At 41.5% G+C, this 288,358-nt stretch overlaps 6 protein-coding genes and 4 long non-coding RNA genes across 30 annotated transcripts; 4 read left to right on the top strand and 6 right to left on the bottom strand.

Moving 5' to 3' along the window:
* Positions 1-5,294: 5,294 nt before the first annotated feature.
* LOC148000337 (uncharacterized) lies at positions 5,295-52,351 on the top strand. Of its 4 annotated transcripts, none has more exons than XR_015641961.1 (5): positions 16,170-16,381; positions 24,550-24,785; positions 41,709-41,742; positions 49,040-49,352; positions 52,128-52,351. It is a non-coding gene; the product is annotated as an uncharacterized LOC148000337 (long non-coding RNA). The 4 variants fall into 4 exon arrangements; XR_015641965.1 differs by having other exon boundaries at positions 16,178-16,381; positions 24,550-24,619; positions 52,131-52,351; XR_015641964.1 differs by lacking the exons at positions 16,170-16,381; positions 24,550-24,785; positions 41,709-41,742 and adding an exon at positions 5,295-5,378.
* On the bottom strand, positions 33,849-36,588 carry LOC134482792 (sperm motility kinase X-like). Its single transcript, XM_087591912.1, has one exon. It carries the CDS (start codon positions 35,753-35,755, stop codon positions 33,911-33,913), a length of 1,845 nt encoding a protein of 614 aa, XP_087448038.1. The 5' UTR covers positions 35,756-36,588; the 3' UTR covers positions 33,849-33,910.
* A 17,845-nt stretch (positions 52,352-70,196) lies between the features above and the next one.
* Positions 70,197-80,044, bottom strand: LOC148000338 (sperm motility kinase X-like). 2 transcript variants are annotated; one of them, XM_087591914.1, is made up of 5 exons: positions 79,875-80,044; positions 76,779-76,870; positions 74,030-75,774; positions 73,526-73,696; positions 70,197-70,695 (listed from the first exon to the last, which is right to left on the bottom strand). In XM_087591914.1, exons 3-4 carry the CDS (start codon positions 75,739-75,741, stop codon positions 73,660-73,662), a joined length of 1,749 nt encoding a protein of 582 aa, XP_087448040.1. In that variant the 5' UTR covers positions 75,742-75,774; positions 76,779-76,870; positions 79,875-80,044; the 3' UTR covers positions 70,197-70,695; positions 73,526-73,659. The 2 variants fall into 2 exon arrangements, with proteins under 2 accessions (XP_087448040.1, XP_087448039.1); XM_087591913.1 differs by lacking the exons at positions 76,779-76,870; positions 79,875-80,044 and having other exon boundaries at positions 74,030-75,822.
* Positions 80,045-89,141: 9,097 nt separating this feature from the next.
* On the top strand, positions 89,142-92,682 carry LOC148000339 (uncharacterized). The gene is made up of 2 exons (XR_015641966.1): positions 89,142-89,514; positions 92,231-92,682. It is a non-coding gene; the product is annotated as an uncharacterized LOC148000339 (long non-coding RNA).
* Positions 92,683-99,162: 6,480 nt separating this feature from the next.
* On the top strand, positions 99,163-138,522 carry LOC148000340 (uncharacterized). Of its 3 annotated transcripts, XR_015641982.1 has the most exons (5): positions 99,163-99,214; positions 107,515-107,584; positions 127,681-127,714; positions 134,992-135,304; positions 138,074-138,522. It is a non-coding gene; the product is annotated as an uncharacterized LOC148000340 (long non-coding RNA). The 3 variants fall into 3 exon arrangements; XR_015641981.1 differs by lacking the exons at positions 99,163-99,214; positions 107,515-107,584; positions 127,681-127,714 and adding an exon at positions 99,293-99,374 and having other exon boundaries at positions 138,071-138,522; XR_015641983.1 differs by lacking the exons at positions 99,163-99,214; positions 107,515-107,584; positions 127,681-127,714 and adding an exon at positions 99,318-99,374.
* A 4,663-nt stretch (positions 138,523-143,185) lies between these two features.
* LOC148000341 (uncharacterized) lies at positions 143,186-216,905 on the top strand. Of its 12 annotated transcripts, XR_015641970.1 has the most exons (5): positions 183,782-183,805; positions 195,502-195,571; positions 198,380-199,686; positions 213,365-213,677; positions 216,454-216,905. It is a non-coding gene; the product is annotated as an uncharacterized LOC148000341 (long non-coding RNA). The 12 variants fall into 12 exon arrangements; XR_015641971.1 differs by lacking the exon at positions 195,502-195,571 and having other exon boundaries at positions 183,747-183,805; positions 198,380-198,475; XR_015641978.1 differs by lacking the exon at positions 195,502-195,571 and having other exon boundaries at positions 183,747-183,805; positions 198,380-198,475; positions 216,457-216,905.
* On the bottom strand, positions 153,949-160,671 carry LOC148000342 (sperm motility kinase X-like). The gene is made up of 4 exons (XM_087591919.1): positions 160,586-160,671; positions 157,837-159,581; positions 157,333-157,503; positions 153,949-154,445 (listed from the first exon to the last, which is right to left on the bottom strand). The coding sequence occupies exons 2-3, from the start codon at positions 159,546-159,548 to the stop codon at positions 157,467-157,469; spliced, it is 1,749 nt and encodes a 582-aa protein (XP_087448045.1). The 5' UTR covers positions 159,549-159,581; positions 160,586-160,671; the 3' UTR covers positions 153,949-154,445; positions 157,333-157,466.
* LOC148000343 (sperm motility kinase X-like) lies at positions 194,476-204,277 on the bottom strand. Of its 4 annotated transcripts, none has more exons than XM_087591917.1 (5): positions 204,080-204,277; positions 200,987-201,078; positions 198,239-199,983; positions 197,735-197,905; positions 194,476-194,970 (listed from the first exon to the last, which is right to left on the bottom strand). In XM_087591917.1, exons 3-4 carry the CDS (start codon positions 199,948-199,950, stop codon positions 197,869-197,871), a joined length of 1,749 nt encoding a protein of 582 aa, XP_087448043.1. In that variant the 5' UTR covers positions 199,951-199,983; positions 200,987-201,078; positions 204,080-204,277; the 3' UTR covers positions 194,476-194,970; positions 197,735-197,868. The 4 variants fall into 4 exon arrangements, with proteins under 4 accessions (XP_087448043.1, XP_087448041.1, XP_087448044.1 ...); XM_087591918.1 differs by having other exon boundaries at positions 194,484-194,984; positions 204,080-204,246; XM_087591915.1 differs by lacking the exon at positions 204,080-204,277 and having other exon boundaries at positions 198,239-203,923.
* A 17,210-nt stretch (positions 216,906-234,115) lies between the features above and the next one.
* On the bottom strand, positions 234,116-239,814 carry LOC120099682 (uncharacterized). Its single transcript, XM_087591920.1, has 3 exons — positions 238,022-239,814; positions 237,518-237,688; positions 234,116-234,610 (listed from the first exon to the last, which is right to left on the bottom strand). The coding sequence occupies exons 1-2, from the start codon at positions 239,812-239,814 to the stop codon at positions 237,652-237,654; spliced, it is 1,830 nt and encodes a 609-aa protein (XP_087448046.1). The 3' UTR covers positions 234,116-234,610; positions 237,518-237,651.
* A 38,844-nt stretch (positions 239,815-278,658) lies between these two features.
* Positions 278,659-286,705, bottom strand: LOC134478911 (sperm motility kinase 2B-like). Its single transcript, XM_087591921.1, has 5 exons — positions 286,579-286,705; positions 283,489-283,580; positions 280,739-282,483; positions 280,197-280,402; positions 278,659-279,830 (listed from the first exon to the last, which is right to left on the bottom strand). The coding sequence occupies exons 3-4, from the start codon at positions 282,448-282,450 to the stop codon at positions 280,366-280,368; spliced, it is 1,749 nt and encodes a 582-aa protein (XP_087448047.1). The 5' UTR covers positions 282,451-282,483; positions 283,489-283,580; positions 286,579-286,705; the 3' UTR covers positions 278,659-279,830; positions 280,197-280,365.
* Positions 286,706-288,358: the final 1,653 nt, after the last annotated feature.

Consider the following 288,358-nt stretch of genomic DNA (forward strand, 5'->3'; position numbering starts at 1 on the left):
CCTTGAATTCTTTGTATATTTTTGATATTAGCCCTCTTTCAGTTGTAGGATTGTTAAAGATCTTTTCCCAATCTGTTGGTTGCCTTTTTTCCTAATGATAAAGTCCTTTGCCTTACAGAAGCTTTGTAGTTTTATGAGGTCCCATTTGTAGATTCTTGATCTTAGAGCATAAGCCATTGGTGATCTAGTCAGGAAAATTTCCCCAGTGCCCATGTGTTTCAGACTCTTCCCCACTTTTTTTCTATTGGTTTGAGTGTATCTGGTTTGATGAGGAGGTCCTTGATCCACTTGGACTTAAGCTTTGTACAGGGTGATAAGAATGAATCTATTTGCATTCTTCTACATACTGACATCAAGTTGAAATAGCACCATTTCTTGAAAATGCTATCTTTTTTCCATTGAATGGCTTTAGCTCCTTTGTCAAAGATCAAGTGACCATAGGTGTGTGGGTTCATTTTTGGGTTTTCAATTAAATTCCACTGATCTATCTGTCTGTCTCTGTACAACTAACATGCAGTTTTCATAACTACTGCTGTGTAATACTGCTGAAGTCAGGGATGTAGATTCCACCAGAAGGTCTTTTCTTTTATTGTTGAGAGTACTTTTAACTACCTTCGTTCCTTTTTGTTCGTTTGTTTGGTTTTGTTTTGTTTGTTGTTGTTGTTATTCCAAACAAATATGCAAATTGCTTGTACTGTCTCTATGAAGAATTCACTTGGTATTTTGGAGAGTATATTGAATCTGTACATTGCGTTTGACAAAATGGCCATTTTTACCATATTAATTCTGCCATTCCATGAGCTTGAGAGGTCTTTCCATCTTCTGAGATCTTCTTCAATTTCTTTCTTCAGAGACTGGAAGTTCTTGTCATACAGATCTTTCCCTGTCTTGGTTAAAGTCACACCATGGTATTATGCATTATTTGGGAGTAATATGAAGGGTATCATTCCCTGATTTCTTTCTCAGCCTCTTTAACCTTTGAGTAGAGGATGGCTACTGATATCTTGGAGTTAATTTTTATATCCAGCCACTTTGCTCATTATCAGGCTTAGTAGTTTTCTGGTGGAACTCTTGTCATCACTTAAGTATACTATGATATCATCTGCAAATAATGATATTTTGATTTCTTACTTTCCAATTTCTATCTCTTTGACCTTCTTTTGTTTTCTGATTATTCTGGCTTAGACTTCAAAAACTATATTTAGTATTAAATAGCGAGAGAATGGGCAGCTTTTCTATTCCCTGATTTTAGTGGGACTGTTTAACATTTGTCTCCATTTAGTTTGATGTTGGCTCTGGTTTCCTGCATATTGCTTTTACTGTGTTTAGGTATGGGCCTTGAATTCCTCATCTTTCAGGACTTTTATTATGCAAGGGTATTGAATTTTATCAATTCCTTTCTCAGCATCTAATGAAATGATCATGTAGTGTTTATCTTTGAGTTTTTTTATAAAGTGGATTATGTCGATGGACTTCCATTTATTGAACCATCCCTCTATTCCTGGGATGAAGTCTACTTCCTCATGATGGATGATCATTTTGATGTGTTCTTGGATCTGGTTGCTAGAATTTTATTGAGTATTTTTGTGTTGATATTCATTAGGGAATTTGGTCTATAATTCTCTTTCATTTTTGGGTCTTTCTGTGGTATAAGTAATTGTGACTTCATAGAAGACATTTGTTCTGCTTTGTCTGTTTCTAATTTGTGGAATAGTTTGGAGAATATTGGTATGAGGACTTCTATGAAAGTCTGATAGAATTCTGCATTAAACCAATCTCGTGGTGGGCTCTATTTGATTCACAGACTATTAATCACTGGTTCTACCTCTTTAGGAGTTATGGGGTAATTTAGATGGTTTATCTGTTCATGGTTTAACCTTGGTACCTGATATTTGTCTAGAAAACTGTCCATTTCCTCCAGATTTTTAAGTTTTGTTGAATATAGGCTTTTTTTAGTAGGACCTGATGATTTTTTTAATTTCCTCAGATTCTGTTGTTTTGTCTCCTTTTTCATTTCTGATTTTGTTAATTTGGACACACTCTCTGTGCCCTCTGGTTAGTCTGTCTAAGGGTTTATCTATCTTGTTGATTTTCTCAGAGAACCAGCTCTTGGTTTTGTTGATTCTTCGTATAGACCTTTTTCCTTTCTACTTGGTTGATTTCAGCCCTGAGTTTGATTATTTCCTACCTTCTACTGCTCTTGGGTGCATTTGCTTCATTTTGTTTTAGAGCTTTCATGTGTGCTGTCAAGGAACTGATGTGTGTTCTCCCCTGTCTTTTTCTTTTTTGCAGTCAGTCACAGTTATGAGTTTTCTTCTTCACACAGCTTTTGTTGTGTCCCAAAGTTTGGATATGTTTTACCTTCATTTTCATTAAACTCTGAGAAGTCTTTTAATTTCTTCATTTTTTTCCTTGACTAAGTTATAAGTGAGTAGAGCGTTGTTCAACTTCCACGTATATGTGGGCGTTCTTTCGTTATTGTTGTTATTGCAGATCAGCCTTAGTCTGTGGGCATATGACGGAATGCATGGGACTATTTCTATCTTCCTGTATCTGTTCAGGCCTGTTCAGTGACTGATTATATCATTAATTTTGTAAAAGGGTCCAGGAGGTTCTGAGAAGAAGGTATAACCTTTTTTTAGGATGGAATGTTCTATAAATATCTGTTAAATCCATTTGTTTCCTAACTTCTGTTAGTTTCTCTACATCTCTGTTGAATTTCTGTTTCCATGATCGGTTAAATGGTTCATTTTCGAGAAGATACCATGAGGTGCTGAGAAGTAGGTGTATCCTTTTGTTTTAGGATGAAATGTTCTATTAATATCTGTTAAGTACATTTGGGTCATAACTTCTGTTAATTTCTCTATGTCTCTGTTTAATTTCTATTTCCATGGTCTGTCCATTGATGAGAGAGCAGTGTTGAACCCTTCTACTATTATTGTGTGAGGTACAAGGTGTGATTTGACCTTTAGTAAGGTTTCTTTTATGAATGTATATGCCCTTGCATTTGGAGCATAGACATTTAGGATTGAGAGTTCATCTTGGTGGATTTTTCCTTTGATGAATATGACGTTTTCTTTCTTATCTTTTTTACTGACTTTTGGTTTATTCAACATTAGAATGGCTACTCTCACTGGCTTCCTTGGACCATTTGCTTGGAAAGTCGTTTTCCAGTCTTTTACTCGGGGGTAGGGTCAATATTTGTCTCTTAGATGTGTTTCCTATGGAGCAAAATGCTGGGTACTCTTTACATATTCAATCTGTCAGTCTGTATCTTTTTATTGGAGAATTGAGTCCATTGTTGTTGATAGATATTAAGGAATAGTGATTGTTGCTTTCTGGTATTTTTGTATTTAGAGGTGGTATTATGTTTGTGTGTTTCTCTTCTTTATTTTGGTTGCAAAGAGATTAACTTTCTTGCTTCTCCTTGGGTGTGGTTTCCCTCCTTGTCTTGGGCTTTTCCACCTAATATCCTTTGTAGGGCTGTATTTGTAGAAAGAGATTTTATAAATTTGTTTTTGTCATGGAATATCTTGGATTCTTCTTCTATGTTAATTGAGAGTTTTGCTGGATATAATAGCCTGGGCTCACAGTTGTGTTCTCTTAGGTTCTGTATGACTTCTGTCCAGGAACTTCTGGCTCTCATAATCTCTGGTGAGTAGTCCAGAGTAATTCTTATAGGTCTGCCTTCATATGTTACTTGACCTTTTCCCCTTACTTCTTTGAAATTTCTTTCATTGTTTTCTGCATTTGGTATTTTGACTATTATGTGACAGGAGAAATTTCTTTTCTGTTCCGTCTGTTTGGAGTTCTGTATGTTTCTTGTATCTTTATGCGCATCTCTTTCTTTAGGTTAGGGAAGTTTTCTTCTATAATATGTTGAAGATATTTAATGCCCCTTTAAGTTTGGAGTCTCCTCTCTCTTATATACATATATTCCTAAGGTTTGAGCTTCTCATTCTTCCTTGGATTTCCTGTATGTTTTGGGCTGAGAACTTTCTGCTTTTTCCATTGTCTTTGACGGTTCTTCTGATGTTTTCCATGGTATCATCTGCCCTTGAGATTCTATCTTCTCTTCCTTGTATTCTGTTGGTGAATCTCACATCTACGACTCCTAATCTCTTCCCTAGATCTTCTCTCTCCAGGGTTGTCTCTCTTTTTGCTTTCTTTATTGTTTCTATTTACATTTTTCACTCATGGATGGTTTTGTTTAATTCCTTCTACTGCTTGGTTGTGTTTTCCTGTAATTCTTTAAGGGATTTTTGTGTTTCCTCTTTAAGGGCTTGTACTTGTTTACCAGTGTTGTCCTGTATTTCCTTAAGGGAGTTATTTCTGACCTTCTTTAAGTCCCCCATCGTCATGATAAAACGGGATTTAAAATCTAAGTCTTGCCTTTCCAGTGTGTTTGGATATCCAATATTTCCTTTGAAGGGAGAACTGGACTCTGATGATGCCAAGTAGTCTTAGATTCTGTTGTTTGTCTTCCTGTGCTTACTTCTCATCATCAGTTTGTCTCTGATGTTAGCTTGTCTTGCTGTTTCTGGCTGTGGCTTGATTCTCCTGTAGGCCCGTGTGTCTGCACTCCTGTGGACCTCTTTCCTGTTCACTTTCAGCCAGTTCCAAGAACAGAGTGTTCTGTTCTCAGGGTTGTAGTTGCTCCTGGCAGCTGATTTTCAGCTCTCAGGGAGGGCAGGAACTAGAAGGGTCGTGCCCCTGAATGCTCCTAGGACCCTGTGTTCAGAGGGCACAGATGACACTAGGCATTTTCAAGTGGGGTCTGGAATGTTGCCAGAGAGTATTCTCCTCAATTTCTCCCATTAGAATCTTTGTAACTAATTGCTAGATTGGTCAAGGAAGTTTAAGGCTGTTTAAAAATTATGATAATACACAGGTTAAATTAAAAATGATAAAAAAGAGATATAAAATTGTGGGAACACATTTGATATTTGGAGTCTAATTATTTATTTATTTATTTATGTGTGTATGTATTTATGAATATTTACTTCTATATATAAACAGAGTAATTTGAAAACTAATATTTTTATTAATGCTTTCACAATTTTAGATGACCAAACTGAGTCCACACGTAGAAGCAGCTTGACCCTCAAGAAGTTCTGATGTATCCAGGATCACAGAATCACAGGCTCACAGGTCAACAGGCTTGCAGTAGGGACAGGCTCCAGTGAGAGACAGCTAGACCAATCAAACCCAGAGATATACAGATGGCAGCACTCAAGCACAAGGACATAAGCAACAGAAACTGTTAATACTTGGCAACATCAGAACCCAGTTCTCCCATCACAGCAAGCCCTGCACCCCCCACACACCTAAAGGATCCAGATCTACATGCTCATCTTTGTCTATTCCACACACCATTTGTGAGTAAACTGCATACTTTTCAACCCGATTGTTCACCCTTTTTACTCTTGAATAATATTGTACGTACAGCTAAAGCAAAGAGCATTAACAATGTGATAATCCAAACAGTAATGAAAACAAAGAAAGAATATTAAATGGAGTAAGGGGATAAAAGAATAAAAATAGAAACAAGTCTGGTAGCTGGGAATATTTAACCATCTACTCTTTGTATTACAAAGTTCCATTGTCCAAATTCAGTGCTTCAAAACCAAATGCATAAATGCTTCATGTTGTTAGGGTATCACTATGTGTATTTGGTTTTTTCAACTGTATTTTTTCTTGGATATTTTATGTATTTACATTTTAAATGTTACTCCCTTTCCCAGCCTCGGCCATCCCCTCCCCCTCCCTCTGATTCTATGAAGACGCACCAACTCCCACCCACCCATTCCAAACTCAACACCGGCATTTCCCTACATTGGGGAAACAAGCCTTCACAGGACCAATGGCTTCCCTTCCTATTGATGGGGACAATGCCATCCTCTGCTACATATGTGGCTGGAGTCATGGGTCCTTCCATGTGTACTCATTGGTTGCTGGTTTAGTCCTTGGAAGCTCATGTGTGAGGTCTCATTGTATGATATTGTTGTTCTTCCTAAGTGTTGCAAGCTGCTTCACCTACTTCTGTCTTTTCTCTAACTCCGTAATTGGGGTCCTATTGTTCAACCCAAAGGTTAGCCCATCTGTATCAGTCAGGCTCTGGCAGAGCGTCTCAAAGACACCCATATCTGTCTCTTGTCAGCAAGCACATCTTGCCATCAGCAATAGTGACTGGATTTAGAGGCTGAATATGGGAAGGATTCCCATGTGGGGTAGTCTCTGGATGACCTTTTCTTCAGTTCCTGGTACACTCTATGTCCCTGTATGTCCTCCCATGAGTTTTTTGCTCTCACTATTATGAAGGAATTAAGATCACCATTTTGATCTTCCCACTTCTTGAGCTTCATATGGTTTGTGACTCGTTTCTAACATATCCTGAGCTTATGAGCTAATATCCATTTATCAGTGGGTGGTACCATGTGTGTTCTTTTGTGACTGGTTTACCTCACTCACGATGATATTTTCTAGTTCCATCAATTTTCCTAAGCATTTCATGTAGTCATTGTTTTTAAGAGCTGAGTAGTATTCCATTGTGTAAATGTACCAGATTATCTGTATCCATTTCTCTGATGAAGGACATCTGGCTTCTTTCCAGCTTCTGGGTATTATATAAATAAGACTGGTATGAACATAGTGGAGCATGTGTCCTTCTTATATGTTGGATCATCTTTTGGGTATATGTCGAGGAATGGTATGGCAGGGTCCTCAGGTAGTACAATATCCACTTTTCTGAGGAATCTCCAGACTGATTTTTAGATTGGTTGTACCAGCTTGCAATCTCACCAACAATGGAGGAGTGTTTCTCTTTTTCAGCATCCTCAATGGGTACATTTGCCACATGAGTTTTTGATCTTAGCCATTCTAACTGGTATGAGGTGGAATCTCAGGGTTGTTTTAATTAGCATTTCCCTGTTGACTAAGGCTGTTGAACATTTCCTTAGGTACTTCACAGCCATTCAATATGCCTCAGGTGAGAATTATTTTTTAAGCTCTGTACCCCATTTTTAATAGGGTTATTTGAATCTCTGGAGTCTAACTTCTTTAGTTCTTTGTATATATTCGATATTAGCCCTCTATTGGATAGGATTGGTAAAGAACTTTTGCAAACATGTTGTTTGCTGTTTTGTCCTAATGACAGTGTCCTTTCCCTTACAGAAGCCTTGCAATTTCATGAGGTCCCATTGGTCAATTCTCGATCTTAGAGCATAAGCCATTGGTATTCCGATCAGGAAATTTTCACCACTGCCCATGCGTTTGAGGCTCTTCCCCACTTTTTCTTTTATTAATTTGAGTGTATCTGGTTTTATGTGGAGGTCCTTGATCCCTCTGTACTTGAGCTTGGTACAGGGTGATAAGAATGGATCGATTTGCACTCTTCTACGTGGTGATCCCCAGTTGAACCAGTGCCATTTTTTGAAAATGCTGTATTGTTTCGTGTTTGATCATAACAATAGAAACCAAACTAGGGCACAGTTCATTCAGGGTTACAGGGTTATCCTAATGTTTATATTAGGATAGTCTATGGAATCTTTATTAACTCTAATGTGATGTCTATGTAGTAAAAGACACATGGCATGCTACATTAATCTGGTTCTAGCACCAGAGTTCTAAGTCTGTTACCAGATATAAATGCTTGATATCTCTAGGCATTTAATTTCTTTCTATCTCAACTGGATCTGGAAGCAGGAGAGAGACCACACCCCTATTTCAAACCCGAGCATGTATGGTGCGAAAGTACCTTCTAAGGTTCTTGTGCAGGGAGAGGCTGGCCCCTTAGCCCTGAGATAGGGGAAAAGGTGAACAAATAAACAGCACAAGAATAACAACTTTTTGCCCATAAAGGCACAAGCAGAATATCGTATGAGGAAAAACAGTCTGCCCTTGAGAACAGCTAATAACAGAAACGCTGTCCAACAGAGGTTACTATCCTTATTGCATGGCATAATAATGGTGGTAATGGTGTAGAGAACTGGAATCTCATCCATGGACACACTCTTCTATCTGCCTACAAGCCATGTAACCAAGAATGCCAGTATGACTGTGTTCAGGAAGACTTCTCCAGTCATTTCTTCTGGATGCTAGGCTCCTGATTTGGTATGTTTTCCTATCTGTGTACTGCTAGAGAATCCACATGCTGTTTGATAACAGTTCTTTTAAATTTTTCTATAATGATCTTTAGTAACAGACTATTTTTATGAACATTATTGAATAATTTCTTACATAAATTATTTAAATTTATGATATATTTGCTGAGAGTTAAGAATAATCAATACTGAAAGATAAATTGCCACTGTGGGGGAGCAGTCCACACTTGGGTCATCAATGCTTTGGATCCCAATGAAATCAAGTGAATACAGACATCTTCTATGAGTCTGTCTCCAGGAGTGATGGATTCTGTAACTTCTAGTCTATTACCTTCTGTGTGAAAATTGTTAGAATCATCAATAAAGTAGTTCATAAAAACTGTATGGAAAAGTAAAGCTAAAATGATGCAATGTGTGTTAGTTTATTAGTAGCAGATTATTTACTCCAAATGCCTAAACTGTTATTTTCAAACAACAGCATTTTCATAGGTTAAGTGTTAACCTCAAAAAATTACCATGGGTAAAAATAAAGTATTTTAAAAGTTATTAAATGCTTTAGTAACTGTCAGAAGGATTTAGTGTTTCTCTGTGGTTTAATGTGGAATTTATCCATGAATCCAAGAATGCTGCAGAAACATGAAAGAAAGTAAAGGAACAAACCATCAGTTCTGGAAGACAGCATTTTGAAGGTACAAGGAGATTTCTCCAGAAATACTCTCAAATGAAGGGTTGTCTTCTGAGGACATTCTTGAATTCATCAAAGATACCAAGAAACCCACCAATACTCTCTGTCATGCTAAATTTACAAAGAGAAAAAAATTAAAGGAAGATAATAATCAAATTTCATTGAAAGAAGTAAAAACCTTTATTCATATATTGAGTGATTATAAACAATCAACTGAGTCTGTCTCTGTCTCTGTCTCTGTCTCTGTCTCTGTCTCTCTCTCTCTCTCTTTCTCTCTCTTTCTCTCTCCCCCTCGCTCTCTCCCTCCCTCCCTCCCTGCCTATCTAATCAGGCTTAAAATATGTGTGTCTGTGGACAGGATATGTGTGTGTGTGTGTGTGTGTGTGTGTGTGTGTGTGTGAGAGAGAGAGAGAGAGAGAGAGAGAGAGAGAGAGAGAGAGAGAGAGTGTGTGTTGGCTTGAAATGGAGGCCCATTCACTTAATTAAGATCATAGGTGAAAATTGTAAGTTTGCTATGTTTTGAATATGACATGTCACCTACAAGATCATGTGTTAGAACTCTGGTCTCTGGGTAGTGGCAATCTTTGTGGAGACTGTGGAGGCTTTGGGAGGCAGGGCCTTTCAAGAGACAGAGTTACTGCAGGAAGGAGAGAGAGACCTTGAGGATTAATTATCTTTACCCTGTGTCCCTGCCTACATGCCGGACACATGTCATGAGAAACTCAGAGGTACAGCTTTGAGGAGTCTTTTCATGAAGCTACTGACATTTAAAACGGTCAGTATAGAATTAGTATTTTTAAAATGACTTTTGTTTACTTATTTTAACGTGCATGCCACAGAACCTGTGTGGAGGTCAGAGAACAACCTGTGAAATTAGCTCTTTCCTGCCACCATGTGGGTCCTGGGAATTGAACTCAGTTTATCCTGCATGGTGGTAAGTACCTTCACTCACTAAACCGTTTCTCTGTCCTAAGTTACCATTTCTTAAAATCTTTCTAGGGCAAACATATTGGCATGCATTTTTCAAAGTGTATCTTTACTGGTTTTAATGGGCATATGGTGGCCACAATCATCTGTAATAGGATCCAATCCCCTCTTCTAGTGTGTGTCTGAAGACAGCTCCAGGATACTCATATAAATAAAAAAAATCTTTAAAAAGGAAGACCCATAACTTACGTAAAAATGCTGGGCATGGTGGCATACACTTGTTATTTCCACACTGAGGAGGCAGAGATAGGAAGATCTCTTGGTCTTACTGGCCAGCTAGCCTGGCCAAATTCATGAGCTCCAGGCCAATGAGGAATCCTGTCTGAAAGACCGTGAATGATTTGTGTTTGTGCACCCGACACCTAAGGGTTCTCCTGTGTCTACATGAATGTGTGTGCGTGCAAAACACTCCTTCCCAGAAATGCAAACACATTTAAAATATGAGGCACCCTTTGGAGGCAACCACAGTTTACATCATTCTTTAATTTTGTGTTGCCCATTATTACACTTATAAAAACCTTTCCTTATTCATTAGAAAAACAGAATCATACAGGACATGGAAATGTAGATAGATTCAAAAGGCTAGCAGTGAGGAGTACAGATGCCATCCCTGTGGAAGCAAGTCTTTCAGAAGCTTTGCCTTCCTGGGCTGAAATGTCTGCTGTACGTTCCCTCGGGGTGCTGCAGAGGACAGGGGTCATGGATGGTCACACAAAGGGGAAGATCCTTCTTAACATCCAAGAGAGCTGGGAAACTCGATCATCTCATTTCCAGTTGCATCACTGACCACTCCAGGCCCTTCAGTACATGTGATCACCCAGAGATTCCCCTGCCAGACATAACTCTCAGAGCCATATCCCTCTACAGCTACAGGAAGGAAGGAAGCAGGCCCTACTCCACCAAGGTCCTTCAAGTCTTGGGAACCCACAGGTGCTCCACCCACTGATGATGAGGCTTCAGTAGCCCCAGCACTCAGCCCAGCATCTTGGCTTTGATTCTCTCTAAACACAGTAAAGGAAGACTCACCCTTCCTTGCCCATTCCTAACCAAGTACCCATGAGTCCCAGGGTGGGTTTCAAGTCCCAGGCAGGTAATGGGACAGCACACATATCTCTCAGTGTGCCTCCAGCTTTGGTCTAGAGCAGAGAGTGGTTTGGCATTGCTAGGTCCATGGCATGGTTGTTTCTTTGTGTGCACATGACAACATGAAGCAGAGGTTTGCTGTCATCTCAGAGAGGGCAATACTGTTTGCTGGTGGAGGAAGATGATTTGATATGTGCATAGAGCCTGCTCTGAACAAGTGCCACAGACAGCAATACCATGGCTTCAAAGGGGAGGGAAATTATAAAGCACGGACAATAGGGTTGATTTTTTTAAAAAAAGAGGTGGGTGAAAGTCTTTGCTCAAACCCAATGAGATCTGCTTAAGGGCACACAAGGAAGAGGCCAGAAGAAAAAAAAAAAAACTGTTCAGCCTCGGTTACTAATCCTGTCTTTAGAAGCATGCATTTTTGTAGTGTACATGATTGGAAGGCAGGTGAGGCTAAGACTGCTTCATCAGGGCATCCTTGCCTGCTAAACTGGGAAAAGAAGAGACCTAGTAGACAGGACAGTACTCTCAGTCCCCAAGGAGGAAGCAAGTCCATCAGTGGTTTCAGATGAGTCCCAGGTCACTGTGCTGGGCACATCCTGGAGACAGGAGCCTCAGTCTCAGCCATGCCAGTGTTATAGTGCCTTTGTCTGCCAAGTCACAGAGAAAATACATGCTTTCTTTTCTGTCTTAGTTGGGTCGGCCTGGAATCTTTAGAAGGCACCTAACCAAGCCAGACTCTGTGTCCTCCAGCAGGGGGCAGCACTACATAAGATTATTGTTTGAGATGGCCAGATTTCCACTATTATTACAGATTACAGTATTATTCCAGTAGGTGGCTTCTTGTACAGAGTTTTTTTGTTTGTTTGTTCTTAGAGGCACAGGTTGGACATCCTAGCAGAGCCCCGGGCCCTAACTAGTTAAAAGCTCATGGTGCTAATATTGCATGTTGTGTTTTTGTCTGCCCCTCTGGTGTGGGTCCCCCGGACGGTGTAATCTGTCTCTGTGTATATGGCTGTCCCGTGTGGCTTTGGGACCTTCCCTTTCATTTGACTCTTCTCTACTGCACTCAAATAAAATGTATATTATATATGACCTCATTATAGACCTTTACAGGGGGAAACTTTGCTTAAAGAAAAATGCCTTTGGAAACATGGTTAAGCAGATCTTGACATTTTAATAGGAAAACAATCTCATTCCCAAGCAGCTCACCTTAATACGGGTGTCCAGGACCAAAAGTTCTTAAGGATTAATGATGATGGGGTGGAGAAATGGCTCATTGGTTAAGATCTCATACTACTTTTGTTGAGGACATGTTCAGTTCCCAACACCCATGTCTACCAACTCCACCTACAGGGGTTCCAACAGTATAGGTCTCTACAAACACCTATACTCATGGGCACACATCACGCAGAGATATATAACTAAAAATGATCAGATATTTAAAACATGATGACCAAGCTTTCAGTAATTATTTAATCAGTTTAACATACAGTAACCTCCTTCTCCCTTGTCTCACCTTTGTGACGTTCCAGGGTATTTATGCTTCTGTAGACATCACTGACTGTAAGCTACCTTTCAATAAACTGATTTTGTACTGTAGCTGAGAATAATCCTTGGCTTTCTTTGGGCAACCCAGATCCAAGCCATCTTACATTTACAGTCAGAGTTAACTTGAAGAAATCTTTCAGTTCATCTCTCTGATGATTCTGTGCCCCTGTTAGTTAAAAATTCTCACGGAGTAAAATGCTGGGGCCACATGAATTGGGACGAGCACACATGGCTTGCAAGTGCTTGAATTATAGACATGTAACATCACATTGGTACATGCTGGGAACAAACTCAGGACTTTTGGCATGCTAGGCAAGGACTCTACCAACTTTGTGAAATTCTAGACCAACCTTGACGTTATCTCTTAGAGAATTACTCTCTCTCTCTCTCTCTCTCTCTCTCTCTCTCTCTGTGTGTGTGTGTGTGTGTGTGTGTGCGTGTGTGTGCGTGTTTGTGTGTGTAGCTAGTGTTACAGGCAGTCATGACACACCCCATGTGAGGACTTGGCCCTTAGCTTAAAAGCAGCGAGAGTTCTTTTTTATTTTATTAACTTGAGTATTTCTTATATACATTTCGAGTTTTATTGTCTTTCCCGGTTTCCGGGCAAACATCCCCCTCCCCGCTCCCCTGCTTTATGGGTATTCCCCTCCTCATCCTCCCCCCCTTGTCGCCCCCCCCCCAACAATCTAGTTCACTGGGGGTTCAGTCTTAGCAGTACCCAGGGCTTCCCCTTCCACTGGTGTTCTTACTAGGATATTCATTGCTACCTATGAGGCCTCTGGTGTGGTCACAAATTGGGCTGAAGTGACAAGTTTGCTTTGGTAGAGATGGAAATGAAGGGGCTTTCTAGAAACATCTGGCTAGACAGTATCAACAAGATATAGGTCAGCCTGGAAGATGTTCCTTTCATCCTCTGGGAGTTATGGGGTACACTGGAATGCTAGGGCTGGCATTTCCTAAGTTCCATCATCCCTCTATCTCTGAGCCTCACCTCCTGAGTTCCTTTGTACACAGTGATTTCCAGCACCCCTCTCATTTCCCTGCATTTGTTTCTGCTCTAAGAAGTAAGAGCTAAACCAGATATGGTGGTCCAGCACTTGGAAGGCAGAGGCAGTCGATCAGAAATTCCAGGTCATCCTCTGCTACAGAGTGAGTGTGAAAGCATCTTGAGCTAGGAGACCCTGTGAAAACAGCCAGATGATGCATGGACAGCTTAATGAGAAAGTAGGCAACCAATCACATCTCTGAAATGTTTAGAGCCTGACCCCATGTTCTGCTGGGAGCCTAGATCATTGATGCTCACAACATCTGACTTTCCTATGAAGCTATTTATAAAAATATCTGTGTTTAGCGGCTGGAGAGATGGGCTCTGCAGTTTAGCACACCGGTACCTCTTGCAGAGCAAGAGTTTCCAGGGTCCACCAGGAGATTGATAAGCAAACTCTGTAACTCCAGTTCTAGTGTATCTGTCACCCTCTTCTGACCACTGCAGGCACCAGGCATTATAGGAAAGACATTCATACCAATAAATCTAAAGAAAAAATTGAATCGTCTGCATTTGGTCATCAGCTGACACTTTAAATATATCTGGCAATAAAATAAGGTGGACATCGATTTACTAACAGTGAACCAGAAGTGATAGGCAAGTCTCACTGTAGACGAGGTTGATTGGAGTTCTCACTGGGTGTGTGTGTGTGTGTGTGTGTGTGTGTGTGTGTGTGTGTGTGTGTGTGTTTGTGTCTGTGTCTGTGTCTGTGTCTGTGTGTGTGTGTTCGAGTACACAGTGTGCACACACGTTGTTGATAGATTATGGAGTTTGGAAGCTACCACTGGAATTTCCGAGGTTTTGTGACTAAGAACAAGGAATTGGACCAGGGACACATAGGATATTGGTAGAAAGAAAGGGATGTTTTCTTCTCTTATTAATGAAGAAAAGTTTGAGCTAAACTTGGAGTAAGATCAAAGGCTCAAAGTATGGGTCATGGGGGTTGTGCATCTTTATAAATCATTTACACACATCCTACCTTTCCTCACATGCCTATGCTATGGGATTTTCCCAGACATGTTCGAACTGTTATATGTATTCTTTGGTGGTGAAAATGGGGATTGCATGGTTTTTCTGTCTTTGATTGAAATCTCTCCACCTTACGCTTCTGCTCCCTGATTAAGCCACAGACTATTTAGTTTTTGATTGTATTATTTGGGGAGCCTTGAAAAACTGCCAAAGTATACCAAATATGTCAGTGTAGCTTTGACTTTCCCCCATGCTCCTGTTACCTCACAGCTGTGACTGGAAGATTAGGAAGGATGGCCACTAATGTGTCAAATTCCTAGAGCAGGATCGTCCTGTCACTCTTAGGTTTAGTTAGACTGTCTGTAGTGAGGCTCAGATATCCTATTATTTAATTTGTAGTTCCCACACTCAGAAGAGATTGGCATATTAAAGTACATAACCTTAACAGTCCTCAGAGAAAGCCAAAGCTGTGCACAAGTTAAAGTGACAAAGTCCAATTTTTTCCAGGGTAGTAAAACAAAAGAGACCCAGGTACTGAGCTGGCCTGCTCTCTAAACACACGAGAGATACATAGGGATGTATAGTCAAGAAATATGGAGCTCATGGTTGATAGCAACATGGGTCAATTTTAGTAACCCCAACCTTGAAAGCTTCCTGCTGAAGGCAGGCAAGCATCACAGATATCAAGGGTGGGGACAGAAACATTTTTGTAAGATAGGGAGGGGGTGATTGTGTATATGTGGGTTCATGCTAAACTGCCTTGGCGACTGCTAAAGCTGGAGTGTACAAAGATGTGCACACAAAGCACACCGGCCAAGGAGCAGGTTCAAAGTCTCACTAAAGTTTGATTTATGTAAGGATCTGTGTCAGGTGCCCGATTATATGCAACATAATTGGACAGGGCTACGAAGGGTATTATAGCTGGACCCAGAATTTATGCAAGAATCTCTCTTTCTCTACAGAAATATAAGGTTGGGTCTCAAAGATATCTGAGGATAGCCCTGCTGTCATCTCGGTGAAACTTTACTCATCCTTTTTAATCCTATGACCTCCAGCAGATGATAGGACAACAGTTCATTGTACATACTGACCGTGAACAAAATAAATCCAAAACCAAAAACAAGGAGAACTATATTCTGATGCAACTCTGAGTGAATACTGCATAGGAGTACAGATTCGGGTTTCCCCGAATTAATGACTATTGGGGAAGAGGTTGGCATGAGGACTTATAGCATAGAACAAAAGAACATAAATCAATACACAAATACAGGGGAAAGAACATTTGGTGGGCAGCCTACAGCACAGCAGGAAAATGTCCCGCTGATGATATTCTTCTTTTCCGCATTACTGAAAAGCCAGTGGTTGGCTGAGTTCAACAATACATTTCAAATGTTTTATATAACAGGTACAAAGATCCTAGGTCAGCTACAAAGGTTGGTATAAAGAAGTTTAAAGACCCCAAAGATAGTGCAAGATAATTTTGGCTACCGATGATTCATCCCCTGCTTAGTGCTCCAGTACTATTCAGGCACTTTAAGCAGTCTTCATGACAGATGTAGTTTTTTCAGTGAACCTGCACTTAAATTAGAAACAAGAGACTTGGTGCTTTTAGAAGCTGAGTCACTGGGAGGGGTGGGACTCAGAGAAGCGGCACGGGGCCCGCCCCTCTGCAGTGGTCCCGCCTTCTTCCTCTCATTGGCTGAGATTCTCAGCGCGTCACACAGGCGACCAGGTTGTGCCCGCCCTCCCAGCAGAGAGGGAATCAAAGCGCAGGAAAAGGCATGTGTGTGCAGGTATAGAGATCTACTCTGTGTCAGGGCTATGGAAGGTGTGGAAACCCTGTTTCCTTGGTTACCTAAGAGAGCGGAGTAACAGCTCTGGTTGACCAGGCAGGTTAGGCAGGTCGGGATTCCCTTGCCAGGGTGATAATCCGCCTCGGACCACATAGCTGAGGTAAAGAATGGAGCAGGCTGCTTTAGAGGATCAGGGTCTCTATCTCAGCAGGTCCTGGCGGGAAGGTGGAGGGCTACTCTGCGGGGTTGTACCGCGCCAGGGGAAAGGTTGGTGGCCAGTGCTTGTCCTGCCCAGGTTCACTGAACTTGAGCCCTGTATGGTTGCTTACTGAGGCGGTCCCTTGCCCCAAGGGCTCTGGTAGTGGGGCGGACCCCATGCAAACTTTACTAAGCAGGGCGCTGGTGCGGCAGGCCAGGGCCCTCAGGGGTCTCTTCACCCGAGGTAGTGCTCAACTGGAAGTTCCCTACCCTCAGCCTGCCTGGTCCTTCCCAGCAGGTGATTGAGGGAACTGACAGGTTGAGGGTGTCTCACTTTAAGCCTTGGGCCCATCTCATTCTCACTCAGGTGCTCCAAGTTCCTGCTCTCCTTTCCCTGCCTGTGACACCTGCTGCTGCACTCCACACACCACCCTTCCTGGTTCATGCTCATCTCTGGAGAGGTGGCTGAGATGCTAATATTATAGGGAAACGAACCAGGGAGATTTCCTCTGCCACCTGAAGCCAACATTCATGAAGGGTTGGAGCTCAGGCAGTCAAGAAAAGTGTCTTTTTCCAATCCTGAGAGAGACAAACAAAACAGCAAATCATTCTTCTCTATCTCTGTCTATATCTGTCTCTCTGTCTCCGTCTCTGTCTCTCTGTCTCTGCGCGCTCTCTGTCGCTCTCTCTCTCTCTCACACAAACACACACACACACACACACACACACACACACACACACACACACACACACACACACCACAATACAGACAGACAGAGATCTGCTCCTGCCTGATAGAAGTGTGAGAAAAAAATTGTTGGTTCGTGTTGAATGCCATTTATGTTGAATTCTGGCAAGTATTTCTGTAAGCATCAAATTCATTTTCCATTTCCTCCAGGGTTTGTTTAACAGATTGATTAGGCACATTGATTTGTGTCTTTTCTTCCTGAAGGCCCTTGGATGTTCTACCCTTATGTTAACTTCCACATCTAGTAACCTTATACTAATCCACACCTAGTAATCTTATAGTAATGAAGATGTTGTTATGTAGTTAATTGGTAGGGGGTGTCCGTATGTAAAGAGCTTTACAGGTAACTTTTCTGTTGCTCTTTGCTGTCATCCACATTTTTACTAACACATACAGACATTGAGAGACTTTGTGAGAGACATGAGGGGGATGGGTTTCTCTGATTTAGTTTCCATTAAGATACTTCCCAAACAGTAACTTTCATATACAGCATATGTATTTAATAAAGATCTGTTAAGTATCTATTGTGCAAGAGACGCTTTTCAACAGCAGGTGAATATCACCTCTTGGGACAGCCGTCTTCTAGAAGAACTTCAGATCATAAATAAATATAATATGCCCTTGTCAGATGATGTTATAGGACTTAAGAGAAAAAGCAGGGAGAAGGCAGAGCCAGAAATGAGTTTCAATTGGACTAGATGTCTTTTATACTTTTCAAAAATATTTTACGCATGCGAGTGTGTGTATCTATGTGTGTGTGTGTGTGTGTGTGTGTGTGTGTGTGTGTGTGCACACCTCGTTGTGAGCATTTGTTCGCATGCACAGTCTAGAGGAGGAGTTCAGGTGTCCTGCTCTATCATTGTCCTGCTGAGTCCTTTGAGATGGTGTCTGAGCTTGAAGCTAGGTTGGCATTCCAGCACCAATATTTTGTCTGCTGCTCTCAAGGCTTGGTTTAGAGGCATATATGTAGTCAGGTGTGATTTTTATGGAGAGTTAAACTCAGGTTTATGTTTGCCCAGCAAACACCCATATACACTGACCTAGTTCCCTTAAGGCTGATTGTACATAACTTCTTTTTTTCTAAATTTGCTCCTATTTTATTTATTTTTATTATTCATTTTAATTTTATTGGGTATTTCTCTTTTTCTATTCTTTTCTATTTTTTTAAAATGTATTTACATTTCAAATGTGATTCCCTTTCCTGGTTTCATATCCATAACCCCCATCCCATTCACCCTCCCACTTCTTTTATAATTTTTTTCCTCCCCAAACATCTCCCTTTCCTGCCTCCCTGCCCTGAAATTCCACTACAGTGAGAGGTCCAGACTTGGCAGGACAAAGGGTTTCTCCTCCCATTGGTACCCAACAAGGCCATGCTCTGCTACATGAAGCTGGAGCCATGGGTCTGTTCATGTGTACTCTGTGGGTAGTGGATTAGTCCCTAGGAGCTCTGGTTGGTTGGAATTGTTGTTCTTTTGGGCTTTTTGTTTTATGATGGAACATCTTTTGGGTATACGGCCAGGACAGGTATAGCAAGATCCTCAGATAGTCCAATTTTCAATTTTCTGACGAACCTCCAGACTGATTTCCAGAGAGTTTGTACCCATTTGCAATCCACCCAACAAAGGAGGAGTGTTCCTCTTTCCCCACATCCTCGCGACCATCTTCTGTCACCTGAGTTTTTATCTTAGTCATTCTGACTGGTATGAGATGGATTCTCAGGGTTGTTTCAATTTGCATTCTCTGAATGACTCCAGATGTACGCTGAACATTTCTTTAGGTGTTTCTCCGACATTCGATATTCCTCAGTTGAGAATTCTTTGTTTGACTCTGTACCCCGTTTTTTTCATAGGGTTATCTGACTCACTGGAGTCTAACTTCTTGAGTTCTTTGTATATTTTGGATATTAGCCCTCTATCAGATGTAGGATTGTTAAAGATCTTTTCCCAATCTGTTGGTTAAAGTCACACCATGGCATTATATATTATTTGGGACTAATATGAAGGTTATCATTTCCCTAATTTCTTTTTCAGCTTGTTTATCCTTTGAATAGAGGATGGCTACTGATTTGTTTGAGTTAATTTTATACCGAGCCACTTTGCTGTTTGTCAGGCTTAGTAGTTCTCTGGTTCAACTTTTGTGGTCACTTAAGTATACTATCATATCATCTGCGAATAGTGATATTTTGACTTCTTCCTTTCCACTTTGTATCTCTTTGACCTTCATTTGTTGTCTGATTACTCTGGCTAAGACTTCAAGAACTATATTCAATAAGCAGCAAGAAATTGGGCAGCTTTGTCTACTCCCTGATTTTAATGGGACTGTTTCATGTTTCTCTCCATGTAGTTTGATGTTGTCTACTGTTTGCTGTATATTGCTTTTACTACGTTGAGTTACCGACACTGAATTCCTGATCATTCCAGGGCTTTTATTATGAAGGGGTGTTGAATTTTCTCCATTGCTTTCTCAGCATCTAATGAAATGATCATGTGGATTTATCTTTGAGGTTTTTTTATAAAGTGAAATCTGTTAATGGACTTCCATATATTGAACCATCCCTCTCTTCCTGGGATGAAGTCTCCTTGATCAGGGTGGTTGTTCATTTTTATGTATTCTTTGATCCTGTTGCGAGAATTTTATTAAGTATTTTTGCATTGATATTCAAAAGGGAATTTGGTCTGTAGTTCTCTTTATTTGTTGGGTCTTTCTGTGGTTTCAGTATAAGTAATTGTGACTTCATAGAAGGCATTTGGTAGTGCTTTCTCCCTTTCTATTTTGTAGAATGGTTTGGAGAGCATTGGTATGAGGTCTTCTATTAAGGTCTGATAGAATTCTGCATTAAACCCATCTTGTGGTGGGCCCTTTTTGATTCACAGACTTTTAATAACTGGTTCTAATTCTTTAGGAGTTATGAGGTAATTTCCATGGTTTATCTGTTCCTTGTTTATCTTTGGTACTTGGTATTTGTCTAGAAAACTGTCCATTTCCTCCAGATTTTTATGTTTTGTTAAATTTGGCCTTTTTTAATAGGACCTGATGATTTTTTTCATTTCCTCAGATTCTGTTGTTATGTCTCCTCTTTAATTTCTGATTTTGTTAATTTGGACACACACTCTGTGCCCTCTGGTTAGTCTGTCTATGAGTTTATCTACTTATAGATTTTCTCAGAGAGCCAGCTCTTGGTTTTGTTGGTTCTTTGTATAGACCTTTTTGTTTCTACTTGGTTGACTTCAGCCCTGAGAATGATTATTTCCTACCTTCTACTGCACTTGGTTGCAGTTGCTTGTTTTGATCTGGAGATTTTAGGTGTGCTGTCAAGCTGCTGATTTGTGCTCTCTCCTGTTTTTTGCTTTTTTCAGGCAGTCACACCTATGAGTTTACCTCTTTGCACAGCTTTAATGGTGTCCCATCAGTTTGGGTATGTTGTACCTTCATTTTCATTAAACTCTGAGAAGTGTTCTAATTTCTTTCTTTATTCCTTCCTTGACTAAGGTATGTGTGTAGAGCATTGTTCAACTTCCATGTATATGTGGGTGTTCTTTCATTATTGTTGTTATTGAAGATCAGCCTTAGTCTGTGGAATATGATGGATTGCATGGGATTATTTCTATCTTCCTGTATCTGTTGAGGTATGTTTTATGACCCGTCATATGGTCAGTTTTTGAGAAGATACCATGAGGTGCTGAAAAGAAGGTGACTCTGGAGTCTGACTCCTTGGTCCCTGGTTTCCAACAGGGCTCCTGTCAGGACTGTGGCCCTGTCTGTAGCAGACCTCCTGTGAGGGCCTTCCAACTGGAGGATATTCAAAGGGGCAGAGAAGCTGCTGATATGTTGCCCAGGCTGCAGTAGATCTCCTGGGAGGCCTTCAGACTGTGGCGTCTTCAGAGGAACATTCAAAATGTGTCCTCTGTGAAGCTCTTCTGGGGACACAGATAAAGGGGGGTGACAATGGACTGTGGTTTCTCTTTCCTTGAGTGCAGCCACAGGACAGGGAGGCCTTTTATTGTTTTTGGCAACTGCATTCCATCCATTTGTATTGTCACCACTGCCCCTGCCCTCCTCTCACCCCCATGGATGAAGCTGCTTCTGTCCATAACCCAGGTCTGTTCTGTTTCTGACAAAGGAGTGTTCCTCAAGTCAGGTCAGGTACTGAACACCTGTGCCACAACCTCGTCACATTGATGGAGTGGACAGTCCAAGTCAGGGTCAGGTGGGAGAGTTGCAAGGTTTAGGAAAACAGGTAGCTAGAAAACATATCAGCCAGGGAAAACTCTGATAATGAAGCCTGTAGGCATTACTGAATCATCAGTCAGAATTGTACGGGTAGTCATGAGTGTCAAAGTAAATTTATTGAAGCTTGGAATTTCTTTTGTCCTGTATCGGGTGGTTTGTTGGCTGTAAGTGGTCTAATTAATTCTTTCTGTCGTGATCTGCACTCTTCTACAATCTCCCTGCAACTTAACTTTTCTCTAACATTTGGTACGAACTTAATTGATGAAAGTCAGGGCTATCATATGAGAATTTTCTGTTTGCTCTTATTTAATATCATATGTGAACCTGGGACAAATTATTATTGAGATATGCTTATAGAGCCTTGTGGCAAATCTGGACACACTCCCAACCGTTACTGAATTGAAGCCCTAATCTGGGTGGGTTCCTTGTGGGGCCAGGAGCCATTTGTAAGCTCTGTTGAAAGATACTTTTGCCCACATGGAGCCTCTCCTGTCAGGGATGCTGGATGCCAGTTTGCACTGTGTCAGCAATGAGCAGAAGAGAAGGGAAAAAGGGGTTAAATCCTTGTGACCTTGTGAGCCACGAAACTCTGAACCTATCCTGAAGAAAAAGAGAATTCAACAAGTGTCTGCTGGGCATTAAACTCGGGAGCTCTGGAAGAGCACTCAGTTCTCTTCACCTCTGTGCCATCTCTCCAGCCCTAAGGCTGATACTGTCAATAAGGAAGGAGCTGGGTGCTGGGCTGAAGTAGGCTTTTGTTGTTTCTAGTGAAAAAGAAGTGTTTAGAAGGTAGGGGTTGAGGAGGAGGGAAAATGTCTGAATCATTTTATCCTCTATTGCTGATACCTTGGGGAGTTAAAATGTCTCTCTCCTGGTGGCCATTTAACATCAAAAGCAGCCCACTCCAAGTTTCATTAAGTGGTCCTTAATCCTAAATTCTTGAAAATGACTCAGAATAAGATTAAGGTGAGAAAACAATTCGTCCCATGTCCAAAATTTTCATCAGTCCAAGTCCAAAACATGAAAACTGAATGCACAAAAAGAACAATAAACACACAAACCAAGTGTCCCTTTTCAAGGGCAAAGTACACAGACCAAACCATCACTGCTGTGGATGTAATAAAGCAGGCTATCTGCTCCTGCCAGATGTGAGATGAACATAGGTTCTGGTGAATTTTCTGGCGTCACACTGGATCAAAGTTCTCTGACATTGCTGGCCTCTGGACAGGTCAAAGCCCTGTTACCTAGCCTCTGTGAGCCCTCCTGATACTTGCAAGAAAGAAAGAAGTCAAAAGCAGAACACTATGAAGCTAGATACAGAGAGCACAGAGAAGTCAACCTCAGTACCTAGTTGTAACTGCCACTCCTCCCTTTCACCACTCTCCCATGGGTCCCACAGAAGAAGCAAGTTTCCAGATGTATGCACCAATGTGAGGTTCAAACTGAACCGATTCCAGGACCTCTTGATTGACATTCATGGAGACAGTGATCTATACAATAGCAAGAGGAGTTTAATTCTGCCTTATTGAGGCCTTCCTCCTTAAAGGGAGATGACCCTGGGCAGATTCTGACAGGCAGATATACCTTGCTAAGAGATGGGGCAGAATTCAAGCAGTTGGTAACTAGGCAGGGTATTATTGATGGGGCGAAGTGACCTCCTACTGACTAGTAATCAGTGAACCATTCCTGCTTTTCCAGAGGGGAAGGAGAGGTGAGTTGGAAATCACAGGTAGCTTTGTTTAACAGTTTGGCTTGCAGTTCTGTGGGATCTGACTATTACCTGGAAGGGAGGGGTCATTGTGCTTGAAGGTTGGCAGTGGAACTTTCCCACTGGTCTTCAATTGACCCACACCTCTGGCTCTTTCAAGAGTGAGTCCTTCCCACAGGCAGTGGTCTTTGTTGTAGTAGAATCAAAGATGGGGGGAGTATAGAAAGGAGGCAAAAGAAGGAAATAAATAATTTAGGTTAAATAAAAGTGGCAAGAAACCATTAGACAGAAAAAGAATTTTAAGATTGGGAAGAGAAAATATCAAAAGGTAAAAATAGAAAGTACCATGTTGTCAAATACAGAGTAGTCAGTCTTGAACAAATATATACACAAGCAACAAATATGGGCTCTGCAGGTATATTTATATTTATTTCTGGATACACAAGATATGTAAAAATATATAACAAATTTAAGCACATAAAGGAGTCTATAAACTTAAGAGTGAAGGCATGAGAAATGTTTGATATAGGATAGCTGGGAGAGTTTGGAGAGGAGGTACAAAAGAGGGAGGTGATGTCACTGTTTCAATTAAAACATTAAAATATTAGATAAATACAAATGTATGAACAAAATTATATACAAATAAGAGGAATAAAAAGCAAACCTTACAAGCTTCAAAAGAAAACACAGAGAAAAAAAAAGCCACAATAAATCTATATCTCGGAGCATCTTCCTTTCATCTGCCCTCCTAGTGGAAGGAGCAGGATGTTGGAGACCCTTTTGTTATACATGGATTTTAGTCCAGGTGAGTCCCAAATGGTCCAACGGTCCACTCATCAGGCCACTCATTGTGTCCAGTCCGTTGTCCAGCAGGATCAAAAGTCATTGGCTGCCTGGACTGCATAAAGAGAACTGGAGTTAAACAAGAGAAAGAAAATAATATTCATCACTAGAAAACCCTAGTACGTATTTTGCCACGGGACTTAGGTTTATGTTCACTGGCCAAGAAATAGACAGACATGACTATAAAATTTAGACAGTCCATACTTGGAAAAGTCTAGATAGATGTATAAAGAGTTAATGTGTGCATGATACATACATTACCTCAGAGTTACCCCCCCCCTCGACTTTTCTCTCTCTGTCTCTCTCTGTCTCTGTCTCTCTGCCTCTCCTTCTCTCTCTCTCTCTCTCTCTCTCTCTCTATGTGTGTGTGTGTGTGTGTATATGTGTGTGTGTGTGATTGTGTGTGTGTGTTTTTTTGTTGGTGTCTGTCTGTTTGTCCTCATACCTGGAGGCCAGGAATAATCATCAAACGCTTTTTTACCTCAATATTGAGACAGAGTAATATGTCAGTAATCTCAGGCCACCAATCTGCCACACCTGCCTCTGTTAAGCTCAAGGCCTAAGATGACACCATGATTCTTCCTTGTCTTATTTCCAGAGTCCTTTTGTTGCACTGTGACACTTTACCCAACATCCATCTCCCCAGCTGCAGAGACCAGATCTGCCAGGTAAAAATATTTAGAATGTCCTTTTTCTGACAGGATTGCACTCAGCCTGGTACTTCCTCTTGCCTATACTGGCCTTGAAGTGTGTTACTTGACAGGGTAGAGTGGCTCAGAACTGAAACTTCTACATTGCAGAATTAGAGACAGGAAGAAGAGGATCGTGCTCAAGGTAATCTTTAGCTACAAGGTGGCCTGTTGGGATTTAAGAGACCTTGATGAAAACAGAAATGTTTGCAGCATAGCATTACACTAAAGGAGGAACAGAGGCAGCAAGATCAAGAGGAAGACAAAGGTAGCCTGGGCTTTCATTCTATCCCGAGTGGTATTCTCTCTGAATTTTAGGTTTGACTGTGTGAACACTAAAACCGGCATAGCAACACTATTCCAAAATAGGAAAAAAAATGTCAGAAAAAAATGAAAGTATGCTTAATTTACATAAACATATCAGAAAATAAGAACCAGTTTCTTCTGTTTATTGTACATGGAATATGTTCCCTTAGCATACACCTGTGAGTCTGTTAGAATTAAGAGTGATATATTAAGGATTTTTATTGGAGTGGTTAGTGTTTTTCATCTGTTGGTTTTTAATTTTGTGAATCTATTTCCATCAATTGGGATTTTATATTTGATGTTTCTATTTTGTGTTTTCCACTTAAGACCATCCTGAGGGGTACATGGCTCTCTAGGAGTCCAGTATAAGAAACATCCATTGAGACCCACCTGCATGGAAGTAGTTCATGTAAAAGTAAAGACAGACACACTGACAGAGATATAGACTCCAGGGCTTCTACATATCAGGGTATGGATGACAAGGAATCATCAGGGTGTGAGGCCAACTCTTAAAACCTAGGCTGGCCAGGGTCTGTGAGAGGTTTTCCTTGGTTTTTGTCTGAGTAGCTAACCTGGTTCAGTGCTAGAGGCCAGCAAAGAACCCCTTTAATGAACTTTCCCAGACTTGTGCGTTGTGGGTTCAGGTACACGAGTTCATATAGTGCTCTTCTTGCTCCAGAGTGGAATATAATGTGCTTTCCCACTCAAATTAGAGAGGAAAAGATTGTCTGTCCTAAGAGAATTTCGTGTAGCTCAGGGGATAAAGCACATGAGAAATATGTATGTGATCACAATGATGGAGAACTATAGGGACATGCTGTTAAACTCAGCACATATCACTGCAGGATTACTATGCCTGGATCCTTGATGTCCTTTGAACAAATTAAGAGGGACATTGGGTCAGAGGGACCCTCCATGTCAGTCATATGGTATTCTGTACACCTCATGCTGTGGAAGATGTTGATACAGTCTAGTTAAAAAGAACACAGGAGATGACATCTTAACAAATGTAACAGTAGGAGGGACAGGGAAAGCTTCCCAGAAGCTCTCACAAAGGAATTGCAAGGCTGTTTAACTGGGCATAAAAAAGCAGTGTGCAAATTCTCAGGTTAATGGAAGCAGCCTGGGAAGATTTATCCAGTGAAATGCATACTCCAGTGGAGGCCTGAAGCTGGCATGAGGTAGGGGCACACCAGTTTGCTTCTCCATCATTAAGTCGTTGTTTTGACTCTGCTCATAACACCTGTCCCTCCTCCTTCGAGGAGGCTGTGACACAGGTAGGAATCCTGTTACACATTTGAAAGTTGGCCTTGAGGGAGCAAACAGAGAGAGGTGAGTAATTACAGGGCAGAACTGGTGAGAGAGAGGGCACAGCTGCCTTGGGAGTCACTCCACAGTATGGGTTTTTTAAGCATTACCCTGAGTTGGGTCTGAGGACTTAAGCAATATAAACGGTGATATCTTTCGCAGGGCAGTAGGGGTGGGTGAGGGTCTGGTCAAAGTGTGACAGGAGGATTCCCTTCACAGGAGACATACAGGCCTCATATTCAACCTTGGAACCCATTTTAGCTCAGGTCTGATGGGCTGACTAGGGAGACTTTTCTGAGAAGTCTACTTCATGATGAAGACCAATGTTCTCTGCAAGAAACAGGAAGCAAAGAACAGTACAGTCCCACAGAACAGTCTCTGATGTTTACCTCTGCTAGAAGAGAGGGCAGAGGGCTACTGGTCCACTGACAGTTTTAGGGCACTGTTCTACTTCATCCCTCCCTTCTGAGCAAGACACAGTGAAAAGGCAGGCCTTCCTGCCTGGGGTTTTACCTGGAGAGACCTTGCTGTGGTGTGGACAGCTCTTCCTCTGGAGAAGGGGCCTGCAAGCACACAGGCACCTGGACGTCTGGCCTGGCTCCTCTGAGATTGTATAATCTTCAGCCAGGCCAACCCCCACCACTGGCTTAAAAGCCATGGAGCTGAGGCTGCTGTTCTTCAGGACTTGAAAAGAAAAAGACACAGAAAAGAGGCTCTTGGTGTCTTTGAAAAACAGAGAACTTCCTGGTTGCTGCCGCCGCAGAGAGCCCTTGGGCAGCACCCTGCGAGCAAACTTGAGCCTCCGGACCACAGGTAAGACCAACTTGTCTGCTACAAGAGAGCTGCCTGGTGAGATCGGGACACACAGAGGCAAAGTTCATCTAGGACCGGGCACGTCCTGTGTTTGCCGGAGGTCCCACGCTGGTGGATCCCGGCCCGCAGCAGCTCTCTGCTCCCAGACCCTGTGGGAAAGAGACCTCACCGCCTGATCAGGTGGGCACTCCTGAGGCTGCAGAGCGGAAGAGACCACCAACACTGCCCACCCCTGCCCACATCCCTGGCCCAAGAGGAAACTGTATAAGGCCTTGGGCTCCCGTGGGGGAGGACCCAGGAGCAGCAGGACCCCTGCCTGAGACACCACCGGAACATGAAGGAAACAGACCGGATAAACAGTTCTCTGCACCCAAATCCCATGGGAGGGCGAGCTAAACCTTCAGAGAGGCAGACAAGCCTGGGAAACCAGAAGAGACTGCTCTCTGTGCACACATCTCGGACGCCAGAGGAAAACACCAAAGGCCATCTGGAACCCTGGTGCACTGAAGCTCCCGGAAGGGGCGGCACAGGTCTTCCTGGTTGCTGCCGCTGCAGAGAGCCCGTGGGCAGCACCCCACGAGCGAACTTGAACCTCGGGACCACAGGTAAGACCAACTTTTCTGCTGCAAGAAAGCTGCCTGGTGAACTCAAGACACAGGCCCACAGGAACAGCTGAAGACTTGTAGAGAGGAAAAACTACACGCCCGAAAGCAGAACACTCTGTCCCCATAACTGACTGAAAGAGAGGAAAACAGGTCTACAGCACTCCTGACACACAGGCTTATAGGACAGTCTAGCCACTGTCAGAAATAGCAGAACAAAGTAACACTAGAGATAATCTGATGGCGAGAGGCAAGCCCAGGAACCCAAGCAACAGAAACCAAAACTACATGGCATCATCGGAGCCCAATTCTCCCACCAAAACAAACATCGAATATCCAAAGACACCAGAAAAGCAAGATCTAGTTTCAAAATCATATTTGATCATGATGCTGGAGGACTTCAAGAAAGACATGAAGAACTCCCTTAGGGAAACACAGGAAAACATTTATAAACAAGTAGAAGCCTACAGAGAGGAATCGCAAAAATCCCTGAAAGAATTCCAGGAAAACACAATCAAACAGTTGAAGGAATTAAAAATGGAAATAGAAGCAATCAAGAAAGAACACATGGAAACAACCCTGGATATAGAAAACCAAAAGAAGAGACAAGGAGTTGTAGATACGAGCTTCACCAACAGAATACAGGAGATGGAAGAGAGAATCTCAGGAGCAGAAGATTCCATAGAAATCATTGACTCAACTGTCAAAGATAATGTAAAGCGGAAAAACCTACTGGTCCAAAACATACAGGAAATCCAGGACTCAATGAGAAGATCAAACCTAAGGATAATAGGTATAGAAGAGAGTGAAGACTCCCAGCTCAAAGGACCAGTAAATATCTTCAACAAAATCATAGAACAAAACTTCCCTAACCTAAAAAAAGAGATACCCATAGGCATACAAGAAGCCTACAGAACCCCAAATAGATTGAACCAGAAAAGAAACACCTCCCGTCACATAATAGTCAAAACACCAAACGCACAAAATAAAGAAAGAATATTAAAAGCAGTAAGGGAAAAAGGTCAAGTAACATATAAAGGCAGACCTATCAGAATCACACCAGACTTCTCACCAGAAACTATGAAGGCCAGAAGATCCTGGACTGATGTCATACAGACCCTAAGAGAACACAAATGCCAGCCCAGGTTACTGTATCCTGCAAAACTCTCAATTAACATAGATGGAGAAACCAAGATATTCCATTACAAAACCAAATTTACACAATATCTTTCTACAAATCCAGCACTACAAAGGATAATAAATGGTAAAGCCCAACATAAGGAGGCAAGCTATACCCTAGAAGAAGCAAGAAACTAATCGTCTTGGCAACAAAACAAAGAGAATGAAAGCACACAAACATAACCTCACATCCAAATATGAATATAACAGGAAGCAATAATCACTATTCCTTAATATCTCTCAACATCGATGGCCTCAACTCCCCAATAAAAAGAAATAGATTAACAAACTGGATACGCAACGAGGACCCTGCATTCTGCTGCCTACAGGAAACACACCTCAGAGACAAAGACAGAAACTACCTCAGAGTGAAAGGCTGGAAAACAACTTTCCAAGCAAATGGTCAGAAGAAGCAAGCTGGAGTAGCCATTCTAATATCAAATAAAATCAATTTTCAACTAAAAGTCATCAAAAAAGGTAAGGAAGGACACTTCATATTCATCAAAGGAAAAATCCACCAAGATGAACTCTCAATCCTAAATATCTATGCCACCTACATATGGGCACCTACATATGTAAAAGAAACCTTACTAAAGCTCAAAACACACATTGGACCTCACACAATAATAGTGGGAGATTTCAACACCCCACTCTCATCAATGGACAGATCATGGAAACAGAAATTAAACAGAGATGTAGACAGACTAAGAGAAGTCATGAGCCAAATGGACCTAACGGATATTTATAGAACATTCTATCCTAAAGCAAAATTATATACGTTCTTCTCAGCTCCTCATGGTACTTTCTCCAAAATTGACCATATAATTGGTCAAAAAACGGGCCTCAACAGGTACAGAAAGATAGAAATAATCCCATGCGTGCTATCGGACCACCACGGCCTAAAACTGGTCTTCAATAACAATCAAGGAAGAATGTCCACATATTCTTGGAAATTGAACAATGCTCTACTCAATGATAACCTGGTCAAGGAAGAAATAAAGAAAGAAATTAAAAACTTTTTAGAATTTAATGAAAATGAAGGTACAACATACCCAAACTTATGGGACACAATGAAAGCTGTGCTAAGAGGAAAACTCATAGCGCTGAGTGCCTGCAGAAAGAAACAGGAAAGAGCATATGTCAGCAGCTTGACAGCACACCTAAAAGCTCTAGAACAAAAAGAAGCAAATACACCCAGGAGGAGTAGAAGGCAGGAAATAATCAAACTCAGAGCTGAAATCAACCAAGTAGAAACAAAAAGGACCATAGAAAGAATCAACAGAACCAAAAGTTGGTTCTTTGAGAAAATCAACAAGATAGATAAACCCTTAGCCAGACTAACGAGAGGACACAGAGAGTGCATCCAAATTAACAAAATCAGAAATGAAAAGGGAGACATAACTACAGATTTAGAGGAAATTCAAAAAATCATCAGATCTTACTATAAAAACGTATATTCAACAAAACTTGAAAATCTTCAGGAAATGGACAATTTCCTAGACAGATACCAGGTACCGAAGTTAAATCAGGAACAGATAAACCAGTTAAATAACCCCATAACTCCTAAGGAAATAGAAGCAGTCATTAAAGGTCTCCCAACCAAAAAGAGCCCTGGTCCAGACGGGTTTAGTGCAGAATTCTATCAGACCTTCTTAGAAGACCTCATACCAATATTATCCAAACTATTCCACAAAATTGAAACAGATGGATCACTACCGAATTCCTTCTACGAAGCCACAATTACTCTTATACCTAAACCACACAAAGACACAACAAAGAAAGAGAACTTCAGACCAATTTCCCTTATGAATATCGACGCAAAAATACTCAACAAAATTCTGGCAAACCGAATCCAAGAGCACATCAAAACAATCATTCACCATGACCAAATAGGCTTCATCCCAGGCATGCAGGGATGGTTTAATATACGGAAAACAATCAACGTGATCCATTATATAAACAAACTGAAAGAACAAAACCACATGATCATTTCATTAGACGCTGAGAAAGCATTTGACAAAATTCAACACCCCTTCATGATAAAAGTCCTGGAAAGAATAGGAATTCAAGGCCCATACCTGAACATAGTAAAAGCCATATACAGCAAACCAGTTGCTAACATTAAACTAAATGGAGAGAAACTTGAAGCAATCCCACTAAAATCAGGGACTAGACAAGGCTGCCCACTCTCTCCCTACTTATTCAATATAGTTCTTGAAGTTCTAGCCAGAGCAATCAGACAACAAAAGGAGGTCAAGGGGATACAGATCGGAAAAGAAGAAGTCAAAATATCACTATTTGCAGATGATATGATAGTATATTTAAGTGATCCCAAAAGTTCTACCAGAGAACTACTAAAGCTGATAAACAACTTCAGCAAAGTGGCTGGGTATAAAATTAACTCAAATAAATCAGTTGCCTTCCTCTATACAAAAGAGAAACAAGCCGAGAAAGAAATTAGGGAAACGACACCCTTCATAATAGACCCAAATAATATAAAGTACCTCGGTGTGACTTTAACAAAGCAAGTAAAAGATCTATACAATAAGAACTTCAAGACACTGAAGAAGGAAATTGAAGAAGACCTCAGAAGATGGAAAGATCTCCCATGCTCATGGATTGGCAGGATTAATATAGTAAAAATGGCCATTTTACCAAAAGCGATCTACAGATTCAATGCAATCCCCATCAAAATACCAATCCAATTCTTCAAAGAGGTAGACAGAACAATTTGCAAATTCATCTGGAATAACAAAAAACCCAGGATAGCTAAAGCTATCCTCAACAATAAAAGGACTTCAGGGGGAATCACTATCCCTGAACTCAAGCAGTATTACAGAGCAATAGTGATAAAAACTGCATGGTATTGGTACAGAGACAGACAGATAGACCAATGGAATAGAATTGAAGACCCAGAAATGAACCCACACACCTATGGTCACTTGATTTTTGACAAAGGAGCCAAAACCATCCAATGGAAAAAAGATAGCATTTTCAGCAAATGGTGCTGGTTCAACTGGAAGTCAACATGTAGAAGAATGCAGATCGATCCATGCTTATCACCCTGTACAAAGCTTAAGTCCAAGTGGATCAAGGACCTCCACATCAAAGCAGACACACTCAAACTAATAGAAGAAAAACTAGGAAAGCATCTGGAACACATGGGCACTGGAAAAATTTTTCTGAACAAAAAACCAATGGCTTACGCTCTAAGATCAAGAATTGACAAATGGGATCTCATAAAACTGCAAAGCTTCTGTAAGGCAAAGGACACTGTGGTTAGGACAAAACGGCAACCAACAGATTGGGAAAAGATCTTTACCAATCCTACAACACATAGAGGCCTTATATCCAAAATATACAAAGAACTCAAGAAGTTAGACCTCAGGGAAACAAATAACCCTATTAAAAAATGGGGCTCAGAGCTAAACAAAGAATTCACAGCTGAGGAATGCCGAATGGCGGAGAAACACCTAAAGAAATGTTCAACATCTTTAGTCATAAGGGAAATGCAAATCAAAACAACCCTGAGATTTCACCTCACACCAGTGAGAATGGCTAAGATCAAAAACTCAGGGGACAACAGATGCTGGCGAGGATGTGGAGAAAGAGGAACACTCCTCCATTGTTGGTGGGATTGCAAACTGGTACAACCATTCTGGAAATCAGTCTGGAGGATCCTCAGAAAATTGGACATTGAACTGCCTGAGGATCCAGCTATACCTCTCTTGGGCATATACCCAAAAGATGCCCCAACTTATAAAAAAGACACGTGCTCCACTATGTTCATTGCAGCCTTATTTATAATAGCCAGAAGCTGGAAAGAACCCAGATGCCCTTCAACAGAGGAATGGATACAGAAAATGTGGTACATCTACACAATGGAATATTACTCAGCTATCAAAAACAATACCTTTATGAAATTCGTAGGCAAATGGTTGGAACTGGAAAATATCATCCTGAGTGAGCTAACCCAAACACAGAAAGATATACATGGTATGCACTCACTGATAAGTGGCTATTAGCCCAAATGCTTGAATTACCCTAGATGCCTAGAACAAATGAAACTCAAGACAGATGATCAAAATGTGAATGCTTCACTCCTTCTTTAAAAGGGGAACAAGAATACCCTTGGCAGGGAATAGAGAGGCAAAGATTAAAACAGACACAGAAGGAACACCATTCAGAGCCTGCCCCACATGTGGCCCATACATATACAGCCATCCAATTAGACAAGATGAATGCAGCAAAGAAGTGCAGGCCGACAGGAGCCGGATGTATATCGCTCCTGAGAGACACAGCCAGAATACAGCAAATACAGAGGCGATTGCCAGCAGCAAACCACTGAACTGAGAACGGGACCCCTGTTGAAGGAATCAGAGAAAGAACTCGAAGAGCTTGAAGGAGCTCGATACCCCTTATGAACAACAATGCCAATCAACCAGAGCTTCCAGGGACTAAGCCACTACCTAAAGACTATACATGGACTGACCCTGGACTCTGACCTCATAGGTAGCAATGAATATTCTAGTAAGATCACCAGTGGAAGGGGAAGCCCTTGGTCCTGCTAAGACTGAACCCCCAGTGAACGTGATTGTTGGGGGGAGGGCAGTAATGGGGGGAGGGATGGGAGGGGAACACCCATAAAGAAGGGGAGGGGGAGGGATTAGGGGGATGTCTGCCTGGAAACCGGGAAAGGGAGTAACACTCGAAATGTAAATAAGAAACACTCAAGTTAATAAAAACAAAAAAAGAATGTTAAAAAAAAAATAAAGAAACGAAACAGAACCCCGGCAAAAAAAAAAAAAAAAAAAGAAAAAGAAAAAAAGAGAACTTCAAGTGCTTTCCATAAAGAGCCATAGCACTCCACTGGTTGTCTTAGAACTCTCTGCCCCATTTGGGAATGCCCCCACCTCCCTCTCGTCCTGCTTTAATCAGTGTCTCTGATTCCCCTTATGAGTCACGAAGCATCAGATCACCCTTCAGGGGTTTCTATGAACTTAATCTTTCTGAAGTTACATTTTGTCAAGTTTCTGTGTGCCTCAAGGGCCATCATCATTTGTCACAAAGGACAGGAACAAATATGGATGAAATGAATGAGGACATGCACCCACCTGGTCCTGTGGGTGACACAATGTTCTCCTCTCTTCCTGAGAGCCAAGTTATTGCAGGAGACTTGATTTTCCGATGGTGGTGGCAGACAGCAGCACAGGTTTCGAAGGCTTCTACTAATTGTCTTTTTAAACCCCTTCCAGTGGTGACGCCATCCCCGACGGGAAGCTGGGCAAGGAACTTGTGGCTGGCCACTAGTGACGGTATCTTCATGAACCATGGCCTCTTCCTTGATGAAGGTGTTTTTGTCCACAAGTGTCTCTCTCTGCCAGGTATCTCCAGAGCAGCCTGCAAGGCTTATCCCCTTAGGTGTCTGCAGTGATGCACAGAAATCATGTGGCGGTATGAAGGAGGACACATTCCTGTCTGCTGTAGTGGAATAGGTGTATTGAAGTCGAGGTGACTGGATATGTTCAGTTAGACTACAAGACAACACAGTCTTGGAGTCTGAGAATGTCTTCCTGATTTGCAGCCTGTTATCCTTGAATTCTTCAGCTATAGGACAGTCCAGGCGGTCGAGGTGTAGAGTGTTGGTCCTTGTTTGCTGGTAGCCCACATCATGCCTTCTGACAACCTTCCTGGAATTCTTCCTATCCTCGTTCTCCCGCATATTGGATGAATTTGAGGACAAGGTGAAGGAGGAGAGAAGAGGTCCCTTTCTCTTAAGAAAACGAGGGAAGGAGTGATGATCTTCTAGACCTGGCTCCACTTGGTGGTGTGTGCAGACGTTCCTGAGTGGCTTGTGCTGTTGAATCAAGTATGTTGCCAGCACCTCGTTGATATTTTGGTCTATGAGAGACTCAGTGCTTTTCTCAGGTGTATGCCTCATGACTCTCATGGCTTTGATGATGCTAGGGCTTGGTGTTCCTGTGAACGTCTGTATGGATGTCGGTGGTGAGTAGGCCTGGCTGTCTTTGATCATGGGGCGCATCACAATTTGCTGGATGCTGGGCCTCCTGCTGGGATTTATCATCAGCATTTCCACTATAACATTGAAAATATCGTTGGCAACGTGAGGCGGAATGCTGAAATTGGCTGAACTGATTTGTCTCCTCACCTCTGCAAATGACTTGCCTAGGAAAGGCAAGTGCCCAGTCACCATGAAGAAGAGGAGGACACCTACACTCCATACGTCAAATGGGCGGCCCTCATATTCCTCAGCTTCAAAGAATTCTGGCGCACAGTATGGCAGCGTGCCACAGAAATCAATCAGCTTCTGCCCAGGAAGTGTTTTAGCAGCTAGGCCAAAATCACAGAGCTTGGCATTCGACCTTCCGTCTATCAAAATGTTGTTGGCCTTTATGTCTCGGTGGACAATATTATTGTCATGGCAGAATTGTACTGCCTCTAATATCTGTCTAAACATTCTTCGGGCCTCCCACGACTTTAAATATCCACATTCCCGGATTCGGTCCAGTAGGTCTCCCTGAGAGGCATGCTCCATGACCAGGTGGGTGGCCTCTCTTGTCTGGACCACTTCGACCACCTTGATGATATGAGGATGGCCCAGGGACTTTAGAATGTCAACTTCCCTGCTCATCACTGAGGAGCACTTTTTGGTGTTCTTGAGAACTTTTATAGCTACACAGGTGAGGGTTGGGACGTGGTAGGCCATTTTTACGACTGAAAATCGTCCCCTTCCCAGGGTTCTTATGATCTTATAGTCAGTGGTAAAGTTCTCGATAGACTCTCGGCTCTCTGGGTCCTGCTCCATGATCAGGCCCTCCTTTATATGGCTAGAAGCAAACTTGCAATGAGAAATAAAACAGACATTTAAAATCAGGCCCCAGAACATGTTGATACGCTCAAATTCCTACATTAAAGATATGAGGAAAAAAGCTCAGAAAAACATCAGACAATCTAGCCACGTACTTTCCATACTGGGAAGGGAAGGACAAGGACCTACTGCAAAGGAGCAGATGCAAAATATGACATAGAGGCGGTTGTCAGGGACCAACTGCAAACAGAGTATCCTAGACACTAAAAGCCACTAAATTGGAAAAGCTCACCATCCTCTCTCCTGATCTCAGCATTCTCTTTGAGTAGAGGCATCTAGAATACCAGCTTCAAGAGAAGGTGTAAAGAGAACAGATCCCTGAAAACCTATACTGTGCAGGATGGCGATCTGCATCTGGAGTTCCCAAATTTGGCTACTCGGGTTAGGACCTGTAGGTGGTTCTCAGAACACAGGTGCCCACAGCTACCCTAACTCCAGCACCAGGGGTTACTACAACTCTCTACTCTAAGCACACCTATACAGCACACTCACAGGTGGTATACACCACTTAAAATAGTGATACAAGTCTTTCTATATAATTTTATTAGTATGAGCTGTCAGGTTAGCAACGGAATCAGATTTCGGGGAAGTGGAACTATAGACAGGTATAGAGAGATTTTATTTTCTTACACAACTGAGTTATGCTATGTGAATATGTTATCATATCAATCCTAGGGATGGTGTGAGACACTCACAACCACCTGTAACTCCAGACCCAGAAAACCTGACTCCCTCTTCTGACCTCCACAGAATGCATCTGGGATATGGTACTCAAGGCATATGAGGATGCAAATCTGTCATACATATGAAGTGAAAAAATAGAATACTCTAACATAGCAAACATAATTTAATAAAACGTGAAATAGAAGATAATAAAAAACATGGAAAAGTAAATGCATAACTCAAGCCAGCAAATACAGAAACCAAAGTCAAAAAGAGCAAGTTGAAGTGTCCAAAGTTGGAGAAACTCACTATGTCAGGGTCCAACAGCTCCTGAATGTCCAAGTATAATTTCTGTGTCCTCAAACTCTAATTTCTTTCCAGCCAAGCAACAGCTTCTGTACCTGTAAGGACAGAATGCAGCCTCAATCAGAGCTGTAAGTAGACAGGTGTCTATCCATTGTCACAGGGTTCCTTGGGAGGTTAGAGCAAAGATCAGCCAACACTGTGGCTAGGCACGGTCCATTCCTTCTCCTCTGCTTCTGTCTCCATGGACAGGAAGGCTAGTCTTGGTCATTAGAGCACTAGAGGGCAGGTTTGACTCAAGAGTCTGTCCCCAGTGTTACCCAGTGACCCATTTCTTCCTACTTGTACCCCTGCCCAAGGACCATAATTAACCCCAAATTGCACCACCTAATGGGAACAATGTTCAAACACTTAACACTCCATCTTTAACAAGGACACTTTTGTCATTAATAATCAAACAAGGAATCCTGAGAATGACAATGACGCCAGAGCTTTGGCACTCCATTTTTTAATGGATTCTGATATTCAATGGCAAGTTGATGGACATTGTCTTGCTTTTCACATGGACCCCAGACTTCATAAGTTTGTAATAATTCATGTCCATATTCAATGTATTCTATTTACTTTTTAAATTCCGACAAGTGGTTGCCAAAGGATTGTAAGTCATGACTACCTTGATTGTTGTGACAAAATGCTATTATTCATTGCACCCCTGGGCATGAGACTACCATTTGTGGGGCTGAGAGGAATATGACACCATTACTCCCATATTGCCTGCCCTCAGGCTTGAGACTTCTGACCAAGCTCAAGATCTAGAAACAGTGAGCTGATATGTTCCAAATGATCAAGTAAACACCCGTCAGCCAGGAACCTATAAACAACTGATGTAGTAGATGCGTTGTTCTGGAACTCTGGGTCCTTCTGCTCTCAAACACAATGCCTTGTGTTTGACCTTCAAAACAACAGAAGTTGATTACTTGTGCATCAGGATGTTAGCAAGGCAAGGACAATACCCAACAAATTAATTATGTACCAAGGCTGCTTTCTAATTCTAACTGGCCCTGTGTATGTATTCCCAGAGGGTCCAGAAAAAGTATGAGATCGATGTATCTTTGGTGCAGGTGACATGTTGTGCCCTGTAGCAGTTTCCTGTGTATCCACATCTTACTACTGTTGAATTGGGGTTGAAGGTTGAAGTAGGAATCGGCACAAAACAGTCAGATAGGAAAAATCTAGACTTGGGTAAGCTACCTGGACCCAGAGTGATGAGAGTCCCTCAGGGTCCTCTGACAGACATAGGACAAAGTTAAAGTCAGGATAGTCTCATAAAGATGAGCCCATGTTAATTATAAAATTTGTGAAAGTGGAGGAGGAAGATCATCACTTCAAGTAATCTTTGGCTACTCGGAAATGATGATTCCAGCCTGTGCTCCAGGAGCGTCTGTCTCATGGAACAAAAACAAACATGCGAAATGATAGAAAGAAGTGGCTGCTATGTATTTTTGCTTGATCTATGTTCCCAAAGCTATAGAAAGTAACTTTAGACCCATTGGGCTTACACATGAGATTATGACATTAATGACAGAGGTGCAAGGGCTTTTGTCGGCCATTTGCATGTGTTTGAATGTATGCTGCTATCCCCTCTCACCACAGCCCATCAGTTTTACACATTAAAGGAATCTGACAGGACTCACTAAGAACCAACTCCATGACAGACACCAATGGAAGTGGACTGCAGTTTAGCAGAGGTCAAGGAAGGACATTCACTCTTGAAATGTTCATAGTCATGTAGAAGCACCACATGTGTACACATTGCACACAAAGCATTTCCTAGCAATGCTAACAAGCTAAACCTTCAAAGAATGAAACGGAGGTACAGGTATGGTCCAGCCATGGGCTTCAAAGTCCTACTTGTTAGGTCTCTAATCAGATGTTAGATTTTTGAATGTCCCAGGGAATACAACCCTCCTTCCTCAGCAATGTCATGGAAAGCAAAAAGGATCCTGAAAGGCTCTTTGTTGCTTGACTATGAAGGTTCTGTTCTGCACTCCCATTCCACTAGCAGATAAAAACTATAGGAATGGTGGAAGTAGTTTTATTCAAGCCTAGGTTTGGAAATTTGGAGAGGCACATTGTCAATATAAAATTCCCTCTCTTTCTCTAAATGTTGTTGGAGTGAGTCCAGTGGAATGCTGGGCAGACCATTCCAGCACTAGGCACTTTTTTTCCTGGACGTGTACGTTAAGCTGTTTTGCCAGCAAGACTCAAAGGCCCATGCTTGTTCCTTTGCTTCAAGTTCATTATTGGCCCGACCTCCTGTGCCTGGTACCACACTAGCTTCAGAGTCACATTTGTTCTCCTGAAGATAGAAGATAGCAATTCAATGCAATGACAGCTGCCAACAGAATGACCCAGGTAAATGAAGGGTCATAGTATCATATGTCTCACTTTGGAAAGTTCTTCTTGGCAGTATAAAACTGGATCTTCTTAGACTTATATCTATTCTGTCCTTGAATTCTATTCATCTACCTACTTTCATAGTTATCGTCAAAAAATTAGGATCTAAGCATTGCCTTGTAGCTTGCATAGGGTCATGAGTTTGCACTGCAAGGAAGATCCCAAGTTAACCCGCTAGGGGGAGGCTTCCTGCTAAATCACAGAGACCTGTTGGTGCCTTTTCTTAATAGACCACCCAATGTAGCCTACCAGTCCTCTGAATAGGAGAACTTGAACAATTGGGCCAGTACTTGGAAAGAAAGGGTACAAACTAAAAGGGAAAAACTGAGGAACCTGAAAGGGACTAGCCAGGGAAAGTGTGATCATGGGAATATGGTCAAAGTTCTTTATGTACATGTCTGGAAATGCCATTAGGAGATTGTTCGTGCTGTTATCATAAATTATTGTTCAAAATTAGTTCATGGAATAAATGCATGTAAAATATGACAATGCAAAATCGGGTGATAAATCAAATCAACAAAGAAAAATTCTCCTATTCAATATTCAAACAAAAATATACAGGAAGAGAGACTTAGTTTAAATACAGAAACAAACAAGTCTAAAGTGAGACATAGGAATATAGAGGAAAACTCACTGTGTTCAGATTCAACAATTCATGAATATCCAAGTTCAGTGGCTAACTGAATAAATGCAATTGCTTTCCAACCAACCAACCAACCAACCAGCCAACCAACCAGCCAACCAAACCAACCAAACCAACCAACTAACCCAGCCACCAACCAACAGCTAATGCCCTGTACAGACAAGATGTGTTTTCAGTAACTAAGGAAGTAAATGACCTCACAATGGTTCCTTTTGAGGTCAGAGCTGAAATGGACCAATGAGGGCTCGGCACAGTCCACTAGTTTTCTTTATTTTCTGTCCTCCAGACAGGAAAGGTTTAAGGTCAGTGAGGCAGTAGAGACTTGAGGAAGATGGTTACACCCAGTTAGCAGTCCCTATATCTCCTATGACCTACTTCTTTCTGCTAGGTTATGTTTTTCAGATTTTCTACAACCTCAGAAAACAGGGTCACATGCCAGAGACCAATGTTCAAGCACAGGATCCTCTCTTGATAGTAGATATCCAAACCCCAATAAAGCCTCTTTCTACTTTAAAAATAATGAGTGGTATCATATGAATTATAATAAGCGATTCACAACTGATATCCAACACTGGTTTATGGACAGTGTATTAGTTTGCTTTATTGTTTGTAATATTATACAGTTACGTACTTATGTGGAGCCATGACCTTATACCCAATGTCATCAATCAATTAAAAGGTTCCATGACCTTACCTAAACTCAATTCAGTTTTTTCTCAAATTACTCCAGCTTGCATTTAATATGACACAAGCTAAAGGGCACACAGAAACATTCATATATTAGTCAATGGATAACATGGTTCATTTTTCACTTAGACCCTAACATTCTGTAACAACTGTTGGTTTGTGGAAGCTATCCCATCTGCACTTGAGAAAAATGGAACTTTTTCTTGGACTCACATAAGAATAAAATATTAACTTCTCACTGACCCTGGCATACTTTGACCAAACTGCACTGTGACTACCATCCCTAGGGGTGAGACTTTCCCATGTTTTTCCCATAGTGTCTTCATCCAGTTTCTTACCAGACAGAAAGCTAGGATTGATAGTTTATAAATGATAGAGAAAATAACTGATCAGTAGTCATCCTAGAATCCTCAACCCCGAAGGCAGAGGCACACATGGTTTGTTAAACAAAACAAGCTTTTCCTCGCCAAGATTTGATAAATAGAGCAAAAATTCTCAACCAAACACCAACCAAAAGTGTGAAGACATAAATGAAGATTTAGTGTACATTTCCAGGCTAAAGCAACTCCTCAAGTCTTCCCTGGGCAGGTTTGGGCCACTGGAGCTCCCTTGACCCCTTTTGTGATCTTAGTCTGTATTGTGTTTTGAACACCTCTGGATTTAAAATCCTGGTACAGTTGTGTCTACCTCATTCCAAGTTCTTACTGGAAATGACAATGGAGATGTTAGTGTATTTGCTTCTATCAAACAAATGAGGAAGGACATTTTCCCTTGTCTTAACGCTTATAATATTTGAACAAAATATACTATATTTAAAAATGTTAATATTATCATCATTATTTTAAATAACATGTACATGTCTGTGCTTGTAGTTGTATGCAGACATGACTAGAGTTGGTGGTGGAAGCCACAGGTTTTACGTGTTTGTAGATCTGGAGTTAAAAGATTTGGTTGTGAGACACACAGCATGGCTTCTGGCCACTGAACTCAACTCCTGTGCAGAAGCAGTGCCTTCTGTTAACCTGAGCTGTGTTCCAGTCTTAATTTCAATTTTTATGATTGCAGTCATGGTTCCCCTTCTTGTCTACTGCATATTTCTTTTGTAGCAAATTATTTTATTTCTAATAGCTGGTAAATTTTATGAATAGGAGAAATAAACATTTTTCTGTTTTATTTTACAAATTTAATATTCATCTGAATGTAAATTATATTTTGTAGGTCTTCGAAGAAAACTTCCAATGAAAAGGACAAAGTATGAAAAAAATTTATTTAATCATATTTAATAAGATAGAGTATAAAAGTTAAAGTAATATGGTGATTTTGAAATATAGTAGAAAACAAAAATTAAGAATCTTTTGTTATATTCAAATATTTCTTTTCAAAACATTTTCAAAATTCACCAATATCCTGCTAAGACTGAACCCACAGTGAACGTGGGGGGAGGCGGCAAAGCGGGGAGGATGGGGAGTGGAACAACCATAAAGAAGGGGAGGAGGAGGGGTTAGGGGTTTGTTGGCCTGGAAACTGGGAAAGGGAATAACACTCGAAATGTAAATAAGAAATACTCAAGTTAATAAAAACAAAAATTGAAAAAAAAATGTCACCAATAGTAAAGGTGTCCTTCCTGTAAAAGTCAGGCTTTTCAGAAGCATCTGCATTGTTACTTATGTAAAACATGGTTATTTGTCTCTTCTGTATACTTTTGGTTTGGGGTACATATTATAAAGACATCTGATATAACTATAATTCATTTTATTGGTAAAGGAACAAGGAAATCATATGTTTGAGCTTACCAAACTCACGTCATCATCTGAGGGAAACTCAGAGGATTGTGAGATGTTCAGTCATAACACTATTTTGCAACTTATTGAACAGCTCAGGAGGCCAACCTAAGGTTGGAGTTTTGCATGCAGCCTCTGTGTGTGCTATAGAGGAACATGAATTAGAGTATCACTCATGAAATATCAAAGAACAGAAAACTAGTCTCAGCAGGAGTTGCCAGCAAGCCTGAGCTTCAGTGAGAGAGCATGACAGTGTGGCTTTGGGGTTGTTGCATGAGACTCAGGGGTTACAACAAAATGCCACAGGCCAGTCAGCCAGGACATTAACTTGTGGGCTGTGCCTTTTGTTGCATCCTCATGTGGCTGGAGGATTGCAGCAGCTCTCTGGAGTGAGTTTGGCAAAGGGGGCTGAATCCAGACATGATGTCTTTGCAATGTGATGTGTTGAGGAGACACTCTGAGACTGCACATGGTGTTTTCTTGGCTCCTCCTCTCTTTAACTTAGTTATGTTAAGATTGTCTTCTATACTCTTCAAAAAATATTTTATGCGCGCGCGCGCGCGCGCGTGTGTGTATGTGTGTGTGTGTGTGTGTGTGTGTGTGTGTGTGTGTACACCTGGTTGTGAGCATTTATTCGCATGCACAGTCTAGAGGAGGAGTTCGGGTGTCCTGCTCTATCATTATCCTGCTTATTCCTTTGAGATAGTGTCTGAACTTGAAGCTAGGTTGGCATGCCAGCACCAATATTTTGTCTGCTGCTCTCAAGTCTTGGTTTAGAGGCACATATGCAGTCAGATGTGATTTTTATGGAGATTTAAACTCATGTCTATATTTGCCCAGCAAACACCTATATACACCGAGCTAGTTCCCATAAGTCTGATTGTATGTAACTGGTTTTTTGTAGTTTGCTCTTTTTATATTTTTATTTTTTATTTTATTTTATTTTTACTGGATAATTTTTCTTTATTTTTCTTTTCTCTTCTAATTTTTTAATTGTACTTAGATTTCAAATGTTATTCTCTTTCCTGATATCATATTCATAATCCCCCATCCCATTTGCCCTCCCCCTTTTTCTATAAGCTTGTTCCCCTCCCCAAACATCTACCTTTCCTGTCTCCCCGCCCTGAAATTCCACTGCAGTGGGAGGTCCAGACAGGGCAGGACAAAGGGTTTCTCCTCCCATTGGTACCCAACTAGGCCATGCTCGGCTACATATGCAGCTGGAGCCATGGGTCAGTCTATGTGTACTCTGTGGGTAGTGGATTACTCCCTAGGAGCTCTGGTTGGTTGGAATTGTTGTTCTTTTGGGGTTTTTGTTTTATGTTGTTACATCTTTTGGGAATATGGCCAAGAGAAATATAGCAGGGTCCTCAGATAGTCCAATTTTCAATTTTCTGAAGAACCTTCCCAGGGATTCCCAGAGAGGTTGTACCAGTTTAAAATCCCACCATCAATGGAGGAGTGTTCCTCTTTCTCCTCATCCTTGCCAGCATCTGCTGTCACCTGAGTTTTTTTTTATCTTAGTCATTCTGACTGGTGTGAGGTGGAATCTCACGGTTGTTTCAATTTGCATTCCCTGGATGACTACAGATGTATGTTGAACATTTCTTTAGGTGCTTTTCCGACATTCAATATTCCCGAGCTGAGAATTCTTTGTTTAACACTGTACCCCATTTTTTTCATGGGTTCTCTGACTCACTGGAGTCTAACTCCTTGAGTTCTTTGTATATTTGTGATATTAGCCCTCTTTCAGTTGTAGGATTGGTAAAGATCTTTCCCAATCTGTTGGTTGCCTTTTTGTCCTAATGATAAAGTCCTTTGCCTTACAGAAGCTTTGTAGTTTTATGAGGTCCCATTTGTAGATTCTTGACCTTAGAGCATAAGCCATTGGTGATCTAGTCAGGAAAATTTCCCCAGTGCCCATGTGTTTCAGACTCTTCCCCACTTTTTTTCTATTGGTTTGAGTGTATCTGGTTTGATGAGGAGGTCCTTGATCCACTTGGACTTAAGCTTTGTACAGGGTGATAAGAATGAATCTATTTGCATTCTTCTATACTGACATCAAGTTGAAATAGCACCATTTCTTGAAAATGCTATCTTTTTCCATTGAATGGCTTTAGCTCCTTTGTCAAAGATCAAGTGACCATAGGTGTGTGGGTGCATTTTTGGGTTTTCAATTAAATTCCACAGATCTATCTGTCTGTCTCTGTATAACTAACAAGCAGTTTTCATAACTACTGCTGTGTAATACTGCTGAAGTCAGGGATGGAGATTCCACCAGAAGGTCTTTTCTTTTATTGTTGAGAATACTTTTAACTACCTTCGTTCCTTTTTGTTTGGTTGGTTGGTTTGGTTTTGTTTGTTGTTGTTGTTATTCCAAACAAATATGCAAATTGCTCATACTGTCTCTATGAAGAATTCAGTTGGTATTTTGGAGAGTATATTGAATCTGTACATTGCGTTTGACAAAATGGCCATTTTTATCATATTAATTCTGCCAGTCCATGAGCTTGAGAGGTCTTTCCATCTTCTGAGATCTTCTTCAATTTCTTTCTTCAGAGACTGGAAGTTCTTGTCATACAGATCTTTCACTGTCTTGGTTAAAGTCACACCATGGTATTATGTATTATTTGGGAGTAATATGAAGGGTATCATTCCCTGATTTCTTTCTCAGCCTCTTTAACCTTTGAGTAGAGGATGGCTAGTGATATCTTTGAGTTAATTTTATATCCAGCCACTCTGCTCATTATCAGGCTTAGTAGTTTTCTGGTGGAACTCTTGTCATCACTTAAGTATACTATGATATCATCTGCAAATAGTGATATTTTGATTTCTTACTTTCCAATTTGTATCTCTTTGACCTTCTTTTGTTTTCTGATTATTCTGGCTTAGACTTCAAAAACTATATTTAGTATTAAATAGCGAGAGAATGGGCAGCTTTTCTATTCCCTGATTTTAGTGGGACTGTTTAACATTTGTCTCCATTTAGTTTGAAGTTGGCTCTGGTTTCCTGTATATTGCTTTTACTGTGTTTAGGTATGGGCCTTGAATTCCTCATCTTTCAATACTTTATTATGCAAGGGTATTGAATTTTATCAATTCCTTTCTCAGCATCTAATGATCATGTAGTGTTTATCTATGAGTTTTTTTATAAAGTGGATTATGTCGATGGACTTCCATTTATTGAACCATCCCTCTATTCCTGGGATGAAGTCTACTTCCTCATGATGGATGATCATTTTGATGTGTTCTTGGATCTGGTTGCTAGAATTTTATTGAGTATTTTTGTGTTGATATTCATTAGGGAATTTGGTCTATAATTCTCTTTCATTGTTGGGTCTTTCTGTGGTATAAGAAATTGTGGCTTCATAGAAGACATTTGTTGTGCTTTGTCTGTTTCTAATTTGTGGAATAGTTTGGAGAATATTGGTATGAGGTCTTCTATGAAAGTCTGATAGAATTCTGCATTAAACCCATCTTGTGGTGGGCTCTATTTGATTCGCAGACTATTAATCACTGGTTGTACTTCTTTAGGAGTTATTGGGTAATTTAGATGGTTTATCTGTTCATGGTTTAACCTTGGTACCTGATATTTGTCTAGAAAACTGTCCATTTCCTCCAGATTTTTAAGTTTTGTTGAATATAGGCTTTTTTTTAGTAGGACCTGATGATCCTTTTAATTTCCTCAGATTCTGTTGTTATGTCTCCCTTTTCATTTCTGATTTTGTTAATTTGGACACACTCTCTGTGCCCTCTGGTTAGTCTGTCTAAGGGTTTATCTATCTTGTTGATTTTCTCAGAGAACCAGCTCTTGGTTTTGTTGATTCTTCGTATAGACCTTTTTCCTTTCTACTTGGTTGATTTCAGCCCTGAGTTTGATTATTTCCTACCTTCTACTCCTCTTGGGTGCATTTGCTTCATTTTGTTTTAGAGCTTTCATGTGTGCTGTCAAGGAACTGATGTATGCTCTCCCCTGTCTTTTTCTTTTTTGCAGTCACTCACAGTTTTGAGTTTTCTTCTTCACACAGCTTACGTTGTGTCCCAAAGTTTGGATATGTTTTACTTTCATTTTCATTAAACTCTAATACGTATTTAATTTCTTCCTTTTTTTCTTGACTAAGTTATACGTGAGTAGAGCGTTGTTCAACTTCCATGTATATGTGGGCGTTCTTTCGTTATTGTTGTTATTGCAAATCAGCCTTAGTCTGTGGGAACATGATGGAATGCATGGGACTATTTCTATCTTCCTGTATCTGTTCAGGCCTGTTCGGTGACTTATTATATCGTTAATTTTGGAAAAGGTTCCATGAGGTTCTGAGAAGAAGGTATAACCTTTTTTTAGGATATAATATTCTACAAATATCTGTTAAATCCATTATGTTCATAACGTCTGTTAGTTTCTCTACATCTCTGTTGAATTTCTGTTTCCATGATCGGTTATATGGTTCATTTTTGAGAAGATACCATGAGGTGCTGAGAAGTAGGTGTATCCTTTTGTTTTAGGATGAAATGTTCTATTAATATCTGTTAAGTACATTTGGGTCATAACTTCTGTTAATTTCTCTATGTCTCTGTTTAATTTCTATTTCCATGGTCTGTCCATTGATGAGAGAGCAGTGTTGAACCCTTCTACTATTATTGTGTGAGGTACAAGGTGTGATTTGACCTTTAGTAAGGTTTCTTTTATGAATATATATGCCCTTGCATTTGGAGCATAGATATTTAGGATTGAGAGTTCATCTTGGTGGATTTTTCCTTTGATGAATATGACGTTTTCTTTCTTATCTTTTTTAATGACTTTTGGTTTATGCAACATTAGAATGACTACTCTCACTGGCTTCCTTGGACCATTTGCTTGGAAAGTCGTTTTCCAGTCTTTTACTCTGGGGTAGGGTCAATATTTGTCTCTTAAGTGTGTTTCCTATGGAGCAAAATGCTGGGTACTCTTTAAGTATCCAATCTGTCAGTCTGTATCTTTTTATTGGAGAATTGAGTCCATTTTTGTAGAGAGATATTAAGGAATAGTGCTTGTTGCTTTCTGGTATTTTTGTATTTAGAGGTGGTATTATGTTTGTGTGTTTCTCTTCTTTATTTTGGTTGCAAAGAGATTAACTTTCTTGCTTTTCCTTGGGTGTGGTTTCCCTCATTGTGTTGGGCTTTTATACATAATATCCTTTGTAGGGCTGTATTTGTAGAAAGAGATTTTGTAAATTAGGTTTTGTCATGGAATATCTTGGATTCTTCTTCTATCTTAATTGAGAGTTTTGCTGGATATAATAGCCTGGGCTCACAGTTGTGTTCTCTTAGGTTCTGTATGACTTCTGTCCAGGAACTCTGGCTCTCATAATCTCTGGTGAGTAGTCCAGAGTAATTCTTATAGGTCTGCCTTCATATGTTACTTGACCTTTTCCCCTTACTTCTTTGAAATTTCTTTCATTGTTTTCTGCATTTGGTATTTTGACGATTATGTGACAGGAGAAATTTCTTTTCTGTTACAGTCTGTTTGGAGTTCTGTATGTTTCTTGTATGTTTATGCGCATCTCTTTCTTTAGGTTAGGGAAGTTTTCTTCTATAATATGTTGAAGATATTTAATGCCCCTTTAAGGTTGGAGTCTTCTCTCTCTTTATACCTATATTCCTTAGGTTTGAGCTTCTCATTCTTCCATGGATTTCCTGTATGTTTTGGGCTGAGAACTTTCTGCTTTTTCCATTGTCTTTGACGGTTCTTCTGATGTTTTCCATGGTATCATCTGCCCCTGAGATTCTATCTTCTCTTCCTTGTATTCTGTTGGTGAATCTCCCATCTACAACTCCTAATCTCTTCCCTAGATCTTCTCTCTCCAGGGTTGTCTCTCTTTTTGCTTTCTTTATTGTTTCTATTTACATTTTTCACTCATGGATGGTTTTGTTTAATTCCTTCTACTGCTTGGTTGTGTTTTCCTGTTATTCTTTAAGGGATTTTTGTGTTTCCTCTTTAAGGGCTTGTACTTGTTTACCGATGTTGTCCTGTATTTCCTTAAGGGAGTTATTTCTGACCTTCTTTAAGTCCCCCATCGTCATGATAAAACGGGATTTAAAATCTAAGTCTTGCCTTTCCAGTGTGTTTGGATATCCAATATTTCCTTTGAAGGGAGAACTGGACTCTGATGATGCCAAGTAGTCTTAGATTCTGTTGTTTGTCTTCCTGTGCTTACTTCTCATCATCAGTTTGTCTCTGATGTTAGCTTGTCTTGCTGTTTCTGGCTGTGGCTTGATTCTCCTGTAGGCCCGTGTGTCTGCACTCCTGTGGACCTCTTTTCCTGTTCACTTTCAGCCAGTTCCAAGAACAGAGTGTTCTGTTCTCAGGGTTGTAGTTGCTCCTGGCACCTGATTTTCAGCTCTCAGGGAGGGCAGGAACTAGAAGCGTCGTGCCCCTGAATGCTCCTAGGTCCCTGTGTTCAGAGGGCACAGATGACACTAGGCATTTTCAAGTGGGGTCTGGAATGTTGCCAGAGAGTATACTCCTCAATTTCTCCCATTAGAAATTTTGTAACTAATTGCTAGATTGGTCAAGGAAGTTTAAGGCTGTTTAAAAATTAGGATAATACACAGGTTAAATTAAAAATGATAAAAAAGAGATATAAAAATTGTGGGAACACATTTGATATTTGGAGCCTAATTATTTATTTATTTGTATATGTGTGTGTATGTATATATGAATATTTACTTCTATATATGAACAGAGTAATTTCAAAAGTAATATTATTTTTAATGCTTTCACAATTTTAGATGACCCCACTGAGTCCACACGTAGAAGCAGCTTGACCCTCAAGAAGTTCTGATGTATCCAGCATCACAGAATCACAGGCTCACAGGTCAACAGGCTTGCAGTAGGAACAGACTCCAGTGAGAGACAGCTAGACCAATCAAACCCAGAGATATACAGATGGCAGCACTCAAGCACAAGGACATAAGCAACAGAAACCGTTAATACTTGGCAACATCAGAACCCAGTTCTCCCATCACAGCAAGCCCTGTACCCCCCACACACCTAAAGGATCCAGATCTACATGCTCATCTTTGTCTATTCCACACACCATTTGTGAGTAAACTGCATACTTTTCAACCCGATTGTTCACCCTTTTTACTCTTGAATAATATTGTACGTACAGCTAAAGCAAAGAGCATTAACAATGTGATAGTCCAAACAGTAATGAAATAAAGAAAGAATATTAAAAGGAGTAAGGGGATAAAAGAATAAAAATAGAAATAAGTCTGGTAGCTGGGAATATTTAACCATCTACTCTTTGTATTACAAACTTCCATTGTCCAAATTCAGTGCTTCAAAACCAAACGCATAAATGCTTCATGTTGTTAGGGTATCACTATGTGTATTTGGTTTTTTCAACTGTATTTTTTCTTGGATATTTTATGTATTTACATTTTAAATGTTACTCCCTTTCCCAGCCTCGGCCATCCCCTCCCCCTCCCTCTTATTCTATGAAGACGCTCCAATTCCCACCCACCCATTCCAAACTCAACACCGGCATTTCCCTACATTGAGGAAACAAGCCTTCACAGGACCAAGGGCTTCCCTTCCTATTGATGGGGACAATGCCATCCTCTGCTACATATGTGGCTGGAGTCATGGGTCCTTCCATGTGTACTCATTGGTTGCTGGTTTAGTCCTTGGGAGCTCTTGTGTGAGGTCTCATTGGATGATACTGTTGTTCTTCCTAAGGTGTTGCAAGCCGCTTCACCTACTTCTGTCTTTTCTCTAACTCCGTAATTGGGGTCCTATTGTTCAACCCAAAGGTTAGCCCATCTGTATCAGTCAGGCTCTGGCAGAGCGTCTCAAAGACACCCATATCTGTCTCTTGTCAGCAAGCACATCTTGTCATCAGCAATAGTGACTGGATTTAGAGGCTGAATATGGGAAGGATTCCCATGTGGGGTAGTCTCTGGATGACCTTTTCCTCAGTTCCTGATACACTCTATGTCCCTGTATGTCCTCCCATGAGTATTTTGCTCTCACTGTTATGAAGGAATGAAGATCACCATTTTTATCTTCCCACTTCTTGAGCTTCATATGGTTTGTGACTCGTTTCTAACATATTCTGAGCTTATGAGCTAATATCTATTTATCAGTGAGTGGTAACATGTGTGTTCTTTTGTGACTGGGTTACCTCACTCAGGATGATATTTTCTAGTTCCATTAATTTTCATAAGCATTTCATGTAGTCATTGTTTTTAAGAGCTGAGTAGTATTCCATTGTGTAAATGTACCAGATTATCTGTATCCATTTCTCTCATGAAGGACATCTGGCTTCTTTCCAGCTTCTGGGAATTATATAAATAAGACTGGTATGAACATAGTGGGGCATGTGTCCTTCTTGTATTTTGGAACATCTTTTGGGTATATGCTCAGGAATGGTATGGCAGGGTCCTCAGGTTGTACTACGTCCATTTTTCTGAGGAATCTCCAGACTGATTTTTAGATTGGTTGTACCAGCTTGCAATCTCACCAACAATGGAGGAGTCTTTCTCTTTTTCAGCATCCTCAATGGGTACTTTTGCCACCTGAGTTTTTGATCTTAGCCATTCTAACTGGTATGAGGTGGAATCTCAGGATTCTTTTGATTAGCATTTCCTTGTTGACTAAGGCTGTTGAACATTTCCTTAGGTATTTCTCAGCCATTCCATATGCCTCAGGTGAGAATTCTTTTTTGAGCTCTGTACCCCATTTTTAATAGGGTTATTTGACTCTCTGGAGTCTAACTTCTTTAGTTCTTTGTATATGTTCAATATTTGCCCTCTATTGGATAGGATTGGTAAAGAACTTTTCCAAACATGTTGTTTGCTGTTTTGTCCTAATGACAGTGTCCTTTGCCTTACAGAAGCCTTGCAATTTTATGAGGTCCCATTTCTCATTTCCCGATCTTAGAGCAGAAGCCATTGGTATTCTGATCAGGAAACTTTTCCCAGTGCCCATGTGTTTGAGGCTCTTCCCCACTTTTTCTTTTATTAATTTGAGTGTATCTGGTTTTATGTGGAGGTCCTTGATCCCCCTGTATTTGAGCTTGGTACAGGGTGATATGAATGGATCCATTTGCACTCTTCTACATGGTGATCCCCAGTTGAACCAGTGCCATTTTTTGAAAGTGCAATATTGTTTCGTGTTTGATCATAGCAATAGAAACCAAACTAGGGCACGGTTCATTCAGGGTTAGAGGGTTATCCTAATGTTTACATTAGGATAGTCTATGAAATTTTTATTAACTCTAATGTGAAGTCTATGTAGTAATAGACATATGGCATGCTTCCTTAATCTGGTTCTAGCACCAGAGTTCTAAGTCTATTACCAAATATAAATGCTTGATATCTCTGGGCATTTCATTTTTTTCTATCCCAACTTAATTTAGGTATTACCCTTCTTATTCAAGTAATTTAAGAAATTCCTAGTGGATTCATTCTTGTAGTATATGGGTGTGAGTTAAAATATTACAGCTCCAAGAATTTCTTTCGTAGTATATATTGGTCACAAATATATAATGCCCAGGGGTTTTATTGATCCTCATACATAAATAATAGTTCTCCATAGTATTCATTGGAGGTTGGTTTCAGGCATCCCATGAATACCAAAAGCTATGAATATTAAAAATCCCTTCTAGAAAATGACGTATTTACATATAACATACATATAGCCTCTTATGTAAGTTAAACTATATTTAAGTTACTTGTAATATGTCAAAGAAATGCCTTATAAATAGTTGTTATGCTCTATTTTTTGAGAATAATCAGAAGGCAAGGCATAAATGTTCATCCTAGATGCAATTCTCACATATTTTCATTCTGATGTTGGCTGAATCCTCAACAGCAGAATTCATGGACAATTTTCAAGTCATGTCTATAGAAGAACTCGCTGGAGTCTTATGCCTTCAACATGAAAGCAACTGTTGAGGATGAGAAACTTCAAGGCAAGATAAATGATGAAGACAAACAGAAGATTCTTGACAAGTGCAATGAAATCATCAGCTGGCTGGATAAGAACCAGACTGCGTAGAAGGAAGAATTTGAGCATCAGCAGAAAGAACTGGAGAAGGTCTGCAACCCTCTCATCACCAAGTTGTACCAGAGTGCTGGTGGCAAGCCTGGAGGAATGCCTGGTGGCTTCCCTGGTGGAGGAGCTCCTCCATCTGGTGGTGGTTCTTCAGGCCCCACCATTGAAGAGGTGGATTAAGTCAAAGTAGAGGGTATAGCATTGTTCCACAGGGACCCAAAACAAGCAACATGGAATAATAAAACTATTTAAATTGGCACCAAAAAAATCTTTCCTTATTCATTAGAAAAACATACAGGATTAGAGAATCATACAGGAGATGAAGATGTAGACAGGTTCAAAAGGCTAGCAGTGAGGAGTACAGATGCCATCCCTGTGGAAGCAAGACTTTCAGAAGCTTTGCCTTCCTGGGCTGAAATGTCTTCTGTATGTTCCCAGGGGGTGCTGCAGAGAACAGTGGTCATGGATGGTCACACAAAGGGGAAGATCCTTCTTAACCTCCAAGAGAGCTGGGAAACTCGATCATCTCATTTCCAGTTGCATCACTGGCCACTCCAGGCCCTTCAGTACATGTGATCACCCAGAGATTCCCCTGCCAGACATAACTCTCAGGGACATATCCCTCTACAGCTACAGGAGGGAAGGAAGCCGGCCCTACTCCACCAAGGTCCTTCAAGTCTTGGGAACCAACATGTGCTCCCCCCACTGATGATGAGGCTTCAGTAGCCCCAGCACTCAGCCCAGCATCTTGGCTTTGATTCTCTGTAAACACAGTAAAGGCAAGACTCACCCTTCCTTGCCCATTCATAACCAAGTGCCCATGAGTCCCAGGGTGGGGTTCAAGTCCCAGGCAGGTGATGGGACAGCACACATATCTCTCAGTGTGCCTCCAGCTTTGGTCTAGAGCAGAGAGTGGTTTGGCATTGCTAGGTCCATGGCATTGTTGTTTCTTTGTGTGCACATGACAACATGAAGCAGAGGTTTGCTGCCATCTCAGAGAGGGCAATACTGTTTGCTGGTGGAGAAAGATGATTTGATATGTGCATAGAGCCTGCTCTGAACAAGTGCCACAGACAGCAATACCGTGGCTTCAAAGGGGAGGGAAATTATAAAGCAGGGGCAATAGGGTTGATTTTTTAAAATAAGACTTGTTTGAAATCTTCGTTCAAACCAAATGAGATCTGCTTAGCTGCACACACGGAAGAGGCCAGAAGGAAAATAACTGTTCAGCCTCGGTTACTAATCCTGTCTTTAGAAGCATGCATTTTTGTAATGTACATGATTGGAAGGCAGGTGAGGCTAAGACTGCTTCATCAGGGCATCCTTGCCTGCTGAACTGGGAAAAGAAGAGACCTAGTAGACAGGACAGTACCCTCAGTCCCCGGGGAGGAGGCAAGTCCATCAGTGGTGACAGATGAGTCCCAGGTCACTGTGCTGGGCACATCCTGGTGACAGTAGACTCAGTCTCAGCCATGCCAGTGTTATAGTGCCTTTGTCTGCCAAGTCACAGAGAAAATTCATGCTTTTTCTTTCTGTCTTAGTTGGGTCCGCTTGGAAGGCTTGGAAGGCACCCAACCAAGCCAGACTCTGTGTCCTCCAGCAGGGGGCAGCACTACATAAGATTATTGTTTGAGATGGCCAGATTTCCACTATTATTACTAAGTATTATTACAGATTACAGTATTTCCAGTAGGTGGCTGCTTTGTACAGAGGTTATTTGTTTATTTGTTCTTAGAGGCACATGTTGGACATCCCAGCAGAGCCCCGAGCCCTAACTAGTTAAAAGCTCATGGTGCTAATATTGCATGCTGTGTTTTTGTCTGCCCCTCTGGTGTGGGTCCCCAGGACTGTGTAATCTGTCTCTGTGTATATGGATGTCCAGTGTGGCTTTGGGCCCTTCCCTTTCATTTGACTCTTCTCTACTGCACTCAAATAAAATGTATATTATATATGACCACATTATAGACCTTTACAGGGGGAAACTTTGCTTAAAGAAAAATGCCTTTGGAAACATATTTAAGCAGATCTTGACACTTTACTTAGGAAAACAACATCATTCCCAAGCAGCTCACCTTAATACGGGTGTCCAGGACCAAAAGTTCTTAAGCGTGAATATGATATGTTGGAGAAATGGCTCATTGGTTAAGATCTCATATTACTTTTGTTGAGGACATGTTCAGTTCCCAACACCCATGTCTAGCAACTCCAGCTCCAGGAGTTCCAATACCTAAGGTCTCTACAAACACCTATACTCATGGGCACACATCACGCAGAGATATGTAACTAAAAATGATCAGATATTTAAAACATGATGACCAAGCTTTCTTAATTATTTAATCAGTTTAACATACAGTAACCTCCTTCTCCCTCATCTCACCTTTGTGACGTTCCAGGGTATTTATGCTTCTGTAGACATCACTGACTATAAGCTACCTTTCAATAAACTGATTTTGTACTGTAGCTGAGAATAATCCTTGGCTTTCTTTGGGCAACCCAGATCCAAGCCATCTTACATTTACAGTCAGAGTTAACTTGAAGAAATCTTTCAGTTCATCTCTCTGATGATTCTGTGCTCCTGTTAGTTAAAAATTCTCACAAAGTAAAATGCTGGGGCCACATGAATTGGGATGAGCACACATGGCTTGCATGACATTTTGTTTTCTTCTTGAGGCAGGGGCTCATATATCGAAGGCTGACCTCACACTCACTTTATTGCTAATGATAACTTTGAATTTCTGATCATCTACTTCTGCCCAAAAGTGCTTGAATTATAGACATGTAACATCACATTGGTACATGCTGGGAACAAACTCAGGCCTTTTGTCATGCTAGGCAAGGACTCTACCAACTGGGCTACATTCCAGACCATGCTTGATGTTATCTCTTAGAGACTTACTCTGTGTGTGTGTGTGTGTGTGTGTGTGTGTGTGTGTGTGTGTGTGTGTGTGTGTGTGTAGCTAGTGTTACATGCAGTCGTGACTCACCCCATGTGAGGACTTGGAACTTAGCTTAAAAGGAGCAAGAGTTCTTAAGTGCTGAACCATCTCTCTAGCCCTGCTAGACAGTTTCAATCCAAGGCTAGAAATGCAAGTTCAGTGAACACTTACAAGCACAGCTGTGTTCTGGAGATGCATCGTGACCAGTTCAGATTCAAGACTGAAGGGCTGTGACAGTGATGGCTGAGATGATCAGCTGCCCCAGGCCAGTCATGAACAGTACTCACTCTGGAAATTTCTGGTGTATGTAAATTGTGTTTGGCTCGGTATGGTAGCACATCCCCCCACCCCCTACTCAAGAGGTGAATTCAGGAGGATCATGAGTTGAAGAGCAGCCTCAGCTACATACCAAGTTTGAGGAGACTCTGGGCTATGTGAAACCTTATATACCTAATCTCCATTAATCAGTTGTTTCTATCAGAGTATTTTTCATCTTAGTTCCTGGTGTAAAATCAGTAGCATTAGGAAGTTTTTTAGTTTTTGGGTTTTTTTTTCTACTGTGTTCAACTGGAGAGCATTGGAAGCCATCATTTTAGCTGCTGTGTCCAAACCATAGAGTCTGTCCCAAAGTTTTAAGTAGAGCAGAGTTTCTACTGAACTGTGGACATAGGTAGAGAGGCAGGAGCTAACTCATGCCCTTCTACCTCGACTTTCTGCTGTGCCTCTCCCCTTGCCCCTTCCAGGAAGACGAGTGTTTAGGAACAAGGGTATCTTTCTATCTTCTTACCAGAGACAAAGAGTTGGAGTTCCTCCTCTCCCTTCTTTTCTCTGTGTGGGGAAATGGCAGGCCTAGAGGTAGAAGGAACAGGATAGAGGTTCCCCTAGTCCAGTGCCTCTGGTGTGGCCACAAATTGGGCTGAAGTGACAAGTCTGCTTTGGTAGAGATGGAAATGAAGGGGCTTATCAAAAACATCTGGCTAGACAGTGTCAACAAGATATAGGTCAGCCTGGAAGATGTTCCTTTCATCCTCTGGGAGTTATGGGGTACATTGGAATGCTAGGGCTGGCATTTCCTAAGGCTCCATCATCCCTCTTTCTCTGAGCCTCACCTCCTGAGTTCCTTCGTACACAGTGATTTCCAGCACATTTCCCTGCATTTGTTTCTGCTCTAAGAAATAAGAGCTAAACCAGATATGGTGGTCCAGCACTTGGAAGGCAGAGGCAGTCGATCAGGAATTCAGGGTCATCCTCTGCTACAGAGTGAGTGTGAAAGCATCTTGAGCTACAAGACCCTGTGAAAACAGCCAGATCATTCCATGGACAGCTTAATGAGAAAGTAGGCAACCAGTCACATCTCTGAAATGTTTAGAGCCCGCCCCCTCTTTCTGCTGGGAGCCTAGATCATTGATGCTCACAACATCTGACTTTCCTACGAAGCTATTTATAAAAATATCTGTGTTTAGCGGCTGAAGAGATGGGCTCTGCTGTTAAGCACACCGGCTCTTCTTGCAGAGCAAGAGTTTCCAGGGTCCACATCGAGATTGATAAGCAAACTCTGTAACTCCAGTTCTAGGGTACCTGTCACCCTCTTCTGACCACTGCAGGCACCATGCATTCATACCAATAAATCTGAAAAAAATCATTGAAACGACTGCATTTGGTCATCAGCTGCCACTTTAAATATATCTGGCAATAAAATAAGTTAGACATCGATTTACTAACAGTGAAACAGACGTGATAGGCAAGTCTCACTGTAGACGAGGTTGATTGGAGTTCACACTGGGTGTGTGTCTGTGTGTGAGTGTGTGTGTGTGTGTGTATGTGTGTGTGTGTTTTCACACAGTGTGAACACAGTGTGCACACATGTTGTTGATAAATTGTGGGGTTTGGAGTTACCACTGAAATTTCCAGGCTTTTGTCACTAAGAGCAAGGCATTGGACCAGGGACACATAGGATATTGGTAGAAAGTAAGGAATGTTTTCTTCTCTTATTAAGGAAGAAAAGTTAGAGCCAATCTTGGAGTCAGATCAAAGGCTCAAAGTATGGGTCATGGGGGTTGTGCATCTTTATAAATCATTTACACAGATCCTACCTTTCCTCACATGCCTATGGTATGGGATTTTCTCAGATATGTTCTAATTGTTATATGTATCCTTTGGTTGAGAAAATGGGGGTTCCACGATTTTTCTGTCCTTGATTGTAATCTCTCCACATTACGCTTCTGCTCCTTGATCCTGAGTCCATAGACTATTTAACTTTTGATTGTATTATTTGGGAAGACGTTTAAAACTGCCAAAGTATAACAATTATGTCAGTATATCTTTGACTTTCCCCCATGCTTCTGTTATCTCACAGCTGTGACTGGAAGATTAGGAAGGATGGCCACTAATGTGTCAAATTCCTAGAGCAGGATCGTCCTGTCACTCTTAGGTTTAGTTAGACTGTCTGTAGTGAGGCTCAGATATCCTACTATTTAATTTGTAGTTCCCACACTCAGAAGAGATTGGCATATTAAAGTACATAACCTTAACAGTCCTCAGAGAAAGCCAAAGCTGTGCACAAGTTAAAGTGACAAAATCCAATTTTATTCAGGGTAGTATAACAAAAGAGACCCAGGTACTGAGCTGGCCTGTGTTCTAAACACACGAGAGATACATGGGGATGTATAGTCAAGAAACATGGAGCTCATGGTTGATACCAACATGGGTGAATTTTAGTAACCCCTACCTTGAAAGCTTCCTGCTGAAGGCAGGCAAGCATGCACAGATATCAAGGGTGTGGATAGAAACATTTCTGTAAGATAGGGAGGGGGTGATTGTGTATATGTGGGTTCTTGCTAAACTGCCTTGGCGACTGCTAAATCTTGAGTGAACAAAGATGTACACACAAAGCACACAGGCCAAGGAGAAGGTTCAAAGTCTAACTAAAGTTTGATTTGTGTAAGAATCTGTGTCAGATACCCGACTGTATGCAATGTAATTGGACAGGGCTACAAAGGGTATTGTAGCTGGACCCAGAATTTTTCAAGAATCTCTCTTTCTCTAAAGAAATATAAGGTTGGGCCCCAAAGATATCTGAGGATAGCCCTGCTGTCATCTCGGTGAAACTTTACTCATCCTTTTTAATCCTATGACCTCCAGCAGATGATAGGACAACAGTTCATTGTACATACTGACCATGAACAAAATAAAACCAAAACCAAAAACAAGGAGAAGTATATTCTGAGGCAACTCTGAGTGAATACTGCATAGGAGTACAGATTCGGGTTTTCCAGAATTAAAGACTCTATTGGGGAAGAGGTTGGCATGAGGTCTTATAGCCATAGAACAAAAGATAATAAATCAATACACAAATACAGGGGAAAGAACATTTGGTGGGCAGCCTACAGCACAGCAGGAAAATGTCCCGCTGATGATATTCTTCTTTTCCGCATTACTGAAAATCCAGTCGTTGGCTGGGTTCAACAATACATTTCAAATGTTTTATATAACAGGCACAAAGATCCTAGGTCAGCTACAAAGGTTGGTAATAAGTTTAAAGACCCCAAAGATAGTACAAGATAATTTTGGCTTCCGATGATTCATCCCCTGTGTAGTGGTCAAGTACTCCTCAGTCACTTTGAGCAGTCTTCAACACAGATGTCGTTTTTTCACTGAACCTGCACTTACATTAGAAACAAGAGTCTTGGTGCTTTTAGAAGCAGAGTCACTGGGAGAAGCTGCACAGGGCCCGCCCCTCTGCACTGGTCCCGCCTTCTTCCTCTCATTGGCTGAGATTCTCAGCGCGTCACTCCGGCGACCAGGTTGTGACCGCCCTCCCAGCAGAGAGGGAATCAAAGCGCAGGAAAAGGCGCGTGTGTGCAGGTATAGAGATCTAGTCTGGGTCAGGGCTATGGAAGGTGTGGAAACCCTGTTTCCTTGGTTACCTGAGAGGGCGGAGTAACAGCTCTGGTTGACCAGGCAGGTTAGGCAGGTCGGGATTCCCTTGCCAGGGTGATAATCCACCTCGGACCACATAGCTGAGGTAAAGAAGGGAGCAGGCTGCTTTAGAGGATCAGGGTCTGGACCTCAGCAGGTCATGGGGGGAAGGTGGAGGGCTACTCTGCGGGGTTGTACCGCGCCAGGGGAAAGGTTGGTGGCCAGTGCTTGTCCTGCCCAGGTTCACTGAACTTGAGCCCTGCAGGGTTGCTTACTGAGGCGGTCCCTTGCCCCAAGGGCTCTGGCACTGGGGCGGACCCCATGCAAACTTTACTAAGCAGGGCGCTGGTGCGGCAGGCCAGGGCCCTCAGGGGTCTCTTCACCCGAGGTAGTAGTGCTCAACTGGAAGTTCCCTACCCTCAGCTTGCCTGGTCCTAACCAGCAGGTGATTGAGGGAACTGACAGGTTGAGGGTGTCTCACTTTAAGCCTTGGGCCCATCTCATTCTCACTCAGGTGCTCCAAGTTCCTGCTCTCCTTTCCCTGCCTGTGACACCAGCTGCTGCACTCCACACACCACCCTTCCTGCTTCATGCTCATCTCTGGAGAGGTGGCTGAGATGCTAATATTATAGGGAAATGAACCAGGGAGATTTCTTCTGCCACCTGAAGCCAACATTCATGAAGGGTTGGAGCTCAGGCAGTCAAGAAAAGTGTCTTTTTCCAATCCTGAGAGAGACAAACAAAACAGCAAATCATTCTTCTCTCTGGCTCTGTCTCTATCTGTCTCTCTGTCTCTCTCTCTCTCTGCTCTCTCACTCTCTCTCTCTCTCTCTCTCTCTCTCTCTCTCTCTCTCTCTCTCTCTCTCTCACACACACACACACACACACACACACACACCACAACACAGACAGACAGAGATCTGCTCTTGCTTGATAGATGTGTGAGAAAAAAATTGTTGGTTCGTGTTGAATGCCATTTATGTTGAATTCTGGCCAGTATTTCTTTAAGCATCAAATTCATTTTCCATTTACTCCAGGGTTTGTTTAACAGACTGGTAAGGCACAGTGATTTGTGTCTTTTCTTCCTGAAGGCCCTTGGATGTTCTACCCTTATGTTAACTTCCACATCTAGTAACCTTATACTAATCCACACCTAGTAATCTTATAGTAATAAAGATGTTGTTATGTAGTTAATTGGTAGGCGGTGTCTGTATGTAAAGAGCTTTGCAGGTAACTTTTCTGTTGCTCTTTGCTGTCATCCACATTTTTACTAATACATACAGACATTGAGAGACTTTGTGAGAGGACATGAGGGAGATGGGTTTCTCTGATTTAGTTTCCATTAAGATACTTCCCAAACAATAACTTTCATATACAGCATATGTATTTAATAAAGATCTGTTAAGTATCTATTGTGCAAGAGACGCTTTTCAAAAGCAGGTGAATATCACCTCTTGGGACAGCCGTCTTCTAGAAGAAATTCAGATCATAAATAAATAGAATATGCCCTTGTCAGATGATGTTAAAGAACTTAAGAGAAAATGCAGGGAGAAGGCAGAGCCAGAAATGGGTTTCAATATGACTAGATGTCTTCTATACTTTTCAAATATATTTTATGCATGCGAGTGTGTGTGTGTGTTTGTGTGTGTGTGTGTGTGTGTGTGTGTGTGTGTGTGTATACCTGGTTGTGAGCATTGTTCGCATGCACAGTCTAGAGGAGGAGTTCGGGTGTCCTGCTCTATCATTATCCTGCTTAGTGCTTTGAGATGGTGTCTGAACTTGAAGCTAGGTTGGCATGCCAGCACCAATATTTCGTCTGCAGCTCTCAAGGCTTTGGTTTAGACGCACATATGTAGTCAGATGTGCTTTTTATGGAGATTTAAACTTGGGTTTATGTTTGCCCAGCAAACACCCATATACACTGACCTAGTTCCCTTAAGGCTGATTGTATATGATTTCTTTTTTTCCGAATTTGCTCCTTTTTAATTTATTTTCATTATTCATTTTAATTTTTATTGGGTATTTTTATTTACATTTCTCTTTTTCTTTTCTTTTCTATTTTTTAAAATGTATTTACATTTCAAATGTTATTCCCTTTCGTGGTTTCCTATCCATAACCCCCATCCCATTCACCCTCCCAGTTCTTTTATAATTTTTTTTCCTCCCCAAACATCTCCCTTTCCTGTCTCCCCGCCCTGAAATTCCACTACAGTGGGAGGTCCAGACTTGGCAGGACAAAGGGTTTCTCCTCCCATTGGTACCCAACAAGGCCATGCTCTGCTACATGAAGCTGGAGCCATGGGTCTGTTCATGTGTACTCTGTGGGTAGTGGATTAGTCCCTAGGAGCTCTGGTTGATTAGAATTGTTGTTCTTTTGGGCTTTTTGTTTTATGATGGAACATCTTTTGGGAATACGGCCAGGACAGGTATAGCAGGGTCCTCAGACAGTCCAATTTTCAATTTTCTGAAGAACCTCCAGAGGGATTTCCAGAGAGGTTGTACCAGTTTGCAATCCACCAAACAATGGAGGGGTGTTCCTCTTTCCCCACATCCTCGCGACCATCTTCTGTCACCTGAGTTTTTATCTTAGTCATTCTGACTGGTATGAGATGGATTCTCAGTGTTGTTTCAATTTGCATTCTCTGAATGACTCCAGATGTATGCTCAACATTTCTTTAGGTGTTTCTCCGACATTCGATATTCCTCAGCTGAGAATTCTTTGTTTAGCTCTGTACCCCATTTTTTTCATAGGGTTATCTGACTCACTGGAGTCTAACTTCTTGCGTTCTTTGTATATTTTGGATATTAGCCCTCTATCAGATGTAGGATTGTTAAAGATCTTTTCCCAATCTGTTGGTTAAAGTCACACCATGGCATTATATATTATTTGGGACTAATATGAAGGGTATCATTTCCCTAATTTCTTTCTCAGCCTGTTTATCCTTTGAATAGAGGATGGCTACTGATTTGTTTGAGTTAATTTTATATCGAGCCACTTTGCTCTTTGTCAGGCTTCGTAGTTCTCTGGTTCAACTTCTGTGGTCACTTAAGTATTCTATCATATCATCTGCGAATAGTGATATTTTGACTTCTTCCTTTCCACTTTGTATCTCTTTGACCTTCATTTGTTGTCTGATTACTCTGGCTAAGACTTCAAGAACTATATTCAATAAGCAGCAAGAAATTGGGCAACTTTGTCTACTCCCTGATTTTAATGGGACTGTTTCATTTTTCTATCCATGTAGTTTGATGTTGGCTACTGTTTGCTGTATATTGCTTTTACTATGTTTAGGTACCGACCTTTATACCAGGACTTTTATTATGAAGGGGTGTTGAATTTTGTCCATTGCTTTCTCAGCATCTAATGAAATGATCATGTGGTTTTTATCTTTGAGGTTTTTTTTTTATAAAGTGAATTCTGTTAATGGACTTCCATATATTGAACCATCCCTCTCTTCCTGGGGTGAAGTCTACTTGATCATGACGGTTGTTCATTTTTATGTATTCTTTGATTCTGTTGCGAAAATTTTATTGAGTATTTTTGCATTGATATTCAAAAGGGAATTTGGTCTGTAGTTCTCTTTATTTGTTCGGTCTTTCTGTGGTTTCAGTAAAGTAATTGTGACTTCATAGAAGGCATTTGGTAGTGCTTTCTCCATTTCTATTTTGTAGAATGGTTTGGAGAGCATTGGTATGAGGTCTTCTATTAAGGTCTGATAGAATTCTGCATTAAACCCATCTTGTGGTGGGCTATTTTTGATTCGCAGACTTTTAATAACTGGTTCTAATGCTTTAGGAGTTATGAGGCAATTTCAGTGGTTTATCTGTTCCTTGTTTATCTTTGGTACTTGGTATTTGTCTAGAAAACTGTCCATTTCCTCCAGATTTTTAAGTTTTGTTAAATTTGGCCTTTCTTAATAGGACCTGATGATTTTTTTCATTTCCTCAGATTCTGTTGTTATGTCTCCTCTTTTATTTCTGATTTTGTTTATTTGGACACACTCTCTGTGCCCTCAGGTTAGTGTGTCTAAGGGTTTATCTATCTTATTGATTTTCTCAGAGAACCAGCTCCTGGTTTTGTTGGTTCTTTGTATAGACATTTTTGTTTCTACTTGGTTGATTTCAGCCCTGAGAATGATTATATCCTACCTTCTACTGCTCTTGTTTGCAGTTGCCTTGTTTTGATCTGGAGATTTTAGGTGTGCTGTCAAGCTGCTGATTTGCGCTCTCTCCTGTTGTTTGCTTTTTTCAGGCAGTCACACCGATGAGATTTCCTCTTCACACAGCTTCCATTGTGTCCCATCAGTTTGGGAATGTTGTAACATCATTTTCATTAAACTCTAAGGAGTGTTCTAATTTCTTTCTTTATTCCTTCCTTGACTAAGGTATATGTGTGTAGAACATTGTTCAACTTCCATGTATATGTGGGTGTTCTTTCATTATTGTTGTTATTGAAGATCAACCTTAGTCTGTGGAATATGATGGATTGCATGCGATTATTTCTATCTTCCTGTATCTGTTGAGGTGTGTTTTATGACCCGTCATATGGTCAGTTTTTGAGAAGATACCAAGAGGTGCTGAAAAGAAGGTGACTCCGGAGTCTGACTCCTTGGTCCCTGGTTTCCAACAGGGCTCCTGTCAGGACTGTGGCCCTGTCTGTAGCAGACCTCCTGTGAGGGCCTTCCAACTGGAGGATATTCAAAGGGGCAGAGAAGCTGCTGATATGTTGCCCAGGCTGCAGTAGATCTCCTGGGAGGCCTTCAGACTGTGGCGTCTTCACAGGAACATTCAAACTGTGTCCTGTGTGAAGCTGTTCTGGGGACACAGATAAAGGGGGGTGACAATGGACTGTGGTTTCTCTTTTTTTGAGGGCAGCCACAGAACAGGGAGGCCTTTTATTGATTTTGGCAACTGCCCTGCATGTCACAGAGACCCTGGGAGGCCTCCAGATTGTGGTGTCAATTTCCAAGTTGCCCTGTATAAAGAGGACCTCTTGGAATGCCCTCAACTGTGGTGTCCTGTGTGCATTACATCTCCTGGGATTTCTCAAATTGTGTTGTCAGATGCCCTGGGTGTAGCAGATTTCCTTGGATGCCTCAGCATGCGGTATCAAATGTTCTGAGTGCAGTAATTCTTCTGATACACTTCAGGATATTACGCCTAATGTTCAGAGTGCAGTGGATCCTCTGTTAAGCCTCAAGATATAGTATCTTCCAGGAAGCAGACTAGCTAGCAGTCTGTCCCTGCAGAAAGGTAGAGGCAGAAAGTCTGTCTGACATTTTCTTCAGTGAAAGTCACTGCTGGTTTATCACACTCTGTAGGACTAAATTCCTCATGTGAAAAAGGCTTTATTACAAGGGTGAGGTTACCACTTCCACTGGTGTGGTCAAACCGTGAGAATCTGAAGATTCAAAATTCTCATCTTCAACAGGGTCCTTCCACACACCCCATTTCAAGTGATAGGATCCCATTCTTTGTCAGTTAATGTCTTTACTGTAACTGCTGAAGCTTGAATTTTCACTCTAATTCAGCCAAACTAAAGAGGGCTGAAGTTTGATGTTCTGCAACTCAAGATCTATGACTGCTAGAGAAAACTTCTCTCCAAGGACACACTTAGTAAATTTTACACTGTTTACTTGCATCTGGAGCCATTTAATTTTATCATACAGCTCATTCATTTCCTTCATCCATTTGTCCAGATGTACTAAGAGCATCAAGCCAACAAAATCATTTTCTGATTTTTCCCCCAACTTGTAGAAAATTTTGTATACCTAATCACCAAAGTCATGAAGATAATCAAAGGCATTGGCTTCTTTAAGTTTGAAAGACAGTATCAACCACAGATCTTCAATATTTTCCGACCCCCAGAAGACAGAGTATGTGTGGAGGTTTCAGTAGTTGAAGGAGCTGGTGAATTGTTAAACCAACTCCACATTCTTAAAAGTCTCATATTTACACATCTGCTCCTCTAGAACCATTCCAGGTACCCACTATGTATTGGTTACAGTTCTCTAGACTCACAGAATTTATAGGTAGTCTCTGTATAGTAAGGGAACTTGTTGATGACATACAGTCTGTAGTCCAACTCCCTAACCATGGTCAGCAGCAGCTGTGAATGGTGTCCAAGGATATAGCAGTGTCTTAGTCCCACAAGACAGGCAGGCTAAGAAGAGAGAACCTTTCTTATTCCAAAGTCTTTATGTAGGTCTCCAGCAGAAGGTGTCTGGAACTTGCTTTGTCCCAGATGACCTTGAACTCTGAGATCGCCAAGCCTTAGTCTCCTGGAATTCATAGGCACTATGCCCCAAGATCTCCATGCCAAGATACAGGTCAAATACTTCTATCTCCCAGCCTTAAGATCAGTATCAAAGGTGAACCTTTCAATTCTGAATTGTAGTTCGTTCCGGATATAGTCAAGTTGACAACTAGGAATAGCCACAATAGATATGTATGCACTTATTTGTGTGGATGTGTGCATGTTGTGTGTCCATATAGAGACTATTTTGTTGGGCTTCACATTTTTAAGAGTATTAAAAGTTTTGGGGGTTGGGGATTTAGCTCAGTGGTAGAGCGCTTGCCTAGGAAGCGCAAGGCCCTGGGTTCGGTCCCCAGCTCCGGAAAAAAAAAAAAAAAAAAAAAAGAAGAACAAAAAAAAAAAGTAGAAAAAAAAGAATGGCTCTTCCCACCTCAATCCAACTCCCTCACGGGCACGCCCGGGGTGGGTGTGTATCTTGGGTTGGGGATTTAGCTCAGTGGTAGAGCGCTTGCCTAGCAAGCGCAAGGCCCTGGGTTCGGTCCCCAGCTCCGGAAAAAAGAAAAGGGGAAATAAAAAAAAAAAAGAATTTCTTTGGGGTTGGGGATTTAGCTCAGTGGTAGAGCGCTTGCCTAGGAAGCACAAGGCCCTGGGTTCGGTCCCCAGCTCCGAAAAAAAGAACCAAAAAAAAAAAAAAGTTTTGACTGTCCACTTTCATCATATTGAATTTCATTGTCTTCATTGTAATGTGTTGTAGTGTTCCCTGGTCATACTTGCACCTCATCTTGTAAAGCTCTTCAGGGTCTCTCCAATGAGACTCATGTAAACAGTGATCTATGCAGTAGCAAGAGTAATTTAATCTGGCATGCCTGGGTCTTCCCAGTTCAAAGGAGATGACCCTGAGCAGTCTCTGATAGGGAGTTATATACCTTGAAAACTATTGGACACAATTCAAACATTGGTAACTAGGCAGGGTATTAATGATGGGGTGAAGTGACATTCAAGCTGACTCGTGATCAGTGGACCATTGTGGACTTTCCAGCGGGCACATTGGGGAGTCAAGGAGAGGTCTGTGGAGTTACAGGTGGGTTTGTCTGACAGTCTGGCTTATAGATGCTCAGGAAACTAACTACTCCTTGGAAGGGAGGGGTCTGTGTGCATGGAGGTTTGTGGGGAAACTTTCCCACTGGCCTTGGATCGACCCAACTATGACTCTTCATTCCCCCATTGTCTGTTAGTACAGCTTCCTTCTTGAAGCTTACAGTCCTCCAGCTTGTATTTTGCCTCCCTATTTGCAGCTACACCTAGTGTGTCTTAAGATCATTAACTGGACTATATTCACTTAGCAAGGGTCCAGCTAGAGGACCTTCATTACGGGAAATTAAGACACACAGTCCATACAGACATATACTTAGCAGGGACAATAGACTCAGGACTGAGACTGAGTCAACATTGACTTGAGGGGGTTGGTGTACGTTTGAACCTCTATTTTCCTACAGCTAGAGCCAGGTAGTCTTCCTCAGTGGAGGAGCAGATCTGGCATGGTTGTAGTGCACCCATGTGGTGACTGTGTTCAACAGATGATGAAATGTCCTTTTCACCTTGGTTTAGGCTCAGCTTGGTGAAATCTTAACTTGTGAGGTTCTGGAACCAGGCCTGCTTCATAGAGGGTACATTATTTAGGCCAAACATATTCATGAGCCTATTGGGGAGCTCTGACCTTAAATATTAAATTATCATTTTTCAGATCTGTAATAGCTGTCAACTGTAGGCTGGCTACAATGGGGGCTGGAATGCCATCTATATCTAATATAGGGCAGAGGGAAGGAGCATCATGCAGTCCCCACCAGTCTCCAAGGCTAATATAATTAAGGTCTCTTTTAGAATTTTATTAATCTTTTCTAACTTTTCTGAACTCCGGAGACAATATACACAGTGGAGTTTCAAACTAGTCCCAAAGACCTTAGCAAGTCCCTGACTTACCTGAAATACAAAGGCAGTCCCCATTATCTGATCCTATTACCTTAAGTGCTCTAAACCTGGGTCACCTGGCAAGCATTCAAGTTTGTCATGTCCGTGACTCTGGATCTTTCTGGGAACAGTTCTTGTTAAAGAGGTGGGTACTATTACCTTACCTTTAGTCGATCGTCATGAGCCCATTTAATTTCTTTTTCTACATATATCAGCTGTTCTGGGCAGTTTTGCTAGGACAGTGGCCAATCAAGAGATGACTCTGTACTTTAAGGTTGCATCCTAAGCAGCCTTATCAACCCGGCTGTTATCTCTAGCCATTGGATCTTTTGGCAAAGGATTCCATGCACATGAGCCGTTGTAAATGCCTATCTGGCTGTCCCTGAAGATGTTAACAACCAGTCCTCTTCCCATGATGAGGGCCTGTTTTAATGTTCTTAGTTTGACCATTTGAAATGAAGTGCTTGGAGGAAGACACTGAGTCCAGATTCCCTGCATTTGTATTGTCACCACTGCCCCTGCCCTCCTCTCACCCCCATGGATGAAGCTGCTTCTGTCCGTAACCCAGGTCTGTTCTGTTTCTGACAAAGGTGTGTTCCTCAAGTCAGGTCAGGTACTGAACACCTGTGCCACAACCTCGTCACATTGATGGAGTGGACAGTCCCAAGTCAGGGTCAGGTGGGAGAGTTGCAAGGTTTAGGAAAACTGGTGGCTAGCAAACATTTCAGCCAGGGAAAACTCTGATAATATAGCATGTAGGCATTACTGAATCATCAGTCAGAATTGTAGGGGTAGTCATGAGCGTCAAAGTAAATTTATTGAAGCTTGGAATTTCTTTTGTCCTAAATCGGGTGGTGTGTTGGCTGGAAGTGGTCTAATTAATTATTTCTGTCGTGATATGTACTCTTCTACAATCTCCCTGCAACTTAACTTTTCTCTAACATTTGGTACGAACTTAATTGATGAAAGTCAGGGCTATCATATGAGAATTTTCTCTTTGCTCTTATTTAATATCATATGTGAGCCTGGGAAAAATTATTATTGAGATATGCTTATAGAGACTGGTGGCAAATCTGGAGACACTCCCTACCCCTTACTGAATTGAAGCCCTAATCTGGGTGGGTTCCTTTTGGGGCCAGGAGCCATTTGTAAGCTCTGTTGAAAGATACTTTTGCCCACATGGAGCCTCTCAGGGATGCTGGATGCCAGTTTGCACTGTGTCAGCAATGAGCAGAAGAGCAGGGAAAAAGGGGTTAAATCCTTGTGACCTTGTGAGCCATGAAACTCTGAACCTATCCTGAAGAAAAAGAGGATTCAACAAGTGTCTGCTGGCCATTAAACTCAGGAGCTCTGGAAGAGCGCTCAGTTCTCTTCACCTCTGTGCCATGTCTCCAGCCCTAAGGCTGAATCTGTCAATAAGGAAGGAGCTGGCTGCTGGGCTGAAGTAGGCTTTTGTTGTTTCTAGTGAAGAAGAAGTGTTTAGAAGGTAGGGGTTGGGGAGGAGGGGAAATGTCTGAAACATTTTATCCTCTATTGCTGACACCTTGGAGAGTTAAAAGGTCTCTCTCCTGGTGGCCATTTAACATCAAAAGCAGGCCACTCCAAGTTTCATTAAGTGGTCCTTAGTCCTAAATTCTTGAAAATTACTCAGAATAAGATTAAGGTGAGAAAACAATTGGTCCCCTGTCTAAAATTTTCATCAGTTCAAGTCCAAAACATGAAAACAAGAATGCAAAAAAAGAACAACTAACACACAAACCAAGTGTCCGTTTTCAAGGGCAAAGTACACAGACCAACCCCATCCCTGCGTGGATGGGATAACTCAGGCTATCTGCTCCTGCCAGAAGTGAGATGCACACAGGTTCTGGTGACTTTGCTGGCCTCACCCTGGATCAAAGTTCTCTGACATTGCTGGCCTCTGGACAGGTCAAATCCCTGTTACCTAGCCTCTGTGAGCCCTCCTGATGCTTGCAAGAAAGAAAGGAGCAAAAAGCAGAACACAATGAAGCTAGATAGAGAGAGCACAGAGAAGTCAACCTCAGTACCTAGCTGTAACGGCCACTCCTCCCTTTCACCACTCTCCCATGGGTCCCACAGAAGAAGCAAGTTTCCAGTTGAATACACCAATGTGAGGTCCAAACTGAACCGATTCCAGGACCTCTTGATTGAGATTCATGGAGACAGTCATCTATACAATAGCAAGAGGAGTTCATTCTGCCTTAATGAGGCCTTCCCGCTTAAAGGGAGGTGACCCTGAATAGACTCTGACAGGGAGTTATATACCTTGCTAAGAACTGGGGCAGAATTCAAGCAGTTGGTAACTAGGCAGGGTATTATTGATGGGGCAAAGTGACCTCCTACTGACTAGTGATCAGTGAACCATTCCTGCTTTTCAAGAGGGGAAGAGAGGTGAGTTGGAAATCATAGGTAGCTTTGTTTAACAGTTTGGCTTGCAGTTCTCTGGGAACTGACTATTCCCTGGATGGGATGGGTCATTGTGCTTGAAGGTCGGCAGTGGAACTTTCCCATTGGTCTTCAATTGACCCACACCTCTGGCTCTTTCAAGAGTGATTCCTTCCCACAGGCAGTGGTCTTTGCTGTAGTAGAATCAAATATGGGGAGAGTATAGAAAGGAGGCAAAAGAAGGAAATAAATAATTTAGGTTAAATAAAAATCGCAAGAAACCATTAGCCAGAAAAAGAATTTTAAGATGGGGAAGAGAAAATATTAAAAGGTAAAAATACAAAGTACCATGTTGTCAAATACAGAGTAGTCAGTCTGAACAAATATATACACAAGCAACAAATATAGGCTCTGCAGGTATATTTATATTTATTTCTGGATACACAAGATAAGTAAAAATATATAACAAATTTAATCACGTAAAGAAGTCCATCAACTTAAGAGTGAAGGCATGAGAAAAGTTTGATATAGGATAGCTGGGAGAGTTTGGAGAGGAGGTACAAAAGAGGGAGGTGATGTCACTGTTTCAATTAAAACATTAAAATATTAGATAAATACATATGTATGAACAAAATTATATACAAATAAAAGGAATAAAAAGCAAACCTTACAATCTTCAAAAGAAAACACACAGAAAAAAAAAATAAGCCCCAAGAAATCTATATCTCGGAGCATCTTCCTTTCACCTGCCCTCCTAGTGGAAGGAGCAGGATGTTGGAGACCCTTTTGTTATACATGGATTTTAGTCCAGGTGAGTCCCAAATGGTCCAACGGTCCACTCATCAGGCCACTCATTGTGTCCAGTCCGTTGTCCAGCAGGATCAAAAGTCCTTGGCTGCCTGGACTGCATAAAGAAAACTGGAGTTAAACAAGAGAAAGAAAATATATTCATCACTAGAAAACCCGAGTAGGATTTTTGCCACGGGACATAGGTTTATGTTCACTGGCCAAGAAATAGACAGACATGACTATAAAATTTAGACAGTCCATAGTTGGAAAAGTCTAGATAGATCTATAAAGAGTTAATGTGTGCATGATACATACATTACCTCAGAGTTACCCCTCTCTCTCTCTCTCTCTCTCTCTCTCCCTTTCTCTCTCTGTCTCTCTGTCTCTCTGTCTCTGTCTCTCTCTCCCTTTCTCTCTCTCTCTCTCTCCCTCCGTTTCTCTCCCTTTCTCTTTCTGTCTCTCTCTGTCTCTCTCTGTCTCTCTCTCTCTCTCTCTCTCTCTCTCTGTGTGTGTGTGTGTGTGTGTTTGTGTGTTGGTGTCTGTCTGTTTGTCCTCATACCTGAAGGCCAGGAATAATCATCAAATGCTTTTTTACCTCAATATTGAGACAGAGTAATATGTCAGTAATCTCAGCTCATCAATCTGCCACACCTGCCTCTGTTAAGCTCAAGGCCTAAGATGACACCATGATTCTTCCTTGTCTGATTTCCAGAGTCCTTTTGTTGCACTGTGACACTTTACCCAACATCCATCTCCCCAGCTGCAGAGACCAGATCTGCCAGGTAAAAATATTTAGAATGTCCTTTTTCTGACAGGATTGCACTCAGCCTGGTACTTCCTCTTGCCTATACTGGCCTTGAAGTTGTGTTACTTGACAGGGTAGAGTGGCTCAGAACTGAAACTTCTACATTGCAGAATTAGAGACAGGAAGAAGAGGATCGTGCTCAAGGTAATCTTTAGCTACAAGGTGGCCTGTTGGGATTTAAGAGACCTTGATGAAAACAGAAATGTTCGCAGCATAGCATTACACTAAAGGAGGAACAGAGGCAGCAAGATCAAGAGGAAGACAAATGTAGCCTGGGCTTTCATTCTATCCCGAGTGGTATTCTCTCTGAATTTTAGGTTTGACTGTGTGAACACTAAAACCAGCATAGCAACACTATTCCAAAATAGAAAAAAAAACAAAACAAATGTAAGAAGAAAAAAAAATGAAAGTATGCTTAATTTACATAAACATATCAGAAAATAAGAACCAATTTCTTCTGTCTATTGTACATGGAATATGTTCCCTTAGCATACACCTGTGAGTCTGTTAGAATTAAGAGTGATATATTAAGGATTTTTATTGGAGTGGTTAGTGTTTATCATCTGTTGGTTTTTAATTTTGTGAATCTATTTCCATCAATTGGGATTTTATATTTGATGTTTCTATTTTGTGTTTTCCACTTAAGGCCATCCTGAGGGGTACATGGCTCTCTAGGAGTCCAGTATAAGAAACATCCATTGAGACCCACCTGCATGGAAGTAGTTCATGTAAAAGTAAAGACAGACACACTGACAGAGATATAGACTCACCAGGGCTTCTACATATCAGGGTATGGATGACAAGGAATCATCAGGGTGTGAGGCCAACTCTTAAAACCTAGGCTGGCCAGTGTCTGTGAGAGGCTTTCCTTGGTTTTGTCTGAGTAGCTAACCTGGTTCAGTGCTAGAGGCCAGCAAAGAACCCCTTTAATGAACTTTCCCAAACTTGTGCATTGTGGGTTCAGATACACGAGTTCATATAGTGCTCTTCTTGCTCCAGAGTGGAATATGATATGCTTTCCCACTCAAATTAGAGAGGAAACGATTGTCTGTCGTAAGAGAATTTCCTGTAGCTCAGGGGATAAAGCACATGAGAAATATGTATGTGATCACAATGGTGGAGTAGTATAGGGACATGCTGTTAAACTCAGCACATATCACTGCAGGATTACTATGCCAGGATCCTTGATGTCCTTTGAACAAATTAAGAGAGACACTGCGTCAGAGGGACCCTCCACCTCAGTCATATGGTATTCTGTACACCTCATGCTGTGGAAGATGTTGATACAGTCTAGTTAAAAAGAACACAGGAGATGATATCTTAACAAATGTAACAGTAGGAGGGACAGGGAAAGCTTCCCAGAAGCTCTCACAAAGGAATTGCAAGGCTGTTTAACTGGGCATAAAAAAGCAGTGTGCAAATTCTCAGGTTAATGGAAGCAGCCTGGGTAGATTTATCCAGTGGAATGCATACTCCAGTGGAGGCCGGAAGCTGTCATGAGCTAGGGCCACACCAGTTTGCTTCTCCATCATTAAGTTATTCTTTTGACTCTGCTCATAACACCTGTCCCTCCTCCTTCGAGGAGGCTGTGACACAGGTAGGAATCCAGTTACACATTTGAAAGTTGGCCTTGAGGGAGCAAACATAGAGAGGTGAGTAATTACAGGGCAGAACTGGTGAGAGAGAGGGCACAGCTGCCTTGGGAGTCACTCCACAGTATGGGTTTTGTAAGCTTTACCCTGAGTTGGGTCTGAGGACTTAAGCAATATAAACTGTGATATCATTTGCAGGGCAGTGGGGATGGGTGAGGGTCTGGTCAAAGTTTGACAGGAGAATTCCCTTCAGAGGAGACATAGAGGTCTCATATTCAACCTGGGAACCCATTTTAGCCCAGGTCTGATGGGCTGACTAGGGAGACTTTTCTGAGAAGTCTACTTCATGATGAAGACCATGTTCTCTGCAAGAAACAGGAAGCAAAGAACAGTACAGTCCCACAGAACAATCTATGATGTTTACCTCTGCTAGAAGAGAGGGCAGAGGGCTACTGATCTACTGACACTTTTAGGGCACTGTTCTACTTCATCCCTCCCTTCTGAGCAAGACACAGTGAAAAGGCAGGCCTTCCTGCCTGGGGCTTTACCTGGAGAGACCTTGCTGTGGTGTGGACAGCTCTTCCTCTGGAGAAGGGGCCTGCAAGCACACAGGCACCTGGACGTCTGGCCTGGCTCCTCTGAGACTGTATAATTTTCAGCCAGGCCAACCCCCACCACTGGCTTAAAAGCCAGGGAGCTGAGGCTGCTGTTCTTCAGGACTTGAAAAGAAAAAGACAGAAAAGAGGCTCTTGGTGTCTGAAAAACAGAGAACTTCCTGTGCTTTCCATAAAGAGTCATAGCACCCCACTGGTTGTCTTAGGACTCTCTGCCCCATTTGGGCATGCCCCCACCTCCCTCTCGTCCTGCTTTAATCAGTGTCTCTGATTCCCCTTATGACTCACAAAGCATCAGATCACCCTTCAGGGGTTTCTATGGACTTAATCTTTCTGAAGTTACAGTTTGTCAAGTTTCTGTGTGCCTCAAGGACCATCCTCATTTGTCACAAAAGACAGGAGGGATTATGGATGAAATGAATGAGGACATGCACCCACCTGGTTCTGTGGGTGACACAATGTTCTCCTCTCTTCCTGAGAGCCAAGTTATTGCAGGAGACTTGATTTTCTGATGGTGGTGGCAGACAGCAGCACAGGTTTCGAAGGCTTCTACTAATTGTCTTTTTAAACCCCTTCCAGTGGTGACGCCATCCCCGACGGGAAGCTGGGCAAGGCACTTGTGGCTGGCCACTAGTGACGGTATCTTCATGAACCATGGCCTCTTCCTTGATGAAGGTGTTTTTGTCCACGAGTGTCTCTCTCTGCCAGGTATCTCCAGAGCAGCCTGCAAGGCTTATCCCCTTAGGTGTCTGCAGTGATGCACAGAAATCATGTGGCGATATGAAGGAGGACACATTCCTGTCTGCTGTAGTGGAATAGGTGTATTGAAGTCGAGGTGACTGGATATGTTCAGTTAGACTACAAGACAACACAGTCTTGGAGTCTGAGAATGTCTTCCTGATTTGCAGCCTGTTATCCCTGAATTCTTCAGCTATAGGACAGTCCAGGAGATCGAGCTGGACGGTGTTGGTCCTTGTTTGCTGGTAGCCTACAGCATGCCTTCTGACAACCTTCCTGGAATTCTTCCTATCCTCCTTCTCCCGAATATTGGATGAATGTGAGGACAAGGTGAAGGAGGAGAGAAGAGGTCCCTTTCTCTTAAGAAAACGAGGGAAGGAGTGAAGATCTTCTAGACCTGGCTCCACTTGGTGGTGTGTGCAGACTTTCCTGAGTGGCTTGTGCTGTTGAATCAAGTATGTTGCCAGCACCTCGTTGATATTTTGGTCTATGAGAGACTCAGTGCTTTTCTCAGGTGTATGCCTCATGACTCTCATGGCTTTGATGGTGCTAGGGCTTGGTGTTCCTGTGAACGTCTGTATGGATGTCGGTGGTGAGTAGGCCTGGCTGTCTTTGATCATGGGGCGCATCACAATTTGCTGGATGCTGGGCCTCCTGCTGGGATTTATCATCAGCATTTCCACTATAACATTGAAAATATCGTTGGCAACGTGAGGCGGAATGCTGAAATTGGCTGAACTGATTTGTCTCCTCACCTCTGCAAATGACTTGCCTAGGAAAGGCAAGTGCCCAGTCACCATGAAGAAGAGGAGGACACCTACACTCCATACGTCAAATGGGCGGCCCTCATATTCCTCAGCTTCAAAGAATTCTGGCGCACAGTATGGCAGCGTGCCACAGAAATCAATCAGCTTCTGCCCAGGAAGTGTTTTAGCAGCTAGGCCAAAATCACAGAGCTTGGCATTCCACCTTCCGTCTATCAAAATGTTGTTGGCCTTTATGTCTCGGTGGACAATATTATTGTCATGGCAGAATTGTACTGCCTCTAATATCTGTCTAAACATTCTTCGGGCCTCCCACGATTTTAAATATCCACATTCCCGGATTCGGTCCAGTAGGTCTCCCTGAGAGGCATGCTCCATGACCAGGTGGGTGGCCTCTCTTGTCTGGACCACTTCGACCACCTTGATGATATGAGGATGGCCCAGGGACTTTAGAATGTCAACTTCCCTGCTCATCACTGAGGAGCACTTCTTGGTGTTCTTGAGAACTTTTATAGCTACACAGGTGAGGGTTGGGACGTGGTAGGCCATTTTTACGACTGAAAATCGTCCCCTTCCCAGGGTTCTTATGATCTTATAGTCAGTGGTAAAGTTCTTGATAGAGTCTCGGCTCTCTGGGTCCTGCTCCATGATCAGGCCCTCCTTTATATGGCTAGAAGCAAACTTGCAATGAGAAATAAAACAGACATTTAAAAACAGGCCCCAGAACATGTTGATACGCTCAAATTCCTACATTAAAGAGATGAGAAAAAAAGCTCAGAAAAACATCAGACAATCTAGACATGTACTTTACATATTGGGAAGGGAAGGACAAGGACCTACTGCAAAGGAGCAGATGCAAAATATGACATAGAGGCGGTTGTCAGGGACCAACTGCAAACTGAGAGAATCCTAGACACTAAAAGCCACTAAATTGGAAAAGCTCACCATCCTCTCTCCTGATCTCAGCATTCTCTTTGAGTAGAGGCATCTAGAATATCAGCTTCAAGAGAAGGTGTAAAGAGAACAGATCCCCGAAAACCTATACTGTGCAGGATGGCGATCTGCGTCTGGAGTTCCCAAATTTGGCTACTCAGGCAGAGGACCTGTAGGTGGTTCTCAGAACACAGGTGCCCACAGCTACCCTAACTCCAGCTCCAGGGGTTACTACACCTCTAGACTCTAATCACACCTATACAGCACACTCACAGGTGGTATACACCACTTAAAATAGTGATACAAGTCTTTCTATATAATTTTATTAGTATGAGCTGTCAGGTTAGCAAAGGAATCAGATTTCGGGGAAGTGGAACTATAGACAGGAATAGAGAGATTTTATTTTCTTATACAACTGAGTTATGCTATGTGAATATGTTATTGTATCAATCTTAGGGATGTTGTGAGAGACTCACAACCCCTGTAACTCCAGACCCAGAAAACCTGACTCCCTCTTCTGACCTCCACAGAATGCATCTGGGATATGGTACTCAAGGCATATGAGGATGCAAATCTGTCATACATATGAAGTGAAAAAATAGAATACTCTAACATAGCAAACATAATTTAATAAAACGTGAAATAGAAGATAATAAGAAACATGGAAATGTAAATGCATAACTCAAGCCAGCAAATACAGAAACCAAATTCAAAAAGAGCAAGTTGAAGTGTCCAAAGTTGGAGAAACTCACTATGTCAGGGTCCAACAGCTCCTGAATGTCCAAGTATAATTTCTGTGTCCTCAAACTCTAATTTCTTTCCAGCCAAGCAACAGCTTCTGTACCTGTAAGGACAGAATGCAGCCTCAATCAGAGCTGTAAGTAGACAGGTGTCTATCCATTGTCACAGGGTTCCTTGGGAGGTTAGAGCAAAGATCAGCCAACACTGTGGCTAGGCACGGTCCATTCCTTCTCCTCTGCTTCTGTCTCCATGGACAGGAAGGCTAGTCTTGGTCATTAGAGCACTAGAGGGCAGGTTTGACTCAAGAGTCTGTCCCCAGTGTTACCCAGTGACCCATTTCTTCCTACTTGTACCCCTGCCCAAGGACCATAATTAACCTCAAATTGCACCACCTAATGGGAACAATGTTCAAACACTTAACACTCCATCTTTAACAAGGACACTTTTGTCATTAATAATCAAACAAGGAATCCTGAGAATGACAATGACGCCAGAGCTTTGGCACTCCATTTTTTAATGGATTCTGATATTCAATGGCAAGTTGATGGACATTGTCTTGCTTTTCACATGGACCCCAGACTTCATAAGTTTGTAATAATTCATGTCCATATTCAATGTATTCTATTTACTTTTTAACTCCGACAAGTGGTTGCTAAAGGATTGTAAGTCCTGACTACCTTGATTGTTGTGACAAAATGCTATTGCTCATTGCACCCCTGGGCATGAGACTACCATTTTGGGGGCTGAGAGGAATATGACACCATTAATCCCATATTGCCTGCCCTCAGGCTTGAGACTTCTGACCAAAGCTCAAGATCTAGAAACAGTGAGCTGATATGTTCCAAATGATCAAGTAAACACCCCTAAGCCAGGAACCTATAAACAACTGATGTAGTAGATGGTGCCTTGTTCTGGAACTCTGGGTCCTTCTGCTCTCAAACAAAATGCCTTCTGTTTGACCTTCAAAACAACAGAAGTTGATTACTTGTGCATCAGGATGTTAGCAAGGCAAGGACAAGTACCCAAAAAATTAATAATGTACCAAGGCTGCTTTCTAATTCTAACTGGCCCTGTGTATGTATTCCCAGAGGGTCAAGAAAAAGTATGAGATCAGTGTATCTTTGGTGCAGGTGACATGTTGTGCCCTGTAGCAGTTTCCTGTGTATCCACATCTTACTGCTGTTGAATTGGGGTTGAAATTTGAAGTAGGAATTGGCACAGAACAGTCCAATAAGAAAAATCTAGACTTGGGTAAGCTACCTGGACCCAGAGTGATGAGAGTTCCTCAGGGTCCTCTGACAGACATAGGACAAAGTTAAAGTCAGGATAGTCTCATAAAGATGAGCCCATGTTAATTATAAAATTTGTGAAAGTGGAGGAGGAAGATCATCACTTCAAGTAATCTTTGGCTACTCGGAAATGATGATTCCAGCCTGTGCTCCAGGAGCGTCTGTCTCATGGAACAAAAACAAACATGCGAAATGAAAGAAAGAAGTGGCTGCTATGTATTTTTTGCTTGATCTATGTTCCCAAAGCTCTAGAAAGTAACTTTAGACCCATTGGGCTTACACATGAGATTATGACATTAATGACAGAGGTGCAAGGGCTTTTGTGAGCCATTTGCATGTGTTTGAATGTATGCTGCTATCCCCTCTCACCACAACTCATCAGTTTTACACATTAAAGCAATCTGACAGGACTCACTAAGAACCAACTCCATGACAGATGCCAAAGGAAATGGACTGCAGTTTAGCAGAGGTCAAGGAAGGACATTCCCTCTTGAAATGTTCATAGTCATATAGAAACACCACATGTGTACACATTGCACACAAAGCATTTCCTAGCAATGCTAAGAAGCTAAACCTTCAAACAATGAAACAGAGGTACAGGTATGGTCCAGCCATGGGCTTCAAAGTCCTACTTGTTAGGTCTCTAATCAGATGTTAGATTTTTGAATGTCCCAGGGAATACAACCCTCCTTCCTCAGCAATGTCATGGAAAGCAAAAAGGATCCTGAAAGGCTCTTTGTTGCTTGACTATGAAGGTTCTGTTCTGCACTCCCATTCCACTAGCAGATAAAAACTATAGGAATGGTGGAAGAAGTTTTATTCAAGCGTAGGTTTGGAAATTTGGAGAGACACATTGTCAATATAAAATTCCCTCTCTTTCTCTAAATGTTGTTGGAGTGAGTCCAGTGGAATGCTGGGCAGACCATTCCAGCACTAGGCACTTTTTTTCCTGGACGTGTACTTTAAGCTGTTTTGCCAGCAAGACTCAAAGGCCCATGCTTGTTCCTTTGCTTCAAGTTCATTATTGGCCCGACCTCCTGTGCCTGGTACCACACTAGCTTCAGAGTCACATTTGTTCTCCTGAAGATAGAAGATAGCAATTCAATGGAATGACAGCTGCCAACAGAATGACCCAGGTAAATGAAGGGTCATAGTATCATATCTCCCACTTTGGAAAGTTCTTCTTTGCAGTATAAAACTGGATCTTCTTAGACTTATATCTATTCTGTCCTTGAATTCTATTCATCTACCTACTTTCATAGTTATCGTCAAAAAATTAGGATCTAAGCATCGCCTTGTAGCTTGCATAGGGTCATGAGTTTGCACTGCAAGGAAGATCCCAAGTTAACCCGCTAGGGGGAGTCTTCCTGCTAAATCACAGAGACCTGTTGGTGCCTTTTCTTAATAGACCACCCAATGTAGCCTACCAGTCCTCTGAATAGGAGAACTTGAACAATTGGGCCAGTACTTGGAAAGAAAGGGAACAAACTAAAAGGGAAAAACTGAGGAACCTGAAAGGGACAAACCAGGGAAAGTGTGATCATGGGAATATGGTCAAAGTTCTTTATGTACATGTCTGGAAATGCCATTAGGAGATTGTTCATGCTGTTTTGTTATCATAAACTATTGTTCAAAATTAGTTCATGGAATAAATACATGTAAAATATGACAATGCAAAATCGGGTGATAAATCAAATCAACAAAGAAAAATTCTCCTATTCAATATTCAAACAAAAATATACAGGAACAGAGACTTAGTTTAAATACAGAAAACAAACAAGTCTAAAGTGAGACATAGGAATATAGAGGAAAACTCACTGTGTTCAGATTCAACAGTTCATGAATATCCAAGTTCAGTGGCTAACTGAATAAATGCAATTGCTGTCCAGCGAACCAACCAACCAACCAACCATCCAATCAACCAGCCAACCAAACCAACCAAACCAACCAACTAACCCAGCCACCAACCAACAGCTAATGCCCTGTACAGACAGGATGTGTTTTCAGTAACTAAGGAAGTAAATGACCTCACAATGGTTCCTTTTGAGGTCAGAGCTGAAATGGACCAATGAGGGTTGGGCACAGTCCACTAGTTTTCTTTATTTTCTGTCCTCCAGACAGGAAAGAATTAAGGTCAGTGAGGCAGTAGAGACTTGAGGAAGATGGTTACACCCAGTTAGCAGTCCCTATATCTCCTATGACCTACTTCTTTCTGCTAGGTTATGTTTTTCAGATTTTCTACAACCTCAGAAAACAGGGTCACATGCCAGAGACCAATGTTCAAGCACAGGATCCTCTCTTGATAGTAGATATCCAAACCCCAATAAAGCCTCTTTCTACTTTAAAAATAATGAGTGGTATCATATGAATTATAATAAGCGATTCACAACTGATATCCAACACTGGTTTATGGACAGTGTATTAGTTTGCTTTATTGTTTGTAATATTATACAGTTACGTACTTATGTGGAGCCATGACCTTATACCCAATGTCATCAATCAATTAAAAGGTTCCATGACCTTACCTAAACTCAATTCAGTTTTTTCTCAAATTACTCCAGCTTGCATTTAATATGACACAAGCTAAAGGGCACACAGAAACATTCATATATTAGTCAATGGATAACATGGTTCATTTTTCACTTAGACCCTAACATTCTGTAACAACTGTTGGTTTGTGGAAGATATCCCATCTGCACTTGAGAAAAGTAGATCATTTTCTTGGACTCACATAAGAACAAAATGTTAACTTCTCACTGACCCTGGCATACTTTGACCAAACTGCAGTGTGACTACCATCCCTAGGGGTGAGACTTTCCCATGTTTTTCCCATAGAGTCTTCATCCAGTTTCTCACCAGACCGAAAGCTAGGATTGATAGTTTCTAAATGATAGAGAAAATAACTGATCAATAGTCATCTTAGAATCCTCAACCCCGAAGGCAGAGGCACACATGGTTTGTTAAACAAAACAAGATTTTCTTCGCCAAGATTTGATAAATAGAGCAAAAGTTCTCAACCAAACACCAACCAAAACTGTGAAGACATAAATGAAGATTTAGTGAACATTTCCAGGCTAAAGCAACTGCTCATGTCTTCCCTGAGCAGGTTTGGGCCAGTGGAGCTCCCTTGACCCCTTTTGTGATCTTAGCTCTGTATTGTGTTTTGAACACTTCTGGATTTAAAATCCTGGTACAGTTTGTGTCTACCTCATTCCAAGTTCTTACTGGAAATGACAATGGAGATGTTAGTGTATTTGCTTGTATCAAACAAATGAGGAAGGACATTTTCCCTTGTCTTAATGCCTTTAATATTTGAACAAAATATATTATTTTTAAAAATGTTAATATTATCATCATTATTTTAAATAACATGTACATGTCTGTGCTTGTAGTTGTATACAGACATGACTAGAGTTGGTGGTGGAAGCCACAGGTTTTACGTGTTTGTAGATCTGGAGTTAGAGTTGGTTGTGAGACACACAGCATGGCTTCTGGCCACTGAACTCAACTCCTGTGCACAAGCAGTGCCTTCTGTCAACCTGAGCTGTGTTCCAGTCTTAATTTCAATTTTTATGATTGCAGTCATGGTATTCATTGTATATTAATGTTCCCCTTCTTGTCTACCACATATTTCTTTTGTAGAAAATTATTTTATTTCTAATAGCTGGTAAATTTTATGAATAGGAGAAATAAACATCTTTCTGTTTTATTTTACAAATTTAATATTCATCAGAAAGTATATTATATTTTTGTAGGTCTTCAAAGAAAACTTCCAATGAAAAGGACAAAGTATGAAAAAATTTATTCAATCATATTTAATAAGATAGAGTATAAAAGTTAAAGTAATATGGTGATTTTGAAATATAGTAGAAAACAAAAATTAAGAATCTTTTGTTATATTCAAATATTTCTTTTCAAAACATTTTCAAAATTCACCAATATCCTGCTAAGACTGAACCCACAGTGAACGTGATTGTTGGGGGGAGGCGGCAAAGGGGGGAGGATGGGGAGGGGAACAACCATAAAGAAGGGGAGGAGGAAGAGGGGTTAGGGGATTGTTGGCCTGGAAACTGGGAAAGGGAATAACACTGGAAATGTAAATAAGAAATACTCAAGTAAATAAACACAAAAATTGAAAAAAAATGTCACCAATAGTAAAGGTGTCCTTACTTAAAAGTCAGGCTTTTCAGAAGCATCTGCATTGTTATTTATGTAAAACGTGGGTATTTGTCTCTTCTGTATACTTTTGGTTTGGGGTACATATTATAAAGACATCTGATATAACTATAATTCATTTTATTGGTAAAAGAACAAGGAAATCATATGTTTGAGCTTACCAAACTCACATCATCATCTGAGGGAAACTCAGAGGATTGTGAGATGTTCAGTCATAACACTATTTTGCAACTTATTGAACATCTCAGGAGGTCAACCTAACGTAGGAGTTTTGCATGCAGCCTCTGTGTGTGCTATAGACGAGCATGAATTAGAGTATCACTCATGAAATATCAAAGAACAGAAAACTAGTCTCAGCAGGAGCTGCCAGCAAGCCTGAGCTTCAGTGAGAGAGCCTGACAGTGTGGCTTTGGGGTTGTTGCATGAGACTCATGGGTTACAACAAAATGCCACAGGCCAGTCAGCCAGGACATTAACTTGTGGGCTGTGCCTTTTGTTGCATCCTCATGTGGCTGGAGGATTGCAGCAGCTCTCTGGAGTGAGTTTGGTAAAGGAGGCTGAATCCAGACATGATGTCTTTGCAATGTGATGTGTTGAGGAGACACTCTGAGACTACACCGGGTGTTTTATTGGCTCCTCTCTTTACCTTAGTTATGTTAACATTGTCTTCAATACTCTTCAAAGAATATTTTATGCGTGTGTGTGTGTGTGTTTGTGTGTGTGTGTGTGTGTGTGTGTGTGTGTGTGTGTGTACACCTGGTTGTGAGCATTTGTTCGCATGCACAGTCTAGAGGAGGAGTTCAGGTGTCCTGCTCTATCATTGTCCTGCTTAGTCCTTTGAGATGGTGTCTGAACTTGAAGCTAGGTTGGCATGCCAGCACCAATATTTTGTCTGCTGCTCTCAAGGCTTATTTAGAGGCACATATGTAGTCAGATGTGATTTTTATGGAGATTTAAACTCATGTCTATATTTGCCCAGCAAACACCCATATACACCGAGCTAGTTCCCTTAAGGCTGATTGTATGTAACTGTATTTTTGTAGTTTGCTCTTTTTATATTTTTTTATTTTATTTTATTTTATTTTTACTGGATAATTTTTCTTTATTTTTCTTTTCTTTTCTATTTTTTTAATTGTACTTAGATTTCAAATGTTATTCTCTTTCCTGATATCATATTCATAATCCCCCATCCCATTTGCCCTCCCCCTTCTTCTATAAGCTTGTTCCCCTCCCCAAATATCTACCTTTCCTGTCTCCCTGCCCTGAAATTCCACTGCAGTGGGAGGTCCAGACATGGCAGGACAAAGGGTTTCTCCTCCCATTGGTACCCAACAAGGCCATGCTTGGCTACATATGCAGCTAGAGCCATGGGTCAGTCTATGTGTACTCTGTGGGTAGTGGATTACTCCCTAGGAGCTCTGGTTGGTTGGAATTGTTGTTCTTTTGGGGTTTTTGTTTTATGTTGGAACATCTTTTGGGAATATGGCCAAGAGAAATATAGCAGGAACCTCAGAGAGTCCAATTTTCAATTTTCTGAAGAACCTACCCAGGGATTTCCAGAGAGGTTGTACCAGTTTAAAATCCCACCATCAATGCAGGAGTGTTCCTCTTTCTCCTCATCCTTGCCAGCATCTGCTGTCACCTGAGTTTTTTTTCTTAGTCATTCTGACTGGTGTGAGGTGGAATCTCACGGTTGTTTCAATTTGCATTCCCTGGATGACTACAGATGTATGTTGAACATTTCTTTAGGTGCTTTTCTGACATTCAATATTCCCGAGCTGAGAATTCTTTGTTTAACACTGTACCCCATTTTTTCATGGGTTCTCTGACTCACTGGAGTCTAACTTCTTGAATTCTTTGTATATTTTTATATTAGCCCTCTTTCAGTTGTAGGATTGTTAAAGATCTTTTCCCAATCTGTTGGTTGCCTTTTTGTCCTAATGATAAAGTCCTTTGCCTTACAGAAGCTTTGTAGTTTTATGAGGTCCCATTTGTAGATTCTTGACCTTAGAGCATAAGCCATTGGTGATCTAGTCAGGAAAATTTCCCCAGTGCCCATGTGTTTCAGACTCTTCCCCACTTTTTTTCTATTGGTTTGAGTGTATCTGGTTTGATGAGGAGGTCCTTGATCCACTTGGACTTAAGCTTTGTACAGGGTGATAAGAATGAATCTATTTGCATTCTTCTACATACTGACATCAAGTTGAAATAGCACCATTTCTTGAAAATGCTATCTTTTTTCCATTGAATGGCTTTAGCTCCTTTGTCAAAGATCAAGTGACCATAGGTGTGTGGGTTCATTTTTGGGTTTTCAATTAAATTCCACAGATCTATCTGTCTGTCTCTGTACAACTAACATGCAGTTTTCATAACTACTGCTGTGTAATACTGCTGAAGTCAGGGATGGAGATTCCACCAGAAGGTCTTTTCTTTTATTGTTGAGAATACTTTTAACTACCTTCGTTCCTTTTTGTTTGTTTGTTTGGTTTTGTTTTGTTTGTTGTTGTTGTTATTCCAAACAAATATGCAAATTGCTCATACTGTCTCTATGAAGAATTCAGTTGGTATTTTGGAGAGTATATTGAATCTGTACATTGCGTTTGACAAAATGGCCATTTTTACCATATTAATTCTGCCAATCCATGAGCTTGAGAGGTCTTTCCATCTTCTGAGATCTTCTTCAATTTCTTTCTTCAGAGACTGGAAGTTCTTGTCATACAGATCTTTCCCTGTCTTGGTTAAAGTCACACCATGGTATTATGTATTATTTGGGAGTAATATGAAGGGTATCATTCCCTGATTTCTTTCTCAGCCTCTTTAACCTTTGAGTAGAGGATGGCTACTGATATCTTGGAGTTAATTTTTATATCCAGCCACTTTGCTCATTATCAGGCTTAGTAGTTTTCTGGTGGAACTCTTGTCATCACTTAAGTATACTATGATATCATCTGCAAATAGTGATATTTTGATTTCTTACTTTCCAATTTGTATCTCTTTGACCTTCTTTTGTTTTCTGATTATTCTGGCTTAGACTTCAAAAACTATATTTAGTATTAAATAGCGAGAGAATGGGCAGCTTTTCTATTCCCTAATTTTAGTGGGATTGTTTAACATTTGTCTCCATTTAGTGTGATGTTGGCTCTGGTTTCCTGTATATTGCTTTTACTGTGTTTAGGTATGGGCCTTGAATTCCTCATCTTTCAGGACTTTTATTATGCAAGGGTGTTGAATTTTGTCAATTCCTTTCTCAGCATCTAATGAAATGATCATGTAGTGTTTATCTTTGAGTTTTTTTATAAAGTGGATTATGTCGATGGACTTCCATTTATTGAACCATCCCTCTATTCCTGGGATGAAGTCTACTTCCTCGTGATGGATGATCATTTTGATGTGTTCTTGGATCTGGTTGCTAGAATTTTATTGAGTATTTTTGTGTTGATATTCATTAGGGAATTTGGTCTATAATTCTCTTTCATTTTTGGGTCTTTCTGTGGTATAAGTAATTGTGACTTCATAGAAGACATTTGTTGTGCTTTGTCTGTTTCTAATTTGTGGAATAGTTTGGAGAATATTGGTATGAGGTCTTCTATGAAAGTCTGATAGAATTCTGCATTAAACCCATCTTGTGGTGGGCTCTATTTGATTCACAGACTATTAATCACTGGTTCTACCTCTTTAGGAGTTATGGGGTAATTTAGATGGTTTATCTGTTCATGGTTTAACCTTGGTACCTGATATTTGTCTAGAAAACTGTCCATTTCCTCCAGATTTTTAAGTTTTGTTGAATATAGGCTTTTTTTTAGTAGGACCTGATGACTTTTTTTAATTTTCTCAGATTCTGTTGTTTTGTCTCCTTTTTCATTTCTGATTTTGTTAATTTGGACACACTCTCTGTGCCCTCTGGTTAGTCTGTCTAAGGGTTTATCTATCTTGTTGATTTTCTCAGAGAACCAGCTCTTGGTTTTGTTGATTCTTTGTATAGACCTTTTTCCTTTCTACTTGGTTGATTTCAGCCCTGAGTTTGATTATTTCCTACCTTCTACTGCTCTTGGGTGCATTTGCTTCATTTTGTTTTAGAGCTTTCATGTGTGCTGTCAAGGAACTGGTGTGTGTTCTCCCCTGTCTTTTCTTTTTTGCAGTCAGTCACAGTTATGAGTTTTCTTCTTCACACAGCTTTTGTTGTGTCCCAAAGTTTGGATATGTTTTACCTTCATTTTCATTAAACTCTAAGAAGTCTTTTAATTTCTTCATTTTTTTCCTTGACTAAGTTATAAGTGAGTAGAGCGTTGTTCAACTTCCATGTATATATGGGCGTTCTTTCGTTATTGTTGTTATTGCAGATCAGCCTTAGTCTGTGGGCATATGACGGAATGCATGGGACTATTTCTATCTTCCTGTATCTGTTCAGGCCTGTTCAGTGACTGATTATATCGTTAATTTTGGAAAAGGGTCCAGGAGGTTCTGAGAAGAAGGTATAACCTTTTTTAGGATGGAATGTTCTATAAATATCTGTTAAATCCATTTGTTTCCTAACTTTTTTAGTTTCTCTACATCTCTGTTGAATTTCTGTTTCCATGATCGGTTAAATGGTTCATTTTCGAGAAGATACCATGAGGTGCTGAGAAGTAGGTGTATCCTATTGTTTTAGGATGAAATGTTCTATTAATATCTGTTAAGTACATTTGGGTCATAACTTCTGTTAATTTCTCTATGTCTCTGTTTAATTTCTATTTCTATGGTCTGTCCATTGATGAGAGAGCAGTGTTGAACCCTTCTACTATTATTGTGTGAGGTACAAGGTGTGATTTGACCTTTAGTAAGGTTTCTTTTATGAATGTATATGCCCTTGCATTTGGAGCATAGACATTTAGGTTTGAGAGTTCATCTTGGTGGATTTTTCCTTTGATGAATATGACGTTTTCTTTCTTATCTTTTTTACTGACTTTTGGTTTATTCAACATTAGAATGGCTACTCTCACTGGCTTCCTTGGACCATTTGCTTGGAAAGTCGTTTTCAAGTCTTTTACTCGGGGGTAGGGTCAATATTTGTCTCTTAGATGTGTTTCCTATGGAGCAAAATGCTGGGTACTCTTTACATATTCAATCTGTCAGTCTATATCTTTTTATTGGAGAATTGAGTCCATTGTTGTTGATAGATATTAAGGAATAGTGATTGTTGCTTTCTGGTATTTTTGTATTTAGAGGTGGTATTATGTTTGTGTGTTTCTCTTCTTTATTTTGGTTGCAAAGAGATTAACTTTCTTGCTTTTCCTTGGGTGTGGTTTCCCTCCTTGTGTTGGGCTTTTCCACCTAATATCCTTTGTAGGGCTGTATTTGTAGAAAGAGATTTTATAAATTTGTTTTTGTCATGGAATATCTTGGATTCTTCTTCTATGTTAATTGAGAGTTTTGCTGGATATAATAGCCTGGGCTCACAGTTGTGTTCTCTTAGGTTCTGTATGACTTCTGTCCAGGAACTTCTGGCTCTCATAATCTCTGGTGAGTAGTCCAGAGTAATTCTTATAGGTCTGCCTTCATGTGTTATTTGACCTTTTCCCCTTACTTCTTTGAAATTTCTCTCATTGTTTTCTGCATTTGGTGTTTTACTATTATGTGACAGGAGAAATTTCTTTTCTGTTCCGTCTGTTTGGAGTTCTGTATGTTTCTTGTATCTTTATGCGCATCTCTTTCTTTAGGTTAGGGAAGTTTTCTTCTATAATATGTTGAAGATATTTAATGCCCCTTTAAGGTTGGAGTCTTCTCTCTCTTTATACCTATATTCCTTAGGTTTGAGCTTCTCATTCTTCCATGGATTTCCTGTATGTTTTGGGCTGAGAACTTTCTGCTTTTTCCATTGTCTTTGACGGTTCTTCTGATGTTTTCCATGGTATCATCTGCCCTTGAGATTCTATCTTCTCTTCCTTGTATTCTGTTGGTGAATCTCACATCTACGACTCCTAATCTCTTCCCTAGATCTTCTCTCTCCAGGGTTGTCTCTCTTTTTGCTTTCTTTATTGTTTCTATTTACATTTTTCACTCATGGATGGTTTTGTTTAATTCCTTCTACTGCTTGGTTGTGTTTTCCTGTAATTCTTTAAGGGATTTTTGTGTTTCCTCTTTAAGGGCTTGTACTTGTTTACCAGTGTTGTCCTGTATTTCCTTAAGGGAGTTATTTCTGACCTTCTTTAAGTCCCCCATCGTCATGATAAAACGGGATTTAAAATCTAAGTCTTGCCTTTCCAGTGTGTTTGGATATCCAATATTTCCTTTGAAGGGAGAACTGGACTCTGATGATGCCAAGTAGTCTTAGATTCTGTTGTTTGTCTTCCTGTGCTTACTTCTCATCATCAGTTTGTCTCTGATGTTAGCTTGTCTTGCTGTTTCTGGCTGTGGCTTGATTCTCCTGTAGGCCCGTGTGTCTGCACTCCTGTGGACCTCTTTTCCTGTTCACTTTCAGTCAGTTCCAAGAACAGAGTGTTCTGTTCTCAGGGTTGTAGTTGCTCCTGGCAGCTGATTTTCAGCTCTCAGGGAGGGCAGGAACTAGAAGGGTCGTGCCCCTGAATGCTCCTAGGTCCCTGTGTTCAGAGGGCACAGATGACACTAGGCATTTTCAAGTGGGGTCTGGAATGTTGCCAGAGAGTATTCTCCTCAATTTCTCCCATTAGAAACTTTGTAACTAATTGCTAGATTGGTCAAGGAAGTTTAAGGCTGTTTAAAAATTAGGATAATACACAGGTTAAATTAAAAATGATAAAAAAGAGATATAAAATTGTGGGAACACATTTGATATTTGGAGTCTAATTATTTATTTATTTATATATGTGTGTATGTATTTATGAATATTTACTTCTATATATGAACAGAGTAATTTGAAAACTAATATTTTTATTAATGCTTTCACAATTTTAGATGACCCAACTGAGTCCACCCGTAGAAGCAGCTTGACCCTCAAGAAGTTCTGATGTATCCAGGATCACAGAATCACAGGCTCACAGGTCAACAGGCTTGCAGTAGGGACAGGCTCCAGTGAGAGACAGCTAGATCAATCAAACCCAGAGATTTACAGATGGCAGCACTCAAGCACAAGGACATAAGCAACAGAAACTGTTAATACTTGGCAACATCAGAACCCAGTTCTCCCATCACAGCAAGCCCAGCACACCCCACACACCTACAGGATCCAGATCTACATGCTCATCTTTTTCTACTCCACACACCATTTTTGAGTAAACTGCATACTTTTCAACCCGATTGTTCACCCTTTTTCCTCTTGAATAATATTGTACGTACAGCTAAAGCGAAGAGCATTAACAATGTGATAGTCCAAACAGTAATGAAAACAAAGAAAGAATATTAAATGGAGTAAGGGGAAAAAAGAATAAAAATAGAAACAAGTCTGGTAGCTGGGAATATTTAACCATCTACTCTTTGTATTACAAAGTTCCATTGTCCAAATTCAGTGCTTCAAAACCAAATGCATAAATGCTTCATGTTGTTAGGGTATCACTATGTGTATTTGGTTTTTTCAACTGTATTTTTTCTTGGATATTTTATGTATTTACATTTTAAATGTTACTCCCTTTCCCAGCCTCGGCCATCCCCTCCCCCTCCCTCTGATTCTATGAAGACGCTCCAACTCCCACCCACCCATTCCAAACTCAACACCGGCATTTCCCTACATTGAGGAAACAAGCCTTCACAGGACCAAGGGCTTCCCTTCCTATTGATGGGGACAATGCCATCCTCTGCTACATATGTGGCTGGAGTCATGGGTCCTCCCATGTGTACTCATTGGTTGCTGGTTTAGTCCTTGGAAGCTCATCTGTGAGGTCTCATTGGATGATATTTTTGTTCTTCCTAAGGTGTTGCAAGCCGCTTCACCTACTTCTGTCTTTTCTCTAACTCCATAATTGGGGTCCTATTGTTCAACCCAAAGGTTAGCCCATCTGTATCAGTCAGGCTCTGGCAGAGCGTCTCAAAGACACCCATATCTGTCTCTTGTCAGCAAGCACATCTTGGCATCAGCAATAGTGACTGGATTTAGAGGCTGAATATGGGAAGGATTCCCAGGAGGGGCAGTCTCTGGATGACCTTTTCTTCAGTTCCTGATACACTCTATGTCCCTGTATGTCCTCCCATGAGTTTTTTGTTCTCACTTTTGTGTAGGAATGAAGATCACCATTTTGATCTTCCCACTTCTTGAGCTTCATATGGTTTGTGACTCGTTTCTAACATATTCTGAGCTTATGAGCTAATATCTATTTATCAGTGAGTGGTACCATGTGTGTTCTTTTGTGACTGGGTTACCTCACTCAGGATGATATTTTCTAGTTCCATTAATTTTCATAAGCATTTCATGTAGTCATTGTTTTTAAGAGCTGAGTAGTGTTCCATTGTGTAAATGTACCAGATTATCTGTATCCATTTCTCTGATGAAGGACATCTGGCTTCTTTCCAGCTTCTGGGTATTATATAAATAAGACTGGTATGAACATAGTGGGGCATGTGTCCTTCTTATATGTTGGAACATCTTTTGGGTATATGCTCAGGAATGGTATGGCAGGGTCCTCAGGTAGTACTACGTCCATTTTTCTGAGGAATCTCCAGACTGATTTTTAGATTGGTTGTACCAGCTTGCAATCTCACCAACAATGGAGGAGTGTTTCTCTTTTTCAGCATCCTCAACGGGTACTTTTGCCACCTGAGTTTTTGATCTTAGCCATTCTAACTGGTATGAGGTGGAATCTCAGGATTGTTTTGATTAGCATTTCCCTGTTGACTAAGGCTGTTGAACATTTCCTTAGGTATTTCTCAGCCATTCAATATGCCTCAGGTGAGAATTCTTTTTTGAGCTCTGCACCCCATTTTTAATAGGGTTATTTGACTCTCTGGAGTCTAACTTCTTTAGTTCTTTGTATATGTTCAATATTTGCCCTCTATTGGATAGGATTGGTAAAGAACTTTTCCAAACATGTTGTTTGCTGTTTTGTCCTAATGACAGTGTCCTTTGCCTTACAGAAGCCTTGCAATTTTATGAGGTCCCATTTCTCATTTCCCGATCTTAGAGCAGAAGCCATTGGTATTCTGATCAGGAAACTTTTCCCAGTGCCCATGTGTTTGAGGCTCTTCCCCACTTTTTCTTTTATTAATTTGAGTGTATCTGGTTTTATGTGGAGGTCCTTGATCCCCCTGTATTTGAGCTTGGTACAGGGTGATATGAATGGATCGATTTGCACTCTTCTACATGGTGATCCCCAGTTGAACCAGTGCCATTTTTTGAAAGTGCAATATTGTTTCGTGTTTGATCATAGCAATAGAAACCAAACTAGGGCACGGTTCATTCAGGGTTAGAGGGTTATCCTAATGTTTACATTAGGATAGTCTATGAAATTTTTATTAACTCTAATGTGAAGTCTATGTAGTAATAGACATATGGCATGCTTCCTTAATCTGGTTCTAGCACCAGAGTTCTAAGTCTATTACCAAATATAAATGCTTGATATCTCTGGGCATTTCATTTTTTTCTATCCCAACTTAATTTAGGTATTACCCTTCTTATTCAAGTAATTTAAGAAATTCCTAGTGGATTCATTCTTGTAGTATATGGGTGTGAGTTAAAATATTACAGCTCCAAGAATTTCTTTCGTAGTATATATTGGTCACAAATATATAATGCCCAGGGGTTTTATTGATCCTCATACATAAATAATAGTTCTCCATAGTATTCATTGGAGGTTGGTTTCAGGCATCCCATGAATACCAAAAGCTATGAATATTAAAAATCCCTTCTAGAAAATGACGTATTTACATATAACATACATATAGCCTCTTATGTAAGTTAAACTATATTTAAGTTACTTGTAATATGTCAAAGAAATGCCTTATAAATAGTTGTTATGCTCTATTTTTTGAGAATAATCAGAAGGCAAGGCATAAATGTTCATCCTAGATGCAATTCTCACATATTTTCATTCTGATGTTGGCTGAATCCTCAACAGCAGAATTCATGGACAATTTTCAAGTCATGTCTATAGAAGAACTCGCTGGAGTCTTATGCCTTCAACATGAAAGCAACTGTTGAGGATGAGAAACTTCAAGGCAAGATAAATGATGAAGACAAACAGAAGATTCTTGACAAGTGCAATGAAATCATCAGCTGGCTGGATAAGAACCAGACTGCGTAGAAGGAAGAATTTGAGCATCAGCAGAAAGAACTGGAGAAGGTCTGCAACCCTCTCATCACCAAGTTGTACCAGAGTGCTGGTGGCAAGCCTGGAGGAATGCCTGGTGGCTTCCCTGGTGGAGGAGCTCCTCCATCTGGTGGTGGTTCTTCAGGCCCCACCATTGAAGAGGTGGATTAAGTCAAAGTAGAGGGTATAGCATTGTTCCACAGGGACCCAAAACAAGCAACATGGAATAATAAAACTATTTAAATTGGCACCAAAAAAATCTTTCCTTATTCATTAGAAAAACATACAGGATTAGAGAATCATACAGGAGATGAAGATGTAGACAGGTTCAAAAGGCTAGCACCGAGGAGTACAGATGCCATCCCTGTGGAAGCAAGACTTTCAGAAGCTTTGCCTTCCTGAGCTGAAATGTCTTCTGTACGTTCCCAGGGGGTGCTGCAGAGAACAGTGGTCATGGATGGTCACACAAAGGGAAAGATCCTTCTTAACCTCCAAGAGAGCTGGGAAACTCGATCATCTCATTTCCAGTTGCATCACTGGCCACTCCAGGCCCTTCAGTACATGTGATCACCCAGAGATTCCCCTGCCAGACATAACTCTCAGGGACATATCCCTCTACAGCTACAGGAGGGAAGGAAGCAGGCCCTACTCCACCAAGGTCCTTCAAGTCTTGGGAACCCACATGTGCTTCCCCCACTGATGATGAGGCTTCAGTAGCCCCAGCACTCAGCCCAGCATCTTGGCTTTGATTCTCTGTAAACACAGTAAAGGAAGACTCACCCTTCCTTGCCCATTCATAACCAAGTGCCCATGAGTCCCAGGGTGGGGTTCAAGTCCCAGGCAGGTGATGGGACAGCACACATATCTCTCAGTGTGCCTCCAGCTTTGGTCTAGAGCAGAGAGTGGTTTGGCATTGCTAGGTCCATGGCATTGTTGTTTCTTTGTGTGCACATGACAACATGAAGCAGAGGTTTGCTGCCATCTCAGAGAGGGCAATACTGTTTGCTGGTGGAGGAAGCTGATTTGATATGTGCATAGAGCCTGCTCTGAACAAGTGCCACAGACAGCAATACCGTGGCTTCAAAGGGGAGGGAAATTATAAAGCAGGGACAATAGGGTTGATTTTTTAAAATAAGACTTGTTTGAAATCTTCGTTCAAACCAAATGAGATCTGCTTAGCTGCACACACGGAAGAGGCCAGAAGGAAAATAACTGTTCAGCCTCGGTTACTAATCCTGTCTTTAGAAGCATGCATTTTTGTAATGTACATGATTGGAAGGCAGGTGAGGCTAAGACTGCTTCATCAGGGCATCCTTGCCTGCTGAACTGGGAAAAGAAGAGACCTAGTAGACAGGACAGTACCCTCAGTCCCCGGGGAGGAGGCAAGTCCATCAGTGGTGACAGATGAGTCCCAGGTCACTGTGCTGGGCACATCCTGGTGACAGTAGACTCAGTCTCAGCCATGCCAGTGTTATAGTGCCTTTGTCTGCCAAGTCACAGAGAAAATTCATGCTTTTTCTTTCTGTCTTAGTTGGGTCCGCTTGGAAGGCTTGGAAGACACCCAACCAAGCCAGACTCTGTGTCCTCCAGCAGGGGGCAGCACTACATAACATTATTGTTTGAGATGGCCAGATTTCCACTATTATTACTAAGTATTATTACAGATTACAGTATTTCCAGTAGGTGGCTGCTTTGTACAGAGGTTATTTGTTTATTTGTTCTTAGAGGCACAGGTTGGACATTCCAGCAGAGCCCCGAGCCCTAACTAGTTAAAAGCTCATGGTGCTAATATTGCATGCTGTGTTTTTGTCTGCCCCTCTGGTGTGGGTCCCCAGGACTGTGTAATCTGTCTCTGTGTATATGGATGTCCAGTGTGGCTTTGGGCCCTTCCCTTTCATTTGACTCTTCTCTACTGCACAGAAATAAAATGTATATTATATATGACCTCATTATAGACCTTTATAGGGGGAAACTTTGCTTAAACAAAAATGCCTTTGGAAACATATTTAAGCAGATCTTGACACTTTACTAGGAAAACAACATCATTCCCAAGCAGCTCACTTAATACGGGTGTCCAGGACCAAAAGTTCTTAAGCGTGAATATGATATGTTGGAGAAATGGCTCATTGGTTAAGATCTCATACTACTTTTGTTGAGGACATGTTCAGTTCCCAACACCCATGTCTAGCAACTCCAGCTCCAGGAGTTCCAATACCTAAGGTCTCTACAAACACCTATACTCATGGGCACATATCAGATAGAGATATGTAACTAAAAATGATCAGATATTTAAAACATGATGACCAAGCTTTCTTAATTATTTAATCAGTTTAACATACAGTAACCTCCTTCTCCCTCATCTCACCTTTGTGACGTTCCAGGGTATTTATGCTTCTGTAGACATCACTGACTATAAGCTACCTTTCAATAAACTGATTTTGTACTGTAGCTGAGAATAATCCTTGGCTTTCTTTGGGCAACCCAGATCCAAGCCATCTTACATTTACAGTCAGAGTTAACTTGAAGAAATCTTTCAGTTCATCTCTCTGATGATTCTGTGCCCCTGTTAGTTAAAAATTCTCACAAAGTAAAATGCTGGGGCCACATGAATTGGGACGAGCACACATGGCTTGCATGACATTTTGTTTTCTTCTTGAGGCATGGGCTCATATATCGAAGGCTGACCTCACACTCACTTTATTGCTAATGATAACTTTGAATTTCTGATCATCTACTTCTGCCCAAAAGTGCTTGAATTATAGACATGTAACATCACATTGGTACATGCTGGGAACAAACTCAGGCCTTTTGTCATGCTAGGCAAGGACTCTACCAACTGGGCTACATTCCAGACCATCCTTGACGTTATCTCTTAGAGACTTACTCTGTGTGTGTGCGTGTGTGTGTGTGTGTGTGTGTGTGTGTGTGTGTGTGTGTGTGTGTGTGTGTAGCTAGTGTTACAGGCAGTCATGACTCACCCCATGTGAGGACTTGGAACTTAGCTTAAAAGGAGCAAGAGTTCTTAAGTGCTGAACCATCCCTCTAGCCCTGCTAGACAGTTTCAATCCAAGGGTAGAAATGCAAGTTCAGTGAACACTTACAAGCACAGCTGTGTTCTGGAGATGCATCGTGACCAGTTCAGATTCAAGACTGAAGGGCTGTGACAGTGATGGCTGAGATGATCAGCTGCCCCAGGCCAGTCATGAACAGTACTCACTCTGGAAATTTCTGGTGTATGTAAATTGTGTTTGGCTAGGTATGGTAGCACATCCCCCCTCCCCCTACTCAGGAGGTGAATTCAGGAGGATCATGAGCTGGAGAAGCCTCAGCTACATACCAAGTTTGAGGAGACTCTGGGCTATGTGAAACCTTATATACCTAATCTCCACTAATCAGTTGTTTCTATCAGAGTATTTTTCATCTTAGTTCCTGGTGTAAAATCAGTAGCATTAGGAAGTTTTTTAGTTTTGGGGTTTTTTTTTTCTAGTGTGCTCCACAGGAGAGTGTTGGAAGCCATCATTTTAGCTGCTGTGTCCAAACCATAGAGTCTGTCCCAATACTTTAGGTAGAGCAGAGTTTCTACTGAACTGTGGACATAGGTAGACAGGCAGGAGCTAACTCATGCCCTTCTACCTGGGCCTTCTGCTGTGCCTCTCCCCTTGCCCCTTCCAGGAAGACGAGTGTTTAGGAACAAGGGTATCTTTCTATCTTCTTAGCAGAGACAAAGAGTTGGAGTTCCTCCTCTCCCTTCTTTTCTCTGTGTGGGGAAATGGCAGGCTCAGAGGTAGAAGGAACAGGATAGAGGTTCCCCTAGTCCAGTGCCTCTGGTGTGGCCACAAATTGGGCTGAAGTGACAAGTCTGCTTTGGTAGAGATGGAAATGAAGGGGCTTATCAAAAACATCTGGCTAGACAGTGTCAACAAGATATAGGTCAGCCTGGAAGATGTTCCTTTCATCCTCTGGGAGTTATGGGGTACATTGGAATGCTAGGGCTGGCATTTCCTAAGTTCCATCATCCCTCTATCTCTGAGCCTCACCTCCTGAGTTCCTTCGTACACAGTGATTTCCAGCACATTTCCCTGCATTTGTTTCTGCTCTAAGAAATAAGAGCTAAGCCAGATATGGTGGTCCAGCACTTGGAAGGCAGAGGCAGTCGATCAGGAATTCAGGGTCATCCTCTGCTACAGAGTGAGTGTGAAAGCATCTTGAGCTACAAGACCCTGTGAAAAAAGCCAGATCATTCCATGGACAGCTTAATGAGAAAGTAGGCAACCAGTCACATCTCTGAAATGTTTAGAGCCCGCCCCCTCTTTCTGCTGGGAGCCTAGATCATTGATGCTCACAACATCTGACTTTCCTACGAAGCTATTTATAAAAATATCTGTGTTTAGCGGCTGAAGAGATGGGCTCTGCTGTTAAGCACACCGGCTCCTCTTGCAGAGCAAGAGTTTCCAGGGTCCACATCGAGATTGATAAGTAAACTCTGTAACTCCAGTTCTAGGGTATCTGTCACCCTCTTCTGACCACTGCAGGCACCATGCATTCATACCAATAAATCTGAAAAAAATCATTGAAACGACTGCATTTGGTCATCAGCTGCCACTTTAAATATATCTGGCAATAAAATAAGTTAGACATCGATTTACTAACAGTGAAACAGACGTGGTAGGCAAGTCTCACTGTAGACGAGGTTGATTGGAGTTCACGCTGGGTGTGTGTCGGTGTGTGAGTGTGTGTGTGTGTGTGTATGTGTGTGTGTGTTTTCACACAGTGTGAACACAGTGTGCACACATGTTGTTGATAAATTGTGGGGTTTGGAGTTACCACTGAAATTTCCAGGCTTTTGTCACTAAGAGCAAGGCATTGGACCAGGGACACATAGGATATTGGTAGAAAGTAAGGAATGTTTTCTTCTCTTATTAAGGAAGAAAAGTTAGAGCCAATCTTGGAGTCAGATCAAAGGCTCAAAGTATGGGTCATGGGGGTTGTGCATCTTTATAAATCATTTACACAGATCCTACCTTTCCTCAAATGCCTATGGTATGGGATTTTCTCAGACATGTTCTAATTGTTATATGTATCCTTTGGTTGAGAAAATGGGGGTTCCACGATTTTTCTGTCCTTGATTGTAATCTCTCCACATTACGCTTCTGCTCCTTGATCCTGAGTCCATAGACTATTTAACTTTTGATTGTATTATTTGGGAAGACGTTTAAAACTGCCAAAGTATACCAAATATGTCAGTGTAGCTTTGACTTTCCCCCATGCTCCTGTTATCTCACAGCTGTGACTGGAAGATTAGGAAGGATGGCTACTAATGTGTCAAATTCCTAGAGCAGGATCGTCCTGTCACTCTTAGGTTTAGTTAGACTGTCTGTAGCGAGGCTCAGATATCCTACTATTTAATTTGTAGTTCCCACACTCAGAAGAGATTGGCATATTAAAGTACATAACCTTAACAGTCCTCAGAGAAAGCCAAAGCTGTGCACAAGTTAAAGTGACAAAGTCCAATTTTATTCAGGGTAGTATAACTAAAGAGACCCAGGTACTGAGCTGGCCTGTGTTCTAAACACACGAGAGATACATGGGGATGTATAGTCAAGAAACATGGAGCTCATGGTTGATACCAACATGGGTGAATTTTAGTAACCCCTACCTTGAAAGCTTCCTGCTGAAGGCAGGCAAGCATGCACAGATATCAAGGATGTGGATAGAAACATTTCTGTAAGATAGGGAGGGGGTGAGTGTGTATATGTGGGTTCTTGCTAAACTGCCTTGGCGACTGCTAAATCTTGAGTGAACAAAGATGTACACACAAAGCACACAGGCCAAGAAAAAGGTTCAAAGTCTAACTAAAGTTTGATTTGTGTAAGAATCTGTGTCAGATACCCGACTGTATGCAATGTAATTGGACAGGGCTACAAAGGGTATTGTAGCTGGACCCAGAATTTTTCAAGAATCTCTCTTTCTCTAAAGAAATATAAGGTTGGGCCCCAAAGATATCTGAGGATAGCCCTGCTGTCATCTCGGTGAAACTTTACTCATCCTTTTTAATCCTATGACCTCCAGCAGGTGATAGGACAACAGTTCATTGTACATACTGACCGTGAACAAAATAAAACCAAAATCAAAAACAAGGAGAAGTATATTCTGAAGCAACTCTGAGTGAATACTGCATAGGAGTACAGATTCGGGTTTTCCAGAATTAAAGACTCTATTGGGGAAGAGGTTGGCATGAGGTCTTATAGCCATAGAACAAAAGATAATAAATCAATACACAAATACAGGGGAAAGAACATTTGGTGGGCAGCCTACAGCACAGCAGGAAAATGTCCCGCTGATGATATTCTTCTTTTCCACATTACTGAAAAGCCAGTGGTTGGCTGAGTTCAACAATACATTTCAAATGTTTTATATAACAGGCACAAAGATCCTAGGTCAGCTACAAAGGTTGGTAATAAGTTTAAAGACCCCAAAGATAGTACAAGATAATTTTGGCTTCCGATGATTCATCCCCTGTGTAGTGGTCAAGTACTCCTCAGTCACTTTGAGCTGTCTTCAACACAGATGTCGTTTTTTCAGTGAACCTGCACTTACATTAGAAACAAGAGACTTGGTGCTTTTAGAAGCAGAGTCACTGGGAGAAGCTGCACAGGGCCCGCCCCTCTGCACTGGTCCCGCCTTCTTCCTCTCATTGGCTGAGATTCTCAGCGCGTCACTCCGGCGACCAGGTTGTGCCCGCCCTCCCAGCAGAGAGGGAATCAAAGCGCAGGAAAAGGCGCCTGTGTGCAGGTATAGAGATCTAGTCTGGGTCAGGGCTATGGAAGGTGTGGAAACCCTGTTTCCTTGGTTACCTGAGAGGGCGGAGTAACAGCTCTGGTTGACCAGGCAGGTTAGGCAGGTCGGGATTCCCTTGCCAGGGTGATAATCCACCTCGGACCACATAGCTGAGGTAAAGAATGGAGCAGGCTGCTTTAGAGGATCAGGGTCTCTACCTCAGCAGGTCGTGGCGGGAAGGTGGAGGTCTACTCTGCGGGGTTGTACCGCGCCAGGGGAAAGGTTGGTGGCCAGTGCTTGTCCTGCCCGGGTTCACTGAACTTGAGCCCTGCGTGGTTGCTTACTGAGGCGGTCCCTTGCCCCAAGGGCTCTGGCACTGGGGCGGACCCCATGCAAACTTTACTAAGCAGGGCGCTGGTGGGGCAGGCCAGGGCCCTCAGGGGTCTCTTCACCCGAGGTAGTGCTCAGCTGGAAGTTCCCTACCCTCAGCCTGCCTGGTCCTTCCCAGCAGGTGATTGAGGGAACTGACAGGTTGAGGGTGTCTCACTTTAAGCCTTGGGCCCATCTCATTCTCACTCAGGTGCTCCAAGTTCCTGCTCTCCTTTCCCTGCCTGTGACACCTGCTGCTGCACTCCACACACCACCCTTCCTGGTTCATGCTCATCTCTGGAGAGGTGGCTGAGATGCTAATATTATAGGGAAACGAACCAGGGAGATTTCCTGTGCCACCTGAAGCCAACATTCATGAAGGGTTGGAGCTCAGGCAGTCAAGAAAAGTGTCTTTTTCCAATCCTGAGAGAGACAAACAAAACAGCAAATCATTCTTCTCTCTGGCTCTGTCTCTATCTGTCTCTCTGTCTCCGTCTCTGTCACTCTGTCCCTCTGTCTCTGCGCGCTCTCTCTCTCTCTCTCTCTCACAAACACACACACACACACACACACACACACACACACACACACACACACACCACAACCCAGACAGACAGAGATCTGCTCCTGCCTGATAGAAGTGTGAGAAAAAAATTGTTGGTTCGTGTTGAATGCCATTTATGTTGAATTCTGGCAAGTATTTCTGTAAGCATCAAATTCATTTTCCATTTCCTCCAGGGTTTGTTTAACAGATTGATTAGGCACATTGATTTGTGTCTTTTCTTCCTGAAGGCCCTTGGATGTTCTACCCTTATGTTAACTTCCACATCTAGTAACCTTATACTAATCCACACCTAGTAATCTTATAGTAATGAAGATGTTGTTATGTAGTTAATTGGTAGGGGATGTCTGTACGTAAAGAGCTTTACAGGTAACTTTTCTGTTGCTCTTTGCTGTCATCCACATTTTTACTAACACATACAGACATTGAGAGACTTTGTGAGAGGACATGAGGGGGATGGGTTTCTCTGATTTAGTTTCCATTAAGATACTTCCCAAACAATAACTTTCATATACAGCATATGTATTTAATAAAGATCTGTTAAGTATCTATTGTGCAAGAGACGCTTTTCAACAGCAGGTGAATATCACCTCTTGGGACAGCCGTCTTCTAGAAGAACTTCAGATCATAAATAAATAGAATATGCCCTTGTCAGATGATGTTATAGGACTTAAGAGAAAAAGCAGGGAAAAGGCAGAGCCAGAAATGAGTTTCAATTGGACTAGATGTCTTTTATACTTTTCAAAAAATATTTTACGCATGCGAGTGTGTGTATCTATGTGTGTGTGTGTGTGTGTGTGTGTGTGTGTGTGTGTGTGTACACCTCGTTGTGAGCATTTGTTCGCATGCACAGTCTAGAGGAGGAGTTCAGGTGTCCTCCTCTATCATTGTCCTGCTGAGTCCTTTGAGATGGTGTCTGAGCTTGAAGCTAGGTTGGCATGCCAGCACCAATATTTTGTCTGCTGCTCTCAAGGCTTGGTTTAGAGGCATATATGTAGTCAGATGTGCTTTTTATGGAGATTTAAACTCAGGTTTATGTTTGCCCAGCAAACACCCATATACACTGACCTAGTTCCCTTAAGGCTGATTGTACATAACTTCTTTTTTTCTAAATTTGCTCCTATTTTATTTATTTTTATTATTCATTTTAATTTTATTGGGTATTTCTCTTTTTCTATTCTTTTCTATTTTTTTAAAATGTATTTACATTTCAAATGTGATACACTTTCCTGGTTTCATATCCATAACCCCCATCCCATTCACCCTCCCACTTCTTTTATAATTTTTTTTCCTCCCCAAACATCTCCCTTTCCTGCGTCCCTGCCCTGAAATTCCACTACAGTGAGAGGTCCAGACTTGGCAGGACAAAGGGTTTCTCCTCCCATTGGTACCCAACAAGGCCATGCTCTGCTACATGAAGCTGGAGCCATGGGTCGGTCCATGTGTACTCTGTGGGTAGTGGATTCGTCCCTAGGAGCTCTGGTTGATTAGAATTGTTGTTCTTTTGGGGTTTTGTTTTATGATGGAACATCTTTTGGGAATACGGCCAGGACAGGTATAGCAGGGTCCTCAGACAGTCCAATTTTCAATTTTCTGAAGAACCTCCAGAGGGATTTCCAGAGAGTTTGTACCAGTTTGCAATCCACCCAACAAAGGAGGAGTGTTCCTCTTTCCCCACATCCTCTCCACCATCTTCTGTCACCTGAGTTTTTATCTTAGTCATTCTGACTGGTATGAGATGGATTCTCAGTGTTGTTTCAATTTGCATTCTCTGAATGACTCCAGATGTACGCTGAACATTTCTTTAGGTGTTTCTCCGACATTCGATATACCTCAGCTGAGAATTCTTTGTTTAACTCTGTACCCCGTTTTTTTCATAGGGTTATCTGACTCACTGGAGTCTAACTTCTTGAGTTCTTTGTATATTTTGGATATTAGCCCTCTATCAGATGTAGGATTGTTAAAGATCTTTTCCCAATCTGTTGGTTAAAGTCACACCATGGCATTATATATTATTTGGGACTAATATGAAGGTTATCATTTCCCTAATTTCTTTCTCAGCCTGTTTATCCTTTGAATAGAGGATGGCTACTGATTTGTTTGAGTTAATTTTATATCGAGCCACTTTGCTCTTTGTCAGGCTTAGTAGTTCTCTGGTTCAACTTCTGTGGTCACTTAAGTATTCTATCATATCATCTGCGAATAGTGATATTTTGACTGCTTCCTTTCCACTTTGTATCTCTTTGACCTTCATTTGTTGTCTGATTACTCTGGCTAAGACTTCAAGAACTATATTCAATAAGCAGCAAGAAATTGGGCAGCTTTGTCTACTCCCTGATTTTAATGGGACTGTTTCATGTTTCTCTCCATGTAGTTTGATGTTGTCTACTGTTTGCTGTATATTGCTTTTACTACGTTTAGTTACCGACACTGAATTCCTGATCATTCCAGGGCTTTTATTATGAAGGGGTGTTGCATTTTGTCCATTGCTTTCTCAGCATCTAATGAAATGATCATGTGGTTTTTATCTTTGAGGTTTTTTTATAAAGTGAAATCTGTTAATGGACTTCCATATATTGAACCATCCCTCTCTTCCTGGGATGAAGTCTCCTTGATCAGGGTGGTTGTTCATTTTTATGTATTCTTTGATCCTGTTGCGAGAATTTTATTAAGTATTTTTGCATTGATATTCAAAAGGGAATTTGGTCTGTAGTTCTCTTTATTTGTTGGGTCTTTCTGTGGTTTCAGTATAAGTAATTGTGACTTCATAGAAGGCATTTGGTAGTGCTTTCTCCCTTTCTATTTTGTAGAATGGTTTGGAGAGCATTGGTATGAGGTCTTCTATTAAGGTCTGATAGAATTCTGCATTAAACCCATCTTGTGGTGGGCCCTTTTTGATTCACAGACTTTTAATAACTGGTTCTAATTCTTTAGGAGTTATGAGGTAATTTCGATGGTTTATCTGTTCCTTGTTTATCTTTGGTACTTGGTATTTGTCTAGAAAACTGTCCATTTCCTCCAGATTTTTATGTTTTGTTAAATTTGGCCTTTCTTAATAGGACCTGATGATTTTTTTCATTTCCTCAGATTCTGTTGTTATGTCTCCTCTTTAATTTCTGATTTTGTTAATTTGGACACACACTCTGTGCCCTCTGGTTAGTCTGTCTATGAGTTTATCTACTTATTGATTTTCTCAGAGAGCCAGCTCTTGGTTTTGTTGGTTCTTTGTATAGACCTTTTTGTTTCTACTTGGTTGACTTCAGCCCTGAGAATGATTATTTCCTACTGCACTTGGTTGCAGTTGCTTGTTTTGATCTGGAGATTTTAGGTGTGCTGTCAAGCTGCTGATTTGTGCTCTCTCCTGTTTTTTGCTTTTTTCAGGCAGTCACACCTATGAGTTTACCTCTTTGCACAGCTTTAATGGTGTCCCATCAGTTTGGGTATGTTGTACCTTCATTTTCATTAAACTCTGAGAAGTGTTCTAATTTCTTTCTTTATACCTTCCTTGACTAAGGTATATGTGTAGAGCATTGTTCAACTTCCATGTATATGTGGGTGTTCCTCCATTATTGTTGTTATTGAAGATCAGCCTTAGTCTGTGGAATATGATGGATTGCATGGGATTATTTCTATCTTCCTGTATTTGTTGAGGTATGTTTTATGACCCGTCATATGGTCAGTTTTTGAGAAGATACCATGAGGTGCTGAAAAGAAGGTGACTCTGGAGTCTGACTCCTTGGTCCCTGGTTTCCAACAGGGCTCCTGTCAGGACTGTGGCCCTGTCTGTAGCAGACCTCCTGTGAGGGCCTTCCAACTGGAGGATATTCAAAGGGGCAGAGAAGCTGCTGATATGTTGCCCAGGCTGCAGTAGATCTCCTGGGAGGCCTTCAGACTGTGGCGTCTTCAGAGGAACATTCAAAATGTGTCCTCTGTGAAGCTGTTCTGGGGACACAGATAAAGGGGGGTGACAATGGACTGTGGTTTCTCTTTCCTTGAGTGCAGCCATAGGACAGGGAGGCCTTTTATTGTTTTTGGCAACTGCATTCCCTCCATTTGTATTGTAACCACTGCCCCTGCCCTGCTCTCACCCCCATGGATGAAGCTGCTTCTGTCCATAACCCAGGTCTGTTCTGTTTCTGACAAAGGAGTGTTCCTCAAGTCAGGTCAGGTACTGAACACCTGTGCCACAACCTCGTCACATTGATGGAGTGGACAGTCCAAGTCAGGGTCAGGTGGGAGAGTTGCAAGGTTTAGGAAAACAGGTAGCTAGAAAACATCTCAGCCAGGGAAAACTCTGATAATAAAGCCTGTAGGCATTACTGAATCATCAGTCAGAATTGTACGGGTAGTCATGAGTGTCAATGTAAATTTATTGAAGCTTGGAATTTCTTTTGTCCTGGATCGGGTGGTTTGTTGGCTGTAAGTGGTCTAATTAATTCTTTCTGTCGTGATCTGCACTCTTCTACAATCTCCCTGCAACTTAACTTTTCTCTAACCTTTGGTACGAACTTAATTGATGAAAGTCAGGGCTATCATATGAGAATTTTCTGTTTGCTCTTATTTAATATCATATGTGAACCTGGGACAAATTATTATTGAGATATGCTTATAGAGCCTTGTGGCAAATCTGGACACACTCCCAACCGTTACTGAATTGAAGCCCTAATCTGGGTGGGTTCCTTGTGGGGCCAGGAGCCATTTGTAAGCTCTGTTGAAATATACTTTTGCCCACATGGAGCCTCTCCTGTCAGGGATGCTGGATGCCAGTTTGCACTGTGTCAGCAATGAGCAGAAGAGCAGGGAAAAAGGGGTTAAATCCTTGTGACCTTGTGAGCCATGAAACTCTGAACCTATCCTGAAGAAAAAGAGAATTCAACAAGTGTCTGCTGGGCATTAAACTCGGGAGCTCTGGAAGAGCACTCAGTTCTCTTCACCTCTGTGCCATCTCTCCAGCCCTAAGGCTGATACTGTCAATAAGGAAGGAGCTGGGTGCTGGGCTGAAGTAGGCTTTTGTTGTTTCTAGTGAAAAAGAAGTGTTTAGAAGGTAGGGGTTGAGGAGGAGGGAAAATGTCTGAAACATTTTATCCTCTATTGCTGATACCTTGGGGAGTTAAAATGTCTCTCTCCTGGTGGCCATTTAACATCAAAAGCAGCCCACTCCAAGTTTCATTAAGTGGTCCTTAATCCTAAATTCTTGAAAATGACTCAGAATAAGATTAAGGTGAGAAAACAATTCGTCCCATGTCCAAAATTTTCATCAGTCCAAGTCCAAAACATGAAAACTGAATGCACAAAAAGAACAATAAACACACAAACCAAGTGTCCCTTTTCAAGGGCAAAGTACACAGACCAAACCATCACTGCTGTGGATGTGATAAAGCAGGCTATCTGCTCCTGCCAGATGTGAGATGAACACAGGTTCTGGTGAATTTGCTGGCGTCACACTGGATCAAAGTTCTCTGACATTGCTGGCCTCTGGACAGGTCAAAGCCCTGTTACCTAGCCTCTGTGAGCCCTCCTGATACTTGCAAGAAAGAAAGAAGTCAAAAGCAGAACACTATGAAGCTAGATAGAGAGAGCACAGAGAAGTCAACCTCAGTACCTAGTTGTAACTGCCACTCCTCCCTTTCACCACTCTCCCATGGGTCCCACAGAAGAAGCAAGTTTCCAGATGTATGCACCAATGTGAGGTTCAAACTGAACCGACTCCAGGACCTCTTGATTGACATTCATGGAGACAGTGATCTATACAATAGCAAGAGGAGTTTAATTCTGCCTTATTGAGGCCTTCCTCCTTAAAGGGAGATGACCCTGGGCAGATTCTGACAGGCAGTTATATACCTTGCTAAGAGATGGGGCAGAATTCAAGCAGTTGGTAACTAGGCAGGGTATTATTGATGGGGCGAAGTGACCTCCTACTGACTAGTAATCAGTGAACCATTCCTGCTTTTCCAGAGGGGAAGGAGAGGTGAGTTGGAAATCACAGGTAGGTTTGTTTAACAGTTTGGCTTGCAGTTCTGTGGGATCTGACTATTACCTGGAAGGGAGGGGTCATTGTGCTTGAAGGTTGGCAGTGGAACTTTCCCACTGGTCTTCAATTGACCCACACCTCTGGCTCTTTCAAGAGTGAGTCCTTCCCACAGGCAGTGGTCTTTGTTGTAGTAGAATCAAAGATGGGGGGAGTATAGAAAGGAGGCAAAAGAAGGAAATAAATAATTTAGGTTAAATAAAAGTGGCAAGAAACCATTAGACAGAAAAAGAATTTTAAGATTGGGAAGAGAAAATATCAAAAGGTAAAAATAGAAAGTACCATGTTGTCAAATACAGAGTAGTCAGTCTTGAACAAATATATACACAAGCAACAAATATGGGCTCTGCAGGTATGTTTATATTTATTTCTGGATACACAAGATATGTAAAAATATATAACAAATTTAAGCACATAAAGGAGTCTATAAACTTAAGAGTGAAGGCATGAGAAATGTTTGATATAGGATAGCTGGGAGAGTTTGGAGAGGAGGTACAAAAGAGGGAGGTGATGTCACTGTTTCAATTAAACATTAAAATATTAGATAAATACAAATGTATGAACAAAATTATATACAAATAAGAGGAATAAAAAGCAAACCTTACAAGCTTCAAAAGAAAACACAGAGAAAAAAAAGCCCCAAGAAATCTATATCTTGGAGCATCTTCCTTTCATCTGCCCTCCTAGTGGAAGGAGCAGGATGTTGGAGACCCTTTTGTTATACATGGATTTTAGTCCAGGTGAGTCCCAAATGGTCCAACGGTCCACTCATCAGGCCACTCATTGTGTCCAGTCCGTTGTCCAGCAGGATCAAAAGTCATTGGCTGCCTGGACTGCATAAAGAGAACTGGAGTTAAACAAGAGAAAGAAAATAATATTCATCACTAGAAAACCCTAGTACGTTTTTTGCCACGGGACTTAGGTTTATGTTCACTGGCCAAGAAATAGACAGACATGACTATAAAATTTAGACAGTCCATACTTGGAAAAGTCTAGATAGATGTATAAAGAGTTAATGTGTGCATGATACATACATTACCTCACAGTTACCCCCCCTCTCTCCTTTTCTCTCTCTGTCTCTCTCTGTCTCTATCTCTCTGCCTCTCTGTCTCTCTCTCTCTCTCTCTCTCTCTGTGTGTGTATGTGTGTGTGTGTGTGATTGTGTGTGTGTGTTTTTGTGTTGGTGTCTGTCTGTCCTCATACCTGGAGGCCAGGAATAATCATCAAATGCTTTTTTACCTCAATATTGAGACAGAGTAATATGTCAGTAATCTCAGGCCACAAATCTGCCACACCTGCCTCTGTTAAGCTCAAGGCCTAAGATGACACCATGATTCTTCCTTGTCTGATTTCCAGAGTCCTTTTGTTGCACTGTGACACTTTACCCAACATCCATCTCCCCAGCTGCAGAGACCAGATCTGCCAGGTAAAAATATTTAGAATGTCCTTTTTCTGACAGGATTGCACTCAGCCTGGTACTTCCTCTTGCCTATACTGGCCTTGAAGTTGTGTTACTTGACAGGGTAGAGTGGCTCAGAACTGAAACTTCTACATTGCAGAATTAGAGACAGGAAGAAGAGGATCGTGCTCAAGGTAATCTTTAGCTACAAGGTGGCCTGTTGGGATTTAAGAGACCTTGATGAAAACAGAAATGTTCGCAGCATAGCATTACACGAAAGGAGGAACAGAGGCAGCAAGATCAAGAGGAAGACAAAGGTAGCCTGGGCTTTCATTCTATCCCGAGTGGTATTCTCTCTGAATTTTAGGTTTGACTGTGTGAACACTAAAACCGGCATAGCAACACTATTCCAAAATAGGAAAAAAAATGTCAGAAAAAAATGAAAGTATGCTTAATTTACATAAACATATCAGAAAATAAGAACCAATTTCTTCTGTTTATTGTACATGGAATATGTTCCCTTAGCATACACCTGTGAGTCTGTTAGAATTAAGAGTGATATATTAAGGATTTTTATTGGAGTGGTTAGTGTTTTTCATCTGTTGGTTTTTAATTTTGTGAATCTATTTCCATCAATTGGGATTTTATACTTGATGTTTCTATTTTGTGTTTTCCACTTAAGGCCATCCTGAGGGGTACATGGCTCTCTAGGAGTCCAGTATAAGAAACATCCATTGAGACCCACCTGCATGGAAGTAGTTCATGTAAAAGTAAAGACAGACACACTGACAGAGATATAGACTCACCAGGGCTTCTACATATCAGGGTATGGATGACAAGGAACCATCAGGGTGTGAGGCCAACTCTTAAAACCTAGGCTGGCCAGTGTCTGTGAGAGGTTTTCCTTGGTTTTTGTCTGAGTAGCTAACCTGGTTCAGTGCTAGAGGCCAGCAAAGAACCCCTTTAATGAACTTTCCCAGACTTGTGGGTTGTGGGTTCAGGTACACGAGTTCATATAGTGCTCTTCTTGCTCCAGAGTGGAATATGATATGCTTTCCCACTCAAATTAGAGAGGAAAAGCTTGTCTGTCCTAAGAGAATTTCGTGTAGCTCAGGGGATAAAGCACATGAGAAATATGTATGTGATCACAATGGTGGAGAACTATAGGGACATGCTGTTAAACTCAGCACATATCACTGCAGGATTACTATGCCTGGATCCTTGATGTCCTTTGAACAAATTAAGAGGGACATTGGGTCAGAGGGACCCTCCATGTCAGTCATATGGTATTCTGTACACCTCATGCTGTGGAAGATGTTGATACAGTCTAGTTAAAAAGAACACAGGAGATGACATCTTAACAAATGTAACAGTAGGAGGGACAGGGAAAGCTTCCCAGAAGCTCTCACAAAGGAATTGCAAGGCTGTTTAACTGGGCATAAAAAAGCAGTGTGCAAATTCTCAGGTTAATGGAAGCAGCCTGGGAAGATTTATCCAGTGGAATGCATACTCCAGTGGAGGCCGGAAGCTGGCATGAGGTAGGGCCACACCAGTTTGCTTCTCCATCATTAAGTTGTTCTTTTGACTCTGCTCATAACACCTGTCCCTCCTCCTTCGAGGAGGCTGTGACACAGGTAGGAATCCAGTTAGACATTTGAAAGTTGGCCTTGAGGGAGCAAACAGAGAGAGGTGAGTAATTACAGGGCAGAACTGGTGAGAGAGAGGGCACAGCTGCCTTGGTAGTCACTCCACAGTATGGGTTTTTTAAGCATTACCCTGAGTTGGGTCTGAGGACTTAAGCAATATAAACTGTGATATCTTTCGCAGGGCAGTAGGGGTGGGTGAGGGTCTGGTCAAAGTGTGACAGGAGGATTCCCTTCACAGGAGACATACAGGCCTCATATTCAACCTGGGAACCCATTTTAGCTCAGGTCTGATGGGCTGACTAGGGAGACTTTTCTGAGAAGTCTACTTCATGATGAAGACCAATGTTCTCTGCAAGAAACAGGAAGCAAAGAACAGTACAGTCCCACAGAACAGTCTCTGATGTTTACCTCTGCTAGAAGAGAGGGCAGAGGGCTACTGGTCCACTGACACTTTTAGGGCACTGTTCTACTTCATCCCTCCCTTCTGAGCAAGACACAGTGAAAAGGCAGGCCTTCCTGCCTGGGGTTTTACCTGGAGAGACCTTGCTGTGGTGTGGACAGCTCTTCCTCTGGAGAAGGGGCCTGCAAGCACACAGGCACCTGGACGTCTGGCCTGGCTCCTCTGAGATTGTATAATCTTCAGCCAGGCCAACCCCCACCACTGGCTTAAAAGCCATGGAGCTGAGGCTGCTGTTCTTCAGGACTTGAAAAGAAAAAGACACAGAAAAGAGGCTCTTGGTGTCTTTGAAAAACAGAGAACTTCCTGGTTGCTGCCGCCGCAGAGAGCCCTTGGGCAGCACCCTGCGAGCAAACTTGAGCCTCGGGACCACAGGTAAGACCAACTTGTCGCTGCAAGAGAGCTGCCTGGTGAGATTGGGACACACAGAGGCAAAGTTCATCTAGGACTGGGCACGTCCTATGTTTGCCGGAGGTCCCACGCTGGTGGATCCCGGCCCGCAGCAGCTCTCTGCTCCCAGACCCTGTGGGAAAGAGACCTCACCGCCTGATCAGGTGGGCACTCCTGAGGCTGCAGAGCGGAAGAGACCACCAACACTGCCCACCCCTGCCCACATCCCTGGCCCAAGAGGAAACTGTATAAGGCCTCTGGGCTCCCGTGGGGGAGGGCCCAGGAGCGGCAGAACCCCTGCCTGAGACACCACCGGAACATGAAGGAAACAGACCGGATAAACAGTTCTCTGCACCCAAATCCCATGGGAGGGCGAGCTAAACCTTCAGAGAGGCAGACAAGCCTGGGAAACCAGAAGAGACTGCTCTCTGTGCACACATCTCGGACGCCAGAGGAAAACACCAAAGGCCATCTGGAACCCTGGTGCACTGAAGCTCCCGGAAGGGGCGGCACAGGTCTTCCTGGTTGCTGCCGCTGCAGAGAGCCCGTGGGCAGCACCCCACAAGCGAACTTGAGCCTCGGGACCACAGGTAAGACCAACTTTTCTGCTGCAAGAAAGCTGCCTGGTGAACTCAAGACACAGGCCCACAGGAACAGCTGAAGACTTGTAGAGAGGAAAAAGTACACGCCCGAAAGCAGAACACTCTGTCCCCATAACTGACTGAAACAGAGGAAAACAGGTCTACAGCACTCCTGACACACAGGCTTATAGGACAGTCTAGCCACTGTCAGAAATAGCAGAACAAAGTAACACTAGAGATAATCTGATGGCGAGAGGCAAGCCCAGGAACCCAAGCAACAGAAACCAAAACTACATGGCATCATCGGAGCCCAATTCTCCCACCAAAACAAACATGGAATATCCAAAGACACCAGAAAAGCAAGATCTAGTTTCAAAATCATATTTGATCATGATGCTGGAGGACTTCAAGAAAGACATGAAGAACTCCCTTAGGGAAACACAGGAAAACATTTATAAACAAGTAGAAGCCTACAGAGAGGAATCGCAAAAATCCCTGAAAGAATTCCAGGAAAACACAATCAAACAGTTGAAGGAATTAAAAATGGAAATAGAAGCAATCAAGAAAGAACACATGGAAACAACCCTGGATATAGAAAACCAAAAGAAGAGACAAGGAGCTGTAGATACAAGCTTCACCAACAGAATACAGGAGATGGAAGAGAGAATCTCAGGAGCAGAAGATTCCATAGAAATCATTGACTCAACTGTCAAAGATAATGTAAAGCGGAAAAAGCTACTGGTCCAAAACATACAGGAAATCCAGGACTCAATGAGAAGATCAAACCTAAGGATAATAGGTATAGAAGAGAGCGAAGACTCCCAGCTCAAAGGACCAGTAAATATCTTCAACAAAATCATAGAACAAAACTTCCCTAACCTAAAAAAAGAGATACCCATAGGCATACAAGAAGCCTACAGAACCCCAAATAGATTGAACCAGAAAAGAAACACCTCCCGTCACATAATAGTCAAAACACCAAACGCACAAAATAAAGAAAGAATATTAAAAGCAGTAAGGGAAAAAGGTCAAGTAACATATAAAGGCAGACCTATCAGAATCACACCAGACTTCTCGCCAGAAACTATGAAGGCCAGAAGATCCTGGACTGATGTCATACAGACCCTAAGAGAACACAAATGCCAGCCCAGGTTACTGTATCCTGCAAAACTCTCAATTAACATAGATGGAGAAACCAAGATATTCCATGACAAAACCAAATTTACACAATATCTTTCTACAAATCCAGCACTACAAAGGATAATAAATGGTAAAGCCCAACATAAGGAGGCAAGCTATACCCTAGAAGCAGCAAGAAACTAATCGTCTTGGCAACAAAACAAAGAGAATGAAAGCACACAAACATAACCTCACATCCAAATATGAATATAACGGGAAGCAATAATCACTATTCCTTAATATCTCTCAACATCAATGGCCTCAACTCCCCATAAAAAGAAATAGATTGACCATATAATTGGTCAAAAAACGGGCCTCAACAGGTACAGAAAGATAGAAATAATCCCATGCGTGCTATCGGACCACCACGGCCTAAAACTGGTCTTCAATAACAATAAGGGAAGAATGCCCACATATACGTGGAAATTGAACAATGCTCTACTCAATGATAACCTGGTCAAGGAAGAAATAAAGAAAGAAATTAAAAACTTTTTAGAATTTAATGAAAATGAAGATACAACATACTCAAACTTATGGGACACAATGAAAGCTGTGCTAAGAGGAAAACTCATAGCGCTGAGTGCCTGCAGAAAGAAACAGGAAACAGCATATGTCAGCAGCTTGACAGCACACCTAAAAGCTCTAGAACAAAAAGAAGCAAATACACCCAGGAGGAGTAGAAGGCAGGAAATAATCAAACTCAGAGCTGAAATCAACCAAGTAGAAACAAAAAGGACCATAGAAAGAATCAACAGAACCAAAAGTTGGTTCTTTGAGAAAATCAACAAGATAGATAAACCCTTAGCCAGACTAACGAGAGGACACAGAGAGTGCGTCCAAATTAACAAAATCAGAAATGAAAAGGGAGACATAACTACAGATTCAGAGGAAATTCAAAAAATCATCAGATCTTACTATAAAAACCTATATTCAACAAAATTTGAAAATCTTCAGGAAATGGACAATTTCCTAGACAGATACCAGGTATCGAAGTTAAATCAGGAACAGATAAACCAGTTAAACAACCCCATAACTCCTAAGGAAATAGAAGCAGTCATTAAAGGTCTCCCAACCAAAAAGAGCCCTGGTCCAGACGGGTTTAGTGCAGAATTCTATCAAACCTTCATAGAAGACCTCATACCAATATTATCCAAACTATTCCACAAAATTGAAACAGATGGAGCCCTACCGAATTCCTTCTACGAAGCCACAATTACTCTTATACCTAAACCACACAAAGACACAACAAAGAAAGAGAACTTCAGACCAATTTCCCTTATGAATATCGACGCAAAAATACTCAATAAAATTCTGGCAAACCGAATTCAAGAGCACATCAAAACAATCATCCACCATGATCAAGTAGGCTTCACCCCAGGCATGCAGGGATGGTTTAATATACGGAAAACCATCAACGTGATCCATTATATAAACAAACTGAAAGAACAGAACCACATGATCATTTCATTAGATGCTGAGAAAGCATTTGACAAAATTCAACACCCCTTCATGATAAAAGTCCTGGAAAGAATAGGAATTCAAGGCCCATACCTAAACATAGTAAAAGCCATATACAGCAAACCAGTTGCTAACATTAAACTAAATGGAGAGAACTTGAAGCAATCCCACTAAAATCAGGGACTAGACAAGGCTGCCCACTCTCTCCCTACTTATTCAATATAGTTCTTGAAGTTCTAGCCAGAGCAATCAGACAACAAAAGGAGATCAAGGGGATACAGATCGGAAAAGAAGAGGTCAAAATATCACTATTTGCAGATGACATGATAGTATATTTAAGTGATCCCAAAAGTTCCACCAGAGAACTACTAAAGCTGATAAACAACTTCAGCAAAGTGGCTGGGTATAAAATTAACTCAAATAAATCAGTTGCCTTCCTCTATACAAAAGAGAAACAAGCCGAGAAAGAAATTAGGGAAACGACACCCTTCATAATAGACCCAAATAATATAAAGTACCTCGGTGTGACTTTAACCAAGCAAGTAAAAGATCTGTACAATAAGAACTTCAAGACACTGAAGAAGGAAATTGAAGAAGACCTCAGAAGATGGAAAGATCTCCCATGCTCATGGATTGGCAGGATTAATATAGTAAAAATGGCCATTTTACCAAAAGCAATCTACAGATTCAATGCAATCCCCATCAAAATACCAATCCAATTCTTCAAAGAGGTAGACAGAACAATTTGCAAATTCATCTGGAATAACAAAAAACCCAGGATAGCTAAAGCTATCCTCAACAATAAAAGGACTTCAGGGGGAATCACTATCCCTGAACTCAAGCAGTATTACAGAGCAATAGTGATAATAACTGCATGGTATTGGTACAGAGACAGACAGATAGACCAATGGAATAGAATTGAAGACCCAGAAATGAACCCACACACCTATGGTCACTTGATTTTTGACAAAGGAGCCAAAACCATCCAATGGAAAAAAGATAGCATTTTCAGCAAATGGTGCTGGTTCAACCGGAGGGCAACATGTAGAAGAATGCAGATCGATCCATGCTTATCACCCTGTACAAAGCTTAAGTCCAAGTGGATCAAGGACCTCCACATCAAACCAGACACACTCAAACTAATAGAAGAAAAACTAGGGAAGCATCTGGAACACATGGGCACTGGAAAAAATTTCCTGAACAAAACACCAATGGCTTATGCTCTAAGATCAAGAATCGACAAATGGGATCTCATAAAACTGCAAAGCTTCTGTAAGGCAAAGGACACTGTGGTTAGGACAAAACGGCAACCAACAGATTGGGAAAAGATCTTTACCAATCCTACAACAGATAGGGGCCTTATATCCAAAATATACAAAGAACTCAAGAAGTTAGACCGCAGGGAAACAAATAACCCTATTAAAAAATGGGGTTCAGAGCTAAACAAAGAATTCACAGCTGAGGAATGCCGAATGGCGGAGAAACACCTAAAGAAATGTTCAACATCTTTAGTCATAAGGGAAATGCAAATCAAAACAACCCTGAGATTTCACCTCACACCAGTGAGAATGGCTAAGATAAAAAACTCAGGTGACAGCAGATGCTGGCGAGGATGTGGAGAAAGAGGAACACTCCTCCATTCTTGGTGGGATTGCAGACTGGTAAAACCATTCTGGAAATCAGTCTGGAGGTTCCTCAGAAAATTGGACATTGAACTGCCTGAGGATCCAGCTATACCTCTCTTGGGCATATACCCAAAAGATGCCTCAACATATAAAAGAGACACGTGCTCCACTATGTTCATCGCAGCCTTATTTATAATAGCCAGAAACTGGAAAGAACCCAGATGCCCCTCAACAGAGGAATGGATACAGAAAATGTGGTACATCTACACAATGGAATATTACTCAGCTATCAAAAACAACGAGTTTATGAAATTCGTAGGCAAATGGTTGGAACTGGAAAATATCATCCTGAGTGAGCTAACCCAATCACAGAAAGACATACATGGTATGCACTCATTGATAAGTGGCTATTAGCCCAAATGCTTGAATTACCCTAGATCCCTAGAACAAACGAAACTCAAAACGGATGATCAAAATGTGAATGCTTCACTCCTTCTTTAAATGAGGAAAAAGAATACCCTTGGCAGGGAAGGGAGAGGCAAAGATTAAAACAGAGACTGAAGGAACACCCATTCAGAGCCTGCCCCACATGTGGCCCATACATATACAGCCACCCAATTAGACAAGATGGATGAAGCAAAGAAGTGCAGACCGACAGGAGCCGGATGTGGATCGCTCCTGAGAGACACAGCCAGAATACAGCAAATACAGAGGCGAATGCCAGCAGCAAACCACTGAACTGAGAATAGGTCCCCTATTGAAGGAATCAGAGAAAGAACTGGAAGAGCTTGAAGGGGCTCGAGACCCCAAAAGTACAACAATGCCAAGCAATCAGAGCTTCCAGGGACTAAGCCACTACCTAAAGACTATACATGGACTGACCCTGGACTCTGACCCCATAGGTAGCAATGAATATCCTAGTAAGAGCACCAGTGGAAGGGGAAGCCCTGGGTCCTGCTAAGACTGAACCTCCAGTGAACTAGTCTATGGGGGGAGGGCGACAATGGGGGGAGGGTTGGGAGGGGAACACCCATGAGGAAGGGGAGGGGGGAGGGGGATGTTTGCCCGGAAACCGGGAAAGGGAATAACACTCGAAATGTATATAAGAAATAGTCAAGTTAATAAAAAAAAAAAAAAAACAAGAAAAAAAAAAAAGCAAAAAAACTCGCCATGTATGTTGTAGGGTCTTGAATACTGGGGGAAATCCAAACAAAGATAGCTCTATAATATAATGAATGACTGGCTCTCTAAAATTCATATATATTGAAATTATACTGTTACCGCAATAAAACACTAGAAACATGTTAACTTAAAAAAAAAAAAGAAATAGATTAACAAACTGGATACGCAACGAGGACCCTGCATTCTGCTGCCTACAGGAAACACACCTCAGAGACAAAGACAGAAACTACCTCAGAGTGAAAGACTGGAAAACAACTTTCCAAGCAAATGGTCAGAAGAAGCAAGCTGGAGTAGCCATTCTAATATCAAATAAAATCAATTTTCAACTAAAAGTCATCAAAAAAGGTAAGGAAGGACACATCATATTCATCAAAGGAAAAATCCACCAAGATGAACTCTCAATCCTAAATATCTATGCCACCTACATATGGGCACCTACATATGTAAAAGAAACCTTACTAAAGCTCAAAACACACATTGGACCTCACACAATAATAGTGGGAGATTTCAACACCCCACTCTCATCAATGGACAGATCATGGAAACAGAAATTAAACAGAGATGTAGACAGACTAAGAGAAGTCATGAGCCAAATGGACCTAACGGATATTATAGAACATTCTATCCTAAAGCAAAAGTATATACCTTCTTCTCAGCTCCTCATGGTACTTTCTCCAAAATTGACCATATAATTGGTCAAAAAAACGGGCCTCAACAGGTACAGAAAGATAGAAATAATCCCATGCGTGCTATCGGACCACCACGGCCTAAAACTGGTCTTCAATAACAATCAAGGAAGAATGTCCACATATTCTTGGAAATTGAACAATGCTCTACTCAATGATAACCTGGTCAAGGAAGAAATAAAGAAAGAAATTAAAAACTTTTTAGAATTTAATGAAAATGAAGATACAACATACCCAAACTTATGGGACACAATGAAAGCTGTGCTAAGAGGAAAACTCATAGCGCTGAGTGCCTGCAGAAAGAAACAGGAAAGAGCATATGTCAGCAGCTTGACAGCACACCTAAAAGCTCTAGAACAAAAAGAAGCAAATACACCCAGGAGGAGTAGAAGGCAGGAAATAATCAAACTCAGAGCTGAAATCAACCAAGTAGAAACAAAAAGGACCATAGAAAGAATCAACAGAACCAAAAGTTGGTTCTTTGAGAAAATCAACAAGATAGATAAACCCTTAGCCAGACTAACGAGAGGACACAGAGAGTGCATCCAAATTAACAAAATCAGAAATGAAAAGGGAGACATAACTACAGATTCAGAGGAAATTCAAAAAATCATCAGATCTTACTATAAAAACGTATATTCAACAAAACTTGAAAATCTTCAGGAAATGGACAATTTCCTAGACAGATACCAGGTACCGAAGTTAAATCAGGAACAGATAAACCAGTTAAATAACCCCATAACTCCTAAGGAAATACAAGCAGTCATTAAAGGTCTCCCAACCAAAAAGAGCCCTGGTCCAGACGGGTTTAGTGCAGAATTCTATCAGACCTTCATAGAAGACCTCATACCAATATTATCCAAACTATTCCACAAAATTGAAACAGATGGATCACTACCGAATTCCTTCTACGAAGCCACAATTACTCTTATACCTAAACCACACAAAGACACAACAAAGAAAGAGAACTTCAGACCAATTTCCCTTATGAATATCGACGCAAAAATACTCAATAAAATTCTGGCAAACCGAATCCAAGAGCACATCAAAACAATCATCCACCATGATCAAGTAGGCTTCACCCCAGGCATGCAGGGATGGTTTAATATACGGAAAACCATCAACGTGATCCATTATATAAACAAACTGAAAGAACAGAACCACATGATCATTTCATTAGATGCTGAGAAAGCATTTGACAAAATTCAACACCCCTTCATGATAAAAGTCCTGGAAAGAATAGGAATTCAAGGCCCATACCTAAACATAGTAAAAGCCATATACAGCAAACCAGTTGCGAACATTAAACTAAATGGAGAGAAACTTGAAGCAATCCCACTAAAATCAGGGACTAGACAAGGCTGCCCACTCTCTCCCTACTTATTCAATATAGTTCTTGAAGTTCTAGCCAGAGCAATCAGACAACAAAAGGAGATCAAGGGGATACAGATCGGAAAAGAAGAGGTCAAAATATCACTATTTGCAGATGACATGATAGTATATTTAAGTGATCCCAAAAGTTCCACCAGAGAACTACTAAAGCTGATAAACAACTTCAGCAAAGTGGCTGGGTATAAAATTAACTCAAATAAATCAGTTGCCTTCCTCTATACAAAAGAGAAACAAGCCGAGAAAGAAATTAGGGAAATGACACCCTTCATAATAGACCCAAATAATATAAAGTACCTCGGTGTGACTTTAACCAAGCAAGTAAAAGATCTGTACAATAAGAACTTCAAGACACTGAGGAAAGAAATTGAAGAAGACCTCAGAAGATGGAAAGATCTCCCATGCTCATGGATTGGCAGGATTAATATAGTAAAAATGGCCATTTTACCAAAAGCAATCTACAGATTCAATGCAATCCCCATCAAAATACCAATCCAATTCTTCAAAGAGGTAGACAGAACAATTTGCAAATTCATCTGGAATAACAAAAAACCCAGGATAGCTAAAGCTATCCTCAACAATAAAAGGACTTCAGGGGGAATCACTATCCCTGAACTCAAGCAGTATTACAGAGCAATAGTGATAATAACTGCATGGTATTGGTACAGAGACAGACAGATAGACCAATGGAATAGAATTGAAGACCCAGAAATGAACCCACACACCTATGGTCACTTGATTTTTGACAAAGGAGCCAAAACCATCCAATGGAAAAAAGATAGCATTTTCAGCAAATGGTGCTGGTTCAACCGGAGGGCAACATGTAGAAGAATGCAGATCGATCCATGCTTATCACCCTGTACAAAGCTTAAGTCCAAGTGGATCAAGGACCTCCACATCAAACCAGACACACTCAAACTAATAGAAGAAAAACTAGGGAAGCATCTGGAACACATGGGCACTGGAAAAAATTTCCTGAACAAAACACCAATGGCTTATGCTCTAAGATCAAGAATCGACAAATGGGATCTCATAAAACTGCAAAGCTTCTGTAAGGCAAAGGACACTGTGGTTAGGACAAAACGGCAACCAACAGATTGGGAAAAGATCTTTACCAATCCTACAACAGATAGGGGCCTTATATCCAAAATATACAAAGAACTCAAGAAGTTAGACCGCAGGGAAACAAATAACCCTATTAAAAAATGGGGTTCAGAGCTAAACAAAGAATTCACAGCTGAGGAATGCCGAATGGCGGAGAAACACCTAAAGAAATGTTCAACATCTTTAGTCATAAGGGAAATGCAAATCAAAACAACCCTGAGATTTCACCTCACACCAGTGAGAATGGCTAAGATAAAAAACTCAGGTGACAGCAGATGCTGGCGAGGATGTGGAGAAAGAGGAACACTCCTCCATTCTTGGTGGGATTGCAGACTGGTAAAACCATTCTGGAAATCAGTCTGGAGGTTCCTCAGAAAATTGGACATTGAACTGCCTGAGGATCCAGCTATACCTCTCTTGGGCATATACCCAAAAGATGCCTCAACATATAAAAGAGACACGTGCTCCACTATGTTCATCGCAGCCTTATTTATAATAGCCAGAAACTGGAAAGAACCCAGATGCCCCTCAACAGAGGAATGGATACAGAAAATGTGGTACATCTACACAATGGAATATTACTCAGCTATCAAAAACAACGAGTTTATGAAATTCGTAGGCAAATGGTTGGAACTGGAAAATATCATCCTGAGTGAGCTAACCCAATCACAGAAAGACATACATGGTATGCACTCATTGATAAGTGGCTATTAGCCCAAATGCTTGAATTACCCTAGATCCCTAGAACAAACGAAACTCAAAACGGATGATCAAAATGTGAATGCTTCACTCCTTCTTTAAATGAGGAAAAAGAATACCCTTGGCAGGGAAGGGAGAGGCAAAGATTAAAACAGAGACTGAAGGAACACCCATTCAGAGCCTGTCCCACATGTGACCCATACATATACAGCCACCCAATTAGACAAGATGGATGAAGCAAAGAAGTGCAGACCGACAGGAGCCGGATGTAGATCGCTCCTGAGAGACACAGCCAGAATACAGCAAATACAGAGGCGAATGCCAGCAGCAAACCACTGAACTGAGAATAGGTCCCCTATTGAAGGAATCAGAGAAAGAACTGGAAGAGCTTGAAGGGGCTCGAGACCCCAAAAGTACAACAATGCCAAGCAATCAGAGCTTCCAGGGACTAAGCCACTACCTAAAGACTATACATGGACTGACCCTGGACTCTGACCCCATAGGTAGCAATGAATATCCTAGTAAGAGCACCAGTGGAAGGGGAAGCCCTGGGTCCTGCTAAGACTGAACCTCCAGTGAACTAGTCTATGGGGGGAGGGCGACAATGGGGGGAGGGTTGGGAGGGGAACACCCATGAGGAAGGGGAGGGGGGAGGGTGATGTTTGCCCGGAAACCGGGAAAGGGAATAACACTCGAAATGTATATAAGAAATACTCAAGTTAATAAAAAAAAAAAAAAAAAAAAAAAACAAGAAAAAAAAAAAAAGCAAAAAAACTCGCCATGTATGTTGTAGGGTCTTGAATACTGGGGGAAATCCAAACAAAGATAGCTCTATAATATAATGAATGACTGGCTCTCTAAAATTCATATATATTGAAATTATACTGTTACCGCAATAAAACACTAGAAACATGTTAACTTAAAAAAAAAAAAGAAATAGATTAACAAACTGGATACGCAACGAGGACCCTGCATTCTGCTGCCTACAGGAAACACACCTCAGAGACAAAGACAGAAACTACCTCAGAGTGAAAGACTGGAAAACAACTTTCCAAGCAAATGGTCAGAAGAAGCAAGCTGGAGTAGCCATTCTAATATCAAATAAAATCAATTTTCAACTAAAAGTCATCAAAAAAGGTAAGGAAGGACACATCATATTCATCAAAGGAAAAATCCACCAAGATGAACTCTCAATCCTAAATATCTATGCCACCTACATATGGGCACCTACATATGTAAAAGAAACCTTACTAAAGCTCAAAACACACATTGGACCTCACACAATAATAGTGGGAGATTTCAACACCCCACTCTCATCAATGGACAGATCATGGAAACAGAAATTAAACAGAGATGTAGACAGACTAAGAGAAGTCATGAGCCAAATGGACCTAACGGATATTATAGAACATTCTATCCTAAAGCAAAAGTATATACCTTCTTCTCAGCTCCTCATGGTACTTTCTCCAAAATTGACCATATAATTGGTCAAAAAAACGGGCCTCAACAGGTACAGAAAGATAGAAATAATCCCATGCGTGCTATCGGACCACCACGGCCTAAAACTGGTCTTCAATAACAATCAAGGAAGAATGTCCACATATTCTTGGAAATTGAACAATGCTCTACTCAATGATAACCTGGTCAAGGAAGAAATAAAGAAAGAAATTAAAAACTTTTTAGAATTTAATGAAAATGAAGATACAACATACCCAAACTTATGGGACACAATGAAAGCTGTGCTAAGAGGAAAACTCATAGCGCTGAGTGCCTGCAGAAAGAAACAGGAAAGAGCATATGTCAGCAGCTTGACAGCACACCTAAAAGCTCTAGAACAAAAAGAAGCAAATACACCCAGGAGGAGTAGAAGGCAGGAAATAATCAAACTCAGAGCTGAAATCAACCAAGTAGAAACAAAAAGGACCATAGAAAGAATCAACAGAACCAAAAGTTGGTTCTTTGAGAAAATCAACAAGATAGATAAACCCTTAGCCAGACTAACGAGAGGACACAGAGAGTGCATCCAAATTAACAAAATCAGAAATGAAAAGGGAGACATAACTACAGATTCAGAGGAAATTCAAAAAATCATCAGATCTTACTATAAAAACGTATATTCAACAAAACTTGAAAATCTTCAGGAAATGGACAATTTCCTAGACAGATACCAGGTACCGAAGTTAAATCAGGAACAGATAAACCAGTTAAATAACCCCATAACTCCTAAGGAAATACAAGCAGTCATTAAAGGTCTCCCAACCAAAAAGAGCCCTGGTCCAGACGGGTTTAGTGCAGAATTCTATCAGACCTTCATAGAAGACCTCATACCAATATTATCCAAACTATTCCACAAAATTGAAACAGATGGATCACTACCGAATTCCTTCTACGAAGCCACAATTACTCTTATACCTAAACCACACAAAGACACAACAAAGAAAGAGAACTTCAGACCAATTTCCCTTATGAATATCGACGCAAAAATACTCAATAAAATTCTGGCAAACCGAATCCAAGAGCACATCAAAACAATCATCCACCATGACCAAATAGGCTTCATCCCAGGCATGCAGGGATGGTTTAATATACGGAAAACCATCAACGTGATCCATTATATAAACAAACTGAAAGAACAAAACCACATGATCATTTCATTAGACGCTGAGAAAGCATTTGACAAAATTCAACACCCCTTCATGATAAAAGTCCTGGAAAGAATAGGAATTCAAGGCCCATACCTGAACATAGTAAAAGCCATATACAGCAAACCAGTTGCTAACATTAAACTAAATGGAGAGAAACTTGAAGCAATCCCACTAAAATCAGGGACTAGACAAGGCTGCCCACTCTCTCCCTATTTATTCAATATAGTTCTTGAAGTTCTAGCCAGAGCAATCAGACAACAAAAGGAGGTCAAGGGGATACAGATCGGAAAAGAAGAAGTCAAAATATCACTATTTGTAGATGATATGATAGTATATTTAAGTGATCCCAAAAGTTCCACCAGAGAACTACTAAAGCTGTTAAACAACTTCAGCAAAGTGGCTGGGTATAAAATTAACTCAAATAAATCAGTTGCCTTCCTCTATACAAAAGAGAAACAAGCCGAGAAAGAAATTAGGGAAACGACACCCTTCATAATAGACCCAAATAATATAAAGTACCTCGGTGTGACTTTAACAAAGCAAGTAAAAGATCTGTACAATAAGAACTTCAAGACACTGAAGAAGGAAATTGAAGAAGACCTCAGAAGATGGAAAGATCTCCCATGCTCATGGATTGGCAGGATTAATATAGTAAAAATGGCCATTTTACCAAAAGCAATCTACAGATTCAATGCAATCCCCATCAAAATACCAATCCAATTCTTCAAAGAGGTAGACAGAACAATTTGCAAATTCATCTGGAATAACAAAAAACCCAGGATAGCTAAAGCTATCCTCAACAATAAAAGGACTTCAGGGGGAATCACTATCCCTGAACTCAAGCAGTATTACAGAGCAATAGTGATAATAACTGCATGGTATTGGTACAGAGACAGACAGATAGACCAATGGAATAGAATTGAAGACCCAGAAATGAACCCACACACCTATGGTCACTTGATTTTTGACAAAGGAGCCAAAACCATCCAATGGAAAAAAGATAGCATTTTCAGCAAATGGTGCTGGTTCAACTGGAAGTCAACATGTAGAAGAATGCAGATCGATCCATGCTTATCACCCTGTACAAAGCTTAAGTCCAAGTGGATCAAGGACCTCCACATCAAAGCAGACACACTCAAACTAATAGAAGAAAAACTAGGGAAGCATCTGGAACACATGGGCACTGGAAAAATTTTCCTGAACAAAAAACCAATGGCTTACGCTCTAAGATCAAGAATTGACAAATGGGATCTCATAAAACTGCAAAGCTTCTGTAAGGCAAAGGACACTGTGGTTAGGACAAAACGGCAACCAACAGATTGGGAAAAGATCTTTACCAATCCTACAACACATAGAGGCCTTATATCCAAAATATACAAAGAACTCAAGAAGTTAGACCTCAGGGAAACAAATAACCCTATTAAAAAATGGGGCTCAGAGCTAAACAAAGAATTCACAGCTGAGGAATGCCGAATGGCGGAGAAACACCTAAAGAAATGTTCAACATCTTTAGTCATAAGGGAAATGCAAATCAAAACAACCCTGAGATTTCACCTCACACCAGTGAGAATGGCTAAGATCAAAAACTCAGGGGACAACAGATGCTGGCGAGGATGTGGAGAAAGAGGAACACTCCTCCATTGTTGGTGGGATTGCAAACTGGTACAACCATTCTGGAAATCAGTCTGGAGGATCCTCAGAAAATTGGACATTGAACTGCCTGAGGATCCAGCTATACCTCTCTTGGGCATATACCCAAAAGATGCCCCAACATATAAAAAAGACACATGCTCCACTATGTTCATTGCAGCCTTATTTATAATAGCCAGAAGCTGGAAAGAACCCAGATGCCCTTCAACAGAGGAATGGATACAGAAAATGTGGTACATCTACACAATGGAATATTACTCAGCTATCAAAAACAACGAGTTTATGAAATTCGTAGGCAAATGGTTGGAACTGGAAAATATCATCCTGAGTGAGCTAACCCAAACACAGAAAGATATACATGGTATGCACTCACTGATAAGTGGCTATTAGCCCAAATGCTTGAATTACCCTAGATGCCTAGAACAAATGAAACTCAAGACAGATGATCAAAATGTGAATGCTTCACTCCTTCTTTAAAAGGGGAACAAGAATACCCTTGGCAGGGAATAGAGAGGCAAAGATTAAAACAGACACAGAAGGAACACCATTCAGAGCCTGCCCCACATGTGGCCCATACATATACAGCCATCCAATTAGACAAGATGAATGCAGCAAAGAAGTGCAGGCCGACAGGAGCCGGATGTATATCGCTCCTGAGAGACACAGCCAGAATACAGCAAATACAGAGGCGAATGCCAGCAGCAAACCACTGAACTGAGAACGGGACCCCTGTTGAAGGAATCAGAGAAAGAACTCGAAGAGCTTGAAGGAGCTCGATACCCCTTATGAACAACAATGCCAATCAACCAGAGCTTCCAGGGACTAAGCCACTACCTAAAGACTATACATGGACTGACCCTGGACTCTGACCTCATAGGTAGCAATGAATATTCTAGTAAGATCACCAGTGGAAGGGGAAGCCCTTGGTCCTGCTAAGACTGAACCCCCAGTGAACGTGATTGTTGGGGGGAGGGCAGTAATGGGGGGAGGGTGGGGAGGGGAACACCCATAAAGAAGGGGAGGGGGAGGGATTAGGGGGATGTCTGCCTGGAAACCGGGAAAGGGAGTATAACTCGAAATGTAAATAAGAAACACTCAAGTTAATAAAAAAAAAGAAGAATGTTAAAAAAAAATAAAGAAACGAAACAGAACCCCGGCAAAAAAAAAAAAAAAAAAAAAAAAGAAAAAGAAAAAAAGAGAACTTCAAGTGCTTTCCATAAAGAGCCATAGCACCCCACTGGTTGTCTTAGAACTCTCTGTCCCATTTGGGAATGCCCCCACCTCCCTCTCGTCCTGCTTTAATCAGTGTCTCTGATTCCCCTTATGAGTCACGAAGCATCAGATCACCCTTCAGGGGTTTCTATGAACTTAATCTTTCTGAAGTTACATTTTGTCAAGTTTCTGTGTGCCTCAAGGGCCATCATCATTTGTCACAAAGGACAGGAACAAATATGGATGAAATGAATGAGGACATGCACCCACCTGGTCTAAAGTGAGACATAGGAATATAGAGGAAAACTCACTGTGTTCAGATTCAACAATTCATGAATATCCAAGTTCAGTGGCTAACTGAATAAATGCAATTGCTGTCCAACCAACCAACCAACCAACCAACCAGCCAACCAAACCAACCAAACCAACCAACTAACCCAGCCACCAACCAACAGCTAATGCCCTGTACAGACAAGATGTGTTTTCAGTAACTAAGGAAGTAAATGACCTCACAATGGTTCCTTTTGAGGTCAGAGCTGAAATGGACCAATGAGGGCTCGGCACAGTCCACTAGTTTTCTTTATTTTCTGTCCTCCAGACAGGAAAGGATTAAGGTCAGTGAGGCAGTAGAGACTTGAGGAAGATGGTTACACCCAGTTAGCAGTCCCTATATCTCCTATGACCTACTTCTTTCTGCTAGGTTATGTTTTTCAGATTTTCTACAACCTCAGAAAACAGGGTCACATGCCAGAGACCAATGTTCAAGAACAGGATCCTCTCTTGATAGTAGATATCCAAACCCCAATAAAGCCTCTTTCTACTTTAAAAATAATGAGTGGTATCATATGAACTATAATAAACGATTCACTACTGATATCCAACACTGGTTTATGGACAGTGTATTAGTTTGCTTTATTGTTTGTAATATTATACAGTTCCGTACTTATGTAGAGCCATGACCTTATACTCAATGTCATCAATCAATTAAAAGGTTCCATGACCTTACCTAAACTCAATTCAGTTTTTTCCCAAATTACTCCAGCTTGCTTTCAATATGACACAAACTAATGGGCACACACTAACATTCATGTATTAGTCAATCGATAACCTGGTTCATTTTTCACTTAGACCCTAACATTCTGTAACAACTGTTGGTTTGTGGAAGCTATCCCATCTGCACTTGAGAAAAATGGATCTTTTTCTTGGACTCACATAAGAATAAAATATTAACTTCTCACTGACCCTGGCATACTTTGACCAAACTGCACTGTGACTACCATCCCTAGGGGTGAGACTTTCCCATGTTTTTCCCATAGTGTCTTCATCCAGTTTCTTACCAGACAGAAAGCTAGGATTGATAGTTTCTAAATGATAGAGAAAATAACTGATCAGTAGTCATCCTAGAATCCTCAACCCCGAAGGCAGAGGCACACATGGTTTGTTAAAAAAAAACAAGCTTTTCCTCGCCAAGATTTGATAAATAGAGCAAAAATTCTCAACCAAACACCAACCAAAAGTGTGAAGACATAAATGAAGATTTAGTGTACATTTCCAGGCTAAAGCAACTCCTCAAGTCTTCCCTGGGCAGGTTTGGGCCACTGGAGCTCCCTTGACCCCTTTTGTGATCTTAGTTCTGTATTGTGTTTGGAACACTTCTGGATTTAAAATCCTGGTACAGTTGTGTCTACCTCATTCCAAGTTCTTACTGGAAATGACAATGGAGATGTTAGTGTATTTGCTTCTATCAAACAAATGAGGAAGGACATTTTCCCTTGTCTTAACGCTTATAATATTTGAACAAAATATATTATTTTTAAAAATGTTAATATTATCATCATTATTTTAAATAACATGTACATGTCTGTGCTTGTAGTTGTATACAGACATGACTAGAGTTGGTGGTGGAAGCCACAGGTTTTACGTGTTTGTAGATCTGGAGTTAAAAGAGTTGGTTGTGAGACACACAGCATGGCTTCTGGCCACTGAACTCAACTCCTGTGCAGAAGCAGTGCCTTCTGTTAACCTGAGCTGTGTTCCAGTCTTAATTTCAATTTTTATGATTGCAGTCATGGTTCCCCTTCTTGTCTACTGCATATTTCTTTTGTAGAAAATTATTTTATTTCTAATAGCTGGTAAATTTTATCAATAGGAGAAATAAACATTTTTCTGTTTTATTTTACAAATTTAATATTCATCTGAATGTAAATTATATTTTTGTAGGTCTTCGAAGAAAACTTCCAATGAAAAGGACAAAGTATGAAAAAAATTTATTTAATCATATTTAATAAGATAGAGTATAAAAGTTAAAGTAATATGGTGATTTTGAAATATAGTAGAAAACAAAAATTAAGAATCTTTTGTTATATTCAAATATTTCTTTTCAAAACATTTTCAAAATTCACCAATATCCTGCTAAGACTGAACCCACAGTGAACGTGGGGGGAGGCGGCAAAGCGGGGAGGATGGGGAGGGGAACAACCATAAAGAAGGGGAGGAGGAGGAGGGGTTAGGGGATTGTTGGCCTGGAAACTGGGAAAGGGAATAACACTCGAAATGTAAATAAGAAATACTCAAGTTAATAAAAACAAAAATTGAAAAAAAAATGTCACCAATAGTAAAGGTGTCCTTCCTGTAAAAGTCAGGCTTTTCAGAAGCATCTGCATTGTTACTTATGTAAAACATGGTTATTTGTCTCTTCTCTATACTTTTGGTTTGGGGTACATATTATAAAGAAATCTGATATAACTATAATTCATTTTATTGGTAAAGGAACAAGGAAATCATATGTTTGAGCTTACCAAACTCACGTCATCATCTGAGGGAAACTCAGAGGATTGTGAGATGTTCAGTCATAACACTATTTTGCAAGTTATTGAACAGCTCAGGAGGCCAACCTAAGTTTTGCATGCAGCCTCTGTGTGTGCTATAGAGGAACATGAATTAGAGTATCACTCATGAAATATCAAAGAACAGAAAACTAGTCTCAGCAGGAGTTGCCAGCAAGCCTGAGCTTCAGTGAGAGAGCATGACAGTGTGGCTTTGGGGTTGTTGCATGAGACTCAGGGGTTACAACAAAATGCCACAGGCCAGTCAGCCAGGACATTAACTTGTGGGCTGTGCCTTTTGTTGCATCCTCATGTGGCTGGAGGATTGCAGCAGCTCTCTGGAGTGAGTTTGGTAAAGGGGGCTGAATCCAGACATGATGTCTTTGCAATGTGATGTGTTGAGGAGACACTCTGAGACTGCACCTGGTGTTTTCTTGGCTCCTCCTCTCTTTAACTTAGTTATGTTAAGATTGTCTTCTATACTCTTCAAAAAATATTTTATGCGTGTGTGTGTGTGTGTGTGTGTGTGTGTGTGTGTGTGTGTACACCTGGTTGTGAGCATTTGTTCGCATGCACAGTCTAGAGGAGGATTTCGGGTGTCCTGCTCTATCATTATCCTGCTTATTCCTTTGAGATAGTGTCTGAACTTGAAGCTAGGTTGGCATGCCAGCACCAATATTTTGTCTGCTGCTCTCAAGTCTTGGTTTAGAGGCACATATGCAGTCAGATGTGATTTTTATGGAGATTTAAACTCATGTCTATATTTGCCCAGCAAACACCCATATACACCGAGCTAGTTCCCTTAAGTCTGATTGTATGTAACTGGTTTTTTGTAGTTTGCTCTTTTTATATTTTTATTTTTTATTTTATTTTATTTTTACTGGATAATTTTTCTTTATTTTTCTTTTCTCTTCTAATTTTTTAATTGTACTTAGATTTCAAATGTTATTCTCTTTCCTGATATCATATTCATAATCCCCCATCCCATTTGCCCTCCCCCTTTTTCTATAAGCTTGTTCCCCTCCCCGAACATCTACCTTTCCTGTCTCCCCGCCCTGAAATTCCACTGCAGTGGGAGGTCCAGACATGGCAGGACAAAGGGTTTCTCCTCCCATTGGTACCCAACAAGGCCATGCTCGGCTACATATGCAGCTGGAGCCATGGGTCAGTCTATGTGTACTCTGTGGGTAGTGGATTACTCCCTAGGAGCTCTGGTTGGTTGGAATTGTTGTTCTTTTGGGGTTTTTGTTTTATGTTGGTACATCTTTTGGGAATATGGCCAAGAGAAATATAGCAGGGTCCTCAGATAGTCCAATTTTCAATTTTCTGAAGAACCTTCCCAGGGATTCCCAGAGAGGTTGTACCAGTTTAAAATCCCACCATCAATGGAGGAGTGTTCCTCTTTCTCCTCATCCTTGCCAGCATCTGCTGTCACCTGAGTTTTTTTTTTATCTTAGTCATTCTGACTGGTGTGAGGTGGAATCTCAGGGTTGTTTCAATTTGCATTCCCTGGATGACTACAGATGTATGTTGAACATTTCTTTAGGTGCTTTTCCGACATTCAATATTCCCGAGCTGAGAATTCTTTGTTTAACACTGTACCCCATTTTTTTCATGGGTTCTCTGACTCACTGGAGTCTAACTTCTTGAGTTCTTTGTATATTTGTGATATTAGCCCTCTTTCAGTTGTAGGATTGGTAAAGATCTTTCCCAATCTGTTGGTTGCCTTTTTGTCCTAATGATAAAGTCCTTTGCCTTACAGAAGCTTTGTAGTTTTATGAGGTCCCATTTGTAGATTCTTGACCTTAGAGCATAAGCCATTGGTGATCTAGTCAGGAAAATTTCCCCAGTGCCCATGTGTTTCAGACTCTTCCCCACTTTTTTTCTATTGGTGTGAGTGTATCTGTTTTGATGAGGAGGTCCTTGATCCACTTGGACTTAAGCTTTGTACAGGGTGATAAGAACGAATCTATTTGCATTCTTCTATACTGACATCAAGTTGAAATAGCACCATTTCTTGAAAATGCTATCTTTTTCCATTGAATGGCTTTAGCTCCTTTGTCAAAGATCAAGTGACCATAGGTGTGTGGGTGCATTTTTGGGTTTTCAATTAAATTCCACAGATCTATATGTCTGTCTCTGTATAACTAACAAGCAGTTTTCATAACTACTGCTGTGTAATACTGCTGAAGTCAGGGATGGAGATTCCACCAGAAGGTCTTTTCTTTTATTGTTGAGAGTACTTTTAACTACCTTCGTTCCTTTTTGTTTGTTTGGTTGGTTTGGTTTTGTTTGTTGTTGTTGTTATTCCAAACAAATATGCAAATTGCTCATACTGTCTCTATGAAGAATTCAGTTGGTATTTTGGAGAGTATATTGAATCTGTACATTGCGTTTGACAAAATGGCCATTTTTACCATATTAATTCTGCCAGTCCATGAGCTTGAGAGGTCTTTCCATCTTCTGAGATCTTCTTCAATTTCTTTCTTCAGAGACTGGAAGTTCTTGTCATACAGATCTTTCACTGTCTTGGTTAAAGTCACACCATGGTATTATGTATTATTTGGGAGTAATATGAAGGGTATCATTCCCTGATTTCTTTCTCAGCCTCTTTAACCTTTGAGTAGAGGATGGCTAGTGATATCTTTGAGTTAATTTTATATCCAGCCACTCTGCTCATTATCAGGCTTAGTAGTTTTCTGGTGGAACTCTTGTCATCACTTAAGTATACTATGATATCATCTGCAAATAGTGATATTTTGATTTCTTACTTTCCAATTTGTATCTCTTTGACCTTCTTTTGTTTTCTGATTATTCTGGCTTAGACTTCAAAAACTATATTTAGTATTAAATAGCGAGAGAATGGGCAGCTTTTCTATTCCCTGATTTTAGTGGGACTGTTTAACATTTGTCTCCATTTAGTTTGAAGTTGGCTCTGGTTTCCTGTATATTGCTTTTACTGTGTTTAGGTATGGGCCTTGAATTCCTCATCTTTCAATACTTTTATTATGCAAGGGTATTGAATTTTATCAATTCCTTTCTCAGCATCTAATGATCATGTAGTGTTTATCTATGAGTTTTTTTATAAAGTGGATTATGTCGATGGACTTCCATTTATTGAACCATCCCTCTATTCCTGGGATGAAGTCTACTTCCTCATGATGGATGATCATTTTGATGTGTTCTTGGATCTGGTTGCTAGAATTTTATTGAGTATTTTTGTGTTGATATTCATTAGGGAATTTGGTCTATAATTCTCTTTCATTGTTGGGTCTTTCTGTGGTATAAGTAATTGTGGCTTCATAGAAGACATTTGTTGTGCTTTGTCTGTTTCTAATTTGTGGAATAGTTTGGAGAATATTGGTATGAGGTCTTCTATGAAAGTCTGATAGAATTCTGCATTAAACCCATCTTGTGGTGGGCTCTATTTGATTCGCAGACTATTAATCACTGGTTGTACTTCTTTAGGAGTTATGGGGTAATTTAGATGGTTTATCTGTTCATGGTTTAACCTTGGTACCTGATATTTGTCTAGAAAACTGTCCATTTCCTCCAGATTTTTAAGTTTTGTTGAATATAGGCTTTTTTTTTAGTAGGACCTGATGATCCTTTTAATTTCCTCAGATTCTGTTGTTATGTCTCCCTTTTCATTTCTGATTTTGTTAATTTGGACACACTCTCTGTGCCCTCTGGTTAGTCTGTCTAAGGGTTTATCTATCTTGTTGATTTTCTCAGAGAACCAGCTCTTGGTTTTGTTGATTCTTCGTATAGACCTTTTTCCTTTCTACTTGGTTGATTTCAGCCCTGAGTTTGATTATTTCCTACCTTCTACTCCTCTTGGGTGCATTTGCTTCATTTTGTTTTAGAGCTTTCATGTGTGCTGTCAAGGAACTGATGTATGCTCTCCCCTGTCTTTTTCTTTTTTGCAGTCACTCACAGTTTTGAGTTTTCTTCTTCACACAGCTTATGTTGTGTCCCAAAGTTTGGATATGTTTTACTTTCATTTTCATTAAACTCTAAGACGTATTTAATTTCTTCATTTTTTTCCTTGACTAAGTTATACGTGAGTAGAGCGTTGTTCAACTTCCATGTATATGTGGGCGTTCTTTTGTTATTGTTGTTATTGCAAATCAGCCTTAGTCTGTGGGAACATGATGGAATGCATGGGACTATTTCTATCTTCCTGTATCTGTTCAGGCCTGTTCAGTTACTTATTATATCGTTAATTTTGGAAAAGGTTCCATGAGGTTCTGAGAAGAAGGTATAACCTTTTTTTAGGATATAATATTCTACAAATATCTGTTAAATCCATTATGTTCATAACGTCTGTTAGTTTCTCTACATCTCTGTTGAATTTCTGTTTCCATGATCGGTTATATGGTTCATTTTTGAGAAGATACCATGAGGTGCTGAGAAGTAGGTGTATCCTTTTGTTTTAGGATGAAATGTTCTATTAATATCTGTTAAGTACATTTGGGTCATAGCTTCTGTTAATTTCTCTATGTCTCTGTTTAATTTCTATTTCCATGGTCTGTCCATTGATGAGAGAGCTGTGTTGAACCCTTCTACTATTATTGTGTGAGGTACAAGGTGTGATTTGACCTTTAGTAAGGTTTCTTTTATGAATATATATGTCCTTGCATTTGGAGCATAGATATTTAGGATTGAGAGTTCATCTTGGTGGATTTTTCGTTTGATGAATATGACGTTTTCTTTCTTATCTTTTTTAATGACTTTTGGTTTATGCAACATTAGAATGACTACTCTCACTGGCTTCCTTGGACCATTTGCTTGGAAAGTCGTTTTCCAGTCTTTTACTCTGGGGTAGGGTCAATATTTGTCTCTTAAGTGTGTTTCCTATGGAGCAAAATGCTGGGTACTCTTTAAGTATCCAATCTGTCAGTCTGTATCTTTTTATTGGAGAATTGAGTCCATTTTTGTAGAGCGATATTAAGGAATAGTGCTTGTTGCTTTCTGGTATTTTTGTATTTAGAGGTGGTATTATGTTTGTGTGTTTCTCTTCTTTATTTTGGTTGCAAAGAGATTAACTTTCGTGCTTTTCCTTGGGTGTGGTTTCCCTCATTGTGTTGGGCTTTTATACATAATATCCTTTGTAGGGCTGTATTTGTAGAAAGAGATTTTGTAAATTAGGTTTTGTCATGGAATATCTTGGATTCTTCTTCTATCTTAATTGAGAGTTTTGCTGGATATAATAGCCTGGGCTCACAGTTGTGTTCTCTTAGGTTCTGTATGACTTCTGTCCAGGAACTCTGGCTCTCATAATCTCTGGTGAGTAGTCCAGTGTAATTCTTATAGGTCTGCCTTCATACGTTACTTGACCTTTTCCCCTTACTTCTTTGAAATTTCTTTCATTGTTTTCTGCATTTGGTATTTTGACGATTATGTGACAGGAGAAATTTCTTTTCTGTTACAGTCTGTTTGGAGTTCTGTATGTTTCTTGTATGTTTATGCACATCTCTTTCTTTAGGTTAGGGAAGTTTTCTTCTATAATATGTTGAAGATATTTACTGGCCCTTTAAGGTTGGAGTCTTCTCTCTCTTTATACCTATATTCCTTAGGTTTGAGCTTCTCATTCTTCCATGGATTTCCTGTATGTTTTGGGCTGAGAACTTTCTGCTTTTTCCATTGTCTTTGACGGTTCTTCTGATGTTTTCCATGGTATCATCTGCCCCTGAGATTCTATCTTCTCTTCCTTGTATTCTGTTGGTGAATCTCCCATCTACAACTCCTAATCTCTTCCCTAGATCTTCTCTCTCCAGGGTTGTCTCTCTTTGTGCTTTCTTTATTGTTTCTATTTACATTTTTCACTCATGGATGGTTTTGTTTAATTCCTTCTACTGCTTGGTTGTGTTTTCCTGTAATTCTTTAAGGGATTTTTGTGTTTCCTCTTTAAGGGCTTGTACTTGTTTACCGATGTTGTCCTGTATTTCCTTAAGGGAGTTATTTCTGACCTTCTTTAAGTCCCCCATCGTCATGATAAAACGGGATTTAAAATCTAAGTCTTGCCTTTCCAGTGTGTTTGGATATCCAATATTTCCTTTGAAGGGAGAACTGGACTCTGATGATGCCAAGTAGTCTTAGTTTCTGTTGTTTGTCTTCCTGTGCTTACTTCTCATCATCAGTTTGTCTCTGAAGTTAGCTTGTCTTGCTGTTTCTGGCTGTGGCTTGATTCTCCTGTAGGCCCGTGTGTCTGCACTCCTGTGGACCTCTTTTCCTGTTCACTTTCAGCCAGTTCCAAGAACAGAGTGTTCTGTTCTCAGGGTTGTAGTTGCTCCTGGCAGCTGATTTTCAGGTCTCAGGGAGGGCAGGAACTAGAAGCGTCGTGCCCCTGAATGCTCCTAGGTCCCTGTGTTCAGAGGGCACAGATGACACTAGGCATTTTCAAGTGGGGTCTGGAATGTTGCCAGAGAGTATACTCCTCAATTTCTCCCATTAGAAATTTTGTAACTAATTGCTAGATTGGTCAAGGAAGTTTAAGGCTGTTTAAAAATTAGGATAATACACAGGTTAAATTAAAAATGATAAAAAAGAGATATAAAAATTGTGGGAACACATTTGATATTTGGAGCCTAATTTTTTATTTATTTGTATATGTGTGTGTGTGTGTATATATGAATATTTACTTCTATATATGAACAGAGTAATTTCAAAAGTAATATTATTCTTAATGCTTTCACAATTTTAGATGACCCCACTGAGTCCACACGTAGAAGCAGCTTGACCCTCAAGAAGTTCTGATGTATCCAGCATCACAGAATCACAGGCTCACAGGTCAACAGGCTTGCAGTAGGGACAGACTCCAGTGAGAGACAGCTAGACCAATCAAACCCAGAGATATACAGATGGCAGCACTCTAGCACAAGGACATAAGCAACAGAAACCGTTAATACTTGGCAACATCAGAACCCAGTTCTCCCATCACAGCAAGCCCTGCACCCCCCACACACCTAAAGGATCCAGATCTACATGCTCATCTTTGTCTATTCCACACACCATTTGTGAGTAAACTGCATACTTTTCAACCCGATTGTTCACCCTTTTTACTCTTGAATAATATTGTACGTACAGCTAAAGCAAAGAGCATTAACAATGTGATAGTCCAAACAGTAATGAAATAAAGAAAGAATATTAAAAGGAGTAAGGGGATAAAAGAATAAAAATAGAAACAAGTCTGGTAGCTGGGAATATTTAACCATCTACTCTTTGTATTACAAACTTCCATTGTCCAAATTCAGTGCTTCAAAACCAAACGCATAAATGCTTCATGTTGTTAGGGTATCACTATGTGTATTTGGTTTTTTCAACTGTATTTTTTCTTGGATATTTTATGTATTTACATTTTAAATGTTACTCCCTTTCCCAGCCTCGGCCATCCCCTCCCCCTCCCTCTTATTCTATGAAGACGCTCCAATTCCCACCCACCCATTCCAAACTCAACACTGGCATTTCCCTACATTGAGGAAACAAGCCTTCACAGGACCAAGGGCTTCCCTTCCTATTGATGGGGACAATGCCATCCTCTGCTACATATGTGGCTGGAGTCATGGGTCCTTCCATGTGTACTCATTGGTTGCTGGTTTAGTCCTTGGGAGCTCTTGTGTGAGGTCTCATTGGATGATACTGTTGTTCTTCCTAAGGTGTTGCAAGCCGCTTCACCTACTTCTCTAACTCCGTAATTGGGGTCCTATTGTTCAACCCAAAGGTTAGCCCATCTGTATCAGTCAGGCTCTGGCAGAGCGTCTCAAAGACACCCATATCTGTCTCTTGTCAGCAAGCACATCTTGTCATCAGCAATAGTGACTGGATTTAGAGGCTGAATATGGGAAGGATTCCCATGTGGGGCAGTCTCTGGATGACCTTTTCCTCAGTTCCTGATACACTCTATGTCCCTGTATGTCCTCCCATGAGTATTTTGCTCTCACTTTTATGAAGGAATGAAGATCACCATTTTTATCTTCCCACTTCTTGAGCTTCATATGGTTTGTGACTCGTTTCTAACATATTCTGAGCTTATGAGCTAATATCTATTTATCAGTGAGTGGTAACATGTGTGTTCTTTTGTGACTGGGTTACCTCATTCAGGATGATATTTTCTAGTTCCATTAATTTTCATAAGCATTTCATGTAGTCATTGTTTTTAAGAGCTGAGTAGTATTCCATTGTGTAAATGTACCAGATTATCTGTATCCATTTCTCTGATGAAGGACATCTGGCTTCTTTCCAGCTTCTGGGAATTATATAAATAAGACTGGTATGAACATAGTGGAGCATGTGTCCTTCTTATATTTTGGAACATCTTTTGGGTATATGCTCAGGAATGGTATGGCAGGGTCCTCAGGTAGTACTACGTCCATTTTTCTGAGGAATCTCCAGACTGATTTTTAGATTGGTTGTACCAGCTTGCAATCTCACCAACAATGGAGGAGTCTTTCTCTTTTTCAGCATCCTCAATGGGTACTTTTGCCACCTGAGTTTTTGATCTTAGCCATTCTAACTGGTATGAGGTGGAATCTCAGGATTGTTTTGATTAGCATTTCCTTGTTGACTAAGGCTGTTGAACATTTCCTTAGGTATTTCTCAGCCATTCAATATGCCTCAGGTGAGAATTCTTTTTTGAGCTCTGCACCCCATTTTTAATAGGGTTATTTGACTCTCTGGAGTCTAACTTCTTTAGTTCTTTGTATATGTTCAATATTTGCCCTCTATTGGATAGGATTGGTAAAGAACTTTTCCAAACATGTTGTTTGCTGTTTTGTCCTAATGACAGTGTCCTTTGCCTTACAGAAGCCTTGCAATTTTATGAGGTCCCATTTCTCATTTCCCGATCTTAGAGCAGAAGCCATTGGTATTCTGATCAGGAAACTTTTCCCAGTGCCCATGTGTTTGAGGCTCTTCCCCACTTTTTCTTTTATTAATTTGAGTGTATCTGGTTTTATGTGGAGGTCCTTGATCCCCCTGTATTTGAGCTTGGTACAGGGTGATATGAATGGATCGATTTGCACTCTTCTACATGGTGATCCCCAGTTGAACCAGTGCCATTTTTTGAAAGTGCAATATTGTTTCGTGTTTGATCATAGCAATAGAAACCAAAGTAGGGCACGGTTCATTCAGGGTTAGAGGGTTATCCTAATGTTTACATTAGGATAGTCTATGAAATTTTTATTAACTCTAATGTGAAGTCTATGTAGTAATAGACATATGGCATGCTTCCTTAATCTGGTTCTAGCACCAGAGTTCTAAGTCTATTACCAAATATAAATGCTTGATATCTCTGGGCATTTCATTTTTTTCTATCCCAACTTAATTTAGGTATTACCCTTCTTATTCAAGTAATTTAAGAAATTCCTAGTGGATTCATTCTTGTAGTATATGGGTGTGAGTTAAAATATTACAGCTCCAATAATTTCTTTCGTAGTATATATTGGTCACAAATATATAATGCCCAGGGGTTTTATTGATCCTCATACATAAATAATAGTTCTCCATAGTATTCATTGGAGGTTGGTTTCAGGCATCCCATGAATACCAAAAGCTATGAATATTAAAAATCCCTTCTAGAAAATGACGTATTTACATATAACATACATATAGCCTCTTATGTAAGTTAAACTATATTTAAGTTACTTGTAATATGTCAAAGAAATGCCTTATAAATAGTTGTTATGCTCTATTTTTTGAGAATAATCAGAAGGCAAGGCATAAATGTTCATCCTAGATGCAATTCTCACATATTTTCATTCTGATGTTGGCTGAATCCTCAACAGCAGAATTCATGGACAATTTTCAAGTCATGTCTATAGAAGAACTCGCTGGAGTCTTATGCCTTCAACATGAAAGCAACTGTTGAGGATGAGAAACTTCAAGGCAAGATAAATGATGAAGACAAACAGAAGATTCTTGACAAGTGCAATGAAATCATCAGCTGGCTGGATAAGAACCAGACTGCGTAGAAGGAAGAATTTGAGCATCAGCAGAAAGAACTGGAGAAGGTCTGCAACCCTCTCATCACCAAGTTGTACCAGAGTGCTGGTGGCAAGCCTGGAGGAATGCCTGGTGGCTTCCCTGGTGGAGGAGCTCCTCCATCTGGTGGTGGTTCTTCAGGCCCCACCATTGAAGAGGTGAATTAAGTCAAAGTAGAGGGTATAGCATTGTTCCACAGGGACCCAAAACAAGCAACATGGAATAATAAAACTATTTAAATTGGCACCAAAAAAATCTTTCCTTATTCATTAGAAAAACATACAGGATTAGAGAATCATACAGGAGATGAAGATGTAGACAGGTTCAAAAGGCTAGCACCGAGGAGTACAGATGCCATCCCTGTGGAAGCAAGACTTTCAGAAGCTTTGCCTTCCTGGGCTGAAATGTCTTCTGTACGTTCCCAGGGGGTGCTGAAGAGAACAGTGGTCATGGATGGTCACACAAAGGGGAAGATCCTTCTTAACCTCCAAGAGAGCTGGGAAACTCGATCATCTCATTTCCAGTTGCATCACTGGCCACTCCAGGCCCTTCAGTACATGTGATCACCCAGAGATTCCCCTGCCAGACATAACTCTCAGGGACATATCCCTCTACAACTACAGGAGGGAAGGAAGCAGGCCCTACTCCACCAAGGTCCTTCAAGTCTTGGGAACCCACATGTGCTCCCCCCACTGATGATGAGGCTACAGTAGCCCCAGCACTCAGCCCAGCATCTTGGCTTTGATTCTCTGTAAACACAGTAAAGGCAAGACTCACCCTTCCTTGCCCATTCATAACCAAGTACCCATGAGTCCCAGGGTGGGGTTCAAGTCCCAGGCAGGTGATGGGACAGCACACATATCTCTCAGTGTGCCTCCAGCTTTGGTCTAGAGCAGAGAGTGGTTTGGCATTGCTAGGTCCATGGCATTGTTGTTTCTTTTTTGTACACATGACAACATGAAGCAGAGGTTTGCTGCCATCTCAGAGAGGGCAATACTGTTTGCTGGTGGAGAAAGATGATTTGATATGTGCATAGAGCCTGCTCTAAACAAGTGCCACAGACAGCAATACCGTGGCTTCAAAGGGGAGGGAAATTATAAAGCAGGGACAATAGGGTTGATTTTTTAAAATTAGACTTGTTTGAAATCTTCGTTCAAACCAAATGAGATCTGCTTAGCTGCACACACGGAAGAGGCCAAAAGGAAAATAACTGTTCAGCCTCGGTTACTAATCCTGTCTTTAAAAGCATGCATTTTTGTAATGTACATGATTGGAAGGCAGGTGAGGCTAAGACTGCTTCATCAGGGCATCCTTGCCTGCTAAACTGGGAAAAGAAGAGACCTAGTAGACAGGAGAGTACCCTCAGTCCCCGGGGAGGAGGCAAGTCCATCAGTGGTGACAGATGAGTCCCAGGTCACTGTGCTGGGCACATCCTGGTGACAGTAGACTCAGTCTCAGCCATGCCAGTGTTATAATGCCTTTGTCTGCCAAGTCACAGAGAAAATTCATGCTTTTTCTTTCTGTCTTAGTTGGGTCCGCTTGGAAGGCACCCAACCAAGCCAGACTCTGTGTCCTCCAGCAGGGGGCAGCACTACATAAGATTATTGTTTGAGATGGCCAGATTTCCACTATTATTACTAAGTATTATTACAGATTACAGTATTTCCCGTAGGTGGCTGCTTTGTACAGAGGTTATTTGTTTATTTGTTCTTAGAGGCACAGGTTGGACATCCCAGCAGAGCCCCGAGCCCTAACTAGTTAAAAGCTCATGGTGCTAATATTGCATGCTGTGTTTTTGTCTGCCCCTCTGGTGTGGGTCCCCAGGACTGTGTAATCTGTCTCTGTGTATATGGATGTCCAGTGTGGCTTTGGGCCCTTCCCTTTCATTTGACTCTTCTCTACTGCACTCAAATAAAATGTATATTATATATGACCTCATTATAGACCTTTACAGGGGGAAACTTTGCTTAAAGAAAAATGCCTTTGGAAACATATTTAAGCAGATCTTGACACTTTACTAGGAAAACAACATCATTCCCAAGCAGCTCACCTTAATACGGGTGTCCAGGACCAAAAGTTCTTAAGCGTGAATATGATATGTTGGAGAAATGGCTCATTGGTTAAGATCTCATACTACTTTTGTTGAGGACATGTTCAGTTCCCAACACCCATGTCTAGCAACTCCAGCTCCAGGAGTTCCAATACCTAAGGTCTCTACAAACACCTATACTCATGGGCACATATCAGATAGAGATATGTAACTAAAAATGATCAGATATTTAAAACATGATGACCAAGCTTTCAGTAATTATTTAATCAGTTTAACATACAGTAACCTCCTTCTCCCTTGTCTCAGCTTTGTGACGTTCCAGGGTATTTATGCTTCTGTAGACATCACTGACTGTAAGCTACCTTTCAATAAACTGATTTTGTACTGTAGCTGAGAATAATCCTTGGCTTTCTTTGGGCAACCCAGATCCAAGCCATCTTACATTTACAGTCAGAGTTAACTTGAAGAAATCTTTCAGTTCATCTCTCTGATGATTCTGTGCCCATGTTAGTTAAAAATTCTCACAAAGTAAAATGCTGGGGCCACATGAATTGGGATGAGTACACATGGCTTGCATGACATTTTCTTTTCTTCTTGAGGCATGGGATCATATATCGAAGGCTGACCTCACACTCACTTTATTGCTAATGATAACTTTGAATTTCTGATCATCTACTTCTGCCCAAAAGTGCTTGAATTATAGACATGTAACATCACATTGGTACATGCTGGGAACAAACTCAGGCCTTTTGGCATGCTAGGCAAGGACTCTACCAACTGGGCTACATTCCAGACCATGCTTGATGTTATCTCTTAGAGACTTACTCTGTGTGTGTGTGTGTGTGTGTGGGTGTGTGTGTGTGTGTGTCTGTGTGTGAGTGTGTGTGTGTGTATGTGTGTGTGTGTGTTTTCACACACTGTGAACACAGTGTGCACACATGTTGTTGATAAATTGTGGGGTTTGGAGTTACCACTGAAATTTCCAGGCTTTTGTCACTAAGAGCAAGGCATTGGACCAGGGACACATAGGATATTGGTAGAAAGTAAGGAATGTTTTCTTCTCTTATTAAGGAAGAAAAGTTAGAGCCAATCTTGGAGTCAGATCAAAGGCTCAAAATATGGGTCATGGGGGTTTTGCATCTTTATAAATCATTTACACAGATCCTACCTTTCCTCACATGCCTATGCTATGGGATTTTCTCAGATATGTTCTAATTGTTATATGTATCCTTTGGTTGAGAAAATGGGGGTTCCACGATTTTTCTGTCCTTGATTGTAATCTCTCCACATTACGCTTCTGCTCCTTGATCCTGAGTCCATAGACTATTTAACTTTTGATTGTATTATTTGGGAAGACGTTTAAAACTGCCAAAGGATAACAATTATGTCAGTATATCTTTGACTTTCCCCCATGCTTCTGTTATCTCACAGCTGTGACTGGAAGATTAGGAAGGATGGCCACTAATGTGTCAAATTCCTAGAGCAGGATTGTCCTGTCACTCTTAGGTTTAGTTAGACTGTCTGTAGTGAGGCTCAGATATCCTACTATTTAATTTGTAGTTCCCACACTCAGAAGAGATTGGCATATTAAAGTACATAACCTTAACAGTCCTCAGAGAAAGCCAAAGCTGTGCACAAGTTAAAGTGACAAAGTCCAATTTTATTCAGGGTAGTATAACAAAAGAGACCCAGGTACTGAGCTGGCCTGTGTTCTAAACACACGAGAGATACATGGGGATGTATAGTCAAGAAACATGGAGCTCATGGTTGATACCAACATGGGTGAATTTTAGTAACCCCTACCTTGAAAGCTTCCTGCTGAAGGCAGGCAAGCATGCACAGATATCAAGGGTGTGGATAGAAACATTTCTGTAAGATAGGGAGGGGGTGATTGTGTATATGTGGGTTCTTGCTAAACTGCCTTGGCGACTGCTAAATCTTGAGTGAACAAAGATGTACACACAAAGCACACAGGCCAAGGAGAAGGTTCAAAGTCTAACTAAAGTTTGATTTGTGTAAGAATCTGTGTCAGATACCCGACTGTATGCAATGTAATTGGACAGGGCTACAAAGGGTATTGTAGCTGGACCCAGAATTTTTCAAGAATCTCTCTTTCTCTAAAGAAATATAAGGTTGGGCCCCAAAGATATCTGAGGATAGCCCTGCTGTCATCTCGGTGAAACTTTACTCATCCTTTTTAATCCTATGACCTCCAGCAGATGATAGGACAACAGTTCATTGTACATACTGACCATGAACAAAATAAAACCAAAACCAAAAACAAGGAGAAGTATATTCTGAGGCAACTCTGAGTGAATACTGCATAGGAGTACAGATTCGGGTTTTCCAGAATTAAAGACTCTATTGGGGAAGAGGTTGGCATGAGGTCTTATAGCCATAGAACAAAAGATAATAAATCAATACACAAATACAGGGGAAAGAACATTTAGTGGGCAGCCTACAGCACAGCAGGAAAATGTCCCGCTGATGATATTCTTCTTTTCCGCATTACTGAAAAGCCAGTCGTTGGCTGGGTTCAACAATACATTTCAAATGTTTTATATAACAGGCACAAAGATCCTAGGTCAGCTACAAAGGTTGGTAATAAGTTTAAAGACCCCAAAGATAGTACAAGATAATTTTGGCTTCCGATGATTCATCCCCTGTGTAGTGGTCAAGTACTCCTCAGTCACTTTGAGCAGTCTTCAACACAGATGTCGTTTTTTCAGTGAACCTGCACTTACATTAGAAACAAGAGACTTGGTGCTTTTAGAAGCAGAGTCACTGGGAGAAGCTGCACAGGGCCCGCCCCTCTGCACTGGTCCCGCCTTCTTCCTCTCATTGGCTGAGATTCTCAGCGCGTCACTCCGGCGACCAGGTTGTGACCGCCCTCCCAGCAGAGAGGGAATCAAACCCCAGGAAAAGGCGCCTGTGTGCAGGTATAGAGATCTAGTCTGGGTCAGGGCTATGGAAGGTGTGGAAACCCTGTTTCCTTGGTTACCTGAGAGGGCGGAGTAACAGCTCTGGTTGACCAGGCAGGTTAGGCAGGTCGGGATTCCCTTGCCAGGGTGATAATCCACCTCGGACCACATAGCTGAGGTAAAGAAGGGAGCAGGCTGCTTTAGAGGATCAGGGTCTCGACCTCAGCAGGTCATGGGGGGAAGGTGGAGGGCTACTCTGCGGGGTTGTACCGCGCCAGGGGAAAGGTTGGTGGCCAGTGCTTGTCCTGCCCAGGTTCACTGAACTTGAGCCCTGCATGGTTGCCTACTGAGGCGGTCCCTTGCCCCAAGGGCTCTGGCACTGGGGCGGACCCCATGCAAACTTTACTAAGCAGGGCGCTGGTGCGGCAGGCCAGGGCCCTCAGGGGTCTCTTCACCCGAGGTAGTAGTGCTCAACTGGAAGTTCCCTACCCTCAGCTTGCCTGGTCCTAACCAGCAGGTGATTGAGGGAACTGACAGGTTGAGGGTGTCTCACTTTAAGCCTTGGGCCCATCTCATTCTCACTCAGGTGCTCCAAGTTCCTGCTCTCCTTTCCCTGCCTGTGACACCTGCTGCTGCACTCCACACACCACCCTTCCTGGTTCATGCTCATCTCTGGAGAGGTGGCTGAGATGCTAATATTATAGGGAAATAAACCAGGGAGATTTCCTCTGCCACCTGAAGCCAACATTCATGAAGGGTTGGAGCTCAGGCAGTCAAGAAAAGTGTCTTTTTCCAATCCTGAGAGAGACAAACAAAACAGCAAATCATTCTTCTCTCTGGCTCTGTCTCTATCTGTCTCTCTGTCTCTCTCTCTCTCTGCTCTCTCTCTCTCTCTCTCTCTCTCTCTCTCTCTCTCTCTCTCTCTCTCACACACACACACACACACACACACACACACACACACACACACACACACCACAACACAGACAGACAAAGATCTGCTCTTGCTTGATAGATGTGTGAGAAAAAAATTGTTGGTTCGTGTTGAATGCCATTTATGTTGAATTCTGGCCAGTATTTCTTTAAGCATCAAATTCATTTTCCATTTACTCCAGGGTTTGTTTAACAGACTGGTAAGGCACAGTGATTTGTGTCTTTTCTTCCTGAAGGCCCTTGGATGTTCTACCCTTATGTTAAGTTCCACATCTAGTAACCTTATACTAATCCACACCTAGTAATCTTATAGTAATAAAGATGTTGTTATGTAGTTAATTGGTAGGCGGTGTCTGTATGTAAAGAGCTTTGCAGGTAACTTTTCTGTTGCTCTTTGCTGTCATCCACATTTTTACTAATACATACAGACATTGAGAGACTTTGTGAGAGGACATGAGGGAGATGGGTTCTCTGATTTAGTTTCCATTAAGATACTTCCCAAACAATAACTTTCATATACAGCATATGTATTTAATAAAGATCTGTTAAGTATCTATTGTGCAAGAGACGCTTTTCAAAAGCAGGTGAATATCACCTCTTGGGACAGCCGTCTTCTAGAAGAACTTCAGATCATAAATAAATAGAATATGCCCTTGTCAGATGATGTTAAAGAACTTAAGAGAAAATGCAGGGAGAAGGCAGAGCCAGAAATGGGTTTCAATATGACTAGATGTCTTCTATACTTTTCAAATATATTTTATGCATGCGAGTGTGTGTGTGTGTTTGTGTGTGTTTGTGTGTGTGTGTGTGTGTGTGTGTGTGTGTGTGTGTGTGTATACCTGGTTGTGAGCATTGTTCGCATGCACAGTCTAGAGGAGGAGTTCGGGTGTCCTGCTCTATCATTATCCTGCTTAGTGCTTTGAGATGGTGTCTGAACTTGAAGCTAGGTTGGCATGCCAGCACCAATATTTCGTCTGCAGCTCTCAAGGCTTTGGTTTAGATGCACATATGTAGTCAGATGTGCTTTTTATGGAGATTTAAACTCGGGTTTATGTTTGCCCAGCAAACACCCATATACACTGACCTAGTTCCCTTAAGGCTGATTGTATATGATTTCTTTTTTTCCGAATTTGCTCCTTTTTTATTTATTTTCATTATTCATTTTAATTTTTATTGGGTATTTTTATTTACATTTCTCTTTTTCTTTTCTTTTCTATTTTTTTAAAATGTATTTACATTTCAAATGTTATTCCCTTTCGTGGTTTCCTATCCATAACCCCCATCCCATTCACCCTCCCAGTTCTTTTATAATTTTTTTTCCTCCCCAAACATCTCCCTTTCCTGTCTCCCCGCCCTGAAATTCCACTACAGTGAGAGGTCCAGACTTGGCAGGACAAAGGGTTTCTCCTCCCATTGGTACCCAACAAGGCCATGCTCTGCTACATGAAGCTGGAGCCATGGGTCTGTTCATGTGTACTCTGTGGGTAGTGGATTAGTCCCTAGGAGCTCTGGTTGATTAGAATTGTTGTTCTTTTGGGCTTTTTGTTTTATGATGGAACATCTTTTGGGAATACGGCCAGGACAGGTATAGCAGGGTCCTCAGACAGTCCAATTTTCAATTTTCTGAAGAACCTCCAGAGGGATTTCCAGAGAGGTTGTACCAGTTTGCAATCCACCAAACAATGGAGGAGTGTTCCTCTTTCCCCACATCCTCTCCACCATCTTCTGTCACCTGAGTTTTTATCTTAGTCATTCTGACTGGTATGAGATGGATTCTCAGGGTTGTTTCAATTTGCATTCTCTGGATGACTCCAGATGTATGCTCAACATTTCTTTAGGTGTTTCTCCGACATTCGATATACCACAGCTGAGAATTCTTTGTTTAGCTCTGTACCCCGTTTTTTTCATAGGTTTATCTGACTCACTGGAGTCTAACTTCTTGAATTCTTTGTATATTTTGGATATTAGCCCTCTATCAGATGTAGGATTGTTAAAGATCTTTTCCCACTCTGTTGGTTAAAGTCACACCATGGCATTATATATTATTTGGGACTAATATGAAGGGTATCATTTCCCTAATTTCTTTCTCAGCCTGTTTATCCTTTGAATAGAGGATGGCTACTGATTTGTTTGAGTTAATTTTATATCGAGCCACTTTGCTCTTTGTCAGGCTTAGTAGTTCTCTGGTTCAACTTCTGTGGTCACTTAAGTATTCTATCATATCATCTGCGAATAGTGATATTTTGACTTCTTCCTTTCCACTTTGTATCTCTTTGACCTTCATTTGTTGTCTGATTACTCTGGCTAAGACTTCAAGAACTATATTCAATAAGCCGCAAGAAATTGGGCAACTTTGTCTACTCCCTGATTTTAATGGGACTGTTTCATTTTTCTATCCATGTAGTTTGATGTTGGCTACTGTTTGCTGTATATTGCTTTTACTATGTTTAGGTACCGACCTTTATACCAGGACTTTTATTATGAAGGGGTGTTGAATTTTGTCCATTGCTTTCTCAGCATCTAATGAAATGATCATGTGTTTTTTATCTTTGAGGTTTTTTTTTATAAAGTGAATTCTGTTAATGGACTTCCATATATTGAACCATCCCTCTCTTCCTGGGGTGAAGTCTACTTGATCATGACGGTTGTTCATTTTATGTATTCTTTGATCCTGTTGCGAAAATTTTATTGAGTATTTTTGCATTGATATTCAGAAGGGAATTTGGTCTGTAGTTCTCTTTAATGTTGGGTCTTTCTGTGGTTTCAGTAAAGTAATTGTGACTTCATAGAAGGCATTTGGTAGTGCTTTCTCCATTTCTATTTTGTAGAATGGTTTGGAGAGCATTGGTATGAGGTCTTCTATTAATGTCTGATAGAATTCTGCATTAAACCCATCTTCTGGTGGGCTATTTTTGATTCGCAGACTTTTAATAACTGGTTCTAATTCTTTAGGAGTTATGAGGCAATTTCAGTGGTTTATCTGTTCCTTGTTTATCTTTGGTACTTGGTATTTGTCTAGAAAACTGTCCATTTCCTCCAGATTTTTAAGTTTTGTTAAATTTGGCCTTTCTTAATAGGACCTGATGATTTTTTTCATTTCCTCAGATTCTGTTGTTATGTCTCCTCTTTTATTTCTGATTTTGTTTATTTGGACACACTCTCTGTGCCCTCAGGTTAGTCTGTCTAAGGGTTTATCTATCTTATTGATTTTCTCAGAGAACCAGCTCTTGGTTTTGTTGGTTCTTTGTATAGACATTTTTGTTTCTACTTGGTTGATTTCAGCCCTGAGAATGATTATATCCTACCTTCTACTGCTCTTGTTTGCAGTTGCCTTGTTTTGATCTGCAGATTTTAGGTGTGCTGTCAAGCTGCTGATTTGCGCTCTCTCCTGTTGTTTGCTTTTTTCAGGCAGTCACACCTATGAGATTTCCTCTTCACACAGCTTCCATTGTGTCCCATCAGTTTGGGAATGTTGTAACTTCATTTTCATTAAACTCTAAGGAGTGTTCTAATTTCTTTCTTTATTCCTTCCTTGACTAAGGTATATGTGTGTAGAACATTGTTCAACTTCCATGTATATGTGGGTGTTCTTTCATTATTGTTGTTATTGAAGATCAGCCTTAGTCTGTGGAATATGATGGATTGCATGCGATTATTTCTATCTTCCTGTATATGTTGAGGTGTGTTTTATGACCCGTCATATGGTCAGTTTTTGAGAAGATACCATGAGGTGCTGAAAAGAAGGTGACTCCGGAGTCTGACTCCTTGGTCCCTGGTTTCCAACAGGGCTCCTGTCAGGACTGTGGCCCTGTCTGTAGCAGACCTCCTGTGAGGGCCTTCCAACTGGAGGATATTCAAAGGGGCAGAGAAGCTGCTGATATGTTGCCCAGGCTGCAGTAGATCTCCTGGGAGGCCTTCAGACTGTGGCGTCTTCACAGGAACATTCAAACTGTGTCCTGTGTGAAGCTGTTCTGGGGACACAGATAAAGGGGGGTGACAATGGACTGTGGTTTCTCTTTCCTTGAGGGCAGCCACAGAACAGGGAGGCCTTTTATTGTTTTTGGCAACTGCCCTGCATGTCACAGAGACCCTGGGAGGCCTCCAGATTGTGGTGTCAATTTCCCAGTTGCCCTGTATAAAGAGGACCTCTTGGAATGCCCTCAACTGTGGTGTCCTGTGTGCATTACATCTCCTGGGATGTCTCAAATTGTGTTGTCAGATGCCCTGGGTGTAGCAGATTTCCTTGGATGCCTCAGCATGCGGTATCAAATGTTCTGAGTGCAGTAGTTCTTCTGATACACTTCAGGATATTACGCCTAATGTTCAGAGTGCAGTGGATCCTCTGTTAAGCCTCAAGATATAGTATCTTCCAGGAAGCAGACTAGCTAGCAGTCTGTCCCTGCAGAAAGGTAGAGGCAGAAAGTCTGTCTGACATTTTCTTCAGTGAAAGTCACTGCTGGTTTATCACACTCTGTAGGACTAAATTCCTCATGTGAAAAAGGCTTTATTTCAAGGGTGAGGTTACCACTTCCACTGGTGTGGTCAAACCATGAGAATCTGAAGATTCAAAATTCTCATCTTCAACAGGGTCCTTCCACACACCCCATTTCAAGTGATAGGATCCCATTCTTTGTCAGTTAATGTCTTTACTGTAACTGCTGAAGCTTGAATTTTCACTCTAATTCAGCCAAACTAAAGAGGGCTGAAGTTTGATGTTCTGCAACTCAAGATCTATGACTGCTAGAGAAAACTTCTCTCCAAGGACACACTTAGTAAATTTTACACTGTTTACTTGCATCTGGAACCATTTAATTTTATCATACACCTCATTCGTTTCCTTCATCCATTTTTCCAGAGATACTAAGAGCATCAAGCCAGCAAAATCATTTTTTGATTTTTCCCCCAACTTGTAGAAAATTTTGTATACCTAATCACCAAAGTCATGAAGATAATCAAAGGCATTGGCTTCTTTAAGTTTGAAAGACAGTATCAACCACAGATCTTCAATATTTTCCGACCCCCAGAAGACAGAGTATGTGTGGAGGTTTCAGTAGTTGAATGAGCTGGTGAATTATTAAACCAACTCCACATTCCTAAAAGTCTCGTATTTACACATCTGCTCCTCTAGAACCATTCCAGGTACCAACTTATGTATGGGTCAGAGTTCTCTAGACTCACAGAATTTATAGGTAGTCTCTGTATAGTAAGGGAACTTGTTGATGACATACAGTCTGTAGTCCAACTCCCCAACCATGGTCAGCAGCAGCTGTGAATGTTGTCCAAGGATATAGCAGTGTCTTAGTCCCACAAGACAGGCAGGCTAAGAAGAGAGAACCTTTCTTATTCCAAAGTCTTTATGTAGGTCTCCAGCAGAAGGTGTCTGGAACTTGCTTTGTCCCAGATGACCTTGAACTCTGAGATCGCCAAGCCTTAGTCTCCTGGAATTCATAGGCACTATGCCCCAAGATCTCCATGCCAAGATACAGGTCAAATACTTCTATCTCCCAGCCTTAAGATCAGTATCAAAGGTGAACCTTTCAATTCTGAATTGTAGTTCATTCCGGATATAGTCAAGTTGACAACTAGGAATAGCCACAATAGATATGTATGCACTTATTTGTGTGGATGTGTGCATGTTGTGTGTCCATATAGAGACTATTTTGTTGGGCTTCACATTTTTAAGAGTATTAAAAGTTTTGACTGTCCACTTTCATCATATTGAATTTCATTGTCTTCATTGTAATGTGTTGTAGTGTTCCCTGGTCATACTTGCACCTCATCTTGTGAAGCTCTTCAGGGTCTCTCCAATGAGACTCATGGAAACAGTGATCTATGCAGTAGCAAGAGTAATTTAATCTGGCATGCCTGGGTCTTCCCAGTTCAAAGGAGATGACCCTGAGCAGTCTCTGATAGGGAGTTATATACCTTGAAAACTATTGGACACAATTCAAACATTGGTAACTAGGCAGGGTACTAATGATGGGGTGAAGTGACATTCAAGCTGACTCGTGATCAGTGGACCATTGTGGACTTTCCAGCGGGCACAGTGGGGAGTCAAGGAGAGGTCTGTGGAGTTACAGGTGGGTTTGTCTGACAGTCTGGCTTATAGATGCTCAGGAAACTAACTACTCCTTGGAAGGGAGGGGTCTGTGTGCATGGAGGTTTGTGGGGAAACTTTCCCACTGGCCTTGGATCGACCCAACTATGACTCTTCATTCCCCCATTGTCTGTTAGTACAGCTTCCTTCTTGAAGCTTACAGTCCTCCAGCTTGTATTTTGCCTCCCTATTTGCAGCTACACCTAGTGTGTCTTAAGATCATTAACTGGACTATATTCACTTAGCAAGGGTCCAGCTAGAGGACCTTCATTACGGGAAATTAAGACACACAGTCCATACAGACATATACTTAGCAGGGACAATAGACTCAGGACTGAGACTGAGTCAACATTGACTTGAAGGGGTTGGTGTGCGTTTGAACCTCTATTTTCCTACAGCTAGAGCCAGGTAGTCTTCCTCAGTGGAGGAGCAGATCTGGCATGGTTGTAGTGCACCCATGTGGTGACTGTGTTCAACAGATGATGAAATGTCCTTTTCACCTTGGTTTAGGCTCAGCTTGGTGAAATCTTAACTTGTGAGGTTCTGGAACCAGGCCTGCTTCATAGAGGGTACATTATTTAGGCCAAACATATTCATGAGCCTATTGGGGAGCTCTGACCTTAAGTATTAAATTATCATTTTTCAGATCTGTAATAGCTGTCAACTGTAGGCTGGCTACAATGGGGGCTAGAATGCCATCTATATCTAATATAGGGCAGAGGGAAGGAGCATCATGCAGTCCCCACCAGTCTCCAAGGCTAATATAATTAAGGTCTCTTTTAGAATTTTATTAATCTTTTCTAACTTTTCTGAACTCCGGGGACAATATACACAGTGGAGTTTCAAACTAGTCCCAAAGACCTTAGCAAGTCCCTGACTTACCTGAAATACAAAGGCAGTCCCCATTATCTGATCCTATTACCTTAAGTGCTCTAAACCTGGGTCACCTGGCAAGCATTCAAGTTTGTCATGTCCGTGACTCTGGATCTTTCTGGGAACAGTTCTTGTTAAAGAGGCGGGTACTATTACCTTACCTTTAGTCGATCGTCATGAGCCCATTTAATTTCTTTTTCTACATATATCAGCTGTTCTGGGCAGTTTTCCTAGGACAGTGGCCAATCAAGAGATGACTCTGTACTTTAAGGTTGCATCCTAAGCAGCCTTATCAGCCCGGCTGTTATCTCTAGCCATTGGATCTTTTGGCAAAGGATTCCATGCACATGAGCCGTTGTAAATGCCTATCTGGCTGTCCCTGAAGATGTTAACAACCAGTCCTCTTCCCATGATGAGGGCCTGTTTTAATGTTCTTAGTTTGACCATTTGAAATGAAGTGCTTGGAGGAAGACACTGAGTCCAGATTCCCTCCATTTGTATTGTCACCACTGCCCCTGCCCTCCTCTCACCCCCATGGATGAAGCTGCTTCTGTCCATAACCCAGGTCTGTTCTGTTTCTGACAAAGGAGTGTTCCTCAAGTCAGGTCAGGTACTGAACACCTGTGCCACAACCTCGTCACATTGATGGAGTGGACAGTCCCAAGTCAGGGTCAGGTGGGAGAGTTGCAAGGTTTAGGAAAACTGGTGGCTAGAAAACATTTCAGCCAGGGAAAACTCTGATAATGTAGCATGTAGGCATTACTGAATCATCAGTCAGAATTGTAGGGGTAGTCATGAGCGTCAAAGTAAATTTATTGAAGCTTGGAATTTCTTTTGTCCTAAATCGGGTGGTGTGTTGGCTGGAAGTGGTCTAATTAATTCTTTCTGTCGTGATCTGTACTCTTCTACAATCTCCCTGCAACTTAACTTTTCTCTAACATTTGGTACGAACTTAATTGATGAAAGTCAGGGCTATCATATGAGAATTTTCTCTTTGCTCTTATTTAATATCATATGTGAGCCTGGGACAAATTATTATTGAGATATGCTTATAGAGCCTGGTGGCAAATCTGGAGACACTCCCTACCCCTTACTGAATTGAAGCCCTAATCTGGGTGGGTTCCTTTTGGGGCCAGGAGCCATTTGTAAGCTCTGTTGAAAGATACTTTTGCCCACATGGAGCCTCTCAGGGATGCTGGATGCCAGTTTGCACTGTGTCAGCAATGAGCAGAAGAGCAGGGAAAAAGGGGTTAAATCCTTGTGACCTTGTGAGCCATGAAACTCTGAACCAATCCTGAAGAAAAAGAGGATTCAACAAGTGTCTGCTGGGCATTAAACTCAGGAGCTCTGGAAGAGCGCTCAGTTCTCTTCACCTCTGTGCTATGTCTCCAGCCCTAAGGCTGAATCTGTCAATAAGGAAGGAGCTGGCTGCTGGGCTGAAGTAGGCTTTTGTTGTTTCTAGTGAAGAAGAAGTGTTTAGAAGGTAGGGGTTGTGGAGGAGGGGAAATGTCTGAAACATTTTATCCTCTATTGCTGACACCTTGGAGAGTTAAAAGGTCTCTCTCCTGGTGGCCATTTAACATCAAAAGCAGGCCACTCCAAGTTTCATTAAGTGGTCCTTAGTCCTAAATTCTTGAAAATTACTCAGAATAAGATTAAGGTGAGAAAACAATTGGTCCCCTGTCTAAAATTTTCATCAGTTCAAGTCCAAAACATGAAAACAAGAATGCAAAAAAAAGAACATCTAACACACAAACCAAGTGTCCCTTTTCAAGGGCAAAGTACACAGACCAACCCCATCCCTGCCGTGGATGGGATAACTCAGGCTATCTGCTCCTGCCAGAAGTGAGATGCACACAGGTTCTGGTGACTTTGCTGGCCTCACCCTGGATCAAAGTTCTCTGACATTGCTGGCCTCTGGACAGGTCAAATCCCTGTTACCTAGCCTCTGTGAGCCCTCCTGATGCTTGCAAGAAAGAAAGGAGCCAAAAGCAGAACACAATGAAGCTAGATAGAGAGAGCACAGAGAAGTCAACCTCAGTACCTAGCTGTAACAGCCACTCCTCCCTTTCACCACTCTCCCATGGGTCCCACAGAAGAAGCAAGTTTCCAGTTGAATACACCAATGTGAGGTCCAAACTGAACCGATTCCAGGACCTCTTGATTGAGATTGATAGAGACAGTCATCTATACAATAGCAAGAGGAGTACATTCTGCCTTAATGAGGCCTTCCCGCTTAAAGGGAGGTGACCCTGAATAGACTCTGACAGGGAGTTATATACCTTGCTAAGAACTGGGGCAGAATTCAAGCAGTTGGTAAGTAGGCAGGATATTATTGATGGGGCGAAGTGACCTCCTACTGACTAGTGATCAGTGAACCATTCCTGCTTTTCCAGAGGGGAAGAGAGGTGAGTTGGAAATCATAGGTAGCTTTGTTTAACAGTTTGGCTTGCAGTTCTCTGCGAACTGACTATTCCCTGGATGGGATGGGTCACTGTGCTTGAAGGTCGGCAGTGGAACTTTCCCACTGGTCTTCAATTGACCCACACCTCTGGCTCTTTCAAGAGTGATTCCTTCCCACAGGCAGTGGTCTTTGCTGTAGTAGAATCAAATATGGGGAGAGTATAGAAAGGAGGCAAAAGAAGGAAATAAATAATTTAGGTTAAATAAAAATCGCAAGAAACCATTAGCCAGAAAAAGAATTTTAAGATGGGGAAGAGAAAATACCAAAGGTAAAAATACAAAGTACCATGTTGTCAAATACAGAGTAGTCAGTCTGAACAAATATATACACAAGCAACAAATATAGGCTCTGCAGGTATATTTATATTTATTTCTGGATACACAAGATAAGTAAAAATATATAACAAATTTAATCACGTAAAGAAGTCCATCAACTTAAGAGTGAAGGCATGAGAAAAGTTTGATATAGGATAGCTGGGAGAGTTTGGAGAGGAGGTACAAAAGAGGAAGGTGATGTCACTGTTTCAATTAAAACATTAAAATATTAGATAAATACATATGTATGAACAAAATTATATACAAATAAAAGGAATAAAAAGCAAACATTACAATCTTCAAAAGAAAACACACAGAAAAAAAAAATAAGCCCCAAGAAATCTATATCTCGGAGCATCTTCCTTTCACCTGCCCTCCTAGTGGAAGGAGCAGGATGTTGGAGACCCTTTTGTTATACATGGATTTTAGTCCAGGTGAGTCCCAAATGGTCCAACGGTCCACTCATCAGGCCACTCATTGTGTCCAGTCCGTTGTCCAGCAGGATCAAAAGTCCTTGGCTGCCTGGACTGCATAAAGAAAACTGGAGTTAAACAAGAGAAAGAAAAAATATTCATCACTAGAAAACCCGAGTAGGTTTTTTGCCACGGGACATAGGTTTATGTTCACTGGCCAAGAAATAGACAGACATGGCTATAAAATTTAGACAGTCCATAGTTGGAAAAGTCTAGATAGATCTATAAAGAGTTAATGTGTGCATGATACATACATTACCTCAGAGTTACCCCTCTCTCTCTCTCTCTCTCCCTTTCTCTCTCTGTCTCTCTCTGTCTCTCTGTCTCTCTCTCTGTCTCTCTCTCCCTTTCTCTCTCTCTCTCTCTCTCCCTCCGTTTCTCTCCCTTTCTCTTTCTGTCTCTCTCTGTCTCTCTCTGTCTCTCTCTCTGTCTCTCTCTCTCTGTCTCTCTCTCTCTCCCTCTCTCTCTCTGTGTGTGTGTGTGTGTGTGTGTGTGTGTGTGTGTGTGTGTCTGTGTGTGTTTATGTGTTGGTGTCTGTCTGTTTGTCCTCATACCTGAAGGCCAGGAATAATCATCAAATGCTTTTTTACCTCAATATTGAGACAGAGTAATATGTCAGTAATCTCAGCTCATCAGTCTGCCACACCTGCCTCTGTTAAGCTCAAGGCCTAAGATGACACCATGATTCTTCCTTGTCTGATTTCCAGAGTCCTTTTGTTGCACTGTGACACTTTACCCAACATCCATCTCCCCAGCTGCAGAGACCAGATCTGCCAGGTAAAAATATTTAGAATGTCCCTTTTCTGACAGGATTGCACTCAGCCTGGTACTTCCTCTTGCCTATACTGGCCTTGAAGTTGTGTTACTTGACAGGGTAGAGTGGCTCAGAACTGAAATTTCTACATTGCAGAATTAGAGACAGGAAGAAGAGGATCGTGCTCAAGGTAATCTTTAGCTACAAGGTGGCCTGTTGGGATTTAAGAGACCTTGATGAAAACAGAAATGTTCGCAGCATAGCATTACACTAAAGGAGGAACAGAGGCAGCAAGATCAAGAGGAAGACAAATGTGGCCTGGGCTTTCATTCTATCCCGAGTGGTATTCTCTCTGAATTTTAGGTTTGACTGTGTGAACACTAAAACCAGCATAGCAACACTATTCCAAAATAGGAAAAAAAAACAAAACAAATGTAAGAAGAAAAAAAAATGAAAGTATGCTTAATTTACATAAACATATCAGAAAATAAGAACCAATTTCTTCTGTCTATTGTACATGGAATATGTTCCCTTAGCATACACCTGTGAGTCTGTTAGAATTAAGAGTGATATATTAAGGATTTTTATTGGAGTGGTTAGTGTTTTTCATCTGTTGGTTTTTAATTTTGTGAATCTATTTCCATCAATTGGGATTTTATACTTGATGTTTCTATTTTGTGATTTCCACTTAAGGCCATCCTGAGGGGTACATGGCTCTCTAGGAGTCCAGTATAAGAAACATCCATTGAGACCCACCTGCATGGAAGTAGTTCATGTAAAAGTAAAGACAGACACACTGACAGAGATATAGACTCACCAGGGCTTCTACATATCAGTGTATGGATGACAAGGAATCATCAGGGTGTGAGGCCAACTCTTAAAACCTAGGCTGGCCAGGGTCTGTGAGAGGCTTTCCTTGGTTTTGTCTGAGTAGCTAACCTGGTTCAGTGCTAGAGGCCAGCAAAGAACCCCTTTAATGAACTTTCCCAAACTTGTGCATTGTGGGTTCAGATACACGAGTTCATATAGTGCTCTTCTTGCTCCAGAGTGGAATATGATATGCTTTCCCACTCAAATTAGACAGGAAACGATTGTCTGTCGTAAGAGAATTTCCTGTAGCTCAGGGGATAAAGCACATGAGAAATATGTATGTGATCACAATGGTGGAGTACTATAGGGACATGCTGTTAAACTCAGCACATATCACTGCAGGATTACTATGCCAGGATCCTTGATGTCCTTTGAACAAATTAAGAGAGACACTGGGTCAGAGGGACCCTCCACGTCAGTCATATGGTATTCTGTACACCTCATGCTGTGGAAGATGTTGATACAGTCTAGTTAAAAAGAACACAGGAGATGATATCTTAACAAATGTAACAGTAGGAGGGACAGGGAAAGCTTCCCAGAAGCTCTCACAAAGGAATTGCAAGGCTGTTTAACTGGGCATAAAAAAGCAGTGTGCAAATTCTCAGGTTACTGGAAGCAGCCTGGGTAGATTTATCCAGTGGAATGCATACTCCAGTGGAGGCCGGAAGCTGTCATGAGCTAGGGCCACACCAGTTTGCTTCTCCATCATTAAGTTATTCTTTTGACTCTGCTCATAACACCTGTCCCTCCTCCTTCGAGGAGGCTGTGACACAGGTAGGAATCCAGTTACACATTTGAAAGTTGGCCTTGAGGGAGCAAACATAGAGAGGTGAGTAATTACAGGGCAGAACTGGTGAGAGAGAGGGCACAGCTGCCTTGGGAGTCACTCCACAGTATGGGTTTTGTAAGCTTTACCCTGAGTTGGGTCTGAGGACTTAAGCAATATAAACTGTGATATCATTTGCAGGGCAGTGGGGATGGGTGAGGGTCTGGTCAAAGTTTGACAGGAGAATTCCCTTCAGAGGAGACATAGAGGTCTCATATTCAACCTGGGAACCCATTTTAGCTCAGGTCTGATGGGCTGACTAGGGAGACTTTTCTGAGAAGTCTAATTCATGAAGAAGACCATGTTCTCTGCAAGAAACAGGAAGCAAAGAACAGTACAGTCCCACAGATCAATCTCTGATGTTTACCTCTGCTAGAAGAGAGGTCAGAGGGCTACTGATCCACTGACACTTTTAGGGCACTGTTCTACTTCATCCCTCCCTTCTGAGCAAGACACAGTGAAAAGGCAGGCCTTCCTGCCTGGGGCTTTACCTGGAGAGACCTTGCTGTGGTGTGGACAGCTCTTCCTCTGGAGAAGGGGCCTGCAAGCACACAGGCACCTGGACGTCTGGCCTGGCTCCTCTGAGACTGTATAATTTTCAGCCAGGCCAACCCCCACCACTGGCTTAAAAGCCAGGGAGCTGAGGCTGCTGTTCTTCAGGACTTGAAAAGAAAAAGACAGAAAAGAGGCTCTTGGTGTCTGAAAAACAGAGAACTTCCTGTGCTTTCCATAAAGAGTCATAGCACCCCACTGGTTGTCTTAGGACTCTCTGCCCCATTTGGGCATGCCCCCACCTCCCTCTCGTCCTGCTTTAATCAGTGTCTCTGATTCCCCTTATGACTCACAAAGCATCAGATCACCCTTCAGGGGTTTCTATGGACTTAATCTTTCTGAAGTTACAGTTTGTCAAGTTTCTGTGTGCCTCAAGGACCATCCTCATTTGTCACAAAGGACAGGAGGGAATATGGATGAAATGAATGAGGACATGCACCCACCTGGTTCTGTGGGTGACACAATGTTCTCCTCTCTTCCTGAGAGCCAAGTTATTGCAGGAGACTTGATTTTCTGATGGTGGTGGCAGACAGCAGCACAGGTTTCGAAGGCTTCTACTAATTGTCTTTTTAAACCCCTTCCAGTGGTGACGCCATCCCCGACGGGAAGCTGGGCAAGGAACTTGTGGCTGGCCACTAGTGACGGTATCTTCATGAACCATGGCCTCTTCCTTGATGAAGGTGTTTTTGTCCACGAGTGTCTCTCTCTGCCAGGTATCTCCAGAGCAGCCTGCAAGGCTTATCCCCTTAGGTGTCTGCAGTGATGAACAGAAATCATGTGGCGGTATGAAGGAGGACACATTCCTGTCTGCTGTAGTGGAATAGGTGTATTGAAGTCGAGGTGACTGGATATGTTCAGTTAGACTACAAGACAACACAGTCTTGGAGTCTGAGAATGTCTTCCTGATTTGCAGCCTGTTATCCCTGAATTCTTCAGCTATAGGACAGTCCAGGAGATCGAGCTGGACGGTGTTGGTCCTTGTTTGCTGGTAGCCTACAGCATGCCTTCTGACAACCTTCCTGGAATTCTTCCTATCCTCCTTCTCCCGAATATTGGATGAATGTGAGGACAAGGTGAAGGAGGAGAGAAGAGGTCCCTTTCTCTTAAGAAAACGAGGGAAGGAGTGAAGATCTTCTAGACCTGGCTCCACTTGGTGGTGTGTGCAGACTTTCCTGAGTGGCTTGTGCTGTTGAATCAAGTATGTTGCCAGCACCTCGTTGATATTTGGGTCTATCAGAGACTCAGTGCTTTTCTCAGGTGTATGCCTCATGACTCTCGTGGCTTTGATGGTGCTAGGGCTTGGTGTTCCTGTGAACGTCTGTATGGATGTCGGTGGTGAGTAGGCCTGGCTGTCTTTGATCATGGGGCGCATCATAATTTGCTGGATGCTGGGCCTCCTGCTGGGATTTATCATCAGCATTTCCACTATAACATTGAAAATATCGTTGGCAACGTGAGGCGGAATGCTGAAATTGGCTGAACTGATTTGTCTCCTCACCTCTGCAAATGACTTGCCTAGGAAAGGCAAGTGCCCAGTCACCATGAAGAAGAGGAGGACACCTACACTCCATACGTCAAATGGGCGGCCCTCATATTCCTCAGCTTCAAAGAATTCTGGCGCACAGTATGGCAGCGTGCCACAGAAATCAATCAGCTTCTGCCCAGGAAGTGTTTTAGCAGCTAGGCCAAAATCACAGAGCTTGGAATTCCACCTTCCGTCTATCAAAATGTTGTTGGCCTTTATGTCTCGGTGGACAATATTATTGTCATGGCAGAATTGTACTGCCTCTAATATCTGTCTAAACATTCTTCGGGCCTCCCACGATTTTAAATATCCACATTCCCGGATTCGGTCCAGTAGGTCTCCCTGAGAGGCATGCTCCATGACCAGGTGGGTGGCCTCTCTTGTCTGGACCACTTCGACCACCTTGATGATATGAGGATGGCCCAGGGACTTTAGAATGTCAACTTCCCTGCTCATCACTGAGGAGCACTTCTCGGTGTTCTTGAGAACTTTTATAGCTACACAGGTGAGGGTTGGGACGTGGTAGGCCATTTTTACGACTGAAAATCGTCCCCTTCCCAGGGTTCTTATGATCTTATAGTCAGTGGTAAAGTTCTCGATAGACTCTCGGCTCTCTGGGTCCTGCTCCATGATCAGGCCCTCCTTTATATGGCTAGAAGCAAACTTGCAATGAGAAATAAAACAGACATTTAAAAACAGGCCCCAGAACATGTTGATATGCTCAAATTCCTACATTAAAGAGATGAGGAAAAAAGCTCAGAAAAACATCAGACAATCTAGACATGTACTTTACATATTGGGAAGGGAAGGACAAGGACCTACTGCAAAGGAGCAGATGCAAAATATGACATAGAGGCGGTTGTCAGGGACCAACTGCAAACTGAGAGAATCCTAGACACTAAAAGCCACTAAATTGGAAAAGCTCACCATCCTCTCTCCTGATCTCAGCATTCTCTTTGAGTAGAGGCATCTAGAATATCAGCTTCAAGAGAAGGTGTAAAGAGAACAGATCCCCGAAAACCTATACTGTGCAGGATGGCGATCTGCGTCTGGAGTTCCCAAATTTGGCTACTCAGGCAGAGGACCTGTAGGTGGTTCTCAGAACACAGGTGCCCACAGCTACCCTAACTCCAGCTCCAGGGGTTACTACACCTCTCGACGCTAATCACACCTATACAGCACACTCACAGGTGGTATACACCACTTAAAATAGTGATACAAGTCTTTCTATATAATTTTATTAGTATGAGCTGTCAGGTTAGCAAAGGAATCAGATTTCGGGGAAGTGGAACTATAGACAGGTATAGAGAGATTTTATTTTCTTACACAACTGAGTTATGCTATGTGAATATGTTATTGTATCAATCTTAGGGATGGTGTGAGAGACACACAACCCCTGTAACTCCAGACCCAGAAAACCTGACTCCCTCTTCTGACCTCCACAGAATGCATCTGGGATATGGTACTCAAGGCATATGAGGATGCAAATCTGTCATACATATGAAGTGAAAAAATAGAATACTCTAACATAGCAAACATAATTTAATAAAACGTGAAATAGAAGATAATAAAAAACATGGAAATGTAAATGCATAACTCAAGCCAGCAAATACAGAAACCAAAGTCAAAAAGAGCAAGTTGAAGTGTCCAAAGTTGGAGAAACTCACTATGTCAGGGTCCAGCAGCTCCTGAATGTCCAAGTATAATTTCTGTATCCTCAAACTGTAATTTCTTTCCAGCCAAGCAACAGCTTCTGTACCTGTAAGGACAGAATGCAGCCTCAATCAGAGCTGTAAGTAGACAGGTGTCTATCCATTGTCACAGGGTTCCTTGGGAGGTTAGAGCAAAGAGCAGCCAACACTGTGGCTAGGCACGGTCCATTGCTTCTCCTCTGCTTCTGTCTCCATGGACAGGAAGGCTAGTCTTGGTCATTAGAGCACTAGAGGGCAGGTTTGACTCAAGAGTCTGTCCCCAGTGTTACCCAGTGACCCATTTCTTCCTACTTGTACCCCTGCCCAAGGACCATAAATAACCCCAAATTGCACCACCTAATGGGAACAATGTTCAAACACTTAACACTCCATCTTTAACAAGGACACTTTTGTCATTAATAATCAAACAAGGAATCCTGAGAATGACAATGGACGCCAGAGCTTTGGCACTCCAGTTTTTAATGGATTCTGATATTCAATGGCAAGTTGATGGACATTGTCTTGCTTTTCACATGGACCCCAGACTTCATAAGTTTGTAATAATTCATGTCCATATTCAATGTATTCTATTTACTTTTTGAACTCCGACAAGTGGTTGCTAAAGGATTGTAAGTCCTGACTACCTTGATTGTTGTGACAAAATGCTATTGCTCATTGCACCCCTGGGCATGAGACTACCATTTTGGGGGCTGAGAGGAATATGACACCATTAATCCCATATTGCCTGCCCTCAGGCTTGAGACTTCTGACCAAAGCTCAAGATCTAGAAACAGTGAGCTGATATGTTCCAAATGATCAAGTAAACACCCTTAAGCCAGGAACCTATAAACAACTGATGTAGTAGATGGTGCCTTGTTCTGGAACTCTGGGTCCTTCTGCTCTCAAACAAAATGCCTTCTGTTTGACCTTCAAAACAACAGAAGTTGATTACTTGTGCATCAGGATGTTAGCAAGGCAAGGACAAGTACCCAACAAATTAATTATGTACCAAGGCTGCTTTCTAATTCTAACTGGCCCTGTGTATGTATTCCCAGAGGGTCAAGAAAAAGTATGAGATCAGTGTATCTTTGGTGAAGGTGACATGTTGTGCCCTGTAGCAGTTTCCTGTGTATCCACATCTTACTGCTGTTGAATTGGGGTTGAAGGTTGAAGTAGGAATTGGCACAAAACAGTCCAATAAGAAAAATCTAGACTTGGGTAAGCTACCTGGACCCAGAGTGATGAGAGTTCCTCAGGGTCCTCTGACAGACATAGGACAAAGTTAAAGTCAGGATAGTCTCATAAAGATGAGCCCATGTTAATTATAAAATTTGTTAAAGTGGAGGAGGAAGATCATCACTTCAAGTAATCTTTGGCTACTCGGAAATGATGATTCCAGCCTGTGGTCCAGGAGCGTCTGTCTCATGGAACAAAAACAAACATGCGAAATGAAAGAAAGAAGTGGCTGCTATGTATTTTTTGCTTGATCTATGTTCCCAAAGCTCTAGAAAGTAACTTTAGACCCATTGGGCTTACACATGAGATTATGACATTAATGACAGAGGTGCAAGGGCTTTTGTGAGCCATTTGCATGTGTTTGAATGTATGCTGCTATCCCCTCTCACCACAACTCATCAGTTTTACACATTAGAGGAATCTGACAGGACTCACTAAGAACCAACTCCATGACAGATGCCAAAGGAAATGGACTGCAGTTTAGCAGAGGTCAAGGAAGGACATTCCCTCTTGAAATGTTCATAGTCATATAGAAACACCACATGTGTACACATTGCACACAAAGCATTTCCTAGCAATGCTAACAAGCTAAACCTTCAAACAATGAAACAGAGGTACAGGTATGGTCCAGCCATGGGCTTCAAAGTCCTACTTGTTAGGTCTCTAATCAGATGTTAGATTTTTGAATGTCCCAGGGAATACAACCCTCCTTCCTCAGCAATGTCATGGAAAGCAAAAAGGATCCTGAAAGGCTCTTTGTTGCTTGACTATGAAGGTTCTGTTCTGCACTCCCATTCCACTAGCAGATAAAAACTATAGGAATGGTGGAAGTAGTTTTATTCAAGCCTAGGTTTGGAAATTTGGAGAGGCACATTGTCAATATAAAATTCCCTCTCTTTCTCTAAATGTTGTTTGAGTGAGTCCAGTGGAATGCTGGGCAGACCATTCCAGCACTAGGCACTTTTTTTCCTGGACGTGTACTTTAAGCTGTTTTGCCAGCAAGACTCAAAGGCCCATGCTTGTTCCTTTGCTTCGAGTTCATTATTGGCCCGACCTCCTGTGCCTGGTACCACACTAGCTTCAGAGTCACATTTGTTCTCCTGAAGATAGAAGATAGCAATTCAATGGAATGACAGCTGCCAACAGAATGACCCAGGTAAATGAAGGGTCATAGTATCATATGTCTCACTTTGGAAAGTTCTTCTTGGCAGTATAAAACTGGATCTTCTTAGACTTATATCTATTCTGTCCTTGAATTCTATTCATCTACCTACTTTCATAGTTATCGTCAAAAAATTAGGATCTAAGCATTGCCTTGTAGCTTGCATAGGGTCATGAGTTTGCACTGCAAGGAAGATCCCAAGTTAACCCGCTAGGGGGAGGCTTCCTGCTAAATCACAGAGACCTGTTGGTGCCTTTTCTTAATAGACCACCCAATGTAGCCTACCAGTCCTCTGAATAGGAGAACTTGAACAATTGGGCCAGTACTTGGAAAGAAAGGGAACAAACTAAAAGGGAAAAACTGAGGAACCTGAAAGGGACTAGCCAGGGAAAGTGTGATCATGGGAATATGGTCAAAGTTCTTTATGTACATGTCTGGAAATGCCATTAGGAGATTGTTCGTGCTGTTTTGTTATCATAAACTATTGTTCAAAATTAGTTCATGGAATAAATACATGTAAAATATGACAATGCAAAATCGGGTGATAAATCAAATCAACAAAGAAAAATTCTCCTATTCAATATTCAAACAAAAATATACAGGAACAGAGACTTAGTTTAAATACAGAAAACAAACAAGTCTAAAGTGAGACATAGGAATATAGAGGAAAACTCACTGTGTTCAGATTCAACAATTCATGAATATCCAAGTTCAGTGGCTAACTGAATAAATGCAATTGCTGTCCAACCAACCAACCAACCAACCAACCAACCATCCAATCAACCAGCCAACCAAACCAACCAAACCAACCAACTAACCCAGCCACCAACCAACAGCTAATGCCCCGAACAGACAGGATGTGTTTTCAGTAACTAAGGAAGTAAATGACCTCACAATGGTTCCTTTTGAGGTCAGAGCTGAAATGGACCAATGAGGGTTGGGCACAGTCCACTTGTTTTCTTTATTTTCTGTCCTCCAGACAGGAAAGAATTAAGGTCAGTGAGGCAGTAGAGACTTGAGGAAGATGGTTACACCCAGTTAGCAGTCCCTATATCTCCTATGACCTACTTCTTTCTGCTAGGTTATGTTTTTCAGATTTTCTACAACCTCAGAAAACAGGGTCACATGCCAGAGACCAATGTTCAAGCACAGGAACCTCTCTTGATAGTAGATATCCAAACCCCAATAAAGCCTCTTTCTACTTTAAAAATAATGAGTGGTATCATATGAATTATAATAAGCGATTCACAACTGATATCCAACACTGGTTTGTGGACAGTGTATTAGTTTGCTTTATTGTTTGTAATATTATACAGTTACGTACTTATGTGGAGCCATGACCTTATACCCAATGTCATCAATCAATTAAAAGGTTCCATGACCTTACCTAAACTCAATTCAGTTTTTTCTCAAATTACTCCAGCTTGCATTTAATATGACACAAGCTAAAGGGCACACAGAAACATTCATATATTAGTCAATGGATAACATGGTTCATTTTTCACTTAGACCCTAACATTCTGTAACAACTGTTGGTTTGTGGAAGCTATCCCATCTGCACTTGAGAAAAGTAGATCATTTTCTTGGACTCACATAAGAACAAAATGTTAACTTCTCACTGACCCTGGCATACTTTGACCAAACTGCAGTGTGACTACCATCCCTAGGGGTGAGACTTTCCCATGTTTTTCCCATAGAGTCTTCATCCAGTTTCTCACCAGACAGAAAGCTAGGATTGATAGTTTCTAAATGATAGAGAAAATAACTGATCAATAGTCATCTTAGAATCCTCAACCCCGAAGGCAGAGGCACACATGGTTTGTTAAACAAAACAAGATTTTCTTCGCCAAGATTTGATAAATAGAGCAAAAGTTCTCAACCAAACACCAACCAAAACTGTGAAGACATAAATGAAGATTTAGTGAACATTTCCAGGCTAAAGCAACTGCTCATGTCTTCCCTGAGCAGGTTTGGGCCAGTGGAGCTCCCTTGACCCCTTTTGTGATCTTAGCTCTGTATTGTGTTTTGAACACTTCTGGATTTAAAATCCTGGTACAGTTTGTGTCTACCTCATTCCAAGTTCTTACTGGAAATGACAATGGAGATGTTAGTGTATTTGCTTGTATCAAACAAATGAGGAAGGACATTTTCCCTTGTCTTAATGCCTTTAATATTTGAACAAAATATATTATTTTTTAAAATGTTAATATTATCATCATTATTTTAAATAACATGTACATGTCTGTGCTTGTAGTTGTATGCAGACATGACTAGAGTTGGTGGTGGAAGCCACAGGTTTTACGTGTTTGTAGATCTGGAGTTAGAGTTGGTTGTGAGACACACAGCATGGCTTCTGGCCACTGAACTCAACTCCTGTGCACAAGCAGTGCCTTCTGTCAACCTGAGCTGTGTTCCAGTCTTAATTTCAATCTTTTTATGATTGCAGTCATGGTATTCATTGTATATTAATGTTCCCCTTCTTGTCTACCGCATATTTCTTTTGTAGAAAATTATTTTATTTCTAATATCTGGTAAATTTTATGAATAGGAGAAATAAACATTTTTCTGTTTTATTTTACAAATTTAATATTCATCAGAAAGTATATTATATTTTTGTAGGTCTTCAAAGAAAACTTCCAATGAAAAGGACAAAGTATGAAAAAATTTATTCAATCATATTTAATAAGATAGAGTATAAAAGTTAAAGTAATATGGTGATTTTGAAATATAGTAGAAAACAAAAATTAAGAATCTTTTGTTATATTCAAATATTTCTTTTCAAAACATTTTCAAAATTCACCAATATCCTGCTAAGACTGAACCCACAGTGAACGTGATTGTTGGGGGGAGGCGGCAAAGGGGGGAGGATGGGAGGGGAACAACCATAAAGAAGGGGAGGAGGAAGAGGGGTTAGGGGATTGTTGGCCTGGAAACTGGGAAAGGGAATAACACTCGAAATGTAAATAAGAAATACTCAAGTTAATAAACACAAAAATTGAAAAAAAAATGTCACCAATAGTAAACGTGTCCTTACTTAAAAGTCAGGCTTTTCAGAAGCATCTGCATTGTTATTTATGTAAAACGTGGGTATTTGTCTCTTCTGTATACTTTTGGTTTGGGGTACATATTATAAAGACATCTGATATAACTATAATTCATTTTATTGGTAAAAGAACAAGGAAATCATATCTTTGAGCTTACCAAACTCACATCATCATCTGAGGGAAACTCAGAGGATTGTGAGATGTTCAGTCATAACACTATTTTGCAACTTATTGAACAGCTCAGGAGGTCAACCTAACGTAGGAGTTTTGCATGCAGCCTCTGTGTGTGCTATAGACGAGCATGAATTAGAGTATCACTCATGAAATATCAAAGAACAGAAAACTAGTCTCAGCAGGAGCTGCCAGCAAGCCTGAGCTTCAGTGAGAGAGCCTGACAGTGTGGCTTTGGGGTTGTTGCATGAGACTCATGGGTTACAACAAAATGCCACAGGCCAGTCAGCCAGGACATTAACTTGTGGGCTGTGCCTTTTGTTGCATCCTCATGTGGCTGGAGGATTGCAGCAGCTCTCTGGAGTGAGTTTGGTAAAGGAGGCTGAATCCAGACATGATGTCTTTGCAATGTGATGTGTTGAGGAGACACTCTGAGACTACACCGGGTGTTTTATTGGCTCCTCTCTTTACCTTAGTTATGTTAACATTGTCTTCAATACTCTTCAAAGAATATTTTATGCGTGTGTGTGTGTGTGTGTGTTTGTGTGTGTGTGTATGTGTGTGTGTGTGTGTGTGTGTGTACATCTGGTTGTGAGCATTTGTTCGCATGCACAGTCTAGAGGAGGAGTTCAGGTGTCCTGCTCTATCATTGTCCTGCTTAGTCCTTTGAGATGGTGTCTGAACTTGAAGCTAGGTTGGCATGCCAGCACCAATATTTTGTCTGCTGCTCTCAAGGCTTAGTTTAGAGGCACATATATAGTCAGATGTGATTTTTATGGAGATTTAAACTCATGTCTATATTTGCCCAGCAAACACCCATATACACCGAGCTAGTTCCCTTAAGACTGATTGTATGTAACTGTATTTTTGTAGTTTGCTCTTTTTATATTTTTTTTATTTTATTTTATTTTATTTTTACTGGATAATTTTTCTTTATTTTTCTTTTCTTTTCTATTTTTTTAATTGTACTTAGATTTCAAATGTTATTCTATTTCCTGATATCACATTCATAATCCCCCATCCCATTTGCCCTCCCCCTTCTTCTATAAGCTTGTTCCCCTCCCCAAATATCTACCTTTCCTGTCTCCCCGCCCTGAAATTCCACTGCAGTGGGAGGTCCAGACATGGAAGGACAAAGGGTTTCTCCTCCCATTGGTACCCAACAAGGCCATGCTTGGCTACATATGCAGCTAGAGCCATGGGTCAGTCTATGTGTACTCTGTGGGTAGTGGATTACTCCCTAGGAGCTCTGGTTGGTTGGAATTGTTGTTCTTTTGGGGTTTTTGTTTTATGTTGGAACATCTTTTGGGAATATGGCCAAGAGAAATATAGCAGGAACCTCAGAGAGTCCAATTTTCAATTTTCTGAAGAACCTACCCAGGGATTTCCAGAGAGGTTGTACCAGTTTAAAATCCCACCATCAATGCAGGAGTGTTCCTCTTTCTCCTCATCCTTGCCAGCATCTGCTGTCACCTGAGTTTTTTTTTCTTAGTCATTCTGACTGGTGTGAGGTGGAATCTCACGGTTGTTTCAATTTGCATTCCCTGGATGACTACAGATGTATGTTGAACATTTCTTTAGGTGCTTTTCCGACATTCAATATTCCCGAGCTGAGAATTCTTTGTTTAACACTGTACCCCATTTTTTCATGGGTTCTCTGACTCACTGGAGTCTAACTTCTTGAATTCTTTGTATATTTTGGATATTAGTCCTCTTTCAGTTGTAGGATTGGTAAAGATCTTTTCCCAATCTGTTGGTTGCCTTTTTGTCCTAATGATAAAGTCCTTTGCCTTACAGAAGCTTTGTAGTTTTATGAGGTCCCATTTGTAGATTCTTGACCTTAGAGCATAAGCCATTGGTGATCTAGTCAGGAAAATTTCCCCAGTGCCCATGTGTTTCAGACTCTTCCCCACTTTTTTTCTATTGGTTTGAGTGTATCTGGTTTGATGAGGAGGTCCTTGATCCACTTGGACTTAAGCTTTGTACAGGGTGATAAGAATGAATCTATTTGCATTCTTCTACATACTGACATCAAGTTGAAATAGCACCATTTCTTGAAAATGCTATCTTTTTTCCATTGAATGGCTTTAGCTCCTTTGTCAAAGATCAAGTGACCATAGGTGTGTGGGTTCATTTTTGGGTTTTCAATTAAATTCCACTGATCTATCTGTCTGTCTCTGTACAACTAACATGCAGTTTTCATAACTACTGCTGTGTAATACTGCTGAAGTCAGGGATGGTGATTCCACCAGAAGGTCTTTTCTTTTATTGTTGAGAATACTTTTAACTACCTTCGTTCCTTTTTGTTTCTTTGTTTTGTTTTGTTTTGTTTTGTTTGTTGTTGTTGTTATTCCAAACAAAAATGCAAATTGCTCATACTGTCTCTATGAAGAATTCAGTTGGTATTTTGGAGAGTATATTGAATCTGTACATTGCGTTTGACAAAATGGCCATTTTTACCATATTAATTCTGCTAATCCATGAGCATGATAGGTCTTTCCATCTTCTGACATCTTCTTCAATTTCTTTCTTCAGAGACTGGAAGTTCTTGTCATACAGATCTTTCACTGTCTTGGTTAAAGTCATACCATGATATTATGTATTATTTGGGAGTAATATGAAGTGTATCATTCCCTAATTTCTTTCTCAGCCTGTTTAACCTTTGAGTAGAAAATGGCTACTGATATCTTTGAGTAAATTTTATACACAGCCACTTTGCTCATTATCAGGCTTAGTAGTTTTCTGGTGGAACTCTTGTCATCCCTTAAGTATACTATGAAATCATCTGCAAATAGTGATATTTTGATTTCTTACTTTCCACTTTGTATCTCTTTGACATTCTTTTGTTGTCTGATTATTCTGGCTTAGACTTTGAAAACTATATTTATTATTAAATAGCGAGAGAATGCGCAGCTTTGTCTATTCCCTGATTTTAGTGGGACTGTTTAACATTTGTCTCCATTTAGTTTGATGTTCGCTGGGGTTTCCTGTACATTGCTTTCACTGTGTTTAGGTATGGGTCTTGAATTCCTGATTTTTCAGGACTTTTATTATGCAAGGGTGTTGAATTTTGTCAATTCCTTTCTCAGCATCTAATGAAATGATCATGTAGTGTTTATCTTTGAGTATTTTTATAAAGTGGATTATGTCGTTGGATTTCCATTTATTGAACCATCCCTTTATTCCTGGGATGAAGTCTACTTCCTCGTGATGGATGAACATTTTGATGTGTTCTTGGATCTGGTTGCTAGAATTTTATTGAGTATTTTTGTGTTGATATTCATTAGGGAATTTGGTCTATAATTCTCTTTCATTGTTGGGTCTTTCTGTGGTATAAGTAATTGTGGCTTCATAGAAGACATTTGTTGTGTTTTGTCTGTTTCTAATTTGTGGAATAGTTTGGGGAATATTGGTATGAGGTCTTCTATGAAGGTCTGATAGAATTCTGCATTAAACCCATCTTGTGGTGGGCTCTTTTTGATTTGCAGACAATTAATCACTGGTTCTACTTCTTTAGGAGTTATGGGGTAATTTAGATGGTTTACCTGTTCATGGTTTAACTTTGGTACGTGATATTTGTCTAGAAAACTATTCATTTCCTCCAGATTTTTAATTTTGTTGAATATAGGCTTTTTTTTAGTAGGACCTGATGATCCTTTTAATTTCCTCAGATTCTGTTGTTATGTCTCCCTTTTCATTTCTGATTTTGTTAATTTGGACACACTCTCTGTGCCCTCTGGTTAGTCTGTCTACGAGTTTATCTATCTTATTGATTTTCTCAGAGAACCAGCTCTTGGTTTTGTTGATTCTTTGTATAGACTTTTTTCCTTTCTACTTGGTTGATTTCAGCCCTGAGTTTGATTATTTCCTACCTTCTACTCCTCTTGGATGCACTTGCTTCATTTTGTTTTAGAGCTTTCATGTGTGCTGTCAAGGAACTGATGTATGCTCTCCCCTGTCTTTTTCTTTTTTGCAGTCACTCACAGTTATGAGTTTTCTTCTTCACACAGCTTTTGTTGTGTCCCAAAGTTTGGATATGTTTTACCTTCATTTTCATTAAACTCTAAGAAGTCTTTTAATTTCTTCATTTTTTCCTTGACTAAGTTATAAGTGAGTAGAGCGTTGTTCAACTTCCATGTATATATGGGCGTTCTTTCGTTATTGTTGTTATTGCAGATCAGCATTAGTCTTTTCGGAATATGATGGACTGCATGGGACTATTTCTATCTTCCTGTATCTGTTCAGGCCTGTTCAGTGACTGATTATATGGTTAATTTTGGGAAAGGGTCCAGGAGATTCTGAGAAGAAGGTATAACCTTTTTTTTTTAGGATGGAATATTCTATAAATATCTGTTAAATCCATTTGTCTCATAACTTCTGTTAGTTTCTCTACATCTCTGTTGAAATTCTGTTTCCATGATCGGTTATATGGTTCATTTTTGAGAAGATACCATGAGGTGCTGAGAAGTAGGTGTATCCTTTTGTTTTAGGATGAAGTGTTCTATTAATATCTGTTAAGTACATTTGGGTCATAACTTCTGTTAATTTCTCTATGTCTGTTTAACTTCTATTTCCATGGTCTGTCCATTGATGAGAGAGCGGTGTTGAAACCTTGCTCTATTATTGTGTGAGGTAAAAGGTGTGATTTGACCTTTAGTAAGGTTTCTTTTATGAATGTATATGCCCTTGCATTTGGAGCATAGACATTTAGGATTGAGAGTCCATCTTGGTGGATTTTTCCTTTGATGAATATGACGTTTTCTTTCTTATCTTTTTTACTGACTTTTGGTTTATTCAACATTAGAATGGCTACTCTCACTGGCTTCCTTTGACCATTTGCTTGGAAAGTCCTTTTCCAGTCTTTTACTCTGGGGTAGGGTCAATATTTGTCTCTTAGATGTGTTTCCTATGGAGCAAAATGCTGGGTACTCTTTACGTATCCAATCTGTCAGTCTGTATCTTTTTATTGGAGAATTGAGTCCATTGTTGTTGAGAGATATTAAGGAATAGTGATTGTTGCTTTCTGGTATTTTTGTATTTAGAGGTGGTATTATCTTTGTGTGTTTCTCTTCTTTATTTTGCTTGCAAAGAGATTAACTTTCTTGCTTTTCCTTGGGTGTGGTGTCCCTCCTTGTGTTGGGCTTTTCCACATAATATCCTTTGTAGGGCTGTATTTGTAGAAAGAGATTTTGTAAATTTGGATTTGTCATGGAATATCATGGATTCTTTGTCTATGTTAATTGAGAGTTTTGCTGGATATAATAGCCTGGGCTCACAGTTGTGATCTCTTAGGTTCTGCATGACGTCTCTCCAGGACCTTCTGGCTCTCATAATCTCTGGTGAGTAGACCAGTGTAATTCTTATAGGTCTGCCTTCATGTGTTATTTGAGCTTACCCCCTTACTTCTTTGAAATTTCTTTCATTTTTTTCTGCATTTGGTGTTTTGACTTTTATGTGACAGGAGAAATTTCTTTTCTGTTCCAGTCTGTTTGGAGTTCTGTATGTTTCTTGTATGTTTATGCGCATCTCTTTCTTTAGGTTAGGGAAGTTTTCTTCTATAATATGTTGAAGATATTTACTGGCCCTTTAAGTTTGGAGTCTTCTCTCTCTTATATACCTATATTCCTAAGGTTTGAGCTTCTCATTCTTCCATGGATTTCCTGTATGTTTTGGGCTGAGAACTTTCTGCTTTTTCCATTGTCTTTGACGGTTCTTCTGATGTTTTCCATGGTATCTTCTGCCCCTGAGATTCTATCTTCTCTTCCTTGTATTCTGTTGGTGAATCTCACATCTACGACTCCTAATCTCTTCCCCAGATCTTCTCTCTCCAGGGTTGTCTCTCTTTGTGCTTTCTTTATTGTTTCTATTTACGTTTTTCACTCATGGATGGTTTTGTTTAATTCCATCTACTGCTTGGTTGTGTTTTCCTGTAATTCTTTAAGGGATTTTTGTGTTTCCTCTTTAAGGGCTTGTACTTGTTTACCCCTGTTGTCCTGTATTTCCTTAAGGGAGTCATTTCTGACCTTCTTTAAGTCCCCCATCGTCATGATAAAAACGGGATTTAAAATCTAAGTCTTGCCTTTCCAGTGTGTTTGGATATCCAATATTTCCTTTGAAGGGAGAACTGGACTCTGATGATGCCAAGTAGTCTTAGATTCTGTTGTTTGTCTTCCTGTGCTTACTTCTCATCATCAGTTTGTCTCTGATGTTAGCTTGTCTTGCTGTTTCTGGCTGTGGCTTGATTCTCCTAATATTTTTATTAATGCTTTGACAATTTGAGATGACCCCACTGAGTCCACACGTAGAAGCAGCTTGACCCTCAAGAAGTTCTGATGTATCCAGGATCACAGAATCACAGGCTCACAGGTCAACAGGCTTGCAGTAGGGACAGGCTCCAGTAAGAGACAGCTAGACCAATTAAACCCAGAGATAACCAGATGGCAGCACTCAAGCACAAGAACATAAGCAACAGAAACTGTTAATACTTGGCAACATCAGAACCCAGTTCTCCCATCACAGCAAGCCCTGCACACCCCACACACCTACAGGATCCAGATCTACATGCTCATCTTTGTCTACTCCACACACCATTTGTGAGTAAACTGCATACTTTTCAACCCGATTGTTCACCCTTTTTCCTCTTGAATAATATTGTACGCACAGCTAAAGCGAAGAGCATTAACAATGTGATAGTCCAAACAGTAATGAAAACAAAGAAAGAATATTAAATGGAGTAAGGGGATAAAAGAATAAAAATAGAAACAAGTCTGGTAGCTGGGAATATTTAACCATCTACTCTTTGTATTACAAAGTTCCATTGTCCAAATTCAGTGCTTCAGAACCAAACACATAAATGCTTCATGTTGTTATGTGTATTTGGTATTTTCAACTGTATATTTTCTTGGATATTTTATGTATTTACATTTTAAATGTTACTCCCTTTCCCAGCCTCGGCCATCCCCTCCCCCTCCCTCTGATTCTATGAAGACGCTCCAACTCCCACCCACCCATTCCAAACTCAACACCGGCATTTCCCTACATTGAGGAAACAAGCCTTCACAGGACCAAGGGCTTCCCTTCCTATTGATGGGGACAATGCCATCCTCTGCTACATATGTGGCTGGAGTCATGGGTCCTTCCATGTGTACTCATTGGTTGCTGGTTTAGTCCTTGGAAGCTCATGTGTGAGGTCTCATTGTATGATATTGTTGTTCTTCCTAAGGTGTTGCAAGCTGCTTCACCTACTTCTGTCTTTTCTCTAACTCCGTAATTGGGGTCCTATTGTTCAACCCAAAGGTTAGCCCATCTGTATCAGTCAGGCTCTGGCAGAGCGTCTCAAAGACACCCATATCTGTCTCTTGTCAGCAAGCACATCTTGTCATCAGCAATAGTGACTGGATTTAGAGGCTGAATATGGGAAGGATTCCCATGTGGGGCAGTCTCTGGATGACCTTTTCCTCAGTTCCTGGTACACTCTATGTCCCTGTATGTCCTCCCATGAGTTTTTTGTTCTCACTTTTATGATGGAATGAAGATCACCATTTTGATCTTCCCACTTCTTGAGCTTCATATGGTTTGTGACTCGTTTCTAACATATCCTGAGCTCATGAGCTAATATCTATTTATCAGTGGGTGGTACCATGTGTGTTCTTTTGTGACTGATTTAACTCACTCAGGATGATATTTTCTAGTTCCATCAATTTTCCTAAGCATTTCATGTAGTCATTGTTTTAAAGAGCTGAGTAGTATTCCATTGTGTAAATGTACCAGATTATCTGTATCCATTTCTCTGATGAAGGACATCTGGCTTCTTTCCAGCGTCTGGGAATTATATAAATAAGACTGGTATGAACATAGTGGAGCATGTGTCCTTCTTATATGTTGGAACATCTTTTGGGTATATGTCAAGGAATGGTATGGCAGGGTCCTCAGGTAGTACTACGTCCATTTTTCTGAGGAATCTCCAGACTGATTTTTAGATTGGTTGTACCAGCTTGCAATCTCACCAACAATGGAGGAGTCTTTCTCTTTTTCAGCATCCTCAATGGGTACTTTTGCCACCTGAGTTTTTGATCTTAGCCATTCTAACTGGTATGAGGTGGAATCTCAGGGTTGTTTTAATTAGCATTTCCCTGTTGACTAAGGCTGTTGAACATTTCCTTAGGTACTTCACAGCCATTCAATATGCCTCAGGTGAGAATTATTTTTTAAGCTCTGTACCCCATTTTTAATAGGGTTATTTGAATCTCTGGAGTCTAAGTTCTTTAGTTCTTTGTATATATTCGATATTAGCCCTCTATTGGATAGGATTGGTAAAGAACTTTTGCAAACATGTTGTTTGCTGTTTTGTCCTAATGACAGTGTCCTTTCCCTTACAGAAGCCTTGCAATTTCATGAGGTCCCATTGGTCAATTCTCGATCTTAGAGCATAAGCCATTGGTATTCCGATCAGGAAATTTTCACCACTGCCCATGCGTTTGAGGCTCTTCCCCACTTTTTCTTTTATTAATTTGAGTGTATCTGGTTTTATGTGGAGGTCCTTGATCCCTCTGTACTTGAGCTTGGTACAGGGTGATAAGAATGGATCGATTTGCACTCTTCTACGTGGTGATCCCCAGTTGAACCAGTGCCGTTTTTTGAAAATACTGTATTGTTTCGTGTTTGATCATAACAATAGAAACCAAAGTAGGGCACAGTTCATTCAGGGTTACAGGGTTATCCTAATGTTTACATTAGGATAGTCTATGGAATCTTTATTAACTCTAATGTGATGTCTATGTAGTAAAAGACACATGGCATGCTACCTTAATCTGGTTCTAGCACCAGAGTTCTAAGTCTGTTACCAGATATAAATGCTTGATATCTCTAGGCATTTAATTTCTTTCTATCTCAACTGGATCTAGAAGCAGGAGAGAGACCACACCCCTATTTCAAACCCGAGCATGTATGGTGTGAAAGTACCTTCTAAGGTTCTTGTACAGGGAGAGGCTGGCCCCTTAGCCCTGAGATAGGGGAAAAGGTGAACAAATAAACAGCACAAGAATAACAACATTTTTCCCATAAAGGCACAAGCAGAATATCGTATGAGGAAAAACAGTCTTCCCTTGAGAACAGCTAATAACAGAAACGCTGTCCAACAGAGGTTACTATCCTTATTGCATGGCATAAAAATGGTGGTAATGGTGTAGAGAACTGGAATCTCATTCATGGACACACTCTTCTATCTGCCTACAAGCCATGTAACCAAGAATGCCAGTATGACTGTGTTCAGGAAGACTTCTCCAGTTATTTCTTCTGGATGCTAGGCTCCTGATTTGGTATCTTTTCCTATCTGTGTACTGCTAGAGAATCCACATGCTGTTTGATAACAGTTCTTTTAAATTTTTCTATAATGATCTTTAGTAACAGACTATTCTTATGAACATTATTGAATAATTTCTTACATAAATTATTTAAATTCACGATATATTTTCTGAGAGTTAAGAATAATCAATACTGAAAGATAAATTGCCACTGTGGGGGCGCAGTCCACACTTGGGTCATCAATGCTTTGGATCCCAATGAAATCAAGTGAATAAAGACATCTTCTATGAGTCTGTCTCCAGGAGTGATGAATTCTGTAACTTCTAGTCTATCACCTTCTGTGTGAAAATTGTTAGAATCATCAATAAAGTAGTTCATAAAAACTGTATGGAAAAGTAAAGCTAAAATGATGCAATGTGTGTTAGTTCATTAGTAGCAGATTATTTTTTCCAAATGCCTAAACTGTTATTTTCAAACAACAGCATTTTCATAGGTTAAGTGTTAACCTCAAAAAATTACCATGGGTAAAAATAAAGTATTTTAAAAGTTATTAAATGCTTTAGTAACTGTCAGAAGGATTTAGTGTTTCTCTGTGGTTTAATGTGGAATATATCCATGAATCCAAGAATGCTGCAGAAACTTGAAAGAAAGTAAAGGAACAAACCATCAGTTCTGGAAGACAGCATTTTGAAGGTACAAGGAGATTTCTCCAGAAATACTCTCAAATGAAGGGTTGTCTTCTGAGGACATTCTTGAATTCATCAAAGATACCAAGAAACCCACCAATACTCTCTGTCATGCTAAATTTACAAAGAGAAAAAAATTAAAGGAAGATAATAATCAAATTTCATTGAAAGAAGTAATAACCTTTATTCATATATTGAGTGATTATAAACAATCAACTGAGTCTGTCTCTGTCTCTGTCTATGTCTCTGTCTCTCTCTATCTCTCTCTCTCTCTCTCTCTCTCTTTCGCTCTCTCTCTCTCTCCCCCTCGCTCTCTCCCTCCCTCCCTCCCTGCCTATCTAATCAGGCTTAAAATATGTGTGTCTGTGGACAGGATATGTGTGTGTGTGTGTGTGTGTGTGTGTGTGAGAGAGAGAGAGAGAGAGAGAGAGAGAGAGAGAGAGTGTGTGTGTGTGTGTGTGTGTGTGTGTGTGTTGGCTTGAAATGGAGGCACATTCACTTAATTAAGATCATAGGTGAAAATTGTAAGTTTGCTATGTTTTGAATATGACATGTCACCTACAAGATCATGTGTTAGAACTCTGGTCTCTGGGTAGTGGCAATCTTTGTGGAGACTGTGGAGGCTTTGGGAGGCAGGGCCTTTCAAGAGACAGAGTTACTGCAGGAAGGAGAGAGAGACCTTGAGGATTAATTATCTTTACCCTGTGTCCCTGCCTACATGCCGGACACATGTCATTTAGAAACTCAGAGGTACAGCTTTGAGGAGTCTTTTCATGAAGCTACTGACATTTAAAACGGTCAGTATAGAATTAGTATTTTTAAAATGACTTTTGTTTACTTATTTTAACTTGCATGCCACAGAACCTGTGTGGAGGTCAGAGAACAACCTGTGAAATTAGCTCTTTCCTGCCACCATGTGGGTCCTGGGAATTGAACTCAGTTTATCCTGCATGGTGGTAAGTACCTTCACTCACTAAACCGTTTCTCTGTCCTAAGTTACCATTTCTTAAAATCTTTCTAGGGCAAACATATTGGCATGCATTTTTCAAAGTGTATCTTTACTGGTTTTAATGGGCATATGGTGGCCACAATCATCTGTAATAGGATCCAATCCCCTCTTCTAGTGTGTGTCTGAAGACAGCTCCAGGATACTCATATAAATAAAAAAAATCTTTAAAAAGGAAGACCCATAACTTACGTAAAAATGCTGGGCATGGTGGCATACACTTGTTATTTCCACACTGAGGAGGCAGAGATGGGAAGATCTCTTGGTCTTACTGGCCAGCTAGCCTGGCCAAATTCATGAGCTCCAGGCCAATGAGGAAGCCTGTCTCAAAGACCGTGAATGATTTGTGTTTGTGCACCCGACACCTAAGGGTTCTCCTGTGTCTACATGAATGTGTGTGCGTGCAAAACACTCCTTCCCAGAAATGCAAACACATTTAAAATATGAGGCACCCTTTGGAGGCAACCACAGTTTACATCATTCTTTAATTTTGTGTTGCCCATTATTACACTTATAAAAACCTTTCCTTATTCATTAGAAAAACAGAATCATACAGGACGTGGAAATGTAGATAGATTCAAAAGGCTAGCAGTGAGGAGTACAGATGCCATCCCTGTGGAAGCAAGTCTTTCAGAAGCTTTGCCTTCCTGGGCTGAAATGTCTTCTGTACGTTCCCTCGGGGTGCTGCAGAGGACAGGGGTCATGGATGGTCACACAAAGGGGAAGATCCTTCTTAACATCCAAGAGAGCTGGGAAACTCGATCATCTCATTTCCAGTTGCATCACTGACCACTCCAGGCCCTTCAGTACATGTGATCACCCAGAGATTCCCCTGCCAGACATAACTCTCAGAGCCATATCCCTCTATAGCTACAGGAAGGAAGGAAGCAGGCCCTACTCCACCAAGGTCCTTCAAGTCTTGGGAACCCACAGGTGCTCCACCCACTGATGATGAGGCTTCAGTATCCCCATCACTCAGCCCAGCATCTTGGCTTTGATTCTCTCTAAACACAGTAAAGGAAGACTCACCCTTCCTTGCCCATTCATAACCAAGTACCCATGAGTCCCAGGGTGGGGTTCAAGTCCCAGGCAGGTGATGGGACAGCACACATATCTCTCAGTGTGCCTCCAGCTTTGGTCTAGAGCAGAGAGTGGTTTGGCATTGCTAGGTCCATGGCATTCTTGTTTCCTTGTGTGCACATGACAACATGAAGCAGAGGTTTTCTGCCATCTCAGAGAGGGCAATACTGTTTGCTGGTGGAGGAAGCTGATTTGATATGTGCATAGAGCCTGCTCTGAACAAGTGCCACAGACAGCAATACCGTGGCTTCAAAGGGGAGGGAAATTATAAAGCAGGGACAATAGGGTTGATTTTTTTAAAAACAGAGGTGGGTGAAAGTCTTTGCTCAAACCAAATGAGATCTGCTTAGGGGCACACAAGGAAGAGGCCAGAAGAAAAAAAAAAAAAAACTGTTCAGCCTCGGTTACTAATCCTGTCTTTAGAAGCATGCATTTTTGTAGTGTACATGATTGGAAGGCAGGTGAGGCTAAGACTGCTTCATCAGGGCATCCTTGCCTGCTAAACTGGGAAAAGAAGAGACCTAGTAGACAGGACAGTACCCTCAGTCCCCAAGGAGGAGTCAAGTCCATCAGTGGTGACAGATGAGTCCCAGGTCACTGTGCTGGGCACATCCTGGAGACAGGAGCCCCAGTCTCAGCCATGCCAGTGTTATAGTGCCTTTGTCTGCCAAGTCACAGAGAAAATACATGCTTTCTCTTTGTGTCTTAGTTGGGTCGGCCTGGAAGCTTTAGAAGGCACCTAACCAGGCCAGACTCTGTGTCTTCCAGCAGGGGGCAGCACTACATAAGATTATTGTTTGAGATGGCCAGATTTCCACTATTAATTCTAAGTATTATTACAGATTACAGTATTATTCCAGTTGGTGGCTTCTTTGTACAGAGTTTTTTTTGTTTGTTTCTTCTTAGAGGCACAGGTTGGACATCCTAGCAGAGCCCCGGGCCCTAACTAGTTAAAAGCTCATGGTGCTAATATTGCATGTTGTGTTTTTGTCTGCCCCTCTAGTGTGGGTCCCCCGAAAGGTGTAATCTGTCTCTGTGTATATGGCTGTCCAGTGTGGCTTTGGGACCTTCCCTTTCATTTGACTCTTCTCTACTGCACTCAAATAAAATGTATATTATATATGACCTCATTATAGACCTTTACAGGGGGAAACTTTGCTTAACGAAAAATGCCTTTGGAAACATAGTTAAGCAGATCTTGACATTTTAATAGGAAAACAATCTCATTCCCAAGCAGCTCACCTTAATACGGGTGTCCAGGACCAAAAGTTCTTAAGGATTAATGATGATGGGGTGGAGAAATGGCTCATTGGTTAAGATCTCATACTACTTTTGTTGAGGACATGTTCAGTTCCCAACACCTGTGTCTACCAACTCCACCTACAGGGGTTCCAATACCTAAGGTCTCTACAAACACCTATACTCATGGGCACACATCACGCAGAGATATGTAACTAAAAATGATCAGATATTTAAAACATGATGACCAAGCTTTCAATAATTATTTAATCAGTTTATCATAAAGTAACCTCCTTCTCCCTTATCTCGCCTTTGTGACGTTCCAGGGTATTTATGCTTCTGTAGACATCACTGACTGTAAGCTACCTTTCAATAAACTGATTTTGTACTGTAGCTGAGAATAATCCTTGGCTTTCTTTGGGCAACCCAGATCCAAGCCATCTTACATTTACAGTCAGAGTTAACTTGAAGAAATCTTTCAGTTCATCTCTCTGATGATTCTGTGCCCCTGTTAGTTAAAAATTCTCACGGAGTAAAATGCTGGGGCCACATGAATTGGGATGAGCACACATGGCTTGCATGACATTTTGTTTTCTTCTTGAGGCAGGGGCTCATATATCGAAGGCTGACCTCACACTCACTTTATCGCTAATGATAACTTTGAATTTCTGATCATCTACTTCTGCCCGCAAGTGCTTGAATTATAGACATGTAACATCACATTGGTACATGCTGGGAACAAACTCAGGACTTTTGGCATGCTAGGCAAGGACTCTACCAACTTTGCGAAATTCTAGACCAACCTTGACGTTATCTCTTAGAGATTTACTCTCTCTCTCTCTCTCTCTCTCTCTCTCTCTCTCTCTCTCTCTCTCTCTCTCTCTCTGTGTGTGTGTGTGTGTGTGTGTGTGTGTGTGTGCGTGTTTGTGTGTGTAGCTAGTGTTACAGGCAGTCATGACACACCCCATGTGAGGACTTGGAACTAGCTTAAAAGCAGCGAGAGTTCTTTTTTATTTTATTAACTTGAGTATTTCTTATATACATTTCGAGTTTTATTCTCTTTCCCGGTTTCCGGGCAAACATCCCCCTCCCCGCTCCCCTTCTTTATGGGTATTCCCCTTCTCATCCTCCCCCCCTTGTCCCCCCTCCCCCCAACAATCTAGTTCACTGGGGGTTCAGTCTTAGCAGGACCCAGAGCTTCCCCTTCCACTGGTGTTCTTACTAGGATATTCATTGCTACCTATGAGGCCTCTGGTGTGGTCACAAATTGGGCTGAAGTGACAAGTCTGCTTTGGTAGAGATGGAAATGAAGGGGCTTCCTAGAAACATCTGGCTAGACAGTGTCAACAAGATATAGGTCAACCTGGAAGATGTTCCTTTCATCCTCTGGGAGTTATGGGGTATACTGGAATGCTAGGGCTGGCATTTCCTAAGTTCCATCATCCCTCTATCTCTGAGCCTCACCTCCTGAGTTCCTTTGTACACAGTGATTTCCAGCACCCCTCTCATTTCCCTGCATTTGTTTCTGCTCTAAGAAGTAAGAGCTAAACCAGATATGGTGGCCCAGCACTTGGAAGGCAGAGGCAGTCGATCAGAAATTCCAGGTCATCCTCTGCTACAGAGTGAGTGTGATAGCATCTTGAGCTAGGAGACCCTGTGCAAACAGCCAGATCATGCATGGACAGCTTAATGAGAAAGTAGGCAACCAATCACATCTCTGAAATGTTTAGAGCCTGACCCCATGTTCTGCTGGGAGCCTAGATCTTTGATGCTCACAACATCTGACTTTCCTAAGAAGCTATTTATAAAAATATGTGTGTTTAGCGGCTGGAGAGATGGGCTCTGCAGTTTAGCACACCAGATCCTCTTGCAGAGCAAGAGTTTCCAGGGTCCACCAGGAGATTGATAAGCAAACTCTATAACTCCAGTTCTAGTGTATCTGTCACCCTCTTCTGACCACTCCAGGCACCAGGCATTATAGGAAAGACATTCATACCAATAAATCTAAAGAAAAAATTGAATCGTCTCCATTTGGTCATCAGCTGACACTTTAAATATGTCTGGCAATAAAATAAGGTGGACATCGATTTACTAACAGTGAACCAGAAGTGATAGGCAAGTCTCACTGTAGACGAGGTTGATTGGAGTTCTCACTGGGTGTGTGTGTGTGTGTGTGTGTGTGTGTGTGTGTGTGTGTGTGTGTGTCTGTGTCTGTGTCTGTGTCTGTGTCTGTGTCTGTGTGTGTTCGAGTACACAGTGTGCACACACGTTGTTGATAGATTATGGAGTTTGGAAGCTACCACTGGAATTTCCGGGCTTTTGTGACTAAGAGCAAGGAATTGGACCAGGGACACATAGGATATTGGTAGAAAGAAAGGGATGTTTTCTTCTCTTATTAAGGAAGAAAAGTTTGAGCTAAACTTGGAGTAAGATCAAAGGCTCAAAGTATGGGTCATGGGGGTTGTGCATCTTTATAAATCATTTACACACATCCTACCTTTCCTCACATGCCTATGCTATGGGATTTTCTCAGACATGTTCGAACAGTTATATGTATCCTTTGGTGGTGAAAATGGGGATTCCATGGTTTTTCTGTCCTTGATTGAAATCTCTCCACCTTATGCTTCTGCTCCCTGATTAAGCCACAGACTATTTAGTTTTTGATTGTATTATTTGGGGAGCCTTGAAAAACTGCCAAAGTATACCAAATATGTCAGTATATCTTTGACTTTCCCCCCTGCTTCTGTTATCTCACAGCTGTGACTGGAAGATTAGGAAGGATGGCCACTAATGTGTCAAATTCCTAGAGCAGGATCGTCCTGTCACTCTTAGGTTTAGTTAGACTGTCTGTAGTGAGGCTCAGATATCCTATTATTTAATTTGTAGTTCCCACACTCAGAAGAGATTGGCATATTAAAGTACATAACCTTAACAGTCCTCAGAGAAAGCCAAAGCTGTGCACAAGTTAAAGTGACAAAGTCCAATTTTTTCCAGGGTAGTATAACAAAAGAGACCCAGGTACTGAGCTGGCCTGCTTTCTAAACACACGAGAGATACATGGGGATGTATAGTCAAGAAATATGGAGCTCATGGTTGATAGCAACATGGGTCAATTTTAGTAACCCCAACCTTGAAAGCTTCCTGCTGAAGGCAGGAAAGCATCACAGATATCAAGGGTGGGGACAGAAACATTTTTGTAAGATAGGGAGGGGGTGATTGTGTATATGTGGGTTCATGCTAAACTGCCTTGGCGACTGCTAAAGCTGGAGTGTACAAAGATGTGCACACAAAGCACACCGGCCAAGGAGCAGGTTCAAAGTCTCACTAAAGTTTGATTTATGTAAGGATCTGTGTCAGGTGCCCGATTGTATGCAACATAATTGGACAGGGCTACGAAGGGTATTATAGCTGGACCCAGAATTTATGCAAAAATCTCTCTTTCTCTACAGAAATATAAGGTTGGGTCTCAAAGATATCTGAGGATAGCCCTGCTGTCATCTCGGTGAAACTTTACTCATCCTTTTTAATCCTATGACCTCCAGCAGGTGATAGGACAACAGTTCATTGTACATACTGACCGTGAACAAAATAAAACCAAAATCAAAAACAAGGAGAACTATATTCTGAGGCAACTCTGAGTGAATACTGCATAGGAGTACAGATTCGGGTTTCCCAGAATTAATGACTCTATTGGGGAAGAGGTTGGCATGAGGTCTTATAGCCATAGAACAAAAGAACATAAATCAATACACAAATACAGGGGAAAGAACATTTGGTGGGCAGCCTACAGCACAGCAGGAAAATGTCCCGCTGATGATATTCTTCTTTTCCGCATTACTGAAAAGCCAGTGGTTGGCTGAGTTCAACAATACATTTCAAATGTTTTATATAACAGGCACAAAGATCCTAGGTCAGCTACAAAGGTTGGTATTAAGAAGTTTAAAGACCCCAAAGATAGTACAAGATAATTTTGGCTACCAATGATTCATCCCCTGCTTAGTGCTCAAGTACTATTCAGGCACTTTGAGCAGTCTTCAACACAGATGTCGTTTTTTCAGTGAACCCGCATTTAAATTAGAAACAAGAGACTTGGTGCTTTTAGAAGCAGAGTCACTGGGAGGGGTGGGACTCAGAGAAGCGGCACGGGGCCCGCCCCTCTGCAGTGGTCCCGCCTTTTTCCTCTCATTGGCTGAGATTCTCAACGCGTCACACCGGCGACCAGGTTGTGCCCGCCCTCCCAGCAGAGAGGGAATCAAAGCGCAGGAAAAGGTGCGTGTGTGCAGGTGTAGAGGATCTAGTCTGGGTCAGGGCTATGGAAGGTGTGGAAACCCTGTTTCCTTGGTTACCTAAGAGAGCGGAGTAACAGCTCTGGTTGACCAGGCAGGTTAGGCAGGTCCGGATTCCCTTGCCAGGAGAATATCCCGCCTTGGACCACAGAGCTGAGGTAAAGAAGGGAGCAGGCTGCCATAGAGGATCAGGGTCTCGACCTCAGCAGAGCATGGCGGAAGGTGGAGGGCTACTCTGCGGGGTTGTACCGCGCCAGGGAAAAGGTTGGTGGCCAGTGCTTGTCCTGGCCCGGGTTCACTGAAGTTGAGCCCTGCATGGTTGCTTACTGAGGCAGTCCTTTGGCCCGAGGGCTCTGGCAGTGGTGAGGACCCCATGCAAACTTTACTAAGCAGGGCACTGGTTCTGCAGGCCAGAGCCCTCAGGTGTCTCTTCACCCAAGGTAGTGCTCAACTGGAAGTTCCCTACCCTCAGCCTGCCCGGTCCTTCCCAGCAGGTGATTGAGGGAACTGACAGGTTGAGAGTGTCTCACTTTGAGCCTTGGGCCCATCTCTCATTCTCACTCATGTGCTCCAAGTTCCTGCTCTCCTTTCCCTGCCTGTGACACCAGCTGCTGCACTCCACACACTTCCTGGTTCATGAACTTCCTGGTTCATGCTCATCTCTGGAGAGGTGGCTGATGCTAATATTATAGGGAAACGAACCAGGGAGATTTCCTGTGCCACCTGAAGCCAACATTCATGAAGGGTTGGAGCTCAGGCAATCAAGAAAAGTGTCTTTTTCCAATCCTGAGGGAGACAAACAAAACAGCAAGTCATTCTTCTCTATCTCTGTCTCTATCTGTCTCTCTGTCTCTCTCTAACACACACACACACACACACACACACACACACACACACACACACACACTCACCACAGACAGACAGACAGAGATCTGCTCTTGCCTGATAGATATGTGAGAAAAAATTTGTTGGTTCGCGTTGAATGCCATTTATGTTGAATTCTGGCCAGTATTTCTTTAAGCATCAAATTCATTTTCCATTTACTCCAGGGTTTGTTTAACAGATTGGTAAGGCACAGTGATTTGTGTCTTTTCTTCCTGAAGTCCCTTGGATGTTCTACCCTTATGTTAACTTCCACATCTAGTAACCTTATACTAATCCACACCTAGTAACCTTATAGTAATAAAGATGTTGTTATGTAGTTAATTGGTAGGGGGTGTCCGTATGTAAAGAGCTTTGCAGGTAACTTTTCTGTTGCTCTTTGCTGTCATCCACATTTTTACTAATACATACAGACATTGAGAGACTTTGTGAGAGGACATGAGGGGGATGGGTTTCTCTGATTTAGTTTCCATTAAGATACTTCCCAAACAATAAATTTCATATACAGCATATGTATTTAATAAAGATCTGTTAAGTATCTATTGTGCAAGAGACACTTTTCAAAAGCAGGTGAATATCACCTCTTGGGGCATCTATCTTCTAGAAGAACTTCAGATCATAAATAAATAGAATATGCCCTTGTCAGATGATGTTATAGGACTTAAGAGAAAAAGCAGGGAGAAGGCAGAGCCAGAAATGGGTTCAATTGGACTAGATGTCTTCTATACTTTTCAAAAAATATTTTACGCATGCGAGTGCGTGTATCTGTGTGTGTGTGTATGTGTGTGTGTGTGTGTGTGTGTGTGTACACCTGGTTGTTAGCATTTGTTTGCATGCACAGTCTAGAGGAGGAGTTCAGGTGTCCTGCTCTATCATTGTCCTGCTTAGTCCTTTGAGATGGTGTCTGAGCTTGAAGCTAGGTTGGCATGCCAGCACCAATATTTTGTCTGCTGCTCTCAAGGCTTGGTTTAGAGGCATATATGTAGTCAGATGTGCTTTTTATGGAGATTTAAACTCAGGTTTATGTTTGCCCAGCAAACACCCATATACACTGACCTAGTTCCCTTAAGGCTGATTGTATATAACTTCTTTTTTTCTAAATTTGCTCCTATTTTATTTATTTTTATTATTCATTTTAATTTTTATTGGGTATTTCTCTTTTTCTATTCTTTTCTATTTTTTTTAAAATGTATTTACATTTCAAATGTTATTCACTTTCCTGGATTCATATCCATAACCCCCATCCCATTCACCCTCCCCCTTCTTTCATAATTTCATAATTTTTTTCCTCCCCAAACATCTCCCTTTCCTGCCTCCCTGTCCTGAAATTCCACTACAGTGAGAGGTCCAGACTTGGCAGGACAAAGGGTTTCTCCTCCCATTGGTTCCCAACAAGGCCATGCTCTGCTACATGAAGCTGGAGCCATGGGTCGGTCCATGTGTACTGTTTGGGTAGTGGATTCGTCCCTAGGAGCTCTGGTTGGTTGGAATTGTTGTTTTCCTGGGGGTTTTGTTTTATGATGGACCATCTTTTGGGTATATGGCCAGGACAGGTATAGCAAGATCCTCAGATAGTCCAATTTTCAATTTTCTGAAGAACCTCCAGACTGATTTCCAGAGAGTTTGTACCTATTTGCAATCCACCCAACAAAGGAGGGGTGTTCCTCTTTCCCCACATCCTCTCCACCATCTTCTGTCACCTGAGTTTTTATCTTAGTCATTCTGACTTGAGATGGAATCTCAGGGTTGTTTCAATTTGCATTCCCTGGATGACTCCAGATGTACGCTGAACATTTCTTTAGGTGTTTCTCCGACATTCGATATTCCTCAGCTGAGAATTCTTTGTTTAACCCTGTACCCCGTTTTTTTCATAGGGTTATCTGACTCACTGGAGTCTGACTTCTTGAGTTCTTTGTATATTTTGGATATTAGCCCTCTATCAGATGTAGGATAGTTAAAGATCTTTTCCCAATCTGTTGGTTAAAGTCACACCATGGCATTATATATTATTTGGGACTAATATGAAGGGTATCATTTCCCTAATTTCTTTCTCAGCCTGTTTGTCCTTTGAATAGAAGATGGCTACTGATTTGTTTGAGTTAATTTTATATCGAGCCACTTTGCTGTTTCTCAGGCTTAGTAGTTCTCTGGTTCAACTTCTGTGGTCACTTAGGTATACTATCATATCATCTGCGAATAGTGATATTTTGACTTCTTCCTTTCCACTTTGTATCTCTTTGACCTTCGTTTGTTGTCTGATTACTCTGGCTAAGACTTCAAGAACTATATTCAATAAGCAGCAAGAAATTGGGCAGCTTTGTCTACTCCCTGATTTTATTGGGACTGTTTCATGTTTCTCTCCATGTAGTTTGATGTTGGCAACTGTTTGCTCTATATTGCTTTTACTACGTTTAGGTGCCGACACTGAATTCCTGATCATTCCAGGACTTTTATTATGAAGGGGTGTTGAATTTTTTCCATTGCTTTCTCAGCATCTAATGAAATGATCATGTGGTTTTTATCTTTGAGGTTTTTTTATAAAGTGAAATCTGTTAATGGACTTCCATATATTGAACCATCCCTCTCTTCCTGGGGTGAAGTCTACTTGATCATGATGGTTGTTCATTTTTATGTATTCTTTGATCCTGTTGTGAGAATTTTATTAAGTATTTTTGCATTGATATTCAAAAGGGAATTTGGTCTGTAGTTCTCTTTAATGTTGGGTCTTTCTGTGGTTTCAGTATAAGTAATTGTGACTTCATAGAAGGCATTTGGTAGTGCTTTCTCCATTTCTAATTTGTAGAATGGTTTGGAGAGTATTGGTATGAGGTCTTCTATTAAGGTCTGATAGAATTCTGCATTAAACCCATCTTGTGGTGGGCTCTTTTTGATTCGCAGACTTTTAATAACTGGTTCTAATTCTTTAGGAGTTATGAGGTAATTTCAGTGGTTTATCTGTTCCTTGTTTATCTTTGGTACTTGGTATTTGTCTAGAAAACTGTCCATTTCCTCCAGATTTTTAAGTTTTGTTAAATTTGGCCTTTCTTAATAGGACCTGATGATTTTTTTCATTTCCTCAGATTCTGTTGTTATGTCTCCTCTTTTATTTCTGATTTTGTTTATTTGGACACACTCTCTGTGCCCTCTGGTTCGTCTGTCTAAGAGTTTATCTGTCTTATTGATTTTCTCAGAGAACCAGCTCTTGGTTTTGTTGGTTCCTTGTATAGACCTTTTTGTTTCTACTTGGTTGATTTCAGCCCTGAGAATGATTATTTCCTACCTTCTACTGCTCTTGGTTGCAGTTGCCTTGTTTTGATCTGGAGATTTTAGGTGTGCTGTCAAGCTGCTGATTTGTGCTCTCTCCTGTTTTTTGCTTTTTTCAGGCAGTCACAGCTATGAGTTTTCCACTTCACACAGCTTCAATATTGTCCCATCAGTTTGGGAATGTTGTACCTTCATTTTCATTAATCTCTAAGGAGTGTTCTAATTTCTGTCTTTATTCCTTCCTTGACTAAGGTATATGTGTGTAGAACATTGTTCAACTTCCATGTATATGTGGGTGTTCTTTCATTATTGTTGTTATTGAAGATCAGCCTTAGTCTGTGGGAATATGATAGATTGCATGGGACTATTTCTATCTTCCTGTATATGTTGAGGTGTGTTTTATGACCCGTCATATGGTCAGTTTTTGAGAAGATACCATGAGGTGCTGAAACAAAGGTGACTCTGGAGTCTGACTCCTTGGTCCCTGGTTTCCAACAGGGCTCCTGTCAGGACTGTGGTCCCGTCTGTAGCAGACCTCCTGTGAGGGCCTTCCAACTGGAGGATATTCAAAGGGGCAGAGAAGCTGCTGATATGTTGCCCAGCCTGCAGTAGATCTCCTGGGAGGCCTTCAGACTGTGGCATCTTCAGAGGAACATTCAAAATGTGTCCTCTGTGAAGCTGTTCTGGGGACACAGATGGAGGGGGGTGACAATGGACTGTGGTTTCTCTTTCCTTGAGGGCAGCCACAGGACAGGGAGGCCTTTTATTGATTTTGGCAACTGCCCTGCCTGTCACAGAGACCCTGGGAGGCCTCCAGATTGTGGTGTCAATTACCCAGTTGCCCTGTATAAAGAGGACCTCTTGGAATGCCCTCAACTGTGGTGTCCTATGTGCATTACATCTCCTGGGATGTCTCAAATTGTGTTGTCAGATGCCCTGATTGTAGCAGATTTCCTGGGATGCCTCAGCATGCGGTATCAAATGTTCTGAGTGCAGTAGTTCTTCTGATACACTTCAGGATATTACGCCTAATGTTCAGAGTGCAGTGGATCCTCTGTTAAGCCTCAAGATATAGTATCTTCCAGGAAGCAGACTAGCTAGCAGTCTGTCCCTGCAGAAAGGTAGAGGCAGAAAGTCTGTCTGACATTTTCTTCAGTGAAAGTCACTGCTGGTTTATCACACTCTGTAGGACTAAATTCCTCATGTGAAAAAGGCTTTATTTCAAGGGTGAGGTTACCACTTCCACTGGTGTGGTCAAACCGTGAGAATCTGAAGATTCAAAATTCTCATCTTCAACAGGGTCCTTCCACACACCCCATTTCAAGTGATAGGATCCCATTCTTTGTCAGTTAATGTCTTTACTGTAACTGCTGAAGCTTGAATTTTCACTCTAATTCAGCCAAACTAAAGAGGGCTGAAGTTTGATGTTCTGCAACTCAAGATCTATGACTGCTAGAGAAAACTTCTCTCCAAGGACACACTTAGTAAATTTTACACTGTTTACTTGCATCTGGAGCCATTTAATTTTCTCATACAGCTCATTCATTTCCTTCATCCATTTGTCCAGAGGTACTAAGAGCATCAAGCCAGCAAAATCATTTTCTGATTTTTCCCCCAACTTGTAGAAAATTTTGTATACCTAATCACCAAAGTCATGAAGATGATCAAAGGCATTGGCTTCTTTAAGTTTGAAAGACAGTATCAACCACAGATCTTCAATATTTTCTGACCCCCAGAAGACAGAGTATGAGTGGAGGTTTCAGTAGTTGAATGAGCTGGTGAATTATTAAACCAACTCCACATTCCTAAAATCTCGTATTTACACATCTGCTCCTCTAGAACCATTCCAGGTACCAACTTATGTATTGGTCAGAGTTCTCTAGACTCACAGAATTTATAGGTAGTCTCTGTATAGTAAGGGAACTTGTTGATGACATACAGTCTGTAGTCCAACTCCCCAACCATGATCAGCATCAGCTGTAAATGTTGTCCAAGGATATAGCAGTGTCTTAGTCCCACAAGACAGGCAGGCTAAGAAGAGAGAACCTTCCTTATTCCAAAGTCCTTATATAGGTCTCCACCAGAAGGTGTCTGGAACTTGCTTTGTCCCAGATGACCTTGAACTCTGAGATCGCCTTGCCTTAGTCTCCTGGAATTCATAGGCACTATGCCCCAAGATCTCCATGCCAAGATACACGTCAAATACTTCTATCTCCTAGCCTTAAGATCAGTATCAAAGGTGAACCTTTCAATTCTGAATTGTAGTTCATTCTGGATATAGTCAAGTTGACATCTAGGAATAGCCACAATAGATATGTATGCACTTATTTGTGTGGATGTGTGCATGTTGAGTGTCCATGTAGAGACTATTTTGTTGGGCTTCACATTTTTAAGAGTATTAAAAGTTTTGACTGTCCACTTTTATCATATTGAATTTCATTGTCTTCATTGTAATGTGTTGTAGTGTTCCCTGATCATACTTGCACCTCATCTTGTGAGGTCCGAAATGAAGCTCTTCAGGGTCCCTACAGTGAGACTCATGGAAACAGTGATCTATGCAGTAGCAAGAGTAATTTAATTTAATCTGGCATGCCTGGGTCTTCCCAGTTCAAAGGAGATGACCCTGAGCAGTCTCTGATAGGGAGTTATATACCTTGAAAACTATTGGACAGAATTCAAACATTGGTAACTAGGCAGGGTACTAATGATGGGGTGAAGTGACATTCAAGCTGACTCGTGATCAGTGGACCATTGTGGACTTTCCAGCGGGCACAGTTGGGAGTCAAGGAGGTCTGTGGAGTTACAGGTGGGTTTGTCTGACAGTCTGGCTTATAGATGCTCAGGAAACTAACTACTCCTTGGAAGGGAGGGGTCTGTGTGCATGGAGGTTTGAGGGGAAACTTTCCCACTGGCCTTATATCGACCCCAACTATGACTCTTTCATTCCCCCATTGTCTTTTAGCACAGCTTCCATCTTGAAGCTTACAGTCCTCCAGCTTGTATTTTGCCTCCCTATTTGCAGCTACACCTAGTGTTGTCTTAAGATGATTAACTGGACTATATTCACTTAGCAAGGGTCCAGCTAGAGTACCTTCATAACAGGGGAAATTAAGACACACAGTCCATACAGACATATAGTTAGCAGGGAGAATAGACTCAGGACTGAGACTGAGTCAACTTGACTTGACGGGGTTGGTGTGCGTTTGAACCTTTATTTTCCGACAGCTAGAGCCAGGTAGTCTTCCTCAGTGGAGGAGCAGGTCTGGAATGGTTGTAGTGCACCCAGGTGGTGACTGTGTTCAACAGGATGATGAAAAGTCCTTTTCACTTCGGTTTAGGCTCAGCTTGGTGAAATCTTAACTTGTGAGGTTCTGGAACCAGGCCTACTTCATAGAGGGTACATAATTTAGGCCAAACATATTCATGAGCCTATTGGGGAGCTCTGACCTTAAATATTAAATTATCATTTTTCAGATCTGTAATAGCTGTCAACTATAGGTTGGACACAATGGGGGCTAGAATGCCATCTATATCTAATATAGGGCAGAGGGAAGGAGCATCATGCAGTCCCCACCAGTCTCCAAGGCTATTTTAATTAAGGTCTCTTTTAGAATTTTATTAATCTTTTCTAACTTTTCTGAACTCCAGGGACGATATATATACACAGTGGAGTTTCAAACTAGGCCCCAAGACCGTAGCAAGTCCCTGACTTACCTGAAATACAAAGGCAGTCCCCATTATCTGATCCTATTACCTTAAGTGCTCTAAACCTGGGTCACCTGGCAAGCATTCAAGTTTGTCATGTTCGTGACTCTGGATCTTTCTGGGAACAGTTCTTGTTAAAGAGGTGGGTACTATTACCTTACCTTTAGTCGATCGTCATGAGCCCATTTAATTTGTTTTTCTACATATATCAGCTGTTCTGGGCAGTTTTGCTATGACAGTGGACAATCTAGAGATGACTCTTTACTTTAAGGTTGCATCCTAAACAGCCTTATCAGCCCAGCTGTTATCTCTAGCCATTGGATCTTTTGGCAAAGGTTTCCATGCACATGAGCAGTTGTAAATGCCTATCTGGCTGTCCCTGAAGATGTTAACAACCAGTCCTCTTCCCATGATGAGGGCCTGTTTTAATGTTCTTAGTTTGACCATTTGAAATGAAGTGCTTGGAGGAAGACACTGAGTCCAGAATCCCTCCATTTGTATTTCACCACTGCCCCTGCCCTCCTCTCACCCCCATGGATGAAGCTGCTTCTGTCCATAACCCAGGTCTGTTCTGTTTCTGACAAAGGTGTGTTCCTCAAGTCAGGTCAGGTACTGAACACCTGTGCCACAACCTCGTCACATTGATGGAATGGACAGTCCCAAGTCAGGGTCAGGTGGGAGAGTTGCAAGGTTTAGGAAAACAGGTGGTAGAAAACATCTCAGCCAGGGAAAACTCTGATAATGAAGCCTGTAGGCATTACTGAATCATCAGTCAGAATTGTAGGGGTAGTCATGAGTGTCAATGTAAATATATTGAAGCTTTAATTTCTTTTGTCCTGGATCGGGTGGTGTGTTGGCTGGAAGTGGTCTAATTAATTCTTTCTGCCATGATCTGCACTGTTCTACAATCTCCCTGCAACCTTAACTTTTCTCAAACATTTGGTACGAACTTAATTGATGAAAGTCAGGGCTATCATATGAGAATTTTCTCTTTGCTCTTATTTAATATCATATGTGAACCTGGGACAAATTATTATTGAGATATGCTTATAGAGCCTGGTGGCAAATCTGGAGACACTCCCTACCCCTTACTGAATTGAAGCCCTAATCTGGGTGGGTTCCTTGTGGGGCCAGGAGCCATTTGTAAGCTCTGTTGAAATATACTTTTGCCCACATGGAGCCTCTCCTGTCAGGGATCCTGGATGCCAGTTTGCACTGTGTCAGCAATGAGCAGAGGAGCAGGGAAAAAGGGGTTAAATCCTTGTGACCTTGTGAGCCATGAAACTCTGAACCAATCCTGAAGAAAAAGAGAATTCAACAAGTGTCTGCTGGGCATTAAACTCGGGAGCTCTGGAAGAGCACTCAGTTCTCTTCACCTCTGTGCCATCTCTCCAGCCCTAAGGCTAATACTGTCAATAAGGAAGGAGCTGGCTGCTGGGCTGAAGTAGGCTTTTGTTGTTTCTAGTGAAGAAGAAGTGTTTAGAAGGTAGGGGTTGAGGAGGAGGGAAAATGTCTGAAACATTTTATCTTCTATTGCTGACACCTTGGAGAGTTAAAAGGTCTCTCTCCTGGTGCCATTTAACATCAAAAGCAGGCCACTCCAAGTTTCATTAAGTGGTCCTTAGTCCTAAATTCTTGAAAATGACTCAGAATAAGATTAAGGTGAGAAAACAACTGGTCCCATGTCCAAAATTTTCATCAGTCCAAGTCCAAAACATGAAAACAAGAATGCAAAAAAAAGAACATCTAACACACAAACCAAGTGTCCCTTTTCAAGGGCAAAGTACACAGACCAACCCATCACTGCTGTGGATGGGATAACTCAGACTATCTGCTCCTGCCAGAAGTGAGATGCACACAGGTTCTGGTGACTTTGCTGGACTCACCCTGGATCAAAGTTCTCTGACATTGCTGGCCTCTGGACAGGTCAAAGCCCTGTTACCTAGCCTCTGTGAGCCCTCCTGATGCTTGCAAGAAAGAAAGGAGCCAAAAGCAGAACACAATGAAGCTAGATAGAGAGAGCACAGAGAAGTCAACCTCAGTACCTAGTTGTAACTGCCACTCCTCCCTTTCACCACTCTCCCATGGGTCTCACAGAAGAAGCAAGTTTCCAGATGAATGCACCAATGTGAGGTTCAAACTGAACCGACTCCAGGACCTCTTGATTGACATTCATGGAGACAGTGATCTATACAATAGCTTAATTCTGCCTTATTGAGGCCTTCCTGCTTAAAGGGAGATGACCCTGGGCAGATTCTGACAGGGAGTTATATACCTTGCTAAGAATTGGGGCAGAATTCAAGCAGTTGGTAACTAGGCAGGGTATTATTGATGGGGCGAAGTGACCTCCTACTGACTAGTGATCAATGAACCATTCCTGCTTTTCCAGAGGGGAAGGAGAGGTGAGTTGGAAATCACAGGTAGCTTTGTTTAACAGTTTGGATTGCAGTTCTCTGGGAACTGACTATTGCCTGGATGGGATGGGTCATTGTGCTTGAAGGTCGGCAGTGGAACTTTCCCACTGGTCTTCAATTGACCCACACCTCTGGCTCTTTCAAGAGTGAGTCCTTCCCACAGGCAGTGGTCTTTGTTGTAGTAGAATCAAAGATGGGGGGAGTATAGAAAGGAGGCAAAAGAAGGAAATAAATAATTTAGGTTAAATAAAAGTGGCAAGAAACCATTAGCCAGAAAAAGAATTTTAAGATGGGGAAGAGAAAGTATCAAAAGGTAAAAATACAAGGTACCATGTTGTCAAATACAGAATAGTCAGTCTTGAACAAATATATACACAAGCAACAAATATGGGCTCTGCAGGTATATTTATATTTATTTCTGGATACACAAGATATGTAAAAATATATAACAAATTTAATCACGTAAAGGAGTCCATCAACTTAAGAGTGAAGGCATGAGAAATGTTTGATATAGGATAGCTGGGAGAGTTTGGAGAGCAGGCACAAAAGAGGGAGGTGATGTCACTGCTTCAATTAAAACATTAAAATATTAGATAAATACAAATGTATGAACAAAATTATATACAAATAGGAGGAATAAAAAGCAAACCTTACAAGCTTCAAAAGAAAACACAGAGAAAAAAAAAGCCACAATAAATCTATATCTCGGAGCATCTTCCTTTCATCTGCCCTCCTAGTGGAAGGAGCAGGATGTTGGAGACCCTTTTGTTATACATGGATTTTAGTCCAGGTGAGTCCCAAATGGTCCAACGGTCCACTCATCAGGCCACTCATTGTGTCCAGTCCGTTGTCCAGCAGGATCAAAAGTCCTTGGCTGCCTGGACTGCATAAAGAAAACTGGAGTTAAACAAGAGAAAGAAAAAATATTCATCACTAGCAAACCCTAGTAGGTTTTTTGCCACGGGACATAGGTTTATGTTCACTGGCCAAGAAATAGACAGACATGACTATAAAATTTAGACAGTCCATAGTTGGAAAAGTCTAGATAGATCTATAAAGAGTTAATGTGTGCATGATACATACATTACCTCAGAGTTACCCCCCCCTCTCTCTCTCTCTCCCTTTCTCTCTCTGTCTCTCTCTGTCTCTCTGTCTCTCTGTCTCTCTGTCTCTCTCTCTCTCTCTCTCTCTCTCTCTCTCTCTCTCTCTTTCTGTGTGTGTGTGTGTTTGTGTGTTGGTGTCTGTCTGTTTGTCCTCATACCTGAAGGCCAGGAATAATCATCAAATGCTTTTTTACCTCAATATTGAGACAGAGTAATATGTCAGTAATCTCAGCTCATCAGTCTGCCACACCTGCCTCTGTTAAGCTCAAGGCCTAAGATGACACCATGATTCTTCCTTGTCTGATTTCCAGAGTCCTTTTGTTGCACTGTGACACTTTACCCAACATCTATCTCCCCAGCTGCAGAGACCAGATCTGCCAGGTAAAAATATTTAGAATGTCCTTTTTCTGACAGGATTGCACTCAGCCTGGTACTTCCTCTTGCCTATACTGGCCTTGAAGTTGTGTTACTTGACAGGGTAGAGTGGCTCAGAACTGAAACTTCTACATTGCAGAATTAGAGACAGGAAGAAGAGGATCGTGCTCAAGGTAATCTTTAGCTACAAGGTGGCCTGTTGGGATTTAAGAGACCTTGATGAAAACAGAAATGTTTGCAGCATAGCATTACACGAAAGGAGGAACAGAGGCAGCAAGATCAAGAGGAAGACAAAGGTAGCCTGGGCTTTCATTCTATCCCGAGTGGTATTCTCTCTGAATTTTAGGTTTGACTGTGTGAACACTAAAACCAGCATACCAATACTATTCCAAAATAGGAAAAAAAAACAAAACAAATGTAAGAAGAAATAAAATGAAAGTATGCTTAATTTACATAAACATATCAGAAAATAAGAACCAATTTCTTCTGTCTATTGTACATGGAATATGTTCCCTTAGCATACACCTGTGAGTCTGTTAGAATTAAGAGTGATATATTAAGGATTTTTATTGGAGTGGTTAGTGTTTTTCATCTATTGGTTTTTAATTTTGTGAATCTATTTCCATCAATTGGGATTTTATACTTGATGTTTCTATTTTGTGTTTTCCACTTAAGGCCATCCTGAGGGGTACATGGCTCTCTAGGAGTCCAGTATAAGAAACATCCATTGAGACCCACCTGCATGGAAGTAGTTCATGTAAAAGTAAAGACAGACACACTGACAGAGATATCGACTCACCAGGGCTTCTACATATCAGGGTATGGATGACAAGGAATCATCAGGGTGTGAGGCCAACTCTTAAAACCTAGGCTGGCCAGGGTCTGTGAGAGGCTTTCCTTGGTTTTGTCTGAGTAGCTAACCTGGTTCAGTGCTAGAGGCCAGCAAAGAACCCCTTTAATGAACTTTCCCAAACTTGTGCATTGTGGGTTCAGATACACGAGGTCATATAGTGCTCTTCTTGCTCCAGAGTGGAATATGATATGCTTTCCCACTCAAATTAGACAGGAAACGATTGTCTGTCGTAAGAGAATTTCCTGTAGCTCAGGGGATAAAGCACATGAGAAATATGTATGTGATCACAATGGTGGAGTACTATAGGGACATGCTGTTAAACTCAGCACATATCACTGCAGGATTACTATGCCAGGATCCTTGATGTCCTTTGAACAAATTAAGAGAGACACTGGGTCAGAGGGACCCTCCACGTCAGTCATATGGTATTCTGTACACCTCATGCTGTGGAAGATGTTGATACAGTCTAGTTAAAAAGAACACAGGAGATGACATCTTAACAAATGTAACAGTAGGAGGGACAGGGAAAGCTTCCCAGAAGCTCTCACAAAGGAATTGCAAGGCTGTTTAACTGGGCATAAAAAAGCAGTGTGCAAATTCTCAGGTTAATGGAAGCAGCCTGGGTAGATTTATCCAGTGGAATGCATACTCCAGTGGAGGCCTGAAGCTGTCATGAGCTAGGGCCACACCAGTTTGCTTCTCCATCATTAAGTTGTTCTTTTGACTCTGCTCATAACACCTGTCCCTCCTCCTTCGAGGAGGCTGTGACACAGGTAGGAATCCAGTTAGACATTTGAAAGTTGGCCTTGAGGGAGCAAACATAGAGAGGTGAGTAATTACAGGGCAGAACTGGTGAGAGAGAGGGCACAGCTGCCTTGGGAGTCACTCCACAGTATGGGTTTTGTAAGCTTTACCCTGAGTTGGGTCTGAGGACTTAAGCAATATAAACTGTGATATCTTTTGCAGGGCAGTGGGGATGGGTGAGGGTCTGGTCAAAGTTTGACAGGAGAATTCCCTTCAGAGGAGACATAGAGGTCTCATATTCCACCTGGGAACCCATTTTAGCTCAGGTCTGATGGGCTGACTAGGGAGACTTTTCTGAGAAGTCTACTTCATGAAGAAGACCATGTTCTCTGCAAGAAACAGGAAGCAAAGAACAGTACAGTCCCACAGAACAATCTCTGATGTTTACCTCTGCTAGAAGAGAGGGCAGAGGGCTACTGATCCACTGACACTTTTAGGGCACTGTTCTACTTCATCCCTCCCTTCTGAGCAAGACACAGTGAAAAGGCAGGCCTTCCTGCCTGGGGCTTTACCTGGAGAGACCTTGCTGTGGTGTGGACAGCTCTTCCTCTGGAGAAGGGGCCTGCAAGCACACAGGCACCTGGACGTCTGGCCTGGCTCCTCTGAGACTGTATAATTTTCAGCCAGGCCAACCCCCACCACTGGCTTAAAAGCCAGGGAGCTGAGGCTGCTGTTCTTCAGGACTTGAAAAGAAAAAGACAGAAAAGAGGCTCTTGGTGTCTGAAAAACAGAGAACTTCCTGTGCTTTCCATAAAGAGTCATAGCACCCCACTGGTTGTCTTAGGACTCTCTGCCCCATTTGGGCATGCCCCCACCTCCCTCTCGTCCTGCTTTAATCAGTGTCTCTGATTCCCCTTATGACTCACAAAGCATCAGATCACCCTTCAGGGGTTTCTATGGACTTAATCTTTCTGAAGTTACAGTTTGTCAAGTTTCTGTGTGCCTCAAGGACCATCCTCATTTGTCACAAAGGACAGGAGGGAATATGGATGAAATGAATGAGGACATGCACCCACCTGGTTCTGTGGGTGACACAATGTTCTCCTCTCTTCCTGAGAGCCAAGTTATTGCAGGAGACTTGATTTTCTGATGGTGGTGGCAGACAGCAGCACAGGTTTCGAAGGCTTCTACTAATTGTCTTTTTAAACCCCTTCCAGTGGTGACGCCATCCCCGACGGGAAGCTGGGCAAGGAACTTGTGGCTGGCCACTAGTGACGGTATCTTCATGAACCATGGCCTCTTCCTTGATGAAGGTATTTTTGTCCACGAGTGTCTCTCTCTGCCAGGTATCTCCAGAGCAGCCTGCAAGGCTTATCCCCTTAGGTGTCTGCAGTGATGCACAGAAATCATGTGGCGGTATGAAGGAGGACACATTCCGGTCTGCTGTAGTGGAATAGGTGTATTGAAGTCGAGATGACTGGATATGTTCAGTTAGACTACAAGACAACACAGTCTTGGAGTCTGAGAATGTCTTCCTGATTTGCAGCCTGTTATCCCTGAATTCTTCAGCTATAGGACAGTCCAGGAGATCGAGCTGGAGGGTGTTGGTCCTTGTTTGCTGGTAGCCTACAGCATGCCTTCTGACAACCTTCCTGGAATTCTTCCTATCCTCCTTCTCCCGAATATTGGATGAATGTGAGGACAAGGTGAAGGAGGAGAGAAGAGGTCCCTTTCTTTTAAGAAAACGAGGGAAGGAGTGAAGATCTTCTAGACCTGGCTCCACTTGGTGGTGTGTGCAGACTTTCCTGAGTGGCTTGTGCTGTTGAATCAAGTATGTTGCCAGCACCTCGTTGATATTTTGGTCTATCAGAGACTCAGTGCTTTTCTCAGGTGTATGCCTCATGACTCTCATGGCTTTGATGGTGCTAGGACTTGGTGTTCCTGTGAACGTCTGTATGGATGTCGGTGGTGAGTAGGCCTGGCTGTCTTTGATCATGGGGCGCATCATAATTTGCTGGATGCTGGGCCTCCTGCTGGGATTTATCATCAGCATTTCCACTATAACATTGAAAATATCGTTGGCAACGTGAGGCGGAATGCTGAAATTGGCTGAACTGATTTGTCTCCTCACCTCTGCAAATGACTTGCCTAGGAAAGGCAAGTGCCCAGTCACCATGAAGAAGAGGAGGACACCTACACTCCATACGTCAAATGGGCGGCCCTCATATTCCTCAGCTTCAAAGAATTCTGGCGCACAGTATGGCAGCGTGCCACAGAAATCAATCAGCTTCTGCCCAGGAAGTGTTTTAGCAGCTAGGCCAAAATCACAGAGCTTGGCATTCCACCTTCCGTCTATCAAAATGTTGTTGGCCTTTATGTCTCGGTGGACAATATTATTGTCATGGCAGAATTGTACTGCCTCTAATATCTGTCTAAACATTCTTCGGGCCTCCCACGACTTTAAATATCCACATTCCCGGATTCGGTCCAGTAGGTCTCCCTGAGAGGCATGCTCCATGACCAGGTGGGTGGCCTCTCTTGTCTGGACCACTTCGACCACCTTGATGATATGAGGATGGCCCAGGGACTTTAGAATGTCAACTTCCCTGCTCATCACTGAGGAGCACTTCTCGGTGTTCTTGAGAACTTTTATAGCTACACAGGTGAGGGTTGGGACGTGATAGGCCATTTTTACGACTGAAAATCGTCCCCTTCCCAGGGTTCTTATGATCTTATAGTCAGTGGTAAAGTTCTCGATAGAGTCTCGGCTCTCTGGGTCCTGCTCCATGATCAGGCCCTCCTTTATATGGCTAGAAGCAAACTTGCAATGAGAAATAAAACAGACATTTAAAATCAGGATCCAGAACATGTTGATACGCTCAAATTCCTACATTAAAGAGATGAGGAAAAAAGCTCAGAAAAACATCAGACAATCTAGCCACGTACTTTACATACTGGGAAGGGAAGGACAAGGACCTACTGCAAAGGAGCAGATGCAAAATATGACATAGAGGCGGTTGTCAGGGACCAACTGCAAACAGAGTATCCTAGACACTAAAAGCCACTAAATTGGAAAAGCTCACCATCCTCTCTCCTGATCTCAGCATTCTCTTTGAGTAGAGGCATCTAGAATACCAGCTTCAAGAGAAGGTGTAAAGAGAACAGATCCCTGAAAACCTATAATTTGCAGGATGGCGATCTGCATCTGGAGTTCCCAAATTTGGCTACTCAGGCAGAGGACCTGTAGGTGGTTCTCAGAACACAGGTGCCCACAGCTACCCTAACTCCAGCGCCAGGGTTTACTACACCTCTCGACTCTAAGCACACCTATACAGCACACTCACAGGTGGTATACACCACTTAAAATAGTGATACAAGTCTTTCTATATAATTTTATTAGTATGAGCTGTCAGGTTAGCAACGGAATCAGATTTTGGGGAAGTGGAACTATAGACAGGTATAGAGAGATTTTATTTTCTTACACAACTGAGTTATGCTATGTGAATATGTTATTGTATCAATCTTAGGGATGGTGTGAGAGACTCACAACCACCTGTAACTCCAGACCCAGAAAACCTGACTCCCTCTTCTGACCTCCACAGAATGCATCTGGGATATGGTACTCAAGGCATATGAGGATGCAAATCTGTCATACATATGAAGTGAAAAAATAGAATACTCTAACATAGCAAACATAATTTAATAAAACGTGAAATAGAAGATAATAAAAAACATGGAAATGTAAATGCATAACTCAAGCCAGCAAATACAGAAACCAAAGTCAAAAAGAGCAAGTTGAAGTGTCCAAAGTTGGAGAAACTCACTATGTCAGGGTCCAACAGCTCCTGAATGTCCAAGTCTAATTTCTGTGTCTTCAAACTCTAATTTCTTTCCAGCCAAGCAACAGCTTCTGTACCTGTAAGGACAGAATGCAGCCTCAATCAGAGCTGTAAGTAGACAGGTGTCTATCCATTGTCACAGGGTTCCTTGGGAGGTTAGAGCAAAGAGCAGCCAACACTGTGGCTAGGCACGGTCCATTGCTTCTCCTCTGCTTCTGTCTCCATGGACAGGAAGGCTAGTCTTGGTCATTGGAGCACTAGAGGGCAGGTTTGACTCAAGAGTCTGTCCCCAGTGTTACCCAGTGACCCATTTCTTCCTACTTGTACCCCTGCCCAAGGACCATAATTAACCCCAAATTACACCACCTAATGGGAACAATGTTCAAACACTTAACACTCCATCTTTAACAAGGACACTTTTGTCATTAATAATCAAACAAGGAATCCTGAGAATGACAATGGACGCCAGAGCTTTGGCACTCCAGTTTTTAATGGATTCTGATATTCAATGGCAAGTTGATGGACATTGTCTTGCTTTTCACATGGACCCCAGACTCCATAAATTTGTAATAATTCATGTCCATATTCAATGTGTTCTATTTACTTTTTGAACTCCGACAAGTGTTAAGGATTGTAAGTCCTGACTACCTTGATTGTTGTGACAAAATGCTATTACTCATTGCACCCCTGGGCATGAGACTACCATTTTGGGGGCTGAGAGGAATATGACACCATTAATCCCATATTGCCTGCCCTCAGGCTTGAGACTTCTGACCAAAGCTCAAGATCTAGAAACAGTGAGCTGATATGTTCCAAATGATCAAGTAAACACCCGTAAGCCAGGAACCTATAAACAACTGATGTAGTAGATGGTGCCTTGTTCTGGAACTCTGGGTCCTTCTGCTCTCAAAGAAAATGCCTTGTGTTTGACCTTCAAAACAACAGAAGTTGATTACTTGTGCATCAGGATGTTAGCAAGGCAAGGACAAGTACCCAACAAATTAATTATGTACCAAGGCTGCTTTCTAATTCTAACTGGCCCTGTGTATGTATTCCCAGAGGGTCAAGAAAATGTATGAGATCAGTGTATCTTTGGTGCAGGTGACATGTTGTGCCCTGTAGCAGTTTCCTGTGTATCCACATCTTACTGCTGTTGAATTGGGGTTGAAAGTTGAAGTAGGAATTGGCACAAAACAGTCCGATAAGAAAAATCTAGACTTGGGTAAGCTACCTGGACCCAGAGTGATGAGAGTTCCTCAGGGTCCTCTGACAGACATAGGACAAAGTTAAAGTCAGGATAGTCTCATAAAGATGAGCCCATGTTAATTATAAAATTTGTTAAAGTGGAGGAGGAAGATCATCACTTCAAGTAATCTTTGGCTACTCGGAAATGATGATTCCAGCCTGTGGTCCAGGAGCGTCTGTCTCATGGAACAAAAACAAACATGCGAAATGAAAGAAAGAAGTGGCTGCTATGTATTTTTTGCTTGATCTATGTTCCCAAAGCTCTAGAAAGTAACTTTAGACCCATTGGGCTTACACATGAGATTATGACATTAATGACAGAGGTGCAAGGGCTTTTGTGAGCCATTTGCATGTGTTTGAATGTATGCTGCTATCCCCTCTCACCACAACTCATCAGTTTTACACATTAGAGGAATCTGACAGGACTCACTAAGAACCAACTCCATGACAGATGCCAAAGGAAATGGACTGCAGTTTAGCAGAGGTCAAGGAAGGACATTCCCTCTTGAAATGTTCATAGTCATATAGAAACACCACATGTGTACACATTGCACACAAAGCATTTCCTAGCAATGCTAACAAGCTAAACCTTCAAACAATGAAACAGAGGTACAGGTATGGTCCAGCCATGGGCTTCAAAGTCCTACTTGTTAGGTCTCTAATCAGATGTTAGATTTTTGAATGTCCCAGGGAATACAACCCTCCTTCCTCAGCAATGTCATGGAAAGCAAAAAGGATCCTGAAAGGCTCTTTGTTGCTTGACTATGAAGGTTCTGTTCTGCACTCCCATTCCACTAGCAGATAAAAACTATAGGAATGGTGGAAGTAGTTTTATTCAAGCCTAGGTTTGGAAATTTGGAGAGGCACATTGTCAATATAAAATTCCCTCTCTTTCTCTAAATGTTGTTTGAGTGAGTCCAGTGGAATGCTGGGCAGACCATTCCAGCACTAGGCACTTTTTTTCCTGGACGTGTACTTTAAGCTGTTTTGCCAGCAAGACTCAAAGGCCCATGCTTGTTCCTTTGCTTCGAGTTCATTATTGGCCCGACCTCCTGTGCCTGGTACCACACTAGCTTCAGAGTCACATTTGTTCTCCTGAAGATAGAAGATAGCAATTCAATGGAATGACAGCTGCCAACAGAATGACCCAGGTAAATGAAGGGTCATAGTATCATATGTCTCACTTTGGAAAGTTCTTCTTGGCAGTATAAAACTGGATCTTCTTAGACTTATATCTATTCTGTCCTTGAATTCTATTCATCTACCTACTTTCATAGTTATCGTCAAAAAATTAGGATCTAAGCATTGCCTTGTAGCTTGCATAGGGTCATGAGTTTGCACTGCAAGGAAGATCCCAAGTTAACCCGCTAGGGGGAGGCTTCCTGCTAAATCACAGAGACCTGTTGGTGCCTTTTCTTAATAGACCACCCAATGTAGCCTACCAGTCCTCTGAATAGGAGAACTTGAACAATTGGGCCAGTACTTGGAAAGAAAGGGAACAAACTAAAAGGGAAAAACTGAGGAACCTGAAAGGGACTAGCCAGGGAAAGTGTGATCATGGGAATATGGTCAAAGTTCTTTATGTACATGTCTGGAAATGCCATTAGGAGATTGTTCGTGCTGTTTTGTTATCATAAACTATTGTTCAAAATTAGTTCATGGAATAAATACATGTAAAATATGACAATGCAAAATCGGGTGATAAATCAAATCAACAAAGAAAAATTCTCCTATTCAATATTCAAACAAAAATATACAGGAACAGAGACTTAGTTTAAATACAGAAAACAAACAAGTCTAAAGTGAGACATAGGAATATAGAGGAAAACTCACTGTGTTCAGATTCAACAATTCATGAATATCCAAGTTCAGTGGCTAACTGAATAAATGCAATTGCTGTCCAACCAACCAACCAACCAACCAACCAACCAACCATCCAATCAACCAGCCAACCAAACCAACCAAACCAACCAACTAACCCAGCCACCAACCAACAGCTAATGCCCTGTACAGACAGGATGTGTTTTCAGTAACTAAGGAAGTAAATGACCTCACAATGGTTCCTTTTGAGGTCAGAGCTGAAATGGACCAATGAGGGTTGGGCACAGTCCACTTGTTTTCTTTATTTTCTGTCCTCCAGACAGGAAAGAATTAAGGTCAGTGAGGCAGTAGAGACTTGAGGAAGATGGTTACACCCAGTTAGCAGTCCCTATATCTCCTATGACCTACTTCTTTCTGCTAGGTTATGTTTTTCAGATTTTCTACAACCTCAGAAAACAGGGTCACATGCCAGAGACCAATGTTCAAGCACAGGATCCTCTCTTGATAGTAGATATCCAAACCCCAATAGAGCCTCTTTCTACTTTAAAAATAATGAGTGGTATCATATGAATTATAATAAGCGATTCACAACTGATATCCAACACTGGTTTATGGACAGTGTATTAGTTTGCTTTATTGTTTGTAATATTATACAGTTACGTACTTATGTGGAGCCATGACCTTATACCCAATGTCATCAATCAATTAAAAGGTTCCATGACCTTACCTAAACTCAATTCAGTTTTTTCTCAAATTACTCCAGCTTGCATTTAATATGACACAAGCTAAAGGGCACACAGAAACATTCATATATTAGTCAATGGATAACATGGTTCATTTTTCACTTAGACCCTAACATTCTGTAACAACTGTTGGTTTGTGGAAGCTATCCCATCTGCACTTGAGAAAAGTAGATCATTTTCTTGGACTCACATAAGAACAAAATGTTAACTTCTCACTGACCCTGGCATACTTTGACCAAACTGCAGTGTGACTACCATCCCTAGGGGTGAGACTTTCCCATGTTTTTCCCATAGAGTCTTCATCCAGTTTCTCACCAGACAGAAAGCTAGGATTGATAGTTTCTAAATGATAGAGAAAATAACTGATCAATAGTCATCTTAGAATCCTCAACCCCGAAGGCAGAGGCACACATGGTTTGTTAAACAAAACAAGATTTTCTTCGCCAAGATTTGATAAATAGAGCAAAAGTTCTCAACCAAACACCAACCAAAACTGTGAAGACATAAATGAAGATTTAGTGAACATTTCCAGGCTAAAGCAACTGCTCATGTCTTCCCTGAGCAGGTTTGGGCCAGTGGAGCTCCCTTGACCCCTTTTGTGATCTTAGCTCTGTATTGTGTTTTGAACACCTCTGGATTTAAAATCCTGGTACAGTTTGTGTCTACCTCATTCCAAGTTCTTACTGGAAATGACAATGGAGATGTTAGTGTATTTGCTTGTATCAAACAAATGAGGAAGGACATTTTCCCTTGTCTTAATGCCTTTAATATTTGAACAAAATATATTATTTTTAAAAATGTTAATATTATCATCATTATTTTAAATAACATGTACATGTCTGTGCTTGTAGTTGTATACAGACATGACTAGAGTTGGTGGTGGAAGCCACAGGTTTTACGTGTTTGTAGATCTGGAGTTAGAGTTGGTTGTGAGACACACAGCATGGCTTCTGGCCACTGAACTCAACTCCTGTGCACAAGCAGTGCCTTCTGTCAACCTGAGCTGTGTTCCAGTCTTAATTTCAATCTTTTTATGATTGCAGTCATGGTATTCATTGTATATTAATGTTCCCCTTCTTGTCTACCGCATATTTCTTTTGTAGAAAATTATTTTATTTCTAATATCTGGTAAATTTTATGAATAGGAGAAATAAACATTTTTCTGTTTTATTTTACAAATTTAATATTCATCAGAAAGTATATTATATTTTTGTAGGTCTTCAAAGAAAACTTCCAATGAAAAGGACAAAGTATGAAAAAATTTATTCAATCATATTTAATAAGATAGAGTATAAAAGTTAAAGTAATATGGTGATATTGAAATATAGTAGAAAACAAAAATTAAGAATCTTTTGTTATATTCAAATATTTCTTTTCAAAACATTTTCAAAATTCACCAATATCCTGCTAAGACTGAACCCACAGTGAACGTGATTGTTGGGGGGAGGCGGCAAAGGGGGGAGGATGGGGAGGGGAACAACCATAAAGAAGGGGAGGAGGAAGAGGGGTTAGGGGATTGTTGGCCTGGAAACTGGGAAAGGGAATAACACTCGAAATGTAAATAAGAAATACTCAAGTTAATAAACACAAAAATTGAAAAAAAATGTCACCAATAGTAAAGGTGTCCTTACTTAAAAGTCAGGCTTTTCAGAAGCATCTGCATTGTTATTTATGTAAAACGTGGATATTTGTCTCTTCTGTATACTTTTGGTTTGGGGTACATATTATAAAGACATCTGATATAACTATAATTCATTTTATTGGTAAAAGAACAAGGAAATCATATGTTTGAGCTTACCAAACTCACATCATCATCTGAGGGAAACTCAGAGGATTGTGAGATGTTCAGTCATAACACTATTTTGCAACTTATTGAACAGCTCAGGAGGTCAACCTAACGTAGGAGTTTTGCATGCAGCCTCTGTGTGTGCTATAGACGAGCATGAATTAGAGTATCACTCATGAAATATCAAAGAACAGAAAACTAGTCTCAGCAGGAGCTGCCAGCAAGCCTGAGCTTCAGTGAGAGAGCCTGACAGTGTGGCTTTGGGGTTGTTGCATGAGACTCATGGGTTACAACAAAATGCCACAGGCCAGTCAGCCAGGACATTAACTTGTGGGCTGTGCCTTTTATTGCATCCTCATGTGGCTGGAGGATTGCAGCAGCTCTCTGGAGTGAGTTTGGTAAAGGAGGCTGAATCCAGACATGATGTCTTTGCAATGTGATGTGTTGAGGAGACACTCTGAGACTACACCTGGTGTTTTATTGGCTCCTCTCTTTACCTTAGTTATGTTAACATTGTCTTCAATACTCTTCAAAGAATATTTTATGCGTGTGTGTGTGTGTGTGTTTGTGTGTGTGTGTGTGTGTGTGTGTGTGTGTGTGTGTGTACACCTGGTTGTGAGCATTTGTTCGCATGCACAGTCTAGAGGAGGAGTTCAGGTGTCCTGCTCTATCATTGTCCTGCTTAGTCCTTTGAGATGGTGTCTGAACTTGAAGCTAGGTTGGCATGCCAGCACCAATATTTTGTCTGCTGCTCTCAAGGCTTAGTTTAGAGGCACATATGTAGTCAGATGTGATTTTTATGGAGATTTAAACTCATGTCTATATTTGCCCAGCAAACACCCATATACACCGAGCTAGTTCCCTTAAGGCTGATTGTATGTAACTGGTTTTTTGTAGTTTGCTCTTTTTATATTTTTTTATTTTATTTTATTTTATTTTTACTGGATAATTTTTCTTTATTTTTCTTTTCTTTTCTATTTTTTTAATTGTACTTAGATTTCAAATGTTATTCTCTTTCCTGATATCATATTCATAATCCCCCATCCCATTTGCCCTCCCCCTTCTTCTATAAGCTTGTTCCCCTCCCCAAATATCTACCTTTCCTGTCTCCCTGCCCTGAAATTCCACTGCAGTGGGAGGTCCAGACATGGCAGGACAAAGGGTTTCTCCTCCCATTGGTACCCAACAAGGCCATGCTTGGCTACATATGCAGCTAGAGCCATGGGTCAGTCTATGTGTACTCTGTGGGTAGTGGATTACTCCCTAGGAGCTCTGGTTGGTTGGAATTGTTGTTCTTTTGGGGTTTTTGTTTTATGTTGGAACATCTTTTGGGAATATGGCCAAGAGAAATATAGCAGGAACCTCAGAGAGTCCAATTTTCAATTTTCTGAAGAACCTACCCAGGGATTTCCAGAGAGGTTGTACCAGTTTAAAATCCCACCATCAATGCAGGAGTGTTCCTCTTTCTCCTCATCCTTGCCAGCATCTGCTGTCACCTGAGTTTTTTTTTCTTAGTCATTCTGACTGGTGTGAGGTGGAATCTCACGGTTGTTTCAATTTGCATTCCCTGGATGACTACAGATGTATGTTGAACATTTCTTTAGGTGCTTTTCCGACATTCAATATTCCCGAGCTGAGAATTCTTTGTTTAACACTGTACCCCATTTTTTCATGGGTTCTCTGACTCACTGGAGTCTAACTTCTTGAATTCTTTGTATATTTTGGATATTAGCCCTCTTTCAGTTGTAGGATTGGTAAAGATCTTTTCCCAATCTGTTGGTTGCCTTTTTGTCCTAATGATAAAGTCCTTTGCCTTACAGAAGCTTTGTAGTTTTATGAGGTCCCATTTGTAGATTCTTGACCTTAGAGCATAAGCCATTGGTGATCTAGTCAGGAAAATTTCCCCAGTGCCCATGTGTTTCAGACTCTTCCCCACTTTTTTTCTATTGGTTTGAGTGTATCTGGTTTGATGAGGAGGTCCTTGATCCACTTGGACTTAAGCTTTGTACAGGGTGATAAGAATGAATCTATTTGCATTCTTCTACATACTGACATCAAGTTGAAATAGCACCATTTCTTGAAAATGCTATCTTTTTTCCATTGAATGGCTTTAGCTCCTTTGTCAAAGATCAAGTGACCATAGGTGTGTGGGTTCATTTTTGGGTTTTCAATTAAATTCCACTGATCTATCTGTCTGTCTCTGTACAACTAACATGCAGTTTTCATAACTACTGCTGTGTAATACTGCTGAAGTCAGGGATGGAGATTCCACCAGAAGGTCTTTTCTTTTATTGTTGAGAGTACTTTTAACTACCTTCGTTCCTTTTTGTTTGTTTGTTTGGTTTTGTTTTGTTTGTTGTTGTTGTTATTCCAAACAAATATGCAAATTGCTCATACTGTCTCTATGAAGAATTCAGTTGGTATTTTGGAGAGTATATTGAATCTGTACATTGCGTTTGACAAAATGGCCATTTTTACCATATTAATTCTGCCAATCCATGAGCTTGAGAGGTCTTTCCATCTTCTGAGATCTTCTTCAATTTCTTTCTTCAGAGCCTGGAAGTTCTTGTCATACAGATCTTTCCCTGTCTTGGTTAAAGTCACACCGTGGTATTATGTATTATTTGGGAGTAATATGAAGGGTATCATTCCCTGATTTCTTTCTCAGCCTCTTTAACCTTTGAGTAGAGGATGGCTACTGATATCTTGGAGTTAATTTTTATATCCAGCCACTTTGCTCATTATCAGGCTTAGTAGTTTTCTGGTGGAACTCTTGTCATCACTTAAGTATACTATGATATCATCTGCAAATAGTGATATTTTGATTTCTTACTTTCCAATTTCTATCTCTTTGACCTTCTTTTGTTTTCTGATTATTCTGGCTTAGACTTCAAAAACTATATTTAGTATTAAATAGCGAGAGAATGGGCAGCTTTTCTATTCCCTAATTTTAATGGGACTGTTTAACATTTGTCTCCATTTAGTGTGATGTTGGCTCTGGTTTCCTGTATATTGCTTTTACTGTGTTTAGGTATGGGCCTTGAATTCCTCATCTTTCAGGACTTTTATTATGCAAGGGTATTGAATTTTATCAATTCCTTTCTCAGCATCTAATGAAATGATCATGTAGTGTTTATCTTTGAGTTTTTTTATAAAGTGGATTATGTCGATGGACTTCCATTTATTGAACCATCCCTCTATTCCTGGTATGAAGTCTACTTCCTCATGATGGATGATCATTTTGATGTGTTCTTGGATCTGGTTGCTAGAATTTTATTGAGTATTTTTGTGTTGATATTCATTAGGGAATTTGGTCTATAATTCTCTTTCATTTTTGGGTCTTTCTGTGGTATAAGTAATTGTGACTTCATAGAAGACATTTGTTGTGCTTTGTCTGTTTCTAATTTGTGGAATAGTTTGGAGAATATTGGTATGAGGTCTTCTATGAAAGTCTGATAGAATTCTGCATTAAACCAATCTCGTGGTGGGCTCTATTTGATTCACAGACTATTAATCACTGGTTCTACCTCTTTAGGAGTTATGGGGTAATTTAGATGGTTTATCTGTTCATGGTTTAACCTTGGTACCTGATATTTGTCTAGAAAACTGTCCATTTCCTTCAGATTTTTAAGTTTTGTTGAATATAGGCTTTTTTTAGTAGGACCTGATGATTTTTTTAATTTCCTCAGATTCTGTTGTTTTGTCTCCTTTTTCATTTCTGATTTTGTTAATTTGGACACACTCTCTGTGCCCTCTGGTTAGTCTGTCTAAGGGTTTATCTATCTTGTTGATTTTCTCAGAGAACCAGCTCTTGGTTTTGTTGATTCTTTGTATAGACCTTTTTCCTTTCTATTTGGTTGATTTCAGCCCTGAGTTTGATTATTTCCTACCTTCTACTGCTCTTGGGTGCATTTGCTTCATTTTGTTTTAGAGCTTTCATGTGTGCTGTCAAGGAACTTGTGTGTGTTCTCCCCTGTCTTTTTCTTTTTTGCAGTCAGTCACAGTTATGAGTTTTCTTCTTCACACAGCTTTTGTTGTGTCCCAAAGTTTGGATATGTTTTACCTTCATTTTCATTAAACTCTAAGAAGTCTTTTAATTTCTTCATTTTTTTCCTTGACTAAGTTATAAGTGAGTAGAGCGTTGTTCAACTTCCATGTATATATGGGCATTCTTTCGTTATTGTTGTTATTGCAGATCAGCCTTAGTCTGTGGGCATATGACGGAATGCATGGGACTATTTCTATCTTCCTGTATCTGTTCAGGCCTGTTCAGTGACTGATTATATCGTTAATTTTGGAAAAGGGTCCAGGAGGTTCTGAGAAGAAGGTATAACCTTTTTTAGGATGGAATATTCTATAAATATCTGTTAAATCCATTTGTTTCCTAACTTCTTTTAGTTTCTCTACATCTCTGTTGAATTTCTGTTTCCATGATCGGTTAAATGGTTCATTTTCGAGAAGATACCATGAGGTGCTGAGAAGTAGGTGTATCCTTTTGTTTTAGGATGAAATGTTCTATTAATATCTGTTAAGTACATTTGGGTCATAACTTCTGTTAATTTCTCTATGTCTCTGTTTAATTTCTATTTCCATGGTCTGTCCATTGATGAGAGAGCAGTGTTGAACCCTTCTACTATTATTGTGTGAGGTACAAGGTGTGATTAGACATTTAGTAAGGTTTCTTTTATGAATGTATATGCCCTTGCATTTGGAGCATAGACATTTAGGATTGAGAGTTCATCTTGGTGGATTTTTCCTTTGATGAATATGACGTTTTCTTTCTTATCTTTTTTACTGACTTTTGGTTTATTCAACATTAGAATGGCTACTCTCACTGGCTTCCTTGGACCATTTGCTTGGAAACTCGTTTTCAAGTCTTTTACTCGGGGGTAGGGTCAATATTTGTCTCTTAGCTGTGTTTCCTATGGAGCAAAATGCTGGGTACTCTTTACATATTCAATCTGTCAGTCTGTATCTTTTTATTGGAGAATTGAGTCCATTGTTGTTGAGAGATATTAAGGAATAGTGATTGTTGCTTTCTGGTATTTTTGTATTTAGAGGTGGTATTATGTTTGTGTGTTTCTCTTCTTTATTTTGGTTGCAAAGAGATTAACTTTCTTGCTTTTCCTTGGGTGTGGTTTCCCTCCTTGTGTTGGGCTTTTCCAACTAATATCCTTTGTAGGGCTGTATTTGTAGAAAGAGATTTTATAAATTTGTTTTTGTCATGGAATATCTTGGATTCTTCTTCTATGTTAATTGAGAGTTTTGCTGGATATAATAGCCTGGGCTCACAGTTGTGTTCTCTTAGGTTCTGTATGACTTCTGTCCAGGAACTTCTGGCTCTCATAATCTCTGGTGAGTAGTCCAGAGTAATTCTTATAGGTCTGCCTTCATATGTGACTTGACCTTTTCCCCTTACTTCTTTGAAATTTCTTTCATTGTTTTCTGCATTTGGTATTTTGACTATTATGTGACAGGAGAAATTTCTTTTCTGTTCCAGTCTGTTTGGAGTTCTGTATGTTTCTTGTATCTTTATGCGCATCTCTTTCTTTAGGTTAGGGAAGTTTTCTTCTATAATATGTTGAAGATATTTAATGCCCCTTTAAGGTTGGAGTCTTCTCTCTCTTTATACCTATATTCCTTAGGTTTGAGCTTCTCATTCTTCCATGGATTTCCTGTATGTTTTGGGCTGAGAACTTTCTGCTTTTTCCATTGTCTTTGACGGTTCTTCTGATGTTTGCCATGGTATCATCTGCCCTTGAGATTCTATCTTCTCTTCCTTGTATTCTGTTGGTGAATCTCACATCTACGACTCCTAATCTCTTCCCTAGATCTTCTCTCTCCAGGGTTGTCTCTCTTTGTGCTTTCTTTATTGTTTCTATTTACATTTTTCACTCATGGATGGTTTTGTTTAATTCCTTCTACTGCTTGGTTGTGTTTTCCTGTAATTCTTTAAGGGATTTTTGTGTTTCCTCTTTAAGGGCTTGTACTTGTTTACCAGTGTTGTCCTGTATTTCCTTAAGGGAGTTATTTCTGACCTTCTTTAAGTCCCCCATCGTCATGATAAAAACGGGATTTAAAATCTAAGTCTTGCCTTTCCAGTGTGTTTGGATATCCAATATTTCCTTTGAAGGGAGAACTGGACTCTGATGATGCCAAGTAGTCTTAGATTCTGTTGTTTGTCTTCCTGTGCTTACTTCTCATCATCAGTTTGTCTCTGATGTTAGCTTGTCTTGCTGTTTCTGGCTGTGGCTTGATTCTCCTGTAGGCCCGTGTGTCTGCACTCCTGTGGACCTCTTTTCCTGTTCACTTTCAGCCAGTTCCAAGAACAGAGTGTTCTGTTCTCAGGGTTGTAGTTGGTCCTGGCAGCTGATTTTCAGCTCTCAGGGAGGGCAGGAACTAGAAGGGTCGTGCCCCTGAATGCTCCTAGGTCCCTGTGTTCAGAGGGCACAGATGACACTAGGCATTTTCAAGTGGGGTCTGGAATGTTGCCAGAGAGTATTCTCCTCAATTTCTCCCATTAGAAACTTTGTAACTAATTGCTAGATTGGTCAAGGAAGTTAAAGGCTGTTTAAAAATTAGGATAATACACAGGTTAAATTAAAAATGATAAAAAAGAGATATAAAATTGTGGGAACACATTTGATATTTGGAGTCTAATTATTTATTTATTTATATATGTGTGTATGTATTTATGAATATTTACTTCTATATATGAACAGAGTAATTTGAAAACTAATATTTTTATTAATGCTTTCACAATTTTAGATGACCCCACTGAGTCCACCCGTAGAAGCAGCTTGACCCTCAAGAAGTTCTGATGTATCCAGGATCACAGAATCACAGGCTCACAGGTCAACAGGCTTGCAGTAGGGACAGGCTCCAGTGAGAGACAGCTAGATCAATCAAACCCAGAGATATACAGATGGCAGCACTCAAGCACAAGGACATAAGCAACAGAAACTGTTAATACTTGGCAACATCAGAACCCAGTTCTCCCATCACAGCAAGCCCTGCACACCCCACACACCTAAAGGATCCAGATCTACATGCTCATCTTTGTCTATTCCACACACCATTTGTGAGTAAACTGCATACTTTTCAACCCGATTGTTCACCCTTTTTACTCTTGAATAATATTGTACGTACAGCTAAAGCGAAGAGCATTAACAATGTGATAATCCAAACAGTAATGAAAACAAAGAAAGAATATTAAATGGAGTAAGGGGAAAAAAGAATAAAAATAGAAACAAGTCTGGTAGCTGGGAATATTTAACCATCTACTCTTTGTATTACAAAGTTCCATTGTCCAAATTCAGTGCTTCAAAACCAAATGCATAAATGCTTCATGTTGTTAGGGTATCACTATGTGTATTTGGTTTTTTCAACTGTATTTTTTCTTGGATATTTTATGTATTTACATTTTAAATGTTACTCCCTTTCCCAGCCTCGGCCATCCCCTCCCCCTCCCTCTGATTCTATGAAGACGCTCCAACTCCCACCCACCCATTCCAAACTCAACACCGGCATTTCCCTACATTGAGGAAACAAGCCTTCACAGGACCAAGGGCTTCCCTTCCTATTGATGGGGACAATGCCATCCTCTGCTACATATGTGGCTGGAGTCATGGGTCCTTCCATGTGTACTCATTGGTTGCTGGTTTAGTCCTTGGAAGCTCATCTGTGAGGTCACATTGGATGATATTTTTGTTCTTCCTAAGGTGTTGCAAGCCGCTTCACCTACTTCTGTCTTTTCTCTAACTCCATAATTGGGGTCCTATTGTTCAACCCAAAGGTTAGCCCATCTGTATCAGTCAGGCTCTGGCAGAGCGTCTCAAAGACACCCATATCTGTCTCTTGTCAGCAAGCACATCTTGTCATCAGCAATAGTGACTGGATTTAGAGGCTGAATATGGGAAGGATTCCCAGGTGGGGCAGTCTCTGGATGACCTTTTCTTCAGTTCCTGATACACTCTATGTCCCTGTATGTCCTCCCATGAGTTTTTTGTTCTCACTTTTGTGAAGGAATGAAGATCACCATTTTGATCTTCCCACTTCTTGAGCTTCATATGGTTTGTGACTCGTTTCTAACATATTCTGAGCTTATGAGCTAATATCTATTTATCAGTGAGTGGTACCATGTGTGTTCTTTTGTGACTGGGTTACCTCACTCAGGATGATATTTTCTAGTTCCATTAATTTTCATAAGCATTTCATGTAGTCATTGTTTTTAAGAGCTGAGTAGTATTCCATTGTGTAAATGTACCAGATTATCTGTATCCATTTCTCTGATGAAGGACATCTGGCTTCTTTCCAGCTTCTGGGTATTATATAAATAAGACTGGTATGAACATAGTGGGGCATGTGTCCTTCTTATATGTTGGAACATCTTTTGGGTATATGCTCAGGAATGGTATGGCAGGGTCCTCAGGTAGTACTACGTCCATTTTTCTGAGGAATCTCCAGACTGATTTTTAGATTGGTTGTACCAGCTTGCAATCTCACCAACAATGGAGGAGTCTTTCTCTTTTTCAGCATCCTCAACGGGTACTTTTGCCACCTGAGTTTTTGATCTTAGCCATTCTAACTGGTATGAGGTGGAATCTCAGGATTGTTTTGATTAGCATTTCCCTGTTGACTAAGGCTGTTGAACATTTCCTTAGGTATTTCTCAGCCATTCAATATGCCCCAGGTGAGAATTATTTTTTGAGTTCTGCACCCCATTTTTAATAGGGTTATTTGACTCTCTGGAGTCTAACTTCTTTAGTTCTTTGTATATGTTCAATATTTGCCCTCTATTGGATAGGATTGGTAAAGAACTTTTCCAAACATGTTGTTTGCTGTTTTGTCCTAATGACAGTGTCCTTTGCCTTACAGAAGCCTTGCAATTTTATGAGGTCCCATTTCTCATTTCCCGATCTTAGAGCAGAAGCCATTGGTATTCTGATCAGGAAACTTTTCCCAGTGCCCATGTGTTTGAGGCTCTTCCCCACTTTTTCTTTTATTAATTTGAGTGTATCTGGTTTTATGTGGAGGTCCTTGATCCCCCTGTATTTGAGCTTGGTACAGGGTGATATGAATGGATCGATTTGCACTCTTCTACATGGTGATCCCCAGTTGAACCAGTGCCATTTTTTGAAAGTGCTATATTGTTTCGTGTTTGATCATAGCAATAGAAACCAAACTAGGGCACGGTTCATTCAGGGTTAGAGGGTTATCCTAATGTTTACATTAGGATAGTCTATGAAATTTTTATTAACTCTAATGTGAAGTCTATGTAGTAATAGACATATGGCATGCTTCCTTAATCTGGTTCTAGCACCAGAGTTCTAAGTCTATTACCAAATATAAATGCTTGATATCTCTGGGCATTTCATTTTTTTCTATCCCAACTTAATTTAGGTATTACCCTTCTTATTCAAGTAATTTAAGAAATTCCTAGTGGATTCATTCTTGTAGTATATGGGTGTGAGTTAAAATATTACAGCTCTAATAATTTCTTTCGTAGTATATATTGGTCACAAATATATAATGCCCAGGGGTTTTATTGATCCTCATACATAAATAATAGTTCTCCATAGTATTCATTGGAGGTTGGTTTCAGGCATCCCATGAATACCAAAAGCTATGAATATTAAAAATCCCTTCTAGAAAATGACGTATTTACATATAACATACATATAGCCTCTTCTGTAAGTTAAACTATATTTAAGTTACTTGTAATATGTCAAAGAAATGCCTTATAAATAGTTGTTATGCTCTATTTTTTGAGAATAATCAGAAGGCAAGGCATAAATGTTCATCCTAGATGCAATTCTCACATATTTTCATTCTGATGTTGGCTGAATCCTCAACAGCAGAATTCATGGACAATTTTCAAGTCATGTCTATAGAAGAACTCGCTGGAGTCTTATGCCTTCAACATGAAAGCAACTGTTGAGGATGAGAAACTTCAAGGCAAGATAAATGATGAAGACAAACAGAAGATTCTTGACAAGTGCAATGAAATCATCAGCTGGCTGGATAAGAACCAGACTGCGTAGAAGGAAGAATTTGAGCATCAGCAGAAAGAACTGGAGAAGGTCTGCAACCCTCTCATCACCAAGTTGTACCAGAGTGCTGGTGGCAAGCCTGGAGGAATGCCTGGTGGCTTCCCTGGTGGAGGAGCTCCTCCATCTGGTGGTGGTTCTTCAGGCCCCACCATTGAAGAGGTGGATTAAGTCAAAGTAGAGGGTATAGCATTGTTCCACAGGGACCCAAAACAAGCAACATGGAATAATAAAACTATTTAAATTGGCACCAAAAAAATCTTTCCTTATTCATTAGAAAAACATACAGGATTAGAGAATCATACAGGAGATGAAGATGTAGACAGGTTCAAAAGGCTAGCACCGAGGAGTACAGATGCCATCCCTGTGGAAGCAAGACTTTCAGAAGCTTTGCCTTCCTGGGCTGAAATGTCTTCTGTACGTTCCCAGGGGGTGCTGCAGAGAACAGTGGTCATGGATGGTCACACAAAGGGGAAGATCCTTCTTAACCTCCAAGAGAGCTGGGAAACTCGATCATCTCATTTCCAGTTGCATCACTGGCCACTCCAGGCCCTTCAGTACATGTGATCACCCAGAGATTCCCCTGCCAGACATAACTCTCAGGGACATATCCCTCTACAGCTACAGGAGGGAAGGAAGCAGGCCCTACTCCACCAAGGTCCTTCAAGTCTTGGGAACCCACATGTGCTCCCCCCACTGATGATGAGGCTTCAGTAGCCCCAGCACTCAGCCCAGCATCTTGGCTTTGATTCTCTGTAAACACAGTAAAGGCAAGACTCACCCTTCCTTGCCCATTCATAACCAAGTGCCCATGAGTCCCAGGGTGGGGTTCAAGTCCCAGGCAGGTGATGGGACAGCACACATATCTCTCAGTGTGCCTCCAGCTTTGGTCTAGAGCAGAGAGTGGTTTGGCATTGCTAGCTCCATGGCATTGTTGTTTCTTTGTGTGCACATGACAACATGAAGCAGAGGTTTGCTGCCATCTCAGAGAGGGCAATACTGTTTGCTGGTGGAGAAAGATGATTTGATATGTGCATAGAGCCTGCTCTGAACAAGTGCCACAGACAGCAATACCATGGCTTCAAAGGGGAGGGAAATTATAAAGCAGGGACAATAGGGTTGATTTTTTAAAATTAGACTTGTTTGAAATCTTCCTTCAAACCAAATGAGATCTGCTTAGCTGCACACACGGAAGAGGCCAGAAGGAAAATAACTGTTCAGCCTCGGTTACTAATCCTGTCTTTAAAAGCATGCATTTTTGTAATGTACATGATTGGAAGGCAGGTGAGGCTAAGACTGCTTCATCAGGGCATCCTTGCCTGCTGAACTGGGAAAAGAAGAGACCTAGTAGACAGGACAGTACCCTCAGTCCCCGGGGAGGAGGCAAGTCCATCAGTGGTGACAGATGAGTCCCAGGTCACTGTGCTGGGCACATCCTGGTGACAGTAGACTCAGTCTCAGCCATGCCAGTGTTATAGTGCCTTTGTCTGCCAAGTCACAGAGAAAATTCATGCTTTTTCTTTCTGTCTTAGTTGGGTCCGCTTGGAAGGCTTGGAAGGCACCCAACCAAGCCAGACTCTGTGTCCTCCAGCAGGGGGCAGCACTACATAACATTATTGTTTGAGATGGCCAGATTTCCACTATTATTACTAAGTATTATTACAGATTACAGTATTTCCCGTAGGTGGCTGCTTTGTACAGAGGTTATTTGTTTATTTGTTCTTAGAGGCACAGGTTGGACATCCCAGCAGAGCCCCGAGCCCTAACTAGTTAAAAGCTCATGGTGCTAATATTGCATGCTGTGTTTTTGTCTGCCCCTCTGGTGTGGGTCCCCAGGACTGTGTAATCTGTCTCTGTGTATATGGATGTCCAGTGTGGCTTTGGGCCCTTCCCTTTCATGTGACTCTTCTCTACTGCACTCAAATAAAATGTATATTATATATGACCTCATTATAGACCTTTACAGGGGGAAACTTTGCTTAAAGAAAAATGCCTTTGGAAACATATTTAAGCAGATCTTGACACTTTACTAGGAAAACAACATCATTCCCAAGCAGCTCACCTTAATACGGGTGTCCAGGACCAAAAGTTCTTAAGTGTGAATATGATATGTTGGAGAAATGGCTCATTGGTTAAGATCTCATACTACTTTTGTTGAGGACATGTTCAGTTCCCAACACCCATGTCTAGCAACTCCAGCTCCAGGAGTTCCAATACCTAAGGTCTCTACAAACACCTATACTCATGGGCACATATCAGATAGAGATATGTAACTAAAAATGATCAGATATTTAAAACATGATGACCAAGCTTTCAGTAATTATTTAATCAGTTTAACATACAGTAAGCTCCTTCTCCCTTGTCTCACCTTTGTGACGTTCCAGGGTATTTATGCTTCTGTAGACATCACTGACTGTAAGCTACCTTTCAATAAACTGATTTTGTACTGTAGCTGAGAATAATCCTTGGCTTTCTTTGGGCAACCCAGATCCAAGCCATCTTACATTTACAGTCAGAGTTAACTTGAAGAAATCTTTCAGTTCATCTCTCTGATGATTCTGTGCCCCTGTTAGTTAAAAATTCTCACGGAGTAAAATGCTGGGGCCACATGAATTGGGATGAGCACACATGGCTTGCATGACATTTTGTTTTCTTCTTGAGGCATGGGCTCATATATCGAAGGCTGACCTCACACTCACTTTATTGCTAATGATAACTTTGAATTTCTGATCATCTACTTCTGCCCAAAAGTGCTTGAATTATAGACATGTAACATCACATTGGTACATGCTGGGAACAAACTCAGGCCTTTTGTCATGCTAGGCAAGGACTCTACCAACTGGGCTACATTCCAGACCATGCTTGACGTTATCTCTTAGAGACTTACTCTGTGTGTGTGTGTGTGTGTGTGTGTGTGTGTGTGTGTGTGTGTGTGTGTGTGTGTGTAGCTAGTGTTACATGCAGTCATGACTCACCCCATGTGAGGACTTGGAACTTAGCTTAAAAGGAACAAGAGTTCTTAAGTGCTGAACCATCCCTCTAGCCCTGCTAGACAGTTTCAATCCAAGGCTAGAAATGCAAGTTCAGTGAACACTGACAAGCACAGCTGTGTTCTGGAGATGCATCGTGACCAGTTCAGATTCAAGACTGAAGGGCTGTGACAGTGATGGCTGAGATGATCAGCTGCCCCAGGCCAGTCATGAACAGTACTCACTCTGGAAATTTCTGGTGTATGTAAATTGTGTTTGGCTCGGTATGGTAGCACATCCCCCTCCCCCTACTCAGGAGGTGAATTCAGGAGGATCATGAGTTGAAGAGCAGCCTCAGCTACATACCAAGTTTGAGGAGACTCTGGGCTATGTGAAACCTTATATACCTAATCTCCATTAATCAGTTGTTTCTATCAGAGTATTTTTCATCTTAGTTCCTGGTGTAAAATCAGTAGCATTAGGAAGTTTTTTAGTTTTTGGGTTTTTTTTTCTACTGTGTTCAACTGGAGAGCATTGGAAGCCATCATTTTAGCTGCTGTATCCAAACCATAGAGTCTGTCCCAATGTTTTAAGTAGAGCAGAGTTTCTACTGAACTGTGGACATAGGTAGAGAGGCAGGAGCTAACTCATGCCCTTCTACCTGGGCCTTCTGCTGTGCCTCTCCCCTTGCCCCTTCCAGGAAGACGAGTGTTTAGGAACAAGGGTATCTTTCTATCTTCTTACCAGAGACAAAGAGTTGGAGTTCCTCCTCTCCCTTCTTTTCTCTGTGTGGGGAAATGGCAGGCTCAGAGGTAGAAGGAACAGGATAGAGGTTCCCCTAGTCCAGTGCCTCTGGTGTGGCCACAAATTGGGCTGAAGTGACAAGTCTGCTTTGGTAGAGATGGAAATGAAGGGGCTTATCAAAAACATCTGGCTAGACAGTGTCAACAAGATATAGGTCAGCCTGGAAGATGTTCCTTTCATCCTCTGGGAGTTATGGGGTACATTGGAATGCTAGGGCTGGCATTTCCTAAGGCTCCATCATCCCTCTTTCTCTGAGCCTCACCTCCTGAGTTCCTTCATACACAGTGATTTCCAGCACATTTCCCTGCATTTGTTTCTGCTCTAAGAAATAAGAGCTAAGCCAGATATGGTGGTCCAGCACTTGGAAGGCAGAGGCAGTCGATCAGGAATTCAGGGTCATCCTCTGCTACAGAGTGAGTGTGAAAGCATCTTGAGCTAGGAGACCCTGTGAAAACAGCCAGATCATGCCATGGACAGCTTAATGAGAAAGTAGGCAACCAGTCACATCTCTGAAATGTTTAGAGCCCGCCCCCTCTTTCTGCTGGGAGCCTAGATCATTGATGCTCACAACATCTGACTTTCCTACGAAGCTATTTATAAAAATATCTGTGTTTAGCGGCTGAAGAGATGGGCTCTGCTGTTAAGCACACCGGCTCCTCTTGCAGAGCAAGAGTTTCCAGGGTCCACATCGAGATTGATAAGCAAACTCTGTAACTCCAGTTCTAGGGTATCTGTCACCCTCTTCTGACCACTGCAGGCACCATGCATTCATACCAATAAATCTGAAAAAAATCATTGAAACGACTGCATTTGGTCATCAGCTGCCACTTTAAATATATCTGGCAATAAAATAAGTTAGACATCGATTTACTAACAGTGAAACAGACGTGATAGGCAAGTCTCACTGTGGACGAGGTTGATTGGAGTTCACGCTGGGTGTGTGTCTGTGTGTGAGTGTGTGTGTGTGTGTGTGTATGTGTGTGTGTGTGTTTTCACACAGTGTGAACACAGTGTGCACACATGTTGTTGATAAATTGTGGGGTTTGGAGTTACCACTGAAATTTCCAGGCTTTTGTCACTAAGAGCAAGGCATTGGACCAGGGACACATAGGATATTGGTAGAAAGTAAGGAATGTTTTCTTCTCTTATTAAGGAAGAAAAGTTAGAGCCAATCTTGGAGTCAGATCAAAGGCTCAAAGTATGGGTCATGGGGGTTGTGCATCTTTATAAATCATTTACACAGATCCTACCTTTCCTCACATGCCTATGGTATGGGATTTTCTCAGATATGTTCTAATTGTTATATGTATCCTTTGGTTGAGAAAATGGGGGTTCCACGATTTTTCTGTCCTTGATTGTAATCTCTCCACATTACGCTTCTGCTCCTTGATCCTGAGTCCATAGACTATTTAACTTTTGATTGTATTATTTGGGAAGACGTTTAAAACTGCCAAAGGATAACAATTATGTCAGTATATCTTTGACTTTCCCCCATGCTTCTGTTATCTCACAGCTGTGACTGGAAGATTAGGAAGGATGGCCACTAATGTGTCAAATTCCTAGAGCAGGATCGTCCTGTCACTCTTAGGTTTAGTTAGACTGTCTGTAGTGAGGCTCAGATATCCTACTATTTAATTTGTAGTTCCCACACTCAGAAGAGATTGGCATATTAAAGTACATAACCTTAACAGTCCTCAGAGAAAGCCAAAGCTGTGCACAAGTTAAAGTGACAAAGTCCAATTTTATTCAGGGTAGTATAACAAAAGAGACCCAGGTACTGAGCTGGCCTGTGTTCTAAACACACGAGAGATACATGGGGATGTATAGTCAAGAAACATGGAGCTCATGGTTGATACCAACATGGGTGAATTTTAGTAACCCCTACCTTGAAAGCTTCCTGCTGAAGGCAGGCAAGCATGCACAGATATCAAGGGTGTGGATAGAAACATTTCTGTAAGATAGGGAGGGGGTGAGTGTGTATATGTGGGTTCTTGCTAAACTGCCTTGGCGACTGCTAAATCTTGAGTGAACAAAGATGTACACACAAAGCACACAGGCCAAGGAGAAGGTTCAAAGTCTAACTAAAGTTTGATTTGTGTAAGAATCTGTGTCAGATACCCGACTGTATGCAATGTAATTGGACAGGGCTACAAAGGGTATTGTAGCTGGACCCAGAATTTTTCAAGAATCTCTCTTTCTCTAAAGAAATATAAGGTTGGGCCCCAAAGATATCTGAGGATAGCCCTGCTGTCATCTCGGTGAAACTTTACTCATCCTTTTTAATCCTATGACCTCCAGCAGATGATAGGACAACAGTTCATTGTACATACTGACCATGAACAAAATAAAACCAAAACCAAAAACAAGGAGAAGTATATTCTGAGACAACTCTGAGTGAATACTGCATAGGAGTACAGATTCGGGTTTTCCAGAATTAAAGACTCTATTGGGGAAGAGGTTGGCATGAGGTCTTATAGCCATAGAACAAAAGATAATAAATCAATACACAAATACAGGGGAAAGAACATTTGGTGGGCAGCCTACAGCACAGCAGGAAAATGTCCCGCTGATGATATTCTTCTTTTCCGCATTACTGAAAAGCCAGTCGTTGGCTGGGTTCAACAATACATTTCAAATGTTTTATATAACAGGCACAAAGATCCTAGGTCAGCTACAAAGGTTGGTAATAAGTTTAAAGACCCCAAAGATAGTACAAGATAATTTTGGCTTCCGATGATTCATCCCCTGTGTAGTGGTCAAGTACTCCTCAGTCACTTTGAGCTGTCTTCAACACAGATGTCGTTTTTTCAGTGAACCTGCACTTACATTAGAAACAAGAGACTTGGTGCTTTTAGAAGCAGAGTCACTGGGAGAAGCTGCACAGGGCCCGCCCCTCTGCACTGGTCCCGCCTTCTTCCTCTCATTGGCTGAGATTCTCAGCGCGTCACTCCGGCGACCAGGTTGTGCCCGCCCTCCCAGCAGAGAGGGAATCAAAGCGCAGGAAAAGGCGCCTGTGTGCAGGTATAGAGATCTAGTCTGGGTCAGGGCTATGGAAGGTGTGGAAACCCTGTTTCCTTGGTTACCTGAGAGGGCGGAGTAACAGCTCTGGTTGACCAGGCAGGTTAGGCAGGTCGGGATTCCCTTGCCAGGGTGATAATCCACCTCGGACCACATAGCTGAGGTAAAGAAGGGAGCAGGCTGCTTTAGAGGATCAGGGTCTCGACCTCAGCAGGTCATGGGGGGAAGGTGGAGGGCTACTCTGCGGGGTTGTACCGCGCCAGGGGAAAGGTTGGTGGCCAGTGCTTGTCCTGCCCAGGTTCACTGAACTTGAGCCCTGCATGGTTGCCTACTGAGGCGGTCCCTTGCCCTAAGGGCTCTGGCACTGGGGCGGACCCCATGCAAACTTTACTAAGCAGGGCGCTGGTGCGGCAGGCCAGGGCCCTCAGGGGTCTCTTCACCCGAGGTAGTAGTGCTCAACTGGAAGTTCCCTACCCTCAGCTTGCCTGGTCCTAACCAGCAGGTGATTGAGGGAACTGACAGGTTGAGGGTGTCTCACTTTAAGCCTTGGGCCCATTTCATTCTCACTCAGGTGCTCCAAGTTCCTGCTCTCCTTTCCCTGCCTGTGACACCAGCTGCTGCACTCCACACACCACCCTTCCTGCTTCATGCTCATCTCTGGAGAGGTGGCTGAGATGCTAATATTATAGGGAAATGAACCAGGGAGATTTCCTCTGCCACCTGAAGCCAACATTCATGAAGGGTTGGAGCTCAGGCAGTCAAGAAAAGTGTCTTTTTCCAATCCTGAGAGAGACAAACAAAACAGCAAATCATTCTTCTCTCTGGCTCAGTCTCTATCTGTCTCTCTGTCTCTCTCTCTCTATGCTCTCTCTCTCTCTCTCTCTCTCTCTCTCTCTCTCTCTCTCTCTCTCTCTCACACACACACACACACACACACACACACCACAACACAGACAGACAGAGATCTGCTCTTGCTTGATAGATGTGTGAGAAAAAAATTGTTGGTTCGTGTTGAATGCCATTTATGTTGAATTCTGGCCAGTATTTCTTTAAGCATCAAATTCATTTTCCATTTCCTCCAGGGTTTGTTTAACAGACTGGTAAGGCACAGTGATTTGTGTCTTTTCTTCCTGAAGGCCCTTGGATGTTCTACCCTTATGTTAAGTTCCACATCTAGTAACCTTATACTAATCCACACCTAGTAATCTTATAGTAATAAAGATGTTGTTATGTAGTTAATTGGTAGGCGGTGTCTGTATGTAAAGAGCTTTGCAGGTAACTTTTCTGTTGCTCTTTGCTGTCATCCACATTTTTACTAATACATACAGACATTGAGAGACTTTGTGAGAGGACATGAGGGAGATGGGTTTCTCTGATTTAGTTTCCATTAAGATACTTCCCAAAAAATAACTTTCATATACAGCATATGTATTTAATAAAGATCTGTTAAGTATCTATTGTGCAAGAGACGCTTTTCAAAAGCAGGTGAATATCACCTCTTGGGACAGCCGTCTTCTAGAAGAAATTCAGATCATAAATAAATAGAATATGCCCTTGTCAGATGATGTTAAAGAACTTAAGAGAAAATGCAGGGAGAAGGCAGAGCCAGAAATGGGTTTCAATATGACTAGATGTCTTCTATACTTTTCAAATATATTTTATGCATGCGAGTGTGTGTGTGTTTGTGTGTGTTTGTGTGTGTGTGTGTGTGTGTGTGTGTGTGTGTGTGTGTGTGTGTATACCTGGTTGTGAGCATTGTTCGCATGCACAGTCTAGAGGAGGAGTTCGGGTGTCCTGCTCTATCATTATCCTGCTTAGTGCTTTGAGATGGTGTCTGAACTTGAAGCTAGGTTGGCATGCCAGCACCAATGTTTCGTCTGCAGCTCTCAAGGCTTTGGTTTAGATGCACATATGTAGTCAGATGTGCTTTTTATGGAGATTTAAACTCGGGTTTATGTTTGCCCAGCAAACACCCATATACACTGACCTAGTTCCCTTAAGGCTGATTGTATATGATTTCTTTTTTTCCGAATTTGCTCCTTTTTTATTTATTTTCATTATTCATTTTAATTTTTATTGGGTATTTTTATTTACATTTCTCTTTTTCTTTTCTTTTCTATTTTTTTAAAATGTATTTACATTTCAAATGTTATTCCCTTTCGTGGTTTCCTATCCATAACCCCCATCCCATTCACCCTCCCAGTTCTTTTATAATGTTTTTTCCTCCCCAAACATCTCCCTTTCCTGTCTCCCCGCCCTGAAATTCCACTACAGTGAGAGGTCCAGACTTGGCAGGACAAAGGGTTTCTCCTCCCATTGGTACCCAACAAGGCCATGCTCTGCTACATGAAGCTGGAGCCATGGGTCTGTTCATGTGTACTCTGTGGGTAGTGGATTAGTCCCTAGGAGCTCTGGTTGATTAGAATTGTTGTTCTTTTGGGCTTTTTGTTTTATGATGGAACATCTTTTGGGAATACGGCCAGGACAGGTATAGCAGGGTCCTCAGACAGTCCAATTTTCAATTTTCTGAAGAACCTCCAGAGGGATTTCCAGAGAGGTTGTACCAGTTTGCAATCCACCAAACAATGGAGGAGTGTTCCTCTTTCCCCACATCCTCTCCACCATCTTCTGTCACCTGAGTTTTTATCTTAGTCATTCTGACTGGTATGAGATGGATTCTCAGGGTTGTTTCAATTTGCATTCTCTGAATGACTCCAGATGTATGCTCAACATTTCTTTAGGTGTTTCTCCGACATTCGATATTCCTCAGCTGAGAATTCTTTGTTTAGCTCTGTACCCCATTTTTTTCATAGGGTTATCTGACTCACTGGAGTCTAACTTCTTGCGTTCTTTGTATATTTTGGATATTAGCCCTCTATCAGATGTAGGATTGTTAAAGATCTTTTCCCAATCTGTTGGTTAAAGTCACACCATGGCATTATATATTATTTGGGACTAATATGAAGGGTATCATTTCCCTAATTTCTTTCTCAGCCTGTTTATCCTTTGAATAGAGGATGGCTACTGATTTGTTTGAGTTAATTTTATATCGAGCCACTTTGCTCTTTGTCAGGCTTAGTAGTTCTCTGGTTCAACTTCTGTGGTCACTTAAGTATTCTATCATATCATCTGCGAATAGTGATATTTTGACTTCTTCCTTTCCACTTTGTATCTCTTTGACCTTCATTTGTTGTCTGATTACTCTGGCTAAGACTTCAAGAACTATATTCAATAAGCAGCAAGAAATTGGGCAACTTTGTCTACTCCCTGATTTTAATGGGACTGTTTCATTTTTCTATCCATGTAGTTTGATGTTGGCTACTGTTTGCTGTATATTGCTTTTACTATGTTTAGGTACCAACCTTTATACCAGGACTTTTATTATGAAGGGGTGTTGAATTTTGTCCATTGCTTTCTCAGCATCTAATGAAATGATCATGTGGTTTTTATCTTTGAGGTTTTTTTTTATAAAGTGAATTCTGTTAATGGACTTCCATATATTGAACCATCCCTCTCTTCCTGGGGTGAAGTCTACTTGATCATGACGGTTGTTCATTTTTATGTATTCTTTGATCCTGTTGCGAAAATTTTATTGAGTATTTTTGCATTGATATTCAGAAGGGAATTTGGTCTGTAGTTCTCTTTATTTGTTGGGTCTTTCTGTGGTTTCAGTAAAGTAATTGTGACTTCATAGAAGGCATTTGGTAGTGCTTTCTCCATTTCTATTTTGTAGAATGGTTTGGAGAGCATTGGTATGAGGTCTTCTATTAATGTCTGATAGAATTCTGCATTAAACCCATCTTCTGGTGGGCTATTTTTGATTCGCAGACTTTTAATAACTGGTTCTAATTCTTTAGGAGTTATGAGGCAATTTCAGTGGTTTATCTGTTCCTTGTTTATCTTTGGTACTTGGTATTTGTCTAGAAAACTGTCCATTTCCTCCAGATTTTTAAGTTTTGTTAAATTTGGCCTTTCTTAATAGGACCTGATGATTTTTTTCATTTCCTCAGATTCTGTTGTTATGTCTCCTCTTTTATTTCTGATTTTGTTTATTTGGACACACTCTCTGTGCCCTCAGATTAGTCTGTCTAAGGGTTTATCTATCTTATTGATTTTCTCAGAGAACCAGCTCTTGGTTTTGTTGGTTCTTTGTATAGACATTTTTGTTTCTACTTGGTTGATTTCAGCCCTGAGAATGATTATATCCTACCTTCTACTGCTCTTGTTTGCAGTTGCCTTGTTTTGATCTGCAGATTTTAGGTGTGCTGTCAAGCTGCTGATTTGCGCTCTCTCCTGTTGTTTGCTTTTTTCAGGGAGTCACACCTATGAGATTTCCTCTTCACACAGCTTCCATTGTGTCCCATCAGTTTGGGAATGTTGTAACTTCATTTTCATTAAACTCTAAGGAGTGTTCTAATTTCTTTCTTTATTCCTTCCTTGACTAAGGTATATGTGTGTAGAACATTGTTCAACTTCCATGTATATGTGGGTGTTCTTTCATTATTGTTGTTATTGAAGATCAGCCTTAGTCTGTGGAATATGATGGATTGCATGCGATTATTTCTATCTTCCTGTATATGTTGAGGTGTGTTTTATGACCCGTCATATGGTCAGTTTTTGAGAAGATACCATGAGGTGCTGAAAAGAAGGTGACTCCGGAGTCTGACTCCTTGGTCCCTGGTTTCCAACAGGGCTCCTGTCAGGACTGTGGCCCTGTCTGTAGCAGACCTCCTGTGAGGGCCTTCCAACTGGAGGATATTCAAAGGGGCAGAGAAGCTGCTGATATGTTGCCCAGGCTGCAGTAGATCTCCTGGGAGGCCTTCAGACTGTGGCGTCTTCACAGGAACATTCAAACTGTGTCCTGTGTGAAGCTGTTCTGGGGACACAGATAAAGGGGGGTGACAATGGACTGTGGTTTCTCTTTCCTTGAGGGCAGCCACAGAAAGGGAGGCCTTTTATTGTTTTTGGCAACTGCCCTGCATGTCACAGAGACCCTGGGAGGCCTCCAGATTGTGGTGTCAATTTCCCAGTTGCCCTGTATAAAGAGGACCTCTTGGAATGCCCTCAACTGTGGTGTCCTGTGTGCATTACATCTCCTGGGATATCTCAAATTGTGTTGTCAGATGCCCTGGGTGTAGCAGATTTCCTTGGATGCCTCAGCATGCGGTATCAAATGTTCTGAGTGCAGTAGTTCTTCTGATACACTTCAGGATATTACGCCTAATGTTCAGAGTGCAGTGGATCCTCTGTTAAGCCTCAAGATATAGTATCTTCCAGGAAGCAGACTAGCTAGCAGTCTGTCCCTGCAGAAAGGTAGAGGCAGAAAGTCTGTCTGACATTTTCTTCAGTGAAAGTCACTGCTGGTTTATCACACTCTGTAGGACTAAATTCCTCATGTGAAAAAGGCTTTATTTCAAGGGTGAGGTTACCACTTCCACTGGTGTGGTCAAACCGTGAGAATCTGAAGATTCAAAATTCTCATCTTCAACAGGGTCCTTCCACACACCCCATTTCAAGTGATAGGATCCCATTCTTTGTCAGTTAATGTCTTTACTGTAACTGCTGAAGCTTGAATTTTCACTCTAATTCAGCCAAACTAAAGAGGGCTGAAGTTTGATGTTCTGCAACTCAAGATCTATGACTGCTAGAGAAAACTTCTCTCCAAGGACACACTTAGTAAATTTTACACTGTTTACTTGCATCTGGAACCATTTAATTTTATCATACAGCTCATTCGTTTCCTTCATCCATTTTTCCAGAGGTACTAAGAGCATCAAGCCAGCAAAATCATTTTCTGATTTTTCCCCCAACTTGTAGAAAATTTTGTATACCTAATCACCAAAGTCATGAAGATAATCAAAGGCATTGGCTTCTTTAAGTTTGAAAGACAGTATCAACCACAGATCTTCAATATTTTCCGACCCCCAGAAGACAGAGTATGTGTGGAGGTTTCAGTAGTTGAAGGAGCTGGTGAATTGTTAAACCAACTCCACATTCTTAAAAGTCTCATATTTACACATCTGCTCCTCTAGAACCATTCCAGGTACCCACTATGTATTGGTTAGAGTTCTCTAGACTCACAGAATTTATAGGTAGTCTCTGTATAGTAAGGGAACTTGTTGATGACATACAGTCTGTAGTCCAACTCCCCAACCATGGTCAGCAGCAGCTGTGAATGGTGTCCAAGGATATAGCAGTGTCTTAGTCCCACAAGACAGGCAGGCTAAGAAGAGAGAATCTTTCTTATTCCAAAGTCTTTATGTAGGTCTCCAGCAGAAGGTGTCTGGAACTTGCTTTGTCCCAGATGACCTTGAACTCTGAGATCGCCAAGCCTTAGTCTCCTGGAATTCATAGGCACTATGCCCCAAGATCTCCATGCCAAGATACAGGTCAAATACTTCTATCTCCCAGCCTTAAGATCAGTATCAAAGGTGAACCTTTCAATTCTGAATTGTAGTTCATTCCGGATATAGTCAAGTTGACAACTAGGAATAGCCACAATAGATATGTATGCACTTATTTGTGTGGATGTGTGCATGTTGTGTGTCCATATAGAGACTATTTTGTTGGGCTTCACATTTTTAAGAGTATTAAAAGTTTTGACTGTCCACTTTCATCATATTGAATTTCATTGTCTTCATTGTAATGTGTTGTAGTGTTCCCTGGTCATACTTGCACCTCATCTTGTGAAGCTCTTCAGGGTCTCTCCAATGAGACTCATGGAAACAGTGATCTATGCAGTAGCAAGAGTAATTTAATCTGGCATGCCTGGGTCTTCCCAGTTCAAAGGAGATGACCCTGAGCAGTCTCTGATAGGGAGTTATATACCTTAAAAACTATTGGACACAATTCAAACATTGGTAACTAGGCAGGGTACTAATGATGTGGTGAAGTGACATTCAAGCTGACTCGTGATCAGTGGACCATTGTGGACTTTCCAGCGGGCACAGTGGGGAGTCAAGGAGAGGTCTGTGGAGTTACAGGTGGGTTTGTCTGACAGTCTGGCTTATAGATGCTCAGGAAACTAACTACTCCTTGGAAGGGAGGGGTCTGTGTGCATGGAGGTTTGTGGGGAAACTTTCCCACTGGCCTTGGATCGACCCAACTATGACTCTTCATTCCCCCATTGTCTGTTAGTACAGCTTCCTTCTTGAAGCTTACAGTCCTCCAGCTTGTATTTTGCCTCCCTATTTGCAGCTACACCTAGTGTGTCTTAAGATCATTAACTGGACTATATTCACTTAGCAAGGGTCCAGCTAGAGGACCTTCATTACGGGAAATTAAGACACACAGTCCATACAGACATATACTTAGCAGGGACAATAGACTCAGGACTGAGACTGAGTCAACATTGACTTGAGGGGGTTGCTGTGCGTTTGAACCTCTATTTTCCTACAGCTAGAGCCAGGTAGTCTTCCTCAGTGGAGGAGCAGATCTGGCATGGTTGTAGTGCACCCATGTGGTGACTGTGTTCAACAGATGATGAAATGTCCTTTTCACCTTGGTTTAGGCTCAGCTTGGTGAAATCTTAACTTGTGAGGTTCTGGAACCAGGCCTGCTTCATAGAGGGTACATTATTTAGGCCAAACATATTCATGAGCCTTTTGGGGAGCTCTGACCTTAAGTATTAAATTATCATTTTTCAGATCTGTAATAGCTGTCAAATGTAGGCTGGCTACAATGGGGGCTAGAATGCCATCTATATCTAATATAGGGCAGAGGGAAGGAGCATCATGCAGTCCCCACCAGTCTCCAAGGCTAATATAATTAAGGTCTCTTTTAGAATTTTATTAATCTTTTCTAACTTTTCTGAACTCCGGGGACAATATACACAGTGGAGTTTCAAACTAGTCCCAAAGACCTTAGCAAGTCCCTGACTTACCTGAAATACAAAGGCAGTCCCCATTATCTGATCCTATTACCTTAAGTGCTCTAAACCTGGGTCACCTGGCAAGCATTCAAGTTTGTCATGTCCGTGACTCTGGATCTTTCTGGGAACAGTTCTTGTTAAAGAGGCGGGTACTATTACCTTACCTTTAGTCGATCGTCATGAGCCCATTTAATTTCTTTTTCTACATATATCAGCTGTTCTGGGCAGTTTTCCTAGGACAGTGGCCAATCAAGAGATGACTCTGTACTTTAAGGTTGCATCCTAAGCAGCCTTATCAGCCCGGCTGTTATCTCTAGCCATTGGATCTTTTGGCAAAGGATTCCATGCACATGAGCCGTTGTAAATGCCTATCTGGCTGTCCCTGAAGATGTTAACAACCAGTCCTCTTCCCATGATGAGGGCCTGTTTTAATGTTCTTAGGTTGACCATTTGAAATGAAGTGCTTGGAGGAAGACACTGAGTCCAGATTCCCTCCATTTGTATTGTCACCACTGCCCCTGCCCTCCTCTCACCCCCATGGATGAAGCTGCTTCTGTCCATAACCCAGGTCTGTTCTGTTTCTGACAAAGGTGTGTTCCTCAAGTCAGGTCAGGTACTGAACACCTGTGCCACAACCTCGTCACATTGATGGAGTGGACAGTCCCAAGTCAGGGTCAGGTGGGAGAGTTGCAAGGTTTAGGAAAACTGGTGGCTAGAAAACATTTCAGCCAGGGAAAACTCTGATAATGTAGCATGTAGGCATTACTGAATCATCAGTTAGAATTGTAGGGGTAGTCATGAGCGTCAAAGTAAATTTATTGAAGCTTGGAATTTCTTTTGTCCTAAATCGGGTGGTGTGTTGGCTGGAAGTGGTCTAATTAATTCTTTCTGTCGTGATCTGTACTCTTCTACAATCTCCCTGCAACTTAACTTTTCTCTAACATTTGGTACGAACTTAATTGATGAAAGTCAGGGCTATCATATGAGAATTTTCTCTTTGCTCTTATTTAATATCATATGTGAGCCTGGGACAAATTATTATTGAGATATGCTTATAGAGCCTGGTGGCAAATCTGGAGACACTCCCTACCCCTTACTGAATTGAAGCCCTAATCTGGGTGGGTTCCTTTTGGGGCCAGGAGCCATTTGTAAGCTCTGTTGAAAGATACTTTTGCCCACATGGAGCCTCTCAGGGATGCTGGATGCCAGTTTGCACTGTGTCAGCAATGAGCAGAAGAGCAGGGAAAAAGGGGTTAAATCCTTGTGACCTTGAGAGCCATGAAACTCTGAACCAATCCTGAAGAAAAAGAGGATTCAACAAGTGTCTGCTGGGCATTAAACTCAGGAGCTCTGGAAGAGTGCTCAGTTCTCTTCACCTCTGTGCCATGTCTCCAGCCCTAAGGCTGAATCTGTCAATAAGGAAGGAGCTGGCTGCTGGGCTGAAGTAGGCTTTTGTTGTTTCTAGTGAAGAAGAAGTGTTTAGAAGGTAGGGGTTGGGGAGGAGGGGAAATGTCTGAAACATTTTATCCTCTATTGCTGACACCTTGGAGAGTTAAAAGGTCTCTCTCCTGGTGGCCATTTAACATCAAAAGCAGGCCACTCCAAGTTTCATTAAGTGGTCCTTAGTCCTAAATTCTTGAAAATTACTCAGAATAAGATTAAGGTGAGAAAACAATTGGTCCCCTGTCTAAAATTTTCAGCAGTTCAAGTCCAAAACATGAAAACAAGAATGCAAAAAAAGAACAACTAACACACAAACCAAGTGTCCCTTTTCAAGGGCAAAGTACACAGACCAACCCCATCCCTGCCGTGGATGGGATAACTCAGGCTATCTGCTCCTGCCAGAAGTGAGATGCACACAGGTTCTGGTGACTTTGCTGGCCTCACCCTGGATCAAAGTTCTCTGACATTGCTGGCCTCTGGACAGGTCAAATCCCTGTTACCTAGCCTCTGTGAGCCCTCCTGATGCTTGCAAGAAAGAAAGGAGCCAAAAGCAGAACACAATGAAGCTAGATAGAGAGAGCACAGAGAAGTCAACCTCAGTACCTAGCTGTAACGGCCACTCCTCCCTTTCACCACTCTCCCATGGGTCCCACAGAAGAAGCAAGTTTCCAGTTGAATACACCAATGTGAGGTCCAAACTGAACCGATTCCAGGACCTCTTGATTGAGATTCATGGAGACAGTCATCTATACAATAGCAAGAGGAGTTCATTCTGCCTTAATGAGGCCTTCCCGCTTAAAGGGGGGTGACCCTGAATAGACTCTGACAGGGAGTTATATACTTTGCTAAGAACTGGGGCAGAATTCAAGCAGTTGGTAACTAGGCAGGGTATTATTGATGGGGCAAAGTGACCTCCTACTGACTAGTGATCAGTGAACCATTTCTGCTTTTCCAGAGGGGAAGAGAGGTGAGTTGGAAATCATAGGTAGCTTTGTTTAACAGTTTGGCTTGCAGTTCTCTGGGAACTGACTATTCCCTGGATGGGATGGGTCATTGTGCTTGAAGGTCGGCAGTGGAACTTTCCCACTGGTCTTCAATTGACCCACACCTCTGGCTCTTTCAAGAGTGATTCCTTCCCACAGGCAGTGGTCTTTGCTGTAGTAGAATCAAATATGGGGAGAGTATAGAAAGGAGGCAAAAGAAGGAAATAAATAATTTAGGTTAAATAAAAATCGCAAGAAACCATTAGCCAGAAAAAGAATTTTAAGATGGGGAAGAGAAAATATCAAAAGGTAAAAATACAAAGTACCATGTTGTCAAATACACAGTAGTCAGTCTGAACAAATATATACACAAGCAACAAATATAGGCTCTGCAGGTATATTTATATTTATTTCTGGATACACAAGATAAGTAAAAATATATAACAAATTTAATCACGTAAAGAAGTCCATCAACTTAAGAGTGAAGGCATGAGAAAAGTTTGATATAGGATAGCTGGGAGTTTGGAGAGGAGGTACAAAAGAGGAAGGTGATGTCACTGTTTCAATTAAAACATTAAAATATTAGATAAATACATATGTATGAACAAAATTATATACAAATAAAAGGAATAAAAAGCAAACATTACAATCTTCAAAAGAAAACACACAGAAAAAAAATAAGCCCCAAGAAATCTACATCTCGGAGCATCTTCCTTTCACCTGCCCTCCTAGTGGAAGGAGCAGGATGTTGGAGACCCTTTTGTTATACATGGATTTTAGTCCAGGTGAGTCCCAAATGGTCCAACGGTCCACTCATCAGGCCACTCATTGTGTCCAGTCCGTTGTCCAGCAGGATCAAAAGTCCTTGGCTGCCTGGACTGCATAAAGAAAACTGGAGTTAAACAAGAGAAAGAAAATATATTCATCACTAGAAAACCCGAGTAGGTTTTTTGCCACGGGACATAGGTTTATGTTCACTGGCCAAGAAATAGACAGACATGACTATAAAATTTAGACAGTCCATAGTTGGAAAAGTCTAGATAGATCTATAAAGAGTTAATGTGTGCATGATACATACATTACCTCAGAGTTACCCCTCTCTCTCTCTCTCTCTCTCTCTCTCTCTCTGTCTCTCTCTGTCTCTCTCTGTCTCTCTGTCTCTCTCTCTCTGTCTCTCTCTCTCCCTTTCTCTCTCTCTCTCTCTTTCTCTCTCCCTCTGTTTCTCTCCCTTTCTCTTTCTGTCTCTCTCTGTCTCTCTCTGTCTCTCTCTCTCTCTGTCTCTCTCGCTGTCTCTCTCTCTCTCTCTCTCTCTCTCTCTCTCTCTCTCTCTGTGTGTGTGTGTGTGTGTGTGTGTGTGTGTGTGTTTGTGTGTGTTGGTGTCTGTCTGTTTGTCCTCATGCCTGAAGGCCAGGAATAATCATCAAATGCTTTTTTACCTCAATATTGAGACAGAGTAATATGTCAGTAATCTCAGCTCATCAATCTGCCACACCTGCCTCTGTTAAGCTCAAGGCCTAAGATGACACCATGATTCTTCCTTGTATGATTTCCAGAGTCCTTTTGTTGCACTGTGACACTTTACCCAAAATCCATCTCCCCAGATGCAGAGACCAGATCTGCCAGGTAAAAATATTTAGAATGTCCCTTTTCTGACAGGATTGCACTCAGCCTGGTACTTCCTCTTGCCTATACTGGCCTTGAAGTTGTGTTACTTGACAGGGTAGAGTGGCTCAGAACTGAAACTTCTACATTGCAGAATTAGAGACAGGAAGAAGAGGATCGTGCTCAAGGTAATCTTTAGCTACAAGGTGGCCTGTTGGGATTTAAGAGACCTTGATGAAAACAGAAATGTTTGCAGCATAGCATTACACTAAAGGAGGAACAGAGGCAGCAAGATAAAGAGGAAGACAAATGTAGCCTGGGCTTTCATTCTATCCCGAGTGGTATTCTCTCTGAATTTTAGGTTTGACTGTGTGAACACTAAAACCAGCATAGCAACACTATTCCAAAATAGGAAAAAAAACAAAACAAATGTAAGAAGAAAAAAAATGAAAGTATGCTTAATTTACATAAACATATCAGAAAATAAGAACCAATTTCTTCTGTCTATTGTACATGGAATATGTTCCCTTAGCATACACCTGTGAGTCTGTTAGAATTAAGAGTGATATATTAAGGATTTTTATTGGAGTGGTTAGTGTTTTTCATCTGTTGGTTTTTAATTTTGTGAATCTATTTCCATCAATTGGGATTTTATACTTGATGTTTCTATTTTGTGTTTTCCACTTAAGACCATCCTGAGGGGAACATGGCTCTCTAGGAGTCCAGTATAAGAAACATCCATTGAGACCCACCTGCATGGAAGTAGTTCATGTAAAAGTAAAGACAGACACACTGACAGAGATATAGACTCACCAGGGCTTCTACATATCAGGGTATGGATGGCAAGGAATCATCAGGGTGTGAGGCCAACTCTTAAAACCTAGGCTGGCCAGGGTCTGTGAGAGGCTTTCCTTGGTTTTGTCTGAGTAGCTGACCTGGTTCAGTGCTAGAGGCCAGCAAAGAACCCCTTTAATGAACTTTCCCAAACTTGTGCATTGTGGGTTCAGATACACGAGTTCATATAGTGCTCTTCTTGCTCCAGAGTGGAATATGATATGCTTTCCCACTCAAATTAGACAGGAAACGATTGTCTGTCGTAAGAGAATTTCCTGTAGCTCAGGGGATAAAGCACATGAGAAATATGTATGTGATCACAATGGTGGAGTACTATAGGGACATGCTGTTAAACTCAGCACATATCACTGCAGGATTACTATGCCAGGATCCTTGATGTCCTTTGAACAAATTAAGAGAGACACTGGCTCAGAGGGACCCTCCACGTCAGTCATATGGTATTCTGTACACCTCATGCTGTGGAAGATGTTGATACAGTCTAGTTAAAAAGAACACAGGAGATGATATCTTAACAAATGTAACAGTAGGAGGGACAGGGAAAGCTTCCCAGAAGCTCTCACAAAGGAATTGCAAGGCTGTTTAACTGGGCATAAAAAAGCAGTGTGCAAATTCTCAGGTTAATGGAAGCAGCCTGGGTAGATTTATCCAGTGGAATGCATACTCCAGTGGAGGCCGGAAGCTGTCATGAGCTAGGGCCACACCAGTTTGCTTCCCCATCATTAAGTTGTTCTTTTGACTCTGCTCATAACACCTGTCCCTCCTCCTTCGAGGAGGCTGTGACACAGGTAGGAATCCAGTTAGACATTTGAAAGTTGGCCTTGAGGGAGCAAACATAGAGAGGTGAGTAATTACAGGGCAGAACTGGTGAGAGAGAGGGCACAGCTGCCTTGGGAGTCACTCCACAGTATGGGTTTTGTAAGCTTTACCCTGAGTTGGGTCTGAGGACTTAAGCAATATAAACTGTGATATCATTTGCAGGGCAGTGGGGATGGGTGAGGTTCTGGTCAAAGTTTGACAGGAGAATTCCCTTCAGAGGAGACAGAGAGGTCTCATATTCCACCTGGGAACCCATCTTAGCTCAGGTCTGATGGGCTGACTAGGGAGACTTTTCTGAGAAGTCTACTTCATGAAGAAGACCATGTTCTCTGCAAGAAACAGGAAGCAAAGAACAGTACAGTCCCACAGATCAATCTCTGATGTTTACCTCTGCTAGAAGAGAGGGCAGAGGGCTACTGATCCACTGACACTTTTAGGGCACTGTTCTACTTCATCCCTCCCTTCTGAGCAAGACACAGTGAAAAGGCAGGCCTTCCTGCCTGGGGCTTTACCTGGAGAGACCTTGCTGTGGTGTGGACAGCTCTTCCTCTGGAGAAGGGGCCTGCAAGCACACAGGCACCTGGACGTCTGGCCTGGCTCCTCTGAGACTGTATAATTTTCAGCCAGGCCAACCCCCACCACTGGCTTAAAAGCCAGGGAGCTGAGGCTGCTGTTCTTCAGGACTTGAAAAGAAAAAGACAGAAAAGAGGCTCTTGGTGTCTGAAAAACAGAGAACTTCCTGTGCTTTCCATAAAGAGTCATAGCACCCCACTGGTTGTCTTAGGACTCTCTGCCCCATTTGGGCATGCCCCCACCTCCCTCTCATCCTGCTTTAATCAGTGTCTCTGATTCCCCTTATGACTCACAAAGCATCAGATCACCCTTCAGGGGTTTCTATGGACTTAATCTTTCTGAAGTTACAGTTTGTCAAGTTTCTGTGTGCCTCAAGGACCATCCTCATTTGTCACAAAGGACAGGAGGGAATATGGATGAAATGAATGAGGACATGCACCCACCTGGTTCTGTGGGTGACACAATGTTCTCCTCTCTTCCTGAGCGCCAAGTTATTGCAGGAGACTTGATTTTCTGATGGTGGTGGCAGACAGCAGCACAGGTTTCGAAGGCTTCTACTAATTGTCTTTTTAAACCCCTTCCAGTGGTGACGCCATCCCCGACGGGAAGCTGGGCAAGGAACTTGTGGCTGGCCACTAGTGACGGTATCTTCATGAACCATGGCCTCTTCCTTGATGAAGGTGTTTTTGTCCACGAGTGTCTCTCTCTGCCAGGTATCTCCAGAGCAGCCTGCAAGGCTTATCCCCTTAGGTGTCTGCAGTGATGCACAGAAATCATGTGGCGGTATGAAGGAGGACACATTCCGGTCTGCTGTAGTGGAATAGGTGTATTGAAGTCGAGGTGACTGGATATGTTCAGTTAGACTACAAGACAACACAGTCTTGGAGTGTGAGAATGTCTTCCTGATTTGCAGCCTGTTATCCCTGAATTCTTCAGCTATAGGACAGTCCAGGAGTTCGAGCTGGAGGGTGTTGGTCCTTGTTTGCTGGTAGCCTACAGCATGCCTTCTGACAACCTTCCTGGAATTCTTCCTATCCTCCTTCTCCCGAATATTGGATGAATGTGAGGACAAGGTGAAGGAGGAGAGAAGAGGTCCCTTTCTCTTAAGAAAACGAGGGAAGGAGTGAAGATCTTCCAGACCTGGCTCCACTTGGTGGTGTGTGCAGACTTTTCTGAGTGGCTTGTGCTGTTGAATCAAGTATGTTGTCAGCACCTCGTTGATATTTTGGTCTATCAGAGACTCAGTGCTTTTCTCAGGTGTATGCCTCATGACTCTCATGGCTTTGATGGTGCTAGGGCTTGGTGTTCCTGTGAACGTCTGTATGGATGTCGGTGGTGAGTAGGCCTGGCTGTCTTTGATCATGGGGCGCATCATAATTTGCTGGATGCTGGGCCTCCTGCTGGGATTTATCATCAGCATTTCCACTATAACATTGAAAATATCGTTGGCAACGTGAGGCGGAATGCTGAAATTGGCTGAACTGATTTGTCTCCTCACCTCTGCAAATGACTTGCCTAGGAAAGGCAAGTGCCCAGTCACCATGAAGAAGAGGAGGACACCTACACTCCATACGTCAAATGGGCGGCCCTCATATTCCTCAGCTTCAAAGAATTCTGGCGCACAGTATGGCAGCGTGCCACAGAAATCAATCAGCTTCTGCCCAGGAAGTGTTTTAGCAGCTAGGCCAAAATCACAGAGCTTGGCATTCCACCTTCCGTCTATCAAAATGTTGTTGGCCTTTATGTCTCGGTGGACAATATTATTGTCATGGCAGAATTGTACTGCCTCTAATATCTGTCTAAACATTCTTCGGGCCTCCCACGATTTTAAATATCCACATTCCCGGATTCGGTCCAGTAGGTCTCCCTGAGAGGCATGCTCCATGACCAGGTGTGTGGCCTCTCTTGTCTGGACCACTTCGACCACCTTGATGATATGAGGATGGCCCAGGGACTTTAGAATGTCAACTTCCCTGCTCATCACTGAGGAGCACTTCTCGGTGTTCTTGAGAACTTTTATAGCTACACAGGTGAGGGTTGGGACGTGGTAGGCCATTTTTACGACTGAAAATCGTCCCCTTCCCAGGCTTCTTATGATCTTATAGTCAGTGGTAAAGTTCTCGATAGAGTCTCGGCTCTCTGGGTCCTGCTCCATGATCAGGCCCTCCTTTATATGGCTAGAAGCAAACTTGCAATGAGAAATAAAACAGACATTTAAAAACAGGCCCCAGAACATGTTGATATGCTCAAATTCCTACATTAAAGAGATGAGAAAAAAAGCTCAGAAAAACATCAGACAATCTAGACATGTACTTTACATATTGGGAAGGGAAGGACAAGGACCTACTGCAAAGGAGCAGATGCAAAATATGACATAGAGGCGGTTGTCAGGGACCAACTGCAAACTGAGAGAATCCTAGACACTAAAAGCCACTAAATTGGAAAAGCTCACCATCCTCTCTCCTGATCTCAGCATTCTCTTTGAGTAGAGGCATCTAGAATATCAGCTTCAAGAGAAGGTGTAAAGAGAACAGATCCCCGAAAACCTATACTGTGCAGGATGGCGATCTGCGTCTGGAGTTCCCAAATTTGGCTACTCAGGCAGAGGACCTGTAGGTGGTTCTCAGAACACAGGTGCCCACAGCTACCCTAACTCCAGCTCCAGGGGTTACTACACCTCTCGACGCTAATCACACCTATACAGCACACTCACAGGTGGTATACACCACTTAAAATAGTGATACAAGTCTTTCTATATAATTTTATTAGTATGAGCTGTCAGGTTAGCAAAGGAATCAGATTTCGGGGAAGTGGAACTATAGACAGGTATAGAGAGATTTTATTTTCTTACACAACTGAGTTATGCTATGTGAATATGTTATTGTATCAATCTTAGGGATGGTGTGAGAGACACACAACCCCTGTAACTCCAGACCCAGAAAACCTGACTCCCTCTTCTGACCTCCACAGAATGCATCTGGGATATGGTACTCAAGGCATATGAGGATGCAAATCTGTCATACATATGAAGTGAAAAAATAGAATACTCTAACATAGCAAACATAATTTAATAAAACGTGAAATAGAAGATAATAAAAAACATGGAAATGTAAATGCATAACTCAAGCCAGCAAATACAGAAACCAAAGTCAAAAAGAGCAAGTTGAAGTGTCCAAAGTTGGAGAAACTCACTATGTCAGGGTCCAGCAGCTCCTGAATGTCCAAGTATAATTTCTGTATCCTCAAACTGTAATTTCTTTCCAGCCAAGCAACAGCTTCTGTACCTGTAAGGACAGAATGCAGCCTCAATCAGAGCTGTAAGTAGACAGGTGTCTATCCATTGTCACAGGGTTCCTTGGGAGGTTAGAGCAAAGAGCAGCCAACACTGTGGCTAGGCACGGTCCATTGCTTCTCCTCTGCTTCTGTCTCCATGGACAGGAAGGCTAGTCTTGGTCATTAGAGCACTAGAGGGCAGGTTTGACTCAAGAGTCTGTCCCCAGTGTTACCCAGTGACCCATTTCTTCCTACTTGTACCCCTGCCCAAGGACCATAAATAACCCCAAATTGCACCACCTAATGGGAACAATGTTCAAACACTTAACACTCCATCTTTAACAAGGACACTTTTGTCATTAATAATCAAACAAGGAATCCTGAGAATGACAATGGACGCCAGAGCTTTGGCACTCCAGTTTTTAATGGATTCTGATATTCAATGGCAAGTTGATGGACATTGTCTTGCTTTTCACATGGACCCCAGACTTCATAAGTTTGTAATAATTCATGTCCATATTCAATGTATTCTATTTACTTTTTGAACTCCGACAAGTGGTTGCTAAAGGATTGTAAGTCCTGACTACCTTGATTGTTGTGACAAAATGCTATTGCTCATTGCACCCCTGGGCATGAGACTACCATTTTGGGGGCTGAGAGGAATATGACACCATTAATCCCATATTGCCTGCCCTCAGGCTTGAGACTTCTGACCAAAGCTCAAGATCTAGAAACAGTGAGCTGATATGTTCCAAATGATCAAGTAAACACCCTTAAGCCAGGAACCTATAAACAACTGATGTAGTAGATGGTGCCTTGTTCTGGAACTCTGGGTCCTTCTGCTCTCAAACAAAATGCCTTCTGTTTGACCTTCAAAACAACAGAAGTTGATTACTTGTGCATCAGGATGTTAGCAAGGCAAGGACAAGTACCCAACAAATTAATTATGTACCAAGGCTGCTTTCTAATTCTAACTGGCCCTGTGTATGTATTACCAGAGGGTCAAGAAAAAGTATGAGATCAGTGTATCTTTGGTGAAGGTGACATGTTGTGCCCTGTAGCAGTTTCCTGTGTATCCACATCTTACTGCTGTTGAATTGGGGTTGAAGGTTGAAGTAGGAATTGGCACAAAACAGTCCGATAAGAAAAATCTAGACTTGGGTAAGCTACCTGGACCCAGAGTGATGAGAGTTCCTCAGGGTCCTCTGACAGACATAGGACAAAGTTAAAGTCAGGATAGTCTCATAAAGATGAGCCCATGTTAATTATAAAATTTGTTAAAGTGGAGGAGGAAGATCATCACTTCAAGTAATCTTTGGCTACTCAGAAATGATGATTCCAGCCTGTGGTCCAGGAGCGTCTGTCTCATGGAACAAAAACAAACATGCGAAATGAAAGAAAGAAGTGGCTGCTATGTATTTTTTGCTTGATCTATGTTCCCAAAGCTCTAGAAAGTAACTTTAGACCCATTGGGCTTACACATGAGATTATGACATTAATGACAGAGGTGCAAGGGCTTTTGTGAGCCATTTGCATGTGTTTGAATGTATGCTGCTATCCCCTCTCACCACAACTCATCAGTTTTACACATTAGAGGAATCTGACAGGACTCACTAAGAACCAACTCCATGACAGATGCCAAAGGAAATGGACTGCAGTTTAGCAGAGGTCAAGGAAGGACATTCCCTCTTGAAATGTTCATAGTCATATAGAAACACCACATGTGTACACATTGCACACAAAGCATTTCCTAGCAATGCTAACAAGCTAAACCTTCAAACAATGAAACAGAGGTACAGGTATGGTCCAGCCATGGGCTTCAAAGTCCTACTTGTTAGGTCTCTAATCAGATGTTAGATTTTTGAATGTCCCAGGGAATACAACCCTCCTTCCTCAGCAATGTCATGGAAAGCAAAAAGGATCCTGAAAGGCTCTTTGTTGCTTGACTATGAAGGTTCTGTTCTGCACTCCCATTCCACTAGCAGATAAAAACTATAGGAATGGTGGAAGTAGTTTTATTCAAGCCTAGGTTTGGAAATTTGGAGAGGCACATTGTCAATATAAAATTCCCTCTCTTTCTCTAAATGTTGTTTGAGTGAGTCCAGTGGAATGCTGGGCAGACCATTCCAGCACTAGGCACTTTTTTTCCTGGACGTGTACTTTAAGCTGTTTTGCCAGCAAGACTCAAAGGCCCATGCTTGTTCCTTTGCTTCGAGTTCATTATTGGCCCGACCTCCTGTGCCTGGTACCACACTAGCTTCAGAGTCACATTTGTTCTCCTGAAGATAGAAGATAGCAATTCAATGGAATGACAGCTGCCAACAGAATGACCCAGGTAAATGAAGGGTCATAGTATCATATGTCTCACTTTGGAAAGTTCTTCTTGGCAGTATAAAACTGGATCTTCTTAGACTTATATCTATTCTGTCCTTGAATTCTATTCATCTACCTACTTTCATAGTTATCGTCAAAAAATTAGGATCTAAGCATTGCCTTGTAGCTTGCATAGGGTCATGAGTTTGCACTGCAAGGAAGATCCCAAGTTAACCCGCTAGGGGGAGGCTTCCTGCTAAATCACAGAGACCTGTTGGTGCCTTTTCTTAATAGACCACCCAATGTAGCCTACCAGTCCTCTGAATAGGAGAACTTGAACAATTGGGCCAGTACTTGGAAAGAAAGGGAACAAACTAAAAGGGAAAAACTGAGGAACCTGAAAGGGACTAGCCAGGGAAAGTGTGATCATGGGAATATGGTCAAAGTTCTTTATGTACATGTCTGGAAATGCCATTAGGAGATTGTTCGTGCTGTTTTGTTATCATAAACTATTGTTCAAAATTAGTTCATGGAATAAATACATGTAAAATATGACAATGCAAGATCGGGTGATAAATCAAATCAACAAAGAAAAATTCTCCTATTCAATATTCAAACAAAAATATACAGGAACAGAGACTTAGTTTAAATACAGAAAACAAACAAGTCTAAAGTGAGACATAGGAATATAGAGGAAAACTCACTGTGTTCAGATTCAACAATTCATGAATATCCAAGTTCAGTGGCTAACTGAATAAATGCAATTGCTGTCCAGCCAGCCAACCAACCAACCAACCAACCATCCAATCAACCAGCCAACCAAACCAACCAAACCAACCAACTAACCCAGCCACCAACCAACAGCTAATGCCCTGTACAGACAGGATGTGTTTTCAGTAACTAAGGAAGTAAATGACCTCACAATGGTTCCTTTTGAGGTCAGAGCTGAAATGGACCAATGAGGGTTGGGCACAGTCCACTAGTTTTCTTTATTTTCTGTCCTCCAGACAGGAAAGAATTAAGGTCAGTGAGGCAGTAGAGACTTGAGGAAGATGGTTACACCCAGTTAGCAGTCCCTATATCTCCTATGACCTACTTCTTTCTGCTAGGTTATGTTTTTCAGATTTTCTACAACCTCAGAAAACAGGGTCACATGCCAGAGACCAATGTTCAAGCACAGGATCCTCTCTTGATAGTAGATATCCAAACCCCAATAGAGCCTCTTTCTACTTTAAAAATAATGAGTGGTATCATATGAATTATAATAAGCGATTCACAACTGATATCCAACACTGGTTTATGGACAGTGTATTAGTTTGCTTTATTGTTTGTAATATTATACAGTTACGTACTTATGTGGAGCCATGACCTTATACCCAATGTCATCAATCAATTAAAAGGTTCCATGACCTTACCTAAACTCAATTCAGTTTTTTCTCAAATTACTCCAGCTTGCATTTAATATGACACAAGCTAAAGGGCACACAGAAACATTCATATATTAGTCAATGGATAACATGGTTCATTTTTCACTTAGACCCTAACATTCTGTAACAACTGTTGGTTTGTGGAAGCTATCCCATCTGCACTTGAGAAAAGTAGATCATTTTCTTGGACTCACATAAGAACAAAATGTTAACTTCTCACTGACCCTGGCATACTTTGACCAAACTGCAGTGTGACTACCATCCCTAGGGGTGAGACTTTCCCATGTTTTTCCCATAGAGTCTTCATCCAGTTTCTCACCAGACAGAAAGCTAGGATTGATAGTTTCTAAATGATAGAGAAAATAACTGATCAATAGTCATCTTAGAATCCTCAACCCCGAAGGCAGAGGCACACATGGTTTGTTAAACAAAACAAGATTTTCTTCGCCAAGATTTGATAAATAGAGCAAAGTTCTCAACCAAACACCAACCAAAACTGTGAAGACATAAATGAAGATTTAGTGAACATTTCCAGGCTAAAGCAACTGCTCATGTCTTCCCTGAGCAGGTTTGGGCCAGTGGAGCTCCCTTGACCCCTTTTGTGATCTTAGCTCTGTATTGTGTTTTGAACACTTCTGGATTTAAAGTCCTGGTACAGTTTGTGTCTACCTCATTCCAAGTTCTTACTGGAAATGACAATGGAGATGTTAGTGTATTTGCTTGTATCAAACAAATGAGGAAGGACATTTTCCCTTGTCTTAATGCCTTTAATATTTGAACAAAATATATTATTTTTAAAAATGTTAATATTATCATCATTATTTTAAATAACATGTACATGTCTGTGCTTGTAGTTGTATGCAGACATGACTAGAGTTGGTGGTGGAAGCCACAGGTTTTACGTGTTTGTAGATCTGGAGTTAGAGTTGGTTGTGAGACACACAGCATGGCTTCTGGCCACTGAACTCAACTCCTGTGCACAAGCAGTGCCTTCTGTCAACCTGAGCTGTGTTCCAGTCTTAATTTCAATCTTTTTATGATTGCAGTCATGGTATTCATTGTATATTAATGTTCCCCTTCTTGTCTACCGCATATTTCTTTTGTAGAAAATTATTTTATTTCTAATATCTGGTAAATTTTATGAATAGGAGAAATAAACATTTTTCTGTTTTATTTTACAAATTTAATATTCATCAGAAAGTATATTATATTTTTGTAGGTCTTCAAAGAAAACTTCCAATGAAAAGGACAAAGTATGAAAAAATTTATTCAATCATATTTAATAAGATAGAGTATAAAAGTTAAAGTAATATGGTGATTTTGAAATATAGTAGAAAACAAAAATTAAGAATCTTTTGTTATATTCAAATATTTCTTTTCAAAACATTTTCAAAATTCACCAATATCCTGCTAAGACTGAACCCACAGTGAACGTGATTGTTGGGGGGAGGCGGCAAAGGGGGGAGGATGGGGAGGGGAACAACCATAAAGAAGGGGAGGAGGAAGAGGGGTTAGGGGATTGTTGGCCTGGAAACTGGGAAAGGGAATAACACTCAAAATGTAAATAAGAAATACTCAAGTTAATAAACACAAAAATTGAAAAAAAATGTCACCAATAGTAAAGGTGTCCTTACTTAAAAGTCAGGCTTTTCAGAAGCATCTGCATTGTTATTTATGTAAAACGTGGGTATTTGTCTCTTCTGTATACTTTTGGTTTGGGGTACATATTATAAAGACATCTGATATAACTATAATTCATTTTATTGGTAAAAGAACAAGGAAATCATATGTTTGAGCTTACCAAACTCACATCATCATCTGAGGGAAACTCAGAGGATTGTGAGATGTTCAGTCATAACACTATTTTGCAACTTATTGAACAGCTCAGGAGGTCAACCTAACGTAGGAGTTTTGCATGCAGCCTCTGTGTGTGCTATAGACGAGCATGAATTAGAGTATCACTCATGAAATATCAAAGAACAGAAAACTAGTCTCAGCAGGAGCTGCCAGCAAGCCTGAGCTTCAGTGAGAGAGCCTGACAGTGTGGCTTTGGGGTTGTTGCATGAGACTCATGGGTTACAACAAAATGCCACAGGCCAGTCAGCCAGGACATTAACTTGTGGGCTGTGCCTTTTGTTGCATCCTCATGTGGCTGGAGGATTGCAGCAGCTCTCTGGAGTGAGTTTGGTAAAGGAGGCTGAATCCAGACATGATGTCTTTGCAATGTGATGTGTTGAGGAGACACTCTGAGACTACACCGGGTGTTTTATTGGCTCCTCTCTTTACCTTAGTTATGTTAACATTGTCTTCAATACTCTTCAAAGAATATTTTATGCGTGTGTGTGTGTGTTTGTGTGTGTGTGTGTGTGTGTGTGTGTGTGTGTGTGTGTGTGTGTGTACACCTGGTTGTGAGCATTTGTTCGCATGCACAGTCTAGAAGAGGAGTTCAGGTGTCCTGCTCTATCATTGTCCTGCTTAGTCCTTTGAGATGGTGTCTGAACTTGAAGCTTGGTTGGCATGCCAGCACCAATATTTTGTCTGCTGCTCTCAAGGCTTAGTTTAGAGGCACATATGTAGTCAGATGTGATTTTTATGGAGATTTAAACTCATGTCTATATTTGCCCAGCAAACACCCATATACACCGAGCTAGTTCCCTTAAGGCTGATTGTATGTAACTGTATTTTTGTAGTTTGCTCTTTTTATATTTTTTTTATTTTATTTTATTTTTACTGGATAATTTTTCTTTATTTTTCTTTTCTTTTCTATTTTTTTAATTGTACTTAGATTTCAAATGTTATTCTATTTCCTGATATCACATTCATAATCCCCCATCCCATTTGCCCTCCCCCTTCTTCTATAAGCTTGTTCCCCTCCCCAAATATCTACCATTCCTGTCTCCCTGCCCTGAAATTCCACTGCAGTGGGAGGTCCAGACATGGCAGGACAAAGGGTTTCTCCTCCCATTGGTACCCAACAAGGCCATGCTTGGCTACATATGCAGCTAGAGCCATGGGTCAGTCTATGTGTACTCTGTGGGTAGTGGATTACTCCCTAGGAGCTCTGGTTGGTTGGAATTGTTGTTCTTTTGGGGTTTTTGTTTTATGTTGGAACATCTTTTGGGAATATGGCCAAGAGAAATATAGCAGGAACCTCAGAGAGTCCAATTTTCAATTTTCTGAAGAACCTACCCAGGGATTTCCAGAGAGGTTGTACCAGTTTAAAATCCCACCATCAATGCAGGAGTGTTCCTCTTTCTCCTCATCCTTGCCAGCATCTGCTGTCACCTGAGTTTTTTTTTCTTAGTCATTCTGACTGGTGTGAGGTGGAATCTCACGGTTGTTTCAATTTGCATTCCCTGGATGACTACAGATGTATGTTGAACATTTCTTTAGGTGCTTTTCCGACATTCAATATTCCCGAGCTGAGAATTCTTTGTTTAACACTGTACCCCATTTTTTTCATGGGTTCTCTGACTCACTGGAGTCTAACTTCTTGAATTCTTTGTATATTTTGGATATTAGCCCTCTTTCAGTTGTAGGATTGGTAAAGATCTTTTCCCAATCTGTTGGTTGCCTTTTTGTCCTAATGATAAAGTCCTTTGCCTTACAGAAGCTTTGTAGTTTTATGAGGTCCCATTTGTAGATTCTTGACCTTAGAGCATAAGCCATTGGTGATCTAGTCAGGAAAATTTCCCCAGTGCCCATGTGTTTCAGACTCTTCCCCACTTTTTTTCTATTGGTTTGAGTGTATCTGGTTTGATGAGGAGGTCCTTGATCCACTTGGACTTAAGCTTTGTACAGGGTGATAAGAATGAATCTATTTGCATTCTTCTACAAACTGACATCAAGTTGAAATAGCACCATTTCTTGAAAATGCTATCTTTTTTCCATTGAATGGCTTTAGCTCCTTTGTCAAAGATCAAGTGACCATAGGTGTGTGGGTTCATTTTTGGGTTTTCAATTAAATTCCACTGATCTATCTGTCTGTCTCTGTACAACTAACATGCAGTTTTCATAACTACTGCTGTGTAATACTGCTGAAGTCAGGGATGGAGATTCCACCAGAAGGTCTTTTCTTTTATTGTTGAGAATACTTTTAACTACCTTCGTTCCTTTTTGTTTCTTTGTTTTGTTTTGTTTTGTTTTGTTTGTTGTTGTTGTTATTCCAAACAAAAATGCAAATTGCTCATACTGTCTCTATGAAGAATTCAGTTGGTATTTTGGAGAGTATATTGAATCTGTACATTGCGTTTGACAAAATGGCCATTTTTACCATATTAATTCTGCTAATCCATGAGCATGATAGGTCTTTCCATCTTCTGACATCTTCTTCAATTTCTTTCTTCAGAGACTGGAAGTTCTTGTCATACAGATCTTTCACTGTCTTGGTTAAAGTCATACCATGGTATTATGTATTATTTGGGAGTAATATGAAGGGTATCATTCCCTAATTTCTTTCTCAGCCTGTTTAACCTTTGAGTAGAAAATGGCTACTGATATCTTTGAGTAAATTTATACACAGCCACTTTGCTCATTATCAGGTTTAGTAGTTTCCTGGTGGAACTCTAAAGTTACTTCTGACCTTCTTTAAGTCCCCCATCGTCATGATAAAACGGGATTTAAAATCTAAGTCTTGCCTTTCCAGTGTGTTTGGATATCCAATATTTCCTTTGAAGGGAGAACTGGACTCTGATGATGCCAAGTAGTCTTAGATTCTGTTGTTTGTCTTCCTGTGCTTACTTCTCATCATCAGTTTGTCTCTGATGTTAGCTTGTCTTGCTGTTTCTGGCTGTGGCTTGATTCTCCTGTAGGCCCATGTGTCTGCACTCCTGTGGACCTCTTTTCCTGTTCACTTTCAGCCAGTTCCAAGAACAGAGTGTTCTGTTCTCAGGGTTGTAGTTGGTCCTGGCAGCTGATTTTCAGCTCTCAGGGAGGGCAGGAACTAGAAGGGTCGTGCCCCTGAATGCTCCTAGGTCCCTGTGTTCAGAGGGCACAGATGACACTAGGCATTTTCAAGTGGGGTCTGGAATGTTGCCAGAGAGTATTCTCCTCAATTTCTCCCATTAGAAACTTTGTAACTAATTGCTAGATTGGTCAAGGAAGTTTAAGGCTGTTTAAAAATTATGATAATACACAGGTTAAATTAAAAATGATAAAAAAGAGATATAAAATTGTGGGAACACATTTGATATTTGGAGTCTAATTATTTATTTATTTATTTATTTATTTATATATGTGTGTATGTATTTATGAATATTTACTTCTATATATAAACAGAGTAATTTGAAAACTAATATTTTTATTAATGCTTTCACAATTTTAGATGACCCCACTGAGTCCACACGTAGAAGCAGCTTGACCCTCAAGAAGTTCTGATGTATCCAGGATCACAGAATCACAGGCTCACAGGTCAACAGGCTTGCAGTAGGGACAGGCTCCAGTGAGAGTCAGCTAGACCAATCAAACCCAGAGATATACAGATGGCAGCACTCAAGCACAAGAACATAAGCAACAGAAACTGTTAATACTTGGCAACATCAGAACCCAGTTCTCCCATCACAGCAAGCCCTGCACCCCCCACACACCTAAAGGATCCAGATCTACATGCTCATCTTTGTCTATTCCACACACCATTTGTGAGTAAACTGCATACTTTTCAACCCGATTGTTCACCCTTTTTACTCTTGAATAATATTGTATGTACAGCTAAAGCGAAGAGCATTAACAATGTGATAATCCAAACAGTAATGAAAACAAAGAAAGAATATTAAATGGAGTAAGGGGATAAAAGAATAAAAATAGAAACAAGTCTGGTAGCTGGGAATATTTAACCATCTACTCTTTGTATTACAAAGTTCCATTGTCCAAATTCAGTGCTTCAAAACCAAATGCATAAATGCTTCATGTTGTTAGGGTATCACTATGTGTATTTGGTTTTTTCAACTGTATTTTTTCTTGGATATTTTATGTATTTACATTTTTAAATGTTACTCCCTTTCCCAGCCTCGGCCATCCCCTCCCCCTCCCTCTGATTCTATGAAGACGCTCCAACTCCCACCCACCCATTCCAAACTCAACACCGGCATTTCCCTACATTGAGGAAACAAGCCTTCACAGGACCAAGGGCTTCCCTTCCTATTGATGGGGACAATGCCATCCTCTGCTACATATGTGGCTGGAGTCATGGGTCCTTCCATGTGTACTCATTGGTTGCTGGTTTAGTCCTTGGAAGCTCATGTGTGAGGTCTCATTGTATGATATTGTTGTTCTTCCTAAGGTGTTGCAAGCTGCTTCACCTACTTCTGTCTTTTCTCTAACTCCGTAATTGGGGTCCTATTGTTCAACCCAAAGGTTAGCCCATCTGTATCAGTCAGGCTCTGGCAGAGCGTCTCAAAGACACCCATATCTGTCTCTTGTCAGCAAGCACATCTTGCCATCAGCAATAGTGACTGGATTTAGAGGCTGAATATGGGAAGGATTCCCATGTGGGGTAGTCTGTGGATGACCTTTTCTTCAGTTCCTGGTACACTCTATGTCCCTGTATGTCCTCCCATGAGTTTTTTGCTCTCACTATTATGAAGGAATTAAGATCACCATTTTGATCTTCCCACTTCTTGAGCTTCATATGGTTTGTGACTCGTTTCTAACATATCCTGAGCTTATGAGCTAATATCTATTTATCAGTGGGTGGTACCATGTGTGTTCTTTTGTGACTGGTTTACCTCACTCAGGATGATATTTTCTAGTTCCATCAATTTTCCTAAGCATTTCATGTAGTCATTGTTTTTAAGAGCTGAGTAGTATTCCATTGTGTAAATGTACCAGATTATCTGTATCCATTTCTCTGAAGAAGGACATCTGGCTTCTTTCCAGCTTCTGGGTATTATATAAATAAGACTGGTATGAACATAGTGGAGCATGTTTCCTTCTTATATGTTGGATCATCTTTTGGGTATATGTCGAGGAATGGTATGGCAGGGTCCTCAGGTAGTACTACGTCCATTTTTCTGAGGAATCTCCAGACTGATTTTTAGATTGGTTGTACCAGCTTGCAATCTCACCAACAATGGAGGAGTCTTTCTCTTTTTCAGCATCCTCAATGTGTACATTTGCCACATGAGTTTTTGATCTTAGCCATTCTAACTGGTATGAGGTGGAATCTCAGGGTTGTTTTAATTAGCATTTCCCTGTTGACTAAGGCTGTTGAACATTTCCTTAGGTACTTCACAGCCATTCAATATGCCTCAGGTGAGAATTATTTTTTAAGCTCTGTACCCCATTTTTAATAGGGTTATTTGAATCTCTGGAGTCTAAGTTCTTTAGTTCTTTGTATATATTCGATATTAGCCCTCTATTGGATAGGATTGGTAAAGAACTTTTGCAAACATGTTGTTTGCTGTTTTGTCCTAATGACAGTGTCCTTTCCCTTACAGAAGCCTTGCAATTTCATGAGGTCCCATTGGTCAATTCTCGATCTTAGAGCAAAGCCATTGGTATTCCGATCAGGAAATTTTCACCACTGTCCATGCGTTTGAGGCTCTTCCCCACTTTTTCTTTTATTAATTTGAGTGTATCTGGTTTTATGTGGAGGTCCTTGATCCCTCTGTACTTGAGCTTGGTACAGGGTGATAAGAATGGATAGATTTGCACTCTTCTACGTGGTGATCCCCAGTTGAACCAGTGCCATTTTTTGAAAATGCTGTATTGTTTCGTGTTTGATCATAACAATAGAAACCAAACTAGGGCACAGTTCATTCAGGGTTACAGGGTTATCCTAATGTTTATATTAGGATAGTCTATGGAATCTTTATTAACTCTAATGTGATGTCTATGTAGTAAAAGACACATGGCATGCTACCTTAATCTGGTTCTAGCACCAGAGTTCTAAGTCTGTTACCAGATATAAATGCTTGATATCTCTAGGCATTTAATTTCTTTCTATCTCAACTGGATCTGGAAGCAGGAGAGAGACCACACCCCTATTTCAAACCCGAGCATGTATGGTGTGAAAGTACCTTCTAAGGTTCTTGTGCAGGGAGAGGCTGGCCCCTTAGCCCTGAGATAGGGGAAAAGGTGAACAAATAAACAGCACAAGAATAACAACTTTTTGCCCATAAAGGCACAAGCAGAATATCGTATGAGGAAAAACAGTCTGCCCTTGAGAACAGCTAATAACAGAAACGCTGTCCAACAGAGGTTACTATCCTTATTGCATGGCATAATAATGGTGGTAATGGTGTAGAGAACTGGAATCTCATCCATGGACACACTCTTCTATCTGCCTACAAGCCATGTAACCAAGAATGCCAGTATGACTGTGTTCAGGAAGACTACTCCAGTCATTTCTTCTGGATGCTAGGCTCCTGATTTGGTATGTTTTCCTATCTGTGTACTGCTAGAGAATCCACATGCTGTTTGATAACAGTTCTTTTAAATTTTTCTATAATGATCTTTAGTAACAGACTATTCTTATGAACATTATTGAATAATTTCTTACATAAATTATTTAAATTCACGATATATTTGCTGAGAGTTAAGAATAATCAATACTGAAAGATAAATTGCCACTGTGGGGGAGCAGTCCACACTTGGGTCATCAATGCTTTGGATCCCAATGAAATCAAGTGAATAAAGACATCTTCTATGAGTCTGTCTCCAGGAGTGATGGATTCTGTAACTTCTAGTCTATTACCTTCTGTGTGAAAATTGTTAGAATCATCAATAAAGTAGTTCATAAAAACTGTATGGAAAAGTAAAGCTCAAATGATGCAATGTGTGTTAGTTTATTAGTAGCGGATTATTTACTCCAAATGCCTAAACTGTTATTTTCAAACAACAGCATTTTCATAGGTTAAGTGTTAACCTCAAAAAATTACCATGGGTAAAAATAAAGTATTTTAAAAGTTATTAAATGCTTTAGTAACTGTCAGAAGGATTTAGTGTTTCTCTGTGGTTTAATGTGGAATTTATCCATGAATCCAAGAATGCTGCAGAAACTTGAAAGAAAGTAAAGGAACAAACCATCAGTTCTGGAAGACAGCATTTTGAAGGTACAAGGAGATTTCTCCAGATATACTCTCAAATGAAGGGTTGTCTTCTGAGCACATTCTTGAATTCATCAAAGATACCAAGAAACCCACCAATACTCTCTGTCATGCTAAATTTACAAAGAGAAAAAAATTAAAGGAAGATAATAATCAAATTTAATTGAAAGAAGTAAAAACCTTTATTCATATATTGAGTGATTATAAACAATCAACTGAGTCTGTCTCTGTCTCTGTCTCTGTCTCTGTCTCTGTCTCTGTCTCTCTCTCTCTCTCTCTCTCTCTCTTTCTCTCTCTCTCTCTCTCCCCCTCGCTCTCTCCCTCCCTCCCTCCCTGCCTATCTAATCAGGCTTAAAATATGTGTGTCTGTGGACAGGATATGTGTGTGTGTGTGTGTGTGTGTGTGTGTGTGTGTGTGTGTGTGTGTGAGAGAGAGAGAGAGAGAGAGAGAGAGAGAGAGAGAGTGTGTGTGTGTGTGTGTGTGTGTGTGTTGGCTTGAAATGGAGGCACATTCACTTAATTAAGATCATAGGTGAAAATTGTAAGTTTGCTATGTTTTGAATATGACATGTCACCTACAAGATCATGTGTTAGAACTCTGGTCTCTGGGTAGTGGCAATCTTTGTGGAGACTGTGGAGGCTTTGGGAGGCAGGGCCTTTCAAGAGACAGAGTTACTGCAGGAAGGAGAGAGAGACCTTGAGGATTAATTATCTTTACCCTGTGTCCCTGCCTACATGCCGGACACATGTCATTTAGAAACTCAGAGGTACAGCTTTGAGGAGTCTTTTCATGAAGCTACTGACATTTAAAACGGTCAGTATAGAATTAGTATTTTTAAAATGACTTTTGTTTACTTATTTTAACTTGCATGCCACAGAACCTGTGTGGAGGTCAGAGAACAACCTGTGAAATTAGCTCTTTCCTGCCACCATGTGGGTCCTGGGAATTGAACTCAGTTTATCCTGCATGGTGGTAAGTACCTTCACTCACTAAACCGTTTCTCTGTCCTAAGTTACCATTTCTTAAAATCTTTCTAGGGCAAACATATTGGCATGCATTTTTCAAAGTGTATCTTTACTGGTTTTAATGGGCATATGGTGGCCACAATCATCTGTAATAGGATCCAATCCCCTCTTCTAGTGTGTGTCTGAAGACAGCTCCAGGATACTCATATAAATAAAAAAAATCTTTAAAAAGGAAGACCCATAACTTACGTAAAAATGCTGGGCATGGTGGCATACACTTGTTATTTCCACACTGAGGAGGCAGAGATGGGAAGATCTCTTGGTCTTACTGGCCAGCTAGCCTGGCCAAATTCATGAGCTCCAGGCCAATGAGGAAGCCTGTCTCAAAGACCGTGAATGATTTGTGTTTGTGCACCCGACACCTAAGGGTTCTCCTGTGTCTACATGAATGTGTGTGCGTGCAAAACACTCCTTCCCAGAAATGCAAACACATTTAAAATATGAGGCACCCTTTGGAGGCAACCACAGTTTACATCATTCTTTAATTTTGTGTTGCCCATTATTACACTTATAAAAACCTTTCCTTATTCATTAGAAAAACAGAATCATACAGGACGTGGAAATGTAGATAGATTCAAAAGGCTAGCAGTGAGGAGTACAGATGCCATCCCTGTGGAAGCAAGTCTTTCAGAAGCTTTGCCTTCCTGGGCTGAAATGTCTTCTGTACGTTCCCTCGGGGTGCTGCAGAGGACAGGGGTCATGGATGGTCACACAAAGGGGAAGATCCTTCTTAACATCCAAGAGAGCTGGGAAACTCGATCATCTCATTTCCAGTTGCATCACTGACCACTCCAGGCCCTTCAGTACATGTGATCACCCAGAGATTCCCCTGCCAGACATAACTCTCAGAGCCATATCCCTCTATAGCTACAGGAAGGAAGGAAGCAGGCCCTACTCCACCAAGGTCCTTCAAGTCTTGGGAACCCACAGGTGCTCCACCCACTGATGATGAGGCTTCAGTATCCCCATCACTCAGCCCAGCATCTTGGCTTTGATTCTCTCTAAACACAGTAAAGGAAGACTCACCCTTCCTTGCCCATTCCTAACCAAGTACCCATGAGTCCCAGGGTGGGGTTCAAGTCCCAGGCAGGTGATGGGACAGCACACATATCTCTCAGTGTGCCTCCAGCTTTGGTCTAGAGCAGAGAGTGGTTTGGCATTGCTAGGTCCATGGCATTCTTGTTTCCTTGTGTGCACATGACAACATGAAGCAGAGGTTTTCTGCCATCTCAGAGAGGGCAATACTGTTTGCTGGTGGAGGAAGCTGATTTGATATGTGCATAGAGCCTGCTCTGAACAAGTGCCACAGACAGCAATACCGTGGCTTCAAAGGGGAGGGAAATTATAAAGCAGGGACAATAGGGTTGATTTTTTTAAAAACAGAGGTGGGTGAAAGTCTTTGCTCAAACCAAATGAGATCTGCTTAGGGGCACACAAGGAAGAGGCCAGAAGAAAAAAAAAAAAAAAAAAAACTGTTCAGCCTCGGTTACTAATCCTGTCTTTAGAAGCATGCATTTTTGTAGTGTACATGATTGGAAGGCAGGTGAGGCTAAGACTGCTTCATCAGGGCATCCTTGCCTGCTAAACTGGGAAAAGAAGAGACCTAGTAGACAGGACAGTACCCTCAGTCCCCAAGGAGGAGTCAAGTCCATCAGTGGTGACAGATGAGTCCCAGGTCACTGTGCTGGGCACATCCTGGAGACAGGAGCCCCAGTCTCAGCCATGCCAGTGTTATAGTGCCTTTGTCTGCCAAGTCACAGAGAAAATACATGCTTTCTCTTTGTGTCTTAGTTGGGTCGGCCTGGAAGCTTTAGAAGGCACCTAACCAGGCCAGACTCTGTGTCTTCCAGCAGGGGGCAGCACTACATAAGATTATTGTTTGAGATGGCCAGATTTCCACTATTAATTCTAAGTATTATTACAGATTACAGTATTATTCCAGTTGGTGGCTTCTTTGTACAGAGTTTTTTTTGTTTGTTTCTTCTTAGAGGCACAGGTTGGACATCCTAGCAGAGCCCCGGGCCCTAACTAGTTAAAAGCTCATGGTGCTAATATTGCATGTTGTGTTTTTGTCTGCCCCTCTAGTGTGGGTCCCCCGAAAGGTGTAATCTGTCTCTGTGTATATGGCTGTCCAGTGTGGCTTTGGGACCTTCCCTTTCATTTGACTCTTCTCTACTGCACTCAAATAAAATGTATATTATATATGACCTCATTATAGACCTTTACAGGGGGAAACTTTGCTTAACGAAAAATGCCTTTGGAAACATAGTTAAGCAGATCTTGACATTTTAATAGGAAAACAATCTCATTCCCAAGCAGCTCACCTTAATACGGGTGTCCAGGACCAAAAGTTCTTAAGGATTAATGATGATGGGGTGGAGAAATGGCTCATTGGTTAAGATCTCATACTACTTTTGTTGAGGACATGTTCAGTTCCCAACACCCATGTCTACCAACTCCACCTACAGGGGTTCCAACAGTATAGGTCTCTACAAACACCTATACTCATGGGCACACATCACGCAGAGATATGTAACTAAAAATGATCAGATATTTAAAACATGATGACCAAGCTTTCAGTAATTATTTAATCAGTTTAACATACAGTAACCTCCTTCTCCCTTGTCTCACCTTTGTGACGTTCCAGGGTATTTATGCTTCTGTAGACATCACTGACTGTAAGCTACCTTTCAATAAACTGATTTTGTACTGTAGCTGAGAATAATCCTTGGCTTTCTTTGGGCAACCCAGATCCAAGCCATCTTACATTTACAGTCAGAGTTAACTTGAAGAAATCTTTCAGTTCATCTCTCTGATGATTCTGTGCCCCTGTTAGTTAAAAATTCTCACGGAGTAAAATGCTGGGGCCACATGAATTGGGACGAGCACACATGGCTTGCAAGTGCTTGAATTATAGACATGTAACATCACATTGGTACATGCTGGGAACAAACTCAGGACTTTTGGCATGCTAGGCAAGGACTCTACCAACTTTGCGAAATTCTAGACCAACCTTGACGTTATCTCTTAGAGATTTACTCTCTCTCTCTCTCTCTCTCTCTCTCTCTCTCTCTCTCTCTCTCTCTCTCTCTGTGTGTGTGTGTGTGTGTGTGTGCGTGTTTGTGTGTGTAGCTAGTGTTACAGGCAGTCATGACACACCCCATGTGAGGACTTGGACCTTAGCTTAAAAGCAGCGAGAGTTCTTTTTTATTTTATTAACTTGAGTATTTCTTATATACATTTCGAGTTTTATTGTCTTTCCCGGTTTCCGGGCAAACATCCCCCTCCCCACTCCCCTGCTTTATGGGTATTCCCCTCCTCATCCTCCCCCCCTTGTCGCCCTCCCCCCAACAATCTAGTTCACTGGGGGTTCAGTCTTAGCAGTACCAAGGGCTTCCCCTTCCACTGGTGTTCTTACTAGGATATTCATTGCTACCTATGAGGCCTCTGGTGTGGTCACAAATTGGGCTGAAGTGACGTTTGCTTTGGTAGAGATGGAAATGAAGGGGCTTTCTAGAAACATCTGGCTAGACAGTATCAACAAGATATAGGTCAACCTGGAAGATGTTCCTTTCATCCTCTGGGAGTTATGGGGTACACTGGAATGCTAGGGCTGGTGTTTCCTAAGTTCCATCATCCCTCTATCTCTGAGCCTCACCTCCTGAGTTCCTTTGTACACAGTGATTTCCAGCACCCCTCTCATTTCCCTGCATTTGTTTCTGCTCTAAGAAGTAAGAGCTAAACCAGATATGGTGGTCCAGCACTTGGAAGGCAGAGGCAGTCGATCAGAAATTCCAGGTCATCCTCTGCTACAGAGTGAGTGTGAAAGCATCTTGAGCTAGGAGACCCTGTGCAAACAGCCAGATCATGCATGGACAGCTTAATGAGAAAGTAGGCAACCAATCACATCTCTGAAATGTTTAGAGCCTGACCCCATGTTCTGCTGGGAGCCTAGATCATTGATGCTCACAACATCTGACTTTCCTATGAAGCTATTTATAAAAATATGTGTGTTTAGCGGCTGGAGAGATGGGCTCTGAGGTTTAGCACACCGGTTCCTCTTGCAGAGCAAGAGTTTCCAGGGTCCACCAGGAGATTGATAAGCAAACTCTGTAACTCCAGTTCTAGTGTATCTGTCACCCTCTTCTGACCACTGCAGGCACCAGGCATTATAGGAAAGACATTCATACCAATAAATCTAAAGAAAAAATTGAATCGTCTGCATTTGGTCATCAGCTGACACTTTAAATATATCTGGCAATAAAATAAGGTGGACATCGATTTACTAACAGTGAACCAGAAGTGATAGGCAAGTCTCACTGTAGACGAGGTTGATTGGAGTTCTCACTGGGTGTGTGTGTGTGTGTGTGTGTGTGTGTGTGTGTGTGTGTGTGTGTCTGTGTCTGTGTCTGTGTCTGTGTCTGTGTGTGTGTGTTCGAGTACACAGTGTGCACACACGTTGTTGATAGATTATGGAGTTTGGAAGCTACCACTGGAATTTCCGAGGTTTTGTGACTAAGAACAAGGAATTGGACCAGGGACACATAGGATAGTGGTAGAAAGAAAGGGATGTTTTCTTCTCTTATTAAGGAAGAAAAGTTTGAGCTAAACTTGGAGTAAGATCAAAGGCTCAAAGTATGGGTCATGGGGGTTGTGCATCTTTATAAATCATTTACACACATCCTACCTTTCCTCACATGCCTATGCTATGGGATTTTCCCAGACATGTTCGAACTGTTATATGTATTCTTTGGTGGTGAAAATGGGGATTCCATGGTTTTTCTGTCCTTGATTGAAATCTCTCCACCTTACGCTTCTGCTCCCTGATTAAGCCACAGACTATTTAGTTTTTGATTGTATTATTTGGGGAGCCTTGAAAAACTGCCAAAGTATACCAAATATGTCAGTGTAGCTTTGACTTTCCCCCATGCTCCTGTTATCTCACAGCTGTGACTGGAAGATTAGGAAGGATGGCCACTAATGTGTCAAATTCCTAGAGCAGGATCGTCCTGTCACTCTTAGGTTTAGTTAGACTGTCTGTAGTGAGGCTCAGATATCCTATTATTTAATTTGTAGTTCCCACACTCAGAAGAGATTGGCATATTAAAGTACATAACCTTAACAGTCCTCAGAGAAAGCCAAAGCTGTGCACAAGTTAAAGTGACAAAGTCCAATTTTTTCCAGGGTAGTATAAAAAAAGAGACCCAGGTACTGAGCTGGCCTGCTTTCTAAACACACGAGAGATACATGGGGATGTATAGTCAAGAAATATGGAGCTCATGGTTGATAGCAACATGGGTCAATTTTAGTAACCCCAACCTTGAAAGCTTCCTGCTGAAGGCAGGAAAGCATCACAGATATCAAGGGTGGGGACAGAAACATTTTTGTAAGATAGGGAGGGGGTGATTGTGTATATGTGGGTTCATGCTAAACTGCCTTGGCGACTGCTAAAGCTGGAGTGTACAAAGATGTGCACACAAAGCACACCGGCCAAGGAGCAGGTTCAAAGTCTCACTAAAGTTTGATTTATGTAAGGATCTGTGTCAGGTGCCCGATTGTATGCAACATAATTGGACAGGGCTACGAAGGGTATTATAGCTGGACCCAGAATTTATGCAAGAATCTCTCTTTCTCTACAGAAATATAAGGTTGGGTCTCAAAGATATCTGAGGATAGCTCTGCTGTCATCTCGGTGAAACTTTACTCATCCTTTTTAATCCTATGACCTCCAGCAGATGATAGGACAACAGTTCATTGTACATACTGACCGTGAACAAAATAAAACCAAAACCAAAAACAAGGAGAACTATATTCTGATGCAACTCTGAGTGAATACTGCATAGGAGTACAGATTCGGGTTTCCCCGAATTAATGACTATTGGGGAAGAGGTTGGCATGAGGTCTTATAGCATAGAACAAAAGAACATAAATCAATACACAAATACAGGGGAAAGAACATTTGGTGGGCAGCCTACAGCACAGCAGGAAAATGTCCCGCTGATGATATTCTTCTTTTCCGCATTACTGAAAAGCCAGTGGTTGGCTGAGTTCAACAATACATTTCAAATGTTTTATATAACAGGTACAAAGATCCTAGGTCAGCTACAAAGGTTGGTATAAAGAAGTTTAAAGACCCCAAAGATAGTGCAAGATAATTTTGGCTACCGATGATTCATCCCCTGCTTAGTGCTCCAGTACTATTCAGGCACTTTGAGCAGTCTTCATGACAGATGTAGTTTTTTCAGTGAACCTGCACTTAAATTAGAAACAAGAGACTTGGTGCTTTTAGAAGCAGAGTCACTGGGAGGGGTGGGACTCAGAGAAGCAGCACGGGGCCCGCCCCTCTGCAGTGGTCCCGCCTTTTTCCTCTCATTGGCTGAGATTCTCAACGCGTCACACCGGCGACCAGGTTGTGACCGTCCTCCCAGCAGAGAGGGAATCAAAGCGCAGGAAAAGGCGCCTGTGTGCAGGTATAGAGATCTAGTCTGGGTCAGGGCTATGGAAGGTGTGGAAACCCTGTTTCCTTGGTTACCTGAGAGGGCGGAGTAACAGCTCTGGTTGACCAGGCAGGTTAGGCAGGTCGGGATTCCCTTGCCAGGGTGATAATCCGCCTCGGACCACATAGCTGAGGTAAAGAATGGAGCAGGCTGCTTTAGAGGATCAGGGTCTCTACCTCAGCAGGTCGTGGCGGGAAGGTGGAGGGCTACTCTGCGGGGTTGTACCGCGCCAGGGGAAAGGTTGGTGGCCAGTGCTTGTCCTGCCCGGGTTCACTGAACTTGAGCCCTGCATGGTTGCTTACTGAGGCGGTCCCTTGCCCCAAGGGCTCCGGTAGTGGGGCGGACCCCATGCAAACTTTACTAAGCAGGGCGCTGGTGGGGCAGGCCAGGGCCCTCAGGGGTCTCTTCACCCGAGGTAGTGCTCAACTGGAAGTTCCCTACCCTCAGCCTGCCTGGTCCTTTCCAGCAGGTGATTGAGGGAACTGACATGTTGAGGGTGTCTCACTTTAAGCCTTGGGCCCATCTCATTCTCACTCAGGTGCTCCAAGTTCCTGCTCTCCTTTCCCTGCCTGTGACACCTGCTGCTGCACTCCACACACCACCCTTCCTGGTTCATGCTCATCTCTGGAGAGGTGGCTGAGATGCTAATATTATAGGGAAACGAACCAGGGAGATTTCCTCTGCCACCTGAAGCCAACATTCATGAAGGGTTGGAGCTCAGGCAGTCAAGAAAAGTGTCTTTTTCCAATCCTGAGAGAGACAAACAAAACAGCAAATCATTCTTCTCTATCTCTGTCTATATCTGTCTCTCTGTCTCCGTCTCTGTCACTCTGTCTCTCTGTCTCTGCGCGCTCTCTCTCGCTCTCTCTCTCTCTCTCACAAACACACACACACACACACACACACACACACACACACACACACACACACACACCACAACACAGACAGACAGAGATCTGCTCCTGCCTGATAGAAGTGTGAGAAAAAAATTGTTGGTTCGTGTTGAATGCCATTTATGTTGAATTCTGGCAAGTATTTCTGTAAGCATCAAATTCATTTTCCATTTCCTCCAGGGTTTGTTTAACAGATTGATTAGGCACATTGATTTGTGTCTTTTCTTCCTGAAGGCCCTTGGATGTTCTACCCTTATGTTAACTTCTAGTAACCTTATACTAATCCACACCTAGTAACCTTATAGTAATAAAGATGTTGTTATGTAGTTAATTGGTAGGGGGTGTCCGTATGTAAAGAGCTTTACAGGTAACTTTTCTGTTGCTCTTTGCTGTCATCCACATTTTTACTAACACATACAGACATTGAGAGACTTTGTGAGAGGACATGAGGGGGATGGGTTTCTCTGATTTAGTTTCCATTAAGATACTTCCCAAACAATAACTTTCATATACAGCATATGTATTTAATAAAGATCTGTTAAGTATCTATTGTGCAAGAGACGCTTTTCAACAGCAGGTGAATATCACCTCTTGGGACAGCCGTCTTCTAGAAGAACTTCAGATCATAAATAAATAGAATATGCCCTTGTCAGATGATGTTATAGGACTTAAGAGAAAAAGCAGGGAGAAGGCAGAGCCAGAAATGAGTTTCAATTGGACTAGATGTCTTTTATACTTTTCAAAAAATATTTTACGCATGCGAGTGTGTGTATCTGTGTGTGTGTGTGTGTGTGTGTGTGTGTGTGTGTGTGTACACCTCGTTGTGAGCATTTCTTCGCATGCACAGTCTAGAGGAGGAGTTCAGGTGTCCTGCTCTATCATTGTCCTGCTGAGTCCTTTGAGATGGTGTCTGAGCTTGAAGCTAGGTTGGCATGCCAGCACCAATATTTTGTCTGCTGCTCTCAAGGCTTGGTTTAGAGGCATATATGTAGTCAGGTGTGATTTTTATGGAGATTTAAACTCAGGTTTATGTTTGCCCAGCAAACACCCATATACACTGACCTAGTTCCCTTAAGGCTGATTGTACATAACTTCTTTTTTTCTAAATTTGCTCCTATTTTATTTATTTTTATTATTCATTTTAATTTTATTGGGTATTTCTCTTTTTCTATTCTTTTCTATTTTTTAAAATGTATTTACATTTCAAATGTGATTCACTTTCCTGGTTTCCTATCCATAACCCCCATCCCATTCACTCTCTCCCTTCTTTTATAATTTTTTTTCCTCCCCAAACATCTCCCTTTCCTGCCTCCCTGCCCTGAAATTCCACTACAGTGAGAGGTCCAGACTTGGCAGGACAAAGGGTTTCTCCTCCCATTGGTTCCCAACAAGGCCATGCTCTGCTACATGAAGCTGGAGCCATGGGTCGGTCCATGTGTACTCTGTGGGTAGTGGATTCGTCCCTAGGAGCTCTGGTTGATTAGAATTGTTGTTTTCCTGGGGGTTTTGTTTTATGATGGAACATCTTTTGGGAATACGGCCAGGACAGGTATAGCAGGGTCCTCAGACAGTCCAATTTTCAATTTTCTGACGAACCTCCAGAAGGATTTCCAGAGAGGTTGTACCCATTTGCAATCCACCCAACAAAGGAGGGGTGTTCCTCTTTCCCCACATCCTCTCCACCATCTGCTGTCACCTGAGTTTTTATCTTAGTCATTCTGACATGAGATGGATTCTCAGGGTTGTTTCAATTTGCATTCCCTGGATGACTCCAGATGTATGCTGAACATTTCTTTAGGTGTTTCTCCGACATTCGATATACCTCAGCTGAGAATTCTTTGTTTAGCTCTGTACCCCGTTTTTTTCATAGGGTTCTCTGACTCACTGGAGTCTAACTTCTTGAGTTCTTTGTATATTTTGGATATTAGCCCTCTATCAGATGTAGGATTGTTAAAGATCTTTTCCCAATCTGTTGGTTAAAGTCACACCATGGCATTATATATTATTTGGGACTAATATGAAGGTTATCATTTCCCTAATTTCTTTTTCAGCCTGTTTATCCTTTGAATAGAGGATGGCTACTGATTTGTTTGAGTGAATTTTATACCGAGCCACTTTGCTGTTTGTCAGGCTTAGTAGTTCTCTGGTTCAACTTCTGTGGTCACTTAGGAATACTATCATATCATCTGCGAATAGTGATATTTTGACTTCTTCCTTTCCACTTTGTATCTCTTTGACCTTCATTTGTCGTCTGATTACTCTGGCTAAGACTTCAAGAACTATATTCAATAAGCAGCAAGAAATTGGGCAGCTTTGTCTACTCCCTGATTTTAATGGGACTGTTTCATGTTTCTCTCCATGTAGTTTGATGTTGTCTACTGTTTGCTGTATATTGCTTTTACTACGTTTAGTTACCGACACTGAATTCCTGATCATTCCAGGGCTTTTATTATGACGGGGTGTTGAATTTTGTCCATTGCTTTCTCAGCATCTAATGAAATGATCATGTGGTTTTTATCTTTGAGGTTTTTTTATAAAGTGAAATCTGTTAATGGACTTCCATATATTGAACCATCCCTCTCTTCCTGGGATGAAGTCTCCTTGATCAGGGTGGTTGTTCATTTTTATGTATTCTTTGATCCTGTTGCGAGAATTTTATTAAGTATTTTTGCATTGATATTCAAAAGGGAATTTGGTCTGTAGTTCTCTTTATTTGTTGGGTCTTTCTGTGGTTTCAGTATAAGTAATTGTGACTTCATAGAAGGCATTTGGTAGTGCTTTCTCCCTTTCTATTTTGTAGAATGGTTTGGAGAGCATTGGTATGAGGTCTTCTATTAAGGTCTGATAGAATTCTGCATTAAACCCATCTTGTGGTGGGCCCTTTTTGATTCACAGACTTTTGATAACTGGTTCTAATTCTTTAGGAGTTATGAGGTAATTTCGATGGTTTATCTGTTCCTTGTTTATCTTTGGTACTTGGTATTTGTCTAGAAAACTGTCCATTTCCTCCAGATTTTTATGTTTTGTTAAATTTGGCCTTTCTTAATAGGACCTGATGATTTTTTTCATTTCCTCAGATTCTGTTGTTATGTCTCCTCTTTAATTTCTGATTTTGTTAATTTGGACACACACTCTGTGCCCTCTGGTTAGTCTGTCTATGAGTTTATCTACTTATTGATTTTCTCAGAGAGCCAGCTCTTGGTTTTGTTGGTTCTTTGTATAGACCTTTTTGTTTCTACTTGGTTGACTTCAGCCCTGAGAATGATTATTTCCTACCTTCTACTGCACTTGGTTGCAGTTGCTTGTTTTGATCTGGAGATTTTAGGTGTGCTGTCAAGCTGCTGATTTGTGCTCTCTCCTGTTTTTTGCTTTTTTCAGGCAGTCACACCTATGAGTTTACCTCTTTGCACAGCTTTAATGGTGTCCCATCAGTTTGGGTATGTTGTACCTTCATTTTCATTAAACTCTGAGAAGTGTTCTTATTTCTTTCTTTATTCCTTCCTTGACTAAGGTATATGTGTAGAGCATTGTTCAACTTCCATGTATATGTGGGTGTTCTTTCATTATTGTTGTTATTGAAGATCAGCCTTAGTCTGTGGAATATGATGGATTGCATGGGATTATTTCTATCTTCCTGTATCTGTTGAGGTATGTTTTATGACCCGTCATATGGTCAGTTTTTGAGAAGATACCATGAGGTGCTGAAAAGAAGGTGACTCTGGAGTCTGACTCCTTGGTCCCTGGTTTCCAACAGGGCTCCTGTCTGGACTGTGGCCCTGTCTGTAGCAGACCTCCTGTGAGGGCCTTCCAACTGGAGGATATTCAAAGGGGCAGAGAAGCTGCTGATATGTTGCCCAGGCTGCAGTAGATCTCCTGGGAGGCCTTCAGACTGTGGCGTCTTCAGAGGAACATTCAAACTGTGTCCTGTGTGAAGCTGTTCTGGGGACACAGATAAAGGGGGGTGACAATGGACTGTGGTTTCTCTTTCCTTGAGTGCAGCCATAGGACAGGGAGGCGTTTTATTGTTTTTGGCAACTGCATTCCCTCCATTTGTATTGTCACCACTTCCCCTGCCCTCCTCTCACCCCCATGGATGAAGCTGCTTCTGTCCATAACCCAGGTCTGTTCTGTTTCTGACAAAGGAGTGTTCCTCAAGTCAGGTCAGGTACTGAACACCTGTGCCACAACCTCGTCACATTGATGGAGTGGACAGTCCAAGTCAGGGTCAGGTGGGAGAGTTGCAAGGTTTAGGAAAACAGGTAGCTAGAAAACATCTCAGCCAGGGAAAACTCTGATAATGAAGCCTGTAGGCATTACTGAATCATCAGTCAGAATTGTACGGGTAGTCATGAGTGTCAAAGTAAATTTATTGAAGCTTGGAATTTCTTTTGTCCTGGATCGGGTGGTTTGTTGGCTGTAAGTGGTCTAATTAATTCTTTCTGTCGTGATCTGCACTGTTCTACAATCTCCCTGCAACTTAACTTTTCTCTAACATTTGGTACGAACTTAATTGATGAAAGTCAGGGCTATCATATGAGAATTTTCTCTTTGCTCTTATTTAATATCATATGTGAACCTGGGACAAATTATTATTGAGATATGCTTATAGAGCCTGGTGGCAAATCTGGACACACTCCCAACCGTTACTGAATTGAAGCCCTAATCTGGGTGGGTTCCTTGTGGGGCCAGGAGCCATTTGTAAGCTCTGTTGAAAGATACTTTTGCCCACATGGAGCCTCTCCTGTCAGGGATGCTGGATGCCAGTTTGCACTGTGTCAGCAATGAGCAGAAGAGCACGGACAAAGGGGTTAAATCCTTGTGACCTTGTGAGCCATGAAACTCTGAACCTATCCTGAAGAAAAAGAGAATTCAACAAGTGTCTGCTGGGCATTAAACTCAGGAGCTCTGGAAGAGCACTCAGTTCTCTTCACCTCTGTGCCATCTCTCCAGCCCTAAGGCTGATACTGTCAATAAGGAAGGAGCTGGGTGCTGGGCTGAAGTAGGCTTTTGTTGTTTCTAGTGAAGAAGAAGTGTTTAGAAGGTAGGGGTTGAGGAGGAGAGAAAATGTCTGAAACATTTTATCCTCTATTGCTGATACCTTGGGGAGTTAAAATGTCTCTCTCCTGGTGGCCATTTAACATCAAAAGCAGCCCACTCCAAGTTTCATTAAGTGGTCCTTAATCCTAAATTCTTGAAAATGACTCAGAATAAGATTAAAGTGAGAAAACAATTCATCCCATGTCCAAAATTTTCATCAGTCCAAGTCCAAAACATGAAAACTGAATGCACAAAAAGAACAATAAACACACAAACCAAGTGTCCCTTTTCAAGGGCAAAGTACACAGACCAAACCATCACTGCTGTGGATGTGATAAAGCAGGCTATCTGCTCCTGCCAGATGTGAGATGAACACAGGTTCTGGTGAATTTGCTGGCGTCACACTGGATCAAAGTTCTCTGACATTGCTGGCCTCTGGACAGGTCAAAGCCCTGTTACCTAGCCTCTGTGAGCCCTCCTGATACTTGCAAGAAAGAAAGAAGTCAAAAGCAGAACACTATGAAGCTAGATAGAGAGAGCACAGAGAAGTCAACCTCAGTACCTAGTTGTAACTGCCACTCCTCCCTTTCACCACTCTCCCATGGGTCCCACAGAAGAAGCAAGTTTACAGATGTATGCACCAATGTGAGTTTCAAACTGAACCGATTCCAGGACCTCTTGATTGACATTCATGGAGACAGTGATCTATACAATAGCAAGAGGAGTTTAATTCTGCCTTATTGAGGCCTTCCTCCTTAAAGGGAGATGACCCTGGGCAGATTCTGACAGGCAGTTATATACCTTGCTAAGAGATGGGGCAGAATTCAAGCAGTTGGTAACTAGGCAGGGTATTATTGATGGGGCGAAGTGACCTCCTACTGACTAGTAATCAGTGAACCATTCCTGCTTTTCCAGAGGGGAAGGAGAGGTGAGTTGGAAATCACAGGTAGCTTTTTTTAACAGTTTGGCTTGCAGTTCTGTGGGATCTGACTATTACCTGGAAGGGAGGGGTCATTGTGCTTGAAGGTTGGCAGTGGAACTTTCCCACTGGTCTTCAATTGACCCACACCTCTGGCTCTTTCAAGAGTGAGTCCTTCCCACAGGCAGTGGTCTTTGTTGTAGTAGAATCAAAGATGGGGGGAGTATAGAAAGGAGGCAAAAGAAGGAAATAAATAATTTAGGTTAAATAAAAGTGGCAAGAAACCATTAGACAGAAAAAGAATTTTAAGATTGGGAAGAGAAAATATCAAAAGGTAAAAATAGAAAGTACCATGTTGTCAAATACAGAGTAGTCAGTCTTGAACAAATATATACACAAGCAACAAATATGGGCTCTGCAGGTATATTTATATTTATTTCTGGATACACAAGATATGTAAAAATATATAACAAATTTAAGCACATAAAGGAGTCTATAAACTTAAGAGTGAAGGCATGAGAAATGTTTGATATAGGATAGCTGGGAGAGTTTGGAGAGGAGGTACAAAAGAGGGAGGTGATGTCACTGTTTCAATTAAAACATTAAAATATTAGATAAATACAAATGTATGAACAAAATTATATACAAATAAGAGGAATAAAAAGCAAACCTTACAAGCTTCAAAAGAAAACACACAGAAAAAAAAGCCCCAAGAAATCTATATCTTGGAGCATCTTCCTTTCATCTGCCCTCCTAGTGGAAGGAGCAGGATGTTGGAGACCCTTTTGTTATACATGGATTTTAGTCCAGGTGAGTCCCAAATGGTCCAACGGTCCACTCATCAGGCCACTCATTGTGTCCAGTCCATTGTCCAGCAGGATCAAAAGTCATTGGCTGCCTGGACTGCATAAAGAGAACTGGAGTTAAACAAGAGAAAGAAAAAAATATTCATCACTAGAAAACCCTAGTACGTTTTTTGCCATGGGACTTAGGTTTATGTTCACTGGCCAAGAAATAGACAGACATGACTATAAAATTTAGACAGTCCATACTTGGAAAAGTCTAGATAGATTTATAAAGAGTTAATGTGTTCATGATACATACATTACCTCAGAGTTACCCCCCCTCTCTACTTTTCTCTCTCTGTCTCTCTCTGTCTCTGTCTCTCTGCCTCTCTGTCTCTCTCTCTCTCTCTCTCTCTCTCTCTCTCTCTCTCTCTCTCTGTGTATGTGTGTGTGTGTGATTGTGTGTGTGTGTTTTTGTGTTGGTGTCTGTCTGTTTGTCCTCATACCTGGAGGCCAGGAATAATCATCAAACGCTTTTTTACCTCAATATTGAGACAGAGTAATATGTCAGTAATCTCAGGCCACCAATCTGCCACACCTGCCTCTGTTAAGCTCAAGGCCTAAGATGACACCATGATTCTTCCTTGTCTGATTTCCAGAGTCCTTTTGTTGCACTGTGACACTTTACCCAAAATCCATCTCCCCAGCTGCAGAGACCAGATCTGCCAGGTAAAAATATTTAGAATGTCCTTTTTCTGACAGGATTGCACTCAGCCTGGTACTTCCTCTTGCCTATACTGGCCTTGAAGTTGTGTTACTTGACAGGGTAGAGTGGCTCAGAACTGAAACTTCTACATTGCAGAATTAGAGACAGGAAGAAGAGGATCGTGCTCAAGGTAATCTTTAGCTACAAGGTGGCCTGTTGGGATTTAAGAGACCTTGATGAAAACAGAAATGTTTGCAGCATAGCATTACACGAAAGGAGGAACAGAGGCAGCAAGAACAAGAGGAAGACAAAGGTAGCCTGGGCTTTCATTCTATCCCGAGTGGTATTCTCTCTGAATTTTAGGTTTGACTGTGTGAACACTAAAACCGGCATAGCAACACTATTCCAAAATAGGAAAAAAAATGTCAGAAAAAAATGAAAGTATGCTTAATTTACATAAACATATCAGAAAATAAGAACCAATTTCTTCTGTCTATTGTACATGGAATATGTTCCCTTAGCATACACCTGTGAGTCTGTTAGAATTAAGAGTGATATATTAAGGATTTTTATTGGAGTGGTTAGTGTTTTTCATCTGTTGGTTTTTAATTTTGTGAATCTATTTCCATCAATTGGGATTTTATATTTGATGTTTCTATTTTGTGTTTTCCACTTAAGGCCATCCTGAGGGGTACATGGCTCTCTAGGAGTCCAGTATAAGAAACATCCATTGAGACCCACCTGCATGGAAGTAGTTCATGTAAAAGTAAAGACAGACACACTGACAGAGATATAGACTCACCAGGGCTTCTACATATCAGGGTATGGATCACAAGGAATCATCAGGGTGTGAGGCCAACTCTTAAAACCTAGGCTGGCCAGTGTCTGTGAGAGGTTTTCCTTGGTTTTTGTCTGAGTAGCTAACCTGGTTCAGCGCTAGAGGCCAGCAAAGAACCCCTTTAATGAACTTTCCCAGACTTGTGCGTTGTGGGTTCAGATACACGAGTTCATATAGTGCTCTTCTTGCTCCAGAGTGGAATATGATATGCTTTCCCACTCAAATTAGACAGGAAACGATTGTCTGTCGTAAGAGAATTTCCTGTAGCTCAGGGGATAAAGCACATGAGAAATATGTATGTGATCACAATGGTGGAGAACTATAGGGACATGCTGTTAAACTCAGCACATATCACTGCAGGATTACTATGCCTGGATCCTTGATGTCCTTTGAACAAATTAAGAGGGACATTGGGTCAGAGGGACCCTCCATGTCAGTCATATGGTATTCTGTACACCTCATGCTGTGGAAGATGTTGATACAGTCTAGTTAAAAAGAACACAGGAGATGACATCTTAACAAATGTAACAGTAGGAGGGACAGGGAAAGCTTCCCAGAAGCTCTCACAAAGGAATTGCAAGGCTGTTTAACTGGGCATAAAAAAGCAGTGTGCAAATTCTCAGGTTACTGGAAGCAGCCTGGGTAGATTTATCCAGTGGAATGCATACTCCAGTGGAGGCCGGAAGCTGGCATGAGGTAGGGCCACACCAGTTTGCTTCTCCATCATTAAGTTGTTGTTTTGACTCTGCTCATAACACCTGTCCCTCCTCCTTCCAGGAGGCTGTGACACAGGTAGGAATCCAGTTAGACATTTGAAAGTTGGCCTTGAGGGAGCAAACAGAGAGAGGTGAGTAATTACAGGGCAGAACTGGTGAGAGAGAGGGCACAGCTGCCTTGGGAGTCACTCCACAGTATGGGTTTTGTAAGCTTTACCCTGAGTTGGGTCTGAGGACTTAAGCAATATAAACTGTGATATCATTTGCAGGGCAGTGGGGATGGGTGAGGGTCTGGTCAAAGTTTGACAGGAGAATTCCCTTCAGAGGAGACATAGAGGTCTCATATTCAACCTGGGAACCCATTTTAGCTCAGGTCTGATGGGCTGACTAGGGAGACTTTTCTGAGAAGTCTACTTCATGATGCAGACCAATGTTCTCTGCAAGAAACAGGAAGCAAAGAACAGTACAGTCCCACAGAACAATCTGATGTTTACCTCTGCTAGAAGAGAGGTCAGAGGGCTACTGATCCACTGACACTTTTAGGGCACTGTTCTACTTCATCCCTCCCTTCTGAGCAAGACACAGTGAAAAGGCAGGCCTTCCTGCCTGGGGTTTTACCTGGAGAGACCTTGCTGTGGTGTGGACAGCTCTTCCTCTGGAGAAGGGGCCTGCAAGCACACAGGCACCTGGACGTCTGGCCTGGCTCCTCTGAGACTGTATAATTTTCAGCCAGGCCAACCCCCACCACTGGCTTAAAAGCCATGGAGCTGAGGCTGCTGTTCTTCAGGACTTGAAAAGAAAAAGACACAGAAAAGAGGCTCTTGGTGTCTTTGAAAAACAGAGAACTTCCTGGTTGCTGCCGCCGCAGAGGGCCCTTGGGCAGCACCCTGCGAGCAAACTTGAGCCTCGGGACCACAGGTAAGACCAACTTGTCTGCTGCAAGAGAGCTGCCTGGTGAGATCGGGACACACAGAGGCAAAGTTCATCTAGGACCGGGCACGTCCTGTGTTTGCCGGAGGTCCCACGCTGGTGGATCCCGGCCCGCAGCAGCTCTCTGCTCCCAGACCCTGTGGGAAAGAGACCTCACCGCCTGATCAGGTGGGCACTCCTGAGGCTGCAGAGCGGAAGAGACCACCAACACTGCCCACCCCTGCCCACATCCCTGGCCCAAGAGGAAACTGTATAAGGCCTCTGGGCTCCCGTGGGGGAGGGCCCAGGAGCGGCAGGACCCCTGCCTGAGACACCACCGGAACATGAAGGAAACAGGCCGGATAAACAGTTATCTGCACCCAAATCCCATGGGAGGGCGAGCTAAACCTTCAGAGAGGCAGACAAGCCTGGGAAACCAGAAGAGACTGCTCTCTGTGCACACATCTCGGACGCCAGAGGAAAACACCAAAGGCCATCTGGAACCCTGGTGCACTGAAGCTCCCGGAAGGGGCGGCACAGGTCTTCCTGGTTGCTGCCGCTGCAGAGAGCCCCTGGGCAGCACCCCACAAGCGAACTTGAGCCTCGGGACCACAGGTAAGACCAACTTTTCTGCTGCAAGAAAGCTGCCTGGTGAACTCAAGACACAGGCCCACAGGAACAGCTGAAGACTTGTAGAGAGGAAAAAGTACACGCCCGAAAGCAGAACACTCTGTCCCCATAACTGACTGAAAGAGAGGAAAACAGGTCTACAGCACTCCTGACACACAGGCTTATAGGACAGTCTAGCCACTGTCAGAAATAGCAGAACAAAGTAACACTAGAGATAATCTGATGGCGAGAGGCAAGCCCAGGAACCCAAACAACAGAAACCAAAACTACATGGCATCATCGGAGCCCAATTCTCCCACCAAAACAAACATGGAATATCCAAAGACACCAGAAAAGCAAGATCTAGTTTCAAAATCATATTTGATCATGATGCTGGAGGACTTCAAGAAAGACATGAAGAACTCCCTTAGGGAAACACAGGAAAACATTTATAAACAAGTAGAAGCCTACAGAGAGGAATCGCAAAAATCCCTGAAAGAATTCCAGGAAAACACAATCAAACAGTTGAAGGAATTAAAAATGGAAATAGAAGCAATCAAGAAAGAACACATGAGGGGCTGGGGATTTAGCTCAGTGGTAGAGCGCTTACCTAGGAAGCGCAAGGCCCTGGGTTCGATCCCCAGCTCCGAAAAAAAGAACCAAAAAAAAAAAAAAAAAAAAAAAAAAAGAAAGAACACATGGAAACAACCCTGGATATAGAAAACCAAAAGAAGAGACAAGGAGCTGTAGATACAAGCTTCACCAACAGAATACAGGAGATGGAAGAGAGAATCTCAGGAGCAGAAGATTCCATAGAAATCATTGACTCAACTGTCAAAGATAATGTAAAGCGGAAAAAGCTACTGGTCCAAAACATACAGGAAATCCAGGACTCAATGAGAAGATCAAACCTAAGGATAATAGGTATAGAAGAGAGCGAAGACTCCCAGCTCAAGGGACCAGTAAATATCTTCAACAAAATCATAGAACAAAACTTCCCTAACCTAAAAAAAGAGATACCCATAGGCATACAAGAAGCCTACAGAACCCCAAATAGATTGAACCAGAAAAGAAACACCTCCCGTCACATAATAGTCAAAACACAAAACGCACAAAATAAAGAAAGAATATTAAAAGCAGTAAGGGAAAAAGGTCAAGTAACATATAAAGGCAGACCTATCAGAATCACACCAGACTTCTCGCCAGAAACTATGAAGGCCAGAAGATCCTGGACTGATGTCATACAGACCCTAAGAGAACACAAATGCCAGCCCAGGTTACTGTATCCTGCAAAACTCTCAATTAACATAGATGGAGAAACCAAGATATTCCATGACAAAACCAAATTTACACAATATCTTTCTACAAATCCAGCACTACAAAGGATAATAAATGGTAAAGCCCAACATAAGGAGGCAAGCTATACCCTAGAAGAAGCAAGAAACTAATCGTCTTGGCAACAAAACAAAGAGAATGAAAGCACACAAACATAACCTCACATCCAAATATGAATATAACGGGAAGCAATAATCACTATTCCTTAATATCTCTCAACATCAATGGCCTCAACTCCCCAATAAAAAGAAATAGATTAACAAACTGGATACGCAACGAGGACCCTGCATTCTGCTGCCTACAGGAAACACACCTCAGAGACAAAGACAGAAACTACCTCAGAGTGAAAGGCTGGAAAACAACTTTCCAAGCAAATGGTCAGAAGAAGCAAGCTGGAGTAGCCATTCTAATATCAAATAAAATCAATTTTCAACTAAAAGTCATCAAAAAAGGTAAGGAAGGACACTTCATATTCATCAAAGGAAAAATCCACCAAGATGAACTCTCAATCCTAAATATCTATGCCACCTACATATGGGCACCTACATATGTAAAAGAAACCTTACTAAAGCTCAAAACACACATTGGACCTCACACAATAATAGTGGGAGATTTCAACACCCCACTCTCATCAATGGACAGATCATGGAAACAGAAATTAAACAGAGATGTAGACAGACTAAGAGAAGTCATGAGCCAAATGGACCTAACGGATATTTATAGAACATTCTATCCTAAAGCAAAAGTATATACCTTCTTCTCAGCTCCTCATGGTACTTTCTCCAAAATTGACCATATGATTGGTCAAAAAACGGGCCTCAACAGGTACAGAAAGATAGAAATAATCCCATGCGTGCTATCGGACCACCACGGCCTAAAACTGGTCTTCAATAACAATCAAGGAAGAATGTCCACATATTCTTGGAAATTGAACAATGCTCTACTCAATGATAACCTGGTCAAGGAAGAAATAAAGAAAGAAATTAAAAACTTTTTAGAATTTAATGAAAATGAAGGTACAACATACCCAAACTTATGGGACACAATGAAAGCTGTGCTAAGAGGAAAACTCATAGCGCTGAGTGCCTGCAGAAAGAAACAGGAAAGAGCATATGTCAGCAGCTTGACAGCACACCTAAAAGCTCTAGAACAAAAAGAAGCAAATACACCCAGGAGGAGTAGAAGGCAGGAAATAATCAAACTCAGAGCTGAAATCAACCAAGTAGAAACAAAAAGGACCATAGAAAGAATCAACAGAACCAAAAGTTGGTTCTTTGAGAAAATCAACAAGATAGATAAACCCTTAGCCAGACTAACGAGAGGACACAGAGAGTGCATCCAAATTAACAAAATCAGAAATGAAAAGGGAGACATAACTACAGATTCGGAGGAAATTCAAAAAATCATCAGATCTTACTATAAAAACCTATATTCAACAAAATTTGAAAATCTTCAGGAAATGGACAATTTCCTAGACAGATACCAGGTACTGAAGTTAAATCAGGAACAGATAAACCAGTTAAATAACCCCATAACTCCTAAGGAAATACAAGCAGTCATTAAAGGTCTCCCAACCAAAAAGAGCCCTGGTCCAGACGGGTTTAGTGCAGAATTCTATCAGACCTTCATAGAAGACCTCATACCAATATTATCCAAACTATTCCACAAAATTGAAACAGATGGATCACTACCGAATTCCTTCTACGAAGCCACAATTACTCTTATACCTAAACCACACAAAGACACAACAAAGAAAGAGAACTTCAGACCAATTTCCCTTATGAATATCGACGCAAAAATACTCAACAAAATTCTGGCAAACCGAATCCAAGAGCACATCAAAACAATCATCCACCATGACCAAATAGGCTTCATCCCAGGCATGCAGGGATGGTTAAATATACGGAAAACCATCAACGTGATCCATTATATAAACAAACTGAAAGAACAAAACCACATGATCATTTCATTAGACGCTGAGAAAGCATTTGACAAAATTCAACACCCCTTCATGATAAAAGTCCTGGAAAGAATAGGAATTCAAGGCCCATACCTGAACATAGTAAAAGCCATATACAGCAAACCAGTTGCTAACATTAAACTAAATGGAGAGAAACTTGAAGCAATCCCACTAAAATCAGGGACTAGACAAGGCTGCCCACTCTCTCCCTACTTATTCAATATAGTTCTTAAAGTTCTAGCCAGAGCAATCAGACAACAAAAGGAGGTCAAGGGGATACAGATCGGAAAAGAAGAAGTCAAAATATCACTATTTGCAGATGATATGATAGTATATTTAAGTGATCCCAAAAGTTCCACCAGAGAACTACTAAAGCTGATAAACAACTTCAGCAAAGTGGCTGGGTATAAAATTAACTCAAATAAATCAGTTGCCTTCCTCTATACAAAAGAGAAACAAGCCGAGAAAGAAATTAGGGAAACGACACCCTTCATAATAGACCCAAATAATATAAAGTACCTCGGTGTGACTTTAACAAAGCAAGTAAAAGATCTATACAATAAGAACTTCAAGACACTGAAGAAGGAAATTGAAGAAGACCTCAGAAGATGGAAAGATCTCCCATGCTCATGGATTGGCAGGATTAATATAGTAAAAATGGCCATTTTACCAAAAGCGATCTACAGATTCAATGCAATCCCCATCAAAATACCAATCCAATTCTTCAAAGAGGTAGACAGAACAATTTGCAAATTCATCTGGAATAACAAAAAACCCAGGATAGCTAAAGCTATCCTCAACAATAAAAGGACTTCAGGGGGAATCACTATCCCTGAACTCAAGCAGTATTACAGAGCAATAGTGATAAAAACTGCATGGTATTGGTACAGAGACAGACAGATAGACCAATGGAATAGAATTGAAGACCCAGAAATGAACCCACACACCTATGGTCACTTGATTTTTGACAAAGGAGCCAAAACCATCCAATGGAAAAAAGATAGCATTTTCAGCAAATGGTGCTGGTTCAACTGGAGGGCAACATGTAGAAGAATGCAGATCGATCCATGCTTATCACCCTGTACAAAGCTTAAGTCCAAGTGGATCAAGGACCTCCACATCAAACCAGACACACTTAAACTAATAGAAGAAAAACTAGGGAAGCATCTGGAACACATGGGCACTGGAAAAAATTTCCTGAACAAAACACCAATGGCTTACGCTCTAAGATCAAGAATCGACAAATGGGAGCTCATAAAACTGCAAAGCTTCTGTAAGGCAAAGGACACTGTGGTTAGGACAAAACGGCAACCAACAGATTGGGAAAAGATCTTTACCAATCCTACAACAGATAGAGGCCTTATATCCAAAATATACAAAGAACTCAAGAAGTTAGACCTCAGGGAAACAAATAACCCTATTAAAAAATGGGGCTCAGAGCTAAACAAAGAATTCACAGCTGAGGAATGCCGAATGGCTGAGAAACACCTAAAGAAATGTTCAACATCTTTAGTCAGAAGGGAAATGCAAATCAAAACAACCCTGAGATTTCACCTCACACCAGTGCGATCAAAAACTAAGGTGACAGCAGATGCTGGCGAGGATGTGGAGAACGAAGAACACTCCTCCATTGTTGGTGGGATTGCAGACTGGTAAAACCATTCTGGAAATCAGTCTGGAGGTTCCTCAGAAAATTGGACATTGAACTGCCTGAGGATCCAGCTATACCTCTCTTGGGCATATACCCAAAAGATGCCTCAACATATAAAAGAGACACGTGCTCCACTATGTTCATCGCAGCCTTATTTATAATAGCCAGAAAATGGAAAGAACCCAGATGCCCTTCAACAGAGGAATGGATACAGAAAATGTGGTACATCTACACAATGGAATATTACTCAGCTATCAAAAACAACGAGTTTATGAAATTCGTAGGCAAATGGTTGGAACTGGAAAATATCATCCTGAGTGAGCTAACCCGATCACAGAAAGACATACATGGTATGCACTCATTGATAAGTGGCTATTAGCCCAAATGCTTGAATTACCCTAGATCCCTAGAACAAACGAAACTCAAGACGGATGATCAAAATGTGAATGCTTCACTCCTTCTTTAAATGAGGAAAAAGAATACCCTTGGCAGGGAAGGGAGAGGCAAAGATTAAAACAGAGACTGAAGGAACACCCATTCAGAGCCTGCCCCACATGTGGCCCATACATATACAGCCACCCAATTAGACAAGATGGATGAAGCAAAGAAGTGCAGACCGACAGGAGCCGGATGTAGATCGCGCCTGAGAGACACAGCCAGAATACAGCAAATACAGAGGCGAATGCCAGCAGCAAACCACTGAACTGAGAATAGGTCCCCTATTGAAGGAATCAGAGAAAGAACTGGAAAAGCTTGAAGGGGCTCGAGACCCCAAAAGTACAACAATGCCAAGCAACCAGAGCTTCCAGAGACTAAGCCACTACCTAAAGACTATACATGGACTGACCCTGGACTCTGACCTCATAGGTAGCAATGAATATCCTAGTAAGAGCACCAGTGGAAGGGGAAGCCCTGGGTCCTGCTAAGACTGAACCCCCAGTGAACTAGTCTATGGGGGGAGGGCGGCAATGGGGGGAGGGTTGGGAGGGGAACACCCATAAGGAAGGGGAGGGGGGAGGGGTATGTTTGCCTGGAAACCGGGAAAGGGAATAACACTCGAAATGTATATAAGAAATACTCAAGTTAATTAAAAAAAAAAGAGTGATATATTAAGGATTTTTATTGGAGTGGTTAGTGTTTTTCATCTGTTGGTTTTTAATTTTGTGAATCTATTTCCATCAATTGGGATTTTATATTTGATGTTTCTATTTTGTGTTTTCCACTTAAGGCCATCCTGAGGGGTACATGGCTCTCTAGGAGTCCAGTATAAGGAAATCCATTGAGACCCACTTGAATGGAAGTAGTTTATGTAAAAGTAAAGACAGACACACTGACAGAGATATAGACTCCAGGGCTTCTAAAATCAGGGTATGGATGACAAGGAATCATCAGGGTGTGAGGCCAACTCTTAAAACCTAGGCTAGCCAGGGTCTGTGAGAGGTTTTCCTTGGTTTTGTCTGAGTAGCTAACCTGGTTCAGTGCTAGAGGCCAGCAAAGAACCCCTTTAATGAACTTTCCCAGACTTGTGCGTTGTGGGTTCAGATACACGAGGTCATATGATGCTCTTCTTGCTCCAGAGTGGAATATAATGTGCTTTCCCCTCAAATTAGAAAGAGAGATTGTCTGTCCTAAGAGAATTTCGTGTAGCTCAGGGGATAAAGCACATGAGAAATATGTATGTGATCACAATGGTGGAGTACTATAGGGACATGCTGTTAAACTCAGCACATATCACTGCAGGATTACTATGCCAGGATCCTTGATGTTCTTTGAATAAATTAAGAGGGACATTGGGACAGAGGGACCCTCCATGTCAGTCATATGATATTCTGTACACCTCATGCTGTGGAAGATGTTGATACAGTCTAGTTAAAAAGAACACAGGAGATGATATCTTAACAAATGTAACAGTAGGAGGGACAGGGAAAGCTTCCCAGAAGCTCTCACAAAGGAATTGCAAGGCTGTTTAACTGGGCATAAAAAAGCAGTGTGCAAATTCTCAGGTTAATGGAAGCAGCCTGGGTATATTTATCCAGTGGGATGCATATTCCAGTGGAGGTCTGAAGCTGGCATGAGGTAGGGCCACACCAGTTTGCTTCCCCATCATTAAGTTGTTCTTTTGACTCTGCTCATAACACCTGTCCCTCCTCCTTCGAGGAGGCTGTGACACAGGTAGGAATCCTGTTACACATTTGAAAGTTGGCCTTGAGGGAGCAAACATAGAGAGGTGAGTAATTACAGGGCAGAACTGGTGAGAGAGAGGGCACAGCTGCCTTGGGAGTCACTCCACAGTATGGGTTTTGTAAGCATTACCCTGAGTTGGGTCTGAGGACTTAAGCAATATAAACTGTGATATCTTTTGCAGGGCAGTAGGGGTGGGTGAGGGTCTGGTCAAAGTGTGACAGAAGGATTCCCTTCACAGGAGACATACAGGCCTCATATTCAACCTGGGAACCCATTTTAGCTCAGGTCTGATGGGCTGACTAGGGAGACTTTTCTGAGAAGTCTACTTCATGATGAAGACCATGTTCTCTGCAAGAAACAGGAAGCAAAGAACAGTACAGTCCCACAGAACAATCTCTGATGTTTACCTATGCTAGAAGAGAGGGTAGAGGGCTACTGATCCACGGACAGATTTAGGGCACTGTTCTACTTCATCCCTCCCTCCTGAGCAAGACACAGTGAAAAGGCAGGCCTTCCTGCCTGGGGTTTTACCTGGAGAGACCTTGCTGTGGTGTGGACAGCTCTTCCTCTGGAGAAGGGGCCTGCAAGCACACAGGCACCTGGACATCTGGCCTGGCACCTCTGAGACTGTATAATCTTCAGCCAGGCCAACCCCCACCACTGGCTTAAAAGCCATGGAGCTGAGGCTGCTGTTCTTCAGGACTTGAAAAGGAAAAGACACAGAAAAGAGGCTCTTGGTGTCTTTGAAAAACAGAGAACTTCCTGTGCTTTCTATAAAGAGCCATAGCACCCCACTGGTTGTCTTAGGACTCTCTGCCCCATTTGGGCATGCCCCCACCTCCCTCTCGTCCTTCTTTAATCAGTGTCTCTGATTCCCCTTATGACTCAGGAAGCATCAGATCACCCTTCAGGGGTTTCTATGAACTTAATCCTTCTGTAGTTTTAGTTTGTCAAGTTTCTATGTGCCTCAAGACCATCCTCATTTGACACAAAGGACAAGTGGGAATATGGATGAAATGAATGAGGACATGCACCCACCTGGTCCTGTGGGTGACACAATGTTCTCCTCTCTTCCTGAGAGCCAAGTTATTGCAGGAGACTTGATTTTCCGATGGTGGTGGCAGACAGCAGCACAGGTTTCGAAGGCTTCTACTAATTGTTTTTTTAAACCCCTTCCAGTGGTAACGCCATCCCCGACGGGAAGCTGGGCAAGGCACTTGTGGCTGGCCACTAGTGACGGTATCTTCATGAACCATGGCCTCTTCCTTGATGAAGGTGTTTTCGTCCACAACTGTCTCTCTCTGCCAGGTATCTCCAGAACAGCCTGCAAGGCTTATCCCCTTAGGTGTCTGCAGTGATGCACAGAAATCATGTGGCGGTATGAAGGAAGACACATTCCTGTCTGCTGTAGTGGAATAGGTGTATTGAAGTCGAGGTGACTGGGTATGTTCAGTTAGACTACAAGAAAACACAGTCTTGGAGTCTGAGAATGTCTTCCTGATTTGCAGCCTGTTATCCTTGAATTCTTCAGCTATAGGATAGTCCAGGAGGTCGAGCTGGAGAGTGTTGGTCCTTGTTTGCTGGTAGCCTACAGCATGCCTTCTGACAACCTTCCTGGATTTCTTCCTATCCTTCTTCTCCCTCATATTGGATGAATGTGAGGACAAGGTGAAGGAGGAGAGAAGAGGTCCCTTTCTCTTAAGAAAACGAGGGAAGGAGTAAAGATCTTCTAGACCTGACTCCACTTGGTGGTGTGTGCAGACTTTCCTGAGTGGCTTGTGCTGTTGAATCAAGTATGTTGCCAGCACCTCGTTGATATTTTGGTCTATCAGAGACTCAGTGCTTTTCTCAGGTGTATGCCTCATGACTCTCATGGCTTTGATGGTGCTAGGGCTTGGTGTTCCTGTGAACATCTGTATGGATGTCGGTGGTGAGTAGGCCTGGCTGTCTTTGATCATGGGGCGCATCATAATTTGCTGGATGCTGGGCCTCCTGCTGGGATTTATCATCAGCATTTCCACTATAACATTGAAAATATCGTTGGCAACGTGAGGCGGAATGCTGAAATTGGCTGAACTGATTTGTCTCCTCACCTCTGCAAATGACTTGCCTAGGAAAGGCAAGTGCCCAGTCACCATGAAGAAGAGGAGGACACCTACACTCCATACGTCAAATGGGCGGCCCTCATATTCCTCAGCTTCAAAGAATTCTGGCGCACAGTATGGCAGCGTGCCACAGAAATCAATCAGCTTCTGCCCAGGAAGTGTTTTAGCAGCTAGGCCAAAATCACAGAGCTTGGCATTCCACCTTCCATCTATCAAAATGTTGTTGGCCTTTATGTCTCGGTGGACAATATTATTGTCATGGCAGAATTGTACTGCCTCTAATATCTGTCTAAACATTCTTCGGGCCTCCCACGATTTTAAATATCCACATTCCCGGATTCGGTCCAGTAGGTCTCCCTGAGAGGCATGCTCCATGACCAGGTGGGTGGCCTCTCTTGTCTGGACCACTTCGACCACCTTGATGATATGAGGATGGCCCAGGGACTTTAGAATGCCAACTTCCCTGCTCATCACTGAGGAGCACTTCTCGGTGTTCTTGAGAACTTTTATAGCTACACAGGTGAGGGTTGGGACGTGGTAGGCCATTTTTACCACTGAAAATCGTCCCCTTCCCAGGGTTCTTATGATCTTATAGTCAGTGGTAAAGTTCTCGATGGAGTCCCGGCTCTCTGGGTCCTGCTCCATGATCAGGCCCTCCTTTATATGGCTAGAACCAAACTTGTAATGAGAAATAAAACAGACATTTAAAATCAGGCCCCAGAACATGTTGATACGCTCAAATTCCTACATTAAAGATATGAGGAAAAAAAAGCTCAGAAAAACATCAGACAATCTAGCCATGTACTTTATATACTGGGAAGGGAAGGACAAGGACCTACTGCAAAGGAGCAGATGCAAAATATGACATAGAGGCAGTTGTCAGGCACCAACTGCAAACTGAGAGAATCCTAGATACTAAAAGCCACTAAATTGGAAAAGCTCACCATCCTCTCTCCTGATCTCAGCATTCTCTTTGAGTAGAGGCATCTAGAATATCAGCTTCAAGAGAAGGTGTAAAGAGAACAGATCCCCGAAAACCCATACTGTGCAGGATGGCGATCTGCGTCTAGAGTTCCCAAATTTGGCTACTCAGGCAGAGGACCTGTAGGTGGTCTCAGAACACAGGTGCCCACAGCTACCCTAACTCCAGCTCCAGGGGTTACTACACCTCTCGACTCTAAGCGCACCTATACAGCACACTCACAGGTGGTATACACCACTAAAAATAGTGATACAAGTCTTTCTATATAATTTTATTAACATGAGCTGTCAGGTTAGCAACGGAATCAGATTTCGGGGAAGTGGAACTATAGACAGGTATAGAGAGATTTTATTTTCTTACACAACTGAGTTATGCTATATGAATATGTTATTGTATCAATCCTAGGGATGGTATGAGAGACTCACAACCATCTGTAACTCCAGACCCAGAAAACCTGACTCCCTCTTCTGACCTCCACAGAATGCATCTGGGATATGGTACTCAAGGCATATGTGGATGCAAAAATGTCATACACGTGAAGTGAAAAATAGAATACTCTAACATAGCAAACATAATTTAATAAAACGTGAAATAGAAGATAATAAAAAACATGGAAATGTAAATGCATAACTCAAGCCAGCAAATACAGAAACCAAAGTCAAGAAGAGCAAGTTGAAGTGTCCAAAGTTGGAGAAACTCACTATATCAGGGTCCAACAGTTCCTGAATGTCCAAGTCTAATTTCTGTGTCTTCAAACTCTAATTTCTTTCCAGCCAAGCAACAGCTTCTGTACCTGTAAGGACAGAATGCAGCCTCAATCAGAGCTGTAAGTAGACAGGTGTTATCCATTGTCACAGGGTTCCTTGGGAGGTTAGAGCAAAGAGCAGCCAACACTGTGGCTAGGCACGATCCATTGCTTCTCCTCTGCTTCTGTCTCCATGGACAGGAAGGCTAGTCTTGGTCATTGGAGAACTAGAGGGCAGGTTTGACTCAAGAGTCTGTCCTCAGTGTTACCCAGTGACCCATTTCTTCCTACTTGTACCCCTGCCCAAGGACCATAATTAACCCCAAATTGCACCACCTAGTGAGAACAATGTTTAAACACTTAACACTCCATCTTTAACAAGGACACTTTTGTCATTAATAATAAAACAAGGAATCCTGAGAATGACAATGGACGCCAGAGCTTTGGCATCCCAGTTTTTTATAGATTCTGATATTCAATGGCAAGTTGATGGACATTGTCTTGCTTTTCACATGGACCCCAGACTTCATAAGTTTGTAATAATTCATGTCCATATTCAATGTATTCTATTTACATTTTAAACCCGGACGAGTGGTTGCTAAAGGATTGTAAGTCCTGACTACCTTGATTGTTGTGACAAAATGCTATTATTCATTGCACCCCTGGGCATGAGACTACCATTTGTGGGGCTGAGAGGAATATGACACCATTAATCCCATATTGCCTGCCCTCAGGCTTGAGACTTCTGACCAAAGCTCAAGATCTAGAAACAGTGAGCTGATATGTTCCAAATGATCAAGTAAACACCCGTAAGCCAGGAACCTATAAACAACTGATGTAGTAGATGCCTTGTTCTGGAACTCTGGGTCCTTCTGCTCTCAAAGAAAATGCCTTGTGTTTGACCTTAAAAACAACAGAAATTGATTACTTGTGCATCAGGATGTTAGCAAGGCAAGGACAAGTACCCAACAAATTAATTATGTACCAAGGCTGCTTTCTAATTCTAACTGGCCCTGTGTATGTATTCCCAGAGGGTCAAGAAAAAGTATGAGATCAGTGTATCTTTGGTAAAGGTGACATGTTGTGCCCTGTAGCAGTTTCCTGTGTATCCACATCTTACTGCTGTTGAATTGGGGTTGAAGGTTGAAGTAGGAATTGGCACAAAACAGTCAGATAGGAAAAATCTAGACTTGGGTAAGCTACCTGGACCCAGAGTGATGAGAGTACCTCAGGGTCCTCTGACAGACATAGGACAAAGTTAAAGTCAGGATAGTCTCATAAAGATGAGCCCATGTTAATTATAAAATTTGTGAAAGTGGAGGAGGAAGATCATCACTTCAAGTAATCTTTGGCTACTCGGAAATGATGATTCCAGCCTGTGCTCCAGGAGTGTCTGTCTCATGGAACAAAAACAAACATGCGAAATGAAAGAAAGAAGTGGCTGCTATGTATTTTTGCTTGATCTATATTCCCAAAGCTCTAGAAAGTAACTTTAGACCCATTGGGCTTACACATGAGATTATGACATTAAGGACAGAGGTGCAAGGGCTGTTGCGAGCCATTTGCACGTGTTTGAATGTATGTTGCTATCCCCTCTCACCACAACTCATCAGTTTTACACATTAAAGGAATCTGACAGGACTCACTAAGAACCAACTCCATGACAGATACGAATGGAAGTGGACTGCAGTTTAGCGGAGGTCAAGGAAGGACATTCCCTCTTGAAATGTTCATAGTCATGCAGAAGCACCACATGTGTACACATTGCACACAAAGCATTTCCTAGCAATGCTAACAAGCTAAACCTTCAAACAATGAAACGGAGGTACAGGTATGGTCCAGCCATGGGCTTCAAAGTCCTACTTGTTAGGTCTCTAATCAGATGTTAGATTTTTTGAATGTCCCAGGGAATAAAACCCTCCTTCCTCAGCAATGTCATGGAAAGCAAAAAGGATCCTGAAGGGCTCTTTTTGCTTGACTATGAAGGTTCTGTTCTCCACTCCCATTCCACTAGCAGATAAAAACTATAGGAATGGTGGAAGGAGTTTTATTCAAGCCTAGGTTTGGAAATTTGGAGAGACACATTGTCAATATAAAATTCCCTCTCTTTCTCTAAATGTTGTTGGAGTGAGTCCAGTGGAATGCTGGGCAGACCATTCCAGCAGTAGGTACTTTTTTTCCTGGACGTGTACTTTAAGCTGTTTTGCCAGCAAGACTCAAAGGCCCATGCTTGTTCCTTTGCTTCAAGTTCATTATTGGCCCCACCTCCTGTGCCTGGTACCACACTAGCTTCAGAGTCACATTTGTTCTCCTGAAGATAGAAGATAGCAATTCAATGGAATGACAGCTGCCAACAGAATGACCCAGGTAAATGAAGGGTCATAGTATCATATGTCTTACTTTGGAAGGTTCTTCTTAGCAGTATAAAACTGGATCTTCTTAGACTTATATCTATTCTGTCCTTGAATTCTATTCAGCTACCTACTTTCATAGTTATCGTCAAAAAAATTAGGATCTCAGCATTGCCTTGTAGCTTGCATAGGGTCATGAGTTTGCACTGCAAGGAAGATCCCAAGTTAACCGGCTAGGGGGAGGTTTCCTGCTAAATCACAGAGACCTGTTGGTGCCTTTTCTTAATAGACCACCCAATGTAGCCTACCAGTCCTCTGAATAGGAGAACTTGAAACAATTGGGCCAGCACTTGGAAAGAAAGGGAACAAACTAAAAGGGAAAAACTGAGGAACCTGAAAGGGACAAGCCAGGGAAAGTGTGATCATGGGAATATGGTCAAAGTTCTTCATGTACATGTCTGGAAATACCATTAGGAGATTGTTGGTGCTGTGTAGTTATCATAAACTGTTGTTCAAAATTAGTTCATGGAATAAATACATGTAAAATATGACAATGTAAAATCAAGTGATAAATCAAATCAACAAAGAAAAATTCTCCTATTCAATATCCAAACAAAATATACAGGAAGAGAGACTTAGTTTAAATACAGACAACAAGTCTAAAGTGAGATATAGGAATATAGAGAAAAACTCACTGTGTTCAGATTCAACAATTCATGAATATCCAAGTTCAGTGGCTAGCTGAATAAAAGCAATTGCTGTCCAACCAACCAACCAACCATCCAACCAACCAACCAACCCAGCCACCAACGAACAGCTAATGCCCTGTATAGACAGGATGTGTTTTCAGTAACTAAGGAAGTAAATGACCTCACAATGGTTCCTTTTGAGATCAGAGCTGAAATGGACCAATGAGGGCTGGGCACAGTCCACTGGTTTTCTTTATTTTCTGTCCTCCAGACAGGAAAGGATTAAGGTCAGTGAGGCAGTAGAGACTTGAGGAAGATGGTTACACCCAGTTAGCAGTCCCTATATCTCCTATGACCTACTTCTTTCTGCTAGGTTATGTTTTTCAGATTTTCTACAACCTCAGAAAACAGGGTCACATGCCAGAGACCAATGTTCAAGCACAGGATCCTCTCTTGATAGTAGATATCCAAAGCCCAATAAAGCCTCTTTCTACTTTAAAAATAATGAGTGGTATCATATGAATTATAATAAACGATTCACAACTGATATCCAACACTGGTTTATGGACAGTGTATTAGTTTGCTTTATTGTTTGTAATATCATACAGTTACGTACATATATAGAGCCATGACCTTATACTCAATGTCCTCAATCAATTACAAGGTTCCATGACCTTACCTAAACTCAATTCAGTTTTTTCCCAAATTACTCCAGCTTGCTTTCAATATTACACAAACTAAAGGGCACACACTACATTCATGTATTACTCAATGGATAACCTGGTTCATTTTTCACTGAGACCCTAACATTCTGTAACAACTGTTGGTTTTTGGAAGCTATCCCATCTGCACTTAAGAAAAATGGATCTTTTTCTTGGACTCACATAAGAATAAGATGTTAACTTCTCACTGACCCTGGCATACTTTGACCAAACTGCAGTGTGACTACCACCCCTAGGGGTGAGACTTTCCCATGTTTTTCCCATAGAGTCTTCATCCAGTTTCTCACCAGACAGAAAGCTAGGATTGATAGTTTCTAAATGATAGAGAAAGTAACTGATCAGTAGTCATCTTAGAATCCTCAACCCCGAAGGCAGAGGCACACATGGTTTGTTAAACAAAACAAGATTTTCTTCGCCAAGATTTGATAAATAGAGCAAACGTTCTCAACCAAACACCAACCAAAACTGTGAAGACATAAATGAAGATTTAGTGTACATTTCCAGGCTAAAGCAACTGCTCAAGTCTTCCCTGGGCAGGTTTGGGCCACTGGAGCTCCCTTGACCCCTTTTGTGATCTTAGCTGTGTATTGTGTTTTGAACACTTCTGGATTTAAAGTCCTGGTACAGTTTGTGTCTACCTCATTCCAAGTTCTTACTGGAAATGACAATGGAGATGTTAGTGTATTTGCTTCTATCAAACAAATGAGGACATTTTCCCTTGTCTTAACGCTTATAATATTTCAACAAAATATATTATTTTTAAAAAATGTTAATAAGATCATCATTATTTAAATTACATGTACATGTCTGTGCTTGTAGTTGTATGCAGACATGACTAGAGTTGGTGGTGGAAGCCACAGGTTTTACACTGTCTCTGGAGCTAGAGTTAGAGTTGTTTGTGAGACACACAGCATGGGTTCTGGCCACTGTGCAAAAGCAGTGCCTGCTGTTAACCGGAGCACTGTTCCAGTCTTAATTTCAATCTTTTTATGATTGCAGTCATGGTCCTCATTATATATTCATGTTCCTCTTCTTGTCTACAGCATCTTTCTTTTGGAGATTAT

The sequence above is a fragment of the Rattus norvegicus genome, chromosome 17, assembly GCF_021556685.1.
Source record: "Rattus norvegicus strain SHRSP/BbbUtx chromosome 17, alternate assembly SHRSP_T2T, whole genome shotgun sequence".
Lineage (NCBI taxonomy): Eukaryota > Metazoa > Chordata > Mammalia > Rodentia > Muridae > Rattus > Rattus norvegicus.

Bases quoted from the DNA above. Each gene is read 5' to 3' on its own strand.
- LOC148000342 (XM_087591919.1), bottom strand. From the start codon at position 159,548: ATGGAGCAGGACCCAGAGAGCCGAGAGTCTATCGAGAACTTTACCACT. The intron at 157,504-157,836 runs GTGGGTGCATGT...TTTCTTTTCAAG, and splicing joins TGTGTCACCCACAGAACCAG to TCCTGAAGAACAGCAGCCTC.
- LOC148000343 (XM_087591915.1), bottom strand. From the start codon at position 200,031: ATGTTCTGGATCCTGATTTTAAATGTCTGTTTTATTTCTCATTGCAAG. The intron at 197,906-198,238 runs GTGGGTGCATGT...TTTCTTTTCAAG, and splicing joins TGTGTCACCCACAGAACCAG to TCCTGAAGAACAGCAGCCTC.
- LOC120099682 (XM_087591920.1), bottom strand. From the start codon at position 239,814: ATGTTCTGGGGCCTGTTTTTAAATGTCTGTTTTATTTCTCATTGCAAG. The intron at 237,689-238,021 runs GTGGGTGCATGT...TTTCTTTTCAAG, and splicing joins TGTGTCACCCACAGAACCAG to TCCTGAAGAACAGCAGCCTC.
- LOC148000338 (XM_087591913.1), bottom strand. From the start codon at position 75,822: ATGTTCTGGGGCCTGTTTTTAAATGTCTGTTTTATTTCTCATTGCAAG. The intron at 73,697-74,029 runs GTGGGTGCATGT...TTTCTTTTCAAG, and splicing joins TGTGTCACCCACAGAACCAG to TCCTGAAGAACAGCAGCCTC.
- LOC134482792 (XM_087591912.1), bottom strand. From the start codon at position 35,755: ATGTTCTGGGGCCTGATTTTAAATGTCTGTTTTATTTCTCATTGCAAG.
- LOC134478911 (XM_087591921.1), bottom strand. From the start codon at position 282,450: ATGGAGCAGGACCCAGAGAGCCGGGACTCCATCGAGAACTTTACCACT. The intron at 280,403-280,738 runs GTGGGTGCATGT...TTCCTTTTCAAG, and splicing joins TGTGTCACCCACAGGACCAG to TCCTGAAGAACAGCAGCCTC.